Source organism: Phyllostomus discolor, chromosome 13, assembly GCF_004126475.2.
Source record: "Phyllostomus discolor isolate MPI-MPIP mPhyDis1 chromosome 13, mPhyDis1.pri.v3, whole genome shotgun sequence".
NCBI lineage: Eukaryota > Metazoa > Chordata > Mammalia > Chiroptera > Phyllostomidae > Phyllostomus > Phyllostomus discolor.
Window position 1 is genome coordinate 16,257,910 of NC_040915.2, and position 288,358 is coordinate 16,546,267.

At 42.1% G+C, this 288,358-nt stretch overlaps 1 protein-coding gene across 5 annotated transcripts; it reads left to right on the plus strand.

Annotated features, from left to right (window-relative positions):
* Positions 1–10,236: 10,236 nt before the first annotated feature.
* On the plus strand, positions 10,237–236,541 carry KCTD16 (potassium channel tetramerization domain containing 16). 5 transcript variants are annotated; one of them, XM_028529010.2, is made up of 4 exons: positions 10,237–10,327; positions 11,647–11,724; positions 12,098–13,233; positions 224,593–236,541. In XM_028529010.2, exons 3-4 carry the CDS (start codon positions 12,402–12,404, stop codon positions 225,045–225,047), a joined length of 1,287 nt encoding a protein of 428 aa, XP_028384811.1. In that variant the 5' UTR covers positions 10,237–10,327; positions 11,647–11,724; positions 12,098–12,401; the 3' UTR covers positions 225,048–236,541. The 5 variants fall into 5 exon arrangements, with proteins under 5 accessions (XP_028384811.1, XP_028384812.1, XP_035870251.1 ...); XM_028529011.2 differs by lacking the exon at positions 10,237–10,327 and adding an exon at positions 10,729–11,308; XM_036014358.1 differs by lacking the exon at positions 10,237–10,327 and adding an exon at positions 10,729–11,308 and having other exon boundaries at positions 12,102–13,233.
* Positions 236,542–288,358: the final 51,817 nt, after the last annotated feature.

The window sequence follows — 288,358 nt, forward strand, 5'->3', positions numbered from 1 at the left end:
TAACAGCAGTCCCCACCTCTGTGCACCACTCAGCTATCTCCTGCTCAGACACAGAGTGAGTGCTTTCCTCTGCTTTGCTCTGCTGGATTATCAGTTTATTGGAGGTAAGTCTCCTGCCTGACTAATCATTGCATTGTCTACAGAGGCTAACATAGTTGTTTGTTCAGATAGATATGTCAATATCTGAATAAATGAATGAAGATAAGAGACAAGGAGCAGATGAGGTGTTTTAAAGGAGCTCACAGCTTCTTTTGGTGGGCTCCAGCAACTTGAGCTGTTGATGCTAGGGGAAGGACTCTGTGCTGACCTGATGAGTCAGAGCTCTGCAGGTAAACTTCTGGGACGTGGGAGTTATTCTAGTGAAGCACTGATGTTCTCCGTGTGGGCTTCATCGGTCACATTCACTGGCAAGGGACTTTCTCTTTTTTTCCTTCTACTTATTGGCACAAATGTCTCTGGGCAAAGTGGCAATAAAAATTTAGAGTTCATTAGCTTACTCTCTGTGCACATAAGAAGTCCATCACTTTTCTATCCCTAGCCCATTTATCTAATTTTGTGTCTTAATTTATGATTTTATTTAATCGTATTGAGGGGTAATCTTAGCTTCTGTGTCCAGTATAATGGCACTTTAACACAATAGATCTATGTAACTACTCTCAAAATCTCATTTAAGTATATGAAAAATTCACGGGGCTGGTCAAGAGACACCAGATTGCATCCAGTTTCTATCAGATACATAAATCTTTTGGGGGCCCACCCATTTGTTCATAGGCATGGTTTTTCCTGACGGATGGCAATCAAATTGATCAGATTGTATATCACGAAGATATACAACACTGGCTGCATTTCAAACAATTGCCTGATATACTTTGGCAGCCATTGGAACCACACATTGCAACTGAGTCTGTCATTTCGAGGGACCCTAGGGTAACTGTGAGATGTGCTTGAGGCTCAGATCATTGTCTATAAAGGTAACATGTGATTTCCTTGGCAGAAGCTGTGCAAATGTGCATTGTACAGCAACAGAGTGATGTTTCCCAAGTCATATTTGAATTGTGTGCTTTGGCCCCTTAAGTTTTGTGCCCAGCATGTGTGTCTGTATAGGTCCATCATTACCCGCTTTCCAACCCCCACCCCACTCCACACACATTTTCAGAAAGGATACAGAGTGACAGATGCCTAAAATGGCTGGATTAGGATTGCCTGGCAAGATAATTTTTAAGTAAATCATATTTTCTCAGCATCTAAACACTTTTTAAAAATCTAGGATTTTATTGTTCTAAGGGAGCCTTATCTCAAAAGCAGTTTATTTCTAAAAGCTTCTAAATTCTGGAACATAAAACATATAAATTATATTACTTATCTTTTTGGATTCATGAAGGGCCAATTCTGTGATTACAAACCTTTTTTTTTATCTTTGGAATCATTTTCCTATTTAGACCAACATTTCAGGAGTAAAGAAAATTAGATGAGCCACATGAGATCAGACCCTTGCTATATCCAGTTAAAATTTCTGGATACCATTGTCCCAACTGGTAGTTCTTCCATCCATCTGTCCGTCCGTCCATCCATCCATCCATTCACTTGTTTGTTCTAACAAATTCTTATGTAGTACTTTCTCTGTGCCAGGCACTGCACGAGGACTAGGGATATAGGATGATCTATGACAGTAATACGTTGTGGCTCCTGGTTCTGTGTGATTTCACATCCAAATATGGGGGCCTGTTTAGGATAGTTAATAAAAGGAACTTTATTGCTGGGTAAGTTTCATGTAGTTACAAGGGGCTTTAAGATTAGGCAGGCTGGGTGTGACCTGTTGTTAACTCCTTAACCTTTTGGAGGACTTTTTATTTTCCCTACAATGTCAATAGTTGAGGATCGTTGTGGGAATTAAAAGAGATAATGTGTTTGAAATGTATGGCAGAATTATTTGTTGATTTCATTAATTTGTTTGGCCACAGACTCAGTTATGGGCATTTTAAGGTACTAGTGTCAGTGAAATTTTGCAACTGGAAACTTTTTGATTCCTTACTCTTCTCAGGATGTTTCTTTTAAGGATCTCTCATATTCCCATTCCAGTTAGACTTCACACTGGGCACTTGAATGTCCTCGGCTGTGGTGAGTTACAAAAGGCTGGGTTTTGCAGTCAGTTCCTATCTCTGGGACGTGACCAAGTGAAAATGTCCCTGCTCTCAAGGAGCACTCCATGTTTTGAGAAATAAACTGAAATTAACTACCACGTATTCTCAACCAACAGCACACTCTGACATGACCTTGTCAGCTTCTTACATATCATTTTCTTGGACCATTCTGAGGATACTCTCTTGTTCCTGCAATTCAATTCAACAAAACATTTATTGAGCACTTCCCAGATGCCACAGTGCATGTTACCTGGGATACCAAAATGAGTGAGAAACAATTCCTGCTCTATGGACCTTTTGTAAATAACTCAAAAGGCAAGGGAAAAGGTGTCTCAATGCCAATGGTATTCAGAGCATATCTGAAATTCCCAACTTTGATTTCTCAAGTCTTCTGGTAAAATAGTTCAGTTTTGTTCCTTGAGCTAAATCTTCCCATTTGTCACATGGTCTTTGCCCTTCTCTCTGCCTGCTCTTCCCCATGTGCAGACGCCACTGGTAAGATTCATTTCAACCTACAGGTATATGTTTAGATTTAGTTGTGAAAATGCCTTCTACAATCGCTACACCACAGTGACTGTGCTGAATCACTGTAAAATGGTAGGAAATATTTTTAATGAGTCGGCTTGTTCATTCGCTTTCCTCCATTTATCTTTGAAAGGTATAGCTAACATCTAAGGCAGGAAAATGAACTAATTATGTATCTCCAAGGACAAATGTGCTCAGAGCTCCCAGTATCCCTTTCCTTTCTCCTACTCCCCTCCCAGCAGGGAGAAGCAGACTATCAGAAAAAGGATCAGTCTCATCACCAGCATGAATGAATAATACGGTACTCTCCCATCCACTCATTCACAAACACCCATGGGGTATGGGCAGAAAGCAGGGGAAGAGGGACAGAGGAGGTGATCGAGCCAAGCATAAATATAATCACATTGCCCATTACTTATTGAACATTGCTATGGGCCAAGCACTTTCAGAGCATTATCTTTAACCCTTACAGCAGTCCTGTATAGTGTATATTTCTATTTCTAATAGTATGTACACAGAGAGACAATCCTCACAGAGGTAAAGTGATCAGCTTGTCATCCCATAGCTAGTAGGTACCTCTTTCAAACCCTGCTCTGCCTGATTCTAAAACCTGCTCCTCTTCATTATGACCTGGATTTTTAAACTCTATTCCTTGCAAGTTGCTTCTGAAGGTTCAATAAATTCCACTTATACATGCACAAAACTATTGAGAAAAAAATCAAAATGTACTCTAGAGACCACTGAGATATTATTGCAATTTTTGACTGATGGTTTTTTTACATAAATGTTTTTTGAAATTAACACCTAAGCTTATTCTGATTTGATACTGCTTGCATATTTTGGAATGACAACAAAGATGCCATTTGAACAATGGGGCTCCTCGGTAGGAGATAAAAGGGTGACAGTTACTGGTCTACAAGTTACACTCCTCCTTTACCAAGAAGTATATTACATGCTACACAGCAAACTTAGTAAGAACTATGCTGACGAGTGTAATGCACTGTCCGCACCAGCAGCAAAGAGCAAAGAACACCACACGGCGCAACATGTGCATTTGCTGGAACCAGTTGTTCCATAACTGGGCAACCGAGTCCTCTTTTTTCTAATTGGCCAATCCTCTATGAGAAATGGAGTCTGTATTCCTGTTGCTTAGGTTTCATACCAATGAGGATCATAATTTTCTTTTACTCTTGTTTGTTCTATTACAGTTTTCCCAATTTTTCCCCCTTTGCCCTCCTCCGTCCAGCCACCCACTGCTCCCATAGTCCATCCATACGCTGTTGTCCAATTTCAACACACACACAGGATGAGGCAAAAGGAGGTTTACAGTCGTGAATTCATGAAACAGAGTTTATTCTTGGATTATTATGTATGAATTATTGTATCATTTTCTTTTCTTTTAATTTATTTATTGATTATGCCATTACAATTGTCCCATTACCCCCCTTCATTCCCCTCCACTCTGCACACCCTCTCCCACCCACATCCCCCGCTTTAGTTCATGTCCATGGGTCATAAGTTCTTTAGCTTCTACTTTTCCCACACTATTCTTGCCCTCCCTCTGTCTACTTTCTACCTACCATCTATGCTATTTATTCTCCGTACCTTACCCCCCACCCTTCCTCCTACTCCCCTGTTGCTAACCCTCCATGTGATCTCCATTTCTGTGGTTCTGTTGCTGCTCTAGTTGATTGCTTAGTTTGTTTTTGTTTTAGGTATACTTGTTAATAACTGAGTTTGCTGTCATTTTACTATTTGTATTTTTTATCTTCTTTTTCTTAGATAAGTCCCTTTAACATTTCATAAAATAAGGGCTTGGTGAAATTTAAGGTACTAAATGAACTCCTTTAACTTGACCTTATCTGAGAAGCACTTTATCTGCCCTTGCATTCTAAATGAAAGCTTTGCTGGATAGAGCAATCTTGGATGTAGGTCCTTGCCTTTCATGACTTGGAATACTTTCCAGCCCCTTCTTGCCTGTAAGATCTCTCTTGAGAAATCAGCTGACAGTCTGATGGGAACTCCTTTGTAGGTAACTGTCTCCTTTTCTCTTGCTGCTTCTAAGATTCTCTCCTTCATTTTAATCTTGGCTAATGTAATTATGATGTGCCTTGGTGTGTTCCTCCTTGGGTCCAACTTCTTTGGGACTCTCTGAGCTTCCTGGACTTCCTCAAAGTCTATTTCCTTTGCCAAATTGGGGAAGTTCTCCTTCATTATTTGTTCAAATAAGTTTTCAATTTCTTGCTCTTCCTCTTCTCCTACCCCTATACTTCGGATGTTGGAACATTTAAAGATGTGCTGGAGGTTCCTAAGCCTCTCCTCATTTTTTTGAATTCTTGTTTCTTCATTCTTTTCAGGTTGAATGTCTCTTTCTTCCTTCTGGTCCACACCGTTGATTAGAGTCCCAGTTTCCTTCCCATCACTGTTGGTTCCCTGTCCATTTTCCTTTATTTCACTTAGCATTGCCTTCATTTTTTCATCTAATTTGTGACCAAATTCAACCAATCCTGTGAGCATCCTGATTACCAGTGTTTTGAACTCTGCATCTGATAGCTTGGATATCTCTTCGTCATTTAGTTGTATTTTTTCTGGAGCTTTGATCTGTTCTTTCTTTTGGGCCCCTTCTTTTTTTTTGTCTTGGTGTGCCTGCTACGTATAAGGGGTGGAGCCTTAGGTGTTCACCAGGGCGGGGCAACCCAGTTGCTGGGTGGTGGGGCGAGGTCTGAGAGGGAACAATGGTGCTTGCCTCCCTCTCCATGGGACTTCAGTCCCTTCCGCTGCTTCCCCCAAGCAAACTGGGACTTTCTGGTGCTGATTCCTGGGTGGGTGGGCTTGTGCACGTTCTCGGACCCCGTGGGTCTCTCCAAGGAGTTCTCCTGTGAGGCTGGGAGTCTCTCCCTGCGCCTACTCCCCCACAGGTATTTTCAAGCAGTGCCCCAAGGCTCTATTTCCCAGCGCTGGGACCCTGGGTTGCACACAGTGCCTTGATTCACAATCACTGCCTTGCTTGGTCTGCTGGTTGCCACCCAGTGCCCAGGGTCTGCCCACTGCGGTCTTGCACCCGGGATGCCTTACAAACCCGCTCCCACCACTTTTTGTGCCTTGACCCCTCTCTGCCCAGCTGCCTGACTCCGCCCCTCCTACTGGTCTGGATGAACGTGCCTATTTTAACTCCTTGGTTGTCTGACTTCCATACAGTTCAATTTCTGTCAGTTCTGGTTGTTATTCTGTTTCTAAATTGTTGTTGTCCCTATCTTGGCTGTGTGAGGAAGCAGTATGTCTACCTACGCCTCCATCTTGGCTGGAAGTTCTATATCATTTTCCAAATAAACAACTGTAAACCTAATTTTGCCTCACCCTGTGTGTCCCAATTGGTTTTATTTACATTTGCGGCCAAATTGTACACTCCTGACTTGGACCACTTGTTCCAGAAAAGTTTCCTTGTTTTGAAGAGAAACCTAAAAGGTGGCCACACATGTGTGCCTACTACGGAAATGTGTATATCTCCTCCACACACACACACACACACACACACACACAACCTTAGACCCTATTAAAGAGTCAACGATGTCATCTTCATACTTGAAGAGCCGCACTCTCTTTTTAGATCAGCATAAAAAAACATACAGAAGTTCAGCTCTCCAAATGACAGTTTACTCAGAAGAACTTAATTCTGTAGACTTCCATTCAGAGGTGCTGCAATGATGCAAACAGTTTCAGGTACTATTCGTGTTTTATGAGAGTTCAAGAGTATTTTCAGGGAGAGACTATAAGAGAAGTGACTACACTGAATTTCTGCTATTACCTCAGACTTTTAGGCGGAGCTGAGGCTGCAGTGGATGATCCCGAAGGGTTTCTCTCCTCTTCGAACTTTAAGATTACACAAGTTTAATTCAAATTCTTCCTTGGAAGGCTTTATGTAACAAGAGAGATCTCTGTTTGCTGCCTTCTTTTCTGTTTCTTACATAACAAATTACTTTCTAGTATGTCTCCGAAGATTTGACAGCTGTATTTTATCTTTATTTTGCCATCAGTCACAGTATCTTTGTAAGGGGAGACAACTCCACTGTATAGACAAGGAAGCAGAGGTCTCTTGAGGTCAAGTGGTCTGTCCGATTCACAAGTGATCTACATAGGGCCGACAGCCAAATACAGCAGCAGGGGTCTTTCCGCAACTAAGAGGCAGTGGTCAGAAATCTAGGACTTTTTAATCTTTGTCTTCTATTGGCAGGATTTTGAGTATGAGTTGATCTGTATTTCTCTGTGGATGTTTGAGTTCAGAGGTTGTATAGAATTCGGTATTTTAAGTACCTAACACCGTGTTGGACATAACCCAGACACTTGATCAATCCCTGTGGGGACTGGAATGAAAGGACACCAGAAATGTAACCTTGTCTGGCAGAAGGTAGTGACATTTTCACTTTTAACATTATGGAACTGATTGTTCTCAGTTTCTCATTTTGCTACCCTATCTCCTTGACAAAGCCTGAAATCCCTCCCCCATTATTAACGAATACATCTATTATAAGCAACCACCTTTAACTGAAGTTGCATGGTGGAAAGAGGAGTGATTTCAGAAGTAGAACTGAATTTCAGTCTTTGGACATCTTCGGTAACGTCTTAGTGCCTTCACTTGAGTCTGCTTGTACCGACACTTCTACTGCTGTCATGAACACCGCTGGTCTTTACTAACCGTTCGCCTAGAGCCAGGGAATGTGCCAGGGGGTCTTACATGCATCACAGTATTTAATCCGTACAACACACCCGGGAGTCGGGTCTTATGGCCTCCATTTCACCCTGCTCAGAGACAGTAAGCAGTGTCTGTGTTACATAGTCAGTGTTACATAGCCAGCCAGGCAGCTGGAGGAGGAGTATTGACTGTTAAGAGAGCTTGAGGCCACACCCTCCATCTCCAGTAGCTATTATGATAATACGGGAATCCTTGGGGCACCTAATACAATGAGTGTACCGCATCTTAGAATGAGTTAGTTTATGAGATCAATTTCTTCCCTCCCTGATAACAAAGACAGTCAGCATAAAAGCTGTCTCTGCTCAAGGGAAGAGGAGTCTTAAAGATGGGTTGGGGGTGAGAATGTGGGAAGTGATCTCATTGTTCCAAAATTAAAATTGTCCTTTTGAGAATGTACTCTTCAATATTCAGCTATGGGGGTGTGTGACGGTGGGGAACAGGAAACAGACTAGGACACATTTTAGGATTTCCGCAGTTCACCCATGGTGCGTCTTGATGTGCTATGCAGGCTTGACTGTTACTAAGCACAGGACAGAACATTCTTCCTTGCTCTGTCCTGAAGAGAAATCTGTTGCTGTATGTTCGCCTTTGGGCCAGTGTGGCATCCCGCAGTTTCAGTGGAGAGCTGGCGGAAGAGAATCCTAACACTAGCAGTGTTATCTGCTGACACGAAGGCCAGGAATACGCTTACAGCCCGGACTTGGCTTCCTGCCTCTGGGTAAGGCACCCAGCAGCTGTGCTGACTGACAAGCTCCCTGAGACACGCTTGCTTACTCCAGCACTATTCAGATCTCTCTCTGTGTTATGTTGCTTTGTTTCCTTCAGGGCTATTATCCTTTTAATCTCAGTTCTCATTTGTTTACCTCCTCAGACACTAAAGGAACAAGAAAGAGTGCAGAGCAGAGGATGTTAACCAATCTTGAACCAAACCCCTGATCTCTCAAAGAGGTGGGAGAGAGGCATTCTCCAGACATTCTCCATTTTTTGAGGCTTCAGGTAGATTACAAATTAAGTATGCTTAAAGGGGGCTAGCAAAAACAGTCGCTTATTTTTACACACTTTACTGAAACACATGAACATTTTAGCAGAAAATAATATAAAGCAATTCTGTGTAAAGAATAGGATGTTTACAGTTGTTATTAAAAATATGAATTTATGTTGTGTGGTCCAACCAGGGGTCACAAGGTGAAGGTTATCTAGTGAATGTTTCATCTTCCCAGTCCTCAGAGTATGTCTCAGAGAGCGTACGTGTAATCTCATTTCAAAGAGGAAGCTCGTACTCAAAATTTACAGATTGCTGAAAATGTGAGTTCCAGGTTCCTCTCTTTACAGTTCTTCCTGAGACTCTGCCCCAGATGTGGAATGCAAACTTTTATGCTCGTGTTCATTTTTTCTAGATTTCAAAAGACTCTCCAAGCAGTCATTCTTCAAAAATGGTTAAGAACTAGTCTAAAAAATTAGCATAACCTGTGAAACCCAGATCAATGATCAGAGTTCCTCATTTTTGAATTTCAGAATACCCTTTTTTTTGTAAAAATTTTTAGGCTTGCAATCTAACTTAATATTGAAGTCTTTTTAAATGACTTGCTCTTTTTGTTCTTAAATGTGTAGTAATCTTAATTCTTTTCTTTTTAAATGTTGACTCTTCTCTATCCCTATTCTAGGATCTATAAGGTTAAAAAGAGGACATTGATCATACTGAACAGGCAGTGGTCCCAACTTCACCCCGCTATGCCACGGCTGTGTGATTCTGTGGAAATGCTTTCTCTCTCTGGTCTTCATTTGCTCTAAGATAAGATGGAGATTTCCATTCCTCCAGTTCCTTTTAATTTAAAAGGCTATGGTTTTTCTTACTCCCAACTTTCGCTTCCTGTCAAACTGTTCCTAGAATATTTTAATATCCAATCTCCAAAGCTCTTGTCATGGTAAACTGGCTGGCCTACTCTGTCAGAAATAAAACTTTTGTTTACTTTTACCTACAACCAAACCCAATACTTTAATAGCATGGATTCAGACTTATTTTTCCCTTGACCTGGTGGAAACTAAATGTTTATTTTTTTATCGAGGTGAACAGAGTGTTTCCGGTAATACTCAAGTCAGTACAAAAACTTTAAAGTCAAGAAAAAAAATCTAACTTGTGGCTCAGCTAAGCTGCCAGATACAGATCCGCACTGCAAGCTTAGGGTCAGTAGATGGCGATGTAAGTGCATCAAATAATAAACATTTCCTTGATTGGTCCAGCATTAATATCCCAATGATGGAGGCCAGAACAGGTAATAGGGTTAAAAGAAAAAAGTCAGATATAATCAGGTGTTAAGAGTGCTAGCTAACACTCTGAGTGTGTTTCGTAACCTGATAGTCACTGAAAGAAAAGATCGTTAAGCTAGAAATTAATTCATCCGGCCGCCGCGTCTATATTCAAGCTAAGTCTTGAGATGAGAGTTGGCAATAAACACAGGTATCCCATAAAATCTATCTAATTCATACTTTCCTGTCCACTTTTGGTGTCTATAATTTTTTAAATAGCAATTTTGGGGAATGGAGTGAGGCTCACATATATTATTCATAGATGAACTACTATGTCCTTACTGAGAGTGGGAGTCCCAAAACGCCGGCGCTTTAAAGGGGAAATGGCTCACTTACTGTAAACTGCTGGCTGGGCCGTTGTTGACTGGCAGGATCGACTGGAAGCACTTTGTTAGCGGATTAGGTTGCCCTGGAAATATCTTCCTGAAACTCTAATGATGCACTTAAGGGAGTCCTCCGGGACAGGAGTAAACTCTTAGCAGGCGTGTCTTCCACCAGAGACCTCTGAAGCTGAGTGGGGAGGGCGGGCGTGGGGGCACACCCAAGAAGATGCTCAGTGAGAAAACGGCCCCAGAGAAAGAGCACAGGTTACAATTTCTAACAGGTAAGGTAAGACAATGACTTAGTGGTGCGAACTGTGAGCTTTCTGAGGGTAGCAGTGCTTCATGTATTCTTTTGAAGAAGCACGAATTCCGGAGAGACTGTAAATATTTATTTACTTATTTGCTGGGGGCGGTGGCAGAGAGATGGAGCAGGAGGAAAAACATGAGGGGGGTGTTTGAGAGAACGTGGTTTAACCCCTTGGTTAACAACAACAACAACAACAACAACACACCAGCTAATTTATACTTTGAACGTTGGGATCTTTCAGTGTGCTTTAAGAAAAAAAAAAGCAAGCTTTAGAGGGGAAATTTGCCCTTCTGCAGAAATTCAGTGCCTGTGCAAAGGGTTGGTTTGTAGATTTTTCAAGTGAAGAACCACTTGCGTTTCTCTCTCCACTGGTTTGGGCTTGTTTCGGGGCTGGGGGGAGGCGGTGGAGGTGTAAGGAGAAGAAAAGAGTAAGCAAAGGCCCTGGGAAACTACGAACTCCGCGGCCGGGCGGGGAGGGAAGCGGCGGCGCGGCGCGGCGTCCCCGCCCCAAGCCCGGAGCGCCCGGGAGTCGCGTGCCCACGGCCGGCGCGCGGCGTCCCCGTGCAGTCCCGGCAACCTGTCACCGAGGAGGACGTGACTCGGCGCTGCCTCCGCTTTCCCCAAGCCATATTCCTTTAAGATGATGTAATAGTCATTTCCCTGGATGGTTTCTTGCCTGCACTGCTGAAACAACAGCAGTCCAACTGCACTGGGAACTGTGGAACCGCCCAGCTCCGTCGCCCGCCCGAGCAGCCGGAGCCCAGGACTCGCCGGTATCTCCGCGCTTCGGCGGCGCCGGCTCCCACCCGCTCCACCGGCTCCCACCACCTCCCACCGTCTCCCAACGGCTCCCAACGACTCCCAAGGGCTCCCAACGGATCCCAACGGCTCCCACCAGCTCCCACCTGCTCCCACCTGGCTGGGAACATGGGAGCCCCTTCGCCCTTGCCGGCAGGTGGGATGGCTACCTGGGACCCCAGCAGGGCACCTCTGTCTTTCTTCCTGCGTCTGGGCTTTCCGAAAAGCTACTAAGTCCTGGTACCTCTTGCAACTCGCTTCTGTTTGAACGATTCTTGTTGAGGCTTTGATTTTTTTTTTTTCTTCCTGGAGACGCTTTGGTTGAATATTTGTCTCTGCTTTTCAACCCAATCACCTCTTATCACCGTTTAACTTTCTTGTGACTTGCTTTAACGAGATTGAAAGTGAATATATACGTTCATACATGCAAATATACATTTATATAAATATATAATCTTTTCTGAGAGCACACCTCTCTGGCACTTTCATTAATAGGCTCGATGTGGCTGTGCATTCTGACTGCTTTGCAAATGGGCATTTCTTCACAGGACTGAGTTTCCAGCACTCAATAAGGTAAGTTCTGAGGTTTATTGATTTTCCTGTCCAGCTGAAAAAAAATCCCCTTTTAGAAGTTGAAAATTGCATAGTCCTTTTAAATGCAGAGATACAAATAAAAATGTTTTTAATACTAATTGCTGGAGACAGACGTATGGATAAACATGTAGACACAAAATAGTTTGAGAGGAGCTATTGCATTGGAGAAAGGCTGAAACCAGTAGTTTCAGGGCTGCTTATGTAAAATTATCTCTCCCTCCCTCACACCCTCCCTGCATCCCTCCCTCCCCCTCCCTCCCTCTCCCTCCCTCTCCGCTCCCCTCTCCAGCAGCTCTCTCTCTTTCTGACTCATACTGGGTTTGAGGAAATAATTTTCTCTTTTTTCCTTTAGACAGATCTCTGAGTAACTGGGGACTTGGCCTGCCTTCTCTACTGAGCCCGGGGGAAGATCGAATGGAGATGAGTTGATTATATTCCATGAAGTAATAGCTTACTACCAGCCAGGGTTTAAACTACTTCACCTGTGGACTCTTCTAAATTTTGATTTCTTGGGGAAAAATACAGGGGTTAGTGGAGGTCATTTTTAATACGTTTGCATCCTTCTCCCTCCCTAACAAGTTGATGTCAAGGATAAGGCTGTGAGCTCTTTGGATTGCACCTTCAAATCAAAATAGGAGGAGGAAAGGAAAGGGACAATGGCTCTGAGTGGAAACTGTAGTCGGTATTATCCTCGAGACCAAGGGGCCACCGTTCCCAGCTCCTTCCCTGAGGTCATGGAGCTGAATGTTGGGGGACAAGTTTATTTCACTCGCCATTCCACCTTAGTAAGCATCCCTCACTCCCTGCTGTGGAAAATGTTTTCCCCAAAGAGAGACACGGCTAACGATCTAGCCAAGGACTCCAAGGGAAGGTTTTTCATTGACAGAGATGGATTCTTGTTTCGCTACATACTGGACTATCTCAGGGACAGGCAGGTGGTCCTGCCTGATCACTTCCCAGAAAGAGGAAGACTGAAAAGGGAAGCCGAGTACTTCCAGCTCCCAGACTTGGTCAAACTCCTGACCCCTGATGAAGTCAAGCAAAGCCCGGAGGAATTCTGCCATAGTGACTTTGAAGATGCCTCCCAAGGAAGTGACACAAGAATCTGCCCCCCTTCCTCACTGCTCCCTGGCGACCGCAAGTGGGGTTTCATTACTGTGGGCTACAGGGGGTCCTGCACCATGGGCAGAGAGGGGCAGGCAGATGCTAAGTTTCGGAGAGTCCCTCGGATTTTGGTTTGTGGAAGGATTTCCTTGGCAAAGGAAGTCTTTGGAGAAAGTTTGAATGAGAGCAGAGACCCTGACCGAGCCCCAGAAAGGTATACCTCCAGATTTTATCTCAAATTCAAGCATCTGGAAAAGGCTTTTGATATGTTGTCAGAGTGTGGATTCCACATGGTGGCCTGTAACTCCTCCGTGACAGCATCTTTCGTCAACCAGTATACAGATGACAAGATCTGGTCGAGCTACACTGAATACGTCTTCTACCGTAAGTGCAAAGGGTTGTTTTTGTTTTTTTATGTGCACTGATTCTCTTTACAGACGTGTATGGTCTGGGTGTTCAGTGTCTAAGGAATATTATTTAGGAATTTTTTTTTAAACTTGAGGTATAGAAAGAGTATTAGAGGTGGTTGTTCAACTCTCATGTCTTACCTAAGGCAACCTTTATCTGTTTTTCCAACTGAAGTCAGAGAATATTAAAAGGCTTCAAAAAAATCACAAGATGCAAATGATATTGGTATAGGTATTATGTGAGATGAAAACAGACATGTGTATCTGTTTGCCAGATACTGAATTGTGAAGTGAGGTGATGATTAGAACTTGGCCCTTGGTCTGTGAAGGTTGGTAGACTCAGAGTGGATGAAGTGCTGCTGTCTGTTTTTGTATCTGAACTTTGGGGGTCTATTAAGCTGGTTGCTGAAGACTTGCTTTCATCAGGGGCTTTGAAGACACAAGTGGATGTTGTACCTAATGACGTGGTTTTGGCTAGATGGCAGTGCAGACTGATGAAAGACCCCCTTTCTCCCTCCCATAATTCTTTAGTAGTTTGTATTGAGACTTGAGTTGCACTGCAGACTTAATTAAGCTGACTTCATTTAAGATCCATCTAAAAGGAGCTAGATCCTTGAGACTTGTCAATCACATGCAAACATCTAGTTAGCTGAGGTGGAGGTGATAGAATTACTGACATGAAAGGGAAAATAGGGAAGGAAACTGTTGTACGGAAGCTTTTTAACTCGGTTTCTTCGAGGTCAGTCCATTTGCTTAAATGATGACTTTCAGCACAGATTGCCTTCTTTTAGGAAATGGCATATTTTAGATGAATTATAAGCCATTGACCTTTGAAAGGAGGGCAGTAAATCAGTCGTAAAGTTTAGTGCTTGATTTAACTGCTGATGTTCAACAGGCCTGTGAGTAGGGGAGTGAATTCCATAAAAGATATGTTTTCATTGTTAACATTCTATTTTCTCTCTTATTTTAAGGCAAGCCCATACATTTAGGGGGTTGAAACACCAGAATTTATTTAAATATAAAGATACAAATGAATTTCTTAGACTCATTTTCGCCTACAGTTGTGCTCATTCCTTGTAGAGGGTGCTGGGAATCTTGGTGAATTGGTCAGTGGGAAGTCAAGTTGTTCTGTACTAAGTTGACACACGCTGGGCTTTTTAGAAGTGAAGTCATGTGGGTTGTGCCTGTGGAGAAACATGAAATCAGCTCCTAGTTCTGAAGTGTGTTGATGTGTAGTAACAAGCATGATTTGGTCTAATAACCCTATCTGTGGCCTTTATCTATAATCTACATCTTCCCCTGTGCTGGAGCTTAGCCGAAGACACTGTTCTTCCTTCTGGTGAATTTCCAACTCGTGCAGAGATAAGACTAGCTTTTCAGCCATCCGTGGAGGAATCTGACATTATCTGTGATCCTGTAGGACAAATATCTTCTCCTCGCTTTTTGGATAAAATGTACCTTGGAGTTCAAATCTTGGTTTGTGATATTTACCTTGTTCTCCAATTTCTAATATTTGAAAACAGCATCTTAAAATGCTTCAGCCAAATAAACAAACTAGCTCTACCCCCCAAAAAGACCATGATGGATTTCTAATCACTTGTTCATTTAAATGAGGCCGGACCCTGAAATGTATTTGCCTGCTAGCTCAGTGTCATTTCTCTGTCCATCAAAGACTCATGCATCTAACACTGTGCCCTTTTTACGCTCCTCTGGACGGGCTCTGTTCTCCTGATCATATAATTGTTCTCGCTTTGTTGGACTGCTGAGAGGTTGCTGAGGAGCATTTTGCTCTCCATCCCTCCAAGGACAGGCTAGCACAAATACACAGAGACTTTACATTGCACAGCATGTATGTTACATATGATATACTTCCCCATTTGCCTAACATCCAGAGCTCAGGGTTAACTCTTCCACTGTCTTAGGACCAACAAAACTGACAGCTGGCTTTCTAGGGTGCGTAACAACTTCCTTGCAGCTGCTTAGCCATAATTATTTAATTAGAAGCTGCCAACTGTGCCTATATAAGCATTAATTCATCAAGCTGTTGTGCTCTGGTTAATGGGCTGAAACTATTGGGAGGTGCTCTAAAGCTGACTACATGCAGTCTTTGGCAAGCCAGTGCGAGCCCCACAGAGCCCCACCAAGAGCTACAGAGCCCCAAGGCAGTATGTACCAGTGGAACAGAGAGCTCAGAGGGCTGAAGGCAGGAGCCCTAGCCTTCCAGATTTGAAAAGGCAACGTGGATCCCAGGCAGTGCCCCTGTATCCTTAAAAAACTAACTGGCGCACACACACAAAGATGTTCTCTGCAGAGCAACTCAACTTCTTCTTAGGTTATATGTACATATACATGTATATATGTAGTATATAAATTTTATATATAAATAAATACATATGTGTGTTTATAAATAAAGAGAGAGAGAGAGAGAGAGATATCAACTCCTTAGATCCAAGACTCAAGGAATAAACTCCATGCAATCAGACTTTTCTAAAAACCCAGGGATAATGCAGAGTCACTTTGCCTGGATCCATATCACAGTGAAAAAAAAATTAATACATTGCATGTAGCGACTGACAGTCATGGGGAGAGACGACTTCTTTCCCTGTTTACCTAATTTTCCCCCAAGTTTTCTAAGGGACAATTGGGAGACCAAAATCTCCATGTATTATTAACAGGCTAGATTCTTGTCTCATTTTATCTTCATGTAGACCTAGAATTGATGGTCAGCATCCAGTAGTTTTGACTGAGTGTTAATGTAGTATTATGAGCAAGTCAAGTCAACAGATGTCTATACTGTGTGCTTAAGGGGGTGGTAAGAAATGTATTTGTCTACATTGCTTACATACCAAAATATGATATGTGAGATGCTATAGATTATGATTCACATATTAGCAACCAGGAAAATGTGATATGGGAACATAAAAACACTTATACTAGGACTGCCTCTCGAAGTGTTTTAGATGCCTCCTTTGTTTTAATTTCAAACAATGAGAAAGGTACCTTTCCTCCTTTCCCACCCAACTAGTTAAATAATTACCTCTTTTCTGTTCAAGTGTTTTATAGAAGGCAATATCATAAACATCAGAGAATGCCTTCTTGAATCACCTCTAAATGAAATGGGAGCTAAGTAATTTGCAAAAGAGAAGTCCTGCTTTTGAACCAGATACTCAATAGCCATTCATACCACTTAGGAACAAAATCACAGATGCATGGAAATAAATGAGCCTCTTATTTAGAGCCATCTTCCAGTCCCAGAGAGAGTAGGAAGACTGTTCTTGTTTGCAGAGAATTATGCACTTTTCCTTAATCCTACTCATGAGTGAGTTACTTCAGACAAATGCCTGAAAGCACTCAGATTGAAAGGCATTTACCTCTCAGAGAACCTTGATAACATGACCACAACTAGGGAGTTTAATTCATAGGATGCTTACTCTGAATTATAGAAACTGATTATTATCTTTTTAACACATTGCTTCTTCTAGGTACATTTTAACCTTTCTTCTCTTTGTTTCATTAAATTTAAGGGGTTGTTGCCACAAAAGTCTCTAAATTGCATTACCTACACAATATATATGACCAGGGCTGTTGAATGAGATGGAGTGTTGGAAAAAAGTAGATCAGGAAATGATTTCTCAAAGAATTCAAGGGCATGGCCTTGTATTGGGAAGGAATATATGGTTCCAGCCACTGAATAATACAACACTAACTTTAAACCTTCAATAAGTAAAACCATATGGTGTTTGTTTGTCTTTCTACAAGTTTTCACTTAGCTTAATACCATCTGGGTCCATCCATGTTGTCAGAAGTGGTAAGATTTCGTTCTTTTCTATGGCCAAGTAATATTCCACTGTGTGTGCGTGCGTGTGTGTGTGTGTGTATGTATTCAGTATATCACATGTTTTTATCCACTCATCATGGCACTTAGGTTGCCTCCATATTTTGGATATTGTAAATAACACTGCAATATGTAGGGGTGCATATATCTTTTTGAGTCACTGTTTTGGATTTCTTCAGGTAAATACCCAGAAGTGGAATTCTGGGTAATGAATGTCAACTGTTAATTGAAGAAGTGTTTAAAAGCTTCAGTAAGAGGGTCTGTTTTTATAGGAAAACAAGTGGAAATGCATCTGTCCTGAAATGATTCTAGCTTCTTTCCTTCTGGTTACTTGAAAGATACCAATGATAACTTCAATTTATTGCCTGTAGAGATATGATATTGGCACATTCAGAATGAAACAAACCTTCAAACTGTGAAGGTTTGGTCTTTACCACCATGGACATCTCTTTCTGCGATGACTTTTGCCTTGTCTACATTTTGTCTCATCTTTTCCTCCATTGTAGTTATTCCTGCTTTCAAGTCCATTCTCTGTGCTCTAATGAACACTGGTTGCCAGTAAAAATTCTGTTCTGTCATTATATTTAGAATACTTTTAAGGCATGGTGTCACTTTTCTTGTTTTTTTTTGTTTTTTTTAAACATAAGAAACCTCTTAATGGTCGTGGATCAGGTGACCTTGTTTCTGGAAGGTAGTGTTCTTAAGGCTTGAGGTGTTTTAATTTATAATTTAAGAATATAGCACAATTTCTGTGTAAATCTTCATCATGAAGTCAGTTTAGACCTGTGCTTAGGCAGATATTGGATGGTAATGGTGATGATAAAGGGCAGGGGTGGTGGGTGCAATTTCTTCTTTCATCTTTAAGATGCTGTGCTCTGAGCATTGGGCTCAATATAGTAGTGATATAAGAATGTTAGTTAAGTATTTTATTGCATTATTATTTTTTATCATGCCAAACAAGATGTATTAACTAAGCCCATCTTGTGGCAGGTGATTGAAGTATTTTCTTCCTATGCCTGCAGCATCACTGAATGAATTTGTCAGCAAGAGAAGTGTCGACCTGTGGCTAGAAGAGGGAGGTCTCTGAGGTTGCCCCCAAGGGCCTTGATATGTTTAAAAAGAACAAAGAACACAACTGGAAAGAGAAGACCAAATGCTCCTGATAGTCTAATGAGGTTTGAATGTTAACAAAGGGATTGGAAGTAGAAATAGCTGATAATTTGCCACGAAGCTCCATTTGAAAGACCTCCAGACACACACTGTGGAGAGGAGTGACTTGCATGGGAGAGAGAGTCAGCCCAATGCATAAAAAAGTTCCTTGAGAAACTGATAGATGGATGCTCATTTCTGCATCATAACTGGCTGTTGCTCTTTTTCTTTGATCTTTGCTGTGGCTTTCTACAAGTACTGGATTTCTTGTCAGGTCAGTTAAAAAACTTAGTGCAGAAATCTTTATATGCATCCAAATGTCAAGACACCAGCTCTTATAATTACAATTATTATTATAAGACCAATTTTGTATCATATCTATTCCTACCTACTTTCCTCTCTGTCTGCACTAGATTATTTTGAAGCAACTTTCATACACCTATTATTTCATTCATCTACAAATATTGTACTATATGTTCCAAAATAAAATGAACTAAAAAAATAACACAATATAATGCAATTATCGCATGCAAAATTAATATAGTGAGTCCTCACTTAACATCATAGGTAAGTTCTACAACTTTAGTTGAAATGTGTAGCAAAACCAACTTTACCATAGACTAATTGATATAAACAAGAGTTAAGTTCCTGCGGGATCTCATCACCATCATGACAAGATGATGTTGAAAAAATGACATTATTTGAGGACTTGCTGTAATTCTTTACTATAATTTAATATCTAGTTATTCAGTTTTTTTCTTTTCTCACAATATTTTTTTTAAGTTGTCTTGTTTGAGTCAAGATCCAGATGAGTTCCATTCATTACCTTTGGTTGCTATCTTTTTTTCTCTTTAAAAATAAAAAAAATATTGTAACTTACATGCAACAAAGTGATAGTATGTATATCTTAAATATCTTTTAATTTCTCCTTTTCTTTTCTCCCCTTGATTTTCTAATTTGTTTGATGAAACCAAATTGTTTATGATGTTGAATGTCCCACATTCTGGGCCTCACTGATTCACCTCTATGATCTCTGTGATACCATAAACACATTTTTCTGACCCCTGTATTTTCTGTGAATTTGTTATATCTAGACTCTAGATTCCAGAGGCTTGATCAGATTCAAGTTCATTATTTCTGGTAAGAAATCTTCATGAGTGATGAGAAGTTCACATGTAATTTGCTTTGACAGATTGAAATGCTATGTGCTATAAAGGCAAGGGAAGGACACCTTGTTATGTTTAGTTTTAAATATTTATCATATAGATAAGTAGCAGCTGAGATCTGTTTATTACCTGCATTGTCCAAGTGATTCTGATGATTTGGCAAGCAATAAAAGAGACCTCTATTTGTCTTCCCAGTCGTTCATGCACTGTCTAGTATTCCACGGCCAGGGTCATCATCAGACTGGGCTGCTGTCAGGATGCAATGAGCCTGCCCAGATGTGTGTACTTGGTCCACCCTCAGGGGAGGAATCGTTTTGGTTGGAGAAGGGTGCAGCCTGGCTATTCTAGTTTTGTATTTTTGGATTCTTTCAACTATGCTGATGCTCCACTGAGCTCGTCATCTGCCTTTTTCCCCCAAACCACTTCTTTCCCTGTGTTCTTCATCTCCACAAATGACAGTTCAGTCATCCAGTTGCCCAGGGAAAAATGAAACCTGGATGTCATCCCTGACTCTTCCTTCTCCCCAGCCACTATCTCCAATCTGTGACAAGTCCTGTTGGTTCTTCTTCTTCTCTCTCAAGTCCATTTGTTTCTTTTCATTTCCACTGATGCTACTCTGGCCCAGACCACCAGCATGGCTTTTCTAGATGACTGCAAAGACACTTAAGTGTTCCTCCCCACCTCACGTCTGGTGGCGCTCCCTTTGGATCTGTTCTGTCTGCTGCAAATATGATGAGATTTCTGTAACGTGAGCCTGACCATGTCACTCTGCTGTCTACAGTTCTTCCCTGCCTCACACTGCCCTTAAATTTGATGTGGACTCTGCCATGCATCACAGCCCCTTGTGAAATGACCTTTGCTTTCCTTCCCTGAACCTTCTGTTGCCATCCTGCCCCTTGCATTTTTAACCTCAGCTATCCATGACTTCTATGCTGTTACAGACTTGCTTCTTCTGTTTTGTATGTGACGTTTCCTATTCTGCATTCACCTGCCTTGATTAGCTAAATACTCCAGGACCCACTATAGAGGTTACTTTTGGGGGGATGTCTTTCTTAGTCATTGTAGTTGGATAGGCACCCCTTATCTTTGCCCCATATGGCCCTATTTTTCTTTACCATGACACAGGTAATATTGTATCATATTTGCTTATTTAAGTCTCTCCAACATGAAGACTGTAAGCTCTGGGAAGAGAGGAACTGTGTCTGTCATGTTCATCATAATACCTGGCACAGTACCTGGCAAAAATGTACATCCTCCATAAATAGTTCTCAGAAGGACAACGAATCAATGCCCACTGCAGCGTTCTGTTGTGGGTGCGATGCCCCTGCCTTGACTATGCCATCATGTTACCTCTTAATGGAAGACTGGAAGAGCTGTGGCAGCGTGATGGTGCATTAAATAATAGTAGTGGCATGGTGGTATCTCCTAATACCACTCCATGCTTCCGGTACCGGGCTGAGCACTTGAATACAAACCCGAGTTCTCACCAAAAGATGCTCTGCTCTTAGCACATGTGCAGAGATTCTAGCTCAAGGGAACTGAGAAAAACATGAGTGGCAGTCTTCTTCTAGTTGGTTCACCCAAGCAGCAGCACGTAAAAACTGGGGGAGGCCCACATTTAAGGAATAACCCAGTAGGGACGCAGGATTCAGAAAAGTGCTACAAGGTGGAGAAAAGAGCCCTAGTGGGGAAAGAACCCTGCTAGAATGCAAAGTGTGCAGAGAGAAGGACCAAATCGCCTTCTTAATTTTCTTACTGCTAAAGGATTCCATTTCTTCCTTTGCTCCCTTCCATAAACAGTAGTGGCCATTTATTAATGCCAGAGGCAGTATAACGTGGTTTTGGAGCCTACACTGCCTGAGGTCGAATCACTAGCTATTTGGTCATTGGCATATTACATCCGTGCCTCAGTATGCTCATTGTAAAATGGGGATGGCAATAATAGTACTTGCCTGATAGGGTTGTTGTGAAAATCAAATGGCTTGATAGGTATTGAGTGCTCATGACAGTGCCTGGCATCCAGTCACTGCCACGGAAGTGTTAGTACATAATAACGAATACTAGCCTGGATGAGACACCTGTGGTTCCTCCTTTTTACTTACCTGCTTCTTTCTGATATGTCCTCTTGGATACTTGGCCCAGTTTGTTGAATCCATGCAAGTTGAAACAAACAAACAAAAACTGTCCCATATGAGGAAATTTTTACTTTTCTAGTTTTAGTCCTCTGTCCCATTCCAAAGTAGGAACTATTAGTCATTTCCCCAGCCTAACTTATAGAGACCTTTTATTCTGAATATATCTGCTATAATGTGATAATGAACTAGTTACACTGATGAAAATAGGAGACGACCCATTATACATAACTCAGTGGCACATTTAAGAGACTTTCAGACGATTGTATACTGTTTAAGCCAACATTGTAGACTGTCCATATCAACACTACTACACAACTAAATAGAGAAAAGGATAACTAGGCTCTTGTAATGGTGGCTTTTCTGTAAAGTGGGCCCTGGAGCACCAGAGAAATTCCAGTGACTGGGAGAGGGGAAATGGGCAAATGCATGTTAGAAGGTGGCAGAGGCATAAAGTTAAAACTAAGGGAACACTCTAGGCTTGGAGAACTATTACAGAGTTCCAAAAATACTCCAAACAGAAAAGGAGCTGGCCTGCGATGCAAAACACATCAGTCACTGGTCAAGCATCATGGCTAATTTTCTTCCAGTGAGGCATTCAGGTACATCAGGTGCAGAAATTTTCCTATGGGCCTGTGCTTGCAAATTTGCCCTGTAATGCAAATGGAAAATAGATTTCATTTTTCATTAAGTTGCTTTCTAGCTAACCAGGTGAAATATCTTTTTTTTCCTTTAAATGGAGGGATACCTGTGTGGAGTTGTAAAATTTGCCAGGCTGCACTGGAATAGGGAGGTATGAACCCTACTTGTGTAAGAAAAGTATGCCTCAGAAAACGAGCAGCTCTGCCTGGTGTTTCTGGATAGATACTCCTGTGGCATGAAGCCGTAATGACTGACGCTATAATGTGTGAAACTTGCAACATTTTAAAGTCCATTTTTAGGCCCATGGGGGCTCAGTAATGTAAAATATTTGTTGGAAATAATCTGATTGCTTCACATTTACTGGGGACCTGCTTTCTTGTATAAAGTACCTTTTTTAGGATTTTTCAGTTGGGGTGTATAAAAATATATCAGTATGCAAAGAATGAAGATATTTTTCCCCATTTACCAAGTACTTTCCTTTAATTTTTAAAAATCTTCCAGTTACAGTTCACACTCAATATTATATTAGTTTCAGGTATAGCATACATAACTTAACAAAGTGACCCCCGTAAGTCGAGTACCCACCTGATACCACATAGTAATCACAGTATTATTGACTATATTCTTTGTGCTGTGCTTTTTACATCTTCATGACTGTTCTGTAACTACCCATTTGTACTTCTTAATCCCTTCACCTTTTCACCCCCAACACCCTCCCACCTGCTGACCATGAGTGGCTTCTCTTCATCTGTGACTCTCTTTATGTTTTGTCCGTTTGTTTCTTAGATTCCACATATACATGACATCGTATGGCATTTGTCTTTCTCTGACTTATTTCACTCATCATAATACCCTCTAGGTCCATCTGTGTTGTCACAAATGGTACGATTTCATTCTTCTTTTTTATGGCCAAGTCATATTTTATTGTATGTAAATACCACATCTGCATCTTCTTTATCCACTCACTTATCAGTAGGCACTTAGGTTGCTTCCATATCTTGGCTACTGTAAATAATGCTGCAGTGAATATAAGGATACATATATCTTTTCAAATTGGTATTTTGAATTTCTTCAGATAAATACTGAGAAGTGGAATTGCTGGGTCATTTAGTTCTATTTTTAATTTTTTTATCTCCTAGTACTGTGCTTCTCCACAGCCAGCCAGGGAAGCGATTCACAATGTGCCCAGATCCAGCTGCAGGCCCTTCTCACTTTCCTCCATCTGCACCTTTCTGTAAGACAAGCGTGTGTGTGTGTGTGTGTGTGTGTGTGTATCTTCTTTTCTTCTTTTTCTTTTTTAAAGATTTTATCCATTTATTGTTAGAGGGGGGGAAGGGAGGGAGAAAAAAAGAGAAACATCAATGTGTGGTTGCCCCTTACGCTTCCACTGCTGGACACCTGGCCTACAACCCAGGCATGTGCCCTGAGTGAGAATCGAATCCACGGCCCTGTGGTTTGCAGGCTGGCATTCAATCCACTGAGCCATACCAAGCAGGGCTATCTATTTTATTTTCTAACAGATCTTGACATTCCTTCATCAGAAGGATCTCCTTTCATAGGCAAATTTAGGTCTAGCCTCAGAGACTTGTCCAGAAATGTTTTCTACCTTCTGTCCCCGTAAGTAAATGTCAGGCACTGCTTTGACCTTGCTCTGCCCTTTGCTTTCGTGTGTTAGCTTCCTACAGCTCTGCAGTGGTTGGCTCAAACACTCCTCGTAGAAATATTTATTGAGTACTTACTCTGCACCTGAGACTGCATGCAGTTCCAGAGTCACCTGTGAACGAGCGGCATGTGGTCAGCGTACTCATGGAGCATATGGTTAGGAAAAGCTTAGACTAGTAAGTGGGCAATTTCAGTCTAGTGTAATGGGCAAGTGTAAACTGGTATGAGAATGGGGCGGGGGCTTCTAGTCTGAACTTGGGGTATCAGAAAATTAAAGCAGATTTTATGTTAACGGTAAGCGAGGAGAAAATGCTCAAGTCTTTAATGCATTGCTGACTTGAAAATACTAGATGGCTGGCGAAGTCATAAAAGTTATAGCCCAGGATGAGTTAGAAGACTATTAAGATCATTAACAATCATTTCATGCCTCAGCGAATGGGATTTTCTCCAGTGATAGCTGTGTGAATGATTTAGTTACTCTGGGAACCAGTATTTTTCCTTTCAACTCTTTAGTTCTCTCTTCCACTCAAACCTTTGTCCAGTGAAAGTGCAATTTGCAAAACCAGGAGCCACACTATAGCCTTAGATGACCAGTAACTCATTTTAAATACACTTTATAATTTTGTTTGTGGTCTCCTTTTATTATGATTCTCAAAATGGTATGTGTCATTATTATTTTAACTTTATGGATTTGTCAGTCTCATGCACAAGAAGTCATTTTCTGTAACTGCCACAGTGCTGAACATGGGGGTGCTTAATAAGCATTTACTGAATACATAAATTTATAAAACTACATTTTAAGGCAAAAAAATGTGAAATGTAAAATGAACAAAATTCGCCCCCCCAGTTTTACTTGATATTAAGTTTTAACCATGGACTCACTCTGTGAGAGACAGTGAAAATATGGCTGTGTACATTGACGACATCAGACCTATCTGGATAAAAATCTTAGTTTTGTCACTTCTTACACACACATACATACAGGCATAGATATAAAGGGTCTGGCACAAATAACGCCCCTTTTTATTATAAAATCTTTTATCACAAAATCATAAGCATGTAATTTGGTAACATAACAGTATCAAACTCAAGCATACTGTGTAACATTTTAGGTGAAATGTTCAAATTAAAACTATAAAAATTATAACACTCACATTATTACCCTACCAACCACACTCAAGCAGGTGTTACTTCTGCCAGACCCTATATATTTAAGGGGAGATTAATCTCTGTCTATATAATCTCTGTCTACTATAGTAGACATGATTGAGGGGAAAGAAGAACAGTTTAAAGATTGAGAGAGGGGATAGAAGGTATACACAATAGCAGAAAACTGGCTTTGATGAGTCACTGAGCCCTTGCAACCCTCTGGTACCTCAATTGTATAACAAGAATAGCGGACCTATTTAATTACCTCATAGGACAATGAGTAGCAAATGGCATGACATATGAAGTGACTCTGGTGCTTGATTAGATGTCTGCTATTAAGGCCGATTTTATCTTAGCATGAGTGAACATCTAGAGAATGTGTTAAGGAAAAGTGACCACACTCAAGAAGAGGGGGATTAAATGCTTATTTAGAAAGTTGTTAAAGCATTCAGATGGTCACAATAAGCAGACAGGTTTTAGTGGGACTGACTGCAGCACCTGCACTACTTGGGTCTTCTCGGCTTGTGTAATGATCATCCGCTTATGTCTGAAGGTACTGGCCAAACAGATACAAGCAAATCCCTATGGGAGCCCTATCAGTGGTAGTGCTGAGGGGGAGCTGGAAGCATATCTTTGATGCTAGAAGGAGCACCAACTGGATGTACAAAATCAGAGCATCCTGGGTGGTGAGGGAATCTCGTGATTTCATGATTGCTTCCTCTCTTTGAGTCTCCAGGCTTTAAACGAAGGCCTCGATGGAAGCTAGCATACAGCATCTTTGACAGTGGTGGTGTTTGGATTGTAGTGGGGATTGGGTGTAAGATATTCTTCCCTATTTCCTCTTTCTTTTTTTTCTGGTGGCCTTTGGGACAGTTACAGGAAACCTAGAGCTCAGTGGCACTGTTTGAAAAATCCTATCCCTGCCCTGGCTGGCGTAGCTCAGTGGATGGAGCGCGGGCTGGGAACCAAAGTGTCCCAGGTTCGATTCCCAGCCAGGGTACATGCCTAGGTTGCAGGCCATAACCTCCAGCAACCGCACATTGATGTTTCTCTCTCTCTGTCTCTCTCCCTTCCCTCTCTAAAAAAAAAAAAAAATCCTATCCCTGATATTTTAATCAAATGTTGAATTTACATCTTATGAAGAATTGCCTTTCTACATTTTTGATCAGTTTCTTAGCTGTGTATTCCTTTCTACTTCCTTTATTTTCATTGGGCTTATGCTGGTACTCAGGACCTAAGTTTTAGTGAAGGGTGAACTGGAGAAAGGCAATTATTAGAAAAAGTAAAGAGCAAAACTAAATTAATTTTGCTTCCATCTTAGGTATGTTAAAGAGAAGCCACCTTAATTATCCACCAGCAATGAGAGTTATTGCTATGGAAACAAAGCATGGACAATGGTCTTCACAACTGACTTTATGGGCTTTCTACCTCGTAGTTTGGAATTGTTTCCTAATAAAGCCTAAGGTTAATATATTATTCTGTTAGATCAATACAATATATATTTCCTCCACAGAGCTTAGGGGACGATGGTGAAACCTCTGATTGAAATGGTGCTTTCTATCCTGACGTGCAGAATTAATGGTAAACAAAAGAATCTATTTTGGGGGTATTTGCAAATAATCCCTCATACCAGCCATATTCTTCTGTATAAAAACACTGGACTGCTTTCTTTTTATCATAGCTGTATTTTTATGTTGTTTATAGCCTGTGAATTGCCTTGGTAACTTGCTTCCTTTTATGGGAAAACAAATTTTCCTCTAAACAAGCAGATGCAATGTAATCAAATAATTGCTATCCTAATTTGCAGCTGAGGCCCTCCTGAGCAGACATAAAATGTAGGTAAGCAGTGGCACATAGCTAAACTCTGAGATGCGAGCAACAACAGTCATAGCTATCCTGGGCTGAACTCTGTGTCAGGCATCAAGTCAAGGGTTTCTCATTTTATCTTCATGAAACCTTTAAAACAAGAATCTGAGGCTCAGAAAGGTTTCACTTGCTCAAGGTCATGGTTAGTGGCTGCTACAGAATTTCTGTATGGGAAAAACCTAGTAGCGTTAAGTTTGAGAAAAGTTCGTTCATTTATATCAAGAATGGAGATACCAGTGGACTGATGGCAATCAAGGGTGTGTGATAGATGGGGATGGATTTTGAAATAACCCTCCCTACCCCATAGACCCATGTTACTGCTATGTGACCGCCTAGCTGATAAAGCAGAACTCAAACCCAGGTTGCCCTGACCGTACTTCCGGCACTCTTGGCTGTCATGCCATAACACAAAAATACCAGATGGCAGTGCTATCTTTTTCAGACTGCCAAAAGCAGCTCTTCAAGAGAACCGCCTCCCATGATTAAGTGAGGAACCCACACACAGCCTCCAGCAGGGATGGGATGGCAGAAGGTGCTGGACAGGCCTGGTTTTCCGTTCTTTTTCCCCTTCAAATTTCACGATTTTCCCGTGATACAGCCTTAAAAATTTAAACCAGATTGGGCTAAAATCTGCAGATCTGTCCTCAGTTACCCACACAGAACTTCTGGGATACAAACTCTTTTCCCAGAGACTCCTACACAGCATTATTTTTAAGAATTTGATTGCCTAGGTACCACAGATATGAAAAGGCACAAGATTTCATAGTACACAAAGATGTCAAAAGCATTTGAAATGGAATAGGAAAGGCTTATCCTTGTTTCCTCTACTCTACCAAGTACCCAAGAAAAGAAAAAAAAGTAATAGAAATGACAAAGATGAGTTAGTAGTCTCTGGTTCTAGAATCAGTAGCAAAACCGAGATGAGTGAGGTAGCCTTAAACAAGGTTAATCCAGATGCCCTGACAGGCACTGTTGGTCCCCAGAGAAAAGGCACGTTTAAGCATGAATCTGTGACTAACCTGGAACTCTGTTTCAGTAATAAACACACTGCAATGAGCCGCTCTTTTAACAGCTTGCCTGGTTTTAAATCTGGGGAGAGTTACTTAAGAATATAATTTTGGTGTAAGTATTTTATGTTACTTCAGAATTATCTTTCCATTATACAACAGCAAGGCTACAATCAAAATTAAGAAACATGATTCTTGGTTTTAAAATCAATTGACCCTCTCAGCCCCTTTCCATGTAAAATCTCAGTGAAAATTCTAGAGCCCTAGAGATGAGGAAGTCTTGCTTGGCACCGTTTTTTATAGGTTGTGTTTTTCTCTACGTAATTGTTTACTTGTCTCAAAATCAGTTTAAACACTGCTGACTGAGCTCACGTCACACGGCAGACACAGTGCTTCGTAGATACTACAGTGTTCTCTCTTTGGGACAGTCTTAGGGGAGGATTAGTTTTTCCCTCTCACAGATGGTGAAGTTGAGACCTAGGGAAATCTTTACTCAGGTTCACAACTAGTGAATAATACAGTCAAAATTCAGACTTTGGTCAAATGTCTGACTCTGAAGACCAAATGCTTTTTAATTGCCAAGTTACATCAGATTGTCCAGAGAAATACAAGTATTTTTCTACAAAGTGAAATATACAAATTAGAGATATAGAAAATGAGATCAAAAGAGGATTTTCTAAAAGATGGTAGAATAACCCTGGCTGGAGTAGCTCAGTGGATTGAGCGCGGGCTGCGAACCAAAGTATCATATGTTCGATTCCCAGTCAGGGCACATGCCTGGGTTACAGGCCACGGCCCCCAGCAACCACACATTGATGTTTCTCTCTCTCTCTCTTTCTCCCTCCCTTTCCTCTCTAAAAATAAATAAACAAAATCTTAAAAAAGATGGTAGAATAGTATATTTGTATGCTGATAGGAGGGATCCAGTGGCTAGGGAAAAGTCAACAATACAAGGGAGGAGAGAGAGCTGGAGATAAGTAAGAACAAATGGGATTAAGTGCAGAAAGAGTTTATTCTTTGTTATGAGCCTTGTCAGTTCATCTATAGTAATAGGCTGTGTGAATGCAGAGAGGATGTGCCATAGATGTAGTAATAGCATTGATATAACAAGTAGTAATAGAACGTTTGGGTACAGACACAGTTAATTGACATGGTTTGGTAGGAGCTTGTTGATGGTTCCTTTAGCTTGCTTCTATTTGCTCAGGAACATAAGCTGAAAGACTGAGGATGGAGAAGGAAGTGTTTGAAGTTTGAAGAGAGAAAAGATGGTGTAAAATAGTTATCTAGGACTGTGGAAGAATGAATAAATAGGGAAGTGAGTTGACCAGAAGCATTAAGGACTCACCTGAAGCAATTGGCCATGCTCACCAGAAGCGTGGCTGTACATTTTTCTCCAGCCAAGTCCAGCTGCGTGGATGCAGGTGGGGAGCAGGCCCAGATTCATCCTACCTAGCAGGCAGAGGACTTGAAGATGTATTCAAGAGAGTTATTAAAATATTGATTGTTAAATTTCATTTTGGAAAGAAATTCAGTGAGGACATGAAGGAGATGAAGGTCACTATGGAGTCAAAGCGTAGCTGGAATCTAGTACTCGAGAAAATAAGCTATAAAGACAGGAGGAGATGGTGGGATGTTTGTAACTGAGCTCACAGAGGGTCAAGCAATTAATAACAGTTCAGGGTATGACCTTGAAAGTGAATGGCTGAGGGAGTGAGGAGGATGTGATTGTGGGAAGAGAGAGGGGTTGGGAGTATTCAAAAATCTGTGCAGATGTTGGAAGTTCCAAGAATGGTGATTTCAGCTTCATAACAAGTCTTGTTATTCTCCTCTTAGAATGAAAATTGAGGCTAACAGTTGGTAAATAAGTCCAAGGTAGGAGGCATCAGCACTTGCGATTTGAACTGGTTTGTAAGACTCATCTCTTTTACCCACAATGTACAATGGTTTCTATGTATGGTATGGTTTTCCCTGCCTCTAAATGGTGCCTAATTTAAAGGAGTTGGAGGGCACTTGGAGTGTTGTCCTGTACACCAAAAAGAATAAGGTTGCAGGTTTGATTCCCAGTTGGGGCACAGCCCTAGGTTGTGGGTTTGATCCCTGGTTGGGGAATGTATGGGAGGCAAACAATCAATCTCTCTCTCTCTCTCCCCGCTACCCTCCACCTCTCCCCACTTTCCTCTCTCTAAAATCAATAAAAATATACCATCAGTGAGGATATAAATAAATAAATGGAGTTGGGGGATTTTCATATGTTTGTGTCATCTGTATACCAAACCTGTCATTCAGTGACATAGGTTTATTAGGCATTTACTAACCCCCAGTGTGCCACGCTGTCCCATGTTCCAGGGCTACAGGATGAAAAGTATTGTATGGAATTGTAGTTGAGAATTCAGCTTCAGCTGCGTTATTGTCTGTCAGTATGAACATGTTTGAATAACTATTTGAATATTTTATTGCATCTTGCCCTTATTATTTTATAAAAAATGAATAGAGAATAGCAAGTGAAAATGCTGATGTTGATGGTAAGAATCATATATCTCATAAGCTTAACATAATTGAGACAAAGATGGAAATCTTTAAGCATGCTGAAAGAGGCAAATTTTTAGCCTCAGGTGAATGCCACTGGATGTAAGCCGGTTGAGTGAGTTTTCAGTTCGGAAGAGAAAAAAATCATAGTTTAAAAAAGGTATGAAATGTAAGAACTCTGTAATAAAGATACTGTTAAACATGAGCAGTATAATTAGGATATTACAATTATTTTTTTTCTTTTTTGGCAGTGTCCATCATGTAAAGTGCAGATCTCCAGTTTGATAGATGCAACTAGACATTCACATGTGATTTAAGGGATGTATTATGTATGACTATGTGGAACACTTGTATAATAAAGAAATGACACGGGTATTAGAAAAAACAGAAAAGGAAATACTTGGTTCAGTGGATGATTAGGGATGTCTTTCCTGAGGAGGCAGTTCTTGAGCAAAGTATGGAGAATGAGGAGTTTATCAGGCGGACAATACAAAGAACAGCATTAAAGGCAGTAGGGCAAGCAGGTGCCATGGTGTGGGAAAGAGATCGAGTGTGGCTTGTTTTCTGAAAGTCAGGGCTAGAACTTCAGGGCAGGGAGCAGACAAGAACTTTGTCTAAAGGTAAGTAGAGAGCAGATGGTGAAGGACCATAAATGACATGCTAAGCTACTGGATGTTATCCTAGATGGTGGGAGGTCTGTAGGCATCTAGTATCCACATAACATTCTTATCAGTGTCTTCCTTCTGTTTTCATTGCTAATTTAGTGTTAGCTAAATTTACATCACTGTTGCTTGATGCTTATGTAACGCCCTGTTATGTCTGATTTGTGGTATACTTTTCTGGGCCCCGTTCTCATTAATTTCTTCTTTTCAGAAATCTGGCTTACTGAGTCTCTCTTCATTCATTTATTTGATAAATGTGTATGGAGTACCTACTTTCTACCAGATGTGTTCTAAGTACTAGGGATTCAGGCAGAACAAAGTTTCTGCTCTCATGAAGCTTGCATTTTAGAGGTGGACATAGGTTGTCAAATTTACATACAAATATTAATGTTATTTTAAATTGCTATTTCATGCTAATATTGTAATTCCTTTCTAACTGGGTTTTAACTTACCTAGTAACAGGGTCCATAGTATTTACCCCTACTCTGTAGGTTAAAGAGCCAAAACAGTATAAACTTAAATCATTATCCATAAATAAATACTGCTTACAGGATTTGCATAGGCTGAACTAGACAGAAGCTGACAAAGTCACTCCCCATCCTCTGATATACCTTTGCTCCCTGCTGCTGTCAAGAGTGTTCCAGAAATAGAAGCACCACAGGAAGAGGAGACAAAGGTTTTATCTAGCTCTTCATTAAGAGAGAGAGTTATTCTTAAGTTGTGAATGTTCTTGCTACTTTGATGGTTTGCCAGAGGATAGACTATTGTTTCCTTGCAAATTCATATATGGTCCATTTTCTTATATTCATATATGAATTTTTTAAGTTCATGTTTTTTAAGTTCATGTTTCAGATAACCTCCTCATGTTCAAATAACAAAGCTTCTGCTAATGACAATAACAATAGCAATAGCTAATATACAGGATGGGGCAAAAGTAGGTTTAGAGTCATTTATATGGAAAATAATACAGTAATTAATAAATAATAACACAAGAATAAACTCTGTGTTTCACAGACTCACAACTGTAAACCTACTTTTGCCCTGCCCTGTATTCTGAGAACTTGCTTGCTCTGTTAGATTCACTATCTGAACGCTCAAAACAATGGGCTCAAAGTGGTTGAGCTGCTTGTGCCGGGTCACACAGCTAGTGAAAACCAAAGCTGGGGGCAGGCCTGAGCTCTGGGTTTCCGGATCCTGGGCTCTCAACCACTGAGTAATGTGTGACTGTGATGCCAGAAGGCCAGGCTACCAACAGTCTTTTCTTCCTGGCAAATTATCACCTTCTAATGGACTCTAAACTAGGTTACTCCCTGAGGTAGATCCGACAGTCTTTAGAGCAGCACTCATCAATAGAAACACTAAGTGAGCCATGCATACAGTTTTATATTTTCCAGTAGTCACATGAGGAAAGAAATAGTAAAATTAATTTGAAGAAAATCTTTTATCTTGCCAATATATCAAAATGTTATCATTTTAATATACTGCTAAATATTTTTCATTGCTTCAATTTTTAAATGTAAAATGATTAAAGCTAAATGAATTTTAAAATTGAGTCTATCAGTCACACTTGCTATATTCAGGTGCTCAGTAGCTGTGTGTGGCTAATGGCTACTGTCTAGGAAAGTGCAGCCACAGAGGGTCCCGTTATAAGGAGCCTCAGGTTGTCCACTGACATCATACATGGATTCGTGTGTAGACCCTGAGATTTCGTAGTTACTTTTTAATATCAGATTGAAAACATGGAACCTTTGTTTCAAGCAGAGAAGTTGTTTTTCAATCATTGTAGGATTATGTCTTCTAGATTTTGATAAGTGGTTTGCCATATTTCCAGCTTGAATAGGCCTCTAGTTTCATAAAGGAAGACATATCAACTGTTAAACAAAAGAAAGTGATGTCAATTTTGAAAGTTAATGGCTTTTTAAATTTGTTCTTATAGACACAAGATGGAGTTAAGGGCTGTGATCTTTGTTATTTTCCTTTGTCATTTTGCCAATCCCAAGAAGAATTCTGACTCTATCATTTTAAATTCATTACCTCATTATGTTAAAATCTTCATTGTGAGGGCTTGATCCCATCAAGGTCAACTGTTTCCATCGAAATTTTACAACCAACAGGGAGTCTAACCTCTCAGCACTTTCCTGCTGAGCCTGGGACAGAGAACAAGAGGAAAGAAAAGAGATGTCGAAAGTTTGCGTTCAGCCCTCTTTTTTCTTTCCTCCAGCTTCGTCCCTCTTTATTTTACTGTAAAAGACACACAGTCTAGTGATAATGGCTTCAAGTTCTGCCCATAGTCCTTTCCCCAAAAGACTGTGCTGTTAAATTATTTGCACTTTAATTAGAATCCATAGGTACAATTCGGTTTTACACCCTTTAGATCTTCCGTAAACAGGACAGATAATAAACGTGAAAGAACCCAGCTTACCTTGAAAGATAAGGCAAAACCACCCAGGTGTTTGGATTGTGCTGACTGGTTTTATCTAGTTGTGATAAATCCTCTCCTGTCCTGGTAGGAAGGGGAGGGGGAGAAGAGGAAGAATGAAAAAACACTAATTAGTATCCTTCATTTAATTTCTGCAGTGTCTGCTTTGCACCTAGGAAACCATAGTATTTAGTAGACAAAAGTCTCTAAGGATTAAAATGCAATTGTAATATTTTCTGCTTAGGCAAAAATAAATAACAGCAGGAGGAGATGGTGTATTGTGAAGAATATAATCTTCAATTATTGTATTTTTCCTTTGTACAGAATCCTTTGCCCTCCTAGTCATCTGATGCCGAACAGGTGCTGTATTAGCAGCCAAGTTTCAGTAATGGGGAGGAAATTAGTTGCTTTTGCTTTAGATGTTGCCTTTGAATGTTCCAGATTCAAAAGTCAAGATGAATTGTTCCAACCTTCGAGACTCTAGCCATCTATCTCTAAAGGTAATTCCCCAGCCTCATTCCACAAGAAGAAGTGCAGATTGTGACCCTCTTTTGAAAAGTGTAAACTATAAAAGCTTCACACATTTTAAAAAAATTCAGTCTGTCTTGGTCAAATAGCTCCTATTTACTGCATATTCTTCTCCATCCAGGATCACAGTTATTTAAAGAGGTATTGAGCCAATGAAGTAATTTGTAAGCAAGTTCACTCAAACCACAAAGGCACGTAAACACAGTGGCTCTTTAGTAGAAGGTCCTGGACTTGGAATCAGCAGGCTAGGGGTTTATACCCCAGCTCTGCTATTTACCAGCTTTGTGAGCAATGGTCAAGCACTGGACCAACTGATTCAGGTTCTCCCGCAAACAATGACAGCAAACCCACCCACCTGCCTGGGTTGTTGCATGGCTCAAATAAGATGTCTATAGGAAAACACTTGGCAAACTAAAACTGTGCAAAGAAGTTGTTTATTTATATGTAAACCCTACACATCACAATCCCTACCTTTTCTACAGAAAAAAGTTACAATGATAAAAAAAAATAAGTTACTAAGATGGGCCAAAAACTGACCTCTCCTTAAAGGAACCTCAGCCTTTTCCTCTCTCTCCTAATGAAAACAAATACATCACCAACTGTCTCTTTGGATAAAAGCTAAAAGCTTCCAATAATCTATAAAAAAATAATTGCCAGGAAATATATGTACTAGCCTCACTAAAGCCGAGTTCAATTTCCACCCTATGAAAGTGCATAGGCACACCCAGTGATGGAATTAAAATGTTCTCAGTTTATGCTTTTAGGTGGAATCATTTTGCACAGGTGTTAATCTTGTTTTTATGAGCAAAGCTTAGTCTACTGATTCAATGATTTCAACCTTTTAATAATTCATTCCTCTGGTTTGATAAAAGTCTCATGCTTCCCCTTTGGAGGTTCTAGTGCCTTTCCCAGGGGCATGGCTTCTCTGTCCTTAGAGAAGCGAAAGTCTTCTAATTCTTGATTAGCCTAGGGAGCTTCTGTGAATTTGTTGAGCTCTTGACTTCATGGTTTTTATTGTTTTGTTTTGTATTTTTAACTACAGCCAGAGCTGTGCAATCAATCTGACAGGTCAAAACCTTACGCTGCCACTTACTCTTCGTTTGACCTTGTGCATACAACTTACTTAAACTCTTGATGCCTCAGTTTCCTCGTTTATAAAGTGAGAATGATGACAGTATCTACTTTATGGTATTTCTGAGGTTAAATCAAATTATGAATATAAAGGCTTAATGAAAGACCTGACCTGGCTCATCATAATCTTCTGATAAATATTAGCTTTTATTTTTGTTAGTATTATAGAAATGAGATTATTTTCTTAGCTTTTTAAATGGAAAATTACAGCATAATATTCTCTATTTCTTATTAAACTTCAGACAGGCCTTTTGAGATTCACTTTTGAAAATTCATCTCTCTGGAAATGAGCCTCATGCCCTTTGGAAGTATTTTAATATCAGATTCTTATTTGAAAAGGCACAAAATCCACTGTAGGAGCTTAAGTAACTCCTCGTTTTACTTAATAAACATCCTCATTTTTCTCTGTATCCACAAAAAAGTATCTTGTAATACTTTAGGGGTACTGACCCAATACTTAATTGATCATAATAATTCTTATCCCAAAAGGTCATTGTCAATGTTTGGAAGCTTGATCAAGAAAAATGGTGTAGCTCTGGCTGGTGTGGCTCAGTGGATTGAGAGCTGGCGTGTGAACCAAAGGGTCACTGGTTCCATTCCCAGTCAGGACACATGCCTAGGTTGCAAGCCAGGTCCCCAGTAGGGGGCACATAAGAGGCAACCACACATTGATGTTTCCCTTTCTTTCTCCCTCCCTTCCCCTCTCTCTAAAGATAGATAGATAAAATCTTTAAAAATATAGTTTAAATCTTGGCAATCACTCTGTTATATTATTGACATCATTAGACAACAAAACATCTACCTATCATAAGCTGAAGATATGTAAAATCTTGTCTCTGCTTATGAGGTGTTAATGCTCTAGTGGAGACGCAAACACAAATACAATTAATTATCAGATCATTTATTAATGTTTCAGCAGAGGGAGAAACCAATTCTGACTTTTGATTGAAGTCAGTAAAAGCCCTGAAGATGAGGCAGTATCTGAGTTGGGTCTTTGAAGATGAGCAGGAGCTGGGCTGCTGGGCTGGGGTCTGGAAAGGGGGAAGAGCATCCAGGTAGAAGGAACAGCATGTACAAAGGCACAGGACTTTGAAAGATTGTTGCATGGAATTTTATGGAATTGGTGGTTAGTCTGGTATGTCCAGAACAAAAGATGACAGAGACCATGTTGTTAATTACACTTACCTAAAAATTGTGGACATAGCTTTCCCATAGTGATGTGGAGATAGTACAAATCACACCTATTTTGTGAAATAGAGCTGAAGATTATGAAAGATACCATCTTAGCAAAAAACAAAACAAACAACTTGCTTCTAGAATAGTAAGTTAGAGAATTTAGGAAAGGCATCAGGGTGCACAGCTTGAAACACACACGGCTCATTGGTGGGGAAGGGAAGATCTGTGCAAAAGCCTGGAGCTGCTGGGACTCTAGGGGGCGGGCATCCTGGAGGGTGCATGCTTTGGTCTGGGAGAGAGGACATTTATTCTTCTACTAACTGGGTGGTAGCCTGAGAAAGTGTCTTAACCTTGTGGGCCTCAGTTTCCTCCTTCGTAAAGTATAGGCTTTGGACTCGGTGATCTTCAAAGTCTCAAAATTTAAGAATATATCATATTGGCAGTAGTCATTTTGGTGCAGGACTGAGTTTTGATGGCTTGCCTGCTCCCCACTGAAAAATACCCTGTGGCTAATATATGACAGTAGGTCAGGTGGTTGGGAACCAGTGACTAGCCCTAGATGATGGAAGCACTGTTAAATCTCTGCTTTGATTCTCGGCCTTCACTGCTCCTCCTCATCGATCCTGGGTTCTGGGGTGTGCTGGGTTCCTACCCAGAATATTTCTCCTACTCTGAAAGTCTGGTTGCTTGTGGCTTTGCCAGTTAAATGTTTCTATTTGGTCTTAATCAGGGTGAACATAAAGCACTAAAATAATGACCAACCAAGTTGGTTTGGCTCTAGTTTCTCATCCTCTTAAAGAACGGTCGGTATTTAGATCATATGCCACAGGACTGCTGTCCTTGCGATCGTAATTGTGATTTGGCATATTGATACATTATTACATTCCAGTTGAGCAGATGGTCCCAGGATTTAAACTTATGCTTATCAGACACAGATGGTCCAAACAGTGAACTTTTCTCTTGGTTATTTATATTTATAGCAGGTTAAACATAAATGACTTTGCATCATTTTTCTTTCATGACTTTTGTCTTTTTAATGATTACAAATGGTTTCTCTTCTTCTTTATCTTTTTTTTGTGGACAAAGTATTTTAATTAATATATATTTTCCTTCACTGTTGACCCAGATTGACTCCCCCCACAAACCTGTTTTTGCTGTTTTCCGTTTTTTTTTTTTTTTTTTGGAATATGGGAAAAAACAGTCCACACTGTTAGTCTGGAAGAAACAGCTCTGTGGTGGTTCAGAGTTCCTGATTACATGCCCTCTCCCCCTGCAGTGGAGGTAATCAGTAGCACGGCAGAACTTAGCACCCAACATCTGAAAGGGCCCACGATCACTTTGGAGATGAGAAAACAAAACGGTATCAGAGAAATAGAGATTTTTTCTAAAGTCACGTTGAAGTGTGTGGAAGAGTCGAGGCCAGAACTGTGTCTTCAAATTCCTGTTTGATGTTCTTTCCAGATAACGCACAGCCTCCTGTATCCACGCTGGTTGCTTAGCATCAGATACTGTTACTAGCGACTGGCATTTTCTCCATATGGGGAAATTGATGCCATCACTATGGAGAACAATCAGCCAACTTTCTGAAAAACCACAAGTTTGCAAATGTTTCATGGTTCTGATTCTGAAGGTGGGGCTGGTACAACCAGATGCCTATGAGCTGAAAAAAGGGGATGTTGAGATGAAGAAAGTAGGAGCAACAGTGTTGATTGAAAATCCAGGATAACAAGAAAAGTAAGGATGCTACAACTAAAAAAAAAGAAAAAGAAAAAAAGAAAGCAAAACTCAGAAGGGCAAATAGTTCACATAGATTTCTGTTGTCTTTTTGAAGATTTTCTTCAGTGAGAAAATGACACTTAGGAATCTATTTCAGTATTTCATTGCCCTGAGAGTGAGTGAGCTCCTCTTGCTTTCATTTAGGAATGCTAGTTCCCTTTAGTTTGGCAACTTTAAGTCAAAGGTTATCACTTCTGTTCTCTGGAGGAGGCAAGAGTTGCCTAGGGAGTGTGACAGAGTCAGGATTGACATTAGTTGGGATAAAGGGCTGTGTCTGGTGCATGTGGTAGTAACCAGGCTTCACCGCATGCTTCACTGTGGCCACGTGGCCTTGTTGACTCATCTCAGTGACAGGCTTTATTTCTTCCCCAGGAGTTCAGTGTGTTCATTTCCCAACAGCCATGCTCTCTTTTGGGAAGAACTGGATTATAAGATGCTAAGATCTGGAAAAGGGATGATGTAATTTACATTCATCCACAATAATTAACTTGAGCTCTTTTTGGAATACCTGTCAGCATCATTTTTTGAGTTGTCCCCCCCATTCATCTGTTCCCCCAAGAGCTTATTGGGGGCCCTCTTGGTGCTAGGTACTAGGGATTCACTGAGGGCAAGACAGGTGCTTGCCTGCATGGAGCTTATAGTTGAGGGGATGATGCAGACAAGTAGGTAGATGATTAAAATCCTTCCTGATAAGCACAACACTAGGATGGGAGCAAGCATGTGGGCCTGAGGGAGCACACAGGACAGGGGAGGCCTGTGAAAGACACTCGTTAAATGCTTGTGGAAAGAGAGAAGAATTCTAAATTGCAGCTTACTAATTGTGTGATTTTTTGCTAGCCTGGACCTTAGTTGTCTTATCTGCAAGCTGGGAATAATAATACTTTCCAGACGGCCTCTTGGAGTTTTTATGAGAATTAGTTAAAACAATACACTTAGGAGCACTTAAGAAAACATAATGCTACATAAAGGAATTGTTAAAAGAAATGATGTGTGCTTCCTGGTGTTGTGTGTGGTCATGGTATCTTAATGTGGAAGCTATTAATAATTTTGGGTTGATTTCCGGAACAAATGCATTTCAGCCAAAGAAATGAGTCTATGGAAGTCCCAGAGAGACTATATTGTAGTGTTTTCTTTTTTGTTGTTTTTTAAGTTGTTCAGTTACAGTTGTCCCCATTTTCCCCCCATTACTCTCCCCTGCCCAATTGTTTTTTAATTGTTCTTCTTTACAAGACAAAAACACATGATATAGAATCCCAGAGAGAGTTGTGAAGAATCTAGTTTGTGTTTGGAGTAAAGAGGATTCTGAGAGGCTTCCATTTCTTTTTTAAAGAGATTTTAAGGATATGTGTAACTCTTCAGGTCCTGTTTTGACATGCCTCTAACATTCCAGTGATTAAATCCATGGGGTCACCAGATTCCCCTAGAAAACTTAAAATAGCATAATTGTAGACTACCTTGCTTTCTCAAATGCCTACTATGTAGTCAACACCGATGGCAAGGAAAATATAAGAAGAAACAAGGTGGTCTTTACCATCAAGTATCTTATAGTCGAATTGATGCGACATGACTACCACACATAAAATGATAGTGAATGATAACTATGTAATATATAATTTACACGCAAATTTGGGGGTTGGGAACTTATAGGCTTATAAAGGCATTGAGACTCCATGAGCACTTGGAGGATGGATAAGATTTGAGTAAGGCTGCCTGGAATGGAGGGCTTAATAACATTTCTAAGTGAAAAGGAGGCATAAATTCTGGAAGTTTTTAGAGTGCATGATGCCAGTTTCTGTGATAATAATAATGGCTTTCATTTATTAAGTGCTTTTTAGATGCTAGACATGTGCTAAGAGCTTTACATGCACCACTCCGTTTAATCCTCAGAATAGTCCTAGGAAGTTGGTACTAGTCACATCCCTATTTTACATATGAAAAATTGAGTCAAAGAGAGATGAAGTAATGTCATTAGACACATAGCTAATAACTGGTAAAATCAGGTTTTAAACTAAGATATATCTGATCCTAAAGTCCAGATTGTTGGCTACTGTACTAGGCCACCTTCAGAATACACAAGTCAGAAGGGTTTCAAATAAATAACTCTCACCTACTGAGGAATTAGCATTTTTGAAACTTCGCAGGTATCTCTTTTAAATTATAATCTTCCTTCTTTCCTTCCCCATAATATGTTGTTCTCTGTATTTTAAGTTAGTTTTAAAAATTCTAAGATAATTCTAAGAGTTGAAAAAATAATACAAAGTCACCATATACCCTCATGCAGCCTCTCCATATGTTAGCATTTTACATAACCATAGAACATTTACTGAAACTAAGATGTTAACCTTAGTACAATACCATCAGCTAAAGTACAGGACCCACTTATATTTCACCGGTTTTTTCATTAATATCCTTTTCCTGTTAAAAGGTCCATTGCAGTACCCATGTCTTCAAATTATCCTCCAGTCTGTGATAGTACCTAAGTTTTCCTTGTCTCTCAGAAACTTGATACTTTTGAAGAGTCCTGGCCAGTTATTTTGACTAATGCCTCTCAGTTTGATATTCGATATCTGACATTTTTAAATGATTAGACTGAGGTGATACATTAATGGGAAGGATACCAGAGAAGCGGTGTGTCCTCATCAGTGCCTCACATGAAGGGCACTTGACGACAATATATGGCTTGAAGATGTCCCTCAGGGCTGCTAGATGGTTTAGGCTAGTGAGGAGACAAAGAGGAAATGTACCTCCGAGGAGAATAAAAGTTGGGTTGGGCCACAGGGGTGGGAGGTGGGAGGTGCTGAGCTCTCCCTGCTCCCCACCCCCAGGCCTTACCCTCCACACCTCCAGGCTGCTGCAGTGCAGACCTGGACAGAGGCCTCTGTGAAGTCACTCACAGTCCCCGAGCTCCCCTCCTAACTCTGAACTTCACTCTGAAGGTCTCAGTTCACGTCTGAACCTGGTTTTCTGCTTCAGTTGCCTGGGGAGAATGGGAGTGGGAAGATGGGCACTCAATGAGTAAAAGCTTCCCAAGTAATGTGATTCCTCTCTGACCTTATCTGAGTTCTGCAAACACTGTTCAGAAGCATTAAAAGGTGGGGTCGAAAACCCGACATAGAAGTTTCGTTACGGTTGCTGGGGGAGTCTATACTGACGGCACTCAACCTGTCTGGACGTAACAGCATGTTACAGAAGAACCACTCTTCTCACAAGACCCTTTGAATTCTGCACAGACTGTAGACAGAAAATTGCAATCTGATCAATCAATTAAAGGCACTGTATTAATTCCTTAATCACCAGTTTTGGTGGATATTTTATTTGGAAGGCAAATAAGGCTTGTGTGTAAATAAAAGTGAAAAGGATTTGAGTATAAAGACCTCATTGCTAGTGTTCTTCTTTGAATACAGTGATTTTCTGGTTACCTGATCTGAAATGAATCATAAGTCAGGGGCATAAGAGAGCACAATACAATAATTCAAGGTACCATGTTTGCCTACAAAGCATAAATATTCGAACATTTGCATTGCTGTTTCTGAATGAGTAGATTAAGTAGCTGTGAAATACTAGTTCATGTTTTTCTGGGTATGATTGAAATGTTATATTCAACCTTTACTCTCCAGGAACCCCCACCCACAATCCCTGTGTTCTGTAAAATGTTAAAAAAATATCTCATTTCAATGTCTTGGCTTTATTTAACTGGTGCCAAGTCTATGGTATGACATGGCAACCTCGTTGCAGTTAGGAATTTAAGATTTTTATTCTGTTCTTGGGAGGAACAGTACGCAGGTGCACCTCACTTTCCCTGCTTTCTCTACAAGTTGTTTGTAAATTGAAATTCATAAATTCGGAAGCAGAGCTGGAAACCTGAAGAGTTTTATTTTTTGTTTTATTTCTTTAAGTGAAGATTGTTTTTGTAATGTGTTTTATGTTTTATAAGCTTGTTATTGTAAGTATTAAGAGCTATTAAAGCAAGATTCATTACTTGGACTTCTAATGTCAGAATTCCTTAGGTATGTAGAGACCATGTACTGACATTCTAGGTCATATTAATCTTTTCTGTAAAAAATGTAGGTCTTATCAGGTGGTTTTTTAAAAAAATAAAAAATGATTAGCATTTCAACACCATAAAATTATTATTATTGGATAAATAATGCAAACTATAGATAATTATATAGTTTTTTCTTCATGAATAATGCATTTGCCAACATCCCAATTAATGTGCTGCTATTGTCACATATTTTAATTCTACATGTATTTTAAATCTCACCAGATATTATAATAATTTTATACAGTCAATTTTTATTAATTAACCAATATTGATACATTTTATTACCTCAAGTCCATTCAGATTCCCTTAGTTTTTGCCTGGTGTCTTAATCCAGTTCAGTGATCCCATCCAGCATTCCATATCACATTTAGTTGTCTCATGTCCGCAGGTGCCTCTTGGCTGATGTTTTTCTCATGATGAGGCTAGGGTTGTGGGCGTTGGGGAGGAAAACCACAGGGGTTAAGTGCCATGTTCATCATGTCGTATCAGCAGGACTTACCACTTTTGGTGTTAACTGTGGTCATTTGACTGAGGCAGTGGTTGCCAGGTTCCTCCGCTCTAAAGTTACTCTTTCTTCCCCTTTGCACCCTGTGCTCTTCAGAAAGACGTCACTGTGCACGGCCCATAGTAAGGAGTCAGGGTTATGTTCCTCTTTAAGGGCAAATATCTCCATAAATTATTTGGAATTATTCTGCATTGGAGTTTTGTCTCTTCTTTCTCATTTATGTTGTTATTCAACCATTTATGTTTATGGACATTTACTTTTTACTTTGAGTTATAATGCAACTTTGCATCACAACTTTATCTTGATGCTGAGGTTGTTCTACCTTTAGCCATTAGGAACTCTTTCAGCTGGTCCCTTCTGTCCCTTTGGTATAACTTCGTTCTTGCAGGTTTGTTGTTTTTGTTCTTTTTTTTTTTTTTTTAACCACCTCATTATTTTCTAGTACTACAAGACTCTTCTTCAGGCTTATTATGAATATTTTCTGCCCCAGTCCTAGGATCAAACATTTCTTCAAAGAGTCCTATTTTCTTTCATTGGATAATGGTATTAGAAATCAAGATCTGGGTGCAAGTTATGCTCATTGCTACCATAGAGACATTGATTTTGGTCTCATCTGACAGAGTGAGAACATATATATATTTATGTTTACTAACCTATGTATATGTACATATCTATAAAGAGTCTACAGTATATGTACAAATCTTTACAGATAGTGTAACTAACCATCTGTTTCTATATGAAGCTAAATGTGAGTTCATACTAGTATTTCTACTGTTAATGCATGGATTATTCTAGCTCTCTCCCTTGCTTATCTGTTAGCTTCCTCTCCAACAGTGAGAAACCAGCAGTGAGAAACCTGTTCCAAGTGCCTGCCTTTCATTTGCTTAATTGTTCAGTTCCCATGTGCATGTGTACAAATTCAGAATAGTTAACCTGTGACCTGTGGGACACAAAGTTACCAACCGAAGAACAGTGCTCATGTACAGTTTCTTTTGCTTTCAGTCTTGCTGACTCTGTTCATTTCCATCGTTACTTAGTTTAGCACTTTTCCCTCCACCCTCTTCAGTGAGGATTTTTTACACATTTCAACATGATTGGGTTGTTTCGGCTCTTCTCTATTTTTTTAAATCCTCTTGTTTTGTCATGTTTTATTCTGGATATTTTTCTCAGACCTATGTTCCAGTTCATTAACTCTGTCTTCATCTGGGTTAACTGTACTATTATAAACCATAGAAACCTTTTTTTAAATAAAATTCATATTTATTTTATTCTACATAAACCATAGAGATCTTAATTTTGATGATATTTTTGTTATGGGGGGCTCTTCCCACAGAGCCCCCTCTTGCCCCTTGTCCACCACAGATGAGAAGAAGTCTACCAAGACGTGATCTGCTTGAAGAGGAAAGGTAGCTGATCTCTCAAAGGAGAAGGGCCTTCAGCCTGTTCCTCAGTGGGCTTTTGTTGGGTTTAATTTGCATAGGAATACAGGTAAAGCTCATCAATCATTGTCAGGCAGTGATGATCAAACAACAGATAACAATCAAAGAACTATGAGGGCTTATTCTGACTCAGGGTCAGATAGTTAAAGGGCCATAAAACTTTGGGGAACAAACTCACTTAATGGTTGGACCCTTATCATTTAAATTGAGGGTATTAGCAAAGTAGGATTCATAGGATTTTATGCATTCTTTCTTAGGCCTGATCACCCCAGGGAACTCGCCCTTTCCAGCACAGGGCCACACCCACCTCCAGCATTGTTTCAGGCTTAAGTCAGGCAGGTAACCAAGAGATGAGGAAATTTATAGCAGACAGGATGAGGACTCAGGCTATGTCAAAGTTGAGGGGCAAGGGTACATCACCCCCTTTCTCTATAGCCCCCCAAATCCATCCCTGAGGGCCCCTTCATGATTGTGCCTGTCTTAGGTCATCCCTCCCTTGAGGAATCTTACCCATCATTGGCTAACCAGTCATCCACCTGGGGCCAAGTAGAGTGAAGCAAAAGGGGGCAGAGGCAGCACCCCCGCCAGGGAGATAAGCTTTGTCTCCTTAGTGTTTTATGGTCCCAGGGTCTCTTACTCAGCCTTAGCCATGGGGGGGGTGGTTACAGCTTCTGAAACCAGGCAGGGCAGTTCCCAACAGTTATGTATTTTTCAACTTGTTTTTTTAATAGTTTCCAGTTCCCTGTCAAAACGTTTAGTTATGCAAAAACATTTAGTTTATTATCTCTTTGAACATATTCAACATGACTTTGTGTCTCATGACTTTGTTACCTACATTCCATTGAGTTGCTTACTTTGTATTTTTTCCTCTTCATTTGTCATCCCTTTGTTTTATTTCCCCTTCTGCTTGGTTGAATTTGTATTGAATTCCAGAAATTGTATTTGAAAAAGTGCCAGGTAAAGTGAGGTCTAAGGTGGTCTTCATCCAGAGAGGATGTATTTTTGCTTCTAGCAGGAAACTAGGGCCACTAGAAATCCTGGATAAGCTTAACCTAAATTTGAGGGTTGAGTTGATTTGAAACAGGACTACTACTATTGTGAAGATTTACTATTTATTGTGTATAGCTTTTGGGGGGGGTACCCAAACCAACACGTGGGGAATTTCCAGGGTTACTTTTCTGTAGTGTACTCAGAAGTTTATTTTTTGTCCTTCTAACTCAACACTCTCAAAGTCTCCGCTCAGCTTGTCAGTCATCTCTTCTGAGACTGACTGGTGCCCAGTGACCTCTGTAAAAAGAGGTGTTTGGCTCAAACAATCCATAAGACCCTTGAGTACAGGGCACTGAGTTGTGCTTGGGCCATTTCTACGTATTTCTATTTTACTCTTCAGACTCAAAGTATACATATGAAACACTGAGAACCATTTGGTTAGTGGGGTGCTAAATTGCACTGCATAGACAAATAGAGAATAGGAGTCTATGGTAAGTTGGTGCTTATGGGGTGTAAAGAGTAAGCACAAAACAGATACATAGAGGAGACTCAGTGAGGGTTGCTGTCTAAGCCATGGAATGGGAATGATTGACTTTTCTTTCCATCTTTGTACTTTCATATCAGATGTGCTCCCTGGTTAAATAGATATGTGACCCAATCTAACTCAATTTTAATAAAATAGCCCTTTTAATAAATTAGATCTGTGTTCTTCATTGGGGTTGGAGAGATACTGCTATTTCTAGATATCTTTCTCCATGGGCCATCAGAAGTGGACCCAATATCCATTTCTTCATCTTCCCTTCTCAGAATTTCTGGGAGCCGTGGTGTGGTCAGAATTCCAGCCTTAACTTTGTGTCTCACTAATATGGACCATTTTGAGCTTCAGATTCTTTATCAGTAAATTGAGTGACATGTAGAAATGAAAGTGAAAGCTCATGGAAGCTTAAAATCAGATGTGAATTATGCATTATTAGTATTTTAGGGGGCATGTCATGAGATTGTGGGGCATTGAGATAATAGGATTAGAAAGCCTGAGTGTAGGAACATGTGGTGATGTTCTGTTAAAAGCTGACTGAGACCCTCTAAAACCCTAATTGTGAGTTTTGTTTTACTTATTCATTTTAATATTTATTCATCCACTTACTTATTTAACAAGTAATTACTAAGTATCTTAAATGTCCTGGATGCTGGGGATTGGAGAAAAGTACACACACAATCTTTGCCCTTGTGCAGTTTAATGAGTGAGATAAAAGTAATCAAAGAATCAAACTAATAAATTTAAATTCACAACTGTGATAGATACTTTGAAGGAAAGGACAGTGTTATTACAAGAGTCTATAAGAAAGGGATGCAGTGTTTGACCTGCTGAGTGAGCTCAGGGAGAACATCCTCAAGGAAGCAATGGTTACTGTGGGTCATGAGGTATAGGAGTTATCACCGTGTGTGGAGGAGGAAGTAAGAGTATTTCAGGCCAAAGGACTAAACTGCAAAAGTCCTCAGACGAGAGGAAGGAGGACATGTTCAAAAACCTTAAAGAAGACTAGAATGTCGGGAAGGCAGGGAGCAAGGAGGAAGCAGGGTCTCAGATGGGGTTGAGAGACATGCAGGCTCCAGACTGTGGGGCCATGGTCAAGGTTCTGGCCTTCACCCCTAGGACAGTGGGGAAGCCATTGAAAGGGATGATGCAATGATGAGGTTCATCAGGCTTCATATTAACTAGTTGAACCCTCCATTTCTTATCATTGTGATTATAGAGAAGAGTAATTTAATGTGAATCTTTTACTACAAAGAAGGATTTGTAAGTTTATGCGTAGGAGTGCATTATCAAAAAGGCAGTGAGTATAATTCCAGATAGCATTAAGAAATCATCAGACTATGTCCATTTTCTCAATGAATAAATAGTGGGTATTTTGCAGAAGTCATTAGAATAAAAATAAGCCAACTTTGGTTTTGAGCTACATCTATTAAGTGTTTATTTAAAAAACAAAATACTGTTCCATAAAAACAATAAAATTTCTGCCTCAATTAAGAATATGAGTTTCAGTAATATCCTAAAAGGGGTGAAAAGGAAAGTCTTATGTGTTCTAGAGAGTATACTGTGTGCAGTAGGGCCAGGAAGAAAAGAGTCCTCAGATGGGAACAGCATGAGTGCTGAAGGAGCAGAGGAAGTGAGCGGAAAACTGGCAGGAAATGTGGGAAGAGAGGAAAGTGGGAAAGATGGTTTCAAGCCTCCTAGGGTATTGTGAGGACCTTGACTTTGTGAAGTAAGAGGACAATGGAGGGTTTGGGCAGAGAAATAATATCACCTGATTTTTATGTCATCAGGCTCCCTCTGGCAGCTGCGTTGCAAACAGGCTGAAGAGAGACAGGGTGGAGAGAAGGGGGATAGTTAGGAGGCCTTTGCACTGGTCCGGGCAGGGGAGGACTGGGGCTGTGGTCGCAGAAGTGAATGAAGAAGGTGAGAAATGGGCTCAGGCTTTGCTGACAAGTCGGGTGAATCATGGATGGCTCCATGGTTTTTGTTGTGAAAACCGGAAGCATATAATGACCATTCTAAAAGAGGGAAGTCTCCTGGAGAGAAACCTCAATATTGAACATGCTTAGTTCGAGATGTCTGTTAGCTTCCACTGTGGAAAACTTTTTAAAGCTAAATATTTCTGTCTCTCTTAATAAAAAAAAAAAACAGTATTATAATGTTAACAAAGACTCTGCCTCTTTCCTTGGTCTTATCAAAGGTTCTGACCACCTAGGTCAGATTAAGCCACTCTCCTACTTAAAACTACCCAATGGCTTTCCACTGAGTTTAGAATAAAATCTAAATTCCTCACCACAATCTCTAAGATCCTCCCTATCCGCCCTGTCTGCCCAACTTACCTCGTTGAACTCCTCTTCATTCGTTGTACTACTCGCATAGGGGCCTTATTTCTGTGTCTGGGACATGCCAAGGTCATTTCGGTCTTAGGAACTTGCTGTTGTCTCTTCCTGGACCACCCTTCCCACTGTGTTTCTTCCGCACCAGAGACTGTGTGTGAGCATTCAGATTGCAGCCCTCATGCTGTCTCCCCAGAAGGCTCTTTTGTAATCATCATCATCTTCTTAGTCCTTCTCACCCTCTGAAATTGCTCATTCATTTATTTATACATTCACCGATGGTCTCCCTGCTCCCTGCCCCACAAGTATCTTACCTGACTAGTTTCCCCTGGATTCTCAGCACCTGATACAGTGTCTGGCACACATTAGGCACTTCATAAATATGTGTTATACAGTTGGGTAGAGGTGGGAGGAAGAGGATTAGGTGGAGAGAGAAAACCTTATTCTCTCTTTTAATCAAATAGGCTGCTATGTTGGCTACATTTGCCTCTGTTGATGAATTCATTTTATGCTGTAGACCTTACAAATTTCAAAGTGTTTCATGTGAGATTTTGTATTAACAGTAGAAAATCAATAGGTCAGACTGTTCCCATTTAACATATGAAAATAAGGCTCATCGGGACCTTGTTCCTTGTGCTTACTGTGCTTTTTTTTTTTTTTTTGCAAATCTTTTCCTCTGGCCTCACTAACAGAATCTCCTCTTACTGTGCTTTTAAGTGACAGTCTGATCTGACCGTGTGGACCCTGAGAGAGAAGATACCTATAGAGAAGGGTTCCTGGTGGCTTAACTGGGCTCAAGTTAAAAAGACAACAACAAAAACAAACGAGCAAACAAATGGGCCTAGCAGCCATTTCCACACAGGGGCCTTTCACCTAAACTGCACTTCTGGGGGAAGCTCACCCTGCACTGTGTGCCTCTCTGTGTGTCTGCCATCTGAGCCAGCCTTTACAAAGGAGTGCCCAGAATCCTGTCTCTACCAGCAGGACTGAGGCTTTCCCCATCTCTTCAGACCTACACAGCCACTTCCCCATCAGCTTCTTACCTAATCAGAGTGGCTCCATCCTGACCAACCAGGATAGTGCCTTTTGGACCAATCAAACTGCAAGGATTTGGAGTCCTCATTTGCATGAGGATGGATCAGTCAGGAACCAGGGATGGGGACTTCTGTGTATGTAAGTCAGCTCCCCTCTGGCTCTGAGAGTGCACTTTCCCTTTCCACCAAAAGCTGGAGTTTGCTCCAGTTGGAGCTAACACACTGGAGATGTCTCACCGGAGCGGAGCAGAGTGGAGCAGAGTGGAGCAGACCGGTGCAGGGCACCCAGAGCAGAGCAGGCTGGTAGGGTGCAGAGATGTCTAGCCGGGGAAATGGTCTGGTCCTAGGGCACTTCATCTCAGGGCCTTCTGGCCCTGGACTGGCCTAACAGCAGTGCTCTTTCCACAACCGTGCTGTCACAGTTGAGATGAGTCACAGCCATTCTGTGTCACAGTTGAGCTATTTGCACAGAATAAAGTGTCTTTCTTTACCACATTCCAAATTGGGGGTTGCTGTTGGTGTCCAGTTGACGCCAGTGACCTTCTGTTGACGCTCCATGGTGATGCGGACGGGACTCCGAAGCAGTGTTCCCTCACCTGGGAAGATCCCTCACTTTCTAGCCACCCTCACCCCGTGCCTGCCACCCTGCCTACTCTCTCCCTATTTCCCCTCCCCCACCTTTGTCTCCAATGGGCAGCAGCCATCTGATGCTTGGGCTTCCCCTCTGGAGCCATTTTTCAATCTTGCCCCAGGAAAATCGGCCCATCTTAAGTCTCAGGCATTTGGGACCATTCTCTTAACTTTTGGAGCTTCCAACTTTATTGTGAACACTTGCTTTCTATTCCTTTGGTGATTGTTAATAAGCACACCTTACAGAGAAACTTTAGAAATGAGAATCTCAAACCTCTCAGAGACAATGGAATACATTCTTTTATTAAAAATAAAACAGCTTTAAAGGAATTCTTATAGCATGCAAAACTTTGACCATCTGAACGGAGCCTCAACCTAGTGCAGTTTCCAGAAAACATATTTGGATCCATATTTTTCTTTTTGGTTTTGTATTGTGCTGTCTGTTTATGTGTGCCTATGCATGTCTGTTTATAGATTTGGTATATTTCCATCGCTAAATGGTACTGGCAAAAACTGATTTGTAAAATCAAATTTAGATTGTAAAGGGCCCTATTTAGTTGGCTTAAAACAAATGAACACCTATGCAAACTGAAGAAATAACAGACACTAAGGCAATTGATTTTGTAGTGTACATAATCTAGGATTAATCTTCAGTGAATAAAAACTAGCTTGAGGATGTTGGTTTAATTAAGGACATGCAGTTGTCCACTATACTCTGGTTTTGGAGCTGACAGACCAGATAGGAAACCAGGGTAATGAGATCAGAGACCTTAATGTGCCCATTTGACAAGGCTAAGAAGACACAAGGTCTCTCAGATTAAGACACAGACATTTGTGAGGAAGCCTGATTGGGAGGTTAGGGTGATGGAAAGTGAGTGCAGGTAGAGAATAAGGTGTGTGTTTGGTAAAAGAAGGTATGAGCAATGGAAAGACATTTTTATTGAAGGAAAAGGAAGTATCCTTGTCCTAAAGTGAATGATTGTTCTAAAATTAAAAGTGGAAAAAGGACAAAGATAAAAGGTATTTGAAAGTTGTAGGAAGTTTGTGTGTGTTGCAGAAGCTTCATGGAAAAGGATTCTTGAAAAAAAATAATCTTATGTTTGGTCAAACTAAGGTTGAAATGAATTTATTTAAGTTAAAGTACGCAGATACAGTTTGGATGTGGTTTCTCTCTGTGTTAGAAGGACAGAACAGATTTTTTGGAAAGGAAAGATTTTTTTCTATACTATCGGCATGCTCTTAGTCCAAACGAAAGTAAAGAAGGAGTAAGACGTACTCTGCACCATCAGTTCAACTGATTGCTTAGGTAAATGAAACCTTCATATTTAAAGAACTAAATTTTACTTTTAGCCATTTAATTTTCTATAATTGCTTATGAAATTTTTTAAGTAAACAATCCAATATATAACTAAAATAAGGGAATCTCTCTTTAGAAAAGGGGGAAATAAATCTAGGCCTATTTGATGTTTGGAAAGTGGATTTCGATCCAGTTGCCACCCCAAAGGATAAAAATATATTAATGATTATGCATATGTATTTTCATTGGTTAGGGCTACAGGCACAGCAGTTACTAAAATGCTTCCAGAAAGTCTGATTTTGGCTACTAGGAAATCCCCACAGAGTCCCACAGGGACTGGGGAACCCATTTTACTAGACACATTCTGCACCAGGTAGGCAGACCTCGCTGATACTGCAGCATTTTCATTGTGCTTGTCATCCCCAGTCCTCTCGTCTTACAGAACAAACTGACAAGATAGGTAAAATCCAGTTGGTAAAGTCTGTTGAATCTTTTAATCTGCCTTGGCCTAAAGTCTTTCCCATGGTATTGCTTAATTTAAGATCAATTCCTTTTGGTATGTATCTATTGTCCCCTTCTAAAATTGTTACTGGAAGGAAGGCCTATCCTGTGAGGTTGGATCTGGGAATGTGGGAACTTGCCTTACTAAGGAGACCTTCTCACTTGCTGCTGAGAAGTTATAGAGGCTGTTGAAATTAGCACGAGCTCATAGGGCAGTCTTCCCACAGCACAATTCTGGGAGACGCCACCAAGCATCATGGCCTACGACCTGCACATGGTCCATCAGTGGAACGTCTCCCAGGGACTCCCTCCAGCCTCGCCGGAGTGGACTATGCCGGATATTGTTAACTAATCCCTGAATTGCAAGGTTAAAAGGTGTCGATCCATGAATTTGTTATTTTAAAAGGCCCCCTAACTTGCACCTCCTTCACCTAATTGAACACCCCAACCTATAGGAGACCTCAGGTTAGTTGCCCAGAGCTTGGCTTTTGCCTTGACAGTTTTACATTAAATGTCTTATCTTTGCGTCTGTATTTACCTTGCTGAAAGAGACCGGAAAATGTTCTATTTTGCTGGTAGTATTCCTTAAGTAACTATTAACACTGTTTTTATAAATGAATATATTTAACTAATAGCCTGGCAGATTTCTTTGAAATTTTCTCTTTTCTCCTTTCTGAGCTTATTCTAATCTGACTGTAACTTGTGGACATTTGTCTATAGCTGATGAAATGACCCCATTTGGGTCCCAGGTGGCTCAGCAGCAGACAGGGTCAGGCTGAGGAGCCAAGTGTCACTGATGTAAGGCAGAGAGCAGTGAACCAAAGTGCTGTGGAGGGGAGAGCTCACGGGCAAATCTCTATAAAGTGTCCCTTCACCACAAAGCTGAGACTTTCAGAGGGAAATGTTAAAGGAAAGTAATTACTAAAATAATTTATACATGTGATTAAAACACTCCATATACTGAAAGTAGGGAGCTGTCTTGGAGGATCAGTCTGAACATAATGTGCCAGAGGCTCCCCCTAAGCACCCACAAGCCTGCCTGCTCCCTCTGGGCCACCATAAAAGGGCAGAATTGGCCCCAACATGTCACCTCACCCTCTGTACCTCTGCAGAAGTCCTTTCATCCAGAGGTTTCCAAGTGTTTTTACACATGTAAGTTCACCGGCCTCATCGTCACTTCTCTCTGCAGAGATGGTTCATTCCAGTAACGCAGAAATTTACCCAAGTGGCTCCTCAAGGTCCCCTGAGAGGTCCTTTGTGGAATCTTGAAATGGATGTTCAGAGTGTAAAAGTACCTTGCAGCCTCACTGCAGATCCAGACTCATCGCATCCTTTGGCAAATACCGCTGGAGGGCGGGGCGAATCATCTTCTTTCGTCTTTACAGCAAGGCTCCTACCTTGGGCCTTTCCTCAGCCCCACCATGCACCCACGTTCCTGGAGGCCCAGACTGCGGCTCTCCTCTTTCCCGTCTTGCTTGTTCCAAAGGCCAAGTGAAGACAGAACACGATGTGATTTAATCAATCACATCGATTAAATAAGTAGTTGGCCATATCTTCTTTTGTTACCCCACACTCTTCTATTTATGAAACTCCTGTTTCCACTCACTGTGCCAGGCACAGGGAGGACGACGGTCATGCTCCTGCCTGCATGGGAAGGGCAGACAGTGGACGAGAATCGGGCGCCCTGTGGGCAGCGCTGTGAAGATGACTGAGGAGTGGGCTGGGCGAGGCAGGTGGGAGTGGAGGGGTCAGGGAAGGTTTTCTCTAAGCAGGTGATACTTAACTACGACCTGGAGCATGAGAATAGGTAAGATGTTTTATTTTATTTTATTTTGCATCTTACAGATTTTTATTTTTAATAAAGTAAATACTAATCTTTCATATCCCACATAAACAAAAAGCTCTCTGGTGGGGGAGGATGATTTCTTTTCCTTTCCTTTTTCCTTTCCCTTTCCCCTTCCCTTCCCTTCCCTTTCCCCTTCCCTTTCCCCTTCCCTTTCCCTTCCCTTCCCTTCCCTTCCCTTCCCTTCCCTTCCCTTCCCTTCCCTTCCCCCTTTCCTTCCCTTTCCCCTTCCCTTCCCTTTCCTTCCCTTCCCTTCCCTTCCCTTCCCTTCCCCCTTCCCTTCCCTTCCCTTCCCTTCCCTTCCCTTCCCTTCCCTTCCCTTCCTCTCCCGAGCAAAAGGGTCTTGAGACCAAAAGTGAGAAAACCACTCTAGTTTCCCTTTCCCTTTCTTTTCCCCTTTCTGTTCCCCTTTCTGTTCCCCTTTCTGTTTCCCTTTCCTTTCCTTTTTCCTTTCCTTTTCCTTTCCTTTTTCCTTTCCTTTTCCTTTCCTTTTTCCTTTCCTTTTCCTTTCCTTTTTCCTTTCCTTTCCTTTCCTTTCCCGAGCAAAAGGGTCTTCAGACCAAAAGTGAGAAAACCACTGTAGTTTTCCTTTCCCCTCCCTTTTCCCCTCCCTTTCCCCTCCCTTTTCCCTTTCCTTTCCCCTTTCCTTTTCCCTTCCCTTTTGCCTTCCCTTCCCTTCCCTTTCCTGAGCAAAAGGGTCTTGAGACCAAAAGTGAGAAAACCACTCTAGTTTCCCTTTCCCCTTCCTTCCCCTTCTGTTTCCCCTTCCTTTTCCCCTTCCTTTTCCCTTCCCTTTCCCTTTTCCATTTCCCTTTTCCCCTTCCTTTTCCTTTTTCCTTTCCTTCTCTTCCCTTCCCTTTCCTTCCCTTTGCCTTCCCTTCCCTTCCCTTCCCTTTCCCTAGCAAAAGGGCCTTGAGACCAAAAGTGAGAAAACCACTGTAATTTCCCTTTCCCTTTCCTTTTCCCTTTCCTTTCCCCCCTTCCTTTTCCCTTCCCCTTTCCCTTCCCTTTCCTTTCCCTTCCCTTCCCTTCCCTTCCCTTTCCTTTCTTTTCCCTTCCTAAGCAAAAGGGTCTTGAGACCAATAGTGAGAAAACCACTGTAGTTTCCCTTTCCCTTTCCTTTTCCCCTTCCTTTTCCCCTTCCATTTCCCCTTCCTTTTCCCTTTTCCCTTCCCTTCCCTTCCCTTTCTGTTCCTTTCCCGAGCAAAAGGGTCTTGAGACCAATAGTGAGAAAACCACTGTAGTTTCCCTTTCCCCTTCCTTTCCCCTTCCTTTCCCCTTTCCATTTCCCTTCCCATTTCCCTTCCCTTTCCTTCCTTTCCCTTCGCTTTCCCTTCGCTTTCCCTTCGCTTTCCCTTCCCTTTCCCTTCCCTTCCCTTCCCTTCCCTTCCCTTCCCTTCCCTTCCCTTCCCTTCCCTTTCCATTCCTTTCCCGAGCAAAAGGGTCTTGAGACCAATAGTGAGAAAACCACTGTAGTTTCCCTTTCCCCTTCCTTTCCCCTTTCCATTTCCCTTCCCATTTCCCTTCCCTTTCCTTCCTTTCCCTTCGCTTTCCCTTCGCTTTCCCTTCCCTTTCCCTTCCCTTCCCTTCCCGAGCAAAAGGGTCTTGAGACCAAAAGTGAAAAAACCACTGTAGTTTCCCTTTCCCTTTCCTTTTCCCCTTCCTTCCCCCTTCCTTTTCCCCTTCCTTTTCCCCTTCCTTTTCCCTTCCCTTCCCTTCCCTTTCCCAAGCAAAAGGGTCTTGAGACCAAAAGTGAGAAAACCACTGTAGTTTCCCTTTCCTTTTCCCCTTCCGTTTCCCCTTCCTTTTCCCCTTCCCCTTCCTTTTCCCTTTTTCCTTCCCTTCCCTTCCCTTTCCTTTCCTTCCCTTTCCCGAGCAAAAGGGCCTTGAGACCAAAAGTGAGAAAACCACTGTAGTTTACCCCAAGCCTTGCCTGGTCTGTGTCTTGCCTCATAAAGCACCATTGTGATGGAATCGCACACAGTTCCCATATATAGGCCCTGGCTGGGCTGAGATTTTGTCCGTTGATGCCCAGGAAGCTGACTGTGGTGACCTGTTGGACTTGGACTCGTCGGTGTTGTTGCTGGCATTGCTTTTCCATTTTGTTTTCTTTTTCTTATATTTTTTCACTTTTTACAGTTTTTTTCATTTTCCTTTATTTTTCTTCTTTATTTTTTTTGTTTTCTGTTTTCATTTTGTTTTGTTTTGTTTCATTTTTTTGTTTTAGTTTTTTTCTTTTCTGTTTATTCTTATTTTGATGCTACAATGACTAATGATCTTGCAGCCAGCTTTGGCATTAAGGAGAGCTTTATTGATGATTACACCCTCCTGAACACCATTGGCTTTGGTCGGGAATTTACCAATTATAAACTGACCACCTACTGTGGCACTGCACCTTACATGGCCCCAGAGATAATGTGGCATCAAATCTATAACAGCCCGAAGGTTGATGCCTGGAGCCTGGGTGTAGTTTTGTATAGGATGCGGGTGGGGGATTTGCCATTTGTAGGGGACACCATTGGGGAAATAAAGAAGAAGATACTGCGTGGGAAAGTCCGTATACCACACCAACTATCCGAAGAAGGTCAAAAACTTAAAAAAAAATTATTGACCCTTGACCCAGGAGAAGACCAACCCTTGAAGACATAATGAGTGATCCATGGGTCAACATGGGCCAAAAGGAGGAACTGAGGCCATATAGTGAGCCACCTGGGGGTGACATTGACCCCCAGGTGACAAACAATGAAGGGCATGGGATTTAGGGAGTATGGGATTCAGGAGTCCCTGACACAGAAAAAATATAACAGGGTGATGGGAATGTACCTGATCCTTAAAACATCGAAAACCCAGATGAAGGGCCACACCATCCGAGTGAGGCCCAGGCCCTCCCCTGACCCCAGCATCAGGAACAGGACAGAAGAGCCTGCAGTTCCCTCAAGCTGCCTGGGGTCAAGGATGACCACTCCCCAGCCCGGCCTGGCATCCAGCTCTTCCTCCAGCAGCCAGGAAGAGAGGATGACGGTTCCCCAACCCAGCCTGGCATCCAGGACCAGCACTTCCCTGCCCAGCCCTGAGTCTGGGACGGCCACCCCCAGCCAGGCCCTACCTCGTGGCCCTGGGGGCTTGCCCACCATCCACAGCAGAGGCAGCTCCAGCAGCAGAAGAGCCTCAGATGGAACCACTGCTGGGGTCTGCCTCCAAACAGCACAGCCCATTGGTGGGACCCCAGTCTCTCTCCCAGGCCACAGGCAGGGTTGGCAGGGGGTGGCTCAGAGAGCCTTCAAGCTTTTCTTAAAATATCCATGCTGTTAGCCGTCCACCAAACAGGGTCACAAAAGGACAAGAGTCAAGCCCAAATAACTTTTAAAATTGTGGATGGCCCAGGCAGACCCACAGTCAAACTTTGGGGAAGTTAAGCCCTGAGGGGAGTACACTCCCTGCACTTTACATGCTGAACCTGAAGGTGCTGAGCGCCAGGGAGCCCAGCCACGTGGTGCAGGAGATGAGCCAGAGGCTGGAGCAAGCAGCTGCAGGAGAGACGGTGCCAGAAACACACGCTGTGCGTGTAGGTGAAAGGACTTGGTCCAGTGGATGACGGAAGTGTGCAAACTGCTGCAGCCTTCTCTGCATGGGATTTACACATGGGGAGTGTCCGGCTTCTCCATGGCCTTCCTGCTGAGGGACAGGAGAGGAGGCCACCCTCCCTGCGGGTTCACCCCTTGGCCATCACCTGAATGGCCCTTCTCCCCTCCCCTTCTCTCCTTTGCTCCCATTTTGGGGAGGTTCTTATTCAAGTGCTTGTTTTTCCAAATTTTGTAATCAACTTGATGATTTACAAAGCTGTATTGGAAACTTTGTTTTATATTCTCTCTACACAGAATTGGGGTGGGTCATCCTGTAGTTTGAGAAGCATGTAGTGCTCTAGTACACTGTTGGGAACTCCCAGCAGTGATGAATGTGGTGCTGCTGGGGAAATAGGTGTGCTGGGCAGGTTCGGACACCAGGGCACAGCAGGGGGTTGAGAGGCAGAGTCTCTACTGTCATGCAGCTGATAGCCTGGGTGCTCTATGACATCAGCAGGAATCACCCCTCCTGACCTCTTGGCCTTGCCCGCTTCCCTCTGGGCTGCTGTCAGTCTCAGGGGGGCTGTCCCTCCATACAAGTCAGACTTGTAAAGCCCTGGAGGAAGAGTGCTCAAGGCAGAGGGAGCAGCCAAGCTCCAGGCAGCCCGAGTTTAGTGAGCTGGAGTGAGGGCAGCAGGAGATGGGGCTGCAGAAGAAGGGCAGAGCTCCTGGGCCACGGGAAGGCGTGTGGGTTTTCCTCTGAGAACAATGATCAACCCAAGAAGGGTTTTAAGCAAGGAAGTAATATGATCTAATTTATATTTTAAAACTAGCAATTTACTAATTGTGGTGAATGTTCTTCCTCTGCAAACATTTTTATCTTTTTCTACATATAAGATTCACAAACAGCACTGGTTTTGGTATAACCACTGAAGAAATATGAGTCAGAAACTGTGTTTTTCTCACTTTAATCCCTTACCACCCCAGCTCCTTGAGCACGTAGGAATCCAATTAATACACTTTTAAAAGGGAAAGCCCTACCTGCCTCTTGCAGAGCTCATTCGTTGTTCTTAACCACCCATTAGCTGACCTTCTTGCCCTTTGCACTGAGGAACCTGCCGTGTTCCTTCATCTCTTGTCCTGCCCTGAGATCCCAACAGCATATGGCATAGACCTACATGGGACTCTCATCACTTGGTGTTGTCATTAAGTGGTTCCCTTCCCCTCCTTGCCCTGATCTCCCATTCCTGACTTCTCTGGGGACTGGGGACTGTCTTGTTCACCTTTATTCCCAGTCATTATCAGAACGCCAGGTCCAGAGTAGGTGCTTGGAAAATGGACAGTGAACCATCAACCCAGTGAGACTACAGTGGACTGTACCAAATCAGGACGCACTGCAGTGTAAAAGGGAATGTGATGAATGGTTGTGCTGTGACAACAGTGTAAAGCTGGACTGGGTTTGAACTGGGATGTGTGCACCTCGGGGAACATTGAAAAGCATCACGAACAAAATTGTGAAGTCTCCAATTCTGGGGATCTGTTAGAAGGCACTCGTGCTCACTCCATTTGCTCGAGCTGCTTTAGACCAATGGTCCCCAAAGCACGGGAGACATCATAGTATAAACAGTGTTTGTAAGTAGCCAGGGCATCAAGATTAAGTTATACAGATTCACACTCTCACAATGTAATTCTCTTTTCAATTCTACTTTAGTATTTTCACTTATCACAAAGAGAAGCTCTCAGTTTGGTGGTAGATTATCTTTAACCCCCTCAAACTCCCACTAATCTTCACTTTTAAATGAAAAGTAAACCTCAGGATCAGGACCTTTGAATGAGAAATGGTATTTGACTACAATTCAATATTACTGTGTTAATTATATTTATTTTATGCTTTCCTTTTCTTGGCAAGTTATGGCCACTTTCCAAGTAGGATTGGGATATAGAATTTCATTCTCAATTAATCTTTTGAAAAAAAAAGATAGTATATGGTACAGGTCTTACACAGATTTTGACAAAAAAAGCATAGAGTTGATATACAAGTGACTGAAGTTTGGGAAACTCAATCAGATATTCCCATACTTATTTAGGAAAATATATTGTATTTATTTGTATAATCTTTTTCTCATGAGAAAGACTGTGCATGCTTGTTGGAATATGACCCTGGAAAAATCATAGCAACAAAACTATAGTTAAAAAGTAAAAACAAAACAATAGAATTACACAAAATAGAATTACACAATTTAGCATTACACAAAAATAGAATTACATAATTCAGGGAAAATTTAATGTGAGTTTTTAACTTACTTTCAGAAATATGATAATTTTTTATTTTTAAATATTAATGCATGTTTAAATTTGAATTTACATAAAATAAAAGGGATATGGTTTTTTAAATTAAAAATTAACAATAGAAAGACTATCAAACCTTTTCTTGTGTACTTAAAAGTTTAATTGGCTCAGGATTTATATATAATAATATTTAGTCCCATACTGATCCAGTAATTTAAGACACATCTTTACTGAATAAAATTTCATATGATTTCAATCAGTTATGATGAAACAAGTGAAGCTTCCTTTTGAAAATTGTGCATTTAAACCCCTGCTTTTCTTACTTGCCAGAGACACACTTTCTAGCTCTTTGCACACTTACCTTACCACCATGGAAGAATAAAAATGTAGCAGATTGAGCTGTGTTCTAATTTTCAGTGAGAGGAAATGACTTTGCTCTATTGTCCTACCAGGCCAATAGGTGTAAGGAGATAATCATCCACTTATGAAAATGGTACAGGTGTTGACAATACCTGTTTCCATGGTTTTCCAAAGCAGAAGGTCAGCATGGTGTAGTGTCATTACCTTCATCACACACAGGCAAGATGATTGGAGAACAACAGCTGCAACAACAGCAGCAGCAACAACAGCCACACCACACGGATAACAGCCTGCTGCTCCCTCTCCCGCCCCGAGGACTTCTCTGTTCCGGAGAACGCCCTCACCATCACGTTATGAGGTGACAGAGGTGGAGATTATATGATCTTATTAGAGCACTTTGTCAGGAAACGTAACGAAGCCAAGAAGACAACTCATGATCTTGAAACAAACTCCTGCCCATTCCCACCTGACCCACTCAAGCTGAATACCAACAATTTAAAAGACTATTATCTCCATGAAGACTAGGATTCTGTGAAGCTGGCTGTGTTCTCTGGGCCTTAAACTGTGCCTGGTTCTTAGGAGACTCTTTACTATGGTTGAATGCATGAGCCATCTTTATAATAGCTATTTCTAAATGCCCACGATGTATTTTGGTGCTCTGATTTACTGTGCCAGTCCCAGGAGTTAGTATCATCTGCATTGTCTCAGTGAGGAAAAAGGCTCGGAAATGTTAAGTAATGTGTGGAGCTCACCCAGTGATGGCACTAGGACTCAAGGCTAGATACGTGTGAGGCCAGTGCTTTAGTTCTGTTCTTCTGCAGAATGGGAAAGAATTATGACTTCAGAACGGGCTGCATATATGAAAAAGGAAAGCTCCAATAGTGCAAATTCAGATTGTTTTGTGTGGTCTGATAATAGTAACAGTTCTTAAAAAACAACCCCACCTCCCCAAATTGCAAAGAACAAAAAATTTAAGAATCGATGTGTATTCTTGGGGTTGTGAAAAAGATTCTTCTGAATGAGTTCCCCCTTAAGTGTTGGGGAGAAAAGCCTTTGATGAGTGACAGACATTAATACTTTTAGAGTCTGTTTAGTAAATGATAACATGTGTATATATATGAGTGTGTATGTACATGTATGTGTGTATGTGTCCATTGTCTTAAATGTTCTTTTGTCACTGTCTCACCTCTCTTCACCCATCTGGCAGCTGGGGGCAGGCACTAAGGGCTCAGAGAGACATCTTGATCAGATTCCCTGTCCCGTCCTTTGCCCATATTCAGCAGCTGGTCTGCCTTTTGCAGTGAACATGCAGCTGCAGCCAAACAGAGCCCAGATACCTGCGGAAGGGAAGCAGAGGGTGACACCAAACAGCCCTCCCAGAGATGAGACATCAGAAAAATTTGTTCTCCAGGGTCTGCGGTTCCCGGAGCCTGATAAATAATTCACTTGGGTAATATTTTACTGAGAAATGCACAATCGCCTCAAAAGCCTGAGAAACTAATGGGCACTTAAAAAAAAAACCCTTCATGAAAAACATCAATGCTTTGACCAGACACCCTTCTCCAACCTCAGTATGTTTTTTCCTTCTTGGAAGAAACTCAGTAACACACACGAGTGTGTTGTCATTGCCCACCTAGTGTGTAAAGCTTCAGCCTCAGTGGCAATGTGCACAAAGTATATGAACCTAATAAGCACTCCAGGTTTCTGTTTTTTCTTCCTGTTTCACAGCCAGCAAGTGGACACTGTGTTTCCGGGAAGAAGTCATTGAATCAATCTTTACTTGACCTCTTTGCTGACTTACATTCCCTGTCCCATGACAAAGATATTTTAGTCCATCTGCTCATTATTGAGCATGAATTTCCCCCATTGCATTTTAAGCTACTGGTTTGTGTTTCTTGAGACACATTTCTTACATATCCTAATTGTGAACTCTAGGTCTCTAGTCACAAGTAAAACAGGCAGAGAATGTGGATCATTTATGAAACTCCATCACTCCCCAGCAGAGGTGGTGGTTTTCAGAGCCGATGGAGAGGACTAACTGAATGGTTAGAGTGTGGGCTCTGGGGCAGGCTGCCTGCTTTGAACCTAAGCTCCACCACATGTGAGCTGTGTGACGCTGAGCATCGTCGCTGACGTTTCTGTTTCAGCTGCCATGCTTGTTAACTGTAGGTACAATCGTTCCTACCCAAAGGTGACTGTGAGGATTAGGTTAATAAACAGAAGCCACTCAGGGCAGGCCTGGCCATGGGAAGCATTTTAAAATCTTAACTTTTCTCAGTTATCTTGCCTTAATACACTTGCTAGGTGAGGCTCTTCTACCTGGCATGCAGCAAATACTAATTGGAGAAATGAATGTGTGCTTTCTGGTGTTTCCACCCTGAAGCTGTGGCTGTATCTGCCTCTCTGTTTTTTATTCTGCTTTCCATTGCTGTAGGTTGAATTTAAGGGGTTGGTTCTGTCCTCCTCCTGTGTCCTTGGTTCTCTGTGCAGGATTCCCACTGAGGATGCGGATGACCAGCAGAGGAGGCAAAACAAAAGGCAGTTTGTCAAATTAGGTGCCATTTTTTCCCTGAAGTGACAAATCTGTAAGTGATCAATTTGAGCTGATACAGCTGAATTTTTACTTCTCCGCTTGCTAACAAATGTCCCTCTGAATTGTTAAAAGATAAACTGAGGCCTATTGAAACTTTTTAGAGTTTATTTGAGCTAAAATCAATTTGAATCGAACATCATTTAATCTAGCAGACAGAAAGGAGCTCTGAGGAGACATGGAAAAAGTCCTTGATAGGCAGAAGGGAGTGAGGACTAGTAGTTACACTAGACAAAAAGCAGCTGGTTATTGCAAAGTTCCTGCCCTTTAGGGGGCAGTAGGGGTCTCTCAGGCAGGTTACCTAACTAGTGCTGATCAGGTGATTCCTGAGTGACTGGTATAAGATTTCACTTCTGATGGGCTGAAACCGTAATTAAGTCTTCATTTGGTGACATGGGGTTTAGTATGACCAGGGACACAGAAAGTTAGGAGAGCACCCAAGCCATATAATAGTGATATGAAAGGCTGGGGTCCAAACTGCATGGCCAGCAATATGCTAAGGTAGGAAGGTTATGCTGGGGCCGAAGTCCTTGTTTCCCTGGTATTGCCCGTTGGTAGGCACCCGAGGCTTTCCGCCCTGGTGGCCTTCTGTACTGGGCCCAGCATCCTCGCTCTGCCCTCATCTGTCTAACTGCCTGCTGCAGACAGAGTCCAGAGGGCTTGAAATGCCAGGCCATGGCATGGTGACCGGGAGTCACTGAGGATGAGGAGGTAGAATGAGATGTGTATCTTTTATCATTCTTTTCTCTTTTTTATTGTATGTTTTCCATGATCATTTGTCCCCCTTATACCCACCTCCCCCTGCAGTCACCACCCTGTTGTCCATGTCTGTGAGGCCATTTTCCCTTTTGCCGGATCCCTCCAACCCCTAACCTCCCTCCTCCTCCTGCCAGCCTCCAGCCTGCCCTCTGTCTATGAGTCTGTCTCTATTTTACTTGCTAGTTCAGTTTGTTCATTAGATTCCACATATGAGTGACTGGCTTATTTCGCTTAGCATAATATTCTCCAGGTCTGTCCATGCTGTCACAAACTAAATTTTTTTCCTTTTTATAGCTGAGTGCTATTCCATTGTATAAATATCCCATAGTTGTTTTATCCACTCATCTTTTATCATTCTGAATGTGAGGTCGTGACCTCATCAATATTTCTCCAGAATCCACAAAAACTGATATATCCCTTTAAAGTCCTGATTACTCCTGTGAAAATATTAAATGAAACACCCACTCTACACTTTGTGGGGATTTGACCCGTCTCCTAATTTGGCCTTCAGACTGCAGCAGAGGAGAACAAGGAACACCCAGGAAAGTTCTACCTTCCTACTTTCTCCTTCAGAGGATCTTCATTTCTTATAACTAACCAGCCCTTGTGCACTCACTTCTCTGCTTGGATTTCTCCACTGGTTGTAGAATAAATTCTACATTTAAGGCCTCCTGCATCTGAAGGTTTCCTTTTTCTTCCAGACTTTCTGTTTCACTAGGATCTTTAAATAAAGTCCAACAAAGCCAAGGTGCTTCTCAAAGCCAGCTCTGTTTAAATTTTACCCCGGCAATTATAATTGTTTAACAGTGGCCATTCCTCTGATAATATGCATTCACGCTAAAAAGAGATATTTTGAAATTCAGAGCATATTAAAATGGAAATTGGCCTTCCTATTAAAGATTTCTGGAAGTTCTCTGACAACACATTCAAATGCGAATTGCCAAAGTGTAGATGCTAAAATTAAAACTGGAAACATAAAACACCTCCGCGGAGGGGCCAGTGCTCTAACAGCAGAGAGAGAGCAGTGCCCCAGGCCCATTGTGTTGCCATCACACAGCTGGTCAGTGACCAGGTCTGGACAGCGATGGGGGAACGGCCCCTCCTCCCCGTCAGTCCTCTCCGGTCCACACTTCATTCTGCAAAGTGGATCTGAGCAGAGCGGACTCGCTGCAATCTGGCAGCCAGCCCGCCGTGTTGCCTGGACAGACAGGGCAGGCAGCGCTCCTGCCCCACTGGTGTGCTGTGCATGGCGACTCTGCCCTGCCCCACTCAGCCGTGCCCAGGTTTCTCCCCTCTTTCCTGACGTCTCTAGAACTGGATTTTTACAGGAAACAGATCCCCATGGCAACGATACAAGCCGATGCTTTCCTAATTCTGCTTTTGTGACACTGCAGGGCCCTTCTCATTATTCCAAAGGGTGTCACAGGATTCTCAAACAAAATTAGTTTTAATTCTCTCTAAATTTGTAAGTACATGTGTGTCATTCCATGGTTTGGGGCCTCTGGGTGGTGGAGGATGTGGGCTGGCAGTAAGAGGGTGATGGAAATGAAATTAAATAGTGGTTTGCTCAAAAGACTTGAACATTTAATGTTAGCGATCATTTTCAGGACTCTCTGGTTGCTTAAGAACATGTGAATGTGCTCTTAATTCCTAAAACGAAGCTCACAGGTGAAGATCTAAAACAGCCTGGCCACGAGGAGAGCCTCCCTTGGCGATGCCAACCATTCCAGCCTCTGGCCTTGGTTTTCCAGGTGATGTGTCTTTAGGGCCCTTCTACGTGGCCGTGGGAAAATTTCCATATGAACCAGGTCTCTCTGGTACTCTTCACTGAATTCTCTGTTTAAAGGTAATGTTTTGTTACACACATAATACATGGACACGTTTTCGTCCAAGAGCTCTTTTGTCTTAAACCCAGTGTCCTCCTCTTCTCTTTAAAATCAACCTTTGGAGCCCTGGCTGGCGTAGCTCAGTGGACTGAGCGCGGGCTGGGAACCAAAGTGTCCCAGGTTCGATTCCCAGCCAGGGTACATTCCTGGGTTGCAGGCCATAACCCCCAGCAACCGCACATTGATGTTTCTCTCTCTCTCTCTCTCTCTCTCTCTCTCTCTCTCTCTCCCCCTCCCTCCCTTCCCTCTCTAAAAATAAATAAATAAAATCTTTAAAAAAAAAATAAATAAAATAAAATCAACCTTTGTTGCAAATTGAATATGTACCCTTGAAAACAATTCTAATATATACCTCGCCTATGTATATATACAGGGTGGGGCAAAAGTAGGTTTATACTTGTTTGTATGGAAAATAATACATTAATAACAATAATAGAATAAACTGTTTTATGTACTCACAACTATATATATCTATTGATGAAATATAGAACTATTGTGTATATTTTTAAAAAAGAAATTACATTCTATAATATGATTTTTGTCTCTTAATATTTTTAAGGGATTACCAAGTTTGATGTTTGATACTTTAATATTTGCTTTTAGTATTATTTTACATGATTATATCACACTTTATTTAGCCAAGCCCCTAATGGTAGACATTTACTTATAATTTTTTACTACTACAAGTAATGCTGCAGGGAATACTTTTGCATGTGGTTCATATTAGGGTAGATACTTAGAACTGGAATTCTAAGTATGATGCTAATGGGTCAAAGAATTTGCTCTTTTCCCTTAGCCCTCTATATCTGTCAGAAGCTTAGAAACATTCCTTTTTGACTAATAGGTTGTGGCTTTCTGGAAGAAGAGATCTTATTCCCTATTGCAACTCTATTCCATAAATCTGTATAATTAAAAAATAACAGTATTGCAAGAAATTACATCACAATGACAGACATATCCGGTGTTTTATCCACAGCGTGAATGACAAGGTGTGAAGCAGAGCTCTGAGTGATAGAGTTAATATTTATTCAGTGTTGCTGCGCACCCATGGATTCTATATTCTTCTCTGAGGGTGAAAACCTCACTGTATATTCTTCCCCTAAGTGTTGTGTTTCTCTGTGGAAACTTTGCTATAGGGCAGAAATAATAATTTGCAATTGTATAATTCTTAGTGTTCTTTGGTGGGTCTCGGTCTGGAAATACTGAATCACCTGGGGAATTCGGGCAGTGCTGACAGCTCCAGGTTGATGATGATGGTGGTGCTCCACTGGGCTCGTCGGGATCCTTGCTGAGGAAAAGAGCACCACAGACTAACTGCCGAATGACTTCCTTTGGTAGAATGCATGCTGAACTTGGAAAATAGACAGGCATTTGTACAGGGAAATATCAATCACAGACAGCTAAGCTTGGGAAAAAAAAAACTTAAACCAATACCCTCATATTTCGTCCAAGAAAATTGGATCTCAGAGGTGATACAGACTGTCCAAGATAACTTAGCACGATAAGGCCAACATTATAAACTAGAGTTTTAAAAATTAACATTTTAGATTTTACACATAGTAACAATTCACTTTTTTTCCTTTTTGGCATACAGTTCTATGAATTTTGACAAATTCACCAACACAATCAAGATACAAAACAGTTCCAGCACTCCAAAAAATTATGTGTTGTGTTTTTGTAGTCAAATCCAACGTCCATCCCTAACCTCTAGCAACTACAGATCTCTGAACTAGTGCTATTTCTAGAATTTCATATGAATTGGAGCATGCAGTATTTATTCTTTTAAGCCTGGCTACTTTTATTTACATAAAGATTCCTTCATGTTTTTGAGCATGTTCGAAGTTCATTTCTCTTTATTTCTGAATGCCATAATACAGTCAGAAATAATGTCATTGAGTGGTTCACTCACCCACTGAAGGGCAGTAGGGTTGTTTCTAACTTTTGGCGATTATAAGTAATGCCTTTCTATATATTTGTATACAAGTTTTTGTGTGAACATGGGTTGTATTTCTCTAGGATAAATAACTAGAAGCAGGATTGTTAAGTCATATAGTAAGCATATATTTAATGTTATAGGAAATGGCCAAACTATTTGCCGTTGTTGTTGAACAATTTTGCAGTCCTACGTGAATAAGAGATCCAGTGGTCTGCAATTTTGCCAGCATTTGTTATTGTTGGTGTTTAGACTTTTGCCATTTTAATAAGTTTGTAGTGGTATCTCATTGTGGTTTTAATTTTGCATTTACCTAACTCTAGTCAACTTAATAGATAGTCATCAGCATAGATCATAACCCAGGGATACCAGAAACAGAAATAGAGAACTCGCATTCCTTGATGGAAGTGGAAAGGAGTCCTAGAGGCTGGTTTTCTGAAGGCCACATCTCAGTGGGGCACAAAACTGTGTCCCTGAACAAATGAAGAACAAATCGGAACTCTGAATACCCGGGGGGTATAAATCAGGTAGGCTGAATCAGGAAGCACTCTTCTGATTATGTTCCCAGACATCCAACACTATCTGGCTTAAGCTGAAAAGAAATGTATTTGAAAATCCAGGAGTGATTTGGCGTTAGAAGTGGCTAGATCCAGTTACTCGAGTTTTGAAGCCAGGAGTCTGTCTTTCTCCTTTTCATGGTTAGTATAGCTTTGTGTTGGCTTCATTCTTGGGCAGATTCTTCCCATAATGTGTCAGGGCCACTAGTCATTCCAGATTTATAATCCTTTCTTGAAGCAACTCCAGCAAGTTGAGCCTCCTTCTAAAAATTGCAATGGAAAGTTGAAGACTCACATTGATTGGCCTGGGTTGGGCTGTATTCCCATCTCTGAACCACTGCCTGTTATCCTGACTGTCCAGGCCTGGGTCTGGAAACAGGGAGTAGGCCAGCCCTTGATATGGCACAGTCCACAAGTAAGGAATGAGCACACCCCACACAGGAAATTTGAGGTCCTGTGGACATGAGAAGAAAGCCTTGATTCTAGAAGGGCGAAATGAGAGCTACCCGCATGGGCAATGTGTTGAAGAAGCTAGGAAAAGAAACCTTTCCCACTTCTCAGCCTGACTTAGAAGCCTATCTGTGTGAGAAGGAAAGCTCAAATGCTGGTTTTCTAGGACTGTAACAGTAACAATTCTCTTAACGGGAGAGAGTGGATATGCTGAGTTCTTGTAGTCACTGATTTTAGCACTGACATGTATAGTCAGTGCCATTCTCCAGTGATGTCGAATGACATACACCTTCGTACGAAAGACAGGTCCTGGCTTTTTTTAACTAATTGCTACCTGCTGTATTTTTGTTACATAAACACACACATATATACACACATACACATAAACCTTATATATATATATATACATATATATATGTATATATATATATACATATATATATGTATATATATATATATGGAAGGAACAGATTTCAAGTTTAAAGGACTGCTTTTCAAGTTAAAAAATACAGCAGATACACTTTTTAATGTCAAAATCTTTATAGCTAAGGGGAAAAATGCCACTAAGAATGAAAAGCAGAACACTGGTTGAGGAAAAGATTCTGGAAAATGCAGAGGGTAGGCATTTCTAAAGTTATGGGTGTTCCTCTCTCCTCTTTCCTCGGGTCTCAGGGTAGAGTGTCGCAGCCAGGACCCCTAGGCGGTCATATGTAATACACAGTCACAGGCGGACCACCACTGTCCAGCGGCCAGCAGAGCCATGGGGCTGAGAAGCTCAGAGACAACATTGCTTCACAGAAGGCTGAGCCTCTACCCACCACAGGGGAGTTCGTTAGGGGGGAGGTGTGCCGGAGGACTCCACAAGAGGTCGTAGGTGGTTGCTGCTGAACAACTGCTTCACAAAGGAAAACTTCCCTGGGAGCCAAGGAGCTCAGAGATGTAGGGAAGTTTCTCAGCCCGCTACAAATACCAGGGTGACTGTTCAGCACTTGAGAGAAAAATCCGAGAGCCTGAAATTAGCCCTCAACATCTTTGGGCTAAGAAGAAGAAGAAAGATAATGAAACAAATGCTTTTAACATTTTATTTAATGTCTGACATGTTGAGTAGTTGGTATAGATGAAACCTTTACGCACACTTTCTTAATGCTCTCTCCTTCTGTCACTTCTCCTACCCTTCCCATTTTCCCTTTGGCTCCCCCCCTGCTGCCACTTCTCTGTGCCCACCTCTGGCTGTGGTAGAGCCAAGGGGCCTCAGTATGATTTGTGTGCTCCAAGTGTCTGCTTTGGAACTCAGGGACTTGGAGTTCTTTGTTTTTCTGAGCACAGCGCAAACAACCCATGGATTTCCCCCACCGGGTTCTACTTAAAACACTTACACGATGCACACAATCCCCTGTGCTGTTTCACCCCCAAAGATAAAAACTACTGGATCATGAAAGAAGCATTTCTATTTTAATTCAAAAATGCATCCTACATGGTTGTCTATTTTGCAAACATACGGCTGTGGTTTCAAATGATAGTATGTTGGAGTTGCTAGTCTGATGTTCTGACATGACAGCAAAGCTTTTATTAAAGGACCGATCCCTTTGTAAGAGTTTTCCCATTTTTTCAAAACTCAGAATACCAGATAGAATGGTTTTTAGATGCACAGAATTCTCGCGTTTTAGTCACAGGCCTGAGTGGAATACATGTGCTTATAATAGTAGCTGTCATACTAATCTTTTTCCTTCCTTCAAGCCTTCTGCTAGTGGTGATGATAAATGACTATTTTTTTTTGTAATAAAGGATTTATATCATTGGCATCATCACTTGATGTTTCTGGCAGGAGTGTTTTGATTTTGTTTTGAATCATTGCCAATTTCCAGGCCTAATTTAATATAAAATCTGGAGGTTTAAGGGTTTTTTGTTTGTTGTATTTTGTTTTTAGAAAGATGTCTTTATTTCTTTATGTCTCTGATGCTTTACTTGAGAGCATAGTCAAACATCATATACATCACAAGTGTATGAGTGAAGATGTCTTTTCCCCTTAAACAAATTGAAAATCTTTAGAATTTTTCCCAGTTTGGTGAGTTGGAGGTGCAGGGATGAGTCTGGATGAGCCTGTGGATTTCCAGCAGAGATACCATCGTGATTGTCACTGTTGTTATGGGGAATTGACTGACTGGTACTTAACCTACAAAAGTATATGTCCAATTTCAAAGGGCTCTGAGACTGATGATGGAAAGCAAATCACTTAATAAATAATACACTGTTCTACCTCTTCTCCTGCAAGCCATAGATGGAGCACAATTTTACAGTTCAACTCAGTGAATAGTTACAAACAGCCTCTGTGAGAGATGCTGGTGCTGAGATGCTGAAGAAGATGTTGTCCCCAGGGATGGGGGTTCGGGGTGGGGGACAGATGCTGTTACCAGTGGACATCTGCATTGTGCTTCAGAGTTGTCCTTTCATTTAGTTTTATTCTAAAATACAGTTTTCTGAGGAAGGATTGTGCCTTGATTTCTAATCTTAATTTTAAGACTATCTACAACACCCCTTTATGCAGATCGAGTTACCTAGAATTGAATTAATGACATCATGGAGTTTACTCAGCGTGGCTGAAAAATCTCCCTTCCATGATAACTGTGGTAAGGACAGTAGCAGTAGCAATAATAAGGATAATGTTGTGTCACATACTTACTGAGCACTCACTGTGTACCAAGTATGATTTTAAATGCTTTACCCTGCTTTATCTTTATGTGTTAGTCTAAGTCCTCCCAGAAGCAGATGTCAAGACAGGATGAAACACACAAACATTTTGTTAGTGGCAACACCTGAGAGAGCAAATGAATGGGGAGGGAGCCAGAGGAGGTGGGAAGGTCTGGCAGGTGATGATGCAGGGTTCACCTCAACTGAAATAGAGAAGGAAGGAAGGTTAGGTGGAAGGCTCCTAGATGGCCATCAATCTGAGGAAGGTTATGCAAAATGCGCAGGGGGCCTTGATTCAGAGTTAGCCGTTAAAGCAATTTCATATCCTCTAGGGATGGGCCTGCCTTAGTGTCCTTCCTGTATTCCATCACTGGGAGGTGGGGCATTGGTGCAAATGCTGCTGCAGCTTTCAGAGCACAGCTGTCGGGGCCCTCGGTCATTTGATCACTTACATTCCCTGGGGTCAGAAGTCCGTAGATGCACTCATACAACCAGCACGCCTCCCAGCTCCATTTTACAGGTGGGAAAACTAAGGCACCTGATGGATTCAGAAATTTGCCCGAGGTTAACCAATCATAAGTGACAGAGCCAGTTTTCCAACTCATGCAGTTTGGTGTCAGATTCTATGTTTTTAATCACTAGATCGCTTCTCAAGATATACTTTACTAGTCTTTGATACTATGAAAACAATGATTAAGGAGCTGTGAAGCATCATTTGGGATCTATGGCAGTGATTATCTTAAACTTGAGCCTACATGAAACCACCGCGGGACTTACTGCAGATGCAGATGAGTTGCCCGTCACCCTGCAGGTTCTGGTTTAGTGAGTCTGGGTGGGACTTCACTAGGTGGTGGGTTTGCGTTTTTAAGGGCCATCCCTAGTGATCCTTCCAAATGGCCCTTGGATCAGATTTTCATAAACACTGTGCTTGAGAAAGGATACTGCGCTCGAGGACAACAAGGAGTGCTCGGAGCTGAGGGAACAGAGTGAGCAAAGAAATGGAATTAAGCATGGACTGTCCACAGCCTCTGATGGCTTCTGGGTTGGTATTTTAAAATTCGTAATATCTGGCTGAAACCAGGATTTCATCTTTGTCTCCTGGTCTTTCCTTTCCTTTCTTTTCTTTTTTTTTATTTTTTGTAGGTTAAAGGAATAAAAATTTCTTTTTCAATTATTGCACATTTTATGATCTAAACTATTAAGGGTCTTTGTAAAAGTTTTATTTTTTATTGAAACATAATAGATGTATAACATTATGTACATTTGAGGTATATACCATGCTGGTTTGATACATTTATATAGTACAATGTGATTACTACAGTAGCATTGTAGCATTAGCTAACACCTTTATCACATCACCTAATTATCATTTCTTGGGTTGAGAACAATTAAGATCTAGTCTCTTAGCAGCTTTGAACTTTATAATACAGTCTTGTTGACCATAATCCCTATGTAGTGCATTAGTGCTCTAGGATTCATTAACCCGTTACTAGTAAAGTGTCATCCCTTTCAGGCACCTGAGTTCCTGCCATGCCAGTGCCACTCAGCCCCACACCTGTGCACACCCTGAGCTTTTGCTCAGATCATGGGTCCCCTGTGGTATCTCCCTCGGGTCTCCCAGACACGGTTCATGATTTATGGTTCTTTTCCTGTACTTCCTTAGAGCTTAGGAAGTCCTAATAATATGGCCCCAGCATATTGCTCTGATTTATTCAAAGATTGATTACTCCCAGTAGACTCAGTGACCTTTAAACCCAGGTTTTGTCCTCAATTTCATGCCTCATATATGGTAAGTAGTTGCTTGCTAAATATTTTAATTGAATTGCACTGAGCACAACATGATAAAAATAAGATATTTTTTAGAGAGCCAAGTATATTAGTATAGAGACTCCAATGGGTATACCTTAAAATCACTAGACCTGGGGCTATAATAATGAAATAAAACTCAGAGAATCTGGAAACCTGATTGGGAAAAATTTTCATTAGTCATCTTAAATTTAATACTTATTTTAGTTATGAATTATACTAAGTACTGTAATATTAGCAGTATCTCTGACTTTTGTATATATAGAAATCACAAACATTTTGTATCATATCCATTACTTTAGATTCTTGAAATGTTGTTTAAGGCCCTTCTTCAAAATTAGAGTTATTATTAGACTGCTGCGAGCTCTTGCTATTTAATGCATCATTGAAGATGGTCATATATTTATTTCCATACTGATTTAAAAGATTTTCGTAGGTACTTTTCCATATACTCGATTTTCTTTTTAATGTTTGTATTTTATTTTATGCATTTAAAAACCTGATTATGAGAAAAGGTTCATAGGCTCTTCTTCTGATTGCTGAAGAGATGTTTGGCACCAGCATCCTTAGGAGCACTTGAACTCTAAGCCCCATGAGGGCAGGGCCTGTGAGGGATGCCGGCGGTATCTGCGCAAGCCCAGATCAGGGTGGTGCTATTTTGGGATATGGTATGTCCTTTCTGTGGTAATGAATTTCAGATTGGAGGCCTGGGTAATCTAGGATACTGTTGAGTAGATTTTGGTTTGATAAAATTATTCTTTTAGGAAAATGGGTATGGGTGTTCTGTTTAGGAATGGTTGGAGAGTCGCACTCATTCAGAACTCTATTGTAGCCCAGGTGTGTGCTGAGAAGGTCCAGCCTAAGGTGGTGGCCGCTAGGATCTGAGATGAAGATATGGTCTGGCCTACACAAGAAGTGAAATGGAAGAAACCTGGAGAGATAAAACTTGGAAGTGCTGCTTGGGGTGGAAAGGGCAACAGTTCAATTTTGATTATACTGTGTTTGAGTTAACATAAAAATCCTGTAGGTTTTGATGCTGGTGTTTCAATATGTAGCTAGGAATTTGAAAGATATCAGTACAAACAGAAGAGGTGAAATAAAAAGAATGAAAGTAGTTTATTAATGGGAAAAGTAGACCGAGGGAGAGGCTGAGGGGTAGGCAGGAAGAATCAGAATCATAGAAAGTTATCAATTTCCTACCCCCTGGTATCCCCCAGGGCTCTCCTGCCCAGGTGGAAGTCAGGATCTTGAGGGCCAGCACGGCTCCTGGAATGCACAGACTTTAGGAGAGAGCCGTGTGGCCCAGGAAGGGCCAGTGTTCAGCAGGGACCAAGGGCCGAGGTTGGCCAGAAACTGCGAAGCCTAAAATTCCTGTGCCTTTTTGAACATAAGCTTAGTGACGTCAGAGGCCAACTCCCATGCATATGGTTACTTGACTAAGAGCTTGGCTGTTCTCCTTACCAGCCACACTCCACCCCCCACTCTCACAGCGTCCAAATCGTGCTCTTGTTTGAGGCTGCCCTCCAGCTGACCTCTTCATTTCCGTTTTCCCTTCCATTGCCTTTCTTTGCTCCAGGAATTTCCTCTCTCTCGTAGATAGGTTTGACTCTTTTCCAGCATGTCTGACTTTTAGAATCTTGTACGAATTTTTTCAGCTTTAAAAAGTGTTTACCATGATATGCACACCTTCAAACCTGCATGTATAGTTGCTCCCTAATTTGTTCTTTTGTGGGCATTTAGGAACCATGCAAATGCCTGCTCTTCAATATATTTCCTATCATTTAATGGTTCCTGCTTATTGCTTCTATTATGGCTGTTCTAGAAATTTATATCTTTGTTTATAAAGGTTTGCTCTTACAAAGATGCATATGTCATATGGTTTCTGGACCCATCCATTGCTGAAATTGAATTTGAAGTACCTTATAATTTTGACTGAAGCCTGATCTGTCTATGGAGATGTTGAAAACATGCATGTTAAGCAGGAAAGATGGTAACCTACTTAGTAGACTGCATCTGGAATACAAATTCCCCTTAGGTCCATGTCAAGTTCACTGATGAACTGACCACAAAAGCATTGTTTAATAAAATGAAATATCCATTTCATTAGTCAGTTTTATGGAATTAAATAAGACGTCAATTATATTTTGCATATAATGTCGAAGGATTTTTAGAAGATTATCTAGTAATTTAGAATATAAACCCTGCATCCTCTTAAATTAAACCTGTGGCATTTTTTAAATTAATACCAACTTCATATCTTATTTTGCTTTTGCTGACACTGAAATGAAAATAATGACAGAGGAACCCAAAACAGATTATCATGAATTTTTAAATAGCTGTTGACTTACTTTTAGTTGATACCTATCAAAGATAAGCTGATAACTCTATAATTCAGTATGACTTGCTTTTATAACATTTTATTTTTTTTAGGGCAGTTTAAGATTCAGAGCAAAATTGAGCAGAAAGTGCAGGGATTTCCCACAGGTCCCCTGCGGCCACTCATGGGTAACCTCCCTGTTGTCCACGTGCCCCACCAGAGTCATACACTTGTTGCAGTTGTTGAATCTGCATCATAATCGCCCGAGGTCCATAGTTCACACTGGGGTCCACTCTTGGTGTTGTACATTTCGTGCACTGGGCAGATGTGTGCTGTCATGTGTCCATGATTATGGTGTCGCAGAGTGTTTTTACTGCCCTGTGCTCCTCGGCATTTCGCCTGTTCTCGCCTCCCTCCCCAGCCCCTGGCAACCAGTGTTCCTCTCACCGTCTTCACCATTTGTCTTTTCCAGAACGTGGTAAAGTTGGAATCATATCTGTAGCTTTTGCAGATTGGCTTTTTTCACTTAGTAAATATGCATTTAAAATTCCTCCATGTCTTTTTATGGCTTGATAGCTCATATAGTTTGTAAACTTTTTAGCACTGAATGATATTCCATTGTCTGGGTTTACCACCATTATTTATTCATTCATCTACTGGACATCTTGATTGCTTCCAGGTTTTGGCCATTATGAATAAAGTTTCTGTAAACATCTGTGTGAAAGTATTTATGTGGACATAAGTTTTCAGCTCCTCTGGGTAAATACCAAGGAGCACAGCTGCTGGTGAGAATGTTTAGTTTTGTAAGAAACCCCCAAACCGTATTGCAGAGTGGCTGTATTGTTTGGCATCCTCACTAGCAATGAATGAGCATTCCTGTTGCTCCATGTCCTCACCAGCATGTGCTGCTGGCACTGGTCTGGATTTTGGCCATTCTAATAAGTGTGTGGTGGTATCTCGTTGTTTTAATTTGCATTTCCCTGATGACATATGGTATGTAGCATCTTTTCATACATTTACTTGCCATCTGTACATCTTCTGTTGTAAAGCATGTGTTAAGGTATTTGGTCCATTTGTTAACCTGCTTATTTATCTTTTTTTTTTATTATTGAGTTTTAAGAGTTCTTTGTATATTCTGGGTAGCAGTCCTTTATCAGATGTATCTTTTGCAAATATTTCCTCCCAGCCTGTTGCTAGTCTTCTCATTCTCTTGATGTTATCTTTTGCCAAGCAGAAGTTTTTCATTTTAATGAAGTCCAGCTTAATTATTTCATGGCTGCAGCTTGCTTTCTAACTAGAAGTTGAAGATGTATATTTTCTAAGATACATAGAGATCCTTATCGACACATCCCCAGATACCCGACTCTGGGTATGTTTTGGCATGTTTGCATATCAACAGTATTTTTTGTTATGGGGAGTTTTTGTTTTTTACATGATCATATTCTCTGACCCAAATTTTGCAAATCCATCCACAATTGACAGAATTTCTTATGAATAGGAAGAATCCTTCAGGAAGGAAACCCTTCCTCATTCTTTCTATGTAGAGTCTTCAGCCCTATGTTCTTTTTGAATTGAACAAGTAGAGTTAGGTGGCAAGGTAGTGTAAGAAGAGCATGGGCTTTGCAGCTGGCAAAACTGGGTTGTAGTCATTGCTTTACTATTTATGATATACACATGCTAACTTAACCTCTCCACACACCTCAGTTTCTTTTATTTGTACGGTTCAGTCCCTCATTCAACTACTGATTGTTGGGCATTTGCTATATAGACAGCACTATGGAAGCTGCTAGGGACAGACATGGTTTTCAACTTGATGGAGCTTACATGTAAATGGAGGATAATTTATTACCTGTCACATAAATTTCTGCAAATCAACTGATTAGCCAGAACAGTACAAAGCAAAGTGCCAGACATATAATAAGTATTTAATAAATGGTTGGTCTTTTTAAAAATGTTATTGCTGTTGTCAGTTTATATGTCTCCTGACCAGCCACTGTTGTCTCGTCCCAGTGTCTAACATGCGTCTTAGCACATATCAGACTTCTGTCATAGGTAGGGTTCATCAGAGGCAACCTCCAAGAGAAGAAATTGTGGGCAAATAATTAATCAAGGAAGTTCACCCAGGAGAAGCTGGTAAGGAATTGGGGAAAGCAGAACAAGAAAATAGAAGAGGCCAAGGAAGGCTGGGTTCAGGCAAACTCCAGTGGAGGTGATGCCCTGGTGGCTCAGGAGACTCTGGAGGGGAAATCAGAGCAACCTCAACCCCAGACAGAGGATGCGATAATCACTGTACCTGTTAATCATGGACTAAGAGCTTCATGGGGGGCCATGGTGGGCAGAGTAATGCCGCCCCCCCCCCCCCCCCCGCAATTTCCAGTCTATTACCTTCCATGGCAAAGGGCACTGTGCAGATATAATTAGAGGTATGAACTTTCAGTTAAGGAAATCATCCTGGATCATCCAGATTGACTCAGTAGAGTCACATGAGCCCTTGAAAGTGAAGAATCTTCCCAGCTAAGGTCAGGGAGAGATGTGATGACAGAAGAAGGGTCAGACAGAAGTGATGTTGTTGACTTCGAAAATGGAGAAGAGGGGCCATAAGCCAAGGAGTGTAGGAGGCCTTGAGAAGCTGAAAAAGACAAGAAAATGGATTCTCCTCCATGTCTCTAGATGTGAATACAGCAGGCCAACATCCAGTGAGAACCGTGTCTGACTTGTAACCTACAGAACTATAAGGCAACACGTTTGTGTTGTTCTAAGCCACTAAGTTTGTGGTAATTTGTCATGGCCACAATAGGAAACTAATATGGGGACATAGACTCCTAGGCATTTCAGTCCCTCTACTCTCTGCTCTTATGTACAAAGCGACTCCAATCACCTGTGGAAAGTTCTTCAAAGACTACTTGCAGGTACAGGAATTAGAGGAAAAAGTACACCACAGTAGAACGATCTCAGAAATTGTAATAAGGACCCTCAGAGATCTGGGGAACCAACAGTGTTTGCTCCAGTGCTTAGTAAGTATTTGTTAACCGGATAGATGGATGGATGCATGACTAAATGAACACATTTATGTTAACTGCTAGAGCAGAGAAGTTGTACAGGAAATGGCAGCTTCTCACAGGTAGACACATTGGCAGTTCCCATTTAAACAGAGTATTTGACAATTAAAACATTTTTCTACATTAATGCCTTCCCTTGTTTTCAGGTTCTCCAAGGGGCCAGTGGACTAGGAAAACAAAACTGTTTTATAAACATGGTAAAAACAAGCAACTTGAAAGCTATGTCCATGTTGCAGAAATCCTCCAGAAAATTCAACAATTCTTTGGAGAATTTCATTGCATTCTAAGTACCTGACTTGTAAACTTCTGTAACTAACCAGCTGGAGAATTCATCATCCTCTGGAGCATTTGGCTTGCTTGGCAGAAAAACAAAACAAATTTACCAAGAAATGGAAAAGGAACAGCCTTTAAGAAGCAAATGTTTTGGAAAGTCAATTTCAAGAAAAATAACCTAAAGGAATATTTTCCATTTTTCTATGGTTACCCTCCATTCTTACTTTCTCTTTCCCACCTTTTGTTCCTAGGCAAGAATTCTCAATGAATTTTCTTTCTATGGCTAAATTAGAATATATATATATATATATATATATATATATATATATATATATATATTCAGGAGTCAGAGAAAGACAGCTAATTGGAATATCAAACAATAGAGATGAATTTGCTAATGTCTTGAATTTTGGGACATGATTTTTCATAATTTTACATGATTTCAAATCACCTAATCCCAAGGGATGCTTTAAATCTAGTAAGATTGGGGATGAGATTATGGGAGCCAGCCTGAGAGATCCTTCTAGAAGTGTCAGATCAATTCTCCTCTCACTCTGGCTCACCCTTTTATCATTTTTGAGTTGCTTTTCCTTTTTTTCTCTCCCCCATTTAGTAACATTTTTATTGCTGAATGAAGAGTAAAACTATACCATGATGGGTGTACCCTTTTAGATTTAAATGCTCCAACAGTGAAAAGGCTTTTGGCTGCAAATAAAAAAAAAATTCCACCAAAAGAGGCTTAAACAATAAGGGATTTGTTACGTCCAAGAGGAAGTTGGGAGATGGAGCAGGTCCTGGTTTGGTTGAGTGATGCATGAGGACCCAGGTGTTTTCCATAGTTCCACTGCCCACGCGAGAGAGAGCTGGACCACATGGGCCAGGGTGAAAACACCTACCATGTCCGAGAAGCAAAGAAGGCTTGAGACTTGAATGTCTGTAGCAGTTATTTTCAGCCTTTAAAGTGGGGGGCCAGCCTGCCAGCAAGGAGGAGGGTGAAATGATGGTGGTGATGCTGTTGGACATGCAATCCTGGATACCTGGCTGTTGTGGATGTGAAATGAGCTAACGCTGGTAAGTGCTATGCACGGTGCCTTCAAGTGCGTCTGGCTTCAAGATGCCCTCTGGGACATCGATTCCTTGGGAGGTAGTTTTCTGTTGTGTTAGCATTTTTGTAAAAAGGGTTTTTCACTTTATATATACTTTCTTTTTGGCCTATGCTTATTTAATTATTTAACTAAAATATAGAATATTCAGTTTAGCAGCAACATCCCAAGGGAAGGTATTTGTTCCATACTTGTAACCATTACAACTAACTTAAATTATAATTTTTCATTGCAATGGAGAGTGGTTTCTGAAATAATGATCATGAAATTGGTAGTATTGTCAAGTGTCTCCTACTATAACACTTAAACAAATTGATGAGATGGCATCCTCAAGTCATGGCCGGTCTTTTCTAGAAGACTGTCAGACTTCAAGAGATGTCTTTGCCTCCTGCTTTTGACCATTTTCTTCTTGTTGGCAATAAAGCAGTCCTTATAATTATTTCAGTTATTTTAAGAAAAAGTATGTGTTTTGTATATAAATGTGTCTTTTCTTCTGTTCTGAACTACTTATTTTTCTTGTCATCAAAGTAGTTTTCATTGAAAGAGAAAATGAAAGCTTCAATTTTTTTTCTGATGCAAAAATTCCTAAAGCTAACAGGTACCCCTGGTAGACAGATTTGCTGAGCTTCTCTTGCTTTTGAATAAACCTGTAAAGGGATACAACACAACTCAGTATAGAAAAGGTTATGTTGGCAGAAAGTAACATACAAACGTCTTTATTTCTTAAAGAACAGGCTACATTATAAAAACCTGCCACTGTACTGTTTCACCAAGAAAATACCTGCAGCCCATTGAATGACAGTAATAATAACATTCATCGATAATTTCAGAAACACAAAATTGTCTTGAAATAAGACAAATATATTAATGTATAAAGAAGTAATTTCGTAGAGCACAGGTGGCAAACACAAGGCCTGCAGGCCCAATCTGCCCCTCCACCTTGTTTTATCCGGCCCAGCACCTCGTTTCTACCCGGCAGCAATGCCGAGCTCTCGCTTAACTATTAAGGAGTAGTTACATTTATACAGTCCTAAAATGACATTTGGCCCTTTGAAGGCAACCACGAGGCTGATGTGGCCCCTGGTGAAAATGAGTTTGACACCCCTGACTGGAGGCATAGAAATTACTGCCTTGACCATCCTAATATAGCCTCTCCTGTAGAATCAGTATAGTCAAAATGATCAAACATAAATATTTGAATTTATCTAACAAAACTCATATTATTGATGGTAAATATTTTGCTCATTTTTCAAACAGTTCTATTTTTTCATTGAATCCTTACTGATATTGGGGGAAAATAGCCTTTGTATATAATGCATTATGCTTATGTTTTAGGCCTTGTGTATACTTTAACACTGATATATTTTTTCTGATATTACAAATCAATATGAAAAAATTAACTATTGACATTGAGAACCACCTAATGTTGATATTGATATAAACCACATTATTATGAAATAAGCAAAATAAAAACTACAGTCCCTGTATATGAAACCATTCTTTGAAGTCCCAGAGACAAAACCTAATTTAAAGCAACCATAATAGAGCATTTTTAAACAAACCGTTTTACAGGACATGGAACATAGTTTTCTTGCTACTCAGTTTTCTTATTTATTTCATCATTTTTAAACCCATACATAAACACATGTTAAATCCTTAGAAATGGTATCTAACTGATCTGAAAGCTCTTTTTCTTTCTCCCTCCCTCCCTCCCCCCCTTCCTTCCTTCCATGTTGATATGAGAAAGGAAAATGGTCATAATTGTTTTTCTAGGTAACTAGGTAATGTCTCCCCTTTTGTGTAGATTTCGATCAACTTAACTCTTGGTCACCATCTATTTAGAATATAATTTTCCATGAGATAAACATCTTAACTATATTACATCAGGTCAAAGAAAATAATTGGGAAAATGACTTAAAATTTGCATTTTTTTCTCAGTCTTCCTTATATAAGTCCAAGTATTTTTAAATATATGTTTAATAATGCAAAGTGATGACTAAACATCTTCTGGGGCAAGAGGAAAGAATGAATATCAGTGGTCTGGTTTATAATCAGCACTTTGTCTCAAAGCTCTCAGGTTTACTTGACGGCATTATGGGAAGGGAAAAGGAAGTCATAACCATTAACTGTGGTGAACTAGAAACCAAGCATTGAGTTAAAGTCTTTCTATATCATTGTATTTAGCCTATGTTTTGGTAGATTATAATGTTAGTCCCAAGAAGAGCTCCCCTCTTTCCTGTAGGAGGGTTCTGCACCCCCATCTACATTGCCAGGCAACTTCAGTGTCTTATTGCAAGAGGTGTACACTTTCCTGTCCCACTGTCATGAAGGTTGGCCATGTGACTTGCTTAGGAAGTAACATATGAACAGTGTGATAGTGTGCCAGTTTCAAGAGGCTTTAGGAAGCATGATATGTTTCTGCCTGCTCTACTTTCCTCTATAGTGAAGGCATATCTCAGACAGAAGCAGCTCCTTGCACTTGTTCTTATACAACTGAAGAAAGTGAAAGAACATGCTTCACTTGGCCACTTTGCTTTAGCCGAGGTTCACATTATTTAACTGTAGTGGACAGAGAAGATGCTTGATGTGGGGAGAGAGGAAGATGGTGGTGAGATAGGAGGGAGCAGATTTCACCTTTCCCTACACATGGGAGAAAAACCTAGCTGATCTGTGGAGGAACAGAGCAAACGGCCAACAGTACCCCAGCATATATGAAAACAGGAGATAAAAAATTATAGCAGACATTGAAAAACCAGACAGTGAGGAGAGTGCTTCAGGACAATAAGGTCCCAGGGACCAGCCCGGGGACCATGGCGGCTGCAGCTCCAGGCCCAGTGTCTGCCGGGTCTTCCACAGGGCTCGTGGGAGAGAGCTGGGTCAACTGCTCCCTCCCCAGCCAAACAAGGTTTGAGCAGCACCAGGAGAGACCTGGTTGCTTGAAGTCACAGAGAGGGGAATAAGGACTAAGTGGCAAACACACAGGGGCTGTGAGCACCCACACATAGCCCTGGGAATAGTGTGCGCCTGAACCTGTGTGACCAGGGGTGGCCTGGCCAAGCGCGTATACCCACAACCTGGGGAGAGTGTGCTTTGGGGAAGGGCCCAGGGTCCACACCCGTAAACCCGGGGAGAGAGCGCACTTAGGAAGGCCCAGATCCCACATTGAAGGCCCTGTAGAGAGGCGCCAGGCTAGCTCTGGGGGGAATACTTGACTAGCCCTTAGGGAGAGTAAGCGCCAGGCTGACTCAGTGATGAACAGGAAGGGAGAAAAGTGATACCAATCTCCCCTCAGCCTGCTGCAGCCAGTAAGACCAGAAAAACCAGTTTGGCCAGTTTGAAACCAGTAAGAGGTTTTTTTTTTCTCCCTTTTCTTCATTTTTCTTAAATACCCACAAGTGAGACAAAAAAAAAAACCCTGGACCTGTGAAAAGATCAGAGTTGGACCCAAAGAGGGGGCATCCCAACAGCTGAGACAGTGAGACAAATTTCACTTTGTTACTGCAGAGAACCTGCAAGTTATTGCATATTTGTATTATTATGATTTTCATTATTCTTACATCTTTTATTTTAATAGTATTTTTGTTTTCCTCTTCTTTCTGTGTAGTCTGCTTTGCTTGGCTGGTTATATTGTATCATTTGACAGGTTTCCCCTGTTCTCTCATTCGTAGTGTTTTGCTAATTTACTGTCCTTCACTTCACTTGTGTTCCATTAGCACACTACTCAAGGCCCTATACTCCCTATTCTTGTTATCCAGATCACATAGACACTGTCATGTGATTGTTGCTCTAATATTACTGTAAATAATAGCTATTCCATACAATTGTAAATACCATACAACACCCCTCCCAGATCTTAGCCCACTTCACAGTTTCCTGAAATCTATTATTGTAGTGGTCAACTCCATTCTCTCACACACTACACCTATTTACTATCCTTTACTCTCACCTTACCTCAGAATCCGACCTTCCACAACCTCACTGCTTTCTAGATCCAACTCACAATCCTTCCCTCCCCAACAAGAGTCTTATCTACTTTCTATCCTTTCTAAAAATTGGCTAGTTGGGTGGAAGATCATGGTTAACACTATACATAGCCAAAGGATCTCCTATCTCTTCTCTACCAGCTGCTACTGTAAATATCATAGAATACTCTCTTGCTGTCCTAAGCCATTTTGCCTTATCCCTCCAATTGATCACAAAAAGGAGCAGGTAGAAGTGGTGAACACCAGGATACCCAATGGAAGAGGAACCCCAACAACAAAGGAACCACCAACAGATAACAACAGAAGAAGGTGAAGGAGGGAGTAGAAGCCACACTAACCTCAATCCAGGACCTATCCGGAAATACAACTAAATAGTGGAGAAAATACCCAGAACAAACAACTGAACAAGAACAACAGAGAATCCTCAAAACCTTGTATACACAGAAGAACCAGCTTCAACACAACCTTCCCTCTCCAGCACAACAACATACAGGGGGTGGTGGACAGAGTGACCCTCAGTTAACCAGCTGGTGGGAAGGACTCACCAAAGAAAGACCCAATAACAATCAAAACCCAAAGACAAACACAGAACCAACTTAAATGACAGCCCAAGACCAGTGAGCTTGGGAGATCAAGGATACTGCACCACTGAATCTCGCAGGTATTCCACCATAGAAGTTCACACCATAAACCAAGGGAGCCAGATCAGATCAATTTAAGAAGCCGAGGCTAACAAGAAGAGTCTCACAAACAATGGGAATACAAAGAAACAATCCCGAAATGAAAGGAAAGGAGGAAGCCTCAGAAAGAATGCTAAATGAAATAGAGGCAAGTCAACTATCAGATATTGAGTTCAAAGCAATGATGGTCAGGAAGCTCAATGAGCTCACAATGAATTACCAGAAACTACAGGGAAACTACAACGAACTCACTGAAAACTATATCAACATGAAAAAGGAAATAGAAACTATCAACAAGGGCCAAGAAGAAATGAAGAATACAATTTCTGAACTGAAGAACACAGTAGAAGGAATCAAAAGCAGGATCAATGAAGCAGAAGACCGGATCAGCGAGCTGGAGGACAAAGCAATGAATAAGTACCCATCAATAATAACCTTAAACGTAAATGCTCCAATAAAAAGACCTAGAATAGCTGAATGGATGAGAAAGTATGACCCATACATATGCTTCCTACAAGAGACCCACCTCAGGACAAAAGACCTACACAGACTAAAAGTAAAGGGCTAGAAACAAATTTTCCAAGCAAATGGACAGGAAAAAAAGCTGGGATAGTAATATTCATATCAGACGAAATAGACTTCAAAAAAAGGGCCATAAAGAAAGACCCAGAAGGTCGCTTCATAATACTCAAGGGAAGAATCCACCAAGAAGACATAAACATTTTAAATATATATGCACTCAACATAGGAGCACCCAAATACAAAAAGAAAATCTTAAAGGACTTCAGGAAAGATACTGACAGCAACACAATTATAGTAGGGGATTTTAACACACAAGTGTTAAAATATCTTCCAAACAAAATATCTTCTAAACAAAAAAGACCTTCCAAAGAAAAAGATCTTCCAAACAAAATATCAACAAAGATATTGTGGCATTGAACAATGCCCTAGATGAAATGGACTTAACTGATATATATAGAGCCCTTCATTCCAAAGAAGCTAAATACACATTCTTTTCAAATGCACATGGAACATTTTCAAAGATGGACCACAAAACAAGCCTCAACAAATTCAAGAAATTGGAAATCATACCAAGCATTTTCTCCGATCACAAAGGACTGAAACTAGAAACCAACCCCAAGGGGAAAAACCCAAAACACTAAAAATCATGGAGATTGAATAGCATGCTATTAAACAATGAATGGGTCAACAATGAAATTAGGGAAGAATTAAAAAAACTTCTGGAAACAAATGAAAATGAACTCACAGTAACCCAAAACTTATGGGACACAGCGAAGGCAGTCCTGAGAGGGAAATTCATAGCAATACAAGCCTACCTAAAAAAGAGAGACACATTTCAAACAAACAACCTACCCCTACCCCTACAAGAACTTGAGGAACAACAACAAAGACAGCCCAGAGCAAGTAGAAGGAAGGAAATAGCCAAGATCAGAGCAGAATTAAATTACATAGAGACTAAAAGCTCAATTCTAAGGATCAATGAATCCAGGAGCTGGTTCTTTGAAAAGATAAACAAAATCGACAAGCCTTTAAGCAGGCTCATCAAGAAAAAAAAAAGAGAGAAAACCCAAATAAACACAATCAAAATGAAAGAGGAGAGATTACAACTGACACCACAGAAATACAAAGGATTGTAAGAAATTACTACAAAGAACTGTGTGCCAAGAAATTTGAAAACCAAGGCGAAATGGACAAATTTCTAGAAAAATATAATCTTCCAAAACTCGATGAAGAAGAAGCAGAAAGCCTGAACAGACCAATAACAGCAGATGAAATTGAAGCAGTAATCATAAAACTCCCAGCACACCAAAGCCCTGGACCAGATGGTTTCACAGGAGAATTCTACAAACTATTTAAGGAAGAGATAACCCCTACCCTTTACAGACTATTCCAAAAAATTCAAAATGATGGAAGACTCCAAAACTCTTTCTATGAAGCCAGCATCATCCTAACCCCAAAACCAGATAAAGACACAACAAAGAAAGAAAACTTCAGGCCAATATCACTGATGAACATAGATGCTAACATCCTCAACAAAATATTGGCAAACCACATCCAACAATCCATTAAAAAGATCATACACCATGACCAAGTGGGAGTCATCCCAGGAATGCAAGGATGGTACAGTATTCACAAATCAGTAAATGTAATACATCACATAAACAAAAACCAAGACAAAAATCACATGATCATATCAATAGATGTGGAAAAAGCATTTGATAAGGTACAGCACCCGTTTATGATAAAAATACTCAGCAAAATGGGAATAGAGGGAGTACTCTTCAACATAATAAAGGCTATTTATGTAAGACCTACAGCCAACATCATACTCAATAGGCAAAAACTAAAATATTTTCCACTAAGATCAGGAACAAGACAAGGTTGTCCACTTTCACTACTTCTATTCAATATAGTATTGGAAGTTTTAGCCACAGTGATCAGACAAGAAAAGGAAATAAAAGGCATCCAAATCAGAAAGGAGGAAACAAAACTGCCATTGTTTGCAGATGACATGATAGTGTACATAGAAAATCCTATAGACTTGGCCCAAAAACTGCTAGACCTAATAAATGAGTTTGGAAAAAGAGTGGGATACAAAATCATCCATAAATCAAAGGCATTTTTGTATACCAACAATGAAACAGCAGGAGCAGAAATCAAGAAAAAAATCCCATTCAGTATAGCAAAAAGAAAAAAACATACATGGGAATAAACCTAACCAAAGAGGTAAAAGACCTGTATTCAGAAAGCTACACAGCACTGAAGAAAGAAATCAAGGAAGACACAAACAAATGGAAGCATATACCAGGTTCATGGATCAGAAAAATTAACATCATCAAAATGTCCATATTACCCAAAGCAATTTACACATTCAATGCAATACCTATTAAAGTACCAATGGCATATTTCACAGACATAGAACTAACACTTCAAAAATGTATATGGAACCATAAACGACCCTGAATAGCTGCTGCAATTTTGAGAAAGAAGAGCAAGGTAGGAGGGATCACAATACCTGATACTAAACTGTATTATAAGGCCACTGTAACAAAAAAATGAAACTTGAGCACCAACTTACACCATACACAAAAATAAATCTCAAGTTGGATAAAAGATTTAAATATAAACCGTGACACCATTGAAGTCCTAGAGGAGAACATAGGCAGGGAAATCTCAGATATTTCATACAGCAACATTTTTACTGATATGTCCCCTAGAGCAAGGGACATAAAGGAAAGAATAAACAAATGGGGCCTCATCAAAATAAAAAGCTTCTGCATGGCTAAAGAAAACAGTATTAAAATAAAAAGAGAACCAACTGTATGGGAAAAGATATTTGGCAATGATACCTCATACAAGGGTTTGAGCTCCAAAATGTACAAAGAACTCACTCGACTCAACTCTAAGAAGACAAGCAACCCAATTAAAAAAATGGGCAAAGGAGTTGAACAGACACTTCTCCAAGGAGGGCATACAGAGGATCCAGAGACATATGAAAAAAATACTCAGCATCACGAGCCATTGGAGAGATGCAAATTAAAACCACAATGAGCCCCCGGCTGGCGTAGCTCAGTGGATTGAGCGCGGGCTGGGAACCAAAGTGTCCCAGGTTCGATTCCCAGCCAGGGTACATGCCTGGGTTGCAGGCCATGACCCCCAGCAACCGCACATTGATGTTTCTCTCTCTCTCTCTCTCTTTCTCCCTCCCTCCCCTCTCTAAAAATAAATAAATAAAATCTTAAAAAAAAAAAAAAGAAAATCTCTTAAAAAAACAAAAAAACAAAAAAAACCACAATGAGATACCATTTTACACCAGTCAGAATGGCCATCATAAACAAAGCAATAAACAAGTTTTGGAGAGGTTGTGGAGAAAAGGGAACCCTAGTGCTCTGTGTCTCTTGATTGGAGCATTTAAGACATTTATGTTGAAAGTGATTATTGATAAGTATGTATTTATTGTCATTTTACTCTTTTAACTATGGTTCTCTGTTCTTTCTTCTTCTTCTTCCCTTTAACATTGATTTTTACTTTCATACACTACATCCTGTGACACTGTTATTATTTTTTTTAATAACTGGAGGTTTGTTCCTCTTATTCCCCTTCACCTTTTCCACCCATCTCCTTACCGCCCCCCCCCCCCACCATCCCCTGGCAACCATTAGGCTGAGAGAGATCTATGAATCTCTCTCTTGTTTTGATTTATTTGGTCTTTTCATTTCTTTAGCTTCCACATATAAGTGAAATCATGTTATTTTTCTTTGTCTGTCTGACTTATTTCACTTAGCGTAATACCCTTAAGGTTCATCTATGTTGTCTCAAATGACAAGATTGCATTCTTTTTTTATTGCTGAAAATATTCCATTGCATTCATATGTCACATCTTCTTTATCCATTCATCTATTCACATGGACACCTAGGTTGCTTCCGTAGCTTGGCTATTGTAAATAATGCTACAGTGAACATAGACGTGCACATATCTTTTTGCAGTGGTCTTTTTGTTTCCTTCAGGTAAATTCCCAGGAGTGGAATTGTCTCATCAGTGGTTTTGCTTTTCTTTTGCCTCCTGCCTAACTCTACCAGCTGCCCTCTAAGTTTGAAAGGAGAATTAGTTACATCTACCATTAGTTTTATCACTTTGTCATGTGTGTATTGTCTGAAACAAAGTGCTCAGGCAGACACTTAAATGCAATAAGAAGTCAACTAGTACCCTGTACTTTGGGGACAATATTGCCAATTATGTCTTTGAGGGGTATTCCAATCAACAAAACTAGAGGCTGGGTCGAAAATCCATGTCCCTTTATATCAGGTACATTATATTATCTGTTTTTTTTAATGTGAAAAATCTACTCATATTTTCTGCTGCTTTAGGACCACTAGATCTTAAACAGAGAGATGTGTATTTGAGTCTCCTTTGGGGCCTCCGCCGACTTCCTTTGAAGGCCAAGGCTCTATCCTTTGGAGTTAGATGTTGGTTCATTAGAAAGTTGTGGGCATGTGAGGGGAAGGGGAAGGGCTTTTATTTGCTTTCTGGATACCATTTTTGGCTATGGTTTAGCAGGGAGAATGCCTGGGCCAGAGGAAGAGACCTGGGCCCATTTCCCTTGACAATGGTCATGAGATGAAGCTCACACACCAGAGTGCAGGAGGCAGAACACACAGGGTGTGTGTGGAGGATTGCCAGGAAACCAGGAGAGTTCTCAGCTTTTTATTTATCCAAGACTGCACCAGCTTGAAAGTGCTTTCACAGGAGGAATTGGGGCATTACTATGTATTGGAATGGAAAAGGTTTTTTGTTTTTGTTTTTTTTTAGTTTGAGTTCAGGCAATGTTGATAAAAATAGTATCCAAAAATTGGTATACCAAGCATTTCACATAAATTATGTAATTTTTATGTAAGCATCTGATGTTGACATTACGATTGTACTATTCTCATCTTATTGATTAGATAAGAGGTTTAGAGAGATTATGTAACATAACTGATCCTAACTACTCCATTAGATGCCCTCCCTAACATGCTGTTAGGATATATCAACATCTTTATGGAGACAGTCATTGGAAAATGTGTGAGGACAAATGTGTGGCCCCATTGAAGAAATTCATTTTCTAGGACCAAAGCATTCATATGTCAATGGGTTATCCGATTCATTAGAATCCTCTGTTGAAAAATAAAAACTGTCCCATTTTTTCAACTGTACAAACATTAAGTGGTAAAATTTTGTTTCTTATGACCATGTCCCTTGGCCTACTATTTTGGATGAGGCGCCTATTCTGGAATTAGAATAGTAGAAAGGAAGAGACAGAGAGTTTGGGGAGAATTTAAATGGAAGGAAAAGTATTTGCAACTAAGCATAATTTAAAGTTTTAAAACAACAAAAAATGCAATGACGTGTATTTATCTGTCTCATAAGGAAATGAGAAACCTATAAATCTGGTATTGACAGCACAAAATTAAGTTTTATTGTACATGCAGACATGAAGTGATTGCAACCTGGTCAGTCATCATTCCTGGAAGGCTGTCTTACAAATCAATACAGATTAGTTCATGATCGAGATAGCTGCAGTGCTTCCAAACCAGTCAAGCCTAGTGGCTGTGGCCGACTTGAATGGAACCACCCAGCCACACTCAGATGTGACCTAGCACATTCTTGTATTACTACCAGGACAGTTTTCAACCACTTAAATGGACGAACATTGAATCCAGAGCAGATATGAATTCATTTGGAAGTGTAGGGAAGTAAACCTGTTAGGTTCCTGATATAGCCAGGTACTCCTTAGGCAAAGCAGATCTAGACAGTTTATGTCCAGCATCACGCGGCATCTCTGCTTCCCTGTCACCTTTCAAATCCATACTGTATACACATTCATAAATCTTGACCCATTGGCTTTTCTTTCTGGTTAGAATCAGTTCAAATGACTCTAGCTTCCTGCACACATAATTATATTTCAAAAACAGTATCAAGGAAAGAATAACTTTACTATAAAACAGCCTGTTTTTCTGATTCTGAGTCTGAGATTCTCATATCCAGTATATTAAAATCTGTTCTAAAATAACATGAGAAATTATGCCACGGTTGTATGTGAAAGATAGAGTGTTTTTATATTTACTACAGACAGAATGATTAGAAAAGCCACTCTCCTCTTCCTTCCTCATTGTTTTGTCCTTTTAAATTTGGATCCCTTTGGGTTAGCTATAACCAGTGGAAGAGAAATGCGGTGTGTAGAACGAGCAGCAGGGTATTGTGGAATGTGGAAATCATTTCTATATTGTAGAGGGGAAATCTAATTACCTCTATTGATCATTCCTCTGGTCTTCCCTCCTGTTTTGTTTAGTATTCGGTTATATAATTGGCATCATTAGAGCATTAGTGCCTCCTTTCACGAGGCTTGTGGTTGCTGGTCATTAGCAATCTTGATAGACATGTCAGGGAGAGCAACCTCGAATGCAAGGGAACTTTCTCTCCACAGCAGGGTAGCTGGCTTTCTCTAACTAACCCATTTTTTGTCTGCAAACGTCATTGGAGTTATGTTTCAGATGCAAGCGCTCAAAGCTTCAACTGACTTAGTTACCTAAGCCTTGGAAGCAATTCTTCCTTTACAGTGGCAGTAAAGCAGTGTTTTACAGGCCCACAAGATGGATATTAAATCCATTATGATGTGTTAAAAACTCAGCACTTTTTTTTTGATGGGGGGAGTATGAAATCTTTTTTTTTTTTGATAAAATGTGCTAGGAAATTTGGAAAGCCACGTGTAAAATAATGAAACTTGTAACCATACATAAAGATTAACTCAAAATGGATCAAAGACCTAAATATAAGACCTGAAACAAAAACTCAGCACTTTTAAGATACTCTAGGACCTCCAGCTAAGGAGAGGTTATTCAGAGATACAAATAGGTCTCTGGGCCTTTGTGTGGTGATGGTAATAGGAGTGGTCCATGGCTGGGCTTCTTGTCCAAAATAAAAGTTTCAAAAGTGATTGAGATTCTTCTGCTCATTATGTCAGAGTGATCTGCACCTGTTTGGCTGTCACAAAAATCAGTTGAAAATACTCCAGATTCTTCTGTATTTCACTCCTCCTTTCCCTGGGCCATTGTGAGGGCTGATAAACATGGTGGTGGGGTGGTGGGGCTGGAGTGAGCAATGAGGAACTCTGGGTTGGAGTTCAAACTCCCCATTCAGAAGCCCTGCGACCCTGGGAAGGGTCACATTCAACTCTCCAGCTCCCACCGTCTGCTTCACATGAGTTGGATGGATTTGGGAATTTAACCTCAAATGCCATTAGAGGCCAGGACAACCAGCATAAGACAAAAGGCAGAGGTGAGGTCTGTGGAAATTGGAGAGTGCATGTCACCCTGGCCTGAAGGTATCACAGCCTCAGACACACTGAAAAATAGCCTGTCACAGAAATACATCTATGGACAATAATTGACCCATGGCTGTCAGTTTGCTACTCCTGACTATGTATTCTATCCCCCACTTTTTATTTTTGGTCTAAATTTTCTGATCTTCAAAAGAACTATAAAAGAGGCAATGAAAGACCTAAATGATATGCATTACAGTAAAAGAGGAACAAAGCAGATTATGTGAGGATGAAAACGTACTTAGTTTTTTTGATGGAACAGCGTAACTTGGGTGTGAATAGCTAGTGTGAGTGTACTGCGGTGGGGAAGGGGAAGGGGACGGGTGGCAGAGCCCTGAAGTGCAACCTGAAGAACGTGTCACATTTGGTAGCGTTGGTGAGTAATTTTTCCACTGTGCTCAGCTTTGGTCTGACCTCCGTTATAAAGATTCCAGACATGGTCAGTGACCCTTAAAAGGGATATGAAAAAGCTAAGAAGCACCCAGAGTTTAAAAGAACAAAAAATTGTTTCTTCTGAGGAAAGGCTACAGGAATTTGGGTTAATCAGCCTAGAGAAGAGAAGGGAAGAATTTGGGTTAATTACTCTTCAAGGGCAGGATGTATTTTCATGTAGAGAAGGCAAAGCAGTTTTCTCTCTGTGAGTGAGGATATTAGCCAGAAGAGGGGAGCTTAAATGAAAGTGATAGAGATGTGATTGGGTATTGGAAGAATAAGAGCTCACATAGGAGGGTGGCAAAATGCTAGAAGGATCTACTGGGAGACGTTACAATGTCGCTGTCCCAGGGGGATCATGAACTGGAGAAAAGGCAAGTGATTGATCTGGTTATTCTGAGGGGAGGAACAACCTTTCAGCAGTCTGGTCAGACACTGTCTGGATTGACATCACCATCCTTCCCAATACTGTGGCCACCGCTACCACCACCCTGTGGCTGGCTGCCTCCCTTAGCCTTAGCAGATGGCTCTCCCAGAACGTGAGGCCTGACTTCCCTTAAGGTCCTAGGAGAAGAACCTCCCAGCCCCATCTAAATAGAAGAATCTTTTTTTTCTGACCTTTGTTTTCCTGGGCTAGTAGACCTCATTTTTCATTTCCATTTACCTGCTCTGTCCAGTTCACCTAGCATATGTGAAACTTAGCATTTAGAGCTCCTTAGAGCACGAGATCAAAGTGACTGACCATCTCTTAATCCCAACCCCCAATTCCCAACAGGAAGATTCTGTTATGTTCATCTTCGGGTAAGGGCCCCCCTTCATTGAGTACACTATACCTCAAGGTAAGATGAGAGTTATTTGGTAGAGAGACCTGCCAACATAGGTGGTATGATAGGATGCATGGTGTCCTGCCCCCCTGCAGTCCTGTTGAAGTCCTAAGCTCCAATGTCTCCGAATAGGATTCTCTTTGGAGATAGGGCCTTTAAAGAGATAATTAAAGCAAAATGAGATCTGTAGGGTGGTGGGTTTCAATCTGATTGGACTGGCGTACTTACAAGGAGAGGTGATTTGAAGCCAGCAGCAAATGTGCATCAAGGAAAAACACCTGTGGACACATATAACAAGAAGAGAGGCCCCAAGCCAAGGAGAGAGGCCTCAGCAGACACCAAACATGCTGACACCTTAATCTTGGACTTTTAGCCTGTAGAACTGTGAGACAATAAATTTCTGTTCTTTAAGACACCTCATTTGTGGTGTTTTCTTATGGCAGCCCTAGTAAACCGGGAGAAATAAAATTTATCGTAAGCTGAGTAGCTATCCCAAGAAATCTCCTGTGTCACTATTAGCACCTATATCAACAAGTATGATTACACAGACGTGTAGCTATAGTCCTCCACTTGCTAGGAGTGTGTTACTGGATCCAAGCATTGCACTCTCCTAAGACTGGGGCAGAGAATGCAGCAGCTCATCCTTGCTCCTAAATCATTGTGAATATTCTCCAGAGTGTACTTGCTTGGGGCAGAGACTTCTGGGAAGGGGAAGTCGTAGCAGTGCGTGCTTTTGCAACCCTGGCTGCTCTGATAGGGTTTCCCGCTAGAACCATCGCTGTTACCCACAACGTAGAATCCCAGGCACTGCAAGTCTCACCTAGCCTTTCTGCTTCCCCGCCTCTGACTGTCACTGTGTTCGGGGTGAAAAAGTTCACATTTTATGCCAGTGATTACTACTGGGACTGGCTTTACCATGCAGTGGGTTTACACATTCGTCAGCATGTGAACTGTAAGGACTACGTGGCTTATCCTAGGCCTGAATCTCTCACATTTACTTCCTTAATTCGCTGCTTGACTTGGGCTGTGGGGACCTGCCTTGGGTTTGCCTGGTGGTTTAGGGCAATTTTTAGCATTCATGAATCTCACCTTAAACTGAACTCCCCCTCATGATTTCGCCTGTTTGCTAACAAACCTTTCAAAAGGCCCCCAAATAGGATTGGGTGTTCCAGCTGTTGTTTATGGAGGTCAGAGTTTCTCCCTCCCGGGAACTTTCTTGCTGTGTTGTAGGCAAACCTGTTCAATTACACAGTTATTCTTCATACATACCAGAGCCAAACAAAAATTCTGTCTGCTCCAATCTCATCTGGGTAGGTGATCCCTTCTACCCTGAAGTGGTTGTTGGCTTTACACCACTTACAGAATAAAGCCCTGTTCCTTAGGGTGGAACCCAGAGGTTTTTAGTTAGACTTCAGCTTCCCTTTCTGGCCATATCCATACTCACACACCAGCCTCCCAGTCTACCTGTGTTACTAAATCATTACTTCCCATGTCATTTTTTTAAAAATTAAACTTATTGGGATGACAATGGTTAATCAGATTATATAGGTTTCAACTGTGCAATTCATGATGCATCATCTGTATATTGAATTGTGTGCCCATCACCTAAAGTTGTATCTTCTTTTGTTACCATATTTTTGACCCCCTTTACCCTTTCCTACCTTTCCACCCCCTTCCCTCTGGTAACTACCATACTGTTCTGTGTCTATGAGTTTCAGTTTTATATGCCACATGCAAGTGAAATCATATTGTTCTTAACTTTTTCTGACTTCTGTTGGTTAGCATGATGTTGTCAAGATCCATCCATGTTATCACAAATGGCAGTATTTCATCTTTTCTCATGGCTGAGTAGTTTTCCACTGTATATAGGTACCACATCTTCTTTATCCATCTTCATCTAGCAAGGAATACTTTGGTTGTTTCCATGTCTTTGCCACCATGAATAATGCTGCTCCTGCCTTTGCTCATGCTTTTTTTCTCTATGCAAAGTGCCTTTTTGTCTCATCACCATCTCTTTAAATTCTATCCATCTTTGGAATCCTCCACGAAACTTGTTGAGGCCTGGGACAGCATCTTGTTGCTACCCCCATACCAGGACCCATCCTGTGCTTTTAGAATAACAATGATCATTTGTTGAGAATTTCTATGTGCTAATCTGTGTGCTAAGTGTTCAGTCTGCATTGTTTTATTTAATAGGCAACATATTTTTTTGAAACGAAGCCCCTAAGACAGAGAGGTTGAGTAACTTCCCCCGATCACACTGTGTGCCCAAGGTGGGGGCAGAACTGGAACCCATTTCTCCCACTTCTCAACACTAGTATATAATGCTGCCTTTCAGAACTCACTATATGCATGCTGAATTGATTTGAATGAAATAGCCTTTCCATTTCAAGAGCTTATTTATGTTAAGGTGAGTTCATGGAACAGCCTCCAGGCATGATTGCCACTGCTACAGCTACTGCTGCTGTTACCAACTTCTTTCTGTAACTCCCAGCCAGGAAGGTTGCCGAACAGAGGCTCGGGGAGATGAAGAGCCCCAGACTGTCGTTAAGGATCAAGGTGCATTGCTGATCTTGGCCCAGCCATGCGGTAGCCGAACAAAGGTGATACATTAGGTGCATTTGCCATGCTAAGGAAAGAACAGCTGAATGTTAACCAGCACATTAATCATGCTGACAGATGGTCTGCCTGGCTGGGGCTCTTGAGCAGACTCTTCCTATCTCATGGACTCACTGCTGTGTACCTATTAGTCTGGAGGGAATAATAGAAGATACAGGTTTACATGGGGAACCAGGGCAGCATTAGGAATGGCTAGAGGAATAGGTTAGGTTCTCTGACATTTTAATTGCCTTTATGATGCTTGCCCAGGACACTGACCTTTTTCTTTCTAGCACAGAAGCCCACCCCCATGTCGCGGCCATTTAAAAATATGCACTCCCATTCTGGTCCCACGCCCAAGATGGTTCCCTTTTACAGCTTCACACGTTGCTCTGAAAATGACTACCGCCAACCAGTCAGGTAAGTGTAGCTGCTGAAGAGATTTGCCATCCATTGGCGTTATTTCTGTTGACTCAGTGGGCAGAGTCTAATTTGAACCAGGCAAAATTTAGCCTGCCTGCAGCTGGTGGGCAGGTGTTGATTTTTGTGACTGGGCTGCTTGAGTCACTAGGGCATCCAGATATACCAGGCTGGTGTCACCTCGACAGGAAACTCCAAATTCCATTCGCTGGGAGTCTGGGGTCTCAGCGAATCCCACCTTGCATTGGTTTGACCAACAACGTCCTGACCTATCATTTGTGGAGAAATATAACTATATAATGGAATTGGTATCTGTATACATATCTGTTTATCAGCCATTGATCCACTCAACTCAATGGGCAAACCTAGTCAGACACAAAGATAGATAAACTTGCCTCCATCCTCAGTTTTTTGGGTGGACTACAGTGAGGGAGAAAAAACTTGGTAAAGAGAAAATATAGTGAAAGTAAAGGAGGACAAAATGTAACAGTTTCTTCTTCCTTCCTTTTGTTTTTTTGTATTTTTTTTATTTTTTTAATTTTAATCATTGTTCAAGTACATTTTTCTCCCCCCTACTCCCATTCCAGCCCACCCACCCAACCCTCCCCTTCCCCTCAATACCCCTCACCCCTAGTTTTTGTCCATGTGTCCTCCAAATTTGTTCCTGTAAACCCTACCCATTCCCCCCTGAAATTCCCTCTTCTCTCCCCTCTGGCCACTGTCAGACTATCCCCTATTTCAGTGTCTTTGGTTATATTTTGCTAGTTTTTTTTGTTTTGTTTTGTTGTTTAGATTCCTGTTAAAGGTGATATCATGTGGTATTTGTCTTTCACTGCCTGGCTTGTTTCACTTAGCATAATGCTTTCTAGCTCCATCCATGCTGTTGCAAAGGGTATGAGCTCCTTCTTTCTTTCTGCTGCATAGAATAGAGAATCAACGAGTATTCAACACTACTCAGCATTGGGCAGTGCTCACATGGGGTCTCATTGAGTCCTGACAGTGGATCTTTGACATAGCTTTTATTGTCCTTTTTTCTCAGGAAGAGAGCCAGAGCAAGTAACACGGCCAAGGTCCAAGAGGCTGTAAATGCCGGGGTGGGATCTAACATGGGTTATCTGGTCTTGAGCTCTCTTCTGTCTGCCGTGGTGAACAGTCACATTTCTCAGCATATTTCAGACTGCCTGTCCTCTGAAACAAACCAGTGTGGTATGACAGGAGGGGAGGGGACAGAGGGAATCAATACGTTCCCCTTCATGGTCAGTTCTATGCCAACTGCCCAAAGCACTTCATATACCCTTAGCATATACCCAAATTTGAAACTTTTTTTTTTTTTTAAAGATTTTATTTATTTATTTTTAGGGAGGGAAGGGTGGGAGGGAGAGAGAGAGAGAGAGAGAGAGGAAGGGAGAGAGAGAGAGAGAGAGAGAGAGAGAGAGAGAAACATCAATGTGCGGTTGCTGGGGGTTATGGCCTGCAACCCAGGAATGTACCCTGGCTGGGAATCGAACCTGGGACACTTTGGTTCCCAGCCCGCGCTCAATCCACTGAGCTACGCCACCAAATTTGAAACTTTTGATCAATACTTCCTATACTCCAGGACTGACAATACCCACTCATAAAAACATCCTCTTGACTGAACACCTAGGGCATCTGTGTCTCCTCTGAATTTTTCCAGACAGAAAAGATAATAGTGGTTCAAAGTCGAGCCAATCGCCTGTAAAACCCAGGACGTTCAATGTGGGCTGACAGATCCTTGGCACATTTTGAATGAAGTCTTTAATTTATTTTGAATTAACATTTTGAATGGTTGTTAATATTTGAATTTTCCAACCCTCTTTAGATTGGGAAATGGGCCAGGTCAATTTGTAATCCCGTTGACAGAGTCCTGAGACCAGACAAACTTCTGTCGCTGTTTTTGGTCCAAAATATTAATACTTAATCCTCTAGAGGTCTGGATACAGATGGCAGAGTAGGCCTCACAGGCACATCCTGGAGGCTACACATCATTTAGCCAATCCACAGAGCTGTGGCTTTTTAAACAACTCACACGCTGGCCCTGAGTTCGAGAGCCTCCCAAGGAAACCCTCAGTGAAATGGGCTATTTTGGGGTGTGGTGAGTGGAAGACACAAAGACACAGTTCTCTGGGAGAGTTTATCTCTTTGGGAAGTCACCAAAGAACAGAGAAGCAGCAGAAAGGTAGGTGGGAGGGGAGAGGAGGACAGGACAATTTGTATACACCGCAGCTTAACTTATTTTTAGTTTTGCATAGTGTCATTGTATATATTTATGAAATAACTTGTGAAATATTTTTTGGTCTTTTATAAAATCTTTTCTTCCTTCCCAAATGTCATTTGTCTTAAGCCAGCAGAAACATGAGTTTTGTTTTTAAACAATGCGTGTCATCTTATGATTTAAAACTGGATGTCAAAGTCTGACTCCCATGCCTGACCTCTCCAACATACAGAGCAGTTCCCATAAACTTAGAGTCAAGCTCATTGACTGGGCTTATTTTTTTCCGTTTCTCGTTTTATATGGCTGTGAGGAGTTGATGCTGAATTGGTTGGTAAAATGGAAAATTGTCAAAACTTAAATGCACTGAAAGACCTCAGACGTTCTTTCTCCCTCCCCACTGGGCAGCTTTGGGGAGTGGGAAAGTTCATTCCCCACAAGGCAAGTCACATTCACACTCACCAGACTGCAGTGGGGGCATCTTGGTCTTTTTAAACAATAGTGTAGGATGCACTGTGATCAACTTTCCATCATCCGTTGGAGGGTTGGTTGACCTTCACCAAGTCAGTCACAGCAGTTCTATCTCCTTTGCCATTGATTGGTTTAGATGTGGGCCAGCCAAGTCACTTGGGTCTTCTGAGATTTGCCTGAGGCTCTTGAGGTGCCAGTCTCTCTGAGACTTACTCTCCCGTCTGCAAAACGAAGACAGTAGTCATATCTAACTCATTGAGTGTCATAAAAGCTGAGTTATTGCTTAGTAAATTACTGGCACATGGTAAGTACTCACTGTAAGGATTATTATTATCCTTAAAAATTTTTCCACCTTTTGATCCACATATCAAGACACTCTATTTCTATGAAGTATGTTGAAAACATATTTAGAGATACATGGGGAGATAAAGAGATATAGGTAAGATATTCATCATAGTATTATAATCCAAACTCTAATTTCAAGAATTGCCCAGAAATAATTAATAATGAAGTTTCCACTCCAAGAAATACTTTGAAGCCATTAAATATTATGTAGTAGGATATTAGTGAAATGAAAAGCAGTTTATATCGTTTCATAATGACCAAATTGCTTTACAAAGATAGATATAGAAACAGATAGATAGAGATAGAAACAACTACAAATACACATATAAATACAGGTATAAGGAGACAGGCAGGATAGACACCCAAAGTAGCAGAAAGAAGGTATTAAAAAGTATAGATTTTTGCCCTGGCTGGGTGGTTCAGTTGGTTAGAGCATTGACCCATAAACCAAAAGGTTGTGGGCTCAATTCCCAGTCAAGGCACATAATGGGGCAGCCAGTTGATGTTTCTCTCTTTCTCCCCCTTCCTCTCTAAAATCAATAAACATATCTTCGGGTGATGATTAAAAATATGTTTGTATATGTGTATGTTTTTCACATGTCTCCTAAACTCTTAAGGCAATGGGAAGCTGGCAGCTTGTCCCAGGCTAATCCCCTGACCCTGTCCCCACAGCCCCCTTTTCTCTGACTTCCTGGTGAAGTGGCAAGCCCAGCCTAGGCTCTCTTGATGCTTGTTTTATGCCAAGCCCTTCCTTGTTTCACTGCCCTCAGCTTTAATAAATGCATCCTTGTAGTTAAACAAACAAATAAACAAACAAACAATTATAGGTTTTAAAAAACTGTGCAAGTGATAATACATATTTAGCTGTATTTTTAAGACAGAGAGAAAAATAAAATTACTTCTAATCTCACAAAATATTAAAAATTTGGGAAAAATAACTTTTAAATCTTAAAAGATAATTTCTGTTTTCTCTTTTCTATTAATATTCTCAAATCTTTCTGCCATGTGCAGAAATAGCTTATATAACCTTTAAAGCTGCCAAACATGTATGTTGTTAAAACCATTTGCCACAGGTTTCTTTTGAGACCCTGGTGCAGTTTCATTTGGCAAATATTTATAGAGAGCCTTCTAGAAGCCGGCATTTTGTTAGGTAGTTCACAAAAGCATGTGTACTCTGCTCTCTTAGAGTTTATAATGTGTCAGATCCACCCAGAGCAAAGGAAAGAGAAGTACCTTTGACTCGGTTGTTTCTGTTAACAGAGTTGGGAGCCAGGGTTTCTGCCCCACCAGGTCCTCCTGCCCAGTGCCCAGGTGGCTGAGCTACAGGCTGCTGGATGAATACTTAGCCCATCAGTAGTGCCCATCAGCCTTCGTTATTAACACTGGTCACCCTGATTAAACATATGCAATTGAAGTAAAAATAAAGTGACTTCCAATGTAACTTCAAGGTAGGTCCACTAACCTCCCCATCCAATCAGATTGCTGTCCCTCGGCCCCTCCCATTCAGAAATTCAGGAACTGCCTCTCCCTGTGGGAGGAAGCCAGGGCAGGGCTTTGTTCAGTTTGTCCACTGCATTGATATGTCCTCAGATGGAGTGCTATTTGCAGTCTTAAGTTTTTAGAATGAGCATGTAGAGGAAGAGAAGAGGAGAAGGTTCTCTGTCTTGATTTTGTTCCTAGATAGATAATGCATTGTGGGCAAGTGCTAGGGGTGTCCCACCTTTTGGCGTTTCTACACCACACTGGAAGAAGAGTTGTCTTGGGCCACATATTAAATGCATTGTAACACATAGTCAGAAAAGCATCTCATAATGTTTTAAGTAAATTTATGATTTTGTTTTGGGCCACATTCACATCCATCCTGGGCTACATGTGGCCTGCGGGCCTGATGCACACACTGGCCTGCAGTGTCCACATCATTATGGGTGAAATGAGACATTCACACAGACTGCCGAGTATGGTGGAGGAAAAGGGACTGCATGGCTTTTCTCTCAAGGGGAGCAAAAGCTGCAGCCTCTGCCATGACAGGTCTTTATTGGGTTTCTCAGCACAGTACCTGATGGTTGTCATTTACTATGCTCAGGTTTGCTTTAGGTGGTTACCTTTTACCGAAAACAAAGGAGCCAATGCTGCTAATCATAGAAGAGGGATATTTGCAAATGAAAAGGCAAAAGTGGTTGAACTGGTTACACTCATCCTTGGAAGGTTTAGCATGGATTTTAGGAAGTTATTTTGCAGTAAATGTCCTCAGTTCAGGGTGAGGGAGTTTTTTTAGCAACAGCAAGACTCAAAGTGGCTTAGGTACATTGCAGGCCTGATTCCCCATGGGAGAACCTATCTGTGGGCGTGGGTCCTGTGCATCTCTGAGTGGGAGCTGGGCTCACGCCATGCAGAACAGCCTCCTACACGGGCCTCAGGGTGGACACCCCTGTGAGGAGCCTCCACTGGGAGGAGGCGGTGCTGGAACTCACTGTAAAAACTCATGGCGATGTGCTGTGATGGGAAGTGGCAGGCAGAGGGAACTTGATTTGATTCTTGAGAAAAGCTGTTACATTTCTCTCTCCTACATAGTCTTTGAAGGGAGTTTTTAATAACTATCCTTCCACCAATTGCCTGAAGTCGGAAGTGTAGGTAGGAGAGGTAAGGGTGGTGTGGGAGTCAGGGGGATACTTGAGAGAAGGGAAGAGAAAAGGCGCAGAGAGCAGGGCAGCAGCACTCCAGCCTGTCCTCAGGGTGCTGTCCTGTCCTAGGGTACTGACCAGAGCTGCCCGGGCATGGTTCTTGGTGGTGGGTGTGAGTGGAACTATTTGGAGTTCCATTTTTTATGGCTGTGATGAGAGGAGAGATCAGTAGAAAATTAAAAGCAGAAATGTCCAAAATACTAAAATGAAAGAGCACATTAGCATTAATAGATCAGATTCACATCTATCCATCTGCTGCTGGATGTGACCATTCATAAAATCTCAGCTTTTGCCAACAGAAAATTTCTGCCGAACGCAGCCTGTTGGCAGTGTCTTAAGTTAGAGGCGTGCAATGGCACTGTGGTGGTCTTGGGCCCCCTGCTGCATGAACGAGCCTTAGATTGTCACCTATGAGGAGACACAAAAATGCTAAACCCACCATAAGATTTTGTTACCAGAGAGTTGATCAAAATTTAGAAAGTGCAGGTATAGTTTCTTTTATTTTTCAGTGACAGTCAACATTCAATATTATATTAGTTTCCAGTGTAATAGTGGTTAGATACAGCATAGTGGTTAGATATTTATATAACATAAGAAGTGATCCCCCCTTAAGTCTAGTACTCACCTGGCACCTTACATAGTTGTTATAGTTTCTTCTTAAAAGTACAACAGAAGCAGCTGCTTTGGATTTATGAATGCTTTTGCTTTAATTTAATGGCACCCAAGATGTAGTTACATTTTATCAATACTACTACTTTCCCCAACTTGGAAACCAGGGAGGAATGGCTACCTTCTTTACAATTATTATCTCCTCATCATGGCAAGCTGAAGATTTATGTGGTAACATTGATCCGTGTGGATAGTCGATCCAGAATATTCAGAGCCTCCAGAAGTATTTTTATCTCTCAGTAGTAGTTGTTGTAGTTGGAGAAATAAACATGTGTTGGGCCCACAGTATGTCAGGCCCTGTCAATGATTCTCACGCTGAAAGGCCTCTGGGAGTCGTGTTGGGTGTGTGTTGTCTTAGTTTGTCCTCACAGCAACACAGTCAAGTCAAAAGAGATCAGTTAATTTGTTTAAGGCCATACAGAGGTGAGAAGGGGATTTTGACTCAGAAAGTCTACTATCAGGCACTGTGTTAACATATTTACTGGAATCACACAAGAGGCTGGGATTGTCTGAATAATTTTTCTCTCTTTCATTTCACTGAGAACAAAAGAGATTTGGTAACGGGCAGGTTTGATAACCCCTGGTGATGATTACTACAAATATTATCATCCGACCCCGAAGTACTGGGTGGGAATGGAAGTCCTTTGTCCTCTCTTGTGTGTTTGCCTGGGAGACATGAACTGCTGGGAACACTGGGAATGCTCAGCCACAGCAAACTGAGATAGAAGATAACTGTCATGGGAGTAATGACAGCTCGGGCTGAGGAAATTTCTCGTACAAGTTTTAGGCTGCATCATCCACTGCTCTTGGAGTCTAAATGCTTGACAACCCCCCAAACTGTGCACTGTCTTCTGGATTGGGAGAGGTTGGTCAGGAAGCCCCCAGAACAATACTTGCTAAAGGCCGGACTGCAAACTCAGAGCACCCTGTGCCCAGATCTGGGTTTACCACCCAGCTAGCATCGTGTTAGGCACTTGGGGCTTGTTTTGTGGGGGCAAGGTAGGGGAGACCCAGGAAGGATGCCAGGATTATGTATGAAGAAAAATCTGGCTGTGTTCTTTGCTTAGATGCACTTTTTTAAAAAAATAGAGAAGGTATTGTTTTATTTGAATACACAAAGCTTTTTGTTATATTTATTTGCAGAACTGTTCTTAACATGTGCATGAGTGTGTGTATGTGTGTGTGTGTGTATGCATGTACACGCACACACACAGAGATAATTAGAACATTTAAACCTTGGAAGCTTCATGCTGAAAAACTGATGTGTAACTGCTGGGCTAATGAAAAGAACCAAACCAGACTTCGGGTTTATTGAAGCTTCAGTAGAGATCTGTGGTTAACAATGAAGAAGTGTATAAAGTAGAAATGGAAGTTCCTTGCCACCTCATCCCAAATACAATGATGGTTATAATTAAAAATCATCCTGGGCTGGTGTGGCTCAGTGAATTGGGTGCCCATCTGTGAACCAAAGTGTCACTGGTTTGATTCTCAGTCTGGGCACATGCCCGGATTTTGGGCCAGGTCCCCAGTAGGGGGCGTATGACAGGCAATGTATGACCACACATTGATGCTTCTCTCCCTTTTTTCTCCCTCCCTTCTCCTCTCTAAAAATAAATAAAATCTTTAAAAATTATCTAAAAAAATCAAAATAACATAATTAAGTGCTGTGTGCCAAGCTATGCTTTTAAACTTTGTAGCTTCAGGAGCTATCTCCCTCACCATAGTTCTGTGAGGTAGGTGCTATTACATGAGGGAACTGGAAGATAAAAGGTTGAAGTAACCTGTGCAACACCAAACAGGTAGTCAACAGTGAAGCCAGATCCCTGTTACTCTGTGTCCTAATTATCGAAGTTTGTGCCCTAATCACTCTATTAAACAAATCAGGGCTGATCACTGATTTGAAGCATTAGATAAAAAATCATAAAGGATAAAACATGCACATTTCAATATTTTATTTTAACTCAAATGTATATATCACTTATACCCTGACATGACACCAAGGCCATTCCTAAGTATGGCTGCACCAGCTGGCTTTTTCTTTTCTTAAGTAAACCACGGCCATTATATAATTTTCAACGGTTGTAATTTTCTAGTGAGTGTTAAGTTCTTCAGAGTGCTTTTTTTAAAAGATAATCTTCTTTATGGAGTCTTCCCAAAGCAATTAATTTAGTTGTCATAGAAGAAGCAACTCTTTTTTGTTGTTGTTGTTCTTGTATTTTACTAGTTTGCATAACTTGGAAAGAAACTGGGTCATTACAACAAGTATAAAACTGCCCTTAAATCTGGGGACAAAAGCCATTGATCTATTTTATTAAATTTTTCAAGTACAGTTTACATTCAGTATTATTCTGTATTAGTTTCAGATGTGCAGAAAAGTAGTTAGACAGTCAGGTACTTTACAGAGGGGTGCCCCTGATGCTCCAAGCACCCAGTGGCCCTGTGCATAGTTATTTCAATATTACTGACTCTGTTCCCTGGGCTGTAATCTCCACCCCTGCGGCTGTTCTGTAACTACCAGTTTGTACTGCTTAATTCCTCCACCTTTTCACCCAGTCCCCCAATCCCTGCCCCCCCCCCAACATAAACAACATAACAGGTGAGACCAAAAGTGCCTGCCCTGGGCATCAGCCTGAATTTTTAAATAGAGCCTGTAGGTACCTTGAGGAAGTCAACTAAGTTAGGCGAACTTCTTTACAATGGAGTTATCAAGCACACTGAGAGGCACCCTTGCAGAAGTCACTCCTTGAGGGGAATCTGTTTCCTTTTCCCACGCCCCATACATCTAAGGATATGCACTTATCAAAGCCTGTTACCCCCTTCTTTTTTATCTTTTGTATGTAACTTCATATACCTCTCTAATTTCAGTTAGTCTTGGCAACCACCCCTTCAAAACATGAAGATTAAAGAGTACAGTAAATTCCCCAAGAATTTCAAATATCACTCCCCTGAGACTGGGCTGACACTCAAAAAATGAAACAGCACTGAAGAAACTAATAGCATAAATCCAGCATTAAGAACTGCCTTTTTCTTTTTTCCAGAGAAAGCCTGACACTTACTAGCAGGGCCTGTAGGCCCCATGTGATCTGGCCCCTGCCTCTCCATTTAGCCGGACAGCCTACTGCGCCCGACCCAGCAGTGCTGTTCCTGACATCCGTTTCTCTTTCCTGGTTCCCTCTGGGCACATGTGCTCACCTTTTCCTCCACTGCCCCACTAAGAAAAGCCCTTCAAACCCTGCCCACCATGCTCTTCCTGATCCCTTCCTGGACTCCTTAGCTCCTAAGGCTGAGGGGTTTCTTCACTCCAACTTCACTGTCCTGCCCTGCACTGAACTTTGTATTTCTATTTTAGCACTCACCTGGCCCCCCAAACTTGCATGTATGTCAGTCCTACTACAGTGTGAAATCCAGGAGGCCAGAGATGGGGTTTTATTCGTTTTCTTTCCCCAGAGCCTATCCCCGAGCTTGGCAAATACTGATGGCCAACGAATACTTCTTGAAAGAGTAAACGGATAGTCTGGGGAGGGTTCTTGGTCTCCCACCACGCTGAGCCTGGGGGGATGAAGATTTCTGAATGGGACGTATTCTCCTTTGTGTAAGGCTTCAACCCCAAGGAGGGGAGATTGAAGGAGGAAGCTTCTTGCCGTGGCATCCTCTTCAACGTCTCATTCTACATTGAAAGAGTGTTCAGAGAGGCACAGTCCTGAGTTGCCCACTGAATTCTTTGTTAATAATTTCCCTTCGCAGCTAGGGACTGAGAGGAGGATTTTCTGTATATGTTACCACAGACTTTGATCTATTTTGGTTTGATATGGATGGTTCCTTGTTCACAGTATGTTGCCAGTGAGACTGTGATATAATGCAATAAGGGGCCCATCTGTGTGACAGGCAGGTGATGCTGAAATGTATGGGCTTATTTAATTAAGATGCTGGTCTGCGTGCATAATGTGATTCTCAGGGTGCCACCGCAAATACTCTCGGTTAGAGTGAGGTAATTACATTACCTGGCCACTTCAAGATTCATCACAGGGAAGCCCGAGCTCTCCCATCAGCTCGTGTGAATCCTGCTCAGGTTCAGCACTATTTTCCTGCGGCCACCTTTCCATCAGCCAGACAGCTGGACCCTAAATGCTCCTTAGCAAGAGCCTAAACGTGCCCTCTGTGGCTGCAGAATTTGCTTGGCAAAGAAAGAAAAGCTCTTTGAGGCTGGAGAGACTGTCTTCATAGTCTCCAAAGTGACATGCGCTCACTACGGATGATGTTAGGTGGTTCACAGGTAGACACACGCATTTTAATTGTTATACGTTTATGTTAATATGTATTAGAAAAAAATTAAACTGGCACATAAAACCTGTGATTTCACAGATTTGATGTTCAGAGAGGAGCCAAAGTAGATAGTGAGGTAAGTCAACTTAAAGAAAAAGTTAAATTTTAAGGTAGCTAGGAGAGTGAATCTTGGAAATTTTCATCACAAGAAAAAAAAATAGTAACGACAGTAGTCCCCCTTATCTGCTGTTTAGCTTTCCACAGTTTCACGGTCCAAAATATTAAATGGAAAATCCCAGAAATAAACAACTGTAAGTTGTGCACCACTCTAGTGGTGAGATGAAATCTCATGCTGGCTGCCCCATCCCGCCCAGGACCAGAATCATCCAGTGTGTCCACCCTCTAGATGCGTCCCACCTGCTCGTTACCTCGAAGCCGTCTCGGTTATCAGATCAACCACTGAGGTAGCACAGTGCCTGTGTCCAAGTCACCCTTATTTTATTTAATAATGGCTCCGAAGCTCCAGAGGAGTGATGCTGGCAATTTCAATGTGCCAAAGCAAAGCTGTAAAGTGCTTGCTTACTTTAAGTAAGCAGGTAACAGTTTTCTACTTAATAAGGAAAGAAAAAATTGTTTCTGAGGTCAATACGATCTATGGTAAGAATGAATCTTCTATGAAATTGCGAAGGAGAAAAAAGAAACTTGTGCTAGTTTTGCTGATGTATCTCAGATTTCAAAAATTATGACCACAGTGTGCGGTAAGTTTTTAGTTAGGATGGAAAAGGCATTACACTTGTGGGTTGAGGATGTGACATTACGTCTTGATGAGCCTCCTCCTGATGTGGTCAGAAGGTCTGTAGCAGCCTCCTACTGCAGTGCGACGCCGCCGTTGCTCGCATCATCTCGCCACGTGGGCACTGTACCAGCTCCCGTCATCACAGAAGGAGGGCAGACCACCGTGCGGTGGGAGATTTAGAGAGAGGGACCACATCCACACACTTTTATTACATCATTATAATTTTATTTTGTTAGTTACTTTTGTTCATCTTTTACTGTGCTTATTTGCAGGTTAAACTTTATCACAGGTGTGTGTGTATAGGGAAAAACAGCATATATAGGGCTCAGTACTGCCCGCGGTTTCAGGCATCCACTGGGTCTTAGAATGTGCGCCCCGTGGTGAGGGGGAACTGCTGTGTGTGGTGATGGGTGTTAGCTGGATGTATTGTGGTCGTCATTTTGCAGTATGTGTAAATATCATATCATCATGTTGTACTCCAGAAACTAATATAATGTTATCTCAATTATACTTAAATTTAAAAAAAGCCAAGAAAATAGTACTAAAAATTAGGATAATGTGATAGTCCAAAAACTAAAGTGTGAAAATGTTGTGATATAGTACAGTTCCTGATACATAGTAGGTGCTTAATAGATATTTATTGAATAGAATGAATGAACAGCAAAATTAGTAATAGTAGCTAAAATTTATTATATGCTTGTTTTGTGCCAGTCACTGGGCCAGAAGTGTTATATATAATATGCCATTGGATTGTGACTTGTAATTTGTCATTTCATCTTTATTTCATAGAGGAAGAAACTAATGCATAGAAAAATAACTCACACAAACTCACACAGCTCTGGTGGTGGTAGGTCTACTCTTTGTCTTTAAATTCCAAGTGGACATCTCCGCATCCCTAGGGAATAGATTCTAAAAGATAAAATGGAATTTTTATTTCCGGTTCCACCTGAATGTTTCCTAAGGCGGTAAAAGTATTCCAGCACGTTAAAGGTCAGCTCAATTAGCTGTTGTGAGGAGTGTGCTGCCAAGGTCATGCACTTGATGAAGAATGTCGGTGCTTGCCTGGTTGAACAGCGTGTGTTTCGTGAAGCCTTGTAAGTCCCCGAGCAAGCCTGACTTTTAGCCTCCTCTTCCCTTTCTCTGGAACTCCCGCTTCCCTGTCTGTTTGAAGAATGTCCAGCCGTGGCATAAGCTAAGGTTTCTAGGGAGTTCATCCTCCTGACCTGAGCACGGCTCTGTCTCTGATGACTTGCATGGCAGTGAATCTGGAATGTCAAAGGTGCATGTGAAGACGGTGAGAGTGAAATGAGTTTTTCAAAATTGCCATTTTCTATTGGTGATTTCACGTATGAGTGCACATTTATTTATTTGCATTTTCATTAATTTTTCCAATGCAGTTGACATTCAGTACTATATTAGTTTCAGATATACAGTATAGTGGTTAGACATATGACTTACACAGTGATCACCCCATGAGTCTAGTACCCACATGGCACCGTGCATAGTTACATACGTGTACATACTTAAATGTTCGAAGTTGGTATTTGTCTATTCACTCATAATGCTAAACAATTACATTTAAGTTGACCAAGACCCTCATCCGCACCCTTTGCTTTGTGTTTATAGTGCGTCTCTGCTGTGTCCAGTGCAGCGACCTAGGAAACAGGCAGTAGTAATAGGCTAAATATTGATGAAGTCTCACCACCTCATAAATACAACCTGGTTTCATTCTTGAAAGTCATTCTCAAATATTTGGGAAATCTCAGGATGCCAGTAGCTCCCAATTTACTGCAATCATAAACTTTTTACGTTTAAGTCTGTGTGCATTTCCTTTGAGTAGTCCCCACCTGTGAAGTCAGAGGACTGAGAGAGAAAAGGCGCTTGGAAAAGCACTCATAGAGTTTTCTTAAAACTATACGTTGTTCCTCACATTTATGATTTCTTTGGTGTGACTCATGGAGTGCTATGGTTTGGAATAATTTCAGAGCTGAGTGACGTTTCATAAACACGGAAAATGGTTATTTTTCTCTTCATTTGCTTTTCACTTTTTCCATGCTAGTTTCATGGAAGAGAAGGGTCAGACCATGAGTAGATAATGGGAATCGGGGCATTTCACACAGAAAACAAGCACCACTTCCTGACAGAAACCTCTCTGCCGCACTGGGGAAAGCCGGGGACCTCACCATCGGTCAAGACAGGAAGGGACCTATGACATTTTTTTCCCCTTAAATTCCTCAGAATGTGGCCCATGGACCACCAACTTCAAAATCACCTGGGTGTATTAAAAAACATGCATTTCTCATCTCCACTGTAGGCCATTTGAATAAGCGTCCCCAAGCGTCCCCAAGGGATTCTAGGGAACACAGATTCCTCAGAAGCTCCATCGGCTACTCTTGTGAACACCCGAGTCTGGTAATCCCTTTCTTCCAACCACCTCATAGCACGTGGACATTGCGGCCCGATACAGGGAAGTAACTTATCAATAGTAAACTAGACAGTAAATAACAAATCACCCTTCTTCGCTATTCAAAACCCCCTAGGTGAGCTGCAATTTTAAAATTCATTTGACATGCATCTTTCTGCCTCAGCTGTGTAGTTATGTAACTTAATTACTTCTTAGCTTGATTTGATGGCCTTATTCTATTAGATAAGATGTGTTAATTACTCTGATGGCAATATGTGGTAATAATGGCTCAGTGTTACATTAATAATTTCAAGATCATGAATAAAATGCAACACCTCTGTGTCTGAGCCATTATTAATTTGTTTCACCAGTGCTGAAGTGTTTAAAATTCAGTTTCAAGCATGTCTTCTCAGAGAAAAGAAGAATAATACATGTATTGAAAACCTCCCTTTTATTCCACTCTTAACTCTGTCCTTGCTACACAATTAGCTGTATAGAGTACCTAATTAGTGAGGCAAAAATCCAATTTCATTTTATTTTTAAAAATGCAGGTAAATCAAAGCAAAGTCTTTGCTGATAAAGGAGGAGAAAGTAGTAGCAACATAAATCTTATGAAAATGTATCGGTTATAATGAATCTCAAGGGTAAGAATAATTCTATAAGTAGAATTTTTTATTAACCTGAGTTTTTGATTGGACTTAAAAGTTCTTAAAGTCACCTTTCCTCACCTAAAAAAAATTCTCATTTACATGATGATAAAGCAGTCGACATCTAGGCAGAAGAGAAGGCAGTGGCAGCCTGTTCTGTCTGCTGGCTGAATATCCGTTTCTTTCTTCTGGTACTAGCAACCTGATGGAGAATAAACATTTCCTTAGTCTATGTGGAACAACCCTCAGTGGCCTAGTTGGACAGTCAGCCCAGCACTGACCAATCAGCATAGTCTACCCTCTTGTGAGCTGTGATTGGCTTAAAGATGGCATGGGGTGTCCAACCTTTTGGTGCCTCTGGGCCACACATTAAATTTATATTGTAATGTGACTACACATTACAATATGTAGTCACAAGAGAAATCTCATAATTTTTTTTAGATTTATATATATATTTTAAAGATTTTATTTATTTATGTTTAGACAGGGAAGGGAAGGAGAAAGAGAGAGAGAGAGAAACATCAATGTGCGGTTGCTAGGGGCCGTGGCCTGCAAACCAGGCATGTGCCCTGACTTGGAATTGAACCTGCGACACTTTGGTTCTCAGCCTGTGCTCAATCCATTGAGCTATGCCAGCCAGGGTGAAATTTCATAATGTTTTAAGTAAATCTACGATTTTCTGTTGGGCTGCATTCATAGCCATCCTGAGCCACATGTAGCCTGCAGGCCGCACGTTGGACACCCCTGGATGATAGAAGTTGGTGGAATCAAAGCTCATTCCAGGACTTTCCAGAACAATTGAGAGAGATATGTACTGCGAACCTGGGGATAGACTTGGGGAAACTGACACCCATCTTGCCACTCTATAAAGAAAGTCTTTCCCCTGCCTGGTATGGTTAAGTTGGAGTGTCGTTCCATGGACCAAAAAGTTGAGGTTCAATTCCCAGTTAGGGCACAACCCAGGCTGCGGGTACGGTCTTTCCATTCCCAGTTGGGGCATATAGGACAAGGGACTAGGTGGAATTTTCTCTCGTGTGTCCATACTTCTTTTTTAAAAAAGATTTTAATTATTTTTAGAGAGAGGGGAAGGGAAGGAGAAAGTGGGAGAAAAATATCAGTGTGTGGTTGCTTTTCATGTGCCTCCTACCAGGAACCTGGCCTGCAACCCTGGCATGTGCCCTGACTGGGAATTGAACCGGTGACCTTTTGGTTCACAGCCTGCACTCAGTCCACTGAGCCACACCAGCCATGGCTCACATCAATATTTCTCTCTCTCACTTCCCCTCCCTCCCTCTCCCCCCCCCACTCCCCTTCCCTTCCTCCTTCTCTCTCCCCCTCCCCTCTTTCTAAAGAGCAATGAAAAAAATGTCCTTAGGTGAGGATAAATTTTTTTTTAAGAAAAAAATCTACCATCTTAGAAAAAAAGAGAGGGAGGGCATGAGACCAATTCCTGATGAGAAAATTTATGTCCCTGAATCCAGCCAAGCTTAAAGTTACTTACTATTGTTTTTTTTCATTATGCAATCAAAATACTCTGTTTTTAGCTTAAGCCCTTATGAGTTTGGCTTCTACCACTTTCAGCAATGACAAAGAAGCACTACATTGGTTTTAAACATTCTGAACACATGAGTTTCCAGGCACGGAAGCACCTGCACCAAGCCTTGCACACATCCCCCCTAGGTCTTCACTGTGCCCAGTGGGACAGACTAGTAGCTGGCCTGCGTCAGAGGCAGGGTGACCATATAAAATATTATTCAAATCAGAATACTTTTTCCCCCCTTATCTTTGTATTATGGAAAATTTCAAACCTACCTAAAAGTAAGCAGGATAGTATAATTAGCCCATGAACCCACCCATAACCCAGCTCCAACATTATCAAGGCATTGGCCAGTCCTGCCTCAGTCATGCCCCATCAGCTCCCCTCACCTCCAGTGTTATGTTGAAGGGAATCCCAGACATCATCATCTCATTGGATGAAATTTTGAGAGGAAAAGGAGGGACTCTTACGACAGGAGAGGAAAGACTATCTCAGAGGGACGGACTATATTAAATATAAAGGGATTGGAGTCTAACCATAGTACTGTACGTCAACCACCTGACACAGTGGACCAACTGGAGTGCTAAAGAGCCTTGAGACTTTTTCCTTTCCAGCAGCATTTTTGGGTTATATAAATGTTTTATTAGGTACCATTTAAGTAGGGGTCTTCCAAGAAACAGATGCCAGAACAAGACAAAATGTGCATGAATTTGATTAGGGGAACATCCCCATGAGAAAAAAATGGGGAGAAAGCCCAGAAAAGTCTGGGAGAACAATTAAACTATGATGTAAGTCTGACCCCAAGGGAAGGAAAGAGGAGGAAAGTGGGTGTAAGTGTCCCAGAAGCTGCAAGGCTGGGAGGGAGTCCTCAAGTCAAAGTCAAGTGTGACTGAAGTCCCCTAGTAAGCCTCCCACTGCTCTCAGTCCTAGGTTGGAAGCAGCCCATGGAAGCAGCATCTTTTTCTGTCTTGGCTGCTGTGACAAGGTACCATAGAAGGGTGGCTTATAGATAGCAGATGTTTATTTCTCACAGGTCAGGAAGCTGAGAAGTGCAAGGTCAGGACTCTGGCAGATTTGGTGTCCAGTGAGGTCTTGCTACCTGGTCCACAGGTGACCTTCTTGCTGTGTCCTGACATGAAAGAAGGGGCATGGGAGCACTCTGGGGTGTCTTTAAAAGATTTTTGTTATCTTCACCTGAAGACATGCTTATTGATTTTAAAGACAATGGAAGGGAGGGAGGGAAATATCAGTGGACTGCCTCCCATACACACCCTGACGGGGTGGGGGGGGCGGGGGGCTGAACCCACAACCTTTCAGTTTATGAGACAGTGCTCCAACCAACTGAGCCACCCAGCCAGGGCTCTGGGGTCTCCTTCATAAGGTCACTAATCCTTTTCAAGAGGGCTCTCTCCCCTCAGGGCATAATTACCTCCCAGTGGCCACACCTCCAATACCAGCATAATGGGGATCAGGTTTCAGAGCAGCTGAGGCCCTTGGTTGATTTTGCTCCCTGTAGTTGAAGTCTGTAAGGCATATATTTATGGCCACTACACATCAACTTTTTTCTAAGTATTGTCTATGTAATGTAACATAGTGGACTTCAGAGTCAGAGCAGCCCTATTAAAATCTTGGCTCTAGTGCTTAGTGGCTATGCGGCTATGGGCAGATCACTCGAGTTCAGTGTACCTAATACAGGAAGTGGGGATAACGATGGCCCTTACCTTGTGGGTTGTCACAAAGACTGAGTGAGATAAACTATACACAGGGCTAGGCAGAGTGTATAGCCTATTTAGCAAGTACTCGACTAATTGTTAGTGGTGATGATGATGGTAACAAACAGGAAGAGTTTGTGAACAGGCTTATTGATGGACCTTTAGTCATAGGTTCATATTTTTAGAGACTGTATTTGAACAAAGTGACTAATTTATATCACTCAGGAGTTTGACCTAGTCTTCCGAGTTGGTCTTATTCTCTTCTGGTATATCAAAGGCATCTTCTTGGTGCCCTTCCTGAGCCTTTGCACTCAGCGCTTCCGCTGCGTGAATGACTTTCCCCAGTCCTCTCCTTTATCTACCTGCTTCCTACTCATCTTCCTGGTTTCAGTTTAAGAATAAATTAATTAGGCAAGACATCTCTGACCCCACAGTCTAAAAAAGGTTCTTTTTTAAAATATAGCCTCTAAGAATTGTGCTCCTAAAATTGCATTCCTTTTCTAGCTAGGACTTCTGTTAGTAATTAGACATTTATTCATATTTGATCAATGGTTGTCTTTCCCATGTGAGAGCAAGGATCACGTCTGATTTTGCTTTCAATTTAAATCCAATGCCTAGCACAGCGCTAGCTTGGAACACAATAACATTTGTTAGCTAAATGAATAATGTGTATCTACTCCTCAGAAATAATCAGGCCCTTGTCAGTTAATTGTTTCTATGTGACTCAGAGGAGACTGAGCCATGAAACTAGCTTGGCAACAAATTACTGTAAAAAGGAGGAGGCATTTGACTAGTTCTCTGGGCAAAGAACGCCGTGTTCTACTTTTATTTTTATTTTTGTTATTCCAAGTTGTTTATTTTGATTTGTTTTGATAAGAACACTTGCCATGAGAGCTACCCTCTTAACAGATTTTAAACGCACAGTGCAGGGTTACTAAGTACAGGCACAACGTTGTACAGCGGAACTCTAGGACTTACTCGTCTTGTGTAACCAGCACTTTCTACCCGCTGAACAGCTCCTCATTTCCCCCACGCCCCAGCCCCTGGCATCCACCATTTTACTCTGTCTTTCTATGGGTCTGACTACTTTAGATACCTCGTATTAGTAGATTCATGCAGTGTTTTTCCTTCTGTAACTGGTTTATTTCACTTAACATAATGTCCTCCATGCTCATCCATGATGTTTAATGTGGCAAATTCCCTTCTTTTTTTTTTATCCTCACCCAAGGACACACTTATTGATTTTAGGGAGAGAGGGAAAGGAGGGAAGGAGAGAGGGAGAGAAACATTGATCAGTTGCCTCTCATACATGCCCCGACTGGGGATTGAACCTGCAACCTAGGTATATATCCTGGCTGGGCATCAAACCTGTGACCTTTTGGTTTATGGGACAACGCTCTGACCAACTGAGCCACTGCAGGGCAGGATTTCCTTCTTTTTAAGGCTGAACAATAATTCCACTGTACCTATACACATTTTTCTTTCACTGATGGACATTTGGGATGTTTCCATATCTTGGATATTGTGAATAGTGCTGCAGTGAATATGGGAGTGCAGCGACTTCATGGTGTAGGGCTGCCTCACTACTGGTCTGCAGTTTCGTGCTCCTGTAGTGTCACGTGTAAGGAAGGCCTCACTACCGTTGCAGTGAAAGCAGCTGTGTCTGGGGATTCAGGATACTAGGTTAGTGCTCTAATTTGCTTCTCCACATTAGTGACGAACAAGTTCTGAGTGACTTTTGTCTCTCACCTGTTTCCAAAGTCAGTCTCTTCCCATGGGTTGAGATTTGGGAATACTTTCTAGAGAAATGGTCACAGGAGACAACGCTATCTTCTCTCTCAACTGCCCCTCCTGTCTGCTACATCTGCTGCAGTGTAACTAAGTAGGACCACAAACTCCAGCCAGCTTTGAGCAGCCTGGAAGTCAAAGTTAGCATTTAATTTCCACCTATGAAGCAGTCTGATGATTGCGTTTACCGTCAGCAACCAGTCAGCTGGGCTTTTCAAGCACTCACCGAAAAGACTGCTTTAGTGTGCTGTCCGTGGGTGCAATTGCAGATGTTTGTAGACCGGATCTCTTCCCTCTGATAACTTGGATGAAAAATGATGGTGATTATACTAAACACACACATAGACACACACACACGCTTCTTTTCGCCCCCTCATATCTCATTTTATCACACATCTCTTTATTGAGCTTCACCAGTGTTGTGCTTTTACCAATTGAAGCAGAATGCTCCACCAGCAAAAAGATTGTTTAACTGCAACACTTGCTGTGTTGTGGTGGTCTGGACCCGAGCCTGCAGTATCTCTGAGGTCTGCCCGTGTGACAGTACAGGCCACTAATGTCACTCGTCAAGATTTCTGTGACGGACTCTTCCCCAGCCTTTTTGGACCCAGGAGATCTGTGTAGTGGGAGATCTCAGTCCTACAGCGACTTCTCATTATTCTCTAAATATTGCCTGAGCCCCCCAACAGCATTCAAAGTTCTTTCATGCTCTTTGCTTCCACCTCCTTGTGCTTCCTCCCCATGTCCCTCTCCCTCCCATCATAGAGTCCAGGCCACGGCTGCACTGAATTACAGGTCATGTACTTTCTCACATCCGGGCCTCTGAATAAACTCTCCTCTTCGACTAGAACGCTCTTCCTTCTTTCTCATTCCCTCTTCCCTTTCAGACTTGTTATAGATTGTTCTCCTTAAGTCTCAGCTTGGATGAGACAACCTTTAAGGAACATTCACTAGCAACACACCCAGAAGAAGCACCTTGCCCTGGGGTTTCCGGAACACCAAGTGCCTTCCCCTCAGCCCTTGTCATGTCCCCTCAGCTGTGAAGTCCGTGAACTTAGGAACTATGACTTGTTCATTGCCAAATTGCCAGTGTCTAGAACAAGGCTTCACACAGTGAGCATTCAATGAATGCTTGTTCAATAATTTTGGAAAAATTTCTGTAGAGACTCTGCAATATATGAACAATTTTGTGTGTATTGCATTTCATTTTCATAAAGTCACATATGAGAAGGGTATTAATAATTGCTGACAGCCCTGACCAGATTGTTCAGTTGGTTAGAACATTGTCCCGATATGCCAAGGTCGTGCGTTCAATCCCTCATCAGGACACATACAAGAATCAGCCAGTGAATGCATCGATAAATGGAACAACAAATCCATGTCTCTCTCTCTCTCCCCCTTCCTCTGTCTCTCTAAAACAATCAATAAATACAAGAATTTAAAAAAAGTTGATGACAATAATAAAAGGCTCAGTAAAAATAGTTTTTAATTTGGTTATATTAATTAAATGGTGAAATGTCTCGTTCTGTCAAAGGCTATCCACGAAGTTCACTATATTTTATAAAATGTTCTGCAGTTGTTAAAAGACAGACACGAAATGGTAAACATGTGACTCCCCCCCCCCCCCCCCCCCGTCAATTACCATGGGGTATTTTCCTTTACAAATATCCTCTCTTAAGATGGATGCCTACATCTGTGACAACAAAGTCTGGAAAGTAAATTGGCTTTGAAGCATAACAGTAAATATAGAATATCAATGTGATCAGAGGTGATGGATGTCAGAAACAGCAGGAGAAAAAGAAAATAATTATCTGATAGAGGAACAAACACATCTATCTATACTGTAAGATATTTTTAAATGTTTATAGCCTTTTCTATCAAGAATACTGGTTTGTGATGAGTGGAAATATTCTTCCATCTAGCTTATCAAACTCCACTCCATATGTGTGACTCAAAGCATTTAAATGAAAATGGAAACACTTGTGTCACAGATCAGATTGGACCTTGTAACTTATTATGCGCCCTAATTTCGGTGCTGCCTGCCATTCTCTCCCTGACTGTGGATGACTGCACGGAGATTTCCACGGCTGCTTCTAACCCAGACCTTCACCTGGTTTCAAAGTCAGTTTGGATTCACAGAAAAAGCAAGAAAAAAATCCAGTTCTCTTCACCTGCCTCCAGGGCCTAATTCATTTGGAGAATAAATTATCCTAAGAAAGAATTTTGGAAGATAGGCAGGTCAGAAATGTTTTTTAAATTTTTTTAAAAATTTTATTTTAGTGGAGAGAGAGGGGAAGGAAAGGAAGGAGGGGGAGAGGGAACGGGGAGGAGAGAGAGAGAGAGAGGAAGAGAGGGGGAGAGAGAGAGAGAACATCAATTTGTTGTTCCACTTATTCATCACTCATTGGTTGATTCTTGTATGTGCCCTGACTGGGGATCAAACCTGCAGCCTTGGCGTATCAGGACAATACTCTGACCAACTGAGCTGCTCGGCCAGGGATTTAACACCTTTAACTTTGGTAATAATAGAGTCTACAAAACAGATAAATCCTGCTTATAATCAAAAACTTTCCTGTTCTTATAGTATAATGTTAGGGTCAGCCTTTGAGATTTTTGAACTGTTTAGAGTATGGCGAGGTCCATAGTGTTTAGAAGTTCTGAGGAAGGTTTGAGGACGTTCAGGAGTTCTGAGGAGAACTGAGCATAGAGAGTGAGGGACTGAAACCACCCAATGCGGGTTTATTTGTGGAAGCAGAGGTGTTGAGAGCAGGAAGGGATGGTCTGGGCCATGGCGGAGACTTTGCTCTGGGGCCCTGCAGGACAGCGTCTCCTCAGACGGAAGAACGTAGTGGTGGTTCCAAAGCTCCCCAACACTGGTGACCTGCAGCTGAGTGCATGTGCTCTCGTGCTTTCCAGACTTTGGAAATTACCCGTTTCCAACTGAGCCCCGCTCCTTGCTCTGAGAGATGCGCCTGCTTGCTTTGAAAGTTCAGTAGTTCCCCAGAGATCCATCTTCTAGAATGCCTTCGGGACCTTCGCCTCTTCAATAATAAGGGTGACACCTTCTTCAGCCGTTACCTTGTCTGGGAGCTTTGTTGGGTTTCTTGTCTCTTTCCATAAGAATTCAAAAACCCTTTCTTCTATTCCCACAGCATCCACGGTAGAGCTGTGTACCCTGGCCCCACTGCACTTTTAAATAATTAATTTTATTTGGTGTTTTTTTCTACATATCTCAATTCCTCTTTCTACAGATAATCACTGTGTTGACAGTTTCTGGTACTTCTTTCCATAAAACAGAAATTTTGCAATATGCACATGTAACTAAATATAAACGTGGCTTTTAAAAAATCATATAAAAAGATTGTATTTTCGGCAATCTTTTTCACTCTGTTTTTATTGATGTATTTTGGATATGTTTTTATTAATACATATAGGCCTGCCTCATTGTTTTAAATAGCTACCTAACAATTCCATTTTATGGATGTCTATAATTTATAATCACCCAGGCTCCTAATTATGAGCACGTTGATTTAGTGCAGCATTCTGTTTTACTAACACCCCAGTGAGGAATCCCTGGGATTGTGAGCTGGTGGATTTCTGCAAGTATGTCTTCAGGATACGTCCCAGCGAGAGGTCTGGATCAGGGGGCATGTGCCTGTTTTGTATGGGTGGATTATCTCCACATAAATATTTCACATCAATTAGCCTCCCACCAGCAGCATCCCACTATGTATAAAATGGGTTCAGATCTCTCTTCCCCCACCTAGAAGGTGAAGAAATTGAGTGTAGGGACTTGCTTTCTGTCCCTTGATCCCTGAAACACCTAGCACAGTGCTCAGTAAATATTTGCAGGAGGAAAAAATGATGAATGAAAAGTTCTGCTCGTATTTTAGCCTGTGTGAACACTGTCAGAGTTATGGCAGAGATAATATTAAAGTCACACGCTAATGTGACACTAAGGCATGTTAGATAATTCAGGGAGAGGTGTGTGTGTGTGTGTGTGGTTGTGAATTCACCAGGCACACAGTCGCCTCATTAATCTTCTTTAGTGGCTCGGGGAGAGGAAGAAACGATAACTCTAGTACCAATTTATATCTCATTTTTTTCCAGAGTGGACTGTCCCCTGGCACCAGGGGATGTGTGGTGGGTGATTGGAGCGTGTGGATGGGAACAAGCAGGGAGGGGCGACTTCTGTTCTTGGCCCCAAGCAGGAAGTGTGTTCTCCTGGCAGACTATGGGCTGAAACCTCACTTTCTTCGTGTCCTTTCTTACATGTGTTCCATCATACATGTGCAAACTGGTTGTGAATCCTAGGGGCCCAACAGGTAGACTCGAAACTCTCCAGCCTGACCATCAAGGCCCTCTGTCTTCGGACCTGCTTGTCCCAGCGATTGCCAGTTACTCCCTGCCAACTGGGGACATCTGTGGGCTTGGACAGCCTGCTGCCTGATTCTTTGATGCCAATCATTCTTGGTTCAGATTGGCTGCCTTAGTGATTTTTAGTCTACACCCACTTTTTTAGTGAATGAACTGTAAATATGCCACCCAACTATATTGTGGCCTGGAGACTCAGAACAGTTTTTTAAGACCTCCAGTGCCTTTCAAGGCATATGTGTTTGAAATACCGTATGTGCCCCATAATTCTGACACCTCTGGGGGGAGGTAAGGTGAAATCTTAGAGGTATTTACTGCTTTCTCCTGACCGCTCACCGGGCTGATGTCTCTTTGGCTGATCACCACTGACTGGCTCAGCACAGGTGTAATGAATGTCTTAGATTACCCAGTGACTTTGAACTTTAATTTTTATTAGCTTGGCTCACTCACGGAGCACCTCTGTGCCTCTGTCATCTTTAGGATGCCTCCTCTCTGCAGGCTGATAGGATTTATGGCCCCAGGGTTGGAAAAGCATAAAAATGAGATGGTCCTCCTGAGAGGTTTGTCTCTTCAGGTTAGTGTTAATGCAGAAGCCAGTATTTACCCACTAGTCATATTTACCCAGGACCATAAAAAGTACATCCACAGCAGAGTGCTAAAGGATGGCTGTTGTTCAGAGCCATTGCAGCATCTAAAACTGACATTGCAATCAATGAAAACACTTTATTGGCCCTCTTGGGTTTTACTACAGAAAATTGCAAATCTCTATTATGCACCAACACAGCAACAGATTTTGTTGGTGGCCTTAAATCAGTCTGTTGGATATATCTGTAGGAGTATGGATATTGCTGAAGCTGGATAGGAATTTGCAGGTGGTACCAAGAAATAAGCTTCTACAAATAAACAATCAATCAAATAAACAAATACACAGACATCAGTATTTGCATAGGTCTCATGAGCCTGCAGAATACTTCGGCATATATCATATGTTCAAGGCACCAACCATAGGAACGAGCAGGCATGATTCACAGTAACTCCATTTTAGAGATGAGGGCATTTCAAGTTCAGGGAAGTTGAGCAATGTGAGGTTGAAATTTTTATGAGTGGCTTTGGTGTCTCTTGTGTGTGTTACACTCCATGGCTTCTAAAATTACCAGCAAAGCTATAGTTGCTTCAACTCTGAATCCACCAAGTCCACAGAAGTAGGCTGAGTATCTGGAGTGAGAAATAAAGTCACCATTTATAAGATACTTAGCTTATAGGAATAACAAGGTCAGTTCTTATTGATTCTTGCAAACAAACTGACAGTAACCAGAGGGGAGATGGGAGAGGTTAAGGGGGGAGGCAGAATTCCATGCTGTATAGCCTGTTTGCAACTCTTCCTTCCCATCCTCTGCTCCCTGGTTCACGGTCAGAAATAGGAACAGAAAACTTAGTAATAAACCTGGAGGAATGAATGAAAAGTTGTAGGAACACACAGTGGGAGAAATCAGAGAGGACTTAATAGATGAAACTTAACTTGGGTATTAAAATAGCCACAGAAGTTTTCTAAGGAGAAGAGGAAGACATTCTAGGAAGAAAGGAAAACAAAGGCACAGTGAAGAGTTTCTACTTCAGGCTGCATGGAGAGTACTCATCACTTACCAAAAGTTTATCGAATCCTCATAGAGTTTGCTGCACTGTTTCAGTTGCATAAGGTGTTGACTATGCATTGTCTTGTTAGTACTCTTGCTTTAAGCTAGAAAGGATTCCTCAAACTTTTACAGTAATGAGGCCACAGAGAACAGCACAATCACTGGAGTGGTTGTTTCAACAACACACAGCAGTATCCTGAGCCGATGAATTTCAATGCCTTGCTCTCTATCAGCCCTCTGCAGTGTGATGATTGCTACTTAAATATGCAAAAAAAGACTTAAGGTCTTCATCTCATTCACCCAGGAGAGACAGTAGCATAGCCTGAAAGGCAGGGGCTATGTAATTACCCAGGAGAAGGGCGAATGAGAGTTGTCAGCTGTCAAACAATGTGTTCCCTTAGATGTGATGTCTCCTTAAAGGTGTGTGTTGGGGGGGTGCTCTGTCCATTCCTCTACAGACTTGAAGAATTTGAGGTCTCTTAATTGAAAGTATGATGTTACTGTCATTCATCAATATTGGTATCATATCACTAAGAGGCAGAGAAAATCCTAGCAACATCCTAGGAATATACTCTATTCTTAAGGAGCAGTAGGACAGTCCCAGAGCTTACATGAATGTGTTGAGTGTGATTATCTGTAAAAATGCTTTGGTATAGTTGAACTCAATTCTTGTTTTCAAAGTAAAGTTTCTCTGTCCCCTGTGTTCTATTCAGGAAGCAAGTAAGACAGTTCTTCTATGTCTTTCACAATTAAAGAATAATTCCTATGCTCAGAACATACGTAATTGCAACCTTCTGACTGCTAAGACTACAGGAAAATGCAAGGGATTTTCAAGGAAGCTTGCATATATTAAAAAAAATAAAGGAGAGGGCTGTTTTGGTAAAAAAAAAACCCCAGCAAATTTAATATCCAGGATTTCCCCCCTTCTGCTTCTTATTAAACACCCCTAATGACAAAAGGGAATAAAATGTCATAAAACTACAAGGACAAAGAGGATGGTCCAGAACATGGCACTAGATGAGAAATGTCGGTAACACCTTGGAACTTAGAAAGTGGAGGAACAAGTGGCAACTGGCTTAGAAGAGAAGAGAAAGCTGAACCTACGTGGAGGGGAAAGACAACAAGAAGAAGCTGAGTCTGTGACCCTGGCCAGGCCAGAGAGACTGAGGACATCAGAAGGGGCAGAGCTGAAAACAGAGGCATAGGAACCCTTAGGCTACCTGGTAAATCACCCACCGTGTACCCAAATAATCCACTCTCCCTGCCCTGGCAGGTACAGGGAGAGTGGTCTTCAGATAAGTGAGCCAGCGAGGCTTTGGACTCAGACAACAAACCCAGTGGATGGCAATGCTGAAGTTCTATACTAACAATAGAGAAGTAAGTTAAAATCTACACATTGACTCACAAGACCCTCAACTTCTATTTTCTGACTATCTCCCAGAACTCTAAATAGCTTGTTAAGAAATTGGAGGATTCCTCTCTAGAGAAACCAGTATGTCCAACAAGGAGTGGTGGGGAGGCACTAAAAATACTAGTGCTTGACATTCCCCAAAGAAATAGCCAGGTCTCCATTTGATCACGAGACTGTAAAACTTGTGAATAAGTATATTATAATGCTCTGTACCCTTTTCTCTAACTAAGAAGATTTTTAAAGGTAATTTCATTATGTACTTTAGGACTTCCAGGATGAGACAGTTAATATTAGAACATTTCAGTAATCTACTCCATAGAATTGGAATCACTGCACTTCCACCATCAAAAGCTCTTGAAAAATAATATGTATTTACTATTTTAATGTGGTTTGTCTTCTGTTCTTATCACTTGGCCCCTGGTGTATCAGTTTTGTATTGCCACAATAATGCTGCATAAGAAACCACCACAGCCCTGGCTGGCGTAGCTCAGTGGATTGAGCGCGGGCTGGGAACCAAAGTGTCCCAGGTTCGATTCCCAGCCAGGGTACATTCCTGGGTTGCAGGCCAGAACCCCCAGCTACCGCACATTGATGTTTCTCTCTCTCTCTATCTCCCTCCCTTCCCTCTCTAAAAATAAATAAATAAAATCTTAAAAAAAAAAAAAGAGAGAAACCACCACAAATCTCATGGCTTAAAACAATTAGCCTTTATTTAGCTTAATTAAGAGTGCAGTCTGGCTAGATGGTTACTGTGGTGTTGGCTGGGTTCACTCAACTCATTTGTGTGTGGTTAGCTGCAGGAGGGCCTGGCTGCTCTGCTTGCTTGTTTGTTTGTTTGTTTTCCCTGCAAATCTCTTTGTATGTCTTGGCATCACCTGGCTATCGGCCTGTCTAGTATTGTTGAGGCTGGGAGGGTTTCAGACAACTCTGTTCTGCTTCATGTGTCTTGTCCTCTTGCAGTCTCATTTGGGCGTGTTCATGGTAAAGGTAGAGGAGCAAGCGTGAAAGTGAGCCTCAGTGTGTGAGTTTCGTACCTCTGCTCACATCATGTTTGCTGATGTCCCAGTGGCCAAAGCATGCCACCTGGCTGAGTCCCGAGTCAAGAGCAGGAGAAGAATTGGGTCTACCAATGCCATCAGTCTGCCACACCTGACTCCACCTTATCCTCTTTTCTCTCCTTTGTGTATGGATTTCACGCTGCAGTTTACGGAGGAGAGGTTTTGGGAGTTGCCCTTATCCAACAGTTTACTCTCGGCTTAAAGGAGCTTAAGGTATCTACTTTTATCAGCTTACTTAAATATACCACACAGCATGAAAACAGAACATATTTGCCTCAGAAAGCTACTGACCTAAAAAGGAATCCTGTAGAGGATGAAGGGAAACCAGTTTAAACAATAAATTTCCTGTTCTTTGAAGTGTGGTTTCGAAGGATTTAATCAACATGGGATTGGATTTACAAATTCCCATTCAAAGTTATAGAGTCACTTTGGAGCTTCCTGTGATCCATTTTCAAAGCCCAAACTCTTGGACCACATGTAGGGTGGTGTCCTGGTGGAGTAGGTATCTCAACACTTGGTTTCAAGGCTCAAGCTGGTAACCTTGAGAAATCACTCACCTCTGCTTCCTTCCCTGAGAGAGAGTGGTGATTACCCTTTTTCAAGAAAACCTGTCTCATAGACTTAGTGATTAAATGATGCAAATGGGTGATGACACTTATCAAAACATATAAAATTCTAGATCAATTAAAAACAGTTATATTATCATCTGGCAAAAACTTGAACTTACCCTGCGGCAGCATTACAACAAAAATCATGTCTTTCACTTGCTTTGGGTATAGTGTGTGCTGGCACTATCATCAGCATTTTACCTCCATAATGTATTTAATCTTAATGGGAATTCGATTATCCCTGTTGTACAGAAAACCGAGTTTTAGAAACGTCAAATAACTTATCCCATGTCACCTGGTATGGCGGGGCGTGTAACGAAAGGAATCTGACAGGTGGACTCTGGAGCCTGTCTCCTTAATTGCTCATCTCAGGCTGTGACATGGTGGCAGTCTTGTGCAATTGGGGACCTTCTGCACTCTCCAAAGTGTTCACCCCAGAACTAATTCCCATGGTGTAGCAGCTTGCATTAAGTCGAAGGGATGGTACTGTTATTAATCTTTATTAAGCATTTACTGTGCATTAAGAATGCTGACCTCATTCTCTGGCATACTGCTTAAAGTAAGGGGGTAAGAATATGAATGAGGAAGAAGACTTAAAAAATGTGGTCTATTCCTTACAAAGTGAATACCTCCAGCCAGCATGTGTGGAAGGCAGGGGAATGATGCGGCTGAGAATAGACTGGAGTGCTCAAAAATGACTTTTACTTGTTTGTCCAACAACTGTGTATTGGAAGTCTATGAGGAAGGTCCAGGGGATCGAGAAATGAGTGAGGCAGGCCTTGGCCTAAAGGAGCTCAGGTCCAGTGACACACACACAAACACACACACAGATGATATAGCATGGCCAAGGACTCTAATAGAGACCTTCATCATGCAATTGACCTTGACTAGGATATAGGGGGTAGGGAAAGGGTCTGAGTCCAGGGAAGACTCTGTGGAAGAGGTGACAATGAACTGAGTCACAATGAATGGAGAGGAACTCCTCAGAAAGAAAACCATGAGGTAGGAAGGGCTATTCTACTGCATGCAAAGTGCTAAGACCTAAGCAAGCCCTAGCAGGTGCAAGGAAAAGCTGGAGGGGGACGGAACACACACTGGAGAAGGAATGTCAGAGGTAGGCAGGGCCCAGATCATGAAGGGCCGTGTGGAGACAATGGAGACGTTGCTTAGAGAATGGGAGGCATCGATTTTAGGAACCTAAAAAATCCATCGTTAAGTAAAAGTTAAAATGGTGAAATGCTTCAGTGCCCATGTCAGGCAGGATTTGTGTCAGTTTTCCATTAGGACTAGTGGCAGCACAGGGTGGGGCTGCCACTGGTCCCATGCCATCCGTCCAGCTGCAGGGGTCTTCCTGGGAGACCACATGGCATTCCCGACTTGATGGAATCCAGGCAGACAGGCTGTCCTGCGCACTAGCACTTGCACACGCAGGGCTGCTACAGATCTGTTTCTGACAACTTCTAATTCTTCTTCCCCTTTCCCGGGGCTGAAGAAGTGAGCTCCTGGCACAGCTGTGACCCCATTCTTGCGTACCTGTGAGATCAGTATGGGCAATGAGCAAGCAAAAAGGTGTGTGTGAGCTGGAACCCCAGGCCACAGTTGTGCACAAAGTCTGCTCCTCCAAGACTGAAACAGGTTGTGAAAGGAGAGAGCAGTTCAGAAGCCAAGAAGAGCATCTGCATTCTCATGCTGTGAATCACCGAGCAAGCTGCTGCTGTGATTCCCTCATGTCATCAGTTGTAGGTGTTAGCACGAACGTAGTTCAGGAGCCTCTCTGCTCCTGGTCCTGGGCTGAGGACCTGGAGGGTATCCCTGATATGTTCTGGTTACATCCAGGGCGTTATTTTAAAGCTCCGAGAAATTTCCACTTTTTTCTTTTAATTAAGGAAGCTGCTAGCTTTCAACATTAGGCACTTGGTAAACCTGTGTCTGTGATTTCGTCTAGAATTCAGGGGTGTTCAACCTGTGGCCCAGGGTGGCTATGAATGTGGCCAGGCACAAAATTGTAAATTTACTTAAAACATTATGAGATTTTTTTTTTGTGATTACATGTCACAATGTATTTAATGCGTGGCCCAGGACAATCTCTTCTTCTTCCAGTGTGGCCCAGAGACTCCAAAAGCTTGGATGTTGGACACCCCTGAAGACAAACTGTTCTACCAGAGTCCCAAGAAAGAAAGTGTTTCTTCACATGTTATGGGTCCACTGCACCCATGTGCTCCCTCCTGCGCTTTGAAGTCTGCCCCTGCACCCTTGTACACACATCATACTCACACACAAACCCACACCCTCATGCATGTCTCTTTTATTCGCAGATGACACGGAAGGTTACTGAAATCTGGGGGATGCAGTTAGAGCAAACTCCAGAGAGAAGTCGGCGTGGGTGGGTGTCAACATTAATGTTAATACATATGATAATCGTTACTGTATATATAACCTTGTAGTTTACTTTATTCAGATAATGTTCATAGACATTCCACAAATTTCTTCATCGTCTTTGTGAGTAATATCTTAGTGACTACTGTGCAATACTGCATTGAATGATGTATCGTAATTTACTTTACTTGTAGTCTAATTTTGGACATTTCAATTTCCAATACTTGTGATTATAAACAAGGCTACAATGGACATCTTGGCATTTTTCATTGTAAAATTATTTCTCCAGGATAAGTGTCCTGGAGTAGAGTTATTATCTATGAAATTAAACCTGTTTAAAACTTTATAGTTGTTATTTTCATGTTGCTCTCCAAAATAGGTAGTACAAACTTTATGTCACTAGGAGTGTGATCATACCAATTTCTCCAGAATGTTCCCAGTAGTGTGCTATGACTTTAAGATTTTTGTTTTGGTCTACAAATCTATTAGGTGTAAAACAGCAGAGAAAAGTGACCTTAATTTGAAATTTCATGATTAGTAGGAAGCATGAGTATTCCCCCAAGCTTATATTTATATTTTCTCTGATGTACATGGTTTCTTTACATCTTTTATATATTTGGTGTCTGTGGATTTTTTCTCACAAAGGTTAATGGGTTCATAAATGGTGTAGCTATTAACCACTTACATGTCATGTAAGATGTTTATACCCAGTAGTAGTTTACTTCCTTGAAATGTTCTTCTCCTAGTTTTTGCAAGACTGGCTCCTTATCATCAATTAGCTGTCTCTCAAATGCCAGCCTTCTAGGGAGAACACCTGTCCCTCCCTGCATAAGGGTAACACTGGGTGAGCCCAGAGCTCCAGAGCCAGGCCAGCTGAGTCTAGACTTTGGCTCTGCCCAATGTGAAATGGTCATGATGATGATGATGATAATAATAATAATAATAATAATAATAATAATAATAATAACTACTCTGTAGGGCTACTGTGAGGATTAGAAGGATTGGTATAAGAAAAGTGCTTAGAACCATGGCTGACATAAAGCAAGAACTATATAAATGTAGTGATTATTATTATTTTAGGAGTATGAATATGAGTGTGAGGGAAATAAGACCCGAGTTTCTAGTGGGTGGAGAAAAGGTAAGGAAGTACACTTTGACTCTACTTCTATTTTTTTCCCAATTCTAGCCTGACTGGTTATGGTCCTACTTTATACTATAATGAACATTGATCAAGAATCTCCTATGCCAAATCACTGTGATAAATTGCTATATCTAAGGGAAGAATACTTTCCATAACGTGGCCTCCAATGGCTTTAGGTCAAGAGTTAGGAAATAAACATACACATTAAATGATAGCATATGGCAGAGTGGATAGAGCATGGACTTTGGAGATGGGTTGACCTGAGCTCAACCTAGTCTCTATTATAGACTAGCTGCGTAGCCTTGAGCAAGTTGCTTGACTTTTTGGGCCAGGTTGTCAGACCTGTAAGTTGTCAGGAGAATTAAATAAGTGGAAATATATCTATTGTAGATGGCATGTGGTAAACATTCAATAAGTTATAATAATTAGTATTGAAAAGAGAGTATGGGCAATTCATTTGGCACTGAGTGGGATTTCTGTTCTGTCCAAAGGAAAGAAAAATTTTATGCTTCAGAGAACAAGTGAGTTTGGACAGGTCCTTAAATGACAGACTTAGGGGTTAGGGAGAGACCTTCCTCTGGGGTAGTATGACGTGAACCAAGACTTCTTTGTAGGAATATGCAGGCTTTTTGGAAAACATAGGATGAAAGCCATCCACTTCAGGTGAAGTCCATCATTCCTAAATACTTGAGGAGGGATGGAAAAGGAGCTGAAGGTCAGGCTTGGGTTGTTATGCTGGAAGCCTAAAGTGTGGGCTTCTGAGATGCACTGACATGATTCTGGGCCCTATCACTCATAGTAGGGCCTTTAGAACCTGGGTAAAGAGGCACTTGGAAAGCACAGAACAATCTGCTTGTGGTTTACATGAGAGAGGCTAGGATTGCTGCCCTACTGTACATAGCGAGAGCATCTCCACTTATCCGTTCCCTGGGGCTTGAGACAACTGTTGTTTCAGGGGAATTCTTTGACAAATCCACAAAATGACTGTGAGCCTCCGGGGTTAGCACCACATTTGATCAGTCTCATCGTGCACCTGTTTACAGAACATGTGCTCTGTAAAAGCTATTCTTTCTCCTTTTCCTAGCACAGTATGTGCATCACCTCATTTAACCTTCTGAGTTGCCCTAAAAGCATGTGCTCATTATATTCTCATTTTACAAATGAGGAAACTGAGTCCTGGAGAGTTTACAAAGCTAGTAAGGTGCCGAGGCCAAATTCGCACCCAGGAGCGTGCATCTTCCAAACCACTGCTCTTTGCAGTCTCTAACATCAGCCTTATACTATCACTCTGCACAATTACTGTTCAACATCCTGCCTTCTCTCCTTTCTCCCAGCACACGCCATTTCCTTCCCCTAGCGCATGCCATTTCCTTCTGCCCGACCTCTCCCCTTGTGCTCTTGCCCTTGTCCAAGCTCTGGCTCATGCACTCAATCTCTCAAGACTTATGGAACACATATAGCGTGCCAAGCATTCTGCTGAGTGATTGTTTCTCTGTGTCTTTATGTCTCCATAATGCCTGATGCAGTGCTGGAAGAAAGTACTCAATAAATGCATGGTGCTGTTATGTGTGTTGTGTGCTCTCAAGGACTTGAAGAAATGCGAGATATTTTAGTGGGCGCTCCCAAAGATGGGAAGCACTTTGCCTGCTTCCCTTCCTCTTGCTCCTCTTCTGTCCCCTTACCTTCCTCCCACAAATATTTGTCTATACCAAATACTGTGCTAGGCCTGTAGATACAAATAAAATGCACAGTGAGGTGAATATAACCAAAACCTGCTTCTGATCCAGTGTCAGGCTGCCATGCGTGATTCCTGGGCCTCTGCTCAACACGTACAGCTCACTCAATGATTAGTAAGGTAATGCTTTTACTGCTGCCTTTTATAACTATCCCAAAGAGAACCAAACTGTAGGCCAGGAAAGAGTAGCACCGAAGATTAAATGAAGATGGAGTGGACGGGGGAGGGCAGTGTTTGAATAAAAATTCTGCCCCATCCACTGACCAGACACTGGGAAGCAGGGCAGGTGGGATCCCACCGTCGTGCTTATGAATCTGGGTCTGAGAGGCAGGGTTAGAGAGAGGAGGCTGGAGAGGACCCCAGGAGCTGGAGGAGGCTGCTCTGGGGCAGGAAGTGTGCAGCCTGAGTGTGTCCAGATTTCCCCAGCAACATGACCAGATGGCTTCTGGGAAGGACTAACACTCTTCCTTGAACAGGCAGCCCTCCTTTTTGCATCTGAGTAGACAGGTTGTAGGTATAAAATGGTAACAGGACATCATCCTGAGAAACATGCTCTTGCTCACTTGGGAGAAACATTATTTCCCAAACCAAACACACACATCGGGGGACATTCAGATTGAAACCAGGCAGTGGGTTCTTCCTCAGTCCCACCATTAGGACAGCATGGGCCCCTCTCTATTGTGAACTGAGGGTGTAGCAGAAGACCTATTTTCTTGACAGAGATCTGAACATCTGCAATGAGCAGGCCTCTATTAGGGGGTGGATTAGTTTCATTACAAACTAAAAGCACTGTCAAAAGAGTATGCACATTGTTGATTGTTAATTAAAAAAAAGCAGATTAACTTGCATAAGTTCACTCACTTCTAACTCGTTATTTAATGCATTATGAAAGGAGACCTCCACAACCCTGAGCTAATAATTCTCAGCCACAGTAGGACACGGAGTATGGATTTTAGGGCTTAAGGTATTCCCACTTTCCTGAAGCATAGGCTCATATATTTACTAAATGAACCATCTGAGCATGCCTAGCCCCGCAGGAAATGTAAGTGCTATTCTGTCATTCTTTGCCACCCATTAATGGCGCACATTTGTGTAACAATGGGATCCATAAATTGGTTTTATGTACTTTATTATGTAAGTTATTTCACAGAAGTTTTCCAGTAGAGCGCTGCCTTTACCTTCCTTTCAGAGATCTCCTGGGAATATCTGAGCTATGGAACTGGCTGCAGAGTTCTGTTATGGTGGGAAGTTTAATTAGCAGAAAATGTAATATAACACACCTGTCACACATTAATTTTTAAAGGCTGCATGCAGATTAACTATTGAGAATTTCAGGATGATTTCACTCTGCAAGCCCATTTTTCTCAACCACATTATTTTTTGTTTTATTCTTACCCAGGATGGCTGTAGGCTCCTGGGGGTTATCCTTGCCCTCATTTATTCATTTATTTGAACAGAAGATATTCCTTGAGTGCCTGCCTGTGCCAGTCACTGTCTTGGTCAATGAGAACACAGCAGTGAGCGACACAGGTAAGGGCACTTGCTCTTTAGAAACTTACAGTCTGGATCAGTGCTATCCAGCAGGAATTTCTGATAACAAAAATGTTGCAATGTGTAGATTAGATGACACTAGGAAATGACTTGCCATCTAATATAGTAGCCACTAGCCACATGTGGCTCTCGAGCACTTAAAACATGGATAGTGCAACTGAGGAGCTGAACTTGGGGAATTATTTAGTTTTAATGTATTTACTGTATTTTTCGGACCATAAGACACACCTAGGTTTTAGAGGAGGAAAATAGGAAAAAAAATTTTTGAAGCAAAAAATGTGGTAAAATATTTAATAACATAAATAACATAATATTTCAACAATGTAAATGTAAACAGAACTCAACAGCAGCATTAACAACCATTATTTCTCCCAAACTTGGGGGGGCAGGGGGTGCATCTTATAGTCTGAAAAATATGGTAAATTTAAATAGCCACACAGGGCTAGTGGCCTTAGTCTGTTACAAGGAGGTGGTATTCAAGAAATTTAGAGTGTGATTTAAACAATTAGAACAATTATTTATATATTAAATACTGATATTAAAATACTAAAATTTAAAAAATCTGCCCTGGCTGGTATAGCTCAGTGGATTGAGCACAGGCCTGCAAACCAAAGGGTCACAGGTTCGATTCCCAGTTCAGAGCACATGCCTGGGTTGCAGGCCATGGCCCCCAGCAACTGCACATTGATGTTTCTCTTTCTCTCCCTTTCTCCCTCCCTTCCCTCTCTAAAAATAAATAAATAAAATCTTTTTAAAAAATCCAATAGAGGGCTCTTGGATCTCCAAATTCATTTTTGGCTGGGTTCCTTGAGCTTGAGAAATACTGATCTGGGTTTGTGTGTGTTCTCTGGTCCACAGTCCTGTTCGGAGATGGCAGACCATTTGTCCATCAGCCCTACACTACCTCCCAGCAGCCCAGCTGCAGGGGGCTGACTGATCCTATGGGAGAGGCGATGACAGGGGCTGTAGGTGAAGGCTCCTCAGTCTTGCTGTCGGAGCTGGGCTGTGACTTCTTCCTCCTGTCCACGTGGAGGCTGGGGTTCACAGGAAGAGTATTCGTGGACTGTCATGTCAGTCTCGGCCAGAGGAATCAGACTGTGGTCCTGTTTTTGAACTCAAAGAGTAAAACTAATTAACATTTTTGTACATCACTCTAACTCTTTCATACACATTGAAATGACTACAAATACTAAAAAGCATCCTGGGAGGAAGGAAGGATCTGTGGTTAAGTCGGAGAGGCGGTGCCGTGTGTTGTTTACCTGTGTGGCCTCTGCATTTGGACTGCCTAGGTCTAAACTGTGGCTTTATCTCTTAGCTAGCTGGGTGACCTTGGGCAAACCTACCTCTCTGTGCCTCTGTTTCCTCATCTGTAATGGTTCTTACCACAGGATTATTCAGTATCAAATGAAGCTCATAAGTGGTTGACGAATGCTAGCTATTATTATCTCTGAAAAGGTGATGGATTGCCTTTGTCAGCTGATGGTAGTTGGTGCCCATTCAACGCCAGCAGGAATCCCCCAAGTTTGGGGTGCTGTGAAAAAAGAGAACTTTGTTCCACACAAAACAGCTTAACTATGTTACAGCCCAGCTTGGAGGCAGCCCTGGGGCCTGGTGGCCCCTCTCTGGCTAGACAGCTCTGCTCTGTTTCTCAGTGGTCTGCTTGGTGGGTGTCTTCTTTCTCAGGGTTCCCACTATATAGTGTAAGAATAGCACAACTGTTCTTTTTCTGAATTGAATTAAATTGAACTGAAAGCCTCATTCACCAAGACTGCCAAGAATATCCAATATTGGACACTTTAATGGATCTTCTCAACCCTTTGTATTCTAAGCAGCCCCAGGACTTAGTTCAGAAGGTGGAGCAAGTTTCTGGTCTGTGTGGTCCCCGTAATTCCCACTGTCATGTCTGCCATGCCGAATGCTGGTTCTTTCCCATCCATTAGGCATTGCCTTGCCTTGGGGTCCTATCACCTGACCCAAGGCTACCATGTGCCATCCCCAACTGAGCACCCACCTCCCCTTTATCACACTCTACTTTAAAAAGGACGCATCCGTTGGAGGTCCAGGTCTCTCTGACCAGGAATCCTGAGACCCTGTCCTGCGCCTGCAGACTCTTCCCTATACTATGACCTCGTTGTGAACCTTGAAGCCACACATCCTCCAGGGAAGTCCAGCTTTTTCCCCTTGATGGGACCCAGCAGATACTCCAGACAGGCAGCAAAATGCTAAACTCAACCCAGTTGCTTAGGAAGGTTATCTCAAAAAATTCAAACTTCAAAGCCTTAAGACAAGGCTTGACATCTCCAGGTTGGGCCACAGGCCCTACCAAGACTGTTTGTCTTACACCCAGAATAACTCACGCGTTTATGTCATGGCCCCTATAGGTGTTTTAATACTGGTGTAAATTCTTTTCAACAAAGAGAAAGGCCTGGTGAAGGTGTTTTGTTTTGTTTTAGTGTGTAGCCCCATCCCCCACCATGACAAGGCTGCCTTTTAGTTTTCAAACCATAAAAAAATGGATTGAAACCCAGGACAAGGAGTCCAGGACTGCAAGCACAAGGACTGGTTGTTATTGGAAAGAGGAAGGCTAAACATGATCATGTTCTTGGGACGTCTGCTCTGATGTGGTGAGGCACAGGACAGAGATTTGTGTTATAAGGTTGTTTTGGTATTTAATTGTTCATAAGCTGACATTAGTTGTTTTTACAGAAGAGAAGTCTGAGTTGTACAGAGTTAGTGACTTGCCCCAAATTCCTTGGTAAGTAGTGGAGTTTTGTATCCTCTGTGTCATAGTAAATCCCTCGAAAATGAGGACTTCTTCGTTATAGCCACTTCATGTGGAGCTGTGAATCTTGGTACTCAGAGCACTGGGGGTGCATGTCTGGGGAAGAAAACATGACTCGAGGTATTGAGCAACTGATACCTTGACATTATGGTATTTCTCTTTTCAGGTAAACCTGGATGGGGGCACAGGTTTTTTTCTTCTTTTTAAATTTCCTGATATTTCCACAGATAGCAATTACTATTGGGCCTCTCTATTACATGTGGCAGTTTGTGAAACCTTAAGACATTTTCTTTGCTTATTAGAGAATTCTGAGTGGCATGCAGCTTGCATAAATTTTCCATGTTAAATACAACCCCCTTAAGTCTAGTTATAAAAGAAAAATTAATTGCTAAGAGGCAAGGCAATTGTATTTAAATTTAAAATTAAGGTCTGGACACCACTGAAGTAAAGTATGCTTTAAAAATAGGTTATAAAGTGGAATAGAGTATGTGTAACTGATGGAAAATATGATCAACAACTCATGTTATTTTCATTCAAAATGTTTCTCTCTCTCTGCCCTCATCTCCCACACTTTCACTCATTTATAGGTGTGTCTTGGTCGCCCTGTGCAAGGTGTAGGGCTACAGAGGGCTAGGCCAGACGTGGCTCCCTGACTCGGGGCATCCGCTCTCTGATGAACAGAGGCACCGCACAGGCTGGCTGGCAAATGGTATAACACGACTTAACAAACACAAGAGCTGTGATATGATTAATATGTCATTTGGACAAAGAAAGGGACCATTTCATTCTTTTCCAGGAAGCTATTCCAAGGAGTCGATATTGAACACAGGCCTTGGACAATAGGCCTTTAGCCGATATGGAAGGAAAGGTTGGGAAGAGGATTGCAAGCTGAGAGAATAACATGACCAATTATCTAAAGACATGAAAGTGCCTATCATTTTTGGAGAACAGAGCGCTGTTCATTGTGGTGAGAGGGGAGGCAGTGTCTTAATATAGGGCAAGGGGCAGTGACTCTGGGAATGGAGGGTAAGACCCAATGGGAAGGCTTGTCTGTGCCGTGCCAGTGCATTTGTACATCATTCTGTAGGTAATAAGGAGCCAGCAAACATTTGACAGCAAGAGCATGATATGGTCATGTCTACTTCCTAAAAATATAATAATGTCAATGACAAATAAATAACCTGTGGCTCTTCATTCCATTTATAGCTTGAAGGCTGCTATCAAGGATAGGAAGAAGGTAATCAGGGTGAAAGTGGGAAGGGACTGCTGATGATAGAAAATAGGCAGAAGATGATATCTGAGCAAATGTAAGGGGATGAATGGTGTCAGCTGATATGCCGCACCACCTGAAGCACCTGTGACACACATATTCTCTCTCATCCTTGTCCCTGAAATTGGGGCTGCTTAGAAAATTCTTTTGATTTTTTTTTTGTCTCCAAGTCTTTTATTCCAGGTTTTCTGCCCTATAGCCAGTTGCTCTTTGGTTTCTGTGGTAGCAAAACCTAGCAAATTGGGCCCCGAGTTGTGGACATTAAAATTTACAATAGAGCAATTTGGTTGTGCCCTATATCCAAAGAAATGGAGACACAATTTTTCATCTGTCTCAGTGTCAGCCCTCGCTATGATTTCAGATCAAAAGGCGGTGCAAAATTATTTTTGAATCATTTTAACACACGAAATCTGAACGCTGGAGTGATTTATGGAAATAAATCGTCTGACTTGGCACTAGCAGGTTTTTGAGCCCCGTCTTCCAGCCATTTATGTTTAACCTTTGAATATCCTCTGCACTGCTGCTACCAACACTCACATTTGAAGCCAGTGAGCTGTCTGCTTGTAAATATTGAATCAACCAGCAAGTCACATTTAATTAGGCTTTGTTCATTCCACTTAACTTTTAAGAAGGTAACATGCCTTTTAAGCTGCACAAACCTTGGCAATCAAAATAGGAACAGACCTGACAAAATCTTAATTACATGTAGACCAGGGATAAATGTTTGCCACCTGTTCCTGCCAAACCTGTAGAAACCCTTGAAAATAGTTTCTGCCCCAAAGGGCCATATTCAGATCCTGGTACATTCTGGGGGGGTAAGCAGAGCTAGTGAGCACATTTGATTTTGCAGGATCTTTGAATGAAGTCCTTACACTGGTCTGCCCTGTGTTATTGCTCATTCTTCCTCTGTTTGGGGGAGCACTTTGGCTCCATCACAGGTGAACACAAGCAGTAATTTCCAGGAACGGTTACACTCTTTCTTTGATCAAGGAGAGGGAGTGAGTGGTACAATTGTTAAAAATGAAGCTTTTTCATTGATTGGAGCATTGTCCAATACACCAAAAAGTTGCAGGTTCGATCCCCACTCAGGGCACCGAGGATACCCAGGTTACGGATTCAATCCTCAGGTCGGGGCACCTATAGGAGGCAACTGACTGATGTTTCTCACATTGATGTCCTCCTTCTTCTCCCTGCCCCATCCTCTCACTAAAATCAATAAACATATCCTCGGGTGAAGATTTAAAAAAATGGAGCTTTAGAGTCAGGTGGAGATCTACAAAATTCCTGCCACTGCTTCACACTAGTTAAGGGACTGAGCATAATTTTTAATCTGTAAACCTTAGGTTCTTTATTCACAAATCAGGCTTGACCTACTGAACTTATTTTGTGTCATTATGGTGAAAATTAAGTGAGAAAATGCGTGTGAAGTGCTCAGACCAGTGCCTCACATAGTGTAAGGATGCCCCAGTGAGGTGCATGTTGTTGTCGTGTGTTTGTACTGATGTGAAGTCATTTAAGAGGTGAGGGAGTGTCCTCTCGCTCCAACGGTTCTTGGTTGTACTGTTTTACCACTGGCGAGCTTTCCTCTGTTTAAGGAAACAGCACGTAATGATACTGGGTAATATGCAGATGTATGAAAATACTGGGTTTCTGTAGGTAGATACACATGCCTGTAACCTAGTTTATTTTATTCCATGCTATATAGAATAAAATTAAGAGGCTTAAAATCCATCTACTCTTGTGGTTGTTTTAGAGGGAAAAAATCGTAAAAAAATATTTGCTTCTTGAAAAGAATTTAACCAATTTAGAGGTATATACATGCTGCGTTCTCTTATTAAATATTATTTTTCAATTACAGTTTATATTTGGTATTATTTTGTATTAATTTCTGGTGCACAGCACAGTGGTTAGACAATCTTTACTTTACAAAGGGTTTCCTGTGATATTTCCAGTTTATACTGTATCTTCTTCTGGACTTGAACTCACCCTCAATTGCAAGACTCACCACATATTATAAGGGTTTTAGGGAGTGAGGGAGCAAAGAAATACTTAACGAGATGCATATTTTGATTATGTGATAACTTCTGATTTCATAAATATTAAAATATAGAGAAAAAGCAACTTACAACTGAGAAAATAAGGTCGTTAAAATGAATTCCTCATATATTAGTTTTACTACCTAAAGATAACCATTATTAACCATTATTACTTAGAATATATTTTCTATGCTTTAAATATGTACATAGTATATACTCACACATATGTATATACAGAGCTTTATTTTATAAAAACATATTCTACATGTGCTGTATATAATGTCTGCTTAGAAAATACTACATTTAGTATGTATAAAAATATGTACCATAAATATCATTCTGGAACTTAAAAAAATAACTCCCGTCCTTCCTAGGTGGCTCTGTTGATTGGAGTGTTTTCCCATACACCAAAAGTTGTGGGTTTGATCCTCGGTCAGGGCACATACTTAGGCTATGGTTTCGATTCCCAGTTGGGGTGCAAACAGTAGGCAACCAATTGATAGTTCTCACTCACATCAATGTTTCTTTTTCTCTCTCCCTTCCTCTCTCTAAAATCAATAAATATATTCTTGGATGAAGATTAAAAAATATGAGCTTTAAAAGTATGATTCCATAGCGGCTTTTATCACAATATATCACAGACTTTTTATCAATGCCATTACATATAGATATACCCAATTATATGAACTGCTACTGATTAGTCTATTATGTATGGGTACAGTTATTACTTTTGTCACTCCTTCAGTGATACTGTTCAACAGATCTTAAGTTTTTACTACCATGGACTCTTCTGAGAATCTGATTATAGCTATGAATCCTTTCAACCATACAAGATTTACATACAGTCTCAGGGACTTTATAGTACTCCTGGAGATCACCCTTAGCTCTTTTCCAGCCCACCCCCATGTGCCCAGGTAAGAAGACCCTTGGAGCCTTTAAACTCAGCAAAAATGATCTGCTATATGTAATCACACATAAAAACAATAACAAACTGTAAAACACTAAGCTTTAATGTATATTGAAATTAAATGATCTTAGTTCTAGATATTATGATTGTAAAATTGAGAATGCATTCATTGAAATAGAATGATGTCACTTATGGAGATTTCTGCTTTGCTGGGTTTGAAGCATATGTTCAGTCTATATATTGGTTAATATAAAAATAAACTTCACATGTGAACCAGGAACCAAAGTGAGTTACTAAGTGAATTTCATGTAAGATTTAAAGATGAGTACATATTCTTCCACTCTAGGGTATATGCCTAATTTTCCAATTTTCTTTTAAAGCACTACGTATTTGAAGGCATTATAGCTAATAATAGCTAATATTTACCCAGGACTCAACATATTCTAGGCTCTTTATTAAGTATTCAGTACTTCACATGCCTTGTCCTATTTGGTCTCTACAAAACTGCCAGGATGTTGGTGATTTTATCAGCTGGATTCTATGGATGAGGAAACATAATTTACAGCGATTAAGTAAATCACCCAGTGCCACACATCTAGAAAGTCCAGAGAGTCCTGGAGCCAGAAAATAAACCTTCCTGTTGAGAAAACAAACCATTTCTGTGGCCTGCCTTCTGTCCATTCTTTAGATTGGATGTCCACCTTCAGATGACGACAATGTCGACCGTGTTTTCTGAGATCTGGTTCTCCAGGCAGCTGCTGTTTGTGAGGCCTTAAATTTGCAAAGCAAAACTAAAGTATAAACTATACCAAAAAAGAAAAATATGTTTATGTTTTTTAAAACGTATGTTCCCGCTGTTCATTTCAGAGTCTTATAAAAGGAATATTCAGAAAAAGGCCATTTGCATTTGAGGAATATCAAATCTCCTGACACTGAAACTTACTTTCTATGTTAGGAAATGTGGAGATTCCAGAGAAGGGACACCCACTGGGAAGAGACAGGTAGTGGGCATGATAGGTTGGCAAGAAGACCTGCGTAAGGTGGTGTCTCTCTTACCTCACTCTCTGTGTGCCTTGGCTTCTTTCCGTAAAGTAGTCATCAATGGTACAACCCAGTGTCCACTTAAAGTTCTCAAATTAATGTGTCCTCTTGCCTACCTTTTTTTAACCTATCATTTTCCTGTAGTTTCTGACAATTGTTTTTTTAATTTTTATTATTTTTTAAATATGTTTTATTGATTATGCTATTACAGTTGTCCCATTTTCCCCCTTCACTTCCCTCCACCCTGAACACCCCCTCCCACCCACATTCCCCCCCTTTAGTTCATGTCCATGGGTTATACTTGTAAGTTCTTAAGCTTCTACATTTCCCGTACTATTCTTACGCTCCCCCTGTCTATTTTCTACTTACCATTTATGCTACTTATTCTCCGTACCTTTTCCCCCTCTCTCCTCCTCCCACTCCCCTGTTGATAACCCTCCACGTGATCTCCATTTCTGTGGTTCTGTTCCTGTTCTAGTTGTTTGCTTAGTTTGTTTTTGCTTTTGTGTCAGGTGTGGTTGTTAATGATTGTGAGTTTGCTGTCATTTTACTGTTCATATTTTTTATCTTTTTTTCTTAGATAAGTCCCTTTAACATTTCATATAATAAGGGCTTGGTGATGATAAACTTCTTTAACTTGACCTTATCTGAGAAGCACTTTATCTTCGCTTCCATTCTAAATGAAAACTTTGCTGGATAGAGTAATCTTGGATGTAGGCCCTTGCCTTTCATGACTTGGAATACTTCTTTCCAGCCCCTTATTGCCTGTAATGTCTCTCTTTTAAGAAATCAGCTGACAGTCTTGGGAACTCCTTTGTCGGTAACTCTGCTTTTTTCTTGCTGCTTCTAGGATTCTCTCCCTCATTTTAATCTTGGCTAATGTAATTATGATATGCCTTGGTGTGTTCCTCCTTGGGTCCAACTTCTTTGGACTCTCTGAGCTTCCTGGACTTCCTGGAAGTCTATTTCCTTTGCCAGATTGGGGAAGTTCTCCTTTATTAAATTTGTTTAAATAACTTTTCCACTTGCTGCTCTTCCTCTTCTTCTGGTAGCCCTGTAATTCAGATGTTGGAACATTTAAAGATGTGCTGGAGGTTCCTAAGCCTCTCCTCATTTTTTCTGAATTCTTATTTCTTCATTCTTTTCTGATTGGATGTTTCTTTCTTCCTTCTGGTCCACACTGTTGATTTAAGTCCCAGTTTCCTTCCTGTCACTGTTGGTTCCCTGTCCATTTTCCTTTATTTCACTTAGCATAGTCTTCATTTTTTCATCTAATTTGCAACCAAATTCAATCAATTCTGTGAGCATCCTGATTACCAGTGTTTTGAACTGTGCATCTGATAGGTTGGCTATCTGTTCATCGCTTAGTTGTATTTTTTCTGGAGCTTTGATCTGTACTTTCATTTGGACCATTTTTTTGGTCTCAATGCACTTGTTATGTAGTGAGGGGCGGAGCCTTAGGTGTTTACCAGGGCAGGGCAACCCAGTCACTGGGTTTGACCCCTATGTGGGGGAGGGGTCTGAGAGGGAACAATGGCACTTGCTCTGCTCTCTGATGGATTTCAGTCACTTCCCCCACTTCCCCCAAGCAAATTGGGCCCTTCTGGTGCTGATTCCCATGTGGGTGGGCTTGTGTGCATTCTAGGACCCTGTGGGTCTGTCCAATGAATTCTCCTGTGAGTCTGGGAGTTTCCCCCACTGTCTCAACCCCAAAGGTGTTTTCAGTCAGTGGTTTGAGGCTTTATTTCCTTGTGCAGGAGCCCTGGGTTGCGTGGTCTGTTTTGTTCCCCAGTGGTTCCTCCCGGTTTGTCTGTACAGGAATGGGGGACTGCCCAGTCTGCAATCTGCAGCATAGCCAGGTCTGCCCTCTACCGCCCTCTGCTGCCTTGCCAGCCAGCTGCAGCCTTGTGCACCCCGCTCCACTATCTGCTGACTCACCTGCCCTGGTCCTCCAGCCACTACCTTGCCTCGAGTCCTCTCTGCCTGGCCCGTCTCGACCCCTCCTACTGGTCTGGATGAATGTGTCTTCTTGGTTGTCGGACTTCCACACAGTTTGGTTTTCTGTCAGTTCTGGTTGTGTTTTGTTTTTAAATAGTTATTGTCCTTCTTTTGGTTGTGCGAGGAGGCACAGTGTGTCTACCTACACCTCCATCTTAGCTGGAAGTCTGACAATTGGTTCTTTATAACCATTCTCCACACTGCTTATTCCTTTCTTTGACCCCAGTTTTGTTCAGGCCTGTCTCAGATATGTATTAGGAATATACCACACTGATTTCTGGCTTCATTTTTTCTTCCTTTTTACTCTAGCTATCTCCTTACCCAGAATGTCCTCCCTGTTCTTTTCTTTTTATTAGAATCCTGTCCTTTTTTTTAACTTATGAATTGTTTATTTCTGGAATTTTCCATTTAAAAATTTTGGACTTCTGCTGACCACAAGTAACTGAAACCACACAAAGCAAAACCATGGATAAGGGGGGACTACGGTACTCAAGGTCATGCCTTCAGTAATTCGTCCTTCTCTCTTCTTCATCATTAATCTTCCCCTCTCTACTGGATCCAGTAATTCTGAATCATTCCAATTATCACACACAAACACACCAGGACAATTCTATCAATTTTTCTAAATCAGCTTAGGTTGAGTAAGGTCAGCCCATTTAGGATAAATACCTCTGTACCTTCTGAGACATTGAAAGGAGAAATTTTAGTCATTGTTGACCTCCATCTCGGGAGCATGTAGAATACAAATTCTCAGTTCTTCTGTGTTTATGGCACTCTTTTTCCTTGTGTGAGTGTCTTCCCAAGAAGACTGCAGCAATTTGAAGGTAGGGAAAATGTCTTATATGTGTATAATTCCCACATAATTGAACACACTTAGAATCTATCACAGCCTTACTCAGTGAAATATGTGTTGCTGTGCTCTGAGTGTGACCCCACAGTATTCATAGGTGGAAATCCCAGCTTCCCAAGGCTCTAGTAGGTGGGCCTTTGAAAGGTGATTAGGTTATGAGAGTGGAACCCACATGATGGGAGTAGCGCACTTATAAAAGGGTCAGAAGAGACATTCCTTAGACCCTTCTGCCACGTGAAGATGCAACAAGAAATCTGCAACCTGGAAGAAGGTCACCTGACCATGCTGTCAATTTCCTCACATCTCAGGTGTTGTTTTGCTCCAGAATGTCATGCCAGATGATGACAATTCACCTACAGGTCAGAGTAAATGGCCTTTCTTGAAATTTGGAATCTTCTGGGAATAATTGCAACAGGAAAGAAAAGGATAAAATAAAACACTATACCCATCAAATTTATTGAGTATGTCTGCTATCAGGCACTGAATAAATAAGTTATACCTAAGGTTTACTCTGTCTCTCTGGAAGCTCGTGGCTCAGCGGATGCTGCAATAACTGATGGAACAGGGGATTGCCTAAAGGATTTCACAAAAAGGTGGTACTGAAGCTGGGCCTTGAACACTAAACATGAGTGTGTTAGGTGAGAAGGAAGCAAAGGAGAATGTTTTAGCTTTAACTTTCCAAGTCACTCACAATTTTCTCTCTCCCCCTTTGTCTAATATCCTGGGAGACAGCTTTTTCCTTCTCTCTTTAGCCAAAGTCCTGCTTGTTAAAGTGTGCTCTCTGGACACATACTCCGAATCTCCCCCCAGGGTGCTTGCTAAAATGCAGTGTCTCAGGCTCTCCCCGACCTACCAAAGTAGAACCTGTAGGGGTTGGACATAGGCATTTAATTTCATAATAAGTGGAGACTGAGAGGTTGCGAGAAGTTTAAACTGCTTAGATCCTGGCACGTTGAATTTGAAGAAATACCACAATAGGGGTACAAAACCTGTGGTTTTTAATATGCTTACATTTAGTGCATTAATTATTTTAACATATGCAAAATTATGTAATTCTATTAAAGTGTATGTGTATGATATAGATGCATTTGTAGGTAATCTCAATCCATGATAACACAAACAGTTAACACTTGAGATCCTTTGTAAATGTGGGACCCTGGGGCAAATGACACTGCAGGCTCCTGTCCCCTCCCCCATTAGCCCTATTAACAAATTCCTCAGGGGTATTTTAGGCACATTGCCAAGTGTTAATCTGAAGACCTGCTTTTGGGACTTGCTGTGTAGTTGTCTGCCCTCAGTATATGGAGGCTCAGAAAGTTCAGAAAGAGAGATGTATATATCTGTATCTATGTATCTATATGTATCTAATCTATATGTATATATATAATTTTATCTGCCCATGTCCATATTTACATATATGTATCTACACCTGTATTGATACCTGTACCTATATTTGTATCTGTATCTATATCACACACATCTTAGTAGCATCACAAATTTTTATGGCTGAAAGAATCTTTGAGATCATATGTCCATTTCCTCATTTCCCAAATGAGAAGAACATGCCGAGGGTGCAGTGCGTGTCTAAGAAATACTTTGCTCAACTGGAAACGACGCTTCTCCAGGTGCATGGTGTTTCCTGTGTCTGTGGGATTGATTATAAATGGAACAGCCTCCCAGAATGTTTCTCCCTGTTTAGATTACAGGTTCTCCTCATTACCAATACTTCAGAATGTTTTCTGCGCAATCATTTCCACTCAACACCTGCCAGTCGGCGGCAGGAGGTGGTAGGACCCAGGAACTCTTCAGTGGAGCCAGATTCTCCCAACTCAGTGTCATGAGCCTTTGTGTGTGAAGAGAATGGTTGCATCTGTCATGAAATAAGAGAATACACAGATTCAAAGGGGGAGTTTTGCAATTTTTAAATGGCACAGCTTAACTAAACTCTAGTTTGTTTTGTGCTATCTACTTTTTACTCCTTATGTGAGATTTTCATGTTCTTATTTCTAGAAGATTGATCTCAACTGGGGGCAGTATTGCCCCCAGGGGACATTTGGCAATGCTTGCAGACATTTTGGGTTGCCATAACTGGTGTTGGGGTGCTCTAGCATCCAGTTTGCAGAGGCTGGGGATGTTGTCACATGTCCTGCATTGCAAAGGACAGCCCCCAATGACAAAGTGTTATTAGCACAGAATGTCGATAGTGCCAAGGTTGAGAAATACCACTCCAGAACCAGGGCTCTTATTCTGGGGGTCTTATTCAACAGCCCTGGTGTCTATGGATGGAGTTCAAGGAATTACAGACCCCCCAATAAACTGTGCAAAATTTTGTATGTATGCACCTTGTCTGAAGATGGTTTAAGATTTCTACCAGATTTTCAAGTCCCTCAAAGGTTACAGTCAAAACTTCTGTCCCTGTAATTTCCCATGCCAAGAATGTTTCTCCATCGCTGCTTTTCAGTCACACTCCTATCTTTGTTGACAACTTATTTAGCATTGCTCTGTAAATGTGTCCAGATGTGTAGGGCAGCTATTTGTCCTGAGATGCTGGGTCAACACCAGCTCTAATTATTAATAACATTCCCTTTTACTTTCAAATGTGTCTGGTTCAGTTCGGATAGTAAGTTATAAGGTCACTAGTCAAATGTATTGTGTACATTTCAAGTCTCCTTATGATTTTAGGAATATCTCACTGCTGAGGCATAAACTCTAGGTTTTTCTTTTTTTAAATCCATGCATGAAATATATATAGAACCAATATATAGACCCCCTTCATTGCAGACTACCACCTCAGGCTATGTAATCCTCTTGGGGGATAGGAGGAGGAAAAACTATATGACAAGTGCCACAATTACATTAAATATTTAACTCATATTTCTATACTAAAAACAAATAACATTTAGAAACATCATTGTGGATGCAAAACACTTGCCAAATTAGGGTATGCTCTCATCACAATCTGTGGCCTCTATAGCTAAAGAAATCCTGTAATAAATTTAAAGTATGCATAAAGCTTGGTCCCAAAGAAGCACATTTTATATCTATTTACTTTAATTATGAGGCTGCTATTAGTGTGTGTGAGTGTGCGTGTTACATATTTATCTAGAAATTGCTTCTGGGCAAGTCAATTAACATTTTTCTGAATCCAGGAAGTGAATTCTGTAAAATGAGGTCATTGGAATAAATCTTCTCTCAAGGCCCTTCTAGAATTCCGTGTCCACTCATTCATTCGTTTCGTCATTCATCTTTCCAAAGTGGTTGAGCATCTGCTCTCAGCCTTGTCTCCTACATGGCTTGGCCGGTAAAGACCTCAGAAGTGTCAGGGCCTGTTAGGGAAGGAGGGCAAGTCCATGACCAGGCTGCTGTGGGAGTGTGGAGGCGCAAATGCAGCCAGGGGACAGGAAAGGCAGTACCGGCCAAGAGAGGCGAGGTGAGTGTTCATTTACCACAGGAGTGTGATTCAGTCCCAGATTCCCGTGGGAAGGCCGGAGCCCCTCCACTGGATTAGAAACCTCTGTTGGGCAGGAAGTGACCTGTTCCCATTGGATTTCTGGTGGAAGAGTGGCGGAGGGTGGTGATTTAGGGCACAGGCTTTGCTATTCAATCGGGGTTTGAGCCCAGCTCTAGGAGTTATGGCATCATGCTGAACAAGAGAGTTTACTTTGTTAAGGCACAGTTTCCTAATTTGTGGATTACAAATGATAATAGAATTATCACTAATTATTCAGTAGGATTATTTAATAAGGATCGAACAAAATGACATGTGTAAAGTGCCCGGCACTAGGAAGCATTTATAAAAGTTAGTACTCTCAGGTGGTGTTGGATATGGGCGGCCGAGGTGAATGAGCATGGGGGACCAATGTCTGTCTGACAAACCTGAGTACAAATCCCAGCCCTCCCACTTACTGAGTGCGTGATACTGGGAAAGGGGTTTCATCAGTCCCAGCCTCAGAATCTTTATTAGTTAAATGAGAATGGTAATACCCACCACACAGAATTCTTACAAAGACTAAAGAAGATGGTGATGTGGAGAGACTGGTGCTTAGTAATAGTTTCTTTCAGAGTCTCTTCTGTCTCAGTTCCTTTCATCCTTTGATTTACATTGCTCCTTGACTGAAGACTTCTGTAGAGCCCCTCATCCACTCATTTACTTACCTACTCATTTTTAAGATGTCTATTGTGTACCAAACTGAGTCCAGGCCTCCAGGCCAGTCTTCAAGGAGACTGGCGCCAGCTTTGGATCTGATTTCTCACATTGCCATCTTTCTGCTGTGGCAGCCCCGTGGTGGTGGCCTCGGCTGTCTGCCTGTCTCGGCACAGGTGTTCTCTGCTCTCACCTCTCCCTGCTCCTTTGTGACAGGCTCTTCTCCACGAGACAAACACTTGACAAGCGGGCATGTTCTCTGCTCCAAGGACATCAGGGGCAAACGGTAAAGGAGCGAGTTTTCAGAGAGCCGTGGCTTCTGGCAAAGATGTGTGGCCAAGGGTAGGAGGCTGTGTTGCTAAGGTGTCCGCCCTCACTTCATCTGCACCTCACCTGTGCATGTCGGGACCTGTCCCTCAGTGTGACACCTCTCAGAAAGCACTGGCAGCTGCTGGGAGAGCCATTTTCTCACCCTTGGTCATCTGCCTCCTTCAAGTTCTTTCTGGCCCTATCCGTTCCCTTTAGTTGTTTATATGACTGAACTGCATGCAGTTGCCCCAGTATAAAGCAGTTTGATGGGCTTTATTTAGTTTGGTGATGGCAACTTATTTCATGCAATTCAGGCTTTTATTTCCATAAAGGGAAACTTTTAAAACCCCTTAGAGGATTGTATCTCTAAACTCTTTGTCCTCAGATACCTGATTCCTTATGGTCACTTTTAGAACCAAACTAATATTCTGAGATAATAAACAACACATTTGTGGTCCAAAATCAAATGCAGGCCTCTTTCCTGCCTGGCAATCAAGGTATTTAGTGAGCAGTGATTCTGTGAGGGTGAGGCTGTGGCGGCCCTTTCCAGCCCCTGCACCTGCAATTCTTGAATCTAAGCCACAGCTGCCGAGGTGCCATCAAAAAGGATATGTGCTCAAAAGGAGGGTTAGACACATGTTTTACTTCGCAGTTTTTATTTTCTCTCTGCCCTAGTGAGTGTACCTGGATGAGATTGAGAACTGGTGGGAAGTACTGAATACACATGGTAGTCCATTGGCTTCCAGAAAGCCAAGCAAAACGATGCACTCGACTCCAGAGCTTACCACATGGAGGTCAATCAGATGGCATTTTATTGCCCAGGGCTCCGAAAGATAAAGAAGGACTTACTAATATGTAACGACACAGTCATTACATGGTTACGCTCTACAGAGTACATAATCAGAGCTACACCGACTGTATCATTTATCATTGGTCAGTATGGTTAAGACTGTTCAGGTAACCATGTACTGTAATTATGTAGGAATTGCTCTTCTTTGAGTAAAAGTAGTAACCAATAAAGTGAAAACTGGAAAGTAATTGTCTCATAATTATTTTGGGGAAGGAATTGTTCCAAGTAAAACAACGGGAGATAAACAGATGCCTCTTTCGTTTGAGAGGCGATGCCAGCTAGCTATCAGAAGCCCTGCAATCATATCAAGACAAATTTTGTGCTATTTTTATTTATTTATTTTTTTACTTATTAAGCAATCTGGGTAGCAGAAAAATTTTTATAGTAGAAATCCTACTTATGGCCCTTTTAGTGGGCGTCATTAGCAGTCGATGTCAAAACTGGGTGCATACTAATTCAGAGCAGAAAAGAAAACTTTTTTTTTGCATCTCCCTTAGTTGTTTCCTTGATGACAAGCTGTCATGCCCATAAACACAGCAGCGAGCTTATCAAACCCAGGAGAGTTTCCATTTGCAATTTTTTTTTTTAAAGATTTTATTTATTTATTTTTAGAGAGGGAAGGGAGGGAGGGGAGAGAGAGAGAGAGAGAGAGAGAGAGAGAGAGAGAGAGAGAGAGAGAGAGGGATTCAATGTGCAGTTGCTGGGGGTTCTGGCCTGCAACCCAGGCATGTACCCTGGCTGGGAATCGAACCTGGGACACTTTGGTTCCCAGCCCGCACTCAATCCACTGAGCTACGCCAGCCAGGGCGTCATTTGCAATTTTTAATAATTCCAAGAACAACTCTTGTTATGCCCAGACTTCCTTTTTGTGAGATAGTCTGACTTGCTAGAGCTACTAACATTTGCTACTGGAGGGAGTGGAAAGACAGACAATTCATCTACTCAAGTGGGCCTTCTAAACTGCGAGTGCTCTTCAAATGTGCCATTTCTTTATTTAATATTTATGTATTTATTTCATCACACTTCTAATTATATAAATAGAGAACTTTTTGTTGCTGTTCTCAAGCTGGTTTAAAAAAAAAGACAGCTGTCAACAAATTAACCCACGTCAGCCAAACCTTTCTTTTCCCTCTTGTTTCCTGTTCCCACTGGAAACTCAGGTCTCAAAATTGCATGTATTTTCAGGAACTAAACCAATAAAGATCAATGCTTTGTATTAGTTGCTCGAGGTTACTCTGGCCTTTTACTTTCCTGAAAACATCTTGGCGTTGCAGATACTGTGAAAGGCAGTGGGATATGAAGAAAAATTAGACAGAATGGTGGGTTTCTCAAGGATGTGAGCGAATGTGTTTGTTTGCACCAAGTTCCAGTCAGTGGACAGCCCAGGGAAGGATTAGATTCTTTTTTTTTATTTGTTATAAGGACCAAAGGATATTCTCAGTTTGCTGTTGAGTAAGACACACTGGTAAAGAAATGTATGAATATTATTCTGCCATTGGTATAAAAACAATGGGCTCTTGACCTGTGATTGTTGATACAAACACTACTGCCGGAAGGAAACCCGAGACACCAGTAACGAAGTTGGCTTTCAGGAAGGAATCATGGGATTGGGGTGAGAGGAAGCATACTTGTTAGTTAATGCATGTATTTTTATATACATTCATTTTACCTACTCAGAATGTGTACATATATGCACATGTATATTTACATGGATCAGAGGAGCACCTCACACTAACAAGTGCCCAGTGAAGATTAGCTGTTACTGCTGTTGTAATCAGTCTTCTAAAAGCTGACCCGTGACAGACGCTAGTACAGAATTTGAACCTTGTGACCTTTCCCCCTGGTGTTGCACTCATAGATTTCCTATGTTTCACAGCAAAGGGAATTTGCGGTTGTCATTAAAGTTGTTAATCAGTTGATCTTAAAGTAGAAGATTATTCTGGATTGGTAAAATGGGCCCAGTTATGTGAGCCCTTAAAAGCAGAAGACGGAGGCAGAGAGGAGGGGTGGTGCTGAGAAAGATTCTCTGCGGGTATTGCTGGTTTCTCATTGCAGGGGGGCTCGGGAGCAGGGATGTGTGTGCCTTGTAGGGGCAGAAAGTGGCCGCAGCTGACAGCCGGCAAGAAAATGGGCACCTCCGAATGCACAGTCACAAGGGATCGAATTCTGCCAACTACCCAGATGAACTTGGGAGCAGCTTCTCTCCCAGAGCCTCCAAATAAAAACTCAGTGCAGCCAACACTTTGATTTTGCCCTTGTCAGACCCTGATTAGAAAACCTCCTTGAGCCACACTGTGCTGGGACTTCTGACCCATGCAAACTGTGAGGTCATAGGTAGGTGTTTTAAGTCGCTGTGTCTTTGATGATTAGTTACGGCAGCGATAGCAAACTGACACTCCGTGCACTGAGCACGGTGCCAAGTGCTTTCCAGTCATTCCACCAGAATCATCAAGGGGCCCCAGGAAGTAGAGACTCTTGCATGTCTCAGTGACATGTGAGGAAATTAAGGCTCAGAAAGATTAAGTAACTAGTTCAGAGCAATAGTATTCAATAATTGGTGGAGCCAGGATTTGAACCCAGCTTTTTCTGCCAGAGGCCTAAATCCAAGTTGTCCACCAACTGAGATGTTAAACTGTAGCCAGCAGGAACTGAAAGCTGCCCCATCATCCCGTAAGATTCAGTGAGTCTCATGGACCATGATGCCAGGTATATAGCTCATATTACTCCTCTCTGCCTGCTCATCTGAGGAAGCAGAGAAGCCAGGCCACGGCCTGGCACCTGCAGGAAGTGGCCGGCCTGCTCCACAGGCCCCTTTAGCCTCACAGTCCATGGCGGGAGCTCCTTGGGGGCCTGGCTTCCGTCCTGCTTGGTGTCTTGAGCGCTGGGTCATAGTCAGGGCTCTGAAGTATGAAATGGGGTTTTGCGCTGAAGCCTGAGACACAGCACATGGAGTTTGGTTTGCTGTTTTCCCCCTTATTGGTTGTTTTTTGAGATGAAATAAGGGCACACATGAAAAAGGTCTCCCAGGTCCTCTCTGCAGTTTGGCAGCCAGTGGAGCAGGCAAGAATACAGGACAAAGGGAGATAGGCCGGCTCTCTGAACCCCAGCATGTAGTGCACATCCAGTGTGCGGCCGTCATTCTTGTTGTTATTACCACAGCTATTACTACCTGATTATTTCAGGGGCACGGAGGAAAGCTCCCAGCCTCCAACATGTCTGGAGTCACAATGAAGGGATCTCTCCATTTCTTTGATTTAAGATTAATGTCTTGTAAAATGTTTGTCATCTACCCCCTGACACCTCTGAAATGTACGTGGTTGTGAGCAAATAGAACTCAGTTAAAAGGTGTAAGGGATTTTCATTTGACCTCAAGCTAACACCCCTGGAAAAAGACATTTGTCATTCATATGCTAATAAAGCAGGTATACAATGCACACCACAGGGGGTACGAGAAGTGATTTTAGGTGATTCACAGACGGACATAAGATTTTAGTAGGTAGGAGTTTTTAAGATGAATTAGAAATAAACACAGGACATTAAGTGCATAATTTCTAATGAGGCTTCAGTTGGAAGTAAAAATTGTGTGTCTATTGAATAGAAGATATCACGTAGGTAATCACATAGGGAACACAAAGGTAGAGAGGGAGACAGTATGAAGGCAGTTTGTAGGTGACAGATACCTGGGAATCTCGGCATTAGCACGGCTTCTGCTCAGCTCCTCAGATGAGTTCCGAAGGGGACGTTAAGAGAAGAGAAGAGAGACAAAGATCCTGGTCCTGTGAGGGGTAAACTGAGGACAGTTGGAAGTGAGTGTCAAGGCCACTAGGGTCCGCTGCCCAGGGCATAAAAAGCCCCTGACAGAGACGTTTGAGATGGTTTGTTTCAAATGTGGCTGTCTCCGTTTTCTTTTTTTCCTAGTTCTATCCGGACTGAAAGAAAAATGAACATGATTCCTATTGGCCTAAGAGAGTGACTGTGGCTTTCAAAATTGCTTTACCTGCGAGCAGGCCACGAACTGAGAGATTCATTTATTTTTTTGTGTGATGGCGAAATGCTCTTTGGGTCCATTTGATGGAACAATAGTTTTCACCAAACCTTGGTGCCAGGGAGACCTGATTAACCTCATCATTTAACAGACAGAAAACCTGGAACATGGAGGAGTTAACTGATTTCTCCAAGGTCTCACGGATAGCTGATGTCAAAGCTCAAACTACTGTCCCTGTCTTGTGACTCTTCCCCAAATGCACTTGGCCTGATGCTGATGTTGTCAGAGGCAGAGAAGGAAGTTAACCTTAGGCCCTGCATTGTCTGGTAGGGGTGGGAACAGGGAAGGACTCCAGTCCCTGACTTCTCCTCTGTCCGTCTCCTGCCTTTGCTTTTATGCTTCTCCCTCTTATGCTCCGTCATTCTAATCTCAAAACCATTACACAATGTTTCATATTTTAAATAGTTGAAAAGCCACTTGCAGACAATGTGCTGAGAGGGGGCAGTGCTCTTCCCACAACCTCCCCAACCCCCCGTTACAGTTCTGCGTATCTGCCCCGGTAAAACTTTGTTTAGAGGATGTCTGATATGATATTTGGGAGCAGGCTTCTACGAAGCTCCGTAAGCCAGAGAGGCTGAATTAGTGAGTGACTGAGCCCTGTTAGAAAGAACACTTTTCTTACTACACTTTCCCATGGTTGCCTTTCCCATACACAAGAGGCCTGGAGTTCTTCAGCTTGTAGGAGCAGTGGTTTACAAAGGGAGGAATCTGCTGCTGATCCTCAGGCATCTATTTGGAGAATAGGTGTTACACAAATTCTTATTTATGGGAGTATAAATTGCATTTATAAGGCAGTAAAGATAGGAGGTGAATTGGCTAATGACCTATAACAGCTCCCTTGCTTACTGACATTACCTCCATTGTACTTCAGAAATAAATATCTTTTCAAGAAAATATAAGTGTTGCTGGAAAGCTACAGAGGATTTTATTATCCCATCAGCCATCTGTCAGAGTCTTAATAATGAAAATGGGGACTTCCATTTCCTCACGGGTGACTTCATTTTAGAAACAAAGGTGGCGAGATTTCTGCCAGAATTGAGTCTCTGGTTATAACCGCCCTGCCTTCTCTTTCCCTCCCGTTTGGTGGTGTGAATTTCTGAGTTCTCTCTTTTGGGCCTAAGACAATTCAGAGTGGTTTTAGCCACTAGCAACCAGAAATTCCTGCCTCTCTCTGGTTTGACAAAATGGGCACACTAACCTTTTAACTACCCTTGACCCAAATTCTCTGTACTGAACAGTGGTTTTAAGCTTTTGAGGTATTTCTGGAAATGCATTTTTCCCTCAAACCTTGATCTGAAACGGTGACTTCAGCGGTGCGGTGTCATGGAAACTGCCCCCAGTTAGCCATTTCCGTGTGACCGAGAGGCATGTCGTTCAAGACACCTCTGGGATTCGAGAGCCAAACCCTGAATTGCTGTGCGAATTTGCTCCGACGATGGCCTCTCAGGCCTTCTGTTTCTCTCTCCAGATGAGGATGCACTCTCTGCTTCTCCCACACGTCTACCAGGCAAGGTTTGTGGATGTCCCCCCCTTCCTAGGCACTGTGCTCGGCAACCAGAAGCTGCTGATTCCATGCATGTCACCACATAGAATCGGTTAGCGAATGCTGCTGGAATTAAAAACATTCTCTTTAAGCTTCATGGCTTTGATGTCCATGGAAAAACTCCAGGGAAGCGAACAGTGTGATGAGGAATTGAAATTCACCTTGGAGGCTGTCTTCGTAATTTAAGTCTAAGAAATACTTGATCAAAACCATTTCTTTTCTCTTGTCGTGCCTTTTGCAGGATAGCTGCTAGGCAAGAGCCACAACTTACTATTAATGAATAATTAACACCCTACTTAATAACACAAAGCCTCCTTTTCTCTTCTTCCACTAGCTGTCAGTGGGTTCTCACCTATGCTGTGTTTAATAACATCCCTCCTCACTTTCTCATTCCGTTGTCAGAGCAAGAAGGAACAAAAGACAGTGGCCTGGACGCACATGTCGCACTAACAGGTTAAGGATTATGCCAGAGCCTCACATGTTGGGCATGAACAAGAAAGGCCAGGAGGTTGCCCATTCAATCATGCATTCATTCATTCATTCATTCATTCACTCATTTCAGGTAGAAGCTGATGTTACAGAGTCAAACTGTCTCAGTTTCTCTGCAATTTCTAAATGGGTGAATGTGGGAAACCCATTTAACCCCTTTGTGTTTTTATTTTCTTATTTATGAACTGCAAATAATAGTAGCACCTGTCTTACAGGTTTTTTTGTAAGGATTCAGTTGGAAAATGTTTCCATTATGACTATTACAGAGTAAGCCTCCAATAAAAGTTAGCTATTCATTCACTCATTAATCCACTTGGCCACCATTCTTTAAATACCTTTTTGTGCCAGACACTGTGCCATGTGCAGGGGGACACAGAAATAGACAGAATACAGTGTTTTCCATAGGAGCTCATTGGTTGCACCAAGGTGAGGCCGTGGATTCCACAAATGGTCAGTTACAATATGATGGCAAGCGCTCCGGTCTACAGCTACATACATATTTTACTAGGACTTACTAGACCTTACTAGAGGTCAAGGACTGAGAAGCCCAACTTGAGTGAGCTTTTACGGAGGAGGTGTCACACCTGCCAAATCCGGCAGGGTGAAGAGGTACTATTGCATAGACCAGGTGGGCATGCTAGGCAGAGAAACTGCATGTTTAAAGGCTTGGCACCTTAAAGAGAAATTCTGTGTTATTTTAACGGTTGGATGCAGGAGGCCTCAGTTGGGATGAGTAAGGAAAAAGAAAGATGTCCAGAGATAGACAGGTCATTACATTCTGTGCCAGGCTCTGTGGAGGGTGTTTGGCCCAGAATGAGGAGCCTGTGAGGATTTGAAAGAAGGAGGACCACAGCTTTATTTTTATTTGCATTCACTTATTTATTTTTGCCTCTGAAGAGGGGAGGGAGTTGGGTGAACACATTTTAGAATCAATGAATCCAGCTAGAAGGGTTATTACATTAGTCTGGGGAAGAAATGATCAAGCAACCTGGTCTAAGTTTATTACATGGGAACAGAGAACAAGGAATAGATTCAAGAGAAATTAAGGGTCTAGAATGGGAGAACTTGGTGACTGATGGGGTGTGGGAGGTGGAGAGGAATTAAAAATAACCCTGATGTTCTGGCTTAGGCAGCTGGGTAGGTGGTTGTGTCATTAACAGAAACAGGGGGAAACTGGAGACAGAACTGGATTAGGAAGAAACTGGAGGCTCCTCTGTGAAGTTCCGCGGTGAGTTCTCGTGAGTTTGCCTTCACTTCTCACATGACATGGACGGATGGTGCCATTGGTAGTGATGTGATGGTAGAAGCAGAAGGACCTAAGTGAAGGGTGGTGGAAGAAACCAAGACAGGTGGCAGGTACAGCAATCCTAGATGGTCACGGGCTAAGTAAAATCTTTGGGAGCAAAGAAAACCTTACTTTTGTCCAACACAGAAAAATCTTCCTGGATTTTCAGATGGTTAAACTAATACATTTTCGTTGTAAAAAAGAAAAATAGACCAACAGAATTGCAAGAAAGGAAGGTCATCCTGAAATGGAACTCTGCCATCTAAAAATAAACACACCAAATCAATTTGGTGTATCTTCTTCCAAGCTGCTTGAGAAAAGTCATACTCAATTCCTATATGTATGCTGCTGCTTATTATTTTTTACATAATATATTATCTATATACATCTCAGCCTCTAGGTCAATATTTATGGATCTTTCTCATTCTTTTTAGTGGGTACTTGAAATCCTATCGTGTAAATATTCTTAGGAAATATTCCTAGACGTAAAGTTGCTGGCTGAGGCACTTACAGATGGCAAATCATATCTTCCTGTCAAAGATAAGATTAGTTAGCCCACTGATTACGTTGTTAATTGAGAGAATGCATGCATGAGTTTCTCATTGTTGCTGTAACAAATTACCACAAATTTAGTTGCTTAAAACAGCACAAACATACTATCTTACAGTTCTGGAGGCCAAAAGTCCAAAACGAGTCTTAAGGAGCTAAAATTAGGGTGTCAGCTTAGTTGCTTCCTTCTGGTGGCTCCAGGGGAGAATCTGTTTCTTGCCCCTTCTAGCTTCTAGATGCTTTCAGTGGTCTTTGGCTCCTGGCTGCCTCCCTCCAGTCTGCGTTTTAGTCATCAGATCGCATTCTCCGTCTTGCTTTCTTCTTATGTGGACCTTTAGGATTACACTGAGGCCCCACATGGGCAATCCAGGAGAATAGTCCCATCTCAAGATCCTTAACTTAATCACATCTGCAAAGAAGTCCCTTTTGTCTCATAAGGTAACATTCACTGGTTTTAGAGGTTAGTATTGGGTCCCACAGAAGTAAGGCCTGTTTGAGTGTGGTTGGTAGGATAATAATATGGGTGTAATAATTTATAGTTTTAATTAATTTGAACATTTCACTAAAATGTCATATGGTATGCTTGAGTGTAATATTGTTATATTAAAGAATTACATGTTTGTGATTTTGTAATAAAATATTTTGTAATAAAAAGTGGGACTTATTTGCGTGGGACTCTGTATATGGATTTTATTGGGGTGCCGTTATCCAGCCTACCATATTACAAATATTTCAAAAACAAGATGCTAAAATTTCAGTAAGAAATGACTGAGATTGGAAGCGTCATCTAAACTAGGACGTGTGCCATTGGATGACAATGAATAATGTTTGATGTACCCCTAGAAGGGTACATCAGGGGACATAGTGGAGATTCCGAGGTAACTTTGGCCCTGAAGACGTTAAAGTCTAATATTTTAAGGGGGGAGGTGCAAGTAAGATAGGATAGCAAGGTTAATATTGGAAATGGTAGCAAGATTTACATGATAAAATTGTATCTTCTGTGAAATGTGATGCAGGCTAAATGGAGGAAGAAGGTGAAAAGAATTCAGATTTCTTTCTATGTCTAAGTTTTCTTGCTAGAAGGAGATCTCACACTAGAACCTTTATTTTCACTTCTTTCTAACGGAAGTCAAATGTGCCTGTGTGTGGTAGAAAGGAAAGCAGAGGAGCATTGAATGATGACCCCTTTGACTCCTTTCTTTCCATGGCTTGTGTTCTTTATGCTCTCCCAAGAAACAAAAATAGCTTTCTTCATTTTTGATAATCTTCTACTCAGCTAACATGAATGATATGCCTGAGGTTCTCATTACCATCTATTTTCTGTGCTAGGCTTTACACTGGAGACAGGTTTATTTTGACTCGACTGTCCTAGTTTCTACTCAATAAAAAATTGCCCTGGCTGGTGTGGGTCAGTAGATTGAGTGCCAGCCTGCAAACCAACGGGTCACCGGTTCAATTTCCAGTTAGGGCACATGCCTGGGTTGCCAGCCAGGTCCCAAGTAGGGGGTGTTTGAGAGGCAGCTACAGATTGATGTTTCTCTCTCTCTTTCTCTCCCCCTTCCCCCTCTCTAAAAATAAATAAGTAAAATGTTTTTTAAAAAGTGAAATCTCCTTCTCAGCGGTTTTCACTTTGGGGCAGCTCTTGTCTCCGGGTTCACACCGCTTTCTCTTTTGCTCCCCAGCAATAATGCCTGTATTACAATACACTGCCTCTTAGGTCAGTTGTGTAGCAAACTTCAATGCTGCCTGTGTTCCAGACAAGAGCACTGACTGCATCGACATGGACCAGTCCTGGTCTTCCTAGAGAAAGCCTTCATTCAGAAGCCTTTCAGCCATGTCCTGAAGTCTTGATTTCCTCCCAGTCCCTGGCCTTCTTTGCCAGCTCTTTGAGAAGAGGGATATCATAGAGAAGATCGCCACACTCCAAGGCTAACATGACGGGCCCTAGCACATGACCCTAACAGGACTGGCCTAGCACATGACCTGTAGCAAGCATCTTACCTTCTTGATACCCACACCAGTCTGTTCATAGTCCCTCACAAAGTATAATTCCTTCTTTTTCCATTAAAATGGAAGTTCAGCTGAATGACTGGAGCCTACAATTGCACATCTCTCTGTAGGGGAAATGGGACCTAATTCTCACCCACGTAAGCACATGTGATAAAAAGTTACTTGCTTAAAAGGATAATGCTGGCTTGGACTGCCTGTCTCTCTCCCTCACATGATCAGGGACATGATGGCAATGTCAGTCATGTGACCCTGCAGGAGAGGACAGCATCCCAGGTGATGGGGGAACTACCGGATGGGTGGAACCTGGGTACCAGAAAGGCTTATGTGTGAGAGGAGGAGCATCTTTATTTCAGCAAGTGTATTTGTGTGGCTTTTTGCTACAGAGAACATTGCCTGAACGTTCCCCTCTGCAGATGGGGAAGCGGGCCCCAGAAGTGCTTCCTAGGACCAGTGTCCAAGGACCGCTGCCTCAGGCACTTTGATGAGCAACACCTTCATTCTGACTCATTTCTTTGTCTTTTTATAAATTCTTTTTCCTTCCTTGGGACATTTAGATCCCAATACTCTTCATTTATGATTTAGCTTCCTGAAGGTTGATAGCTAACTGATTATAGATACATTTCCATTTCACTCAGTGTGTGTAGAAGGTACAATCTTTATCAAAAAGAAATATACTGAGTATATGTGTCATGAAAAGGATATAAGGTTATACTCTTGGTGGTTAGTCTAGCAATTCTTTTTTTTATCCTTATAAGAGGATATGTTTTTATTGACTTTAGAGAGGGAGGGAGGGAGAGAGAGAGAGATCAATGTGAGAGAGAAACATCGATTGGTTGCTTCTAGTATGCAACCAGAATAGGGATTGAACCTGCAACCTAAGTATGTGCCTTGACTGGGAATCAAACCTGCAACCTTTCGGTATAGGAATGATGTTCCAGCCAACTGAGCAACCCAGCCAGGGCTGGCGATGATTTTATAGTGACAGATAGGTTTTTCTGGGACAATGCTATGATGAGACCTCCACAAGGGAGAAATGAGCCTCAGGGTTCCAGGTGAGTCTGGCACTCAGGATTCATGCCAAAGAAGGAAGTTACTCTGTGTAATAAGGGAATGAGAGGAAGAAAGAGACAGTTCACAGAACTGGGTTAGATGAGTTTTGGACCCGGATTCACAGAGAATCCGGAGACTCTTGAGAGAAGAACCATGTATCACGGCCATTTTTCCAAGTGAAATGCAGCACACGGGAGGATGTGCCTCCCTCCCGTGAGTCCCATTTCTCACTGAAGTCTTGCAGTGTTCCCCATCGCTCTGGGATAAGCCAGTTAAAGGGCCCAGCTGTATGTTAAGGATGGTGAGACGTTGAAAGTTATACATTGGGGATTATCTTCTCCTCGGCGGTTGTCCCTAGCCAAGGAGGGATGAGGGGGATTCGTGTCCCGGTGTGATCACAGTGCTGTGCTCCCGTGGCGTCCGACACTGAGCAGCCCGTTAGCCACTCACGCTCACAGAACACCTCCAGCAGGATACCCGTCACTGGAGACGGGTGCGTACACCTGCCTGTTCAGATTCGGGGTAACATTGGATGTGGTGGGGAAGTTTAAGGAGTGGTTTCTCTACTTTCTTCGATTTATTTGCTGCCTCACCTCCTCCAAGAGGCCTTCAGTCTTAGCTTTCCCGTGCTGGGCCCCTTTCAGGGAGTATTGCTCTGCAGGGTCCAGCAGAAGCGAGGCCTGCTTGAGTGTGGTTGGTAGGGTAATAGTATGGGTGTAATAACTTCTAGTCTTAATTTGAACATTTCGCCTAAAATGTCAGATGGTGTGCTCGAGTGTGATATTGTTAGGTTACAGAATTACGTGCTCATGATTTTGTAATAAAGGACTTTGTAATAAAAAGGGGCGTTATTTGTGCCAGGCCCTGTATTTAAGGAGGAATATTCCTTACTGAATTTTTACTCTCTCCTGGGTTTCTTAATTATTTTGACCGTAACTTCCCCAGATTGAAGGTTTATGGAAGTCCTGGAAATTGCACACATTAGTAAAGTGACTGAATGTCAGGCTCTAAGGACCAGTGACAACATGGCAAACTGGCTAAAGGGGCAGCTGGCATTCAACCCAGCTGATTGCTGCCGGGCAGGCAAGTGGGCACGTGTAGCCAGATCTGATTTTCAACAGAACGTGGAAGTTAGGAACTGTATGTGATATTTACTATTTTTTTTACACTGTACAATTACAAAAAGCATCTCTGGGGGCAAGAACCAGTCCACAGTTCATCGGCGTGTGACCAGTGTGTGTTCTCTCAACTCCCCTCACCTGCCTCCTGCACTTAAGATTCTTCAGGTTGAAGAAGGGAGAGGAGAAGCCCTCCCCAACTTTAGGCCTCTAGGAAGATTATCTAAAAATCAATTAGCCCTTTCATGTGGGAACAGGACTTCCTGCTGGTAAGTCTCCCACAGGCTGTGGTGCTACAGGCGCCGGCAGGTTCACAAGTCCCGGAGCTGAGTAGGGACACAGAAAGAGGGGCAGTGATGGCAGAACCCCTCACCCCACTACCCCTGGCAGGTCTCGGCACGGTGCCAGGATTGTGTGCAGTTAACCAGGCAATTGTCTCTCCCGTTTTTTTATACTGACTTTGTTTTTCCTCCTCCCATTAAAACCAGGTGACATTGTGAGCCTGTGCGTTCCCTCTCGTGGAACCATCAGAGGAATCTGCTGGGTGGGGGTGTGCGGGGTTGGCAATAATCCTGGGGGAGAAAGACCTTTAACAGTCATCTAGCCAAAGTTCCACGCTTTGTTTGGGGTTTAAGGACATTTTCATGAATTTCAAAGGGAGTGGCCTTCCCTCCTCCTTTGCTCTGCCTCTTCTCCCTGGGGGCTGCGGAAGGAGCACTCCTAGCCCGAGGCTGGGGTGGGGCCTGTGCCTAGAGCTGTAGGAAAAGTCTGTAGTGAAGAGTAACAGAGGAACACATAGCTGAGGAATTCTAAACACAGGAGTGGAATAAGACTGATATGCGTGTGGATAAATCAATATATATTAACAAGTAAAAAAAATACCAAATCGAATGTCTTGCTTTTTCAGATCATTGTAAAGTACTTTATAGGACTTAAATCAATCTTAGTATTTTATTTATTAGATAGTACATCTGAGCCGTTATAAGCTCTTATTTTACCAAAAGCTTGTATCTAGCTTATCGCAGAGTAGTTTTCATTTCTGTAATAAAGTTAGAGAAATAATTACTTAGCCTCAGCTGTGTGCAGATACTCTAAAACCAATCTGCAGTGTTTTTTCTTTTTTTAACAGCTTTGGAATTCAGCTTTATTGACTGTGATATTTCTCTGCCTTTGTTACTCTTATGTGTAATTTAAGTAAGATGTTTTAAGTGCATTAAAATCATTTCACATGTGTCACTGATGGCAGATTAACGTCATTAGGTTCGGCTCTGGTCGAGGCAGCAGAATGGAGTGGTGTTTTGTATTATTCAAGTAAACTGCTAATGTACCAGGCAGAGACTGAACTGGACCAATGTGTTATTTGGCCCATTCTCTCGGCTTTACTGCATGTAGGCCCATGATTGCTTTATCTTAGATGACTCTTTATAATGCATTGATCTTAATCTAACACTCATCATAGGAGAAAATGCAAGTGTCCATGAAATGGGATTTTATGGTATTAATTATAGGCTTTCTCTTAGGTGCCTGGCATCAGAGTGAATGTTTATTTACCCACCTCCCCTCACGCCATAGAGAGAGGGATCCATACTTTGGGTATTGCAGAAAAACATTCTGTCCTTAGTATGCCAGTGAGCAAAAGGAGATTCAGATTATTGTGAAATGTTCAAAGCAGGTACCTGCCTTTCACCACTATCCCTGCTTCTTCCTCGCCTGCTGGTTAGGTTTTCCCACTTTTATGGTTGTCCTGTGACCACACTCCTCAGGTGTTTCCACTGATGACAAGAAAATCATGGGAAAGAGGCTCTTTTGTTTTTTTAGCTGTGTCTCCACACTGATTTAGACTTTGCATGAGATTTGGGGGATTAGTAAGTAGATAGATCTCTCACGTCCTAAAGATGGGCCTAGATCTGTAATAAGATGAACTGAGGTGTTCTGTACGGAAGCTGTGGACCAGAAGGGCCTCGAGAGGACAGCGTGCTCCAAGGGAGGCTTTGGAAGATGGTTTTGGAGGATATCTTTAATACGTCATCATGACAGATAGAGACAAGGAGGTCATTAGGAAGATTTGCCACATGCCACAGTCCTAAATATAGTGATTTTATTTTCAGAGATAATGCTGCTGACAATTTTCCACATAGATTTATTCATGCAGGTATGATGGAAAGTACCAATATGGGACGATTTACTCTTTCTCTTAATGTTTCATAAAGGTAGGCCCTATAAAATGCACCATACCCAATTATCCAAGCTTTCCTCCCTATGGTTATTGTTTGATACTGATAATCTTAGCTAGAATGAATTAGTGGTTGTAACCTCAAATCCTCATCACATTTTTTGTTAATCAGCACCAAGGGTATGTATATTGATTTTACAGAGAGAGAGAGAGAGAGAAAGAAAGAGGGAGAGAGAGAAAAACATAGATCAGTTGCCTCCTGTAGGTGCCTCCAGCTGGGGATTGAACCTGCAGCCAAGGTATGTGTCCTGACTGGGGACTGAAGCCACAATTTTATGGCGTTCAAGACAACACTCCAACCAGCTGAGCCACCCAGCCAAGGCAAATCCTCAAAAAATAAACCAATCATCTGAGTGTTTCTAACACTTACATATACCATATCATAAAAGTAGTCTGTATGCTTAATTTTTCTCACTTTCCTCACGGACAGACTCTGTGCCAGTTTCGGGCACACATGTAGCTGTGAGTGTGGTTTCCTCTGCCCGGAGTGCCCTGCAGCATGATGCAGAATTTGCCTTTAGAACCAGCTCAGAACCAGCAACTCCAGGAAGCCTTGCTGGATCCCATGCCCCTTGCCCCTGACATCATAGGTCCTCTTTCCGAGCTTATCGTATTTAGGTGCTCCATAAACACGTACTGAATGAATGAATGAATGAATGTTGAATGGATATCTAGCCTTTCTCCCATATTAGTCTATAAGCATCAAGAAAACTGGAAATGTCATTCATGTCCACATGTCCAGCACCATTCCCAACATATAGTAGATACACAGCAGCCAAATGATGGATGAATACATGTTTATTCTTGAGGCAACAAAGTCTCTATTCACAGCATCCTGTATCCACTGTAAAATCCTCAATGTTCATGCCTTTTACTTCTGAATTTTCTTATACTGTGTTTTGGGGGTGCATTGAGTTGTTTAAGGTGCTGTCTATTTGGATCAAAAAAAATGAGACTTTGACAGTGAAGTCACCACTAAATCCCACAACGCTTTGTCCAGCTTGTGCATGCCTTGCACTCTATTCCCTACACTATCTCCTTTCTGTTCCCCGCACTCAGAGTGCTGGCCCAGCAGCAGGTGGTTTTCTCACGGGTCTCTGATGGAATAGCTTCGGGCACTTTACCTCCACCCTTCCGCCTCCTTGCTATCACCTCTGCAGTGAAGCGGAAACCTCAGCGTTCACTTCCCATAGATAAATGGGGCAATTTCACCTTCGCTGGTGTCTCGCAGATAAGTTTGAAAAAGGACAGAAGAAACCACAGTTGAAGAGAACCCGGGGACTCTCTTAAATGATAAATGAGAATTTAGAAAATTTCCTACCTTAGCTGTAAACTGCACTTGCTGAGCTAGTTGAGAAATGCAAGTGCCCTCTCTACCCCCGGGGAGCAGAGATCTCTCTGAAGCCGGAGCTGCCATCTTGACCTTTCTTCTCAGCCTCTTTTCTTTGAAATATTCAGACCTACCTCTTTTGTGGGACAGATTCTTTGTTTTCTCCCCAGCATTTTCTCATGCCACTGAACCGCATCATGTGTTAATAAGCTTTTTACTGTGCTAAATTGCTTTGTTTCTCTAGCTGATTTGAAGGCAAAAAAGGCCCTAGAGGGTGAAAGGGGGAAAAAAAGAAACATTCTAAAGTAATTAGAATGCTTATAGCAGCTGAAAACATTAGCAGCTTTCCTAAAACTGCATTATTTTGTCAGGAGATTTATATATATAAATATAAATGTATATCAAAATATATATTTTTTTTCTTTGCAATAGCCCATGAGGCTCCAGGACCAGTGTCTGCAAAGCCAATGGTAGCTGATAATTTTTTACGATAGAGCTGAATGAGCGGCATCCACCAGGAACTTCCAGCCTCTTTATCACAACCCCGGGGTTGTCTGGTTCATCACTTATGTGGTTGCATTTATGGTATCTGCCCTTGAGACCATTGCAGCCAGAGGCTTAGCAGCAGTTCGGATGGGATTGAAATGCTTGGTTAAAAATCAATCCTATGATAAATATATGTAAAAATCTATTCATTAAAAATGGTGAGTTGTAGATATCTCTTTGATCAAAAGAAAGAAAATAGCAAATGAAAAGATGATTTCCCATCAGAAATACTAGTCCTTGTGCGGTGGAATAAATAGCATTTTTTTTTCCCAGGAGAAACTGGGTTTGCTTTTCCGGCTGCGGAGAAGCCAGTGCAGCCAGAGAGGGCTGAAGCTGATCGCGTCTGTACTTTGCACCTCTCTGCTTTCTCCCCTGCGCGGCAGGGAGCGCACAGTGGCTCATTTCCAGATGCACTCCAACCCCTGCAGAAACGGGCGCCCATCATTTTCTTGTAATGGACATACAAATTTTAGGCACAGTTTGGCACTTTTTGCAGGTTTGAAAAGCTGCTGTGGAGGCAACAGTTAGATTTCTGAACTGAAGGCTGAGGAAGAGGGTGGACCAAAGCCCGGCCAGTCCCGTGCGTACGGTCCTTCATTGCTTCCGTCAGACATCTGATGGACACAGCCACAGGCTGCCTTAGTGCTAAAGGTATTCATACCTCGCAATGACATGCTCAGCAGAAATACGTTTTCCACGTAACTTTAAAACCAAATTCCACTCAGAATGTAAATCTTTCAATGTATATTTACCCACTTTGCTAGCATCTTAAGGTGAAATATATTGAACATAATGTAACCTTTTTCTGATGGCTTAGGATGAGTTTTACAAACACGTAGTAATTCTGTAGGCATTTCTAATGCTTATGGTTGTACTTCTGGCTCCCAGCTTTTGTATTTTAGTGATGGCCATTTGAATGCTCTTTAAAGTTTTAGGAAGGATAAATGGATAATCGGGTATGTAAAATAAGATGACATGCAAAGTAGGAGTATAATTGTAGGACGAACCCTTTTGAGGAACAAAGTGCAGACACTCGATGGTGCCTGTTCTGGCTGTTTAGAAGCCCAGTCCCATTTGGTGGACTCACTGCTGGAGTGTGACATCAGATAAGTGGGGCGCCGTCGTGTGTGTTGTGGCTGGAGGGGCCATGTCTGCAGCTGGGAAGAAACAGCAAACTCATGAATCATGATTCCCTTCACAGTTCATTGTGAAATAATAATGTAGGAGCTTAAAACTATCTGCCTTGATTATAGCCGTCACCTAAAGGGAAATGTTGATTGAGGCTGTAACTGTTCAGTATAATAGAAGGCACATGCATTCAGGAGAATATTTTTGTGTGCTTATAGGTGCTGATGACTTCAGTGAAGACATATTGCCTCGTGTCAACAAGTCATTGTTAGCGGAAGTGTCATCAGGAACATGGCACTTATTTGTCACTTATTCTTTCATATTTAGTTTTAAATAGTCTTTAGTAATGTGTTTGGAGCCCAGCCATAGGGATTTGTCTTTTGTCTCCTCCACAAGCACTTCTACTTTTTCTGGGTGCAGCATTCTGTTGTTTGCAATGTGACTCCACCTTCACCGACAGAGGGTGGAGTGGACCAAATAAAATCATCTTTTTCCATATTAAATCTCTGTCCCCCCCCCCCCCCCCTCGTCTGCTACATGCCACTCCATGACCAGGAGTGATTTTCTCAGCTTCCCGTTCTCACAGTGGAAGGTACGGCCACGCTGGGCTCCCGCACTCACACACCGCTCATCCAGCCACCTGGAAGGGACTCAGTTAAGTCTTGACACCAACCCCAAATGTTTAAGAGTATAAATCTCAGGACCAGATTTGCAAGAGTGGAAAGCTCTGAACCAGACAGCTCTTCCATGAGCAGTGCTCAGATTGCACAGAAATGTCTCACCCACTGAAGTCATAGAAGGGTGCGTGTGTGTGCAGTGTGGGGGCACCCCCCCCCCAGCAGAAGGGCTTTCTTGGAAATGCCTGTCATTCCCTATATGTGTCTAATAGAGCTTAATATTGTAATTTATTTTTAAAAGGCATCAAGGTTGCCTTTAAAATGTTTCAGATGCCATCTACTCTTCATTGAAAACATTGGTGGTGGAGACTGAGGCTGAACTGTTAGTAATCATTGCCTGGGTTTTAAAGATTGTCCTAGAAGGTTTTCACATCATCTGGCTGCCACTCAGAGGTAATACGTCTAGAACTGTGTATAGACAGAAATGGATAAAGTGGATACATCTACTGGCTTGGCAGAAAGACTCAAGAGCAGGGCAAAGAGCTGTTCATCTCTTCTCGGCGGAGCTGAACACCTGCTGACTTTCCCCCTCGGTTGTGGAAGACCCTTTGCACTGAACTAGCTGAGGGTGAGTCTGGGGTGGGCACCCCTCACATTCCAAGTGGAAGTCCCACCTCTGAAACATCCCAGTTGCGCAGTAACCAACCTCAGCAAACCCCAGATACCGCCGTCAAGGAGTTAGTGGCAGGAGGAGTTTCTTAAGTATATACATGTTTCTGGAGATTTCCAGGATTGTCAAAAGACTAATGATTGGTGATTTGAGATTGATGCATTTCCTATTGTTCTTAGATAGGGATTGACCACTTTGTGGTTATACTCTGGTACTGTGGTCACATTTGTTTTTTCTTCAACTTCTTACTTTGAACTCTGTGTTTGCTCCTATGACTGTGTAGCCCATCATAAGTGCTCAGTACTGATTCACTAATGAATGAATATGTGTGTTTACAAAGGACAAGGGGACACACCTTCCTTTTTTATATACCCTAAGTTTATTAGCTTAATACAGTTCTTTAAAAAGATGATCAGCTAATACATAGTGGGTGGAGGGAGGAAGAAATAAAAATAGACACATTCTAAAGTGCTTTGGAAGCTTTATTTGGAAATTAAAACTTGCCATTCCTCAAAAAATCAGAACTGATCATGGGAACTCAGGCTGTATCCGTTTGAGTGAATCAGTGAACGTGAGAACACTTCGTGAGCTGTCAAGGGTTATTGCACTTATCACAAAAGACAGCACGGGGCCCACTGGCCTGAAATAGTTGACATCTGTAGAACCCTTTACCAATTACAAAGCACTTTCATATGTGGTCCCCCTCTCACGTTTCTCAGCAACCTCATGAGAGTGCTGTTTTATCTCATTTTATAGATGAAAAAGGTTCATTGAAAGGACATGATTGGTTTGAGGTCACATACTTAACAGCGAAGTCAAAGTTCAGGCTCTGTTTTTCTGAACCCAAGTCTGAACTTCTTTCCTCACACTACACTGCCCCAGGGTAATACTGCTCTATTTTAATGAGTAATTGTGCTGGTCACTTATGCAAAGTATAAAGAACTGGGTTCTGCTTTGCTTCATGAGAAAGGGAATTCACCAAGCCACAGGTCTGGGAGTCATGCACGTGCTGTGGGCCAGGCATGTAGGTCTCGGGTGCGAGCTGAGGGGTTAAGCACTCGGCAGAATTTGTCACTCTCATGCATGACTTTGTAGGGGTGGCTTTCCAAGTGGATTTCTTCACTGCTCAAAGTGACCTAGCAAGAGCTTTGCCACCAGGTGGGCACAACTTCTAAGTCCAGCCTGTGAGGGGTAGGTACTTTAGCAGTAACTCTGTGCATTAGGCATTTATGAGTGATCCCTCCGATTTTATATAATCAGCCAGTTCCATTGTCAGGGAGGCTTAGAGGTTTACTAGGGACACAATGCCAGCAGGCAGCAAAGCTACCATTTCTCTCCATTAATTTCCTTCCTTTCTTGGGTCAAATAGCACAGAAAATACATTATTTATTATTAATCAGAAAAACAAGCCAGACTTTAACTTTAGAGCAAGTTTTTAAATTAAATGAATATCTTTTTTAATCATCGCTTTTCTTTTATTACCAATCTTTACCTCTTCTTTTATTAATTTACTCTGAATATTGTCTTGAATTTAATACATTTTCTTGACATTTTTATCTTCAGCTTTACACTTGTGAGAGTTGGACACCATAGATTATCTGCCATTTAGTGCAGAAGCAAACTTCTCCCTTAACCCTGGAACTGTAATTAATGCAGTCTCAGCTGTCTGTACGGACCGTAGGAAGGTCTTCATTTACACGGCAGCCTCCACAATTCAGAGTTGAATGGAATTGTTTCTTTCTAGCCTATTTATTTGGCCTGTTACTTTGTCTCTTCTTTCCAGCCCTGATGAGAGATAGCAACATGGGGAAAAACACTGGACCACTCACAAATAATTATTGAACACTTGTAATGTTTGAGATGCATTGGTCAAGACACAGAGAATATATCTGGATGAAAAAAAGACCTTGTTCTCATGATATTTTCACTCTGGTAGTTTCAGTAAATAAATAGATTTAAGATATACATGCCTGTGTATGTGTGGAGAATGTGTGTGTGTGTGTGTGTGAGAGAGAGAGAGAGTTTATGAAAGATAGTAAAGACTCTAGAGAAAAGTGAAGCTAGGTAAGAGTGATGATGAATAATGGATGCATGTGGGTACCGTATACAGGGTGGTATGTCAGTGTTCTATATAGGTAGCCCTCTCTGAGAGCTACTGGAAGTGACCCTCTGAGGGTGCCTTCCTTGCCTTCTTCCCAACAGGCCAGTGGGGAAGGTTGCCTGTTTCAGCACACTAAGCTGGTCTGGGGGTAGATGGACGTTTCTTCTCTGTGAGCAAGTTGTTAGAAATCAACGGTCACCGAGGGCAGAAATCGACACGTACGGAGCAGCCGGGAGAACTGTAGGAAGAGTGCCTGGGTGTGATGTAAAGGCACGCAGATAACAATCGTCTTGATTGTATCCAGCTGCCCTTTCTGTTGATTATGAAACATTCGGGTTCAGAAGGGATTTGATCCTTTCCTTGTTAGGGTGAAAGAAAAAGTAGTTTCTCTTTCGTCTAAAGGTCTTGGCCGTAGCTGGTGTAGTGACCTAATTAAAACTGGGTCCCAGCCTGTGGACTGTCTCTGAATGTGCATTATCTTCTCTGGAGCCTCTTAAGGATATTCATTACCTAATCTCAGCATTAAAAATTCTTGTCAAGACTAATGACTCTTATCATTTATCTCTGAAGCAAGTGGCTACACACAGTTAATATTTTATGCAGCTCTTCTGTATGGATGTGAATGGAAGTATAGCCAATCTAACTATTTAGTATCTTTTTCTGTGTGTGGTGAGCGATCATGGCTGTCTGCCCAGTCAGGTGGATTTCCTTGTTTGTAGTTCAGCCCTCCCTAAGAGAGATTTTAAATCTCCTTTTGGAGAACCTGGAGAAGCATGCACTGGGGGCACAGTGTGGCGAGCCCTGGGGTGGTGACATGTTCAAAGGAAAGGGGGAGGTTGGAGCTGGAGCCCACGAGGAGAGGGTAAGACGGGGAGAGAGTGTAGCTCCAGTTGGTGTTGGAAGGACCTGGGCAGGGGGGTTGGGCACAGAGCTCAGTTTTGCAGAGGCTGAAAACCCAGCCATTAAATCCTTCAGTAAATTCACGAGAGAAACTCAAACAGGCTATAAGAAGTGTTCTTCTCAAACCACGATCGAGCTGCTCCATCACATCTAAGACCGGATCCTCTTTCCTCTTTTCCCCATTCCTTTCCCTCCTTTTGTTTCTTTGTTTTGTCCCAAGGCGGTTGGAGAGTTTGGGAGCCTCCTCCCACCCCGCTCCCAACCATCACGGCTCATTTCTCCCCTCTCTCTTCTTCCGTGGGCTTCTGCGCAGACCCGCCCCATACTTCTGTGATTTTTACTCTCACTTAAGCGCAAGCTTCTGGACTCCATTGCCAGCTAGCTTGGCATACTACCTCATGTACAGCCTCTGGCATTCTGTAAGTGCTCAAAATGTATTTCCTGACTAAATGTGGTCATAGCTTAATATGTAACCCCTACTAAATACCACAGGTGTTTAATAAGGTTTCTCAGAAACCTGCCTTTCTAACTGGAGCATTCGAGGTCCTCAAGGATGCCAGGGTGAAGTTCTTTTGCCCAATCAATTCCTTAGAGCCAAGATTCTGAAACGCATAGTGTGATCGAAGGTCATCCTTTGCATATCTATTCAGAACCTGGCCCAGGTGTTATATTAATAATTCTTCTTTGATTAGCACTGTCCCCACATGCATACTTCTGAGGCTGACCTTCTTGAATCACCAGACCGCAGGGCGTGTGGAAAGTGAAGCAGATGTACAGTCAGAAGTCTCCTGCCCCCGCTCTGGCTCTGCCCCTTCCCAGCCACGTGATGCTGGGTGAGTCCCTCCACTTCCCTCAGCTTCTGCTTTCTCATTGTGAGACGGCAACTCCACCAACCGGCCTGCCTACGGTGGATCTGAAGAACTGTTTTTCATACTGGATGTGAATCTTCTTTCCAAACTCTGAATTGTTGACAAAGACATAAAGGCATGTTTAGTTCTAACGTTTGGATTTTCATTTTAAATCTCCAATTAGTGGCTTTCTGCTACACACGTTTCAGCCGAGTTGTTGATCTTTATTAGACATTAGCTGTAGAGTTGTGCCAAGTTTACTCATGCATATGGTGGTTGAGCACCTCCCATATGGCAGGTAGTGTGCTAAGGGCTATGTTCTAGATGGTTAAAAACCACCAAAAAAAACAACCTTATACTTCCCCTTGGAGAATTTACAGGGAGAGAAAGATATGAAATAAACACACAAATAACTGTATAATTATACATTTATAATTAAATTACGCTAGTTGCTATGAGTAAAAGAAAGGATCCGGTGTTGGAGGAGTGAGCAGGAATAAGCCGGTCACGAAGGTAGGAAGGATGCAGAGGAATAGCGAGCATGTGGGCAAAGCTTCGTAAATCTGAGAAACTGCAAGGCCAGCGTGGTCTCATGAGTGAGGCGGGTATGGGAAGCGCTTTGAGTGGATCAAATACTGGGTAGAAGGATGAGTTCATAGATGCAGGCAGGGGTGAGATCATGCAAAGCCTTGTAACCCAACCCATGGTTGAGGTGCTCAATCTCACTGCAAGGTCACTGCAAAGCTACTGAGGCTACTGAAGTATGAAACTAATAGGACTTCTAGATTTATGTTAAAAAAGAAAAAAAAAGAACCCTTCACTCTCGCTAGATGCTATGTGAGTAGGTTAGAGGTGGGCCTGTGTGGAAACAGCTGGACTGGCTAAGAGTTCATTGTGGAAGTCCAGGCGAGAAAGGAGGGTGAGTGTGGCTGTCCCTGGTGCTGCTCACCACTTGCTTCTGGCTCTCCCTCTTCTGGGAGCACCGTAGGAGTTCCTGCCTCAATTCCTTTTAAGGTTGAGCATGAACTTCTAAAAACTTACTTTGGTCAGTGAAACAGAAGTAACTTGTGTCCCCTCCGGTCAGAAAGTTTAAGAATAAATGTGTGATTTTCTTTGTTCCCTGTCTTCCTCCTTGATGTGCATGGAAATGTGTATCCACATGGAGCTTCCACTGGTTTTAGTCCCTATGTGAGTGACTGCCAGAGTCTGCCTCTGCCAGCACTGGATACAGCGGGAGTGAGGAGTGCATCTTTGCTGTGTACGGAACCATTGAGGTTTGGGGGTTGTGTGTAACTACGACAGAAAGCGTCTTGACAGGTGCCGTGCTTACACATAAGCATACTAATTAACTTCAAATAAACTTTCCTTTTTTGCACGTGTGTTGATACTATAATGAATGGCTCTTTTGCATTCTGTTGGTGGAGGCTACAGCTCATCTCTGTTGCACTTGTTTTATACCGTATTCTAATTCAGAGAAATATTCTTGTAATATTAATCAGCGCAATATATCGATAGCCTGGTCTTTGAAGGAGTACCTTTTCAGGACTTCGGTGGTCATTTTAGTTACCTCCTTTTATCCATTATCATTTGTGTATCATCCAGAGCAGAGGTGGAGTCACACAGCCAAATATATGGGGATTTTAATTGTGAATTCTCTAATTTGATTTTTAAATTGGTGGTGAATTTGTATGTTTTTCTATGTGAATATTATTGAGACACTTGTGAGATGCTTTCCTAATCCTGTGCAGTTTGACTATATACCAAGACGATAATCTGGGAAATTCATATATCTGTTCTTAGTTTCCTGTGCCCGTTCAATGTGTGGGTAAGCATATAGCTGTAATATATATATACATACACACATATTTATGCACATATACGTTTGTGTGTATATTTTTTACATATATATTTATATGTGTCTATATAACAGCCAAGTTGGTTCTTCCTTGCCACCTGCATGCCCATTTCTTAACTATACCACTTCCCCACCCATGGTGAGGGAGCGAGTGGGCCGTGTACTGAAAGCATTCCTTAGCAACCCGAGTTCTGGGGTTCAAAGGGTTTGTGGGCTGCAGCAAGAACAGTAAGAGTTAATTGCTGGCTTTATTTTGTTGGAAGAGGCAGCTTTCATTTCACGTTGATTTTCTGCCTTCTCCCTGCCAATTTGCGACAGCTTGTTTCTCAGCCCCACATTTGTTTAAAGCTTCCTAACAGACTGATTCTATTTTTTCCCCCATGATTTTATTTTTTTTAACTTAGGAGAACATGTCTTTGCACGTGGTTGGGAACCCAGATAAGGCCCTCTCGCTGCAGACCGTGATTGGCAGCTCCCCCTGTCGTGCAGATGTGAAATGAGGAAAGCTAATTTTCCCATCGACTTTCTAGTTTCTCTTACTATTTGTCATCTCACATTGGTGCTCATTATAGCCATCTTCTTGCCAGATGGAAATCTGCCTACTCACTGGGTGTCTATTTTCTGCCACTCATGGATCATGACAATGTCAGACAATATGTCAGTAAACTCCTTCAATATCCTTTTTCTTTTTTTTCTTTTTTTGCACCGGATAGATTGGTGACATTATATAAAATACTTGCTGCTGGCAGGCAACTACCTTCATGTTGTATGTGAGCAAAGGAAAGGCAAATCCAGAAAATCCAGGTTCCTGGAGAAAAGTTGCCCCTGAAACCAGAAGAGTTGGGTGGTGCTGGCAACACCGATGAGTCACGTTGTGGCCATAAATGTTCCCTGAAAACTGATCTGAGTGACTAGGGACCCATGTGAACAGCTCAAGTGTTGGCACATGCCCAGCTAATACTAGAAGGTCCTATTCCTGATGAGATTGCAAGTCTCAGCTGGAAGTCAGGCTTGGCTTAAACCAGGGTTTTCAAAGTGCTGTCCTGGGCCAGAAAGAAGCATGAGTATCACTGGGGAACTTGTGAGACATGCAGGTTCTCAGGCTCTACCCCCAGCAGAATTTCTGCAGTGGGGGTCAGCAATCTGTGTTTTAAGAAGCCCTCCAGTGATCCAGTGCCCTGTTTCTTTGCCCGCATTCAGATGTGGGTATGGGATATTTTGGTGTCTGATATAGTAAACCAAATAACTTTTGGAATGCAATCAACAGAGGGCCTGGGTGAGGCCCTCTGTTCCCCCAGCTGGGCTGGCTGTGGTAGGACCTCTAGTGCGTAAACTTCTTCCTGCTCATTCACAGCCTCCCCTCACAGTGCTTGCATTCCCTGTTTACATCCTTACGTTCTGGAAGTTTCTTCCACAGTAATCTCTGTTTTGGGGTTCTAGTGCTCTCCCACAGTCCTTTTGGGAGGAACTCAAGCAGTTGCAGGCTGGTTTTCTTTCCCCAACACGGTCCAAACCTGGACCAGGGGAGACCCTCCAGTGTCTTTGCCTAAGAGCAGTGTCCAAGCAGACTGACAACGATGCAGCAACCACTCTTGAGTGAGCTGTGCTTGCCCTTGAGGTGACGTCTGTCAGCCTCTAGATCAGGCTCTGTCAGCTTCTAGATCCGATGCAGGGAAACTATGGCCCATGGGCCAACTCTGGTCTGCTGCCTGTTTTTTCAAATAAAGTTTTATTGGAACACAGCACACCCATTTGTTTATGTATGTCTGTGGTTGCCTTTGCACTATGACATGAAAGAGACTCCATGGATCACAGAACCTAAAGTATTTTCAGTCTGGATCTGCAGGAAAAGTTGCCAGCCTTTGTTTTAGACTTCTGGTGGGGGTGGGAAGGGGAGAAGGGAGGAAGGGAGCATGAGGAGGAAACAGGAAGTCAGACCCCAATGTACTTTTCCTCTCAAACTCAGGGATTTGTCAAGTTCTCTCTGTGGTCTCCATGAGGCACCCCTACCTCTCCCTTTCCTCTAAGGAATGGAGACAGCTGCTGTCTCCCAGAAATCCCTGTAGGAATCCTCTCTTTATTTCCCAGCTCTGACAACCTTTATCACCTTAATTAAGTGAGGAGTCCAGAGTCATTAAGCCAATTCAGCCACCCATTTTGAAAACACACAATTTTGATTCGGCACCTCACTTTGGTGTCTGATACTTACCACCTGAGGTGCTTGACCAGGCTCATGATTCAAATTGTTTAGGTAGTTAAATAAAACTCAGATGACTAGATCTTGATTTGGAGAGATGCGGGAAGCTGTTCGTGGATTAAATTACAATAAAACTTAGCTGATATTTTCTTGTGTAGGTGACAATTGAGGGTCAGAGACTTAAAGAGGTGAGCGTGGAAACTTTCTGAGATTAGTTACAGATGACTTTCTTAAATTATATGTTTTAGTTACTTCTCAAATCCATATCAGGCTTTTGGATCAAACCTAACATTACAAATCAAAGAACCCAAGTATCACCTCCTCCAAACAGCTCTGGGTAGGTTTCATGTGGATGGGTGTTCCTGTGTGTCAGAGAAAAATCAGCCTGCTTTCCAACCTCTGAGATCCAGACTGGCTGGTGATATTTTCCAGTCCAATACTTCGTTTATTATTTATGTAATTTTTAGGATTGCTTGATGGACTCGATAGAATCATTTGTCCAGTATTATTTTAGAAATGATGGAAACATGGGCAAATGGTCCATGAAAAAAAATTGATTCCCAATGCAGTAGGGAGAACATGTCTTAGACGCTCCTTGAAATGATTGAAAAAGTCAAACAACCATATGATTGAACAAATAAAATGACCATGTTGGATGGGACATGTCACGTGAGGCCTTAAACCCCAGCCCTCACTGTAGCAACTGGTGACGCACCATGTAGGTGAGCTGGTTTGATGAGCAAGTAATGAAAATAGCTGAACCGCGAAACCATGGGTTTGATTATTTTGTATTCTTAACTCCCAAACCCAGTGAACTCTCCGATTAACTTACTGCCTTGGTGCTTTGCCAGAAATGGATATCCCACAGCAAAACCTGTCAACTATATTTTACAGGGCTTTATTTTACACTATTGACTAGGTATTTTGCTAATTTTTTAACTTTAAATATTTTAAGTACCAGTTGATATTCAATATTGTATTAGTGTCAGGTATACAAACCAGTGATTAGACATATATAACTTACTAAGTGATCATCCCAATAAATCTAGTACCCATCTGGCACCACGCCTAGTTATTACAGTGTTATTGACCTTACCCCCTGTGCTGTGCTTTACATCCCAGTGACTGTTCCGTAACATCCAATTCGTGGTTCTCAATCCCGCCACCTTTTTAACCCACCTCCCTAACCCTCCCCCCATCTGGTAGCCATTAAAATGTTACCTGTATCTATGAGTCTGTTTCTGTTTTGTTTATTTATTTTGTTCTTTAGATTCAATTGTTGCTAATTTATAGTTTTAAAATATTCAGGAATGTGTTTACTAGTACTTTGCATGTTTACAGTGAAACAGTAGTAGTACCTCAGGCGGTAAATAGAACTGCCTGGGCCTGTTATTATATACACTTCAACATTTTTATTAAATCCTGACTTTCCTCAGCCTTCTTACATTTATGTCCATTCTGATTTATTTTAGCTCGAGATGATATGCGCTGGTGCTAATTTAAATAGCCAGAGTACCAGGCCAGTTGTTAAGAGAAAGTGAGAATTTTCTTTACTTCATGGTTTACTTCCCATTAAGTCCTTTCAGCCCGAGCTCTAAAAATATTAGTTATCTTACAACCCCAAGTTGTTTTTAAAATTCATCCACAAGTCTTGAAGCTTGACTAGATGTGAAAATGCCTCCTTCTATAAAGAGGTTTAGTGTAGCTAATACAAATGAGCTCCTGGTAGAAACACTTTTGAATATATTACTCACACACACACATTTATATAAATTCACCCCAGAGACAGACTCTGGTATAGATTTACCTGTTTTAACTCTGTATTTGTTCTACTTCTTCAGAATATTTTTATTTCTTCAAGATTTAGGAAAGGTCTGCAACCATGTTTTTTGCTGTTTTATTTCAGTAAGTCTTTGCATTTATATCCTGTGTGCCACAACTCTTTAAAACCTTTGCTGGAAGAGAAAACTATGAGATTCTCATTTGGTTCCTGTGACCTAAAGTCTCCATGTGTACCTGTGGGTACCAGAGGAAAATGGCAGCATGTTTGCTAATACAGAGGGCAGGGTGCTGACTTGAACCCTCTTGAAGCAATTATTGGCTTAACTCCTACTATGCGTGAAGCATGATGCCTGGTGCTGGGGGGGATGTGAAGGTTAAAGCGACACCGTTGCCCTGCACAGTGAGCGTGAGGGACGCTCGTGACTCAGGCGTACTGTTCTGCCGGAGTTATCTAATGTATGGAGAGGATCCACATAAACGATGTTGTGCCCCAAGTTACCCCACTCATTGCTGTTGTCTCCATTCCCTGAGTACAAGCAGCTTGCTATTAACTAGGAATTTTTTTCTCCTGAAAATTTTGTTATTTTGTGCTGTAGAATTGAGCATTAGTGCGAAGTCAGAAAATCACTTTTTTAAAGACAATAATTAGGATTTTCTGGCATTTGTACTTTGTTGTTTCTAATCATTTCAAAATAGAATTAGTTTCCAGTGAGCAAAGTGGTCGTGTGGGGGCTGCCAAATCAATTACTAGTACATTTGTTGAAGTGCAGTCATTTGAATAGATAGTAAAAATATACAAATGTTTTCCTCATTCTAGAAATCTTATTGAAATGTGGAGGCATATTTCATTGATAGCCATTCCAGTCCATGAAATACATTTGCTGTAATCTTCACTGGCCTGATTGATAAATCAGATGAGCAAACAGCATGTCATGCATAGAAATGAGTTTCTCGTGAATACAGCAGCAATCATTACAGTCCTCTTAGGCTCATCTTGTTTTCTCACCCTCGGTCCTTCTTCTGGCATCAAAGGTGTACTTCTGTGTGTCGTAAACTCAACATAAGACAAGATCTAAGATGATTCTACCTCTAATAGCAGAGAACTGAGGAAACTGGGGGTCAGAGCCTCTGCTTTGGGAGTCTGTAAATTTGTGTTCAAATCCTTTATTGTTTCAGTTTTTCCTTGAATGCATGCTTCTATTTTCCCTGTTTATACAGCCATAGCCATAAAAGAGACACAGCTGTGACTTCAGTGTCTCTTCCCTTTCAAAATTTTTACTTTCTAAACATATTGATAGTTTCCTATCAATAGTCTTCTAACAAGAAGAGCTTCTCTCAGTTCTGTTTCCAAGTCGGTGAGGCTGGTCTGACTAGGGTCCTCGTGGGAGTCGGCGTGCACTGGACGGGGCAAGGGCCTCGCTGGTTCGGAACAAGGGAGAACGTTGGGGTGGCCTGCCAGAGAGAAGCTCACACAGCGGCCTCACGTAGGTGTCACTTCCCTGCTCAGTGGTTTGGAACAAGGACAGCGTCCAGGGCCTGAGAGGGACTGAGGAGGTGGCCAGCTGGAATGCTCGAGCAGCCAATTAGGAAGAGTTCCAGATACTTGTACCAGAACCTCCGGTCCAGGGCAGAGCTGCAGGGAACCTCCCACTAATATGAACCCTCGGGCAATACATCAGCGTGTTTGTCTAATTTTACTGTTGGTCACAGTGCTTTGGGTGAATGGAGATGTAGAATGAGTGGCAGAAGATTTTAACATGATGTAGAATGTTGCACCTGGAAGGAACCTTAGAAATCATTCAACACCATCTGTGTGCCAGGTACTGTTCTTGGTGCTGGGGATTCAATGATGGGTGAGGCAGATAAGTTTCCTATGTACATAGATCTTACAGACTAAGAAAAGGAGGCAAACAATAAAAAAAATCCCAAAAGTATTAGATGTGCATATATATTATAAAGAAAACAAAACAAGGTCCTCTGATAGTAATTGGAGGGCATCTTTAGATTGGGTAACCAGAAAAGACCTCTCTTTTTTTTTTTTTTTTTTTTTTGAGCTGTCACCTGGAGGCATCTGAGCTGACACCTGCTGGGGGAGAAGGAGCCAGTGATATGAAAATTTGAGGGAAGAGTATTTCCAAGGAAGAGGGAACAAGTATCAAGGCCAGGCATGAGTTATGAAAAAGCTTTATGTGTTTGGGAACAGAGAAACGGCTAGTTGGTTGGGGCAGAGTGAGTGAAGGGAAGAGTGCTTGGCCAGCGTTTGTAGGCCAAGGTCAAGATCAAATGTGAATGACTCCTATTTAAAGATTAAGGATCTCAAGTTCAAAGAGGCAAAATGCCTTGACCAAGGCAGTTTGTGACAGATTGGGCTCTCGTGGCTGCTCTGACCTCAGTGTCACACTCACACCCCTGTCATGGGTGGGGGTCACTTAAACTCTTATATAGTACGTTGATTCTTGTCACACTGGGAGGTTGTAGCACCAATCATATGAAATTTTTAATAGAAATATTGCTAAGAAATGCAAGAGGTGAGAGCACTCTCAGATGAGAGGAAAATATTACAGATTAGCATCATCTTACTTGCACATGGGGTGGGGATTATATTTACTCCTGTGTTAGACCAAAACACACAAAGAACACACAGATGCAAACACAAACACGTGACTGTGTGTGGAAGGAGGCAAAATCATTCCAGCCATACTTTTAATTTGTTTCCACCTAACTCTGGTCTAGCTGGTGGTCCCTGGGGCACCTCTGGCCATTAGTCCATCAACAGCACTGAGAAGTGGGAGCAGGCAGGACTTCCTGAGCCCTCCACGGTCAGGTAAATGTTTGCAACATTAGCGTCACTCAGGGGCAACACAGATGTTTTCAACCTCCCCTTACCATCCATCCATCTATCCATTTACTCAGTGATGGACACTTACTAAGAAATAACTTCTGTGCAGAGCATCTGGCTGAGTGTGCTCTGATGCTCTATGAGTCCAAGTCATTGCTGCTCAGATGTTAAATCTGTGTCTCACAGATGTGCAAATGGGCTTAACACAGCTGATACGTGATGGAAGTGGGGTCTGGATCTAAGCGTACCTGACCCCTGTTTTGTTCATTCACCAAGCGTTTCTGGAATATTTGCCTCCCAGAGACCGTGTTAGGTCCTGAAAGCAGAAGTGAGGCATCAGCTGTAGTGCCCTCACAGAGTTCCAATCTTTGATGGGCAGCCTTCCAGTGTCTCAGAAACAGCCCAAAGAAATGGGAAAAGAGGATGATTTTCTCTTACTCCATTTTTAGAAGAACAGTTCAGCTTGGTGCACAAGCCAGAGTTCCCTGGCACATGAAGTGCCCAGGGATCTTACTCTTCTGCCAGTTGGAAACTGGCACCATTAACTGTTCATTGGCTTTAGAAGAGGCTTTGATGGGCTTATTGATTATTTCATAATAGTTTTTGTTGCAGGAATACATTTATTTGGCCTCTCCTTCACCACCTCCCCACTGGCGGCCGGACAAACAAAGGCTGTTTCTTTTGAAGGAAGCAAATGACATGTGTGGCACTTTTGCAGCCTTTGTAGGCCAGGCTTTTTGTCTGGTGTTCAGGGAAGGCATTGATTTGACTACAGATGGGTGGGAGAAGAGTGTGGCTTAGTGACAAAGAAAGTTACATCTTGGAGTCAGATTGATCCAATTCTGACTCCACTGTTTACAGGCCACAAATTATTTAATGGTTTCTGACCTCAGTTACCTCAGATTTTGATTAGGAATGATAAGAGTACATACTGCAAGGGGTCTATTTGAGGAGTTCACGAGCTCATCCCTCAAGAAGGCTTTGCTGAATAGTGTAGCTGGTACCGGTTTGTCTCATGATTTGCGGGTTCAAATTCTACAAATCACTCATGGAATGGTGATTCATCTGCCTTCCCCTCCCCTCCAGTGTGGGACTCTCTGGTAAAACGTACCAAAGCAGAAGTTATAGTTCTGGAAATAAGGGAATATGAGGATTTCTAAATCCAAGTCTGACTCTAAGTAGGTATGGTAAAGCCAGGGTTCACTTACTCTGCTGTGTGCATGTGTAATGCGCTCACATAGCATGAGAGGCAGGAGGCTGGGTTGGGAGGCAGGCCTCGGGCACCCCCGGGACCTTACTACATGGGTTGTGCCCTGGAAGTGCAGAGAGTAGAACCTAATCTTTAATACACAGCATTCTCACCTCACCACTTGAACACAGAGCCTGAAAAATGTCTCAGCTCTACAGGATCCATGTGATAACAACACTTCTTTAGGGGCTGAGGGAGCAGGAGGATGGAAAAGGAGTTTGGAAACTTTCTACATAGCAACCCCCCACTGGAAGAAGGGGAGAAATGCTATTCCCTAAGGGCTGACATGGAAGCACAGAGTGAAATGTGGAGAGCTCCTCATCCTACCAGTAGTAAAAAACATCTAGTAAATAGATATCAACTAATATTGATATGATTATCACCATATTAACAGCTATATTTTGCCCCTCCCCACACTCAAGTTAGTTGACTATCTGGCCATCCTCCAAATGCAAAGAATTCTTCCCCACATCCATTTGGAGAAGTACACAGTCTGGTTGGCAAACACTCTGGTAATGGGGAACATCCCTCAGCCATCATCTGGGTGTGGCAGCTCCTTTTCCGTCTGTGTCCCAGGGGCACTAAACCACGCTACGTCTGAGACGGCAGATATGGGCATGCTTTGGAGAGGGAAAAGCAGAAATGTACTATTACGGGGGAAAATGGGAAGGCAAAACCAGTGGGCCTTCCTCTTTGGTCAGAAGCCAAAATAGGGAGTTTGGTGCTACAGCATGATGGGAATGGTCTATTAAAGATCTCACTGTGGCTAAGAGCTAGCAGGTTTCCCTGATATTCATTATGTCAGTGGAAAAACTTACACTAGAGACAAAGGTAGGGATGTTTGCCCGGTCCCTGGACACGACAGATACAGCTGGATGCAGACGGGTTCACAGCTGAACTGCTCTTCCCTTCAGCAGATGCGGAGCTGGCCGCAATATAGAGCTGTCAGCAAATCCAGCCATTTGGCTACTTCATGTCAGGGACAAATTGAGCCAGATCTTTCCTGTATCATGAGTAGAATTTAGAAATGAATAGTGATAGTAATGATAATACTTAGTTGACATTTATTAAGTACTTAATAAATAAGAGAGTACTTAGGGTATCAGTACTCTCTTAAGCACTTTACACATGATTTTTCTCATGGGGAAACTGAGGTTAAGTAATTTGCCCAAGATCATCAGATATAAAATACCAAAGCCAGGATTTGAACCTAGGGCTTTCTGACCCCACAGGCCAAGCTTTAACTATCTTACTATAATTGCTTCTGGGGATTAATAGTTCCTGTTAAATAAAACCCATTTGGTTTGGGTACTGCCTCTGTGAAATGCAGTTTGGAAATTATGGTAAAATCAACAGAAAATTTAAGCATGGTTTCCTACAGACTGTATTTTGCTGGCTATTGGGGTGAATTGAGACCAATGAGAATGTTGTGAGCTGAAAAGACTTTCCTCGAACCCTGTGATGTTTAGAAAATTACTTTCCAGGATGCCTTAATGCCTGCTGTCACAATGTGAACCTCATTCCTGTGTTCTGCCCTCAGTGGAGATGGAGACCTGCCAGGAACTATTTTCCACAAAATAAGCCTTCATCGTGCCTGAAGACACTTCTCTGGACCCCTGTCGTAGTTTCCTTTGTATGTAACACATGAGAAACTCATCCTGCTAAGGTGGGGACTTAGATTCTCCGCTCGCCGGGTAGCTCTGAACTGCAAGCTCCAGGACCAGACATTGTAGCCAGCAGCACAACTGCAGGGAGTTGCCTCCCTGATGATGCTGGTTTTGTTGGCCTTCTGTTGGCAAAGAGTGCTCTTTTTTTATGCGATTGATTGGGATGGCAGAAGGGACCAGGGGGATCTCTAGCAGAAGCACTGGAAAATCCCCAAACAATAGGGCTTTCTGCTCAGGCTGTGAGTCTGATGTCTCCCCAGTAGCCATTTGGAAGCTACTGGTGGTACGGAGCTCCATGGGAAATGCTACTTAAGTCTGAGTTTCTGAGGGAGTGGATGAAAAACAAAGCTGATCTGGATTCTATTTATTAGGCAGATTTGCTGAAAAGTCAGAAAATTACTGATACTCTTTTTCATTCCGGTGAAATAGGGGAGCTGGTTGTTCCGAATGATGTTGGGAGTACCGGCCAAACGAGGCTATTTGCATTAGCAAATGATGTGACTCTCATGCCCTGGTGCCTGTCCACAATGGGAATTACCCAGAGAAGGAGACAGCCCCCTGAGAATCCCCAGCGCTGCTTCAGCCTGGACAAAGGAATCCCACACCAAGCACACACAGTATTTTAGTTTGGACAGATGTGGTCCTAGCTCCAAGCAGTGGTTGAGGGACGGTGATTGATGTTTTCCCATCATGAGGCACAGTTGGTTTGTTTCTTACTTTGCCTCAAATTTATTGTCACTAAAGGACATTGGCTTGTTACAATACACCAAGAAAGAAAAAATAGGTCCGTAAAGGTCAGATAGTTATTTATGACTTGAACTGAAGAAAAGATTTAAAAATCAACTTCATGATAAAGCATCTTTTGAATGTCTTAACAATGATCTGTTCTAAAAATGTCTGTTTATAAGTGACGAGTTTTTCACCCTATTGTCAAAAGGCAAGATTTCCTGCCCCCTCTTGTTATCCTGGGTCCAGATGCACTAGTTATGGTTCATCTCATTTCATAATAACACACGCATCACACTGGTACAAATAATCAAGCAGGCACCTGTTTCACAAAACCTGGCCAACAACACGTATTCAGTAGCAACCAATGGAGGGGCAAGTACAGTTTGATGGTGATGGAGGGTGAAGGCTATTAGCGACAGAAAAAGGCAGAGGGTTTAGACAGGAGCAAGTCCAACTAAGCCAGTGATGTGCCAACCAATACAAGCTTCCCCTGGGACCTTTCCTTTACCTGCCACCTGCCTCTCTGTGAAGCTGTATGGCAGGGAAACTGATTGGTCATTCTCCAACGTGAAGCTTCTCAGGATTCGGAGGCTGAAATGATTTTATTCCTGATCTACTTCCAAGTGACCAGTTACTCTTTATCAGTAAACACTATTTGTCTCATACAAGACTAGGACTTCTAGCTGATCTTTAAAAGGAGAGTTTGGTTCTTTTGGCCCTGGGGTTAGGAGAAGGCTTTCAGCAAAGCTGAAGAAGGGCCCTTGAGTGGGCAAATTCACTGCTAAGTCTGCCTTTGAGAGGAGGGCGGGGGGGAGGGAGGACAATGGAAAAATGGCATGTGTAAGGTCACTGGAGTTTCTAACTTTTCCTCCTGTTTCTCTTAATCTTATTTCTATTGCACCAACCAAATTTTGGGTCGAAAATATTAGAATAGATAAAGCAGGAAATATTTTCACTTAGGAGTTCTTTAGATATTCACCACCCAAATTCATTAAGTTCATGTTTAATGTAAATTGGAAGTTGGAGGCCTTGAGTAACCAACCAGGTCTGTTTAAGGGAAGGTATTAAGATCGCAGCTACATTTCCTCACCCTTGCTCTTGGGCCCATTGAGTAGCTAAGGGTAAAGCACGGAGCCCGGAGAAGAATGGCTATTCTCATCACCTTTGTAAACAATCGCCGTCTCTGTGTGTTGCTGGCAGAGAGAATCCTCGCCAGAAACCCATCTGGGGTCCTGTAACTTGGTAGAATTCGCAAGGTCCAGCTCACTGAGTGGTTTCAGCTGCTGGGCTCCAGTCAGGTCACTCTCAGCATGCATTTTCACGTCAGTGTACAGACACATAATCACAGAACCTTCTCTTGTTTCTGGAAAATAAATGAGAAATGAGTCCTTGGCTCATTTGCTATGTTAATCTTTAAACGTTTCATCACATTCACTTCTCAGTTTAATAACAGTGCCTGGGTAAATCAAAGACATTGTGCTTTGGTGGGAAAGGTCTTGGGAGTAAAGATGTATCTGTGATATCACTTTGTCTCAGAGCTTCCCGCGGCACTTAGAATAAATCCACACGGCTTACCCCGGCCTCCCGGGCCCCGCCTGAGGTGCCGCCTGCTGTGGCTCCAGCCTCATCTTACAGGTCACATCCCTGCACTCCCCCCCTCCCCCCCGTCTTTCATCCCAGTGCTCCGAGCTTCCGCCCATTTTATTGCTCGCAGGTGTTCTCCTGGCTGATGCTTTCTTCAACTCCAGGTCGAATACCGCCTCCTCTGAGAAGCCTTTCCTGATTATTTTATACGGCATCAAGCTCGCAATTGTATTATTTTAATTTTAGCTTTGGCAATTCCTTTTTAACCTGTTTATTGCCTATCTTCCTTCACCAGAATATATGCTTTACGAGGGCGGGGTTCTTACTCTTCTTATTCACCCCAATATTCCTAGTGATGGGCACATGTACATGTAGAACCAGTGCTGTTGAGTAGTTGAATGAACTGGGAGTCAAAGATCTATGTTCCGTTCCATCTCTACCATTGTTAAACTGCGTTAATTCCTAGAACTTTCTAGGCCTCAGCTTCACATTTCTAAAATGAAAAAAATCGGAACAGACTCCTAAGGTTAGTTTCACATCTGATTTTAAGTTTCTACATTGTGCTTCACTGAATGAATCCCGTTTCACTTTATGGGCATAAAAGACTATTTCCATAAAAGTATATCATACTCCTGTAAACAGCTCCCTTGACTGTGGAGTTGTGTCTTTGGCATAGTTTTGGGGGCAATTGTGTCTCCCATTTTTCATTCAGCAAGCCTCCTTTGAAATTCAGGCACAGCACTAGGCTTTGGGAATACAGCAATGAGTAAGACCTCCTCTGCTCTCAAGGTTCTTACATTCTTACGAAGACATCAATTGCAGTTGGCAATCTCAATTCAGCAATGCGGGCGTGTTCTATGATGGCCCATTAGAGACACTGGGGAGATGCCACAGTCCTGTGACAGTTCAGATAAGACCAGAATGGTAGTGAGGCCCAGGTGAGGATGAGGAGGGTGTTCCATGGAGATATATTAACATGTATGATGGCCTCCAGGGGAAACAGAGCATGTCCTGTTTCCAGAAAGCTTTGCAGCGAGGCTGGCTGCAGGAGAGGCTACAAGGAGATGACCGAGAAGGAGCTGAGCGTCCCTGTGCACAAGGCCTGGGAAAAGCGAAGGGAGGATGGTCTTAGGTTGTTGGGCTCTCTGGTCCTCAAGAAGGAACCAGAGTATCTTCTTAGTGTCTTGATTAGTGTCTTCTCAGACACAAGGTCCAGAATAGGACCAGTTGTTCAGTTGATGCAGCCATTAAGTTATTTATTTCCCATGACATTAGCGTATTAAATCTGTTTCTCTGGAAGATAAAGACAAGACTGGTATTGCCTTGCCATTTCATTTGACTCTCGTGAAAACACCCTCCACGTAGCTTCATGTTTAACCGGGGTGATTCCAGAGGACTGTTTGCAGAGAGGTCCCCTTTTTTCCCCTTGTGGACTATAGAAAACAACACTGGGTAACACAGTGGGTTTGCGAGCTTTGCCAATTCCCAGTAACGGCCTTATGTGTTTATTCACTCGTTTTGTGACATGAGTCTTTATCCCGCTTGGTCTGTAGCATCAGCTTCCCTGGGTGCTCAGCCCACATCATCGTGGCACCAGGGATTGGGTACCGGGCAGTATACTGTTGGGAAAAGAGCACTTTGAAGGTAGTTTTCTTTTCTTTTTTTTTTTTCCTCCAAAGAACCTAGATTGTGTCTATTAACACAAAAGAAGTTATTTTGCTCTAATTTGTAAAATTCTGATAACTGGACATTTTGTCCTTAAGGCGTAAATACGGCTTTGCTATGGACGGAGTATTTGAGGACCGTGCCCTCCTCCCCATGTGTTGTAGCACCTCCTGTAATAAGACTATTTGGAGATGGTCTTTAAAGAAGTAATTAAGGTTAAATGAGGTCATTGATCCAGGGTAACCAGTGCCTTTAAAAAAAGGAGATTGGGGTTCAGGCAGGCACACAGGAAAGCTCATGAGAAGGTGAAGGGAGAAGAGAGCCACCTGCAAGCCAAGGAGAGCGGCCTCAACCGCTATTGGGATCCTGCTGACCCCTTGATCTTGGACTTTAGCCTCTAGAACCATGAGGAAATACATTTCTGTTGTTTAAGGCACCCAGTCTGTGCTACTTTGCTGCAACTGCCTTCGCAAGCTCATATAAGCTCTATCCCATTTTTTAAATAAATAAATTGAAGATTGGATGTAATTCACTCATTTATGAACTAGGCCTAGTGTATCTTTTATTGATTTGGGGGGGGAATGTTTACATGTATTTTTCAGGGATGTAGAAGCATTAGTGTTTGCTGTCAAGATTGTTATCAATTTCCTCTGATAAATCTACAAGACCTTTTGGGGTAGGAAATAAGGGAATATATGAAGGATTAAAACAAGTGAATTATTATCAGGTGTTTATTATAGTAACACTAGTCAGTCATCCCATCTTTGGGGCATGGTCAAGATGGAGAACTGTGAGCTGAAACTATACCGTAGGCTTTGCAATGAAAATATAGTTTATAGTTTACAAAATTTATAAGTTCTCATTTAAATGTCCCGGAATCAAACTAATGGTTTAAGCAGTTGGCGTTGTTAAGTGAGCACTGATGTGGAAACCTGCAGAGCCAGGTTCTGGGCCAATGCCTGTCACGAGGTCTGCGGACCCTCCAGCACTCCACTTGTTCTCTGTGGCTCACCCAGGCGTCCCTGTGAGCGTGTGGGGTGGTCCCGGATGACCTCGTGGGCCCATTCTGTCCGCCACGTGCAGTGCAACTGTGTGTCCCCAGGGGGTAAATGTGGCTCAAACCCATTTCACACCTATTCAACTTTCCAGTGGGTTTAAAAGCAATCCATCTAGTTACAAATATAGAAGTCAATTTGTAAAAAAAATTTAGCTCTGCTACCAAACTTTTAAGGTGTTAGCAGTGGCATTATAAACAGTGATTTCTTTACTGTCACTGCTAGTTATTTCATCCATATTTTCCTCTCCACGGGGTCCACGTTGTATAGGATTGTAAAGTAAATCTATCTCCTGATTAATAGTATAAAAAAAGCTACATACCCTCAGAATCCAAAGAGGTTGTCATGGCAACTGATGACATTTCTCTCCTGCCGAGCGTACTCGGAGTACATGGCCTGTGTGTCCCTGCAACTGTTTCATGTTGTTTTCACGGGGGGCGCTGGAACCAGTAATGGTGTGAAGGTAGGAAGTTATCCAACTGAAAATTTCACTTCATAGGCTTAACTTGGGCAGGGACAATGCCTTCTTAATCACTGAATCTCTAATCCCCGCATTAAAGTGGGCATTTAATACATGATTTTTACGTAAATGAATAATAGATAAATATCAAAATCTTGGTGTTACATGACCTGCAGCATAAAAGACTTAGCCACTATCTTTGGAAAGTTTTATGTATAATTGTGCAGTAGACATTTGTAGGGTTTGCTGACTAGCATCTATTCACACCCCAATTTTCTTCTGGGGCCTTACTCCCGCTTCAACTCTCTGTCACTGGATTTTGGGATGAAGTTACTTTTCCACCAGCCACAAGAATGGGAGAGTGACTTAGGCCTGGCCAATTGGAGCATCGTGTCCTTGTGGCCACAGTCCCTGGTTCGGGAACAGACATGTCAGCCAGTTACGTTGAGGCACTGCTGAGAGAGAAGCGCACGTTCCTTTACGGCTGGTCTCAAATCTGAGTGTTGATTGGTCCCAAGCTGTCAGCAGCCATGTAACCATCAATGGGGCTTGAGGATGAAGTTATTGTGAATCAGCTGTGCAGGGACATGGACCTGGTGGCATTGTTTGAGACACTCCTCAAGTTCGACCTTTCTTTGATGTATCATTGTAACGAATCAGTAGATTTCCTTGTTGTTTAAGATCCTTAGGGTTGCATTTCTGTCACCTGCAACAGACAGCATGTCCATAGAAAAAGACCCACAGCAAGCTCTGAGGGACAGTGGCAAGAATCCTGGTCCATAAATTCTTGACGGTATCATTAAGGGCAAGCACCTCTCTGAAAATGGGCCAATTACCCTAAACTGTCTATTTCTCATGCTTATTAAGAAAATTGAACCTGAAGATATATTTTTGAAGTTTGTTATAAAATATAAAACCCCTCTATTGCTGTTAGCTGTTAAAATTTTGACAGTTATGCACAGGACTAAGCGAGGTGACAAGGACATTCTATTGAGAGGGTATCATGTATGCCCAAACTCGCTGGTGGCAGGGGCCACAGTGTCTCTGGGAATTGTAAGGCCTGATCTGGCTGGAGCCTGGCAGCAGGAGGCGAGAGGTGGTCAGAGCTGTAGCTTGGGTGCAGGGCAGAGGCCAGGTTGTGATCTGGTATTTTATCCTAAGAAGTAAGTAACTCCTTTTGGAGGCATGAGGAGCCTCTGGAGGGTTTTGAGCAGAACTCTATTTTGATCAGATTTGTAACTTAATACCTGGCTACCAAGTGGTGGATGGGCTGGAGAGGGCACCATTGGTTAAGATGCTGCTGCAGAAACTTAATCAAAGGTTCTATAGCTGGGGCCAAGGCACTAGTACATGGGGCTAGAAAGGAAAGGAGCAGCTTATGGTGATACTTAGGAAGTGGCATGGATGAAACTTAGTGACTGGTTGGATCTGGGGGTTGAGGAAGAAGGAATCGAAGATGGCTTCAAAGTGACTTTTTAAAGTAAGTGTGTATGTGTTTCCTCTTCCAGATACCAGGGCAGCTGTAGTTTTCTTGGAGGGACTGAGAACTGAATTCATATTTGAGTGTCCCAAGGAAAGGGAAATGTCTTTAAATTCCATCTTGGGAAGGGCTGCACTTTAAGAGCCTAATGCATTATCTATGGGTGTATTTATGGCTAATGCTTGAAGGCTGATAAAAATCCAAAGAGAAAACGCCTTGCTTATAGCAGCCTAATATATCCTGGAAGGTGATAATCTTGGGAACCATATCAAAAGAGAGAGACTGGGGCAAAATAGCTGTCTTGTACTCACTGATAACCCTCAAAGTGACTTCATGCGGGACAGCGATTTGGATTGCCCTCTGAATGTGGATTTCATGCTCAGTGTAAGTCATCTCAAAACCAATGAAAGGAGTGTGGGCAGAGGAAATGAGATTCGTGTAATCTGCTCTGGCTGCTATTATTCTATCCTATCATCTCAGGCGTCTCTTTGCTCCTTCTCCACCTTTGTGGCTTTGACCTCCACTTTGTTATGCTGGTTTCTCAGACCATTTTCCAGCTGCAGTGTGGCAGGCCAGAAACTCAAGCCTAGGCATATATTGGCCACTTATTTTTAATTGGAAAATCTTGTTCAACATATGCATGAAGAATTTGCTGTTAACTCCAAATGATTTAATGTGCCGGTCTCCTGACTTAGGTTCTCAAAATCAGACAAACCATTTGATGTCAAACTGAAATCAAATGATTCTCTCAGACCTGACTTCTACCTGCAAGGAGGTGATTTATGACATGGACTGAGAGGGTGTTGTTCCTCTGAGCTCAGACTTGTATTCACAGTTGAACTGGGTGTGAATCTGTTGGCCTGGAGAGTCAATCAGACATCTATGTTCATGGGTTGCTTTATATGTGAGTTGCCGTGTGTTGGCTAAAGGAGTAAGAAGACTATTTTATGAGCCCAGGGCCTGGAATAAGACAGGATGACACGGCATGAGCACTCCTTCTGTCATCTTAGACTGGATCTGAATGCTGGGGGAGTAAGAGGATGAGCCAGAGCTGAAGAGATTTGTTTTTGAAGGCTTAAGTGAGAGAGGGTGACAGAGAGAGAGGGGGAGAGAGAGAGAGAGAGATGACCACTATGCCTACCACTGCACAGACATTACTCTTGCAGCTGGCAACTTTGGGGACATTTGGAGCAAACATATGTCCAGACAAACCATGGACATTGACTATAGGAAGGATAAAGATGAGAAACAGGAATTGACTTGTTGTTGAGCACCCTTGAGTCCACTCTGAGGGTCCCCTGGAAGAAACTGAGGGAGATTCTGACAGCAGGACCTGATGTCTTCCACAATAAGTGGACAAAACTTGAATGGGGTTTGGGTAATCTTACTTCATTTGTAGTGAAAACAGCATGTGAGGCCTGGGGTGCTGGCTTAGCCCTAAAAGCCCTGGGCAGGAAAACATTTGTTGACATGCACGGTAAAACTTTAATCAAAAAGCTGGAGTGAGTCCCCTGGTAGAATTTCAATCAATGCTCCTTGTCTACTTAGCACGTTCTCTAAATGTCATCTAAGATCACTGCTCTCTGAGGAACAAAGCAGAGAATGTGAGACTAGAAAAATTGTCCAAACTCTGGGCTGCTTTGTATGTAAAATCCAAAAGTACCATTAACTCTGCTAAACTGATAATCATGGAGGCCGGGGGCTAGTGTTGGTGAAGGATAAGCCGGGGCCAGGCTCTCTGAGCTGCTGATTTCCATCTGAGTCTTTCTGTTTGTGTGTTGGTTTGGGGATCTGCATGGTGTGCCCTGTACTCATCTTCCCACTTTCTTAGGCAGCTTGAAAGTTAGAACATCCTCATTTTAAAGCTCTCAAAGAGATCCACAAATGGAAGTATTTATGCTTCCCTATTTCTGTGAAAAATACAACAGGCTGTACTGGAAAATTTTAGCAAATGCTATTTATTCCTATTGCTTGGCACAGGTCTCTCTCAGCTCTGCCTCCAAATAGTACAGCCCTATTATGTGTTTGATTTGAATGTCTGGTTGGGGATATGAGTGATACTATTGAACATCAAAAGTAAAATTCACCCATCGTCTTTGTCTACTAAATAAATGATAAATGAGCTTATATAATGGGAGAGAAAAGAAAACAAGTTAATACCCAACAACAGGGAATGTATTAAGTAGGCTATGGTAGTCTATAGAAAAACACCATTGAAAATGAAGACATGGTTAAGAAGACTATCTAATGACATGGGAAGATGCTCTCAGTGCCGTGCTAAGTGAGAAGCTGGTTACACAAATGAATACACAACTCCGTGTATGATGTTCCGAGTCCATGATGTGTGGCAGTATTAATGCTATCCATGCTTCATACATAGGCAGCATAGGTCTTTTTCTCTTCCTTAGACTGTATGGAAGTATGCCAGCTTAGTTGGCAGTACCCTCCAAAGCTCTGTACTCCAGGTACAGCTTCCTCAGTGAGGACTCGCATTGCTACCTGTTCTGACTCAAGGCCGTTTGAAATAGAGAACATAGCTGTCACCGTCCTTTTCTGTTGCTTGTCTGTTACTCAGCATTTTGAAAACAGTTCTAGACACCAATATCCTGCTTGTCTTCCTGGTGCCAGCACTTGTATAATGGCCAATTACAAGGCATTTGTCATTGTTTTTATACCATAACTTAGTGATTTTATTTAGACAGGGGCATTTTCTGGTGATAAATCTAGGGAGATTACCAAGTCAGAATCCATTTATTAAAACACCAATTAGATCCTGCTCCCTCATCCATCACAAGACCTTTAATTCTTGTGTGGCTGCGGCAGGGTGTTCTAAGGACCATGTTTGCCTGAGCGAATGACTTAAATCAAACTGGCATTTTACAAGGCTTTCCTTATCTCAGAATTTCATGGCAAGCCATTCTTTATGTACTCTATGAATAATAAGCAATATTGTTTTCAAGCCTTACTGCTGTATCGTTGGGATACAGCAAGGAAATGGCAAGCCAAGGAGGTGGAAGCCATAAGGTGATTATTTCCCAAAGGGGTACCATCTCCCAAGGTGCCCGTGGAGCTAGAAGTAGTGTACCAGTGACGTGAACACTGGGTAAGTTGAATCAGCAACAGTTACATTCTGGAGGAAGAGGTGGGGCCAGCTGGAGGAGCAGATGCTGTTTCCTGAATGGTTGTTTTGGCTGTTCTTAAGCTGAACACAATGTCTTTTCCCTCCTTTCTCCCAACTTTTGTCTTCTGCCAACATCAGTTGACAAAAATAATATTTCTTTTTTTTCCTGAAATGTCTTTTCGGGGTTGGGTATTCTGCCACCAGCTACCTGCCATGGACACCTGGCGTGAAACCTTCTGCAGCAGGTGGCAGTGAAAGAGTTCCTCCTGAAGGAGGAAACGGAGAAGAGAATAGGGGTTGGGCAGGAAGGCTGCTGAAATCTAAGAAAGCGAGGATGAGAAAAATGGAGTAGGCTGCCTTGAAAGGAAAAGCCCTTTTGTGCATCTTCATTGGGTACTTATTTGGGGCAAGGCACTATGAGTGTATTTGTCAAGAACTTTTGGTTGAAAGTGTCAACAGAACAACTTGAACAAGCTAATGCAAAAGATCGAATTTACTGGAAGGATGCTGGTGTAGCTTATAGAATATTAGAGACAGGGGAAGGAGGCTGGGTTCCTTGTAGCTTCTTTTTCCTTTGCAAATTGCTTTTGTTCTCATCAGCCATAGGAGATTCCCTTCTGAGTCAAAGGGAACATGTCCTCAGGCAGTGATTTAACACCGTTTTATTTGAGTGACCAAGAGTGGAATTTTCTCTGGCAACTCAACTTAATATTCAGAAGGACTCCAACCCAGCTTGGGTCTCATAACTAGTCACATGGCATGGGGGGGTGGTCGGGGGTAGGCTGTGATTGGCTAGATCAGAGTCAGACACCTACCTTTGCTTTGGCTGGTGGCAGGGTATCATGATGGACAGTCACCATGAGAACCACATGTTTGAGTTGGATAAAAGCTGCTCCCCAAGGAAAGGAGAACTATTATGAGAAAAGGTGGGAATCGGGGGTAGGGGCAGTAGCAGGCAGTCAAATTCCCTGAGCAATAACAACCAAAGTGAATAAAAATGAGGAATACGAAGATGAATAAGACAGGCAGGGACATACATGACCCTCAGGAACTGTACATCCTGTCAGGGAACTAAGTCATGTTTACACACATACTTTTAACATCCAGAGATCAGAGCCAAAAGTGAAAAAGATTTTGAGAGAAAATAAGGAAATGGGCTGAGGAGAGAGCAGATAGGCCTAGCTTTTGTAGGATAACACATGCATGAGGTGGTAAGATGACTAACATTTCAGCAATGGGGAAAAGGCAGGAAATGCAATATGCAATGTGCAAACTCAGCTGGTCCGCATGGTATCTCAGGGGCTGTGGTCCCTGTGGAAGCCTCTTGGGTGGTTATTTTTTTAGAACAAGCAAAGCAGCAATACCAGTCACCTCATTTTCCTTTCAAGTTAGAAGTTATGCGGTTATGCTTACCTTCCAGCTATTCATTCATTTGATTTTATATTCCATAGACATGACCCACTGTTTGCTAAAAATAAAAAGATGAAAACTTTGGAATGGAAGTTACTGACAAACCAAGATGGCAGAGAATGCCCAGGATGGAATGATAAGGGAGGGGTGGGTGGGAGAGAGTGAGGGCTCTGTATTTGTCAGCTAGGCTCTGGCGCTTGCATTCCACTGGGAGACAGAAGGGTTGGCTTCCAGGCGAGGCTCTGATACCAAGTTGCTGTGTGGCTTCGTACAAGTCATTCCACTTTTCTTGACCTCAGATTCCTGGCCTCTGAACTAAGAGAGATTGAGTTAAGCCAGGGAAGGCAAATGGTTTCCTCATATGTACCGATTCTTATCAATCAGCAGTGAGAAGGCTTGTGTTCGGATTCAATGAGGAAGACTGCAAGCCATGAGACTGGTACTGTGTTAAGCCGTCATCTGTCGTCAGTGCTTTAGTGGGGTTGGTTTGCTAGGAATTCCCCACCCTGGGAAAGAGTAAGGGAAAACTGCCCCAGACTCCTGTTCCTCCAACCAGAATCTCTGTCTTTACTGGCAGCATCTCTGGAATGATTTTTGTGTACACTGCTTTCCCAGGGTTCATTTTATGGTGGTTTGCAGCTGTTTTTTGGTGCATAGACCTCCTTGAGAATCTGATAATGACCATGGAAAGTCTACAAAACCCATACATATCCCATATTTTGCATAAAATTTTAAGCATTTCATAGTTCTCCTGAAGACTAAATGTGTAGCCCCAAGGAGGCTCTTCAGAACCAATAATATGAAATGCAGCATTACTTTATCATCATGTCAAAACACGTCTAATTATAAGTTGTGAAATTAGGAAAAAATCTTATTATGTATTTAAATGAAGTTGCCTATGTCAAAACTGAGTAGCAGCCTACATGCATATACATATAACATGGTTAGTGCATTCACTAGAAAAAAATCAGAAAAATGTTTGCTTTTTTAGATGACTGTTTGTTTCAGTTAAGTGTGATAGCAATTGAGTTAAGTAGTCAATCACTTTAAAGCTTTTAGTTATTTTTAGAGGGAGGGGAAGGGAAGGAGAAAGAGAAGGATGGAAACATCAATTGGTTACCTCTTGCATGCACCCTGACTGGGAACCAAACCCGCAACCCAGATGTGTGCCCTGACTGGGAATTGAACTGGTGATCTTTTCCCTTGCGGAAGAGCACCCAGCCAACTGAGTCACACCAGTTGGGGTGGTAGTCAGTCACTTTAGGGAGCTGAAGGGACTTACTTTAGTTTCTGCACAAGGACAGTGAAGTGGTTGGATGAATGACTTCTAAGGCTGCTGTCAGTTCCAATGATCTGCACGTTCTGGGATTGAGTCCAGCTCTTTCACTCAGTTGGTGTTAGAGATGAGTGGCTCTTCAACCTTAGGGGCACACACATCATCCGGTGTGTTAAAATGGAGATTGCCTGGTCCAGACTGCAAAATTTGGAATCCCTGAGTCTATGAGAGGAGGCAAGACGTATGCGATTTTAAAACGTGCTCTTCATGATTCTGATGCAGATGGTCCTAGGATCACACTTCAGGAAACATTGCACTACAGACATGTAGGGTGAGGCAAAAATCCGCTCTTGTTTTTATCTGACGCAATACCATGCACAAAGTAGATACTGAATATGCGCTCATTAACTTGAATTATTCCTGCTTTAGTGAATCATTGGGAAAATTGCCTGGGCTTGGAAGCATTTTGCAGAGCATTGCACACCATAATATATAAAGTAATGGAAAATGTTCACACTAAGCCATATGTCTTAGGAATCACAACGGAATTTTCTATACGATGTTTTTTCAATATGTTGATCATTTTAAGCTGCTCATTTTCTTATCCTGTGAAAGAAGCCAGTACATTCTGTGAAAATGAAATATATAATGTGGTGACTTCTTTCTTTTTCTATTATTCTGATGCACCTTAGGAATAGATGCTTTTGATAATATGTACATTTAAATTATCTTAGTGCCATTTCATCAGTGTTTGAAATTACTCTGGTTTCCATTTAAAAATAAAACCAGTATCACCTTTTTTTTTTCTGTTTAAACTCTCAGTAGTAGGGAGGTTTTCAAACGATGCCTAGACAAAGGGTGATGGAATCACCACGTGTTCCACGTCTTTTATGGGCCGGGCACATGGATGAGCCCCGCAGACGCCGCGCTGGCCTCGCCTCCCCACGACCCCATGCAGGAGCACGTGCCGTGCCCTCCTCCCAGAGGCAGACACGCCACCAGGAGAGGACAGGTGGTTGTTTCAAGTCACCCAGCTGGTCAGCGGGGCCAGGAACTGTTTTTACCTAACATTTTAATGACCCTTTCCCAGCACACATGTCATCAGTACTTACTGCAATGATTCCCTAGAAAAAATGTTCACGTATGGACGACTCTAATTTGACAGCGGCCATGTGGGCCAGAGACAATGGTTCATATTGGATCAGATTTTATACCCCAGTGGCAAAGACTAAAAGCCTGATTATATAAATATATATGAAGCTCCTGGATATTTTGGAGAAAAGAAGTAGATTACAGATAAGACTCTTCAGTTTATCCAAACAAATTCTCTCCTCTGCTAGTCTAATTTTATTGTATCTTCTAAGTCAAGCCTGATTTTTCTCGAATTACTTCAGCTTCCTTTTCTTACCACATTTTATCTTCTCATTCTATGCCAGTACACATGTGTATGCACACATACATTTAAGCTTCATAGTTTGACATAGGAGATAGACCTTATAGCCATAAGTATTGCCATTTTACTCATGGAAACACAGGTTTGTAGAGAGATGAAATGTTTTATTCAAGGCCAGCCAGTGTGAACCAGGGTTTGCTCCCATGTCTGCCTGACTTTGAAGCCCCTTCTCATAGCTTCTCACCATCTGTGGCCAGTGTCCAAACTCAGGTGCCCAGACGAGCCAGCTGCACCGTGAAAATGATGGCAGCAGGTCAAGAATGAGAAGGGGAAATGTCTTGGTCAGCCTTCTGTTTCGCACTTTGTTTAGGAACCTGGGTACAGAGAAACACTTCTCTGCTGTTGGAAAATGATAGGTCAAGTGCAGTGATACAGTTCAACCGATGTGCCTCCCTGGCATTGAAAAGCAGTAGCAGATGCCGGTGAGCGGGCCTCTGAGAGGAGCAGCTGTGGCTCCCCTGACACCTGCGGCTGCACGAGAACCTGGTGACCCCAAGGGACCAGATTTTCTGAGTTTTCAAGACAAGTTGGGACTCTAGATTTTTATGTAATATCTTCTAATTTTTTAAAGGTGGCTTATGGTCTTTTAAAACTTTTAAAGTGTCAGCTAAAGAATATGCTTGAAGGCCAAATGAAGGTTCTAGACCATTTGTTTCTACCTCTGTCATTATTACTTGTTTGACATTTAGAAACAAGTAGAACACTAGCATATGAAGTAACATCCTGCTCTTCTGGTCTTCCTTGTGGGCTGTGATGCACTCCTCCTACCCTGTTCTGCCTGTGTGTGTGCCTGGCAGACTTAGTGTGTCTGCAGCAGTGGTGCTTGAAGTCCTTAAAACGTGGTCTTTTCTGCTCTCAATACTGCACCACACCCTTTGCGCATGAAAAACAACGTGGTGGTAACAGTTATTTTGCAGTCATCATAGTTGTCATTAAGAGCCTGCAGATGGAAGCGCTGCCTCTGATTGTGGTGGCGCCCTCTGCTGGTACGCGGGTCCACAAAGACCGGGTTCTTGCTGCACATCATAGTCGCCACATGGCTGCACACAGGGCCCTCAGCTCTACTAACCTGTGAAATTGTTTCCCACTTCCCAGCACACTAAAACCTGACTGCTTTCTTCAATGAAACAAAACCACCCACTGGGGCTGTTTGTTGAGCTGGGAGGTTCCTCACCTGTGACAGTCAGCTTTTCTGTGAGGTTGTTGAAGAAGTGTTTACTGTTCTGACAGAATTAACCTTAAAGAGTGAATTCGCCAGGTGGGCATCTCTGCCTTTATGGGTGACCTTTGTCTCTTAATTTTAAAGCCTGAAATCTACTCCCTCGCTAACGAGCCATTTCCCGTTACTCAGTATTAGTAGTCGTGTATTTATGGTTGATGCAGGAATTAACAGTGAAATGAATTGCATTTCACAGAGGACATGACGGTATTAATAAACATAGTGTTCAGCACATGGATGTTAAATGAGGGGAGGATGTGTGGCCGTGGGATACTGTGGCTGAAATGAATTACGGTAATCCTCTTGAAAGGCCGGAGGGAGGAAAGATTAAGCCCCATTTGGCCTCATGCTTCATCTCATTTACTTAAACCACGCTTTTCAAGTTGCGACATAGTGCCATACATTACACCCTTTTGGATATGGTACAGGGTGCTGATTGCAACCGGACACACCAGATGTTTTGAAAGAATCACCCAAAGCCAACGTCTTCATCCTAGTAGAAGTGATTAGAATCTTAGCCTAATGAGTACCTAAAACACATGTCATAACACAGTTGGATCATACTGGTAGTTACTATTAAAATAAGTCACCTAAAACACTTGGCATTTTTAATGCGGCCCACACTGTAGAATGAAATGAGCGAAGGAGCCTTCAGTCTGAATATCAATACGCATCTCCTTCTGATGAAGGCTGCTGGCGGGTGGGGCCGTCTGCCTGTCTGGTGAGGAGCGAGCAGAGCGCTTCCTGCCCTTTCAGACTGGAGCAGGGAGGCGTGCCAGGGCGGGACTGAGAAGTGTGCTGTGGGGTAGGTGGGAGGCGGCCAGAGGTCCGCATAGAAGAACCCGTGGGTTCCCAGTATTTTTGGCTTCTTAAAAATATTGTATAGTATTATTTTCTTTGTTCCTTACTTTTTTTAGCTTCATAAAAAATAGTTCAATGAAAAAAAAAAACCATATGGAACTGTACAAAGGAAAAAACTAGTAATTGACCTCACCATTCTGTTGAATAGATCCCACTTTGGTTAATACATTTTAACTCTCTGCAACCTGCTTCATTTCTTTAGCTGTAAGTCAAAGATAGCAATAGTGCCATCCTCCTGGGTTTGTTGCAAGGTTCAAGTGAATGTATGAAAAGAGCTGATAGCAATGTCATTACAGATTAATGTATCTATGTGTCTATTGATCTAATCTGTGTAAATGCTATGATATTATTCCTCACTTGCTTTTCCCCACACCAGTTCATCAGGAGTACCATTTCATGTGCTCATATATAGAACTGTCTTATTCTTTCAAAGTCTTTACTTTATCTTCAAAAAATGAGTATACTGTAATTATCGGTCCCCTTTCAATGAGTGTTTACATTATCACTATTATTAGGCTATTACATATTCTGCAGTAAACATGCCTGCACACGTACCCCTCCATATTACCAGAAATGGCATCGCCAGATCAAAGGACCTGTGTATTTAAGGTGACAGATATTGCAGCTGCCTTTCAAAACAGTGGAGTTGATTTACACTATGTTGGTAGTTACCTGATAGTTCCCTTCATCCCACACGTTTGCCAGCATCAGTGGAGGTGATTTTGTTGAGTGGTGGCTGTTGTTTTGTGTAATTGTGTGCTCCCGAGTCTTCCGTGGGGTGTGCGTTGTATCAGCAGTTTTATTGTAACTCCGCCTCTGGCACATTGGTTTCAGCCATCGGCCCTTCACACACCCACAGGGCCAAAGCTCTGGGTGTAGGAGCTTATTTACGGAGCTGCTCTGTCTAGCTCCCCATGGAAACTGCCCTGGTTTTAACTGGATGGCATGTTGTGCCCATGTGGCTCCACAGTGAAAGCCGTCCAAGTCTCGACTCTTTTCTTCCTCTCCTTTGGGCTAAAGCTCAAGTCCTGTGGGACTTCAGTGCAAGTGTGCCCCCTGGGACAGGCAGACCCAGGCTGGTGGCAGGTGGAGGTGACTAGCCGCTATCTAGTTGACTAGCCGCTGTCTGTTTTGATTGTGTGGCCTTAAACACCCCCCACCGCTCTGCCATAGTGTCGAACATTCTCCTCTTAGCATTTAATGTTTAGGAACCATAAGAAAACTGTGCACTTTATTTTAACCCTTTGTTCTCATTTAAAAAGGCTACTGTTTGTGGCCTAGGGGAATGGAATCATGGGAAGAAGAGTGATCTTGGGGTCAGGAAACCTAGATTTCCCTCTCAGGATAGCAGGTAGTTAAGAGACCTGAGGTTTGGGTCCAAATCCAATTCTGCCAACTACTTCCTAGGTGATACCGGGAAGCATTGAACTTTTTAAAGATTTAGTCTCTTCCTGTGTAAAGTGGCTATAATAACATTTCCTACTGGTATGCATCAAGGTTCTTGATTATAGATAATAAAAATGGACTCTGGATAGTGTAAGCGGAAGGGCGGTTATCATAACGACAGCAGGACTTCCCCCAATAAACAAGAGGCTACAGATTTAGTTCTGGAAAACTGGAGTTCGGGTCCTTGGCCGGCTAGTCCACCGGCACAGTCTGACTCGAGTTTCCCTGCTGCTGCCCTTGGCCTCTGCTGTGAACAGGTTCTTACCCCTCGTTTGTATTTACACCACTTCCCCAGGTTTGACTGTCGGAGGGGGAGCAGTCACCTGGTCAGGCCGAGTGAGGCACTCACACCCAGGCTGCCAGGGACCAGAAGGAGGAGCAGTCTTGGTTTGGCCCCCAGTGGGAAACGTGATGCTTCCTCCAACAAGACCACAAAGGGAGATTGGCAGAGGGATGGACAGTGTGGATTGGGTACCAGGTGCCCTGGGCTCAAGTCCTGGCCCCATTACCGACCCCGTTTGCACTTCATGGGTAAAGTGGGATGGCTACGATACCTCCTTAGTATTATTCTGAGAACTGAATGAGTGGACCTATAATAAGCTCACGAGATGTTTTCTCTGAATATTATTAATTCCCCAGATAGAAAGGCGTTAATACTGGGTAGCCAAACACAAACACAAAACAGAAACTAACAAACCTATCCCACCAATATCAACACACACACACAGTAAGCATTCAATACTGATAGTTGGTTTTCTTATTGATATTTTGAATTTCAGCTCTGAAACTAACTTGCTTTCATCAGTCTGGGCTAGTATCCCTTTCTTTATCTATAAACTGAGAGTGTGGGCCACGTGACTTTTAAAGTATCTGTCAATCCTAAATATTCTGGATGGGATTTAGGAGAAGGCAGAGACCCCCTGTTGGGAATAGAAAGGGCTTGGCTGAGACCCCGGGTGCACCATGAGAAGGGCGCCCACCACGTGTGGCTGCCGCGCACTGGAAACGAGGCCAGTCTGGGCTGAGCTGTGCTCTGCACAGTAGATTTCAAAGGCGTTGTACAAAAAGAAAGAATATATTCTAATAAGGATTTTTAAAATTCTGATTACACATTGAAATGATGTTTTATATGTATATTATATATATGGCTAAATAAAACATATTACTGATATTAATGGCACACATTTCTTGTAACTTTTTAAAGTGTGGGTACTGGAATATTTTAAGGTACATATGCAGCTCACATAGTATTTCTCTCGGCCAGTGGTCAGCTAGCGCAGCTGCGTAGTTGAGTACTGGAAAGAGTTTAATGTTCTCTCATCCCTGTATTAATCAAGATACTTTCATTTTCAATTGATAGACATCTAACTCAACCTACTCTTTTTTTTAACCTACTCTTTAAAAAATTGAAATATAATGGCTCACAAATAACTGAAAAGTACAGGAACTGCCCATTTTCAGACTTGGCTGGATCCAAGAACTAAATGAGTGCCGTTCACATTTTGTGTGAATATGTATGTGGACTCTGTACATCTCTCTCTTGGCTCTCTTTTCGCCTGGGCTGGTCTAACTTCTAGCTGCGTTCTCACTCCAAGGCAGCCACAGCAGTAACAAGTCAGTAGCCTTATGCCTCCTGGTCTAGAAGAACAGGAGATGGTCTCATCCCCTCAGTTCCAGCACACCCAGCTCGGGTCTTGTGCTCACACTTGTTCCAGCCACGGGGACATGGCATATAAGGGTGGGATTGTCCAGGCCTGGGCCATGGTGCTCCCTGGAGCACAGATGGAGACAGACTGGGACCCTGTGGACTGAAAATGAGAGTCTCCAAGAAAATGTTTGTCACCAGACCAAGTCAGAATGACTGCTGAGTAGGAAGGATGGGTAATCGAAGTCTGTCGGCGGGCAGGAAGAAGGCTCCTTTTCCTCTGTTTTTTATCTCATGCTCACCTCAGTCATAAACCTGGATAGTTGTCTTCTTTCTCACACACGTCATCCAGTGGGTCACCAGATCCTATGAATTTGCCTTTTCGACAGCTTTATACGTGTATCGCAACTTCCTCTGCCCCTTGTTCTAACTTCCTCTCTGTTCTTCCTGGTTCTCTCCTCATTTGGGTGAAATCCAAAATCTATCCTCCATGCTATTTCCAGACTAATTATTTATTTAATAATAAAAAAGGTTTAAGCCCCAGGGACGTAGAAAACTATGCAAACCAAAATGCATGGCAATGAGTTATTCTGAAGCAAACATTTCTGTAGCCACAACCAGGTTAAGGATAGAACACTGCCAGATGCTCTAGAAGCCCCTTCCTTGTGTCCCAATCCAGGTACAAGCCCTTTGTTCCCAGCGTAACCACCAGCCTGGCTTTTACTCTGAATTTCCTTGACATTTTTGTAGTTATCCCTCCCTCACTTTCTTCGCCTTGCAGCTAATCGGTTGAAAATTCAGGCTGTTTGAACTGTAGAGTTTCTCAGAGTTTGGATGTGGCTGAATGTGAACACACTGTGTAATAGAGTGTGTTCCTGTGTCCTCCGTATTTTCTGCAAAATAGCAGCCGGGCCCAGAGACTGGATCCCACCAGAGTCGAGCCCTTGGTTGGATTGTGGTGACACAGATCTGGTTGTTCCCTATTTGGTGATTAGTAGCTATTGATATCCAATGCCTGTATCTATTAATTCATTGTAACTTGTAAAATAATGGTGTGCTAATTCTTCTATTTTATTGTTAATTATTATATTTATTATTAACCCTTTATTGAAGTACAATTCACATATCATGCAAGTCATGCATTTAAAATGTACAATACAAAGTTTAAAAATACACCTACAAGGTTGTGAAACTGTCACCACAATCTAACCCCTAATTGAAACCCTGTATCCATTAGGAGTTACTCAATATCCCACCCCAGCCCGCCCTCAAGTCTTAGGCAACCACTAATCTACTTTCTGTCTCCATAGAGTTGCCTGTTTCATACAAATGGAATCATACTATATGTGTTGTCTTGGACTTAGTTTCTTTCACTTAGCATGATGTTTTTAAGGTTCGTTGATATTGGACCATTGCATGGATATACTGTATTTGGTATATTTGTTCATTAGCTAATGGATATTTGGGCTGTTTTTACTTTTTGGGTGTGATGACTAATGCTGCTATGAACATTCATGTACCCATTTTTGTGTGGACATATGTTCTAATTTCCCATGGGTGCAGTTGTAGGAGTGGGTTTGTTGTATTATATTGCAGCTCATTTTAACTTTTTAAGGAATTGCCAAACTGGTTTTCCAAACTGGCAGCACCACTTCGTACTTCCATCTCGAATGTGGGAGGGTTCCAACTTCTCTCCATCCTTGTCAGCACTTGTTATTATCTGAATTTTTGATTACAGCCATTTCACTGGGCATTAAGTAATATCTCATCATAGTTTTTATTTGTATTTCTTTAAAGACTAATAATGCTGAGCTTTTTTTGATGTGCTGTTGATTACGTGTAGATCTTCTCTGGGGGAATGTCTATTCAGATCCTTCATCCATTATATAAATGAGGTATTTATTTTTTTGGTGAGTTGTGAGAATGTTTATATATAAGAACCTAATCAGGTATATAATTTGCAAATGTGTTATCCAATTCGATGAGTTTTTTAACTTTCTTAGTGGCGTCATTTGTAGCTTAAAGTTCATGATCTACAGAAGAAATGAGTACCCTTTGCCATCGAGTTGCATACATTCTTGATTCAGGAGCTGGAGGAAAAGAAGAAGTATATTTGATAGGAACTGAGGGTGTTCAAGACCTGGCTGATGCCAGAAACCATGCTGCCAAAAGGCTAATGATGATTTTATATTCTGTCTTTAATAAGCCACATGCTTTTTCTTTTCCTGAAAGTCATATGTACCTATATTAAATAATTAAATATTCCTGGTTTATATTTTTCAGTATTTTCTCTGTTCGCTTGCTATAGTTTTCTTTTATAAATGCCTATTGTCTATTTGTTCAATTTGCCTATTTTCAATATTTGTCACTTTCCCTAGAACCCTTCTGGTTTCTTGTTTTTATAAGTATAAAAGCACTTAGGGCACTTTTCACAACACAGACACCCAGCTTGTACTCCAAAGCAATTAACCAGGCATCCTGAGGGTGGGACCAGGCATTCACAATTGTTAAAGTTTCCCAGGTCATTCCAGGGTTTGAGTACCATTGGTTAAAAGGCTCTTCACAGTCTTACCTGGCTGTGGTCTGTTTTGCCACCTTTCCTTGTTGATGTCTCCTGACAAGCCCACAAATAAACCAACCTTCAGGCATCTCAAACTACTGGAAGTACTGAAATGGATTACCCTGTTGCTTCTCAGTCTCTCTGCGTATACTGTTCTCTCTGCCTGGAGTTCCTCCTCCCCTACAGTGACTCCTCACCTGGTAATTACCATAGAGCTTGTGGGTAGCAGATCTGAAGATTATTACAAGTATCTCGTTTTAACATAGCAAATGAAATGGTCAATTTATTGTAAATTTAGAGGTTTTGTTCTCCATACCATTCCCAGTTGACTCCTAACTGTGTGAGAATATGTGCCAGTTCTTGAAAGTGAGACTTCCGCTCTCTCCGGTCATCTCTGTGACTTTCTGGGGACTAAGTTTTGGTCTTTGGAAAGTTTATTGAGAAGGATGAGTTTCTGACAGGGACCTCTATAGGGTATTTGCTTCTTTGGGTGATGATTTATAGTCACAACACTGAGGCTGAAGTTGGAAATTAGACCTGCCATTTTAAAATATGCTTAGTCTGGCCCTGGCATTGTGAGGAGTGGATTCTTATCAGCGGTTGCATTAAAACAGCATCAGGAACAAGAGCGGGAGTATTTCTTAAATGACAGCTCTAAGAAGCCTTCCTGTTTTAGATTAAATCATGATTTCAAAGGCTAAGCCCTAGATTGAAGATTTTGATTTGTCTCCATATCCTCTTAATCAAATCTCCTTTTCTTAATGCTTCTACCCTTTGGAAAAATGAGAAGCCACTTCTTCCTAATGGCTTTTATTGTCTCACATTAGGCCCCAGTAGACACCAAACAACTCATCTTGGTTCGAAATAAGATAAAGTTGTGGTACAACCAGTGAAGCACCATGAGACTGTTAAAAACAATGCCATGGACCCACCTTTACAATTTGGAAACATGACGATATAGAGTCTGCAGACTTTCACACCAAAATATCAGAAGTAGTTACCTCTTTGAGATGGCATTACAGGTGGTTTTGTTTCTTTCACTTTTTATTTTGTTATAATATCTGTATGTATATATACATTTAAAGAAGTTAAATGTAGTTAGAGGATCTTCCTCTAAGAGAGGTCACCTTTTTCAAGACCATTTGAAGACTCTGTAGAATCTATTATTCTTTCTGCAGTTTTCCATCTGCATGGCAGAAACCAAAGACTCTCTTAAAGAAACCTAGACTGCTTCCTTTCACTCGATTCTGTGGAGGTCTCGCGTTACAATTCCCAATTAAAGGAGAAAGGTTTTTTTTTTGAGTAGAATAGTCAATGTATTAAAATTGTTTTTATTCTCCAGCCTACCCGTGGGGTAGATGGCCCTGGAGGACACGGACAGGTGCTGTGTCTGGCTCGGTGCGGTGTGGGTTGGGTCACTCGAGGGCTCAGCTGCAGCTGTGCGGCTCTGCCCCGCTGAGAGAGAAGGGTTAAGAGGGAGGTATCCGTTACACGTCTGAGAGGACACAACAGTGCAATAACAAGGAACCGAGACACACATCTCACTGGGGGTTTTTTTGGAAGCTCTGTTAAAATCAAACTTTAATCACAAATTGTGAAATAGAACGCAGGGAGTTGGAAGCTGCTAAAATATTAACACATCTATTGGAACAGGAACTCAGGCACTTTATTATCTTCATGACCAGCTCTGGGATTTCATAATTAAGTCTTTCAGTTTGATTTATTTAGACTAAGCAAACTTTCAAAGTGAGTTTGAGGGCCTTCGTACTTGGAACGTGGAGGCACTGTACTTCCCGAGGCCACAGGGAACCAGGGTTTCATCACATCGATGGCCCAGCTCAGAAGCAGATACTCCGAGAAACTTCTCCTGAGCCTCTTTCCTCACTAACTGTGAGAAGGACCTCCAGCGGCTCCCTTCGCAGTGTGAATATTCAGAAGGGAGGGGAGCGAGGGAAGTATGTTATCCTTAAGAGTTGCAGCTTATTAATTTATCTTGGTCTGTTCTCTTTGGTTCTACAAATGGACATTTCCCTCTTATCTCTCATCTAAGCCCTTAACTGGGTCTAAATATTTCCCCATTGGGCAGAATGAGTGGAAAGATGCACAGTTTCTACACCTAGGCACGTGATTCCTTTCACCCTCCAAGATGTGCTGAGGAGCATTGGATCCAGCATAATTCTGACATTGAACATGTGGCAAATTCTCAGATAATCTGAGCTTGAACATGCTCTATAAACCTCAACCCATCGCAAGTTGCAGGGTTGGTGAGTCAAGGAAGAGAATGGAATCTGAACAGTACAACTTAACGGTGGCATTTTGTCCCGGCAGAGGAGGGAGGAAGATCAGTTACACATGTAGCGGGATGGAGAGAGCTGGGCTGGGGGGATGGGTTGGCCCTGGTGGTGGAGCAGGGGAGTCAGGGGCTGTAGCAGCCTAGACCTAGAAGGTCAGCAGGAGGATGAAGGGAGGGAAGGCATCCAGCCAGGACTGGCAGTGTGTAAACACACCAGTGGAGTGCTGGAGTGGAGGCTTTGACAGCCAGTGCTGTTTTAGGAAAGGGACATGAGTGGATCAGGAGTGCACTGGTCTGAGAATGCCTGAACGGAGCCGCACTTCCTCAGGCATGATTGTCCTGGTGTCCTGGGTTCATGCCTGACTCTGCTGAGACATCATCACAGAAGGGAGACCCGTGGCCCAGGTTTGAAGAGCTAAAAATGCAAACTTGAGTCAGATAATGCTGAAGCCATTGCCATGTCTCATATGGTGCCATGTTGTAATTATTCCGGACTGGCATGGTTTTCTACCCATGGCAATGATGTGCAGGTACACACATCATCCTCCAATGGTAGGCACAGGAGTATGATTTAGAACTGAGCTCTCTTCTCTGGGTTTGTCTAAAAAAGGCACACACAATTCTTTATATGTAGTCACTACTCTAAATTCTTTATGTATTTCCACTCTTTAATTCTTTCTATATGTCCACTCCCACACACAAACAGAAAAGTGTAACTTTGCTTTGAACAATAGGATTGCATGAGAATAGTATCCTTCTTGTTGACCTTTAACACTAACACTTTAACTTTGAAGAAAACACAGGCATGCTTTTCTTTGAACTAGAATTAACTGGTGACTGAAAACACAGCCTGTCTCAAAACTTACTATGTACTTTGTGCCTCTCCCTGACGTGGTCTATCACTTTGTTCATTTCTGTTCATTCTCTCTCCCCTCCTTCCCGCCCCCGCCCCCATACACACACTTTATCCCAGACTAGACTCCTTAAGGGGGCATATTACAATTCAATTTGAGTGTCAAACTTTTCTTGCCTATTTTTCATTCAGTTGAGGAAGGTGAGTTGCCACGGTCCCAGATTTACTATTCATTTTCCTTAATGAGTGAGTCAATGACTTCGTTTAGGTGAATGCATTCATTGACAGGTGAATTTGTAGCTGGGTAGATCTGGACTTTTGAATTCGTTTTGGCAACACTGTTGTTGAGACACCACCAGATCTCTTTTTCCCCCTGGTGGATGCAAAAACAAACACAACAGCCTCTTGTAATGACTGTCAGGATGAGTATTTAAAAAGATAGACACTTTGAAATTGCCTTTTCCTCAGTAGTCTCTTATAAACCTGCTGTGCAGCCTGTTTTTATTCAAAGGTGGTATTTAGGGATCCAAGGGAGGGGAGAAGTTTCCTAAATAAAATATGCACGTAGCCATAGATGAAAAGTATAGTGGCAGCTTCAGGTGAGGGAGTGGGGGAAACAAATTAAGTTTTGCGCAGATGAAGTACAAACTCAGAAAGGAACAGCCATAACCAGTGGGCCACAGTCACGTGCCATGCAATGATGTTTTGTTGATCATCTCATGTGATTGTGAAGGAGCTGAAAGTTTCCTGTCATCTAGTGACATCGTAGCTCTCATAATGTCACACCACGACACGCCACTCATGTGCTGTAGCGTCACTGGAGTGCAGTGTACATGAGGTCTGCAGCTGCGCACTGTGGTGTCCCAGGCCTTTCCGCTCACCCACCGCACACTGGCTCAGTGTCCGGTCCTGCAAGCTCTGTGCATTGTAAGCGCCCTAGACAGGTGTTCCGTTTTTGTATCTTTTACACTGTATTCTTAGTGTACCTTTTCATGTGCAACTATGTGTCAATACACAATAACTTTTGATAACGGTTACCTATAGTATTCTGCACAGGAGCATGCTGCTCAGGGGCACAGTCAAGAAGCAGTAGGCTATGCACCATGCAGCCTCGGTGCACCGTACACTAGACCTTTCTGAGAGTGCACTCTGTGACGTTCACACAAGAACAGAATCGCCTAGTGATGCATTTCTAAGAACATATCCATGTCCTTAAGCAACACATAGTTGTGTGCGTATGGAAATGAATGAGTACTCAGAGAATCTGGTCAGATAGCCTATTTGATTAAAAGATGTTTCACACCATGATGGGGTGGCCCTACATGCTGAATACTTTGCTTTTCTGTGGGGACAGATGATGAATAAGCATGTTCCTTTCTGGTAAGGGGCCTAGAGTATGTCATAGGAGCCGCTCACAGGGACAGCACGACACTGCGAGAGATGCCCCAGGCAAAGCGGAAGGACAGGCAAAAGGTCATCAATAACTTGACCTCCAGCAGCATCTGGGTTGGGCGTGGCAGGAATCAGGAACCTCCCTGGAACAGGTACAACCAGGCTGACTCTCCACTGACACATTCCCCAGGCAAGGGAAAGAGGGGACAGAGAAAGTATGTTAGGCAGAAGGGACAATCTAATGCAAAAACCTAATGTACAAACACTAACGAATAAATATAGGGGGTGGAAGGAGACCAGACTAAGGAGAGAATTGAATATTGGACCAAGAGTCTCTTCTGTCCTGCGTAAGAGAATACTCTAGTGCCAGTGAGGTCAAACTGAAGGAAGACTGACAATAAGATGATAATACAAATACAAATACCAAAAATACAAATTCTGCTGCAAATTTGCATGCTGTATATTATTATTATTATTATTATATTTTTAAAAATGCCTTCATGAATATTTTCATGTGACAGAGAGAACCTAGCAAGGAGTAACAAAGTAATAGTACTGTCTGAATTAGGGATGAGAAAAATATAGGGCTTTTAGGAGTTTGGCCAAAGCCATATAGCTTGTTGGTACCAGAGCGGGGCCTGGGATGCAGGTCTGGAACTGTGGCTGGCGCAGAACACCGCCCTTTAGTGTGGCCGAGGCTCGTTTCCTCACTCATCACATCCCGACATCCAGGCCCGCCGTCCTCTCCCCCGCGGGGCTGGTCGGACGGGCTGGTGTTGGGTGGAGCAGAGCAGGGCCCAAGCCGCTGATGGGGAAACACACCCATAATGTGCGTGTAATTCATTCTTTTCACGGGAGAGAAACAGAATAAAGCCCCATACGTAATAATTAGTAAGAGTACGTTAAACTGACTACTTATAATTAGTAATAACGTATATTGCTAATATATTGTTAGTTATAACAATATCCGGCAACAACAAGGAAGAATACATTTATCTCAGGGGCCCAGGGCCAACCACAGCACTTTGCATTCCCTTCCCAAACAACCCCATGGGGCAGGCGCTGCTATGGCCCCTGTTCTACAGGCGAGCGAACTCAAGTTCAGCAACTTGCTCACGTCCCACAAGTAACAAGTACAAGTGCAGTTCGTTCTGAGAGTTGTCCGATGTCACAGCCCGAGTGCTTCACCACAGGGTGGAACTGCTGCTTGATTTATACAGCACCTGCATTGTGCCATACATTGATTATTGGTATGCAGTGAAAACACAGGGAGGCTTCCTGTTCTGTTCCAGGAGTTCTGCTGCAGAGGCTGCGGTTCTGTAGACGGAGGAGCCTGCCCCATGCTACGATGTTTACCAACCACTCCTTGGTAGTCTGGCGGGTGGAGAGAGACAGAGACACCAAATACCTTACATCCTAATGGAACTTGGTTTGCCGTTTTTTTCCTAATTTAGCTTCAAGGGCTGGGCTGTAATGGGCAGAATGTAATGGGCTGCAATGGACAGAATGTCTAATAGGCACTCTGTCCCTTGAATTAAAAAAAGCAAAAACCTAAGGTACAAAACAAAGGGATGCTATACAGCTGAGCATACTGCAAACCTGTTCATTTTCCATCATGTTTGAACTTCAGGCTGGGGTCCTGTTCCCAAGAACCCAACAGAATGCAGGGCTGTCTTCTTGCATTTCAATGTGTGCAGCAGCTGTGCTCTCTGTCCCCGTGTGGAGAGCAAGATCAATAAAATGGCGTTGGTCCCATCAGGATAGCATAAAGTATATAAAATATATAGAGTCACTCATGGCAACCAAAATGGCTGTCCGTCAGCCATGACACCTTTGTTCACAAGAGAAACTATGTAAGTCAGAGAAGACCCATCTGACGAGGAGACACACCTAAGATATCTGCACATGGGATCGGACCAGCCGTGTCTGCAGAGGGGACCACCCATAGACAGGCTCCTGGGGAAACTCCACACTTGCCAGCAGGGGTGTCCAGCAGAACAGCCATGTACCACCCACAGGCTCCTGGGTGCATTCTCTACTGGACATCAGGGGTGTCAAGACGTTTACTGAAAAGACCCGGAAGGGTGGAGCACACCCCTTTCAAGGTACAGCTGAGGCAGGCTCCAGACCACTGCTGAGACAGCTGAGCCCCACACACCAGAGTGCTGCTCCACGCCACACTGATCTCCCATGGCATCGGCCGCTGGAGGCTCTGCCCTGCTGGACTGAGGACTTCGTCTGCCCTGTGGCCCACCTGGCCCCAGAGATCCTTCTGTGCAGGACGCTGACAAGTCCCTTGCCCACCCTGCTGTCTCCTGAACCTGCAGACCGAGACTCTGGGGCTAATGTCTATCACCCCCCGTTGATTGCTGTGTGTGTGTGTTATAATTCTCTTAGACTGTTAGAGTGTGAGTAGGATATTAATGTATGTTGATGAGAACTGCACTTTGAGTGAACCTGCATTCAACAAAAGCTGAGTGAAGAGGATAGTTACTGCATATGTATGACTCTTGTACATGCCTTGGTGCCGGGCTGCTTAGCAGGCAGCTAGCCTACCAGTTGCCCAGATGACTTATAGGAAAGACTATGTCATGAACCTACACTCCTGACACCCTGTTGGAGAGAACACACAATCAGGTATTAAGATGTGACAGGATGATGGAAATGAGAGAGTGGAGACAGCACGTGGGAAGGCAGTAATTAAGTGGAATGCATATTTATCATCGTCTGTCATTGTTTACAAACAATGTAATGACTCCTGATTGTAGAATTCAGTTCCCGGCTCCTAGTTTGTGAAGTCAGTCAGACAACCCCAGCAGGTGCAGATCAGTGGAAGGACTAACCAAGAAAGTGTTCTGATACGCAGGGTAGAGCCAGAGACAGCGAGAGCATCTTCTGTCAAAAACTGATTGATATTGAAGATTTGAAAAATCAATTACTTTCCGATGCCTTAATCATTGACATGACTATGGCGTAGTAGGGAAGAACTGGACTTAAAAATGGAAAAAATTCTCTACTCTAATACCAAGCTCAGACAAATCATTTACTTTCCTGAACCTCACTTTTCTTGCCTGTGAACCGGGAACAAGGCACTCTAACTCCGAGTACCGGCTGTTCATCTCCATTCCTAGAAGTGACCACCACCTCTTGCCTGGGCACCAGAAGAGCCTCCTAACTGGCCTGCTGGCCTCCATTCTCCCTTATCTATGACCTGTTCTCCAGAGAACAGACAAAGTGAACTTGCAATAAAGACTAATTACATCTTGTGATTTTCCTGCTTAATGCCCTAAAAATAGCTCAAGGGTAGACTTTGAGGCTGTATGAGATTTGGCCCCTGCCTCTCTCCCCAGTGTCATCTTCTACCGTTTCTTCTCCCTTAGCACCTTCAAGCCATGAAGGCCTTTTCTCTGTTCCTGGCACAGGCCATCTTATTCCTACCTCAGGACCTTTGCATGTGATATTCCCTTTGCTTGTAATGACTTCTACACGACCTTCACAGGCTCTCTCCTTGTGGAAATTAGGTCCCCACTCAGATGTCCACTTCTCTGGGGATGCCTGCTGACCACTCTATCTATTGACTGCAACCTTCTCACCCCAACTCACTCCATCCTATCATCCTGTTTTATTTTCTTTGCAGCCATCATGACTGCCTAAAATTTTACTATCTTTCACTCATTTATTATTTACCATGTTTACTGGAATGTAGGATCCCTGTGGCTAGCAGAGAACAATCAAATATTACATGAGTGCTGAGTGAGTGACTGCGAGGACCGAGTGAGGTACAGGAGTGGAGATGGCTCTGTAATCTACGGGGTGCTGTGCAGACCCTGGTTCGTCATCTCTGTCCCCTGCTGAGTCCTGACTCCTCTCAGGTCTCTGTCAGAATGGAGCTGGGCAGCACTTTCACCTAAGAACTCTTTCAAATGGCATCTTACTTTCCAAGGCTTGCAATTTAATAAAATACAAAATTAGCAAAGGCAGTAAAACACAACTTTTTAGAAAAATTTTAAGACATCCTGTATTCATTTTGCTAAGGTCAGTGTTCTGTTTTGCACCATGCAACTCGATACAGCTGTCTGAGTGCATGTATGTCATACAGAAGTATTGAAACAAAGAGATTTTTATAGACTTAGAGGAGAAGCGTGGGAAAAACAAGGGATTTGAAATAGTGTTTATGAGGAGAGAGACAAGGATTTATCAACTTGGATATTCCATAGGCCCATAAGCATTCCCAAAGTTAACTCTTTTCTTTCCTCCTCACCCCACCCCCAGACCTCTTCCTCTTCATGGCAATTTTCTTCTACCTATTAGCCATTTTTATGGGTTTTTTTATCCTGAAAAAAATATATAGTCAGTTCCTGCACTCCTTTTACAGTCAGATTGTTTGTTGCTATTTTTTTGAGGGGGGGGGCTATTGAGTCATATCAGTTCTTTATATATTTTGGATACTAACCCCTGATCATATGCATGATTTGAAAATATTTTCTCTCATTCTGTAGATTGCCTTTTCATTTTGTTGTGTCTCTTGCTTTATAAAAGTTTTTTAGTTTCATGTAGCCCCACTTATTTGATTTTTGTTTTTGTTGCTTATTTTTGGTATTGTATCTAAAAATTGTTGCCAAGACCAATTGTCAAGGAGTTTTTCCCTGTGTTTTCTTCTAGGAGTTTACAGTTTCAGGTCTTACAGTTCTAGGACTTTCATACATTTTGAATGATTACAGTCTCTATCAAAATTCCAATGTTATTTTTCACAGAAGTGTAAAAATATCCTAAAATTTGTTTGAAAGCACAAAAGACCCCAAACAGCCAAAGCAGTCCTGAGAGAGAACAAAGCTGAAGGCATCGTGCTTTTTGATTTTCAACTATATTACAAAGTGATAATAATTAAAACAGTATGGTGCTCGCATGAAAATTGACACACGAACCAATGGAACATAATTAAGAGCACAGAAATACACCTTCTTATATATGGTGAGTTAATATTTAACAAGGGAGCCAAGAATGCTCAGTGGGTAAAGGGTAGTCTCTTCAGTAAGTGGTGCTGGAAAAATGGGTAACCACATGCAGAAGGATGAAATTGGACCCTTATCTTACAGCACTCCTTTAGTTTTCTTTTATAAAAGCTCTCTCCCATCTATATTTCAAATGTTAACAATTTAAGAGTGTGCTACTAGTGGTCTAATCATCAATACAGGGAGAAGGATATATTTAATCATCACAGACCAAGCAATATAGACTCAAATATCTCTCAATTTAACTTCTGTAGGGATCATACTATTTGTTTTCCATCAACTCTGGTCTGGAAATCTTGAGTGCTAATTTTTGTTTGTAGTGTCCCTTTGCTTTTATTCCTTATTGGCTACATCAGTCAAACACTCCGAATGGCTGTTTTAAGTGAATTGCTATGGAGGTGTAACAGTGGGCTCCATAGTTGAAGGATATTTCTTTCCATAAGAGAAGGGAGAGTTGGGCAATCTTATGAGGTTGTGCATTTGTGTGTAATTAATGGGATTTAACGGAAAAAGGCAAATCATATATAATGGAATAACTATGAACTATTGCCACAGTGCGTAACTGATCCCTCTTAGAGCAGTTTTGGTTGGCCTAAAGGTCACTGCAGGTCAAGTATGGTGACCCAGAGCCAGGAGGAGGAAGACTTATATATAGATGGATTTGTACATCAGTGATGTTTTCCAAAATGTTATTCATCTATGAAAATGGGGTCAATTCTTTGGTACACAAAGAGAGTAGAGAGAGTAGAGATAGAGATACTGGTTAAGTAATATGAAGGTGGGCTTTAGGTCAACTGTCCATTGAAAGAAAAGCAGACAAAACAAGGAGTTACCTATATTGAGAGTACCTTTTAAATAGTTCACATACTGCAATTAATATTAATGTTGTCATTTTGAGTATCAAAAGTAATCAATTCTCTTTTGAAAAACCATTATTCGGTGGGCACCGGATGTGTCCTAGGCACTGTGATCATGCTGTGGATAAGTAATGCTTCTCAGCCTCCTACCAGAGAAGCACTGCTATTTCTGACACTTTCAGGGGGAGAAACTGCAAGTCACCAGGAGATCTGAGTGCTGTTCTGGTTTCTCTGACTCCAAACCCCACATCTCAACCAGCAGGCAGGCTGCCTGACTCGTTGTGGAAATTCTGGGCTCAGCGGCCCCAGTTTGCACGGTCTCTCACAGCTCGTCTCTTAAAGACTTCGGGTTAGTTGCTTAACCTCTCTGTTCCGTAGATGGCTCTTCTGTAAAATGTGAGTGACAATGGAGTCACTCCATAAGGACGTTGCAAACGTCAAATGAGATTCCGCAAGGCACGGGCAGAACAACACCTGGCATAGTGTTGCCTATGATCATGTGATATTCGCAGAGGCTGTGGCTGTGCAGGGAAAATCCTTGGCGAGAGTCACCTTTGTCTCACTTGGAAATCCTAATTAAAAGGAATAGTAATTAGCCAGTGACCAGTGAGCAGAGATACATACTCAGGCAGAGCTGCTAAATAAATTCTGTAAATCTTCCTATTCTGTTCTCATCTGAAGACAGCCTGGTGAAGGCAGGGCATTTTCCACGTTTCCTGAGAAGTGAAAGGGCAGCTCATTTCCTTCATCTCCTCTCACTGGCATTTTGCGGGACTCGCCATGAGCGGAGCGGCCGGGTCTCCGCCAGGTCAGCCCCTTTCAAACAGTCATCACCGCGCTGGACCATGCGGCACCGGCAGGGAGCAGGCGTGGATCTTGGGGTCAGAGCTACCAAAAGTCAAATCCTAGTTTCACCTTTTACTAGCTTTGTGGCTCATGGCAAACTAGGCAAACATTAGGGCATTCAGTTTCCTCACCTGTAGAATTGGAACACTGTTAGCCTCGGAGCAGCGGCTCTCAGCCCGAGGCGACTTTCTGCCCCACCCCAGGGGGCATTTGGCAATATCCAGAGACATTTTTAGTTGTCTTCCTGAGGAGAGACGGTGCTACTGGCAGCTATTTTGGGGCAGAGGCCAGGGCTGCTTGTACACACCCTACCAGGCACGGGACAGCCCCACGACAACCACACCAGCGTTGAGAAGCCCTGCCTTAGAGAGTTACTATCAGAATAAAATAAAAATGTTTGTGAAGCACTTAGCATCACAGGTGACACACAGTAGGTACTCATAGTCCATTAATGTCATTTGCTAGGCTTTGCCCACTCGTGGGAGTTCTCGGGCTTTCTCTGTCAGCCCCAAGCATTTTGACCAGCCAGTTTGCAGTGCGATGCCAGACTTCATCTTCCATGCTGGGTGTGTGCTGTTTAACGGAAGGGCTCTCCAATGTTGACTCTGAGTAATCCCTGTGGTGGAATGTCAGTCTCCTTGGCACCTGGGGAAGTTTGGTCCTCCCTAGGCTCCTAGTGACCCCAGGAAGTAGAATTAGAGGGTGTAAACCCTTGCCTCTCTCTAAGGGTTGTGAAAGTTCAATGAGATGATGTGGGTAAAATGCCTAGAGCCATGCTGGCATCAGGTGAGTGCAAACGCAGGTTGGTGTGATCACCGCTGTAACCACTGGGGCTCGCCCGCTCTCTCCTTCTCCCCCTCCCTCTCCCCCCCAGCCATGTGGTCCTATCAGAGGAATCCGCTTTTCCCAGACTGCTCTGTCCTGTGTTTCTCTTCACTGTTCTCAGTAATGGGCTCTGTCTGAGAGCTTCCTTCTCCCCAGTTGCTGGACTGTTCATCTGTGAAACCCTCTCTGGTTTGGTTTGACGTACCCACCTCTTGCCCACAGGGCTCTGCACCTTCCCATCTGTGTCCCTGGCATGGTCCCGGGCTGGCACACAGAGCTCCAGACCCAGAGCTGGGCTCTGCCACTATCAGGCCCCAGAACCAGGGGGCTCTGCACGGCCAGCCTGGCGGGGCTTCTCGCTGCTACACTTCTCATGGACTGAGGTTCTCTGGTTTACCTCGCCTCCCTTCAAGGTGGCTTCTGGCTTATATGTGTTTTGAGATGGTTCTTTTTTTTTTTAGATTTTTTTTTAATTTATTGGAGTGGCACTGGTTAATAAAATTATATAGGTTTCAAGGGTACAGTTCTACAATACATCATCTGTACACCAGTGTTCACCACCCCAAGCGAAGACAGATTTTTTATTTTATCTGTGGTTACCATAAGATTTACAGGGTTCCCTAGCTTTTGAACAATTGCTCTGGGTTAATTTGGCTTTTTTTTTTAAGTAGGACAATCAATAGAAGCTTAGGTTTGCTTTTACCAATAAGTCATAGATTATTATGTTGTGATTTTTCCCTCCTTCGAGGTAGCATCACATATTGGTTGGTTGTCAGAAATTCACTAAGCAGTGTTACAGCTATTAAACTCGACTGGCAAAGGGCTTTTTCTCCCATGTCAATTGCTCACGTCGGACACGGCAGATGCTACCAGGGCAGCCCTGGTAGAACTGAGAGTGATGGGAGGTGACATCAGGAAGACGGTCTGTGACACCTCACCCTTGATTTAGTCCTTTCAGTTCTTTCCAGTGGACTGGGGGAGAGGAACTGAGTCAACACTTGAACCCTTCAGGCCTATTAGTATTTTGAAATATGTCTAGTAGAACATTCTCATGATATTGAATAATGTTTCTACCAAACAGAACACAGGTTTTGTATCAAAAGAGACCTGGAGCCCTGGCTGGTGTGGCTCAGTGGATTGAGCGCTGGCCTGCAAACCAAAGGGTCACCGGTTCGATTCCCAGTCATGGCACATGCTGAGTTGCAGGCCAGGTCCCTGGTAGGGGATGTGCAAGAGGCGATCACACACTGGTGTTTCTCTCCCTCTCTATCTCCCTCTCTTCCTCTCTCTCTAAAAATAAATAAATAAATAAAATCTTTTTAAAAAGGGAGACCTGGGTTTGAATTCATAATTTGCCACTTGTGAACTTTACAACTTTGGATTAGATAATTAACCACTTTGAGCTATAGTTTCCTCCTCCATAAAAAGGAAAGAAGCATAACAGACAGCCAACAGGATTATTTTGAAGATGATATTAGTTAAAGTGATGAGCACAAATAACAGACCCATAGGACGTCCTGAAAATTTATCTCTATCATTAGTGCTAAGTTTCTGGTTTTGGGGGGACAGGTGTTACCTTATTTACCATTGGAATGACTGTGTAGGACAGGTGGCAAGAGAACTTGAGTGTGTCTCTTGAGAGCATTAGTCCAGTTTGCGGGGAGCAGTGTAGCAGAGAGGCTGCTGTTCCAGAGAAGGAACAAGTCATCTGTAAACTAGCGTAGCCCTAACCCAGCCAACACTAGGGAGAGAACTGAAGAAGTGCTCAGAGGCTGGCAGAGGTAGATGGACAGATATGAAGTGTGTTCATATAAATTTGAGGCAGTGTTCAAGGCTCTCACTGTAAGTAACACAAAAGTAAGCAAGAAGAGAATGTCTTAGCTTATAAAACTATAAGTCTGGGAATGGGGCCGATCTGTCTCTTGACTGTTTCTCGGCTTTGCCTCTTTTCCTTGGCCTCTTTCTGCGTCAGTGCACTCCAGCAAGCAGGGAGAGGCCACTGGACACACGCCCTCCTAGCCTGGCAGCCTCCCAAGTCACAGAGCTTGTATTGCCCATACGTTCCAGAATCGTGGTCTCAGTGAGGGCTGTGATTCCTCTTGCTTGGGTCTCACACCTGCGCTTAAGCCATCCACTTTGCTTGGGGGGTGAGAAGTTCCCGCGTGGCCACATGCCCTCTTCTCTTCCTGTGGCTCGGCGTGGCACCATGCTAGGCAGACAGACCCTTCAGGACAGCGTGGAGTCGAGAGGGCCATTTTCTGAAGGAAGAGAAGGGTGTGTTAGTAATTTCATACACTTTTTGTTCTAAGAGACAAAAGACCCTTAGATACTGATGGAGAGAAGTTGTAGGGGGGGGTTGTTGTTTGGGGCACCCCTTCTTGTTTGTGAGAGATGGGTAAAGAACAGGGGAAAGGGGCGTGGCCAAGATGGAAAGGCTGGGGCAGGAAAAGAGACGGGCCGCAGAACTTCCTTGTAAAATAGGCAAATGAGAGCTTTTGAACAGGAGCAATCACATGTGGTCTTAGCTGAAGAACGTTGAGACTAAGACGAGGAAATATAATAAAGTGGAAGAAAGCAAGAAAAGGGCAAAAAGGACCTGGAAAATGACATAAATGTGTCATCAAGAAACACTTAAAAGAACAAGGCAGTCAGCCAGGAAGCCAGAGTTCACAGCTCTTGGCCTTGTATGCAAAGCACTGTGTTGCTGAATGTCAAGAGCAACTCCACAAGTGAGAAACCCGAGTTAGAAGGCGTATTGGAGGACGACCACACTGGAAAAATTGTGGGAGCAGAGACCAGGGGTTGAATGGTTAGGAGGTTTAATTTTTACTTAAGTTGTATAATGCCTGCAGGAATTTTTACACATATTAGTAAATGATCATGAATGAGGATCGATGAAAAAATACATATATATAGATATATCTATATATATACACAGGGTGGGGCAAAAACAGGCTCACAGTTGTTTATATGGAAAGTAATACAGTAATTAATAAGTAATAGTACAAGAATAAACTTTTGCAAACTCACAGCTGTTAACCTGCATTTGTCCCGCCCAGTATATGTGTATATATGTGCACACACATACACACGATACACACACATACACACGTGCTGTTTCTCCATTTTGGGTAGGTCCGTGGCTTTTGTCCATATCTCTGCCAGTCAGCATGTTTTTGTCACATGCATATTAAATGTCTAGTGATGTGCTGAAGTATTTTCCATTCCCATGACGTTTGCATGTCAGATTTTCTAATTCTTTTTTCCCCCCAGTTAGTGGGTCACTATCTTTCACATACACTCTAAACAAAAAAAAACACTGTTCTCACAATCCATTCATCTCTCCTGCAGGAACTACCCTGTGCCCTGGACCCTGACCTGTGTGTGCCCCGGAGTATGCACTAGAATTCAGAAGGGCACAGGCATGGGCCTTACAGACTAGTGTGGGAAACAACAGGCACAGAACAAATAAGCCAATAAACCACGAGTGCATGTGGGAGTGTTGGGGAGGACATGGGCTAGAGGTTGGAACTGGGTTGGAGATAGGGAAGGCCCCTCTGAGAAAGTGACGTGAAGCTCAGCTCTTGAGAACAAAAAAAAGAGGAGCTAATCAGGTGAAAATGATAAGAATAAGTGTTGTTGGCAGAAGGAAGAACAAATGCAAAACCCGCAGGTATAACAAAGGGCATCGGGGCAGGAGTGAGGTGACGGTTTTCTTTCGTTCCTATTTCCTGACTCCTCCGCTGGAGCAACGAGTCGGCAGGTCAGAAGCTGTGTCTTGCTTGTTCTTTGCGTCTCAGGCAGGATGAGTGTGCTGTGAATAAGCTGTCGTCGCTGAGCTCCAAACCCAGCACTGTCTACTGTGCGGCTGGGGTGGGATTCAGCTCTCCACACTTGTCATCTGTCCCGGTGACTTCCTGTTAGCTTCTGGCCATGGCAGGCACTAGAGGAAGACTCCTTGTCTGCTCCCTGCCCGACCCAGCTCCAACCCAGCTTCTATCTGCCCCAGAAGCAGTGGGCCCCGGTTCCCAATTTTGTTGTATTCTGTCATCCTTAGAGTCAGGCCCGTTCAGAGATAGCGACTCCAGCAGGCAGCGTGCCCACCTCGCCTGCCGGGGTCCAGCCTCCAAAGGATACCTCTTGCAAGCTTCAGTCTCCCCAGCCCTCAGGGTGGGAGCTGTCTCCCGCCATCACTATCTTTGTCTCTTCAGGGTCACCTTTTTGCATTTCACTCCTCCAATATCTATGTAACTGATTCCTTAGAGTCATTTCTCCCTGTAAAGGTACCAGGCAGAGAATCTGTTTCCTGGCTGGCCTGGGCTGATGCCAGGGTGGTTTCCCTATCTCAGACTCACCCACTTTGGGTGGGTTCAATTGCCCCACTTACTGAGGAGCCCCCACCCGGCCCATCCAAGGCCAGATGTCCACAAGGGGAAAAGGTCAACCAGAAGCGAGAAATGACAGTTGTCAAGCTCGAAGGTGCATTTTTCTCAGAAGCTTGCACAACCTGCCTACTCCCGATCTACACTCTGCCACATCTTTTCCAAGGTTAGCAGAATTATAAAAACGTCGATTTGGCCATTATTGACTTTCTGCCGGGATACTAAGAAAGTCTTTTAGCAGCCCCAATAAATTAAATCCGGCCACCACACTCCCAGACGGGCCGGCTCCTGCATCACTGATGGCGAGGACAGGGGGAGGCAGTCCCCCAGCCTGCTGTGAGTGGTGTGCACTGTGTTCCCCAGCATTAGCAGGTGGAGAGTTTGAAGTGTTGGGGAGAGAGCAGAGCTGTCTCTTTTAAAAATGCATAAGCACTTGGTGAGTTTGCAAAGTCATGTTTCACTCAGAATGGTTTGAATTTTTCATAGGGGAGAAATATTCTGTAGCCTTTCTTCTTTTATTGTTTCTTTATCAGCAAGGACTTCTACAGTTGGGGGTGTGGTGGAGAGGGGCCAAGTCCAGTCATGCGGTTTGCTTGATTGGTCCTCAGTTTTTCCAAGATGTAAAATGTTGGAAGATTTGGGTTTTAAGGACGTGGCACAATTGGGTTTCCTGCCCCTCCCCATTTAGTCCAAACTTCAAACGCCTCTCAGCTCTGGGTTTAAATTCAATTGATGTGTCTTCAAGTAAATTTCTACTTTGGAAGACTCATCCATTTGTGCAATCGTGAGCACTGTACTACAAAGGAACCTTCCCCCTGAAACTGTCCCCTGGTCTCACACAGTGTGCTAGACACTGTCCCTGCTGTGGGTGTTCCCACTCCCACACCAAAGTCAGACATCGCTAAATGCCCAGCACACATTTCCCTGACACATGATGCTCCAACCAGACCTGAGAATTGGTTATGGAAACACAACAATCATCTCTGACAAACTCCTGATTTGTTTGGCTTATGGTAGAACAAATAGGTATGAATGAATGGGATGCTTACTGGGTACCACAAACCAGGAAACACCTTTGCATTAACTGTCTCATTCAGTATTCCTAAAACTCCTATGGGGAAGCTACTACCAATCTTATTTTTCAGATGTGGAAACTGAGGCACAGAGTGGTAAAGTGGTTTACCCAAGCTGACACATTGTGAGTCCTAACTCTGGAGCTTGAAGTGTGCCCTGGTGTGTTATCCACTCAGTGCAGTTCAGCGTATGTGTTTGGCTCATTCATTCATTCATTCATGCATGCATACATCAGACAGTCAGCAAACCTCTATTATGTACCAGATACCAAAAGTGATATAATAGCCAACAAATTCAGCAGTAGTTTATTTTAAAAGAAGGTTGAGCAATTGGTCCCTTTGATGAGCAACTGATTAATAAACCCCCAACGGCAATAAATGTTTTGCTTTTTATATATCAATAAATCAGACTTGTCTTGGAATGAAATGGTGTTCTCCCCATATGTGGCTAATCAATTGTTTCCTATTTTCCCCTCAAGTGGAAAGAGTTATTATAGTCAGTATTGAAACCTCAGCAAACTGGGAGCCAAAGTCTGTTGCAATTTTCACCCTTTCCCCGACAGGGGTGCACCTGTCCGGTGGGACTGTCGGGGCAAAAGCTCCCAGCCCCCGCCTGTGTGTCACTTCTGCGCTCTGGTCACACACCTCTGAGGGGAAGGTGGTGGTCAGACAGGCAGTGCTCCCAGAACAGAAGTGAGTGGTTAGCTTCTCCGCCTTGCGTGTTTCCAGAGTTCACTCTGACTCGTCACACAGCACCTCCAGCGGGACTGTATTAATCCCCAGCCTCTGCCTGGACTTCAACATAATATATAGACTTCAGGAGCCATCTTATGAATTATCTTGCCAAAGTGGTAAAACATTCAAATGTTCTCATAAAATATTGAAGCATGTGGTAATATAACAGGCTTCACTAAAATTAAGTTGTTCAATTTCCCTTTAATCGTGACAGTGCCTAGAAGAAGTGGAAAGTGATACTTGCTTGTGTCTGGAAGCTGGAGGAATCCAGCTGGCATTTAAACCCAGGGTCATCTCAGCAGCCGAGGGAGGGAGCAGCTGCACCTGAGCCAGGTCCTCAGCTTGGACGCACCCTGGAGGGCTGCGTGCAGTCTTCCACTCGGACACTCGAGGCTCCCTCCCACGGTGGTGTTTGTGTTGTCAGGAGCTTTAGCAAAGCTCCTGGTCTCCCTCCAGAGTCCACAGCTGGAATGATGGTACCATGAGGAAGGTATCTCTTGGGCAGAGAAACCCAGGGGTTGCGTTGCTATTGGTTCAGCAGGTTAATGTCTACTTAGTTTTGTCTTCTTGTAAGCACGCATGTCACAGAGTATATTTCTTCTCCTCCCTACTGGCTTGCCTCTCTTTCTTTCTTTTTTACAGTTAAGTTCAGTTTCTGAACTTTTCTCAAATGAGGATCAAATGAGAGCAAGCCTGGATTAATGTGATTACTTTTTCTTGTCCCAAATGCTTAAAGCCATTTCTCCATCGAGTAATAGTGTGGGGATGGCCTGGTTTGGAGAGGCAGAGACAGAGTCTCCTGAAGGGAAAAATGACCTCCTCAGCAACTGGGTTACTCTGGCAACCCAGGTGATTCAGTTGGTTTGAGTGCCGTCCCATGCATCAAAAGGTCATGGGTTCGATTCCTGGTCAGGGCACATGCCGAGGTTGTGGGTTTGATCCCCAGTTGGGATGTGTACAAAAGGCAACTGAGCAATGTTTCTTACATCTCTCTCTCTCTCTCTCTCTGCGCTCCCTTTCTGTAAAACCAATAAAAAATATCCTTGAGTGAAGATTTAAAAAAAAATCAGGGCTGGCAGACAGCAGCCATTTTCCCGCATGTTACTCTTGTCACCAGCTGGTGCCAGTGCAATAGTCTCTGTTGCATAGACATTTATTTGTAATAGCCCAGGATAACTAGGACATTAGTGCCGTGGTGATTCCTTTTGCCTAATTGGATTGTCACATTTCATTTAATGGGTATATAATACAATGATTACCACATTTTCAAAAGTGGTTTGAAAGAGAGAGTTCACATTAGAGATACTCTTAGAGTTGTGATTTATGGGCACTTTCGTGTTTTACTCCCTCTGGAAAACTGTATCAAGATACGTTGCTATAAATAGTTAAATCACTTAGTTATGTAGAGGACAGGCATTGTACCAGAAGACAGAACATAACTTTCCTTATAGTTTCCATTCTAGGTTTCCTCTGCTTTGGCCATATTTGAAAATGGCAGTGAAGTGGAATCTTATTATAAAGTAACCCATTATTGATGAGAATAAGATATAGTGCACATTAAAATTGGGTCTCCTGTAAAACACATAAAGATACTACATTATCCTTGTCCCCAATATTACCATCGTAAAAGGCCTTTGTTTCCCTTTATTTTTGTGGCGTAAGTGCAGTGAGCTATATGATGTACCCAGTGCCTAATGTATGACTAGCGGATAGTTTCAGGTGCATGACTCCAAGAAGGCTGTGGCTGTTCAGAGTGCATGGCTGGGAGCGGTGACTGACATATTTAGGAAATTGCTTTGCACTGTAATCGTGGATTTTCTAGTTCAGGGAGCCATGAACTGTGTATTGGAAAAAATGACTGCCTCCAAATCATAGAATTCAGTGCTGGAGTCAAAACTTGGGAAATAGGGAGACAAGATCTCACACTGGCTTAAATGAAAAGTCCAGGTAGGACCAGCTTCAGGTATGGCTAGCTCCAGGCATTCAAAAGTCATGTGGATAGTCTTTTATTGAATTTCTACAGTGTTCCTTGGGGTTAGAACAATGAACTGTATGCCCACCTCAGAGAGCTCATGATATAGGAGCTGAGATGCAGAAGGTAAAAAAGAATTCTAAGGAATGTGATATGTGTAATAATAGAGACGCTTACAAAATAAAAACCATAATTCAGAGGAAAAAGTGGCAAATATTTCTCAGGAGATGTAAACAAGAACTTCATTTAAAGTTAAACGTTGAATATTGTTTTGAAGGAGAAGCAGGAATTTTGCAGACAGACAGATTGATAAGAAATGGTTAATTGCCTTGGATATGGCATTTGGGAGGTCTGTATTTGAGTTCCAGCTCTGGGGGTCTTAGTTTCCTTGTGTGGAGCTACTGAGTTCATAGCATTGTCATGAGGGCCTGATGAGTGGCGGGTGCACAGAGCTTACACGGGGCCTGGCCCAGCGTGAGTCCTCCCCGCCTGTCAGCTGTCACTCCACTTGTATAGACTGCCCTGTTGGACCTGACTACTGACACGTAGAACTTGGAATTAGGGGTTGGCATCAGCCACAATAAAACCAGCTGGCATTTATTGAGTGCTTACTTTGTACCACATGCTTCATTCAGAGCTTCATTTGACTTATCAAATCTTCCCTACAGCCCCAAGTAGTAGGAAAATCATCATCTTCATCTCACAGATTAGGAAACAGAAGCTTTGAGAATTTAAGGGGTCTGCCAGTGTAAGCAGGTTAGTGAATGGTGGCTGAGTATCCTCCCCCCGAGGCTATCTTATTCCAGTGCTGTGGGTTTAAGCATTACACTCTATCTCCTCTTACTTAGCATGCCATTATTAACCCCCTCCCCGCCATGGACTTGGCTTCTGGGTGCCCCCACTGACCCCCATTCTGAGTGCCACACCACTTCTTCTAAAGACATGGTTTGGAGTGCTCCAGTGTTTGTGTATGGTCAGGTGCTATGCTGCTACTCTGGGCATTAACCTCTCGGACCCTGTGCTTCCTTGCAGGTGAGCCTTCCAGGTGGTCATCCTCCCATTGTGATTGCTGCTGCAAGAACGGCAAGGGGGACAAAGAAGGGGAGAGTGGCACGTCTTGCAATGACCTCTCCACCTCCAGCTGCGACAGCCAGTCTGAGGCCAGCTCTCCCCAGGAGACGGTCATCTGTGGGCCCGTGACACGCCAGACCAACATCCAGACTCTGGACCGCCCCATCAAGAAGGGCCCCGTGCAGCTGATCCAACAGTCCGAGTTGCGGCGGAAAAGCGATCTGCTCCGGACTCTGACTTCGGGCTCCAGGGAGTCAAACATGAGCAGCAAAAAAAAAGCTGTCAAGGAGAAGCTCTCAATTGAGGAAGAGCTGGAGAAATGCATCCAGGATTTCCTCAAGATCAAAATTCCAGACCGGTTCCCCGAGAGAAAACATCCTTGGCAATCTGAACTGTTAAGGAAGTACCATCTATAGGGCAGGGCTGGGGGGGGTGGGAGGAGAAACAAACCGTGTAAGCATTTGGGAAGTCAACGTCCTAAAGGAAATTCACATTTGCAAAGAAAAACAACAACTGACAATACACATTTGTTAGAACACAATGCCCACTGATATACTACTGCCTATTTACCTGATTCACCTTAACACGTAACTTCACAGGGTAGATTTCTTTCCAGATGTGGAAGTGTAAGAAAACCTTTTTTGGCCTGTTTGTTTGTTTGTTTGTTTGTTAACTTGGTCCCATGTGCTGAGTACCTTACACGTAACGAGAACCAGCTCTAGGAAAGTAGCTGAGGGGCCTTGGGAGTCTCTTATCCCAGACTGGCTTTTCTCTCATCTCCTACCTCCCTCCTTTGAATGGGAGCATGGTAGAAAGATATCTGGCCTAATGGCATATGTTGGATTGTTTTCCTTTTCCTTTTCCGTTTCTTAAGGGGGGGAGGGGGGATGGCAGATTTGTATGGCTTCTCAGTCCAATCTATGATGTGACAGTTTCTGTGGACTCTGTATGCCTGAGGGTTTGTGCAACGCAAGTATAAAGAAGCATGTACACACACACACACACACACACAGCGCACAGGAGCCCAGGGCCCAGACGGCTGACAGGGTGCCCTGCTCCCAGCAGGCACTGTCTCAGAGCCCCGCACACAGAGGAGCCTCTGCTCTTTCCTTAAAACCCTTCTGGGAAGATTTCCCAGCCTCTCTTGGCAACACTTTCTAGCATCAAATAACCCTCCTCATCCAGAAATCGTTTTATTTCAAAATTAACACCCTTAGGCCCCATTTTACTAAGTTGCTCTTTCTCTGCAATCAGAGAGAGTGAGAAGAGCCAGTCAAACACTTTTTGTATTAAACAAACATTCGTATCCACAAAACCCCCTACTCAGTGGCTGCACACTCAGCCTTCCCTACCCGGTGTAGTTCCCAGTGTGGCCTTCCCACACAGTCCACATTAAATTCTCTGCACTCCCATGTAACTGTGGAAACAAGAACACCACACAGTTCACGCTTGAATCAGGGTCCAGCCTTTTGCTTCTTTTAGAGGGAATTGTATTCTTCGCGCCTCCGAATGATCACTCGTAAGTTCGCACAACTGCAGTGCGACATCACTGCTTTCCTGTAGACAGCTGTGTTTGCGCTGGGATTCCGGGACTTGGCTGTGTCCATACGAGGACTGGCTGTCATGTCTAAACATGCTCTCATGTCTAAACAACTCAACCAGATAACTGGAGCTCCAAAACTGAGGTTTTGACTTTCTAAATTATCTTTTGTGATTGCATCCTTGACCTTTATAGACACAGCCAAAAATAAACTTAATAGCCATCCAGCCATGTGACTCTGAGTCTATTAATGCATCAATTGCTTTTCCATAGACTTGTGGTAAATGAAGATTAAGAGACCAGGTTTTATTTTTAGCATTCCTCATGCATTTCAGTGGGAACTGAAAAATAATTGGTCAAAAATTATTTTTGTGCCAAGGACTCCTAATATTTTAAATGGTGTGTTTGTATGTCTGTGTATGTATCACAGGTAATAAAGGCAACTGGATGATGTCTGTAGGGGAGGAAATAATGACCAATTGCTTCCTTTGGAAATCTTTTATTGATGCCTTTTTATTATGTAAGAGGCTCAAGCCTCTGTCTTGATTCCTATTATGAGTGCCCATTAGCACAGGCCTCTGTTTCTGAATTTTTGTAATTCTTGCCTTTACACCTGTGCAACAGACTCAGCCAGTGTTTCCTTGTCGTGATGATTTGAATAGAGTGTAAAGTTCTACTTAAGTGAAAAAGAAGGTGTATTGGGGAGTTGAGTCATCAAGAGAATTATGATTTATGAGTTTAAGTGGTTTTTCTTTTATGCATTAATATATTAGCAGACATTTGCTCTTAACTGCAACATAGCTTTGCAAAGCTTACCAATATGTCTTCATTGTTTTCAATGCTTCTTAACAACACATCAAAATACCATCCTACTCATAATAAAGGATCCTGCAAAGAATCAAAGAACTAGTAGGTCAAGAAAAAGTTGAATTTGATCAAAATACCCTCAAATTTACTTTGGTCAAATGACTCTTGTGACCCTCCTAGAAGTGCTGTCAGAGTCAGGCTTACCCAAATGACCAAGGTCCCAGCCTCCTCCAATTTCAGACCCGACTTGAGTGGCATCGAGATGAAGATACCCTTGTAGGAAGTGGAGAACTAATGTGACGGTAGTCGGCCCACTGCTTTGACTACATACTTTAAATAGGAAATTACATGCGTCAAAGAAATTGTCATGGCGTTATTTCTGTCCCTTGACCTGTCATGACTGTTTTCTGCATAGGCACTCTGTACCCTCAGTGAACCCAACTAGGGTAGAAAAGCTGTTTAAAACAAAACATCATCATCCGGCTCAGTCACTCACCCCACGTAGACCGAACGGCTAAGACCACAGGATGCTCATTTGCTTGGCTGCTGCTCTAGAGATGGACGTAGGTCTGGTCAGGAAGAAAACTCAGAGGAGGCACCGAGTAAGTGGCCACCTTCAGACCGAGTGTGAGTGCAGTTGTTAAGAAGTGATGTGTATGCAGCCTGCGACGTGGAAAATGAGTTCTGGGCAAGGGAGTTACGGATTAAATTCTCTAGCGGTAGTCACTGGGATTCAGGTCTGTTTCCCTGAACTTAAAGTTCTTTTGAGAACTTTTAGTTCAATTCTGGACAGAACAATAGCGGTGGCTCCCTTCTTGAATACTGGTTATGACAAGGGCCGTCAGTTGCTGATATGAAGAAACTAATAGCATCCAGTAGGTCAAGTGAATGAGGAGTCACCCATGCGGAGACCCAGCCTGGGTTGCCTCCTGGGAAACCCTGCTGTCTAAAATTCGGTGAACTTGAGGAGGTTGTCCCCTACATGTGTGTGGTTCTCCTGAAGGCAGACACATATATGTATGAAGTCCTCCTGCACCTCGTCAAGAAGGGAGTGACCTGTGTTCATCAGAAAAAGGGGAAGACAGGAGAGCAAGCCGTGAGATCCTGTGGTAGTGTGCGCTCTCCCTCCCCTTCCCCCGCTAGGAAACAACTGCACTGAGATGTGGGCATAAAACGGCAAAGTGACATGGCTTCCAAAGTGCACAGTGATGTTATCCTTTGTAATTGTAGGCACCGTTATCTTGCTGGAAGTGCATGCGTGGCAGATTAAAATAAAAGGGGAACGATGCACAAACCCTAAGTGTTCCCCTCACTCTTTCTTCCTCCCTAGCTGTGTTTACCCTGAACTGGTTCATTTGGGGGGTGCATATTTATTAAAGGGGAGTCAACATGGGGTTTTCACTTTTCAGTCGGCCTTGTTTGGTTCTGAGGCATCTTTCCCCGTAGGCACAGATGTGTGTCGCTCATTCCGGGTCCTCTGAGTTGCCACTGCTCGAGCTTCTGGAATACTTTTGCTTTTCTGGGTTTTCAATTCCTCTCTGATTATCCTTTGTCTATGCCAAGCAAAACATTCTCCAGTGAGAAAATCAAAGGCATATATGATGTTTTGCAAAATTACTTGATTCCAGCTCCCATGAACGGGAGCCAAACTTTGATTCTCATACATTTTCCTTCACGACAGTTTCCACCTTCCCACTCTGTGGTTTCCACAGTGAATTAACCCAGAGCACTTGAACGCTGGTATTTCTGCCGTGCCCTGGAAGATGTCAAGCTGTGGAATCTGACTAACCTTGGCCTGCTAGGTGATCTTTACTAGAATTACCAAGACTCTTTGTGAACTCTCAGGTGGAATTCTTTGTCACCTTCGCCTGACATAGCAATTTTCAAAGAAAAAATGAAGGAGGTTATTTTTCCCCCCAGTGACAGTCTGGAAGATAAATGTTTTTTTTTCCCAATTTACATGCTGAGTTACAGGTGCAGCATGGACCATTTCTCTCTCTAATGTCTTGATATTGGTGGTATCTTGCAATCTTGATGGCCCACTGTTTCAATTCTTTTTTTTATTTTCTTCTATGTTGTCAAAATACCACACTAGAGGAAGAATCAGAGTGAGCATCCTGTGTTCCAAGTTAACATCAAGTTAGGTGTCGTTTGTGTAGGATGACACAGTGATTAATGTCTGCAGAGAAGTTAGACCGGATGAAACCTGCTGGAATGAGTCTGATTTATATTGCTTTCATCATTCTGGTTCCCAATGAAGTGGTTATTGCTCTCCACCTCTACTGAAAGAATAGAGTCTTAAACATTAATAACCATAGCGTCTCGATGTGACCACAGAAAGTATTTGTCTTAAATGTCTGTTTTTCTCATTTTGCTATACCCATCAGCATGGAGGTTCTTTCTTCAGTGACCTCCATCGCAAACTTTTTGGCAGTGTTTTTCAACCCTTGGTGTGCCCAAAAGTCACGTGTGGCACTTGTTAAAAATTCCTAAGTCTAACCCCTGAGAGTCTTCAGAAACGTCAAGTGGGGCGAAGGTATCTGCATTTGGGGCTAGTATTCTTAATAATTTGGATGGGATGGTCTGTGGACCTTACTTCGGGAAACTCTGCTATTTTAGAGACTACACAGGGGTCAGCTTGTCTCTCACTTGCTAGTCGCACTTCCTTTCCACTACAAATACATCAGAGCGTGCATTGCCTGCTAAGAGAAAAGGCCCAAAGAAGCCCACTCCAGGGCTCGGGCAGAGTGAGTTTCCCAGATCGTTTTGCCCTTCTGTCCGTCATCCATAACCTCTTGTCCATTTTGCATGTGCTTGTACCTTTTGCTTATTTATTTATTTTTACCGAACTAAAAGCCTGTATAAATAGTTCTGCCCCTGGGTAGAGGGGAGCACATCTCTGAGTGAGATGTATCCTAATGATGCCCAACAGGCAATAAAAACAATTAACTCACCCAAGGAGAGAAGGAGAGCTCATCTCCAGGCCCCTAGGCAGTTGGAGTCAGGAGCTGGACAGTGATCTCTAATTCCATCCTGTGTGAGGACCCGTGAGGTAGGTCCATTATGAACATATGCACGTGTCACCGATAGCACTATACGATGATCAGTGGATTTAGCTGTGTTTCACCAGTAAAATGCTTTGAATTGCTATGTTTGTCCAATTTGACTCACACAGGACTATGAAGCTGTCAGAGAGTTGAAGACCCTGATCCCCAACATTAACTAAAAACTTCAAGCAAACCCTGGAGAGAGACTAAATATAAAAAGAGAAATAAAGAGTGACTTCAAACCAGTAGTCATATTCCGTGTATGGTGGCACAGAGTTCTGTAACTTTCTAGTCTCTCTGACAGGGGAGATGGCCCTACCCTGACTGTTCGGACAGAAACCCTTTGGAGGGCTTCAGTGGTCTGGCTGGCTCTGTCCCCATAACAATAACTGGGGAGGCACCACTTTCCCTCACCCTGTAAGAAATAGAGAACGAATGGCTTACATTCACGTTTGTCGAGACTGTCAATGAATATTTAGATATCACTACTGCCCAGGGAAAGTGGACAATGGCTAATGAAACCAATGAGCTTGAGCCACGAGTTCAGATTACTTGGCCATGATTTCTAAAACTGTGGGGTTTGATTCTGCTTGCCTTCCCTCTTCTACTTCCCAAGGGGGACCCCTTTACTGCCCTGGCTTTGTAACCTTTTAAAAACATGTTCCTCTTTGTGAACAAATTATGTTGTTTATTGGCTAAAGAATTTTTGGTTCCTTAACTCTCCTTCTTCATTGACTTTGCAAAGGTGAAGGGAAATGTGCCCTGGCCCAGCAACTATCAAGGGGTTGGTTTGGGGACAGGGGCGGTGATTCTCCTGCTAATCAGCACCTCGGGCCAACTGGAGGATTTAGTAAGTCTCCTTTCTCCTGCAGCCTCTTCCGTCTTGTCAGTTTATTCTTAGCATTGACCTTTAAGGTAATTCGCCTGCATTTGGACAATAAAAACCAACATTACTCCCGACTCTCTCCCTGCTGGTGTGGACTCCATCCATCACATGTGGAAGCAGGGTTGGTGCACTAGTAGCGGAGAAGGTTTGCTTTGTAATTGCACTTATGGGTGAACGTGTGAGCACATGAGTGTGCATGTACACACACATGCAGTTTTTAGGTTGGTGGTGAGTCAGTCATTGGCTAAGGCTGGTGGAGACAGTCTTGAGTTACGAAGTTTCACAGTTTTTAACTCAGCACAGCAGTAGCTACTGAGGGTGTTGGTCCTTGAGAATGTTGAGTAAAGCTGATCTCCTGATGTGAAATTCAAACAGGTTTCTGGGTAAAAGTCAAACTTATTTTCATTTGTATAGTGAACTAGTGGTGCCTTCCTCAAAAAAAGAAAAGAAAGGAACAAGAAAGAGAAAAGGAATGTTTTGAAATCTAAAACAAATTGAGGATTCACATGGAGCATCTGTAGTTTCTCTCAGCTGCAGCCAGTGGTCAGGGGTTTGTGGCTGTGCGTGAGAAACAGGGACAATGTCACTGGGTGCTGTCTCTGATTCGGTGGGTTATGTGCATTTAAAGTGGTGACTGTCACAGGGGCTTGATTTTGCATCCCACGGGACATTTGTCAATGCCTGGGGATAGTTTTGATTGTTGTGATGTGAGAGGTATTACAGGCATTGCATGAAAAAAGACCAGGGCCGCTGTTAAACACCCCACGGTGCACAGGGGAGCCCCCACAGTGAAGGATTATTCAGCCCCACATGTCAGTAGGACTGAGGTTGAGGAACCTGAGTTAAGTAAGGGTTGGCTCAAATTTTTCAAGGCATTCTTACCATGTAGACAAAGACCTTTGGATCAAGAGATAGGATGAAATAGAAGAAGAATAATTAATCATTGGTACCACCTTAAAGCTGTCCAGGGTTTACCTGACATTAAATACAACTATCTCTTTGTACAGGTGTAATTTAGAGGGAGATTTAGAGGGAGAAATGCATCCTTTTTTCCCGGGCTGCGGTGGTGATGGGCAGGTCTGTGGTCTAGGTCTCAGTATTCTGCTTCAGTCTCTTTCTGCTTCTGAAAAATGATAACTCAGTGGAGACAGAAACCTTCTAACAGCTAAATGTGTTTGTTACGAAGCACAACGGGAGCACTCTCAGTTCACCTGACCCTATCAGAGATGTTTTGAACCTGAATAATGGCAAACAGAAGGTGCTCTCAGAAATGAAACGGATAAAAGGGAGCAACTAGGGTTAGAAGATGCCAATGATTTCATTGCCTTTAACTGCTCATTGTGGACGTTGTTTAAGCTTAGCCCCTCACTAGCAATAACCCTTAGATCTTGGAAAACGTGATCCTCTGACTCACACAGGTGGGTCCATGTCCTCGTCTTCAAAGATGCAAAAAGTCTAAGCACAGATCCTGGCTACTTAGCCTTATGTCATGTGTATGTACTGACTTTATTAGGACACAAAACGTATTTGTGTCCTAAATAATTTGACATTTTTCTTTTAATTTATCATACCAACCTCCCAGTGATAGAATAAAGGCTGGCACATTCTATCCCCACTGCATACAGAGGAAACTGAGGACCCAGGGAGCTGGGTAGCATAAATGTATTCATCTGTTCATTCATCGATTCAGCAGGTATTTGCTGTGTGCATTTGATCCTGCAGGTCACCGCGGTGAGATTCTGCTAGAGAATCAAACTTGGGATATAGAACTTGAATTCAAATTGCCTAAATCTAGACTGACATTATTTCCTTACGTAGTTCTGATCAACATTCCAGACTTATAGTTTAAATATGGTTATAAATAATGTATATTAAGGAATTACTATTATGTACTGGAAACTCCACTAAGTGCTTCATACGCCCTAGCACTGTCTGACCCAGTGAAATAGGCCCTGTTCTCATCCTCTTTTGCAGGTGAGGTAAAGCATAGGTAAAGTGGCACAAAATTCCATGGTGGCAGGCCCAGTTTATCCTCTGGGTTAAGCCACCCAAAGGCTGATGGCTTAACCGCATCGCATCATAACCTTTTCCTGCCACATTTTCATTTCTTCTCCTCCATGCAAAAGGCAGTGAGGAAGAATCCAGACTGACACCCTCCTGAACGTTATTGACTATTTTCAATGGCAAACTCTGATAGCAGGCATCTCCCCAGGAAACAAAGGAAAGGCAGACTTGGAGGGGCACTTTTGCCTAGCACAAACTGTACTTTATGGCAGGAGTCTGATCGAGGAGCAGCAATATGGTAGACCAGGCAGCTGGTGAGCACGAATACCCTGTGAAACCCAAAGCGGCCAGACAGCTTCCCCCCAGGAGGACTGCACCTGCCACCACTCGCGGTGCCGTTTCCATGTTACCGGGGCCAATTTCATGAGAAGTGAAGTAGGCAGATGTGCCTGTGTGTGTGTGTGTGTGTGTACAAGGACGTATCTGCCATTGTCATCTTTTGGCTTTTTAAGCAATCGTGGGCTTTGTTCAAGACAGGTCAGGAATCCAGGTGTGACTGGCTGCTCCCAGCATGTTGTCACCACTGTGCTAAGTTGGGAAAATGAGAGACAGCTGCAGAAAAGAGGCGGCACTGAGATATGTGAGTGTGCACGAGAGGCGTGTATGTGTGTGTGTGTGCGTGTGTGTTGCCTATGTGTGTTCCTGTAGAAAATTTTGTGTATATGTGTATATATATTTGTACATCCAAATGTATATAGCTATATCTATACTTATGTATACATACATAAATGAATCTCATAGTTTGTAACTTTGGAATTTTGAGTTTGACAAATGATGATGATTTATATTTGGTTTTCTAGATAGTTTAATATAGTTATATTTTCCAAAATTCTCTTTAACTAGGAGTGTATGAATTTATTTATGGTACAGAAACTATGATTAAAATACTTTGGTTTAACATCTATTGATACAAAACCAAACAAAAGTGCATTTGAGGAAAAGCCAAGCTCGTAAAAACTGGCTTTCTTATTTGAATCATTTGTTGGAATTTCAAACTGTGTTGCAAACATGTTCATTCAAAAGAAGACCCATCCTCACTGAATGAATGTGATAACGTTTAGGGGGAAAATAAAGACATATAGGTCTGTGACAGCACAACTCCGATGGCCATCAAGCTGATGGCACTTCACCAACACATCGGTTCCTTCACTCTCTCCTCACTGCTTTTTACGTCATCACTCATGGGGGTCCCTGTAGCCCTATACACTTTGTAGTTGGAGCTAATGATCTGTTTAATTATTTTAAACCTGTAGTAAATAATTTATAACATGTACATTGTAAATATATATGAAAGCTCAAGGGCACATTGTAATAATAACCAAACACTTTCTGAACTCCTGCAAATCACCCTTTCAGCCTGTTTCAAACAGATACCATAATAGTTGCTCAAAGAAGGAACAAAATAGTGAAATGAAAGAAAATATTAATGATCTATTTTGGCATCCTGTGGGCATAATGACCAAATGACTAAAGTTTGGGTACTCTTAAGGAGACAGTAACTTATGTTTTCATTCATAGTGATGTGCTTTGCATATTTTGAAGACTGTGAAAAGTGTTTTTTGGTCAACCTATGCAAACCAGAATGTTGGCACACGAGCCCAGACCGTCAGAGCCTCAGCCCGGCTCTCCGCCCAGGGCTCCGCTGAGAGTCTGAGTGCAGAGTCCCCTCCTCCTGGGACCCGTCAGGTCGGCCCGCACAGTCAGAAGCCTCTGCAATCTAATCCAGCACGATCGTTCATTTTTTCCTCATAAGCTCCCTGGAGATGTGATCTTAAAAGCGTATGAAAGAAAATTAATTTCTTAGCAATCAAATGTTCTAATTAGGTTTAAGAACACGTGAAGGAGGACTGGCTGTTTTTCTGCAAGTTTTGGAGCACAGAGGAAGGTTTTACATTATCTCTGGCTTCAGGTTCCTCTAACATTTTCTTTTATTTATTTGTAATTCCAAAGGAGAATGTTAAATCAGGAGAATTTTCCTTAAAATATTCTGCTTAGTTTGGAAACAGACAGATTCACTTATTTTTGTAATCCATGGGGATGTTGAGAGGGGGCGGTGCCCACCCCTCATTACCCTGTTTCTGATCTAAGGAAAAGGGTCCGTGAACGAGGGCGTGGCCTCGTGCTTAACGCACACAAACGCCGCGCGGGGAAGCCCGCTGAGCGTCCCGCTGGAGGCTGTTCAGGGGATCAGCTATGAGTGAGTCACCACTTAGATTAGTGATGGCACTCAGCTTGTTTCTCTTACGGGCACTTAGTCCATGAAATCAACTCTTTGTGTTGCCTGAAGGAATTGGACTAATGATCTTAGTTGAATTCCTGTTCCCCTCATCATTCAGAACCAGCTGAGCACAAACCTAACAAACACAATAATTGGTCCCAATTAAATCGACATGTTTAAATATTATCAGCACCATCCTGGACACTCGCAAAGACCCTGTTGCTTAGGTTACATAGAGACCTCCAATACAATCTGCCAGGGAGTATCAGACTCCTCCTCCCAAGTCCGTTCCTGATGCTGTGAAGGTGACGTCACCACACAGGGAGGAGCCTGTGTTTTGCTGGGGCCAATACTGAGTGGTGTTCTGTTGGGGCTTTGCTCAAGTTCCTTTTCCCTGACCTCATTCAAGTGCTTGATGGCCTGGGTCCGTTAGCTGCACACTGATGTATCCCAAGTGACACCCACTGAATTACCTCTTTTCCTTTACAAAGCAGTTCGCTTGTACATAAGTGTAATGTCAACTGTTTACAGGTTCTCTTTGTGTGTAATTGTGATAGCAGATTTAGCTCAAACTTTAAAGGAATCTGTTTACCGAATGGTGTTCAAATGAATGTGCTTATTGCAATATAAACATCGTTAATTCTGGACTCACACAAATGCATGTCTACACGTCGCCAACTCCCAGCAGCTCGGTTATCCAGCAGTCTGTGAATAGCAAATATACATAACCTACTGTGACTCTGATAACTCAGTGACTGTTATTACCTTGGTATGTAACACTGTAGATTTTAGCCTGCTGTATTTCTTTCTTACCTTTTTGTTTTTGCGAGAGAAACACGGTAAACGATAGTACTACTAATTGTCCCAATGGAATTGCACACCGTTTTGGTGACCATGGGTCCACCCAAAAGGCAGCTGCCTATTGCTGGGACAATGGCCCTGAGCAACAGATAAATACATACATACATATCTATGTTTGCAACATCTACAATGCTAATTACTACCGTCTATTCTCACTGCCAATGGAACAAATTACTATTTTCTCTGGAATCACTGATGGACTATAAAAACCTTAATTTGCTATTAACTGCTTTCCTGTTCTGTTCAGTTGTTATAATATGGTAAATGATACAGGTGCAGTATCAGTATTGTAAAACTGTGTGGTAAAAACTACAAAAGTTATTCTGTGGATATATTTTAAGAGGCAGACAAGAAGATATATTTCAGATTTCTTGTGTGAATATAATTACAGACATAGGTAACTATTTTTATGTGTTTCCATAAATGACTCCATTTCATATACATTGTAATTTAGCACTGATCATAATAAATCATTTGGTAACATTTAGTTGTTATATATCTATATCTATTTTCAATATTCATAAGAGACTGATGATTCAACATTATTTCATGCTAACTCAAGAATTCTAGATGAAAGGTAATTACCATGGCAATCAGTTTATTTCTGGTTTGCCATGGCAGCTTGCTGGATGGGGGCATAAAAAAGGAGACCTAATAAGCTGGTTATTTAGAATTCAGGAGTGAGACGGCGAGGAGGTGAGGCTTTGCCTCTGTCTCTTCTCAGTGGGGTGGCTTTACATTGTCAAGCCTCATTAAACCTTGGTTTCCTCATCTGTAAATAGGGAATAAAAATAATAGATACCTTATAAGGTTCCTGTGAGAATGATAGTAGATAACCCAAGTAGAGCATTTAGTACAGCATCTGTTACATTAAATAAATGTGTGATAGTCCCTATTCATCCTTTTTACTATTATCCAAAATGCACATTTAGAAAAGGAGTTCAGCTTCAGCACTCAGAACATCTATCTATTGTCTGTATTTGTATCTCAATCTATTTACATATCTATATATCTATATACTATATATCTATATCTCTCTGTATAATTTCTATCTTTAGCCTTTTAGGGCATTGCCAGCAAAGCCAAGCACTTAGTATATTTTCTAATCAAAAGGGAAAATTATAAGGAGAAAAAAGAGAATTCTACAGCTTGGAGGAGCTTCAGAAGTAATTTAGCCTTTCACCGCCGTGAGGTGTAAGCGGCAGAACACTTGTTTAAAGTATGCGCTGAAAACAGGAAGGGAATCAGATGATGTACGACCTGGGAAATGCAACCCTTTGCACCCTCCATTTTATAATTTTGAAATGTGCCTTTTAGTTAAAGCTCTGGGAGTTAGGCAGTGAAGGTGATTTCAAACTTTATTTAACCCAGAATCTCCCAGACTTCCCTCACCAGAGATCCTTCCGATGTTGAGGTATACACGCTGGGAAATTTAGCCCAGTCTCCTCCTTGTAGGAGCTGGAGCCCAGAGAGGGGGAGAGGAGGGATGGAAGTGTGGAGGTCCTGGGTCCAGAAGCCCCTCTCTCCACTCAGGCTACAGCACTTCCTCCCAGACCTCTCATGTCAATGACTAACAATGACAATGGCATTGTTCTGGAAAGCCCTTCTAAATTCGCAACATGGGTCCTGCACAGACCCCAGGTGAGAGTCCCATGTGGCACTGAAAGCCAGGCAGGTGTAAGGTGAGGACCCAGCGTAAGGAGTCCTTCCTCAGACTCAGTCACCCCTGAGATTGCTCAGGGTCAGGGCCTGCTTGGGCTGCCCTAAGCTATTATTAGAGATGGTTGCCATGGTGACACAGATGCTAGACCATGCTGTCCCTCAGCCACCAGAGAAATCTGAGCTTAGATAAACCAAAGTGGGAGAGGGGTTTTGGAGGAGAATTTTATTATGAATTCTTCTGTGGGAATCTGTGGATTTTCCTCCCGAAAACGTAGACAGAACCCCCCCCTGATGAGAAATTGCTTAAGTAGAGCCAAAACCTCATTAACTGCAGGTCACCAAGAAAGGTTCTGTCCCCACTGTCCCAGAACAATATAGGCCATGAAGGGTACACACCAAGAGCAAAGTTGGCTACAGGCTTACAGGCCACAGCTTTGAAGGGTGAACAATAGCGAGGAATTGGTTTGTCCCCATTGTTCTGCACTAAGTGCTCTGTAAATCAAAGGTCCTGAGGACACTCCTGGAACCTCTGCCATGTGGGTAGTGAGGACCCAAGGCTGCTCTCTCTACTGTCCTGGGAGCCTGGATGGAAAGGACGGTGTGTGGGGAGCCCACCCAGGACTATGCTGTTGGAGAACCAGGAGGAAGAGTCCCCCTCAAGCTCTTTGGATCGACTTGGGTGGTATATGTCTTTATCCATCTCAGCCCTGTAGTTCCAAAGACCTACACACAGTGTCATCCAAAAACTCACCTATCTGATGAATTGAGTTGAACAGGACTTGATTAGAGGGCTCATAGCTTTTGGAAGGAGGGCAGTGAAACAGGGAAAAACACCACCTTCTTGGATAATACGTCCCCTCTAATTGCAGGCCAAAGGCAGCCTTCGCTCCCATACCTACAAAACACCCAGAGTCCTGTGAGTCTTGGCCCCTGTGGCCACTGCCACAGGACATGTCACTATTGGTGTTTACCCTGGTAGGAGTGGATAACAACCCCTAGCCAGGCAGAGGCCCTTGGCTTCAAATAGACCAGACTCGCCTTTTGAAGCTTAAGAATCACAATGGGTCCACAGCAAAGGCCCAGGTTTTCCAAATGCTCCCAATCCCTGAGAGCTTCAGGCACATCCAGGAAGCTGTAGCTTAGTCTCAGTAACCTTGTCGTGAAAGCGTTACAAAAAGTCTTCAGCTTGTTTCCCCCTTTCTGCTGGCTCGAGATATGCCCCGTCCTCAGGATTACAAGAAGGAGAAAACTATTCAGCTTAAAGATGAGGTACTGAGTGGGACTGCTGCTCCTCTGTGAGCGGGCCTGGGCTCCAATGTGCTGTCGGACCCCACGGACTCCCTGGTGTTTTGAAGCAATGAGATCTTCCACCTCCAAGATGCAGAATCACAACACCACTCAAGCCTCGAACACAAACAGGTGATTCTTGTCTCTGTCTCTCCTGACTTCTCCAATTTTGTTTGCCTCTTTGCATTCCTGTTTCTCTCTTTACCCTGTTTGCTCTTTGTATGTCTGATATACAAAGTCAACATGTTCCATAAACCACAGCACCCCTTATCTGACACCCCACCCCACCCCACACTCCTCTCTAGGCCTTTGCTCCCTCACCTGATCTGAAAACAAGGACTTGGGAGGCAATGCTTATATGCATCGTTTTGCCACCTTTCTTCTCTGCTAATGTTTCCCTTGGCTCTGCCTGGCCTCCCACTCAGGGGCATGGATGGGGGCAGGCAGAGGAGGCTGTGGCAGCTCCCACAGGTTGACCATTTCAGATTGTCTTGGAGAAACAGCTGATCTACTTAAGGGAGAACAAAGGATAAGCAGAAGGTGAGAGGGATGCTGGCAGATCCTTTTGAGTTGTGGTGTTCCAAAGTTGCTGTGAACAGATCAGCTATCCTCACTCTTCCTTCTGACAATGGCCCCTCAGGGGGTGGAGTGGCTGCCCAAGCTCTTTCCCTGTGAATTTCCTGAGTCCCCAAGTTAGGGACTTGTCTCCTGCCTGACCAGAGGCACAGCCTATGTTTCAGCAAGCCTGGTGTGCGTCTCCACACCATGTGGTGTCTTCCACATGAATGCACGGGAAGGGATTGGCAAGGGTGGACAAATAGTGAAGTAATGGGGGCTGGAGATGTTCTTCTTCCCCCTGGCCCCTGAGAAAGAGTGTCTATCGGTCCCTGGAAATAATGCACTGTTAGGTTTCTTTCATAAAGAGATGGGTGCTCCCCTCTCTCTGCCACGTAACATTAATGCATGCAAGAAGGTATGAAGACAGATACAAAAATGTCAATAACACCGGGTCTGTGTACCCAAGGTGCGAGAGAGCTTTGCTGCTGGTGGAGTAAATGGCTTGAGTGGTAATTATCTTGATCTGTGGGTCCCTTTGCAAAACCCGGTTCCCATGTTCTTGCTGGAATGAAGTCCACACTGTCAGCTGGCTCCCCAAGGTCCACAGTGAATGTACTTGTTCACCTGAAGTTTCCAGAAGCAGAAGGTCAGGATTTGTAAAGGATCACCTATTTTCCATGCAGAGCCATCCCTCAACATAGCTTTGCATGGGTCTCTATGGTGATCACGTACCTAGCATTGATATTGATGAGATTTTGAGGAAATGCTGAAAATATAACAGCATAAATGTTATATTTTCTTGCAAGACAGCAAAGAAACATGTTCAGTGCAGCTGTTTCCCACAGTTTGTGGTGTTCTCTTATCATTAAATAATTGCCAATCCAAACAAAAACATCCAAGGGGTATCGTCCTTCCCCCACTCTGTGTTCCACTCTGCTCTGGGTTCTAGTGGGAGGGGTGGGCCCTCCCAGAAACACTAGTGCTTCTAGTACCCTTTGAAATCATGTAAGCCAGTGGCTCTCAGCTGGATCCGATGTTGCTCTCCAGGGGTCATTCAGAATGTCACTGTTGCCATAGGTGGGGTTGGGGAGGTCTTGCTGCCTGAATGTAGTGGGTAGGGGTCAGGGATGTTGTTTGACATCCCGCAGTGCGTGAAACACCCCTCAACAAAGAATTACCCTGTCTGAAATGTCCAAAGTGCCGCGGCTGAGATGCTGATAGGAGTGGACAGGAGCGTGTGTGTATCTGTGTGTTTGGCAGGAGTTCCTTTCAGCTCAGGCCTCCAAAGGGGTATGTGGATAAACAGCCACTGACAAGTTTTCTTCACTCCTAAGGAAATTTCCTTCATGAAGGACAGGTAATGGTTTGGTTCATTCTACAGTGATTTAGGGCAAAAAAAACTCACATGATTCAAATCAATTGGCTCTGTGCTGTGGAGTGGGAGCACACACATGTATTTAGAGTTGGCCAAAATTAGTAAAACAAATGTCAACCAAGGCAGTCTTGTGGGAAACAAATAGATTATCCCCAAGAGGCAGGGTGGCAGACACCCTCTAAGCTCTGTGTCAGGTCAGATGGTAGTACCTGGAGGAAGCGCCACTCAGCTGAAATCGCACTGAAAGAGGAGCAGGGGGCGGGGGAGGGAGGGAAAGGGGAGGGGTCAGGGAACCCTGATTCTCTCGGCTGACACCGGACTCACCGGGGAACTCCGGACGAGTCAGTTAATAGCTCTACAACTTTCTCTCTTATTTGTAAAATAAACTTAATACTTACCAGATACCTTTATGGGATCATTTTCTTGCATTTAGTCCGCTCCACGACTTAATGATGTAGATATTGGCATCTCCACATTATCCGTGAGGCTCAGAGAGGTCAATTTGCCTGCCCGACGTCACACAGTTAGAAAGTAGCAGAGCCAGGGCTCTGACTGAAGTGTCCTGGTGGCTGTCATTTCCCTCTTTCCAAGGTCCTGTTTCCTCAGCCTGTGAAAGCACAACGCATGAGTTTTTGTGTGAAGCTGCCTTGATTTAATGTGCACAGCCTCAGAAGAACAGGACACCTTTAATAAATGCTGAGCGTTTTCTATCATTATTATTATTTTGATGCTCATGTTCAAAAAACATCCTTTCATTCCTAAGAAACAGCTGCTTAGGGAAGAAATTCACTCATTAGATAGCAATTATGAAGTAAATGTGCAAGGTTCCTTTGGAATAAAAACTCTCCTGATTTCTCTTTTCTGGATGAACCAAGAGAGTCTTGGGGCTTGAAACCCTCACCTGGAGACAGGGGAGACAATGGCCCCGCTTAAGTGCCCCATTTTCCAAGCAAGGGGCTCTTCTGCCCTTGGGCATGCAGGTGGGGGTAAATGAAGCCACTAATAACTCCACTGAGCTAAGCACCTCCTCCAAAACCCAGGAGTTGCCTCTCTTCTTGGTTATCAGGAGAGAGATTTTCACTCTCAAAAGACTCTCCAGAGATTCTCAACTATTAGAGTAAACGATCCCCACGGGGGAGGATGAATAATTCAGTGTTAGTGGTAAATTTGGGTGAAACGTAAGTGTGGGAGACACTCTGGGACACGAGTGGCACATAGAGGCAAGTCCCTTGTTGCAGTGTGTTTTGGACTCCAACCCACTGGCACCCCCTCCCATCAGCACCCACGTCTACCAGCACCTGTCAGGCTGCCTGCAAGCCCCATCCTTAGAATCACACCTGTCAAGGCCTCCGAGGCTCTTGTTGGAATGCAAATATGACTTGGGGAGCAATGAATGCATGCATATGTTAGTGTATATTATTAACACTCTGTTGGTTTATCACATTAGCTGTCCCTCAGAGAGCAGATCTCTCCAGGGTTGGAAGCTACTTTTCCTTTATAGTGGTGCAGAGAAGGACAGCCCAGCAAGGTTGAGTTCCTACATGGAGCTTAAGAGAGACACAGGATCTGCTTCAGTTTCTACAAACCTGCTCCTGGCTTTGCAAGAAGCCAGGGCCAGAGAGGTTGGGAACTGGCCCCAGGTCCCAGGACTGGGAGGGAGCAGGGCCTCCACTGAAAACTGGGAGTCCTGGAGCTCAATTCCATGCCAACTGCTCAGAGGCTAGTTAGGGAAAAGGCAGGGCGTGCACTAGCTGTGATCAAGAAAAGCGTGGCCTTGGGTGCTTCAGTGATTTGGGCTTGATGAGGTTTGGGTTAAGAGAAAAAGTGACTTTGTCCTCATTTAAAGCAGACAGGAGTAAGGTGGGAATGAATACAAAGTTTGGAAGGTGGTGTGGGGAGGGGAGGATATAATCGGAGAGGTAGTCCTTTATCCAGAGCCTGCTGTGACTTTACTGCCACTTGAAAAGAAGCAACATGCCTTGGGTGTGGACTCTCAGTCCTTCACAAAAGGGGAGCCCCTTGCCCTTTGCCTCATCCTCTCTCTCACAGGCAAAGGGAGGGTGAGACCGGCCTTAAGGGAGATTTGCCACCCCTTGGGTCCTTGCCTAGACCCGAAATGACTGTGACTGTCTTTGTGTAACAATCTAAAAAGCACCTAATTAGCACAATACCCTGTAGGTAATATTCCATTGTACATATGTAGCACCATGTTTTTAGTCTATTGATGGGCACTTGGCTGCTTCCATATCTTGGCTATTATAAATATCATTGCAATGGACATAGGGGTGCATATATTCTTTCAAATTAGTGTTTTGGCTTTCTTCAGATGTAGTCCCAGAAGTAGAATTATTGGGTGACTTTAAGTAAACCAGAGAAAGACAAATACCATATGATTTTCCTTACACATGGAATCAAAAGAAAAAAATTAACGAATGAAATTGGAACAGACTCAGAGCTTCAGAGAACAGATTGATGGTTGCCAGAGCAGAGGAGGTTTGGGCACTGGGTGAAAAATGTGAACGGATTAAGAACTACAAACTGGTAGTTACAAAATAAATAATTACAGGGATACATAGTCAATAATATTGTAATAACTACATATATGGAACCAGGTAGATACTGGAAATATTGGAAAGAACACTTCATAAAGTAAATGTCCAGCCACCATGCTCTACACCTGAAACCAGCACAAAATAATATTGATTATGAACTGTAATTGACAAATAAATAAATAACACCTACTAGGAAGGGCCCGGCACATAGCAGGGATACATGGCTGGTGCTGAATGCTAGACAAGTGACCCGGACTCAGATGCAAACACGGTGGTTTTGAGACTTCACTCAGACTGCCACTGAGTGTGGGCCCAGGCCTGCTGTGAGTCCCCGGGCAGGAGTGCACATGGAGGTCAGCATGTCGCAGGTCAAAATGTTTAAAGGCACTAAATCACAGTTAAAAACTGCATTGTAGAGTATGCTCCTTCACCCTCACTTCACTTTTGTAACGACAAGATAAAACTGTGTACAGCTTTGGTCTTTATGTGACTGAAACTCTGCAAAATAATGAAGATGACTGGATTTAACTGTTATCGCACAGGTTGGAGCACTTCTTAACAGGCCAGTAGCACTTGAGTGAGTCATAAGGCAAAGACACGCATAACTGGTAAATTAATAATGCTCATGCCCTCAGTTTTGCCCTTGATTTAGTTCACTCTAAGCACTAACAAGGCTATGACAAGATTGTCCCAAATAATCGGGTTTTATAATAGTAACTCTTTCAAGGTTAAAAATAAAATGCATCCAAAATGCCCACAGTTTGACTACATTTTCTTTAAAAGAGTAAATTACAATAAGCAATAAGTCATGACATGCAAAAATATTTGCATGTGTTTTCAAAGACCTTTTTCTACATTATGCAAAATTGTGAAAATTAAAAGGTAAATCTCAAATTATTAGTAATAAACATCGGCACTTAAAATAGTTATTTAAATTTAAGCACTTGTAATTTTCATGACCTCTTATCAAACGGTTGTAGGTGTTAATTAAACTGTTCACCATTTTAGCATTTGATCAGCTAGTTGACATGAGAAAAATTCTCAGCATGCAATGGGAATTTAAGAGTGATGTGAGCTGTTTAATAGTGCAGAATCTTTCTCAGCCACCAAGGTGCAAATACTGAACTACGGAATTCCTGAGGACCGCTGGAACTATGGGCTGGAAAACAAAGAGAAGTGAGAACACGGACGGACGCACTCCGGGGAAAGAATACCTCCTTGTGCAGGGTCTGTGGCTTTCACACCACCTGAGAGAAAGGATTTGACAAGTCAATTAATTTGCTTTTCCTTTTACCTGAGCGCCTCTGCTGCTCAAATCCCACACTCTCTCTGAAGCAGTGTCTGTCTCCCACACCAGCAGCAGACAGCCATAAACGTTCACAGCTTTTGGGACGTGGTGCCTCTTCAGAGCAAATAGGGCGAGAGAGGTGGAGAAACGTTTCTTTAGCTTGAACTGTATGAACCAGGAGAATGGATGTCTAGGATTTAGGGTCACACTGTCCCAGGTGTGGGAGCTGGATTCTGAGTGCCGAAGTACCTATGCGTCCTTGAATTTACTTTGTGTGTGTTATTATGTACAAGATTTGGGGCAAGTTATTTGTCTGAGCATTGCTCCTCTCCCTTAAGAAACGGGCACATTGCCTCCTGACCTACTGACCTCATAGTGTTCTTGAGAGGAGTGAGACTGTCTGCATGCTCTTTTAAAGAATATCTTTATAATTTGGGTAAGAGCTTGGCATTGAAGGAGCATAAACCTTCACAAAAAAGTTATTGTTTTCCTAGATTTTTTGTATGTATGTATCAACAAAAGAATCAAAGTGAAATAAGTAGACATATGATTATCAGCTAGCAGTTTCTATTAAGACAGGCATTTATTCATAGGATTCTAGGAGGGCTTTATTCTTTGCCTTAATGATATGCTAAGCCCATTAAGAATTCTAATATCTGTAAAAAGTAAAATGGACATGGCCTTGATCCCGTATAGTCAGGTCCTGCAAATGTTTGTCTGTTCCTCTGTACATGATGGCGACACCATCGGCTCCATCTTTCAGTGGGACAGGCCCTTCCCTGGAACCCTGCTTGGTTATTTCTTTCTCTTGCTTATTTTTTCCTAATAATACTTTCTAGGTTTTGAGAACATATTCAGTGCCAGGCCCTAGGCTAAACTTTTACATGTAGTATCTCATTAAGTCCTCATAATAACCAGGTTCTATTATTATGCCGCCTTGTCCTAAAATAAGAAAACAGAGCAAACGATTTGCTCAGGATTGGAGTGAAAGGACTGGAAACAAGGTTAGCCTAATTTCAAAGCTCAAGTTCTAAACCATCTCAGTGGGTGTCTGCTCCAGAGATTGTTGAAGATGCCAGCCACTGAGCTTCCAGGTTGGATTCTCCCGCTGCTGACTTCTCTGTTGGGATTAATGATGTCGTCTCAATAGCTCTGGGGTCTGGAGTACTTTAGAGACCCTGTCTGACCCAGGAGTCTGTGTGGGGAACGTCCTGCCTGACTTGCATGTTGCCAGTTGGGTTCAGATATACAGAGTAAGTGCTGATTCCCAGCGCTGTGGCTCAGGACACTGTATAACTTTGATGTGAATGAAAACATCAGCATGTTGTCTTGGGCACAGCTGTGTAATCAAAACCACACAGCCTAGATGGATTTCAGCTAATTTGTTCAGCCGAAACTTGCAGCTGGAACGGGATGGAGCGGGGCCGTCTGCCGTGGTGTGTACAGACCAGCCTCAGTCACGTTCCCTGGCCACCACTGAAACAAAAGCCCTACTTTTCAGAGGCACAGATTGGTGGCACACAAACAGCTCAGCTGCTTAACATTTTCAGACATTCACGGTAATATATCTGCTGTCAGTACGCCGCACACACATTAGGGGGGATCGTGACAGCGTTGCCGACACACTATTGATTCATGGCCCTGGCCGCTTATCGGTGACAAGAGAACATCAGTTGATATTGACAAATCATCTGAAAACACTCACCTACTTGCACTCTATCAAGCTGAGTGAGGTATATAGTCAACTGACTGCTGGGAGTCCAAACGGATCCACAGGAAGATAGTATCCAAAAGTCATCAGATATTCTCTCTAAATACACAGCCCAGGCTTATTGATGATGAAAGAATAGTTTTCTCTATATAAAGCCAAAGACTGAAAATCAGTTATGTTAATCATAGGAAAGAGCAATGAGTGAATTGGGAGCGAGGTTCGTTTAGTTAAATCTCTGCTGCTTATTGACCTTAAAAAATGAGTGTGAGGAGCTGCCGATGTGTGACGCTGCATGGGTAAAATATTCTAACACATTAGGGAGGTGAGAGTGTGCCCTTATTTTTTAAAGAGCCATGCTCAAGGTGGAGGGATTTTACTGAAACCAGTATTTTGCAAGCATATTACACGTTTTTCTTCACCATCTCTCATGGGGTTTGGAAATCCACAAAGATGTTTTGATTGTGGTTTGCACCTGCTAGTGTCAAACTAGAGTGTTCCATGTAGTTACCTGGAAAAAAGATTCCCATTGGCCCATAAATGCTGTTTCAAAATATGTGTTCACTCAGGAGTTGTTGAGCACCTACTGTGTGCCATGCACTATGGTAGGGGTATAGATGAGAGCAAGAGACAAGTCCTTGCCCTCATAAAGCATATATTTTACTTTGGGGGAAGACAAAAAATGTAAATATAAAATAAAGTAAGTAAATATAAAAATAACTTCAAGTTGTAAGAAGTAGCAAGACAGAGACAAAGGTAGTTTGAAATAGATTTCTGCTACCAGTCCTGACTGGTAACAGCCAGCTGTGTTGGGCATATCTGGGTGTTCCCCCAAATTCTTCATGGACCCATACACCTGAGGTAAGGTAGGGTTAGGAAAGAGAGCATACACTTATTTATTCGGTAGCTCCTATGAGCAAGCACTGTACTAGGCACTTCTAGATGCATTAAGCCTTTGAGTAGCAACTTCATGGGAAGACGTCAGGATTTCAAGTTGGATTATCTTGAGTTTAAAACCTACCATATCCTCCTACTGTGGCTCTGGAAAAATCACTTCAACTCTCTCAGCCTCAGTTTTCTCACTCATAAAATGGAGACAATAGCTTGCTGGTTCAAAGTAAGGATTAAATGGGATACTACACTTAAAATAGGTAGCATAAGTAATCTTCATAATCATCTGAGATGGGCATCAAGTACTACTATGCTAAGTCTGAGGCTATCAAGGGTGGTATAACTTACTTAAAAGGCTGAGTGTTTTCAAAATTTGAATGAATGGGGCTTTGGATCCTTATCTAACTGATTAGATCTTTACTCTTTCATTAAGTTTAATGCTGTGCCATACACTTCAGGAACAAATCCTACCACATCCCCACCTCCTCTGCCTGGCATCCGTTGTGATTACCTCCACCACCACCACCACCACCCCGACGGCTTCTATAAGGCTCTTACCTTGGTTGAGCACTTACAATGTGCCAGGTACTGTGCAAAGCCACAGAGTATATCATCTCGTTTCATTCTCACAACCACCCCAGGTGATAATATGCTGACTTCTCATTTCAGAGATGACAAGATGGAGGCATGTTCTAAATGAAGACGTTAATTCAGCTTCAAGCAGGTACTAAGGCGCAGAATTGGGTCCAAACCCAGGTAGCTAACTCTAGAGATTGCCCCCATAAGCTGTGTACACAGTGCGTAACCCAGCTGAGCTTTTCTAAGGCATTCTGTTGTTCTCACTATGCTGTTAAGGAAGCCACAGGAACCACAGGCAGGCTGCCTACTGTGATCATCACTAGCCTGGAATCAGCGGGACCCCCGACTGTCTCCTTGGCAGCATCCCAGGCTACTCTTTCTCCTTCTGGGAGTAGCGTAGGTCCAGGGAGAATCTCGAGCTCAACAAGCGCTCATTGTTAGTGTTACGATAAGGGAACGGCAGAATGAAGATCTGGCAGCAGGGCAAAGGCTCGGAAGGAATATGCTCTGTTAAAGTGCTATCTCATGAATTACTAATAAAAGTCAAGAAACTGGTATTTTCTTATTTGATCGGGTCCCCTGTTAAGGATTGATTGAACTCACACGTCTGCCAATTTACTGAAAATAACTTGAAGTGTCATTAAATGAATTTCCACAGAGTCCAATTGCAATCTGCTCTATCTCTTTGTTTATAGCCACTATTTTCTGGGATACTGCGGGGAACACTCTTTCTCTCCAACAGATCTAATAGAAGCAGGAAGATATTTTGCTGAATTTATAGGAATCCTTTTTTTTCCTGAACTTGTCTAAACATGTGCAGTTCAGTTGCCCATTGTTTTTATGCTTATTTTGTGTATGATGCTAGCGCGGTGGCTCTATGTCTTGTGAATCTAGTCTTTTTTCAGATGAAGTAAAGACATGGTGACTTGTCTAGAATCTTACATGCAGTAAGTGGTGGTGCCAGGATTTGAATCCAGGTCTTTCAGACTCCAAAGTATAAATCTTTTTCTCCCGCATCATGGTTTTCCGAATTCCTATGACCCAAATAGGTATTTCTAATGTTGTATTTAATTTATATGGTGAAATGTAGGTTGTCTTTTTTTTTAAGAGAGAGGATTAGGGAGGGAGAAAGAGAGGGAGGGACAGATCTATGTGTGGTTGCCTCTCACGTGCCCCCACTTGGGGACCTGGCCTGCAACTCAGGCACATGCCCTGACTAGGAATTGAACCGGCAACCCTTTGCTTCGCAGTCCAGTGCTCAATCCACTGAGCCACACCAGCTGGGGTGAAATGTAGCTTTTGAATCTTAACTGTCTCCTTGTCTCCCAGATGTTATGAACTTTTTATTTAAAATCCCATTTGTTTTATTCATCAAATATTTATAAAATATTTACTGTATGTCTGAAGATACGGCAATAAGACAGGACAGGTGCAGTCAAGAATCCTATAGTTCACTGATGTGTCTTGTTACAAATTCTCTACGTCCAAGCTTTTCACCATTGTATTTTTAAAGAATGCTGCAATGTTTATTCTGTGCTTTTTCTGTCATCATTGGTATATGACTAGTAGCCCCTTCTATGTTACACCTTTACTAGTCCCAGGATTAGATATTTAAATGATAGAATATATTGCTTTACCACATTGAAGTTATTCTCTTCACATTTTATTTTATGGAAATTTTATCCTAAATCTTCATGAGAATTTTATTCTCTGCCTGAGGAATTATTCCCACAGTTATTAATCTAATATCTAGTGGAACAGTTGTTATGGTTTTCCCCAGAGCAGCAAACCTACATGGAGTGGTTGGTGGAAGTGGACCACACTGGACAATTAAGGGAGGGGGCATTGAAAAGCAGAGAAAACAGGACGTTGTTTGCAGAGATAATTCGTTAATATGCTCATTATTGTAGTGATCATGTATTCAAACTTGAGTATAAATATTCTCTTGTAGGGATTTCTTATGTGAAAGAGCTATCTTTTCCTCTGTAGCTTTGAATGTTAGAATCACCAACAAGGCACAGTATTAATTAAAGCTGACAACAGCTCACAAATTTTAGTTTTCGAATACTGTGTTTTATCTGATGCCCTAGTCTTTGAGAACCCAAACTAATAAAAGCGTCTCTAGATACACACGGAGAAGTATGGAAAGATTATGGAATCTGTAGCCTGAGAGGCTGGCTCTAAGGCAAATGTCTATTGCTGAGCAGTGACACTCCGGCGGATACTCGGTGTGTGTCTCTGAGCTTCATTCAGTTCCGTTTCCTCACCTGCAAAGTAAAAAGAATAACAATAGTAGAGTCTGTCTTCTCAGGTGGTTATATCCTTGTCAGAAGGATGCCGTGGAAACATATTCTTAGAGCTATTTTCTTAAGTTGAACACATCTCCAATTGTCAGACTTATCAGCCACTCACACTGTATATAACTCCAGTTTCCAGCACTTAGCTTAGTGTGCAGCGAATGACTGGAAACTCATAAATGACAGCTGGTGCTATGATTCAAAACATGAAAGTCTCACTGATGGACCTTCAAGGTCTCCCTTCAAGTCTAGAACATCAGGCTTTACATTAAGTCCTCTTGTTCCGGTCCCCCAGTTAGGCTTTATGTTATGGATGCAAGAACTCTATCTCCACCAGTTGTCTTTTGGGATAGTCCTGACTATATACTCGTCTACCTGGCCAGGCATACTCGTCAAAGAAGCCAGTTGATTTCTCAAATCAAAATATTTCTAGGTATAAACAACTGAATTCTATCTTGTGCCATATTCCCAGTGCTTTCTCTTATTTTTTATATTTCCTCTGATGACACCTATGATTGGCTGAGGAAGTAATATATTAATAATTTTCTATCTCTGTCTTTTTTAAAAAATAATGTTTGTGCCTATGATATTTTTAGGGATAAAGAAAATCACCCAAAATGTGTGCTTAAAACATAATTGCCGGGCAGGCTGTGTTCCTGGCGCACAGGAAGACTTGATTCAAGGATTGCTATTTATGATTCAGACCCAGGAAAGAGCAGAAGGCAATGGAGATGAGAAATGCAGTGTCATCAGAAAAGTTGGCTCTGACAGTCGTAGGAAGGGTTGTGAATGGAAAAGAATGCAGGCCTTCTGCAAATGACAAGCACATACTCTTGCATTGCCTTTGCCTACCAGCCCCATCAAGCTCGGGTCCTCTCAGGGACGTTGGCAATGCACAGTGGAATTCTCTGTGCATAAGAGTGTTTGGCATTATAACTGCAGGCATGAGACCTTTGTCAATGCTTTTAGGTAACAGAAACTTGATTTATACCAATAGAATCATATATGCGTATTCTTCTATGGACCCAGCATTTCCATTTATATCGCTCCAGGAAGCTTTAATCTTCAGATACAGTTCACCCAGGGCATCTCACTTGTACATTTTATATCCTTATTTACCAGTATATTGCTTTTACCCTTTGGTTTATAAAAAAACATTAGGTAGCTTTATGTATAATAGCTAGATATTCATGGGAGGAAACTGCTACAACTGCTTTCTATTTTTTTTCTTCTTAGTAAAATAAAGAGGAATTCTAACAAGTCCTAATACTGCCTTAGACAGCTGCATGGTACCTAACAGTGGTGCTCCTGGATCCCAACCGTATGGCTCCATAGCAGAAGCCTGGTTCTGCCACTTGCTAAATCAGTTACTGCTTAACTAGGGACATAGCACTACCATAATCATTAGGGAATAGGATTTACACCGTACCCAATGGTGGGAGGGTGCAGCGAACAGAAATTCACAAACAACAATCAAAGTTGTTGGCACAGGCAAACCAGTGTGGGGCACGTGGGTGAGTTGGAGCCTGCAGGGAGCCCACATGCCCAGCTGCTGGGGAGGACCAGGAAGGGGCTGGGGCAGCAACGACTGCTGACTGTTTGCCGGTGTTGCTTCCATCAGATTTCAGTGAAGCATCAGGTGGTCATCCTAGAGTTGCTGTTGGAGCCCAGTCAGAGGGAAGATTTGGACTCAGATTGGATCAAAGTAAGGACAAATAGGAACCCTCTGCACCTCTCTCCAACCGACAGGGACCTCTAAAGTAAAAGGGCTGCTGTCACTTTGTTGCTGAAACTATACCTAATGTTTCTTGTGGACAAACTTAACCTGGACTCATACAAGGAAGGAAATTGTAGGAAATGTAGTTCCAGCATAGATAAGTTGACACAGAACAAAACCAACATTTTGTGTGGCTTTAGATCAATTCCTTAAACTGTTTGTTTGAGCATTGTTTTCATCTGTACAGCAAATATAATTGTACTTACTCTGCAGCATTGTTTTGAAATTAAATGATATGCTTTATGTAAACCATTTTGCACAGTACCTGACACATGCTAAGAGCTAAAAAAACAATTCGTTGTTTTTATTTTTACATACAGATTCTTTTGTCAGGCCTTCTCATGCCTCCCATGACTATTCCATCAATCTGTGTTTACCTTTGCTCTTGAGTTGTTGTTGTTGTTTTTAAGTTGTGTCAACTTTTACTAAGCAATCATTCAGCGATAGGGTGTTCTGTTCTCTACAGCTGCTCCAGAGAGGGCTGGCCCTGACTTCAGCAGAGGATTACCCACATCGAAAGGATAACTGTCTCCTCGCCACTCTAGTGGTTCCTAGAGGGTGAAACTTGTTCACTCACCAGCAGCTGTAGTCACCTGGGAAGAACCATACTCATATCTTTGAACTGTAACTGTGCCTTGCACAAAAGTGTGATTGTTGGAATGATGCAATCTGCTCAATGCATCACAATGTCATGGTCACTCCATGCAGAAGAAGACTGCTTGCTTGCTCTTCTGGAGGATATTCATGCTGCTAATGACTTCTCTTCCTGACTGTGCACAGTCTGAGGAGGGTGTTGGCTCACTCACGTTCTTTGCAGCTGCTCCTAATATGTGGACTAGGTTAGACCAGGAGGCCCAGCTCACCAGGGATGGACTAAACTTAAGTTTATTTCCAGTGCTCCTGCTTCGAGAGGTGGGCTTTATTATCACTGCAGGTAGTGCCTCCATAAAGATAAATCTAATGCTGCCACTCACCTGCCCATAGGTTGGAACACTGGGGCAGGCAGTGACTCTCAATTTCTTGGACCCCCTGGCGCAATAGTTCCTTCAGTTGTCCTATCGAGGCCAGGCTGTCGCAGTAGATATCTAAAGGGGCAACAAAATGTTGTTGGTTAAAATGAGTTTCAAGTTGTAGAAACTGAGAAACTGGGATGTAAGGGCCCAAGAGCAGGGGTGGAGCAAAGGTATGAAGGGGTTGGGGGCTAGCTTTCAGACCCACAGTCTTTGGTCTACCAGGAAAGATGCAGTGTGCAGTTGTACCATGAGTCACAGGAGACTAGAAGTGACTTTTTTTAAACATAAATTCCATTACTAGTTTTCAATCATCTTTAGAATTTTCAGGCTTATGTGAATTCTCCATGTGCATGCATCAGTATTAAAATTTGACTTTCTTCTCTTACTCTATCTCTGTTAATTTGATCATTAGCCCATATAGAAACATTTAGAAGGTGAGAGGGAAAGTGTTCAATTTTTGGCCCCCATAGGATGCAGTGTGGGACTTACACCACCATCCTCCTGATTCTCAGGCCTTTGGATTCAGACCGGATTACAGTGCCAGCCAGCTGACATGAGCCAGTCCTTAGCAGACATCTTCTCGTGTACATCTGTGTATACCCTATGGGTTCTGTTCCTCTGGAGACCCATGACTGATGTGCTTTGTAATTACTCAATTCTCACATATGAATCACACTATATATTTATAGTCTGGCTTATGTTTTTTTTTTTATATAATGTCTACCTCTTGTATCTTTTCTGAAGTCTACTCTAATGTGAAGACCAGAGCTCCATTGGTCAACTGTATTGTAATCTGCTCTAATATAAGGATTAACAGCTCCACATGCTAATTATGTTCTAACCTTTCTCATTGTAAGGTCTATAGCTTCAGAGGTCAGCTGCATTGGAACTGACTTCAGTGCAGGGACACAGGTCCACTGTACCATAATCTACTGTAGTGGAAGGCCTAAGTCCTCATTCTATGTCCTGTATTTAATTTAATACAACAACTACACATCTTTTATAAGGACAATTTAGGCTGGGACATAACGTTAGGTTAGTGAAATTGTTATTATCCCTTGGCCAAGGGACACTGTCACAAATAAAAGATTCAAGATCTGACTGCAGACTTGCAGAAGGTAACACTATAAGGAGAGTAATACAAAAGAAAACCAATGTGGCTGATAATTACATTTCTTATTTTCCTCTATCTGGAAGAATCTGTTCTTTCATCGGATCTTTGTGTTAACAGGTTTAAAGTAATGTCTGTTATTACTTACAACCAGCCCTGTACTGTTTAATCTGAAACCGTGGCTTTCATGGGTTTGATGATATGCATAGAAATAGTAAAGCTGTTAAAGTAAAGCTAGATATGTTTACCTGACACCCAGCATGTGGATGAGAAGTAAAAAGGCTCTATCAATCAATTAGATTGTTCTGGAACAAGTGGTACAGACAATGCCAAGTAGCTGAACACTTGGAAACATCTGGCTAATTGGAGAATCTTCTTTTGAACATTTAGATGTTTGATATCCCATTGACTTGACAAACACAGAAGCCGCTCTCAAGATTTGGGGCTTGGAAAATCATCCTCACTTACTAGAAACAAGTCTGTGAATCAATATTATCTACATAGTAACTTAAAAGGTTTGGCATTAGGAAAGAATTTGTTCTGAAGGCAAAATCATATTTTACATTTTTAAAAATATTCTCAGGAAAGTAAAAGATTCATCTTAAAAAACATAACCTAAGGTAATACAGGAGACAGCCTAGGTGACCTTGGGTATGGCAATGACTTCAGAGACAACACCAAGGGAGTTGAAGGAAGTAATTGATAAGCTGAAAGAAGTGATTAATAGGTTGACTTCATTAAATGTACAACTTCGACTCTGGGAAAGTCAAGCTCAAGAGAATGAGAATAAAACCCACAGACTGGAAGAAAATATTTGCAAAAATCATATCTGATAAAGGACTATTGCCCAAAATGTATGACAAACCCTTATAATCCATCAATAAGAAGAAAAACAACCTGCTTAAAAAATGGGCAAAAATCTCGAGCAGGTACCTCACCAAAGAAGATATACAGATGGCAAATGGACATATAAAATGTATTTTGATATCATGTGTCATAAGAGAATTACAAATTAAAACAAAATGCCAGTATGTACTTCTTAGAACAGCCCAAATCTAGTATATAGACAATACTGGTGGGAAAAGAAAAACTAACAAAGAAAAGACAAACTAGCCTTAGAATTTTTTCTCCTCAACTCCAGGATCCTCACCAGCTAAGGAGTGAAAACTCTACTAAAGGAATTTCTCACAAAGGGAATAAATGGCTGTGTAGTCATTACGTCACCATCAACTAACAAAGTACAAGACGGACATGCATCTGCTTCCAAACTTGTCCTCCTGCCTGGCTGTTAGGAAGCAGAGCTGTTCTTTGAGGCGTCAAGGCCCCGATCATCTATGTTCTCTTCCATTCCTTCTTTGTCTCTGGTTTCCAGTCACCGAGTAAGTGCTTTCTCTTGAGTCAACTTGGAGGTGGTTTCCTGGTTTCATTATGACCATATACTTATATATACCTTTATCAAACTATAGGACATATTCATGTCAACATATGCATCATAATCACAAATTAGGTAATATTTGTTGAGAAATGACTATGAGCCAGCAGTGTTATGTACTTTATATAAATTTTCTCATGCAATCTCTGTTGCACTATCTGATCAGTGATTGCATTTGCCTGGGTAAGTTCAGAGCCTCAAACTTTACTTACTCTACATAGAATGTATTCTTTGTTGTTTTTTTTAAAATAAGCTTGTGATATTACACATGTTTTGCAACCTCCTTTTAACTTAAGAGCAGATTAGAGATGCCTGTCCTTATATCAAAATACTTCATTCTTTTGAATAGCCATGCAGTATTCCGTTGCATGGAAGAATAATTATTAAGTTAAATTATTTATGGACATTTAAGTGATTTATTCTTTATTCTCTATTACAAAAAATTCTGGGAACATGGATGAGAAAGGTGGAGGGATTAATAAATACAAATTGGAAATTACAGAATAGTCAGGGGATATAAAGAACAGCATAGAGAATATAGTCAATAATATTGTAATAAGTATGTATGGTGTCAGATGGGTATTAGGTTTATCAGGGTGATCACACTGTAAGTTATATGAATGTCTAATCATGGGGTTGTATACCTGAAACTAATATAATATTGTATGTTAGCTATAGTTAATTTGAATAAAAATTAGAATAAAAAACGCAGTAAGTATTTATGTACACTTGGGTATGTGTTTCTGTTGGAAAAGTTGAAATAACTTCTTAAGTTATTTGCCCCCTGCTACTTTCTGCCCTCTTGTTGGGAACCACCCTGCCTGGTTTCAGAAGCTGTAACCCTCTGCATGGCTAAGGCTGAGTGAGAGACATTTGGGCCATAAGCCACTAAGAAGACAAAGCTTATCTCCCTGGCTGGAGTGCCACCTCTGCCTTCTTTACTTCACCCTGCCTAGCCCCCAGTGCATGGTTGGTTAGCCAATGATGGGTAAGATTCCTCAAGGGCAGGGTGGCCTAAGACAGGCACAATCACAGATAGCCCCCAGGGAAGGACTTGGGGGGCTATAGCAAAAGGGGGTGATGGACCCTCACCCTTCAGCTTTGACATAGCCTGAGTCCTCTTTCTGCCTGCAAGAAGTCTCCTAATCTCTTAGCTGACTTACTTCCCCTGCCTGACTTAAGCCTGAAACAATGACAGGGCGAAAGGGCGGGTTCCCCCAGTGATCAGGCCTAAGAAAGAATATATAAAATCCCGTGAAAACTGCTTTGCTAAGAATGCTCTCAATTAAACGATAAGGGTCCAAGCAGGAAGTGAGTTTGTTTCCCAAAGTTTTGTAGCCCTTTAGCTAACAGGCCCTGACTCAGAATAAGCCCTCATAGTTCTTTGTATGCTATCTATTGTTTCATCCTTACTGCCTGACAATGATTGATGAGCTTTACCTGTATTCCTGTGCAAAATGAACCCAGTAAAAGCCCATTGAGGAAAAGGCTCTTGGCTCCTCTCCTTTGAGAGATCAGCCACCTTTCCTCCCAAAGCAGATTAGGTCTTAGTAGACTTATTCTCATCTGTGGTGCCCAGGGGTGGAGGGGGGCTCTGAGACCACCCCCCCACACACACACACCCTCTCAAGCCTGTCTTTCTCGTGCCTTCCAGAACTATCACCACAGAGCATGGTTTTGATCCTTCCACTTTCTTGCTCTAGGCTCCTCTGGAGTTTTGGATAAAGTATAACCCCCTTGTCTTATCTGGCTTTTAGAATTTCAGATACTTTCAACCCAAGCTCATTTTGCTCAGTTCTCCTTTACCCATTCACTGGTCTAGGGTCGACCCTCCCAGTACTGCCTTAGCCTGGAATCCCCTCTGTCTCCTCTACCTTTTCAAAGATGATTCCCACTTGCTTTCAAATTCTCTTTTTCCAGAAATTATAGCTTTGCAGAATTATAGATTCCCCAAGGTGTCTGATCCCCATCCTTGTTTGCACTGCTATCAGGTCCTATGTTGTACTAGCACTGATCTCTGATACATGCTTCAACATTCCCTGGAAAATATGAAAAATAAAAAGAAAGAAAAGAGGGGAAAAGAAAAATCTTCATGGGCATGTTCCATGTCTAATACTTATATTCCTCATGGCATCAAGGGTTGGCTTGCAATTTAAGTAGTTATTTTATAAATTTATTTGTACTTAAATATGAAGAGCATTTTCCTGTTTACTTGAGCTTCTTTCTGTGCATGGATGGAACTACTGAACATGATCATTTGAGTGGCTGACCCTTCTGTGAAATAAACATTCATCTACATTTAAAGGTGGTCTTACTGCTGCTTTTATTGGTAGTTTACTAAAAACATCTAAAAACTGATATATTGTTGGCTGATGACATCACATGTGCCTTTCACACAGGTTTCATTGAAAATGGCTCTGTCTGCAATTCATCTCAGGCGACCACATCCATGCCTCTCTTCTCCTGCCTCAGGATATTGTGCTGGAGATGATGCTGGTCATTTAACTATGGCCTATTATCTGGAATAAAAGTATGAGGTAAGCCAATCAGACTCTCCTTCAAATTTGGAACTGAGAATGGTGAGGCTGAGATGGTATTTGCAAAGCAAAAAATATTGTGGGGGTGAATCAGAGCCCAGAGTTATAAGAATGCATAAAAGGTGTGCAGTGGAGTCAAGTATTGGAGGCTCCCTAAAGCCAGTTGGTGTCACAGGCAGTGAAATTACCCTTGATAATCCCCTGTGAAGGTACCACTTGGGGAACTAGCATCCTGTTGGTAAGCTCAACACAGCATGATTTTTCTATAGCTTTGGAACTTTGAAACAGATTACTGCTTCTTCAGTAGAGCATCAGATGAAGCAGTTGGCTTGAGTTTAGGAGTCGTGTTTTACTGAAAATATGCATCTTTAAATACTAGAATTGTACTTGGTGCAGTGAGTTGATCACAGTATGGGAGGGATCTGGAAACTGAAAGCTGACTGAGAGAACAGCAGTTTCAAGATACCCACCTAGTGCTCACTTCTGTGCCGATATACAAAGCACTAAGAGATGAATATGCATGTGATAAACCCATGCATAATTTGGCTCTAGGACAGAGAGCAGGGGAGAATCCAGCAGAGGGAAAAAAGTGGAATCATGCAGAGAGAAGTTCTATCATGAGATAGAGGCTGTGAAGCCCATGAGGCAGGCAGGAGATCAGGCAGCCCCTCAAGCTGGCTTGGATTTGGAGCAGTCCTCTCTCCTTCTCCTTACAGCAACCTCCTTTTCCTGAGACAACCTGATGGGGTCTCTGTTCATTACAACTGAGATTAGCCAGATGAGCTGGTGCATCGGTAAAGACACTGCTTCTTGATTTCTTCTCAGGTTTGTCTGTATCCATGCAAATACTTCTGGGTGGTAAGTGGAAGAACATTTATGGAAAACATTCTCCACTGTATGTCTTTCTGAGAAATTCCATAGTGTCATTTCTAGAGCTACTATGTTAGCAAGGAGACCAGAAGGCAACAACAACAAAAAAAGAGAACAGGCAATTTAGTGTTTAGACAAAAAAAGTCATCTGTCAGTTTTTTTTTCTTTTGTACATAGCATATCTAATGTGTAAGGTTACCTGTAAAGGTAGTTTCAACCAATTTAAGTATTTCCAGCCATAGATAAATCATATTTTGTGCCCCTTGCTGCATTATTGGCAGAACAACTTTGACTGTGAAATTAAATGCTTTTATTATTATCTTTTCCCATCAAAAGCACATGCATAATTTCAAACTGTGAGATGAAAGCTTAGAATAAGCCCTGTCCCGTTCTCTTTGTGAGAAGCACCACCCCCATGCCCCGCCAGCCCCTCCCCACCACCAGCCACTCCCCCCACCCCCACCTTTGAATGATCTGGGATTTAATCAGCAAATAGTAGCAGAGAGTTAGCTTAGAAAAACAGCCCTCTTTAACACATGTGCTCTTCAGACAGACTCTGTGTGCTGCAAGGAAACATCAGACCTCACAAGAGAAAACAGGAAGGCTGCCAGGGAAGGGTGGCAGATCTGAGTGGCTTTTGCAACATCTGTTGAAAGTGGACGAGCTGCCTGGTGCTGTGCCGCCTGGATTTTGCTAATCAGCACCAGTGCCAGCTCTGGGCCACGGGAGGCTGGTTTCCAGGTCTACTGGGCTGGAGCTGGAGGAACACAGAAAATTCTTGGAGCAGAAAAAGGCAAATGGTTTTGGATTGCTTGGCCGTAAAAAAAGATCCTGATGGAAAACTTAGCTTTCTTTTCCCTCCTTGGAGAACATTGGTGCTGAGACTGTTTTTTTTTTTTCTTTTTTCCCTTTGTTTGACAAAAGTTTGGAATGGAACATACACACACATTTCTACGGAGAGCTCCGGTTAGCACATGTGGCTACATTTTCAAGGAATAAAAAGCAGGAGCCTAGTCTCTGAGGCACTTTACAGTAGAAACATGTCATCAACCATAATAGCCCCTTTGGTTGCAATATCTCTTTTCTCCAAACCAATAACTTCTGTTTTCCATGAATGAGCTTGTCCTCTCTTGCCTAAAATGAAAGCCGACCCATCTTTCTTCTCTGCTGATCAGTTATCATGCTGGTTTATCATCTGCATTCAGACAGCTTCCACTGATGATTCTGGCAAGGCTATTTTTGTTTGTGGAAGCAGAATCCAAAAGTATCCCTAGAATAGTCACAGATAACGTTTGACCAATGAACGAGGAAGCCAGACTATCAAGGGGCTACTTTGAATTTGCACTCTTAATTTCCAATAAGAAAACTAATCAGGAGGCAGAGAGCTGGTGATAAAATGAAACATCCACTGACATAGAACAGTAGTAAACTCTCACAATGTGCCAGCTCTGTGGCGTTCCATGCAGGTTTTCTCAAGAGTCCTCAAGAGTTGCCACTAAGGAGATAATTATTATGTTCAGATTCCTGACTCAGAAATGCAGTGTAATCTGGCTAAAATTAATTTACTTGTTAAGTATAAAAGTTTGCATGACTCCAAGTTTCAAGATTTTCCAATATATTCTACTGTCCCCACAGTGTTATAATTGTTCATTCATTCAATTAAGAGAGACTACACACCCATTCTGTGCCAGCCATATGCCCAGCACTGGGACACAGCAGTGAAAAAGAAAGAGAAAGAAAACTGTTTGCAAGGAGCTTACAGTCTGTTGTCGAGTAAGAAAAGCCCCAAGAGGCAATCTAATGTAATCTAGTCTAACCCAGGTGGGGAACTGAACACACAAATTTTCTCCTAAACTCTGAAAGCACCTTTACCAATCATGGGCTCTGAATCTAGCTTTGAACTGGGCCATGCTTTTTCCTGGTGGTGCTTTTCCCTTTGTAAAATGAGATTCCTAATACTAGTACTTGCCCCATAGAGATGTTTTTTTTTAAGACTGAAGGAGATAATGCACCTAGACTACTTAATATAGCACCTCACACTCAAAGACTCAAAGATTGCTTGTAGTGATGATGATAATGAGAGAGTCTAGACATTGATTTCAACAATAAAGAGGGCGACCTTGTAACTCAAAGAGAAGACTTGAGGCAGCACACATAATGCTTAATTTTAGGACCCAGGGCTCTTTCATAAGGGAAATGTAACTGGTCTCAAAAGTGGCTTTTAAAACTCGGTTAAAGTAGATAACCAAGGAACCTGAAGCGGATTCAAGGCTGGTGACAGCTATTGTGTGAGCTCCTTTTCACAGCGTCTTCTCAGCAGCTTCTCGGCAGGACCTGGGCCAGAGGTGTGCCTCCTGGAGAGGCACGGGGAAGATAAAGAGGTCCAGCTCTGGTTTGCCTAGCAGGAGGGATCAGGGATTGATATTCACCTTAGAGGAGGGAGCTTGTTTCTCACCCATTCCCTGCCCTTCTTCTTCCCCCCAGGGAGGTGACAGGCTCCTACTTGTGAGAGAACCTGAGGGCCTAGCAGTGAGACGCTAGATGGGGAAGACGGCAGTAGAATGAATGCTTCCGTGTGAGCTGTGATCGAGAGAAGGTTTAGGAATTTTGGCTCAATGAATGGATATAAGTCTGGGTGTTCAGATTGTCTTGCTCAGTAATCCTGTTCACATTTACACAAGTTGTTTATGAATTCCCAAACTTCCAAAGCCTGGATTGGCTTAATGCTCTTGCTGGCATAACTCATAGATCCTGCCGATTGTCATTGAGAGCAACACAATCTGGCGGCTTCTCCACTTGTTAATTAATACACCCTTAGGTGTTAGAGATGGGAGATTTCCTGTCATTTACATTCGTTAGAGTTATAAACCTAGGACAAATTCACCTTCACTGGGCCTGCGATCATCCTTGTGCAAGTACACAAGGAGACTTCCAGTGAGGCATTTAACCTTCCTGTGTCTGAGTCTCCTCGACTATGAAATGGAAATATTCGCATCTGCCCAGAAGTCTTATGAGGCTGTATTACATAATGAAAATGAAGCCTCCAGTTCGAATAAATGTCTCTACGTTTTCACGGCCAACTGAGGGCACAGGGCCCTCTGCAGCAGCTCTCTGTAACCCTCTGTCTCATCTCCTTGGTTGGACCACAGTCACGGCGGTTTAAGAGTATGTGTCTATTCTAACTCTATACCTTTGTTTGTACAACCCCTTGTATGATCTTTAATTCTGTTTTTTTTATTTCTTTAATAAAAATTTAGTAACTTCTATGTGCCAGGTCCTGTGTAGATAGAAAACTTGTTCTCTGTTTGGTTCCAGCTCTTTTCACATTTATTATCTGCTTCAGGGTCCGACTCACAGTGGGGAGAAGGCTAATAGGGAAAGAGTGCAGTCTCTTATATGGATGATATGATTTTTGAAATAAACTTTCAATTTTTTTTAAGATTTTATTTATTTATTTTTAGGGAGGGAAGGGAGAGAGGGAGAGAGAGAGAGAGAGAGAAAGAGAGAGAGAGAAACATCAATGTGCAGTTGCTGGGGGTTATGGCCTGCAACCCAGGCATGTACCCTGGCTGGGAATCGAACCTGGGACACTTTGGTTCCCAGCCCACGCTCAATCCACTGAGCTATGCCAGCCAGGGCTTAAACTTTCAATTTTAAAATAGCTGTATATTTAAAGAAAAGTTGTAAAGATGATATAGAGTTCTCATATACCCCTTGCCCTAATATTAACTAACACCTTACATTTCCATACAGTATATCTGTCACATCTGAGAAACCATCATGGTTACATTGCTGTTAACCAAACTCCATACTCTATTCAGATTTCACATGTTTTCATACTAATGTTCATTTTCTGTTCTAGGTACCCATCCAAGATAATATTTATATTTGGTTATCATAGATCCTTCATCTCCTCTGCTCTGTGAAATAACTTCAGTCTGTCCTGAGGTTATTCATGGCCTTAACAGTTTGAAGGAGTACTGGCGAGGTATTTTGTACAATCTCCCTTAATTTGGGTTTGTCAGATATTTTTGTCATAATTAGCCTGGAGTTACAAGTTCTTGAGAAGACCACAGAGCTGAAGCGCCCTTCTCATTACATCATCTCAGGGTCGGTGCCGTGAACACAGCTTATTACTAGGTGATGCTGATCTTGATTATCTGGCCAAGATAGCATTCGCCAGTTTCTACATTGTAAAGTTGATTTTTCCCCCTTTCCATACTGTTTTTTTTAAGTAAGTCACTAAGTCCAGCTGACACTTGAAGAGGTGAGGAGAAGGTGCTAAGTTCCACTTCCTGGGATATATACATAAATAATTTGGGATTCTTTTCTAAATGTTTGTTTCCTCTCTCTCTTCCCAACTATCTCTCCATTCAGTTCTAGCAGTATGGACTCATAAACAAGTATATATTTATTTTATGTTGTAATATAATGTTGCATTCATTATTTACTTTGTTGCTCAATTGTTCTACCTTTGGCCATTGGCAGATTTTTCAGATTGGCTCTTATGTCCCTCTGACAAGCCCTTACCCTTTTGGTTTTTGAGTATTTTTCACTTTTACACACTAAGAGATTCTCTAGGCTCATCTTGTATTTTCCCTGCCCTGGCCTGAGCATTAGCCATTTCTCCAAGTAGACCTGATTTCTGTTACTGGAGGATAATATTAGAAACCAGAACCTGGCCACTTAGTGTGCTTACTGCAAATGGGTTGTCACTGACTTTAGGCCTCTCAGTGGCTGGTGTAGGTTTATTCCAACATTGAGTTCTCTGCTCATTAGAACTTTAACGGACTCTTCTCTCTTCTCTCATGATATGGGTTCCTCTGAGGTCTCTCCGCTGGAGTTATCACCAGTGGTTACTTTATTGGCAATGGGGACCACTGATGATTTTTAAATGTGGCAGGATAATCAAAGCTATCTTCTGGTAACATTACTTGCACATCAATTTGAGTGATGACATGGAGTAGCAAGAGAATGCAGTAGGGAAGCTGGTTAGGATATTAGAGTACATTAATATCCTTAAGGTTATGAAAAAATGAAGTCTGGACAAGGATGGTGACTGTGAAAATCGGAAAAAAGGGAGGCTAACATAAAAAATGTCTATTAAAAGTCTTGAAGATCTGGGCATTCTCAGCTACTTCTTGCCATGGTTCTATACTTTAAGGATTTTCTGACACCCAGTTCTGCCATTATTGCAATATGTAAGTCAGGACAGTATCTAAGGTCAGTCAGGCTCTCAGGCCATTTAGAATGGAAAATTCAGAGTGGTTACTATAGCTGGTAGCTCTTGAGGCCCAAGTCTCAGGACTGGGTTGCTCACAGCTTCTTCATGTGAGTGACACAGGGCAGGCATCTTGCCATTTCCTGCTAGGCAGTGGCTGTATCCAGGCAGGAAATATGACCAGACACTGAATGATAGCTTAAAATTTTCCTGTAATATTCATTCTCCATTTGCTTATTTCTGGTATCTTCTAAGAGAGATGATATAGAAAGGTACTGGAATACAACATTTATAATTTTGTGGGGGTGAGAATGAGCCATGTAAGAGTTAGAGGACTTAGGTAGCTCTTCACGAGAGACAAGTCTATAGCTCTCTAAGTCCAGTGCGTGCAAAATGTTTTCTCTGATGGATATGAAGGGCTTTGAGTGGCTATGTAAGGAGTATGCATTCACTCCCCTAGGCCCTCTCTTGTTACCCAAAATGCAGTCCACAGAGCAGGAACATCAGCATTGCCTGGGAGCTTGCTGGAAATGCAGAGACTATCAGGGGCTATCTACTGAATAAGAATTGTTATTTTAATAAGATCCCCAAGTCATTCATATGCATGTTGAAGTTTGAGATGCAGTGGTCTAAACCACTGATCCACTAGCTTGGCTATACATGAGAATCATCTGGCAGAGCTTTACAAAATACTGGTGTTTGGGTCCATGCCTGCAGATCCTGATGTCATTGGTATTGAATGTGACCTGAGTATTTGAAATTTTAAAACTCTCACTAGGCAGAAAAATTTGAGAATTACAGTGCAAAACCAATGGTTCTCAATTACAGTTGGACAGTAGACTCACTTGAAGTGTTTAAATATTTTTTAAAAAATGTTTGGTTCCACCATCTGTTGGAGAAGGTCATTCAGAGGATGTGACTGCCAGTTGACTTGCAAGCTGGACCTGGGTTATCAAAGGTTCCTCACATCCTCCCCACCCATCCCCTCATGCCTGACAGTGTTCCCTTCCCTGGCCAACATGAATGGTACACACCATCAGGTCGGATATCTGATGATGAGGCCACTTTAACATCTAAGAATCAAGCCACGGTGTACTTCTTATAGAAGGGGGTTACCTACTTTCCCATATATTTCCTAGGAAATATCCATCTATTCAGCCTTTGGCTTCTGCTGATCCTGTGGTATTCAGTCGTGGGATGGTCACCTGACAGAAATACCTTTCTACAATGGGCCTCCTCATCTGCTCAGCAAATGAATCAGTTCAACTGTTGGTTATGCGGGCATCTGCCTTGCTCTGGCTCATCAGGATTGCCTTGATGAGTATCCCTACTCCAGGCAGGAGATTAGAAGGCCATAAAGCAGTACATAAAGGAAGAAAAAGTTAGGACTAGTACTCTTAATTCATCTGACGTCACCAATACTGACCCAGAAAGCAGGTATATGGCATGCACAATCAGTTACACTTTGCATGGACATTCTTTTTTTGGTCAATCAAACTACACAGGCAGCCCATCAAACTACTGATTGGAAGGGTCCAAAAATACCACCTTCAGAGCCATGGGTTGCTACACTCAGATCTGGGGTGGGTTCATGTGGCTCACCCCATGCTAGGGACATACTTGAAGGTCCTGGAATACACCTAGGGTGGGAACAGAAAAGTCACTCTAAAGAGAACCAACCTAATTGCCCCAGAGATATGGGATGAATATCACTGGAATTTGGTAGTTATTCTGTCACATTGAAAGATAGCAACTAGTTTGTCACTGAGTAGTTGTGTCACCCAAGTTTTTATTTGAGCGGCCTGAATGTGACCCAATAGGTGTGTGGCGGGAAGCTTTGGCTGAGGTTTCTCCCTGGGTGGTCGGAGCCCTGAGCCCTGGGTTTCCCCTGGGCACAAAGGATAATCTACCTCACAGTAACACATCCTGCCACTCCCCCGCTCTTCAACGTCAGTGATATACTGGTTTGGTCATTTGGACACCAGTCTGGTCCCCTCCATTGGCTTAGAGGACTGCACAGCACATACAGAATCTCTTACAAAATTCATCCAACAAACCTGAAAGGATAGCTGACAAAGCCCCTCTTTACTGAACACTTTAATGTCTCTAATGAGAAAGCTGTCCTCCAAAATAAAATGGCCCAAGGTGGGGGGTGAGCCCCCACATCAACGCAATTTTTTGGAACACCAGGTGGGTATCCTATAATTCAACTCAGTTCTAACCAGGGACAGAATCAGGTTCTACAGGTTAAGGGGTAAGTCTTATAAGGCTGCCCCTCCCCCATTTCAGAGGCCAGTCGCAAGTACAGGTTACCTATACTTCTGACCACTGACCAACTGGCTGTAAATCAGAGATTTCTAAGACCTGCCCCACCACCCTCCCCGCAGGTTCAGTTAATTTGCTAGTGCAGCTCCCAGAATGCAGAAAAACATGTTACTGTATCACTGGTTTATTATTTTAAAAAATACAGCCAGTTGGAAGAGATGCTCAGGGTGAGGCAAGGGGAAAGGGGCGGAGCTTCCGTGCCTCTCCAACGGTGCCACTCTCCCAGCACCTCCTCCTGGTCACCAACCGGGAAGCCCCCCAGACCCTGTCCTTTTGGTCTCTTCTGGAGGCTTCATTACATAGGCATGATTGGTTAAATATTGGCCATTGGATATTGATTTAACCTTCAGTCCCTCTGCCCTCCCTGGAGGTCAGGGGATTGGAACTTTGGTTCCTCTGGCAATAAAACCAGATCCTTAAGTGGGTTCCAACAGTGACGAATTAACATAATAAAAGACACCTTCCCTCCAGGACCATCACTTAGGAAGTAACTAGAGTTTTTTAGGAGCTCTTTGCCAGAAACCAGATGAAGACCAAATGTGCATGCACACACGTATGTATGTATGTAAAATTATAAATCACAATATCACAGATGGCCGTGGACATTGTTACTGCCTTGCTAGGAGGAACCTGTGCCATCATGCACACAGAATGCTGTGTGTTCATACCTGAGGAGTCTGCTGATGTATCATCTTTGTTAAATTGCATGAGGACACAGGTGAACACCCTAAGTAGTCTGACTCCCAGACTGAGGGACTGTAAATGAACGGTTCAAATCAGGGGCTTGATTATCATTAGCTTCACCTGTGTTTGCTCTTGCACAAGCCTCCATTGTTGCCGTAGCACCTGCCTCCACTGTGGCCAAACAGCCACCCAATGAGCCGCCTCCAGGCTAATGGAAGCCCTGGCTGTGTGCACGGTGCCTTACTGTGGAAGAGGAAGAGGGACACCAGGGAAAAACTGGTGGAGGTGGTCATGGGGAGGACATGACTCAGAGAGTGGACCCGTGAGCTGGACCCAGGTAGTAGGAGGCTCCTCACTCCCTGTCTTGACCTTGGAGCACACGGTCAGCAGTCCGCCCACCATGCCCCCACCCGGAGCGGTTTCCCAGGACCCTCAGTGAGATGGTAACATGTTGTTGGGACCAGCTGGATGGCACATGTGACTGAACCCTGTTCGGGCCTCTAAGCAAACTTTTAAGATTTGTGAGGCGGCTACGGATATCTACGTGGCTTGTGGACACCCAAGACAAGCCTGGCAATGAAGTTCCCTGGCTCATTCAACCTGCCACCTACCGTTTGGAGTGGTCAGTGCCCATCTTCCGCTCTCCTTGCCTTTGGTGTACGGGCTGTTTCTGAACCACCACGTGAGAGTACTCTTTAGTTTGGTTTGGGGTGGCGTTTAGAAACTCTGTTTTAAAGCCCCCAAATGGCCTCGTTGCTAGCTCTGAGAAACTTTGCGTTTAGGCTCCTGGAGGCCACACCTGGGAACTCTTGCCCCAAAGCGGAGCGGAGGACCCCTACACTGCTGCTCTCCGGAGGAAATGCGGCTGGCTTCCTGTGTTCAAGATGAAAATAGTGCAATCGTGTGTTAGTACTGAATATTATCACTTCTCAAACAATGATTTCATTACTTGTTCGACTCCACTGGGTAACCTGTATTCTGTGACATTTGCTAATTTGAAAAGCACACATTACCAGCATGTTTCACACTGCTTGTTGGAAGCCAGGTATTAATCATGCTCTTGTGTAACTGCCTCATCTCTGCACATTACAAGTTCTAAGAATGCTCTGGAAGATTTCTTCCCTCTGCTTCAGAGCACTACCAAAGCACCTCGGCAAGCTCCGCTGCCCAGGTTGCCTGCAGCGACTGGGAGAATAAAGAGTCTTTTCTCAAGTCTTTGCAATCAGCCCATATTCTTCTTATAAACATCAGTCTCACCTTTTATTTTTAGGGTCTTCTAATACACCCTGATAAATGCTCTCCTCCACAGGACTTGTCAGCAGCAAGGGTGATTGATCAACTGTTCCAAAGGAAAGAGAAAAATGTTCTCGCTAATATCTGCCATTGTGACAGATTACAGAAATAATGTCCTGAAACTAATTGGTACTAAATGGATTTTGTATTTTAAAAGATCGCTGCAGCTGTCCAGGTGTGAATCACATTTCTTTAACAGACTCATTATGAGGGCTGCCTTGACTTGTAAAACCTTGCAAATAAATACGGAAAGCCAAATGGTGCTAGGCATGGGTAGGCACGGTATCCGGGCATCGTTTATTCTGCAAGCTCATCAATCACCACTCCATGTGAAAAGACTTGCCACAGAAAAATGAAAGCTTTGTCCTTTGTCATCAGCGTTGGCTGCTTGGAGAGGTGTTGCTTTCTCAGTGTCAGATGACAGACTTCAGCTGTTCCCTTCTTGTTTGTGGTGGAGTCTTTTTGCTTATATGTTAGGACAGAATTCTTTGAGGCAGGGGTTTCTGAAGTGTGTTGGGCAGGGTGATTTTAGGTGGCACGTGAGCAAATATTTTGATTTTTGGCAGTTGTGACATTTTCCTGTCTTTGTAGTGAGCCTGCTAATGAAATTTACTTTGTGTTAATACTTTTGTTTCCATCTGAGGCTCAGAAGCAGGAAACACTACAGAGGAGCAAAAGATGAAGTGAAAAAGAGGGGAGCTGGAGGAAGTGAAAAGAGAAGGAATTCGATGCTAAAAGAGAGGCACTAGATTTGGGGTCCTACAGAGATAGGACTCAGGGATGTAGGGATTTTCCTGAATCTTCTACTTTGGGGCCCCATCTCCCCCTGGTCATTGGGACTCTAGTTCCTGATCTGATGGGCTCATTTCAGAAGCATCATCAAACCAATGATGCATAAAATTGTTTTAATCACCCCAATAACTCATTATGACTTCATACCTTATTTATCAATTTCTACAGAATTTAACAGCAAGATGTCATCGGCCCACTTGATTCTCTGTCTGCTTACTGGCGACCTTTCCATAGTCTAAATGTATAAGGCACTGATAAGAACCGCAAAAGAACCAGGCTGTGCCGTACCCAGCGCTGAGCTATTTGGGTGTCTTGGAGACATCGTTGACAAATCTCTTTCCGGGACTTAAACTGGTCTGTGGCCAATCACTGATGTAGCCATTTTCACAGAGGGCTGTCCTACAGTGTGCTCGGGCCATGCTAATGTGGATGTGGTACCTTCATCACCCAGCTCATTGAATAGGGAGAACTTACCGAATTGTTCTGCTTTATCAAGAGCAACTTTCATTCAAATCAACATGCTTTTTTTTTTTAAACCGTGCATCCCCCAAACGGCTTGTAAGCAGACCATGCTAGCAGTTCCTTTCTGGAAGGTAGTGTTGGCTTTGAAACAGGAGGAAGCGATTTTGAGCCAATGACTACTTTAAAGAATTCCTAGTTTTATTGCTTTCTGAGCCTTTACCTACTTTGTACTATGGGGCTAATGATGCTTACTTTTGGAAGAATGCTGCTTTAGGTTTTTCACTGATTTTTTTTAACTTCAGCCAAATTCATTAAAAAACACTGCTTATATGTCTGGTTTTTGTCTGCCTACCTGTCTGTTTTTCTCTTCCTCTCTTATAATTACCGCAAACACAAACACACACCTCCACACGGGGAAATTTGAACGAAGCCACCTGTGCTGTCTGTATCTGGCTCAGAGCCACCATATGTGAACTGAACACTGGGGAAGCCAGCCTCCCCTGTCTTGCTTTGATAGTAACTCTGGCTTACTACCAGTAAGTCTAGTGAAACGGGTCACTCATTCTGATTGCTACTCCAAGTGGCACCAGATGAACAGGACTGTTCTTTGTGATTCTTGCTGCACGGCAGGTTTGTAGGCCTAGGAGGAATGATGGTGCAGCTGGTGGGGTTACAACCACCACTCCCTTACATCTCTGTTTTTCTTAAAGCCTCTGAAAAAACCTGCTGGCAATACAGGTGTCCAAAATTCTATCAGCAGATCTCTCAAGCAGGGAACTATGTATGTCTAACAATGTTTATAATGAATCTGGTTCTGGTAACAGAAGTTTGGCAATGGCACAAATATCTACAAATAGTGGGGATTAAGGGCTGTGCTTCCCACATTCAACATAGCCCTACTCAAGCTCCCCCAGCTCTCCCTGGCTGCCCTGAGGAGCCAGTGGTTTCACATCTGGAGCTGCCCCTTAAGCTCACTCGTGGCACACTGGAAGTCTTGAATTATACTGCATACGTACAAGGGAATATCTCTAGGTAGAAAAAGATGATGATACAGGTCAACAGCAGGCTGAATCGCAGAAAAAAACGTTAATGTTGAATATTTATAGGCCATACAACTTACAACCTGAAGAAATACTGGAAGGGAGAATTACCAATATTTTATTACTAAGTTGCTAATACAATTCTGGGTGCTATGATTTCAATATTCATGTTTCTATATAATTTGGGGGGGTTAAAAATGTTCACCATTGCTAAGTATAACTTGCTTAAGATAATAAGCCTATATATATTAACACAGGAGTGAGGTCCTACTTACTGTGGTTGGTATTGGGTTTATTTCCCTCTGTCATACTCCTTGTCCCATTAGGCGACAGCCTTGAACTTCAGGGGATCCACTTCACTCCCTGGGAGTGAACCATGGTTACTCCAAATCTCTTTTGCTAATTCCAATGTTTTGACCAGTGACTGAGTGAGGACATGGTGTCTAAGATAATAAGAATCTATCAATTTTCAGGCCACAGGGATTGGCCCAGGATTGGGAATCTGTCTGTTTGCCACGTGGAGATGGGAATCTGGAAAAGTTTCTTTGCTCTTACAGTAGATACTTTAGGGAGAGGGGATTGTCTCTTTTTTCCTCTGATTTTTTTTTCAGTTGTCAGTGTGGATGGGCCTGAGCATGGAATCAGAGCTAAGAGAACTGAAAATAAATGTGGTAACAGACCCCAAATTAGGCAGTGCTGCAACTTACTTTACTCATTTACCCAAGCAAGTACTTTTCCTGTAGGTAAATAAGCAGGTTGATTTTCTTATATTTGAAAACATTCAATGGTGAGAATCAAGAATAGAGCTATTTCACCTCCATGTAGACCTGTTGGAGGTTATCAGGCAATGTGATATGACATATCATGTAATACATCAAATCTATCTGCAGGATATATACATGCATGCATCCACATATACCATTTTAACCTATGTTAAAAACAACATGACCCATCTCATAAACTGTTTATCTTACTACTGTAGAAATAGACATCTCATATATGTGATTTCAAATTTATAGTTGCCAATTAAAAAAGTGAAAATAAACAAGGGAAATTAATTTTGATAATATATTTTGTTTAACTCAATGTATCTAAAATACCTTTTAAACATGTATTCCTCATGGAATTATTAATAACTTATTTTACAAAATATTTTTGTACTAAATCTTCGAAGTCTGATGTGAATTTTACACCTATAGCACATCTCCACTTGGGAGCTAGGTTTGCGAGCTCAGCGGCCACAGGTGGCTGGCATTATTAAGCATCACAGGGCTGCCTCCACGTGGGTAGTAGCTTCCAAGTGTCAGCAGCACCAGCTACTTTGGGAGCTTATTTGAAATGAATTCTTAGGCCCCCGCTCCAGACCTACTGAGTTGAAATCTGCATTTAAAAGGATTCCCAGGTGATTTGTTTGCACATTAAAATTTCGGTAGTTATTATATTTTATTGTTGTTGTTACTTTGGCTTTGGCAGAAACAAACCATTCATACCTATGACCTCAGTCACAGTAAGTTATATGGCTGGCCTGTGGAAAATTGGAGACACAGTCAAGTTACACTGTAGGCAAAGGCTTGAATGCAGACCTGGTGGGAGCCAGTCCAGGAATGGCGCAGATTCTCCTACTGTGTAGGTCTGGTGCTGGTCCCGAAATGGATGCTACAAGCCTATTAGTGATAGAAAGATTGATTGTACACCCATGTGAATGGCACAGCTGTAATGTGTTGATATCTTTCTAATCAACAGATTTATTTAAACAGTCTTGTTTTGCATGAGAAATATCTGATAGGGATTGTTGGTAAAATATTTACACATCTTCAAATTTTCTTTTGTAGGGATGCGCTGGAAATTGAATTGAACAATATAAGGTCTTCATTAGGCCCTCATCGCATGCCAGGTTTCTGTTCATTTGTTTTGGTTTGATTCCTGTCTGCTTTGTATTCTTCCCATGTGAAGTTGTATCAACTCATTAGATAATAATTCCCCATTTAGTGGAAGGGGAGACCAATGGATTTTGAGAGAGATCATAGCTGGTGCTGCATTTCACAGTGGGCATAAACCTGTGTGCTTTTGTCTCCTCCATAGTTATTTTTCTATTCATCCCAAATCTCATTCCAACAGATAATAAACCACTTCATGAGCAGATGTGGCACTTATTCATCTAGTTCTGTAATGATAATGAAGACAATTTAATCTGGAGTGTCTATGGAAGATGAACTGAAGCCAGATTGGTATGAATAATAAAGGCTCTGTCGAAACGTTGGGCCCCACATGAAAAGCCAATCATTATGTACTTGACAATGTTGTCGCTGATATAGTCCAATGGTGTATAGATACCACCACCTCTTGGGTGCCGGACTCCACATGGAGCTACAGATGTAAACATTCTGAGTAGTTTAGCGCATAAAGGAGAATAAAGAATACATTTTCTTGCCGCTGGAAGCAACATCTGACATGGCAAAATGCTGCAAATGTGTTGGATTCCTTTATTCAGAAAAATTTGATAAACTCCAAACATGTGTGGCTTACCATTTTTGTTAAAACCCCCCACAAATAGAGACAAATTTCCCTTCAAAAACTATACAAAGTGACCTCTTACAGGATAATGATTAGCATGAAGTCTGCTGCGCATTTGACCTTAGTTTTATACATGACATGTAGTTGCTCTTGACACAGAGACATGTGGTCCCTGTAGCTAGAAGCATTTGTACGTTCGTTGAACTCCAAGCAGAGCTTTATCATGGATTGTGTTACCTTCTTATTTCTCACCGAATTCAGTGCACCACGACAGACTCTGAGAATGTAGGTTTGGTCCCACATTCGCACCTTGGTCCATATGTTCAACACAATTACCTTTCTTCTCTGTACTTTCCTGTCTCCATTTGGGCAATGTAGATAAGATTTTCAAATTCCCTTACAGATCTACCAACCTGAATCATTATTATATACTTTTTATTTAAAAGTTGTAGTTCCTTGATGGTTTCTTGTTGCAGGAATAGGCACCTAGATAATTGTCTCTTGCCCAAGCAATGGAAAGTAGTGCATGTGGTGTGTAGGATATCCTGCTTTCGACCTTTGTCTGCAGTGCCAGACAATAATTCAATTAACAAACCCCACTGGGAACAGTTCATAATTATTTCTTAAAAGTCAATATTGTTGTAAAACAGCTTGCCAATATAAGCAGAACAGGGAATTTACAATAACAGGTTGGTGCTGTCGCGAATTTAGTATTTTTAAGGTGTCCAAAGCAATAGCTCCAAGGAAAATACAAAGTTTCTCTGCAGAACAAATGGAATGTCAAGCTATATTCAAATCATTGAGCACAATGATATTTATCAATATTGAACTCTTCTTATTTACTATGCTTCCCAGCTTCCTCCTAACTCGCTCCTTCTCACATATTCCCTGTTTCCATGAATGGCTTTATTTTTTTTTTTAAGATTTTATTTTTAGAGACAGGGGAAGGTAGAGAGAAAGAGAGGGAGAGAAACATCAGTGTGTGGTTGCCTCTCATGCGCCCCCTACTGGGGACCTGGCCCACAACCCAAGCATGTGCCCTCACTGGGAATCCAACTGGCAACCCTTTCTTTCGAAGGCTTGCATTCAATCCACTGAGCTACACCAGCCGGGGGTCCATGAATGGCTTTATTATCCACCTAGGCATTTTGTCTCTGACCTGTCTAGCCTTACAGAATTCCCCCATCTTCCTAAACTCAACAGGTTCATGACTGCCACTCTTATTTTCACATGCTGTTTCTACTGCCTGATTTAGCTCCTCCCCATTCTTCTAATCCCTGTTTTCCTTTGGCTATCTTACCGGCAGTCTGTAAGACAGACCTCAGATGTCACTTCTTCCAAAGACTTCATTGTTTTACCCTTTACTTCTGGTCTGGCTTCTGTGTGCTGTCCCGTCACCTGGTGAAATAAAGGCCCTCACACCTCTGCCTCACAGCCCAGCACCTACTTATTTGTGTGTGGTGCTTTGGGAGAGCTGTTTGAGGACAGTTGCTGGTCTTACAAATCTTTGTGTCTGGAATCTCAGAGAGCTCTTACTGGTTAGGAAGGATTTAGGAGTTGCTTCTTAGAAGGTACATGAGTTAACCTGTGTAGAGGTGATAGAGGCTTTAATAATAATGAACGAAGTGAGCTACACAGGTAAGCTAAAGCCTTTTAGAATTCTATCCCCCCTTTTCCATTTGTCTTGAGGGGTTTGAAAATTTTCTTAAGACCTAATAAGTGACTACCCAGACATATGCTTATACACTTTCCTTTTGTTCATTTCACTAGCACTGCTAATTGTTTTAGAACATTCTGGCTAATCCTCCTTATCTCTGCTGCCTAAAGCTTTCCCTGGCCCTGATGGGATTCTGGTCTTCATTATGTTCTATACAAATTAGACATTTTGAAGTCTTCAAAGGCAGGAGGTTTACCATCCTCTCACAACAAATCTGCGTGTCAGAAAATGACTAGAGATGTTTTTCATGACTATCATGAAGGATATAGAACTCTGGAAAAGATTAACACCAAAAGCCACACTTCTGGATGTGGGTGGGAGTGTGGGGTAGTTCGTGGTTTGGGGTAATACGTACTTGAGTATAAGGAGCTTGAGATGATGTAGCATTTTTCCAGCAGCCTTTGAACCTCATTGAGAGAGTGAAATTTCTCAAGGTACTGCAAATCAGCTTTATCTGGTTATTTTAGGTAGCTCCCAGGACAGCAATAGGGCTCTAGGGTCCTTGATTTTTTAAGGCCCAGTATTATGGGTACCTCCTCCTCCTCCGAGTATTCTGAGGGTGACTGTAATAACACCCAGGGTTCTAGAAAAATGGGGATGGCTAAGGGGAAAGGGCAAAGAGTGCCCTCCCAGCCTCTCTGTAGTTGCTTAGACAGGAAGAACGAGGAGTCCCGAAGGCTCACACGTGCATCTAAGCATGGCTTCTCTCATGGTCTCCGCGAAGTCTTCAAGGTGCAGGTGTATCATGATCACACAGTGTCAGTTACCCCTTGGGTGTTTGCTGGAGTTTCTCCTCGGTAGGTCCCATTTGTGTTTACCTATTTAAAGGGCCTGAGTTTTTCAAAGACCCACATGTATGTTGCTTGGACTGGATAAGCTTTTCTGGCCTAACTCAAATTCCTGCACTTTTAAAACATTGACTATATTTGATTTTATCCCATAAACATTTGGTGAGTGTCGGTCGACGTGTCCTGGGCGTGTATGCACGTGTTCGCTCTCTGTTCCCAGCCACCACTGCGCCCAGCCATTGCAGTGTAAATGCTGATTAACTAGCACTTGGTTTTACAAACAGTGGTGGCAGAAGCCCCCAGATATAGTTCTGTACTCTGAAATTTTATCAAAATATTGTGCAGCCAACATTCCTGTCATGCCTGAATTTTGTTCAAAGTTACCCTTGCTGACCTGTCCATTAACTATGTGTAACATCCAACGACCTCACTGACAGAATATTTTAATGAATTGGCTAAATGTTTTAATGTTACAAAGACATTTTAACCTTTGTAATTTTGAAATAAGAAAACCTTTATAATCCATGTCAATATTTTTCAAAAGATTAATATATTTCCCTTAATAGCAGGTGATTTGGACCCATTCTAATTTGGCTGAAAACAGGTTCTTTAATATGACAATGACTATTCTTAGTCTCTGGTAGATCTTTGGTAATTGGGGGTGCGTAGTGAGCAGTTTTTCACTGTTTACACATATTAATAATCGGTACATCATTTATTCAGAATGCTCTATTTGTTTTACATGTATAATCCATTTTAAGAAATATATTTCTATAGTATTTCTAAAAATCAGCTTTATGGAGGTATAGGTAAAACACTATCATTATGTACAAATTGAATGAATTTGAAATTTTAGTGGAGTTAAGTCATTACCACTGCAATATAAATGCAGAGCAATTCTGTATCCCCAGTAAGTTCTCCTGAGCCTTTTGAAAGTCAGTTCCTTGTCCCTACCAGGGCCTCTTGTAACAGCTCATCTTTCTGTCACTGTAGTTCGGCGTTTTCTAGATTTTCCTATCAATAGAGGCATATAGCATGTAGTCTTCTGTGTCAGGCTTATTTCACTCAGCATAATGATTTGAGAATCACCTGTGTCATTGTATGTGTCAGTTGTATTGTTCTTTTTATTGTTGAGTGGCATTCCATAGTATCTGTGTGCACATTTGTCTGTCCTTCTACCAGCTGATGAACATTGTGGTGGTTTCTCATTTTGAGCCATTGTTAGTCAAGCTTCTCTAAACATCTGCATATAAGTCTTTGTGCAGACATCTGTTTGTATTTCCCTTAGGTAAATTCCTAGGACTGGCATTGCTGGGTCATGTGGTAATTGTGTTTTTTAATAAGAAGCTGCCAGACTTTTCCAGGGAGGCTATATTGTTCTGTATTTCTGCCAGCAGTGTGTGTGAGTTCCAGTTACTCCACATCCTTTCCAATACATGGGGTTGTTAACTTGATAGTTCATAATAGTTCCATGTTATCTTTTTAATATCTGTAGTTACTTCTCCTTTTTCACTCTTGATATTGGCAATCTGAGCCCTCATTCTTTGTCCTGATCTGTATAACAAAAGCTTTATCAGTTTTATTGATATTTTTGGTATTACTGATTTTCTCTATGGTTTTGGTCTCTTCTACTTCATTGATTTCTGCTCTTTATTATTTCTTTCCTTCTTCTGACTTCAGGTGTCATTTGTTTTTGTTTTTGTTTTTTTTCTCTAGTTTCTGAAAATAGAAGCCTAGATTATTGATTTGAGACCCTTACTTTTTATTATAGGCATTTAATGCTATGAATTCCCTTTTAAGCATTATTTTACCTGCATCCACAAATTTTAATATGTGATATCATTTTTGTTTAGTTCAAAGTATTTTTAATTTTTACTATGATTTCTTCTTTTCCCCATGGGTAATTTAGAAGTGTGTTTAAAATTTTTATAGTATTTGTAATGGTTTGCTTAAATAAAACGGGAACATTTACTTGGCTATTGTTGAGACTCTTTGGACAATTCAGCTTTATAGTATTAAGCTTAATTCACTGAAATTTTAATTCACAGAGTTTTAACCACACAGAGCCTGCTCCCTTAGGATAATGTCTAAAGGCCAACATGTCATAGACATTAGATAGGAGTATCTTACACTTGAATTACAAGTATAATAATATCCTTACTTATTTAAAAATGTGATATCATTTAAAGAATAATTATTTCATTTGAAGAATAAGACACTGTTCTACCTTCTGACTTTATGCATTTGACTATGCTAGATATCTCATAAGTAGAATTTTACAAGATTTGGCCTTCAGTGAGTGGCTTATTTCACTTAGCATAATGTTCTCAAGGTTCATTCATATTGTTGTGTATTGTGGGATTTTCTTTTTTAAGGCTGAATAATATTCCACTGGGTGTGTACACATTTTCTTTATCCATTCATCAGTGAATATACTTTTAGTTTGCTTCCATGTCTCAACTATCTCAAAGAGATATCTGAACTACCATATATGTTGCAACATTATATGCAATAGGTAAGATATCGCCTTCTTCATCACGTGGATTTTTACAGCTCTAAATTTCTATTTGATCATTGCATTCAGTGAATCATTTAAGTTTTTATACATTACATTTTCATCGCCATTCACAGAATTTTCTAATTTCCTTTTTGGTTTCTTCTTTGGTTCACTGGTAGTTTAGGAATGTGTTGTTTTCCATAGTTGTGAATTTTCCAAGTTTCCTTCAGTTACCAATAGTAATTTCATTCCATTGTGGTTGGAGAACATATTTTGTATAGTTTCAAACTTATTGAGACTGTTTCCTGGTTTTGTTCCCTAACATGTGGTCTATCTTGTAGACTGTTCCATGTGTACTTGAGAAGAATATTCTAGTTTGTCCTTGTTAGGTGGAATGCTCCATCGATGTTCAGTTAGTAGTGTTTCTAAGTCTTCTGTTTCCTTGCTGATCTTCTGTCTAGTAGTTCATTGCTGAAAATGGGATATTGACATCTCCAGCTATTAGTGTTGAATTGTCTACTTGTTCTACAACCTCTATTATAAAATGCACTTGATTTTGCCTATGACAAATATACAGCTAATATTTGTTTGGAAACACATCATTCACGAAACATTTGCACACAGTTTGTCATTGAACGTTCCTGACAACCTTAAGAAGCACTATTCTTTACCTTGTCATTTAATAGCTGAAGAAAATGCTATTAAAAAAAAACAACAAAATACCCTGACCACATTGAAGCTGGTGAAGCTGATGGTTGAACCCCAGTGTGTTAATTTGAAATCCTTTATGTTCTCCACTGTGCAGTGTCCTCATTTCCCCATTTCCCATGCATTAAGATTATGCCTCTGTAACTGCTCTTCACGGGCAGAGCTCTGTTCACCTTTGTTACCCTTCAGACTCCCTGGTCCTGTTCCTTCTCAGCTCACTGACTTTGGCAGAGTCCATCCAAGTATTTATGCCATTAGCTCACTGCCTGGATTGGCATATTCTGGTATTGAAATTCCACCCAGTTTTTTGACCAACAGCCAACAAGCTCTGGTGATGACAGCCAGACCCACCCACCTGTCCATTCCAACATGGCCAGGTAGATAGCATCCCTGTCTGCCAACCACCTGTCCACATTTTCCTTCTCCTGCCAAAACATCTCTGTCCCAGTCCCAGCCCCGTCCTTTTCTCGGCATGCCCGAGAGGAACATGGCAGAACAGAATTATTTAGCAAGACACTTTTCAAAATCACTGCACAGCAGGTGAACTATCAAAGGCTGGGTCTGCCTACTCAGGGAGAAAATGGCTGAGTGGAAGGGAAAAGTCAGTCAGTGGTTGGTTTATTATCTGCATTAAACCAAGAGAAGAAAAAGAATTGGGCTGATTTTTCTAGGTAAATTGGCAGATGGGTCCATGTCATGTAGATTCTTGGTGGATCAGAGAGGCAGGAGTAGGAGGAAGGGTGAGATTTGACCTACACTGAATCCATAGTAAACCATAGATGAAGCTGAGGTTTGAGTTTGGTGGTCTGGAAGTCTTAGGGATTTAGGTCTATGAATGTAGCAAGAGGAAAACAAGGAGTTTGTGTGGGCACCACAGTGGAAGCTTGGGGTGCCAGAAGTGAGTGGAAGGAGAGAAGGTTGAAAAGAGGCATAAACATTGTGCCAGGATGACAGCTAGCGGTGGGGGGACAGGAGGCTAGGAGATGGAGGGATTGAACAAAGAGGGAAAAGGACTTATGGGCATGGACAACAGTGTGGTGATTGCAGGGGGGGAGGATAAGGGTGATGAGAAAAATACAATAAAAAATTAAGAAAAAACATTTTTCCAGGGCATATAATCCTCAATTTGTATAGAATTCTTTTTTTAAAATACTTTATTTATTTATTTTTAGAGAGGGAAGGGAGGAAGAAAGAGAGAGAGAGAGAAACATCAATGTGCGGTTGATGGGGGCTGTGGCCAGCAACCCAGGCATGTGCCCTGACTGGGAATCGAACCTGCAATGCTTTGGTTCGCAGCCCGTGCTCAATCCATTGAGCTATGCCAGCCAGGGCTGTATAGAATTCTTTACTAAGCAACTCATTGGTAGGCAAATTAGATCTGAGGGTTATATAGACCATACTATTTGACAAAACGCAAAACCTGAACCTAAAGTTTTGATTAGTAATAAGAAATAGACCCAAGGCCCTAGAATAAGGTAACTCAAAAGCAGAGGTGGATGACTGATGTCAGCCAGTGTGTGTGTGTGTGTGTGTGTGTGTGTGTGTGTGTACATAGATGTCTTTTCTCAGTGGGAAGGTACTTTTGTGGAGCCTTTGTTTTTCAAAGTTGGTTTGTCATTCTTCCAACTTTGCTTCATCATTTATCCCTACTTTCACATACTTCGTTCTCAGGCTGCTAAAGCATATTTAAGAAAAAAATCCTTAACTTTGGGGTGTGTTTGTGGGATAAATATGGCCACTGATAGCCTCGGGCTGTTGTGGACCTCCCAGATATAATCCCTGTGATGCATGTCTTTTTCTCAATAGTTTCAACAAGAGTCTTTGGGGACGGTCCTTTCCAGGTCACTGAGCCAATGTTTATGTGAGGAGGAAGCTCCATGATTGGCCAGGCCTCAGTCACTTGTTACTCATGCAGCTGGTGGAGTCGGGTGGACCTCAAAGGTGGTGGGGTCTGGCTTAGGCAGAAGGAATAGTATGCTCAGAGGCCATGTGCACAGAAAGAAGTGTCTTCTGCCTACAGGACGGTGCTCAGGGGTCAACCAGCAGAGTTATGAGAGGGGTTTCCCTCTCCCATGTTGGAATGGCAATACTGGACTAAATAATGAAAAACTGTGAGGTCGACAATTTTTGAAATCTTTGTTTGCTTGTTGGCATAGGTAATAGAAATCTTTTATAGTTTTAGGAGAAGCTGGTTATGTACTTGACAGATTAATTTGGTCAGAACTTTTAAGATAAATTGGGGAAAGGAGGCATCATTGACATACATTCTGGTTTGAGACTCCTACAGCCTCAAGGGAGGAAGTAATGGACAGATTTATAACTTTGACTTGTTCTTCATAGAGATCACAAAGCAAATGTAGTGAACAATTCAATAACCATTCATATTTGGCTTTACCATCTGTGGAATCACTGTTTCAGCTTTCATTTTTGTCTTTGTTTTGTTTGTATGTATGCCCTTATTGCGGAGGGGATGTGGGCACTTCTTATAAATTATTTTGATTTAAAATCAATTTAAGATTGATTTTAAACTCTTTTTCAGCTTTATTGAGGTATAACTGACAAATAAAAATTGTAAGATATTTATTTTTTAAAAGATTTTATTTACTTTTAGAGAGAGGGGGAAGGAGGGAGAGAAATATCGATTTGCGATGTTGGTTGCCTCTCTCACACCCCCACCGGGGATCCCATGTGCAACCCATGCATGTGCCTTGACCAGGAATTGAAGTGGTGAGTGTTCATTTCGCAGGCTGGCACTCAATCCACTGAGCTATGCCAGCCAGGGCAATTGTAAGATATTTAAAGTGTACATTGCAATGATTTGATATACATATACATTGTGAAAGGATTACTCCCATCTAGTTAATGAATACATTTGTCACTATGTATATATATATCTACATATGTAATTTTTTGTGAGAACATTTTCCTACCCTCTTAACAAATTTCCATTTTACAGCACAGTATAGTCAGCTACAGTCACCAAGTCCTACCTCAGATCCTCAGACATCATTCATCTTAAAATCGAAAGCTCGTGCCCTTTTCCTAACCTGTCTTGTTTTCCCCACTCCCTTAGAACTACTCATGAACTCTTCTTCATAGAGTAAGTGTTGCCTTGTGTTCCCTGGGGTAAAAAAAAATAAAGTTCTCTTCCAAGAGCTTTAAATGTAGCTGGTGAGATAAAATATAGATTCACTAATAGGAAAAAAAAATACCAGAGGGACTTTGTCCTATGTCCTCCACACACCCCCAGCTGCAGCATTGTGCCGGGGACTCAGCAGGTCATCCGAAGTGTGTGAATGAAGGTGGTCAGAAGGCCACTATATTTCACGTGGACATTATCCATTTGCAGCTGCACTTAGAAGATTAATGAGGGAATGAGTGTACACAGAAAACATCTAAATAACTACATTTTTACATTTGGAAAGTGCTAGTGGCCCAGCCTACACCATCTGTTGGCTTGGCAGCTGTGACACTTGACAATGTCGCTCACCGGAGAAGCCAGGATTCACTTTCGGGAAGATAAATGCACAATTCATCATGCCTGGGAGAGCGTGTGAGCAGTGGTGGCTGTGGCGAGCCCAGAACCAACCTCCTTTGTCTTTACACCCATCCAAGGCTAGAAGTCTGGAAATTCTTTCTCAGCACAACCTTCTCATTTCCTGACCTCGAGTACCGTAAATCTAGTCTCAGCTTCAAGGCCATCACCTTCATCTGAAGGCTATCGCTTCCTTCTTATCATGGGTTTCACGCCTCTCTGCTCAGTTGTGTTTTCTCTACTACCTGCTGTATATTTCACCTCTAATTTTTGCCCAATCCATTTTGCCAACTTCCAATTCTGAATAAACACCATTTTGCATTTTCTTGAAACATCTAGGTTGCTAGCTAGATAAATTTATGTCAAACTGTTCTTTCTAATTTTAGATAAACAAGGCAGTAATATTGTTTCAATCTCTTCAGTACAGTTATATCAAAAATTCTGAAAACAGAATGATTTTATAATTTACTTGATGGCAAAACTTGATGTGGCTTGAAGTAATTTGTCAACAATCTGAGCTGATCAGAGGCTATTTATTTATTGCTTCTCCCTAATGGGAAGATTCATGTTTCACTGAAGAAATAGGATTTTAGGATGATTCCCTTGACCCCATTTGGGTTCACACATAACATGTGTTATTCCTATACTATTATGTTTCTAAAACAGAAAAATTCTGCACTCTGAAGCATATACAACCGTAAATGTCAGATAAAGAATTTTGGACTTGTATACCTTTAGTGTTAGAGGTTATTTATTATTTCTCCTGTGCTACCTTGAGTAAGTCTTACAATAACTCTAAAATGTACTGAATGCATCACTGGACCCATTTTTCAGATGCAAAGTCTGAGGTCTACGAATGTAGGTCTCTGATCACATAGCTAACAATCAAGAGAGGTAGGATTTGAAACTAGATGTTCTTTTCTGTCCCTTAGTGGGTTTTTTTCACATTTTTTCTTTTAACAGTTACTGTTTAATTATAAAATTAAAGATTTTAGTAAAAAATGAAAAGTCAGAAGAAGAGAAAGGAAAGAATCAAAACCACTCACAACTCAGAGATAACATTGTGAATATTCTGTTACTCCTTTGTTCTCTTCTTTCATAATATTCTTGACACAAAATTGAGGTATTCCATATATAGTATTTTGTGTTCTGATTTTTAATCATTTAACTTTTATTATAGACATGTTCTACTGACATTTAAATTGTCTTCTGCATGATGATTTTTCTGATTATTTTTAAATCTCTGGCACAGAGAACTCAGAACACATTCTCATTTTCAGAATTTGTAGGACCCTCTCATTCCTGATTTCCAATTATATTCCACCCCACTCCTCCCTCAACCTACATACTACCCACTCTCGGTTGTCTAATATATGGTCCTGGATAAAATAAAATAAGAAACTGTATGTTTCCCAAACTATTTAAATCATAACCTGCTGAGTACCAGTCTCATTTCTAATAGTTTTTATTTACTATGATGTTAAAGATTTATCCATATAAATATAATTAAATTTGCTTCATATAAATTCTGCACATTCCTTATTTAGTTTATTCCTAGGTATTATATCTTTTCTTTTTGAAGGAAGGGGGAGTTGCAATGTGAAATGGAATTTATTTTTCTTTTAAAACATTTAACTTGTTGTTTGTATATAAAGACTATTTATTTCTTTTATTAAATGTGTATACTGCCTTCTATTAATTCCCTTTGTTTTAATTGGTTTCCAGTTAATTTGCTTATCGTCTCATAGTGTGCAATAATTTCCTCTGCAAATAATTGTACTTTTAACTTCTTTCCAATTATTTTGTCTCTCTAGTTTTTGTGTTTGCTAATTGCAGTTTTATTCCTCCAGAACAATGTTAAATTGTAATGGTGGCTGTGGATGCTTTGTCTTATTCCTGATTTTAACAGAATGTTTCAGGTGCTTCCTCACTATGTGAGATGTTGACTTCAGGGTTGAGATGGACATGTTTTATGATACTAAGAAGACATATCTTATTAAATAACATATTAAGGAATAATTTTGAATAAAATGTTCAGCATCTATGAAGATAAATATAGTTAATCTTTTTAGATATGGTGTGCATTTTAATGTCTTGAAGTCTAACTGCACTTGTGTTTTGGGGGTAAATCCACTTGGTCATTGCATGCATAATTTATTTGAATGTACTACTGAATTCTGTCAACTAATATATTACTTAAGACTTTTAAATGATATATATAAATGAGGTGGTATATAGACTCACTTTGTCCAATGTTTCTGAGCTTTTGGTATCAAAGTCATGTTCATTTCATTTTTAAAAACTGTAGAGTCCTGGCTGGTGTAGCTCAGTGGACTCAGTGGGGGCTGTGAACCAAAGGGTAGCCATTTGATTCCCAGTCAGGACACATGCCTGGGTTGCAGGCCAGGTCCCCAGTGGGGGCTGCGTGAGAGTCAACCACACATTGGTATTTCTCTCCCTCCCTTCCCCTCTCTCTAAAAATAAATAAATAAATAAAATATTTATTTTTAAAAAGCATTCATTTTAAAAAAAATTTAAAAAACATGTAGAGGTTTTCTTATATTCCTATGTTTTAGAAAACTTTAAATAGCATTGTAATTATCTACCTTCCCTTTCTCCCAAATATTCGGTAGAACACTCCTCTGAAACTGATAGGTCTGGTGCTTTTGGGTCAATAATGTGTGGTCATCTCTCTCTCTCTCACTCTCCCTTCACTTCCTCTCCCTCCCTCTCTCCCTCCCTCCCTCCCTCCCTTTCCCTCTCCTTCTTTGCCACAGTGGCTCTCAACTGGGAGTATTTAATTTGGACCAAGAGCTGGGGAGATGGTTCAGAATGCAGAGTTTATCTTTTCTGTTTCCAAAGAGATACACTAACTTCTGAACATGCGGTTTGTTCCTTTGATGAGTTTCTGTGTATGTGTTGCTTTCTCTGTCTGGTTAGTGGGGGTTTCTTCTGGGGAAACCTCTGCTACGAGCCCCCATGACCCTTGGAACAGTGTGAAGTAGACCAGGGATCTAGGGGCTGCATGAGCGCGTGCCCCTCTCACCTGCAGGAGAGTACTCCGAGCAATTGACTAGCTGAGGCCACAGCCTTGCCCCAGTCCTTCCCTGAATGGTTTCCTTTTCTGGGCGGCTTTGGCAGTCCTTTGCTATACCTTGAGATTCGTGGCTATAGCTGTCTCCTTAATTAGCTGAAAATGGAATATACACATTCTCTTTGTTGTTTTTAGATGATTTCTTGGAAGAGAAGTATTGCAATGCTCACTTAATGACTTTTATTTTCAAACAAAAGGTGATTGAGGGACATTTAAAAATTTTTTTTATTCCATGACTAAATTTTCAATTTATAAAATGCCTCTTGTACATCTCTCATTTTTGGAACCCAGTGATTTATGAAGAACACATTAAATTTTCATCAATGTTATTTTAGAACATATCAAGATGATCATACAATTTTTTCCTTTGACCCATTAATGCAATGAAATCTGTTAATGCACACTTAACAGTAAATTTTCCTTGTATTCAGGAAATAAGTCTATTTGAAAAGCTAATGATAAAAAAGATTATATTTATTGAGTGACTATGGGTAGATTACTAAATACTTTGTGTGTATTATCTTCTAGAATCCTCACCACAATTCTATTAAATCAGTACTATTAGTATTTTACAGTTGAGGAAGTGAAGACTCATTGAGGTTAAGTTACATCAATTCACAAAACTGGTATACACGGTGAACTCCGGCATGACTGACCTCATAACCACCATTGTGTGATTCTACTGTCCTAGGAGATTTACTTTACTAGTATTGTATTAAATATTTTAAATCTATTTCAATACATTAGTAAGATCTTGGTATAATGGCTGTTTTATGAGTGCAATGAAACACTTAAATGGAAAGTTTTATATGTCCCCTCATGTTGTATTAGATTCTATCTTTCATAGTTAGTCATTATCACTTACAAAACAATTTAAGCACAGTGACTAATTTTAGAAGCAATTATTCAGCCTCTTTTTCTGTTATTTCCAATGTTGTCATCCTTTTCAAATTTTCTTTTTTTTATGTTGAGGCAGGTTTTGGTAATTTTAGTTTCCTAGAACTTGTCCTCTTTTATTTAAAGGTACTATGTTTTTACTACCAGATACTCTGTATGTGTATACTGCTGCATAGAAGGTGCCTACATGTATAATAAGTGTCCAGATAAACAGATCAAGAGATGAACACTCGGTGCGGAGCCATGGGTCTCTCTGCTTGCTTCATGTCCTTTTCTTGACTTCACCAGACCTGAGAACTTTCTGCGCCCGTGAAAAACCACCTCTTAGGCTTGTATATACCAGTTCTCTGCTTTTGTTTGTTTGAATGCATTTTTCTGATTAACTTTTAATCCGTGATTTTTACTTAGCTTTCTTCCAATGTGTTTTAATTTTTTTCTAAATCTTGATGTTAAAAGTTCAGTTTATCTTCTTTCATTTATTTTAGATATTGATCTAATTCAAAAGCATGAAATGCATGAAATTCTTTTAGCTTTAGCCATTTTCTATATTATAGTGATCTTATTGTCCTTATTTTCTAAGTGGCTTATAATTGTAGTTTTGAGTTTACTTTTAAAAGATTTTTTTCTTTTTTAGGCTTTAAATATACACTTTTATTTTTAATTCTACATTTATTGGATTGTTATTGGAGAAAGTGGTATATAATTTGTCTTTCAGAATTTATACAGGTCTTTTTATTGCCAGAGAATGTAACCAATTTTGATAAATGTTTCATAATCTTTGGAAAATGAGGTGTATTCATTGTATATAAAAACTTCTATACATAATCATGTATTATATTTGAAACCTCTATATATTGTTTGCATATTTTTTCCTGCTTATTCTAGCACAAGCCGAGAGTGGTATATTGAATTTCTCCACTTCATTTGTGTTTCTGACAATTTCTTTCTATAATTCTGACAGTTTTTTTCTTTCCATATTTCAAATCTATATTCTTTGCTTGAAGGTTCATGACTCACATCTCTAATGTCTTTATTATATATTTAATTTTGTCAACAAAATGACTCCTTTTTTCATATTTACTTTGATTTAAATCATACTTTGATAATTTTTCCAGTCCATTTCCCCTGGTATGTCTTTGTAAGTTATTTTATTTGGATTCTGATCACCCTATCCATAAGTTCTTTTCTTTCCGTGGGAGATTTGATTCATTTATATTCATTCAGAAAGCAGATATGCTTAGTCTGATTATAGGCATCTTTATGTTTTGCTTTCTCTGTTTGATACCTTTTCTCTTTCCACATCTTTGTTATGTGTGCCTCATGCGCTCACACACACACATTTTTGCTTTTCTTTTATTATAGCAATTTGAGAGATATACATCCATAGTAGTACCATATCAATATACATATGAGTTTGTTACTTTTAAGGAGAGGACAAAGAATCATCTCAGGTCATTTGGAGAGCCACACCAGTATTGGGTCTCTGAAGGTGGGCTCTCTCAGAATGGTTAGGCACCCTGGAGCTGTTGAGGGCGTCTTCTATAAGAAGTGAGAGGAGAATCTCACACCAGGTGTGTACAGAACACTTATGTTCTGATTCAAAGAATTTGCTGCATGCAAAGCCACCTGTTTCCAAGTCTAGGAAGCAAGCGGTGGTTTGGAAACTCCCCTGTGTTTGCACTCTGAGGGAGGGTGGTTACAGAAACTAAGAGAGCTGAGTGCCAGAACTATATTAACCCCAGGAGCCTGAGCTGGGCAAGCCACTGCCTGGTCCTGCCTTGATCGTGCCCCTTGAAGGAT

What these genes read in the sequence shown, in the direction of transcription:
- KCTD16 (XM_028529010.2), top strand. Translation starts at nt 12,402, where the DNA reads ATGGCTCTGAGTGGAAACTGTAGTCGGTATTATCCTCGAGACCAAGGG. An exon ending in CACTGAATACGTCTTCTACC is followed by an intron (nt 13,234 to 224,592) that starts GTAAGTGCAAAG and finishes GCTTCCTTGCAG; the next exon opens with GTGAGCCTTCCAGGTGGTCA.